The sequence below is a fragment of the Pan troglodytes genome, chromosome 11, assembly GCF_028858775.2.
Source record: "Pan troglodytes isolate AG18354 chromosome 11, NHGRI_mPanTro3-v2.0_pri, whole genome shotgun sequence".
NCBI lineage: Eukaryota > Metazoa > Chordata > Mammalia > Primates > Hominidae > Pan > Pan troglodytes.
The window spans coordinates 35,713,673-36,002,030 of NC_072409.2; the positions used below are offsets into that span (position 1 = coordinate 35,713,673).

The following is a 288,358-nucleotide window of genomic DNA, read 5'->3' on the forward strand; positions in this document are numbered from 1 at the left end:
TATTTCTGAGACACAGGGTTGCATGTATTTCCTTATTTCTTTTATATGCATTTCACTTTCCCACAGCAACAACGTATTGTCTATTAAAAGCAAAACATTGTTTCAAGAAGATAAGTATGACTAGGGTTCCAATTTCAGTGTAAATTCTATCAGAGATACCCGAGAATAGTTAATTAGATAAAGTAGAGATTCCTTGTGAGCTTATTTCCATATGGGTTTATTAGATTACCCTTGGAGAAAACTGAGAAATAGAAGATTTGACACAGGTAAGCATGGTGCAATAGCAAAGCCTCAGTCTTCTGTAGAAAGAGGTAATTCTGACTAAATCGTGTGTCACTAAGATTTGATCGTGCAGAAGCTCCTGATCCCAAAGGGAAAACAAGGGTCTGCAGGCAGAGAATGAAGGAACTTTTTATTTATTTATTATTTTTTAATGAAAAGCTCTGAGAGATATTGTTAAAAGATTCTACACCTGTGCTTGTGTGCGTCCTTGCTTACTAAAGGCAGCAATCATCAGGCAGAAGAGTTAATCTATCAAACTGAAGAATGCAGTAAACTCAGGGGTCAGTTTGGGGAAGGCAGTATAATTCTTAAGGGTAGTGATATTTAGAGTTACCTCCTTTGTATTTGGAGATGCCTGCACAGGCAATCAGCAGAGAGAGTGGTAACAAACCTTCTACAGGCACCGTGAGGCATTTAGAACAAAACGAAGGCAAAGCAGAAAGGGACATGTACATAGTAAGCACACCTAAAATAGCTCTTCAAGACTGCAAGGAGCAAGGTTAACTGCAGTGCTCTTGGAGATATTGCCGTATGCGCTACGGGCAAGAGCAAATTAGATAAATCTATTTGGTTATCAGTGATTTCATTGCAAGCATCATTTTATGAGAAACCTGTGAAAGAAAAATTGAGTCTGGTGATATAAATCAAATTTAAAGAGTTAGTATGCGGATAAAGTGGAAAAAATGCTATACTACCCACTTTGAATAAGGAAAGAAACCTATAATTATAGTCAAGAATCAGTCAACAACAGAAATGGAGTCACAGGATAATGTTTGAGGCAAGAATGCCAGATGCAGGATATTACTTATCATTTGACAATCAATGAAGAATAAATTGTCATCTATGTCAAAAGATTGCTTTTATTGATCAACCAATACTTGTCGGCAAGTTGAGTTACGGATAATGTCAGTCACTGCTGTTCTATTGCCAGACTTCATGCCTACCTGGCTCTGTGAAATGTCGGAGAAAGCAACTCATTCCTCTTTACACAAATGATAGACAGAATATAGGAAATGCAAAGCCTAACAAGAATGGGTGGCAGCACTGGGAATAGCATGTTGTGTAATCTTGTACAGTAGCCTATAGGGGAAATGAAAATGCATCATGACTTGCAGCCACTTACAAGACAAAGAGCAATTGTTATACTTAAAGAAAAAAAAGACTCATATGTTTCCTCCAACCCCGCACAGAAAAATCTAAGACAAATAATTTTTATTTTGTATTAATGTACTTAATCTTACTTTGCATGATTACACCCTTATTGTCTTTCCATCATTGAAGAGCAAAGATCACTTAAAATCTGAACACCATATATGTTATTTTTTTCTTCTTTTTAATTTTATCATGGTTATACATAATCTATCATGATTTCCAAAGAGTTAATATATCACTTAAATGCAGTTAATTAAAAATTATGTGCCCATGTTTTTTGTAATTCTATATCTACTGTATTATATAATATTCTAGAAGATCTACACACATGCTTTAAAAAAACACGCACTAACTCACACACACACACACACACACACACACACAGACCTTATATTTCTATTCCATTTGGTTTCATTGATTGATCTCACCATTATAGTGGGACCATTATAGTCACAGTTTTACTTTTCAGCTATTAGAGAGTTATATTTTATTTAACTCTTTAGCAGTATGAACTTCATCTCTCAATATCTTCTAAAAAGTACTTTGACTTTTATTATCTTCCTGATATCAAGTTCCAAAATTATTAAACTTTTTAGATTACATTACTTGTGCATGTATAAGTATAATTTCATTGATATTTTTACAATATTTATTCTAATCTTAGAACATGATAGGCTTCTCTGCTAATTTTTTTATTATCCTCATTATATTTTAGTAATTATTATTTGTACGAAAACACATACATAAATATTTTATATTTTCTTGTCACTGTGAATGAAGCTTTTTTTCTATTTCAGTTTTTTCTGGATACTGCAAATGCAAAAGTATTTGTTTCTCTATGTTTCTGTATTACCTTCTTCTCATTTACCTCATGAGTAAAATGAGGGTATTTTACTCATTTCTCATACCCTAAAATGACTTTTGTTTCCAGGTCATATTCTTAAATTTCCTAGATAATTACGTTAAGTGCAACACTTATAATTTTGTCATTTTCGGTCACTAATTCAGATTATTTAATTAATGGAGTATATTAATTAGAACTACCAGTGCCTATAATTGTATTTCACATATAGTAGTTCATGATCTACACAAGATTGTCTAACACACTTACTTTATGTGTGTAGTCCCAGAATGTATGACGATTTATCACGTCTGTTCTATATATTTTATTTGCTTTTTCATTTGTTGTGAAGTCAAATTATTAAAGAATGCCTCTATTGTATTCTTGTTGGTTTCACCCTTTCATATATTTCATGCTCTTACTAAATATTTAAAGATTTATATTTAATCGATCTTCAGTATGCTTTAGATATTTCATCTATCAAAATGGTTTTATTTTCTCTGTATATTTAATTTTCTCGAATTATTTTCTATTTACTAATATTATAAATATTGCCTTTATTTTAACTATATCTTTTTAATTTTTATTGTATATATTCAAGGTGAACAACTTGATGGTTTATATACACATACATAGTGAAGTGTCTACTACAGTCAAATAAATTAACATATCGATCATCTCACAAAATTAAATTTTTTTACTTTCAAGCTAATTTCCTGTATACCATATTATTACCTACAATTCTCATGCTGTACATTCTAGCCTTGCTCATCTGAGATAATTGCGTATTTGTGCTTTTTGATATATCTCTCCTAATTTTCCCCACTCCTTCAAATTCTGATAAAGCACCTTTCTATGCTCTTTGTTTTTATGTATTCATTTTTTTTTAAGATTCCTCATGTAAGTTTGATCATGCAGTGTTTCTCTTTTTTATATGGCTTATGTCTTCTAGGAAATGTCCTCATAGTTCATTCATGTTGTCACAAATGGCAGGATTTCCTTTTTTAAGGCTGAATAATATCTGAAGGTATAACTATGCCACAGCATCTTTATTTCATATATTTAAAAATCTATTTAGAGTAAAACCATCTGAGTTGTTTACTTAATGCTTATCTTTAAAGACCATATTTCTTGTTTAATGTTGTTTTTATACTCAGCTTGAATATCTTAATCATTTAATATGGAAATTACTCTATATGATACAGCAGTTCTGCAGTGTTCTTCTAAGTTCCTCTAGGCAGATTTAGCAGGTAGACTTCTAGTTTTAAGTTCTTGAATACATTATATATTTTTTTATTTTTTAAAATTATCTGTTTTTTCTTATTTATCCCTGTCTATTTTTTATCTCTCAATATATTTTTCAGAAAGTTCATGATTTTTTAATTTTTTTGAGACTATAAGAGTATCTAAGCACTTGGATTGCAGGAAAGATTTTTTTTAATCCTCAAAACCATGTTATTTGCATGAGATTTTTATTGCAACATTGTTTGTGTTTTAGCCAATTCATGCCACTATAACAAAATACCTGAAAATGGGTAATTTATAAATAATAGAAGTTTATTTCTCATGGCTCTGGAGGCTGGGAAGTCCAAGGTCAAGGAGCCAGCAGATTCTGTCTGGTGAAGGCTCACTCTTTGCCGCCAAGATGACATCTTACTGCTGTGTCATCACATGGCAGCAGGTAGAAAGCCAAAAGGAGATAGAAGCTCTCTGAAGAGTCTTTTAAAAGCACATTACTACCATTCATGAGCACAAGGCCCTCATGATTACTTCCCATGGTCCCAACCTTCCAACACTATTACATTGGAGATTAAGATTCAACATTTGCAATTTGAGAAGACACATTCAGACCACAGCATTTCACCCCTGTCCTCCACTCCCCACAAATCCATGTCCTTGTTACATGAAAAATACATTCATTTTATCTCAATAGCCCAAAATACTTCTCATTTCTAAGTCAGACATTAATAAGACTCAAGGTACAATTGATTGATCCTGAGGCAAATTGGTCTCTAGCTGTGAATATATGAACTCAAACAAGTTACATGCTTACAAAATACAATGGTGAGACAGAGATAGGGTAAATATTCCTATCCAACAGGAAAATATAGAGAAGAAGAAAGGGATAATTAGCCCCAAGTAAGTCCAAAACTCAACAGAGCAAACCATTAAATATTGAGCCTTCAGGATAATCTTCTCTGACTCCATTTCCTGCCTTATGAACACACTGAAGCAGGAATTTGGGCCCCCAAGGCTCTGAGAGCCCAACTTTCACAACTTTGCAGGGCACAGCCAAAATCACAGATCTCACACCTTGATTCTTGTTCCTGTAGCTCTCTCAGGCTATGGTTGCACACTGGTGGCTCTACCATTCTGCAGTCTTAGTGGTAGCCTCACTCCCGTGGGTCCACTAGGCCTTGCCCTAGTGAAGCCTCTCTGCAGCAGCTTTGCCCCTGGGACAGTTCTCTTCCTGGGCCTTGAGTCTGTCCCAGGCATGTTTTGAAATCTAGGTAAGGGTAGCCATGCCTCTACAGCTCATACACTCTGCACACCTGCAGAGTTAGCACCACTTGGATGCCAACAAAGTTTACCACCAATTCATGTGTGATCCGGAGAGATGGCCTGAGCTGCACTAGGGTCTGTGTAAGCCACACCTGGATCATCTGAGGAAGGCTGCCAGAATGTGGGAAACACAATCTTCAGGTGGCCCTGGGCAGTGAGCCCCAAGGTCCTGTGTGTTCCCTGGGCCCCTCCTTTGAAACCATTCTGCCCTCAAGGCTGTGGCACTCTGGGCCTATCATGGAATTGGCAGCCTCTAAGATCTCCAAATGCCTGTGGAGTCATTTTTTTTTTTTTTTTTGGTCTTAATGAATACCACCTGGTTTCTGCCCATCCATATGATTCTCCTTATCAGTCACTTGGCCACACCCCTGGTGTTATCGCTTGAATATATTTTCTCATTTTCTAGAGGGTATGAATTTTCAACTCATTACATTCTGCTTCCCCTTTGATTATAAGTTTTATTTTTTTCCTTTTTTTCCTCTCCTCTTACGTTTTTCTATAAGCAGTCAAGTAAAGCCATGCTGCACTCTCAAAACTTTACTTAGATATTTCTTCTGCCAGCTATCCTAGTTGATTGCTTCAAGTTCTTTTTTTTATTATTATACTTTAAGTTTTAGGGTACATGTGCACAACGTGCAGGTTAGTTACATATGTATACGTGTGCCATGTTGGTGTGCTGAACCCAGTAACTCGTCATTTAACATTAGGTATATCTCCAAATGCTATCCCTCCCCCCTCCCCCCACCCCACAACAGGCCCTGGTGTGTGATGTTCCCCTTCCTGTGTCCAAGTGTTCTCATTGTACAATTCCCACCTATGAGTGAGAACATGTGGTGTTTGGTTTTTTGTTCTTGCGATAGTTTGCTGAGAATGATGGTTTCCAGTTTCATCCATGTCCCTACAAAGGACATGAACTCATCATTTTTTATGGCTGCATACTGTTCCATGGTGTATATGTGCCACATTTTCTTAATCCAGTCTATCATTGTTGGACATTAGTCTTGGTTCCAAGTCATTGCTATTGCAAATAGTGCCACAATAAACATACGTGTGCATGTGTCTTTATAGCAGCATGATTTATAATCCTTTGGGTATATACCCAGCAATGGGATGGCTGGGTCAAATGGTACTTCTAGTTCTAGATCCCTGAGGAATCTCCACACTGACTTCCACAATGGTTGAACTAGTTTATAGTCCCACCAACAGTGTAAAAGTGTTCCTATTTCTCCACATCCTCTCCAGCACCTGTTGTTCCCTGACTTTTTAATAATCGCCATTCTAACTGGTGTGAGATGGTATCTCATCGTGGTTTTGAATTGCATTTCTCTGATGGCCAGTGATGATGAGCATTTTTTCATGTGTCTTTTGGCTGCATAAATGTCTTCTTTTGAGAAGTGTCTGTTCATATCCCTCGCCCACTTGTTTATGGGGTTGTTTGTTTTTTTCTTGTAAATTTGTTTGAGTTCATTGTAGATTCTGGATATTGGCCCTTTGTCAGATGAGTAGATTGCAAAAATTTTCTCCCATTCTGTAGGTTGCCTGTTCACTCTGATGGTAGTTTCTTCTGCTGTGCAGAAGCTCTTTAGTTTAATTAGATCTCATTTGTCAATTTTGGCTTTTGTTGCCATTGCTTTTGGTGTTTTAGACATGAAGTCCTTGCCCATGCCTATGTCCTGAATGGTATTGCCTAGGTTTTCTTCCAGGGTTTTTATGGTTTTAGGTCTGACATTTAAGTCTTTAATCCATCTTGAATTAATTTTTGTATAAGGTGTAAGGAAGGGATCCAGTTTCAGCTTTCTACACCTGGCTAGCCAGTTTTCCCAGCACCATTTATTAAATAGGGAATCCTTTCCCCATTTCTTGTTTTTGTCAGGTTTGTCAAAGATCATATGGTTGTAGATATGTGGCATTGTTTCCAAGGGCTCTGTTCTGTTCCATTGATCTATATCTCTGTTTTGGTAGCAGTACCATGCTGTTTTGGTTACTGTAGCCTTGTAGTATAGTTTGAAGTCAGGTAACGTGATGCCTCCAGCTTTGTTCTTTTGGCTTAGGATTGACATAGCAATGCGGGCTCTTTTTCGGTTCCACATGAACTTTAAAGTAGTTTTTTCAATTCTGTGAAGAAAGTCATTGGTAGCTTGATGGGGATGGCATTGAATCTGTACATTACCTTGGGCAGTATGGCCATTTTCATGACATTGATTCTTCCTACCCATGAGCACAGAATGTTCTTCCATTTGTTTGTATCCTCTTTTATTTCATTGAGCAGTGGTTTGTAGTTCTCCTTGAAGAGGTCCTTCACATCCCTTGTCAGTTGGATTCCTAGGTATTTTATTCTCTTTGAAGCAATTGTGAATGGGAGTTCACTCATGATTTGGCTCTCTGATTGTCTGTTATTTGTGTATAAGAATGCTTGTGATTTTTGCACATTGATTTTGTATCCTGAGACTTTGATGAAGTTGCCTATAGGCTTAGGGAGATTTTGGGCTGAGACGATGAGGTTTTCTAGATATACAATCATGTCATCTGCAAACAGGGAGAATTTGACTTCCTCTTTTCCTAATTGAATACCCTTTTTTTCCTTCTCCTGCCTGATTGCCCTGGCCAGAACTTCCAACACTATGTTGAATAGGAGTGGTGAGAGAGGGCATCCCTGTCTCATGCCAGTTTTCACAGGGAATGCTTCCAGTTTTTGCCCATTCAGTATGATATTGGCTGTGGGTTTGTCATAGATAGCTCTTATTATTTTGAGATATGTCCCATCAATACCTAATTTATTGAGAGTTTTTAGCGTGAAGCGCTGTTGAATTTTGTCAGAGGCCTTTTCTGCATCTATTGAGATAATCATGTGGTTTTTGTCATTGATTCTGTTTATATGCTGGATTGTGTTTATTGATTTGCATATGTTGAACCAGCCTTGCATCCCAGGGATGAAGCCCACTTGATCATGGTGGATAAGCTTTTTGATGTGCTGCTGGATTCGGTTTGCCAGTATTTTATTGAGGATTTTTGCGTTGATGTTCATCAGGGATATTGGTCTAAATTCTCTAGACCACTAGCAAGACTAATAAAAAAGAAAAGAGAGAAGAATCAAATAGACACAATAAAAAGTGATAAAGGGATATCACCACCGATCCCATAGAAATACAAACTACCATCGGAGAATACTATAAACACCTCTATGCAAATAAACTAGAAAATCTAGAAGAAATTGACAAATTCCTCGACACATACACCCTCCCAAGACTAAACCAGGAAGAAGTTGAATCTCTGAATAGACCAATAACAGGCTCTGAAATTGAGGCAATAATTAATAGTTTACCAACCAAAAAAAGTCCAGGACCAGATGGATTCACAGCCGAATTCTACCAGAGGTACAAGGAGGAGCTGGTACCATTCCTTCTGAAACTATTCCAATCAATAGAAAAAGAAGGAATCCTCCGTAACTCATTTTATGAGGCCAGCATCATCCTGATACCAAAGCCTGGCAGAGACACAGCAAAAAAATATTGCTCAAAGTTCTGTCTTCCATAAAGCACTAGGAGAGGGACACAATTTAGCCAAGTGCTTTCACTTTATAACAAGGATGACATTTCTTTGAGTTTTCAATATCTTGTTCTCCACTTCCATCTGAGACCTCATGAAAATGGCCTTTACTGTCCATATTTCTACCAGTATTCTGATCACAACCACTTAAGTAATTTCTGAGAAGATTCAGACTTTCCCTACAGCTCTCTTCTGCTTCTGAACCATCACAAGAATTGCCCTTAATGGTGCATTCATGGAAATGTAGGCTTTCTCTAGCATTCACTTCCCAACTCTTTTAGCTTCTACCCACTGCCCAGTTCCAAAGCTGCTTCCACATTTTTAGGTACTTGTTCTAATACCCTACTTCTCTTTACCAATTTTGTCATAATTTGTTGATACTGCTATAACAATATATAAAACTTGGTAACTTATAAGTAATAGAAATGTATTTCTCACAGTTTTGGAAACTGGGAAGTCCAAAATTCAGGTGATGGAAGATTGGCGTCTGGAGAAGGCTTCTCGCTGCATCATCTTGGAGTGAAGATGAGGCCAGTGAAGGAGCAAAAGGCATTAACAGCTCTCTGAAATGTCTTTTATAAGGGTGTTAATCCTTATGTACGAATTAATTACCTCCCAGATGTCCAACCTTGTACTAGTCAAATTGGTAATTTAGTTTCAACATATGAATGTTTTTGGGGGGACACATTTAGATCATAATAATATGTAATAGATTACTGTAAACAATGGATACATACCTCGGTAAGGGCTGAAATAAATAAATTATGGTGATACCCACTCAATGAAATATTATGCATATGATAAAATAATGAGCTATGTGTTAATATGCAAAAAACCCTTAAGATATTTTTAAAGAGGAAAGATTCAGAGGAATGTGCATAGAATATTCTCATTTATGCAATAAATTGACATAAGTGGATATTCTTGTGCACTTAAAAATCTAAAAAAATACAGTAAATAGTAATAGTGGTTATATCACAAAAAGGATATCAGATGACAACCAAAATGTATTTTTAATTTACATCTTTATTATTGTGGGAATAGGTATTATTATAAGCAGATATTTTAAAAATAAAAGCACATATATGACATATTCTCATAATGATATAAGCAATCTGTATTATATATTATGTAACATAAATCATTTAGTAAAATATATAATATTTATAGTATCTATTCCATTTACTTTTTTGGAATACATGCATAAGCTTTATTTTTTGGACAAATTTATCAAATTATAGCTTTGAGTTAAGTATGGCCTAATATTTGCTAAAAGTTAAATGTATTGAATGTCTAAAGTCCACTGAACACTGTATATACATGCCACTAGAAACCATCTCTCTAATAATCACTGTTATTTGTTAGAATTTTATACAGTAAGTCCAAATGCTCAGAAACCTAACAATTATATAGGCAGGGTCACTGAAATGATGCACAATCGTAGAATTAAAATGTACTCTGATTAGGTTACCTGGTTTTACTTTTTGAGCATTCAATGTTTACCTTCATCATTTTTCATCTTCTGAAATTAATAGAATGTTATTATAAAAAACTGAAACATTAAAACCTGAAAGTAAGGACTTGCTGCTGGGATAAAACCTTGACCTTGACTCAGTATGTATTTATGTATGTATGTATTTATTTATTTTATTTTGAAACAAAGTCTCACTCTTTCACCCAGGCTGGAGTACAGTGGCACGATCTAGGCTCACTGCAACCTCCGCCTCCCAGGCTCAAGAGATTCTCGTGCCTCAGCCTCTTGAGTAGCTGGGATTACTCGCGTGCGCCGCTACAACTGGTGGCTAATTTTTGTATTTTTAGTAGAGATGGGGTTTTGCTATGCTGGCCAGGCTGGTCTCAAATTCCTGACTTCAGGTGATCCCCGCGCCTCCACCTCCCAGAGTGCTGGGATTACAGGCGTGAGCCACCATGTCCGACCATGACTCAGGGTTCATAATCATTGTCAGTTCTCTCTTAAAAGATGAATAGCAGCCAGGATGACAAAAAGAACAGAATAAATACAGACAACAGCTTGCAGCAAATTAAGTGACAAGGTATGAGGGTGCACTTTGGAATATGAGACTAAACATCCACTACCACAAAACCTGCAGCCTCTGTGTGCAAGTACCAGCTGTGCTGAAATAGTGGAAGTGGGCAGAAAAGGAAGTTCTGAGGATCCTCACGGCCAAATAACACAGAAGTAGACATAAATACTCATCTGGAGGGAGAGTAAAACCCACTGACTGCAAGGAGGTCTGAAGAAAGCCTGGGAGATTAATAATAGAGGACTACACAGGTTCCAATTTGCATAGGCAATCCAAAACAACCAGCAGCACCCACTAGATCAGAGAGCTATGGGGGTAGCCTAGGCCCTCAGGGCCTCAGAAATAAAATAAAAGTTATTTTAAAATCTTCCAAAACATGGAGATGAATTCAAAGTTTGAAGAATTGTTATTAAGCAGGGTCAGCCCAGGTTAAAGGAAAGAAAAGATTCAGATACAGCCAAAGAACCAGGACCGGGGGCAGTAGAGGGCAGATCACAAACTGTTATTTGGAACTTCTTAAATTACGCGTGTGTGTTTACTCATATTGTAAGTATACAGATCAATTAATATCACAAATTAAACACATCTGCTGCTATGGGCTAAATTGTGTTTCCCCACAATTCATATGTTGAAGTTCTAACACCTAGTATCTCAGACAGTAGCTGTATTTAGAGATAGGCTCTTTAAAGAAGCAATTTAGTTAAAATCAGGTTATTAGCAGAACCGTAATTTCGTCTGGTTGAGATCCATATAAAAGAATAGATCACGGACTGGTACAGAGTGAACAACCAAGGAGGAGAAGACCGTTATCTACAAGCCAAGGAGAAAGGCCTCAGAAGAAACCAACCCTGCTTGGGCTTATCCAGAAGTTGGAAGAATATAAATTTCTGTTGTTTGAGCCACCTAGTCTGTGGTATTTATTATGGCATTGCAAGTAAACTAATATACCTGTATAATCAGCACCACAATACACAATAACAACAGAGTATTAAGAACTATGGGGCTGTGGATGGTAGATGAGAAAGATGATTTTGAACTTTTGCATTGGGTGTATGCATTTGTGTATAATACTTAGCTCATTGATGTGTATCAATATCAGGTTCAGTATCAATATCAACTATGTGTGCTTGTGTGCATGCGTATATTTTCATGAAAAAATACGATATAATAATTCAGTGTCAAAAAATTCAGTAGAATATATCTTTAGACAAGTGCACATGTATGCAAATATCCATAGAATAATATAGTCAAAACAGCCAAAAAACCTTTGTGTTTAGTCGTAGACTAACAGGAAACATTGGAAAATAAGAAAATTATACATATTTTTAAATACCTAATGTGATTTTTTAAACCGGGGGAACTTGCACTTTGTTCTTGTTTATTATCTCTGGTTCTATATAACTGAGTTGATTTTTTTCACAACTTATAGAAAAATCATACATTGTTCAATAGAAATATATAAAAGCAAACTGAGTAATTTAAAATGCTTTAGGATGCTTGATAATACAAATAAAAAACAAAACAAGAACACTTCAAATAATAATAGCTATAAGATGAATATTTAATTTTTCTGATATAGAAAAATAATATTTCTAATATTGTATTCATTGTCATTGATAATTTCTTAAATATTCATAGTTTAATTAGACATTCTTTAAGTTATTCTAGTTTTAATGAGTGGAAAACATAATACTGTAAAGATATCAATTTCCTCCTAGGTGATTTATAGTTTCATTGTAATCAAAAGCTGTAAGTAGGTTTTTGTGGATATTGGCAAGCTGTTTGTTGATTTTCTGTCAAAAAGCAAAATACTATAAAGAGTCGAGGTAACCATAAAAAGGAATGAAAGCTTTAGGATTTATACTAACACATATCAAGATTTATTATCGAGCAAGTAAAATTAGGGCAGTGTGAAATTTGCATTAACTATATAGACAAATGGAGTGATGATGCAGAATAGAGAATCTGGACAGAGAGCTACTAATACATGGATCCTTGACTTTTGAGAGACTTGCCAATGCAATTCAATGGGAAATAAAATGGACTTTTCATAAGTAGTGCTAGCTCAATTTGGATTTTATCGTGAAAATAATGAATTTGATTCTCTAAGTAACAGGATATACAAAAATTAATTTCAAATGGATTGCAGATCTACATGTGAGAATTATAACAACAAGTACATTTTTGACTAAGAGTAGGAAACATATCTTCAAGAAGATGAGAAGTAGTTGAAAAATTAGAAAAAATAATGTGTACCCTATTAAAGTTAAGAACATCAAAATATACCATTAATAGGGCACATATATAAACTACATACTGGGATAAAATATTTGCAATATATAATTTACAAAGGACTGATATTCAGAATATATAGTGTTCATATATCAAAGAATAAATAAATAGACAATATAATCAGAAAATGGTAAAAAAAAACTTTGTCACTTCACAAAAGATATCTGGATATCAAATAAGCATTTAAAATGATAATCAGCATTCATACTTAGTAAAATGCAACTTAAATCAGCAATGGGGTATCAATATATTCCCACCATGCTGACTAAAATAAAAAAAATCCTGATTATTCTGTCCTCTGTATTAGAATTATATATATCTATGGTCCTTGCCATACGATTGTTGCCATACCTTAACATTAGAGTAGGCAGAGTATTACAAACTTTAGACAATTGATTTTTGACCTGTGCATATGACTTGCTTTTGCCAACAGAATGTGGGCAAAAGTGACAATCTGGGCAAAAGTGACAATCTGGGCAGAAGCCTTAAAGGATATTGCAAAGTTCTTACCTGCTGCTCTTGTCATTTTTTATAAGAAAACTATGCCCTGGGCCAAGGAAAATGAAGACATACAAAGCAAACCTTCAGCCTGAAGCAGAGCCTCACCAATCGATACGCAGATTTGTAAGAGGAGCAAATGTTTGTCTTATAAACCACTGAAAATATGAAGCAATGTCTGCATTATGAGAATTGGTGATGCTGAAGAACATTAGGAACTCTAATTCATTACTGGTGGGAGATGAAATTGTTCTAGCAACTTTAGAAACTATTTGCTGACAGATTGATAAATAGATACATTCATACATACATACATAGGTAGATAGATAGATAAATACATGCCTACATACATACACAGATCCTAAAATTCAAAATAATGAATTTCTGGTAAGAAACCTAACAAAAATATGCCCATATGTGCACTAAAAGATAGGACTAAGAGGTTAAACAATAATACCTTTCTAATAGACAAAGCCTGAAAACAAACTAGATGTTCAGTAATAGTAAAATGGATAAAGAAATCATGGTGTATTTATTCAATGAGAAAATCTCCAAAAATAAAAATAAAGTACCTAATGTGGCATGTAATAAAATAAATCTTCAATATAATGTTGAATAAAAGAAGCCTAACCTAAGAGATCCCATATGATGATTCTATTTACATGTATTTAAAACCATCCCAGATTAATCTGTAATGATGGAAGGAAAGATCATGGTTGCATTTAGAGGTGAGGTAATAAGTGGACGGGAACATGAAGTCCTCCTTCTATCTATATGGTGTCTATCATATTCTCTTTCTTCATGTGGATGGGAGTTACATAGGTTTGTTTACTAGGTATAAATTTGATGAGCTGAAACTTTATGCTTTGCATCTTTTTATATGTATATTACTTTTTAAAAGTCTACTAAGAAGAGATTCAGCCTTTAGAGTCATTCTGCTTGTTTTTTTTAAAGAGGTTTTATGACTGTATATAATGGCTGAATGTTCAACATTCAGATACTTTCTTTTAAATCCAAAAGACATTAGGGGAGAGTGTGTGTGTGTGTGTGTGTGTGTGTGCATGCGCATGTATGTGTCCATACTGTTTTTGTCATTAACCATAACCATACAGCAAGTATGGGATTGGATTGAAACAGGCCAGGTTCAAAATGTAAACCGTCCATACATATCGTTAAGTTTAACGTGGTTCTAGTTGACAGGATAAAGTCTTTATTCATTCCATCTTCTGCCCTCTCTCAACTGTCGCATCATTAGCACATCCTAGAGATAGCAGCGTTCCCCTCTTTACACTGTGCATGCTTCCTCTGCCATGCCTGATACTGCACATCGTATTAGAGTTCTGCTTTGTTGTTTCAAAGGAAAGGAAATCACAATCTTATGAGTGTTAGCCATTGAGTACTTAATGTGCTCCTGCCTACCACATTATCCGAAACCACAATTCCAGGCTTGCACAGAGGGATTTCTACAGTAGAATGACATATAAATCAACCCAACATTTTTTCCACTATCTTGTTTTCTCCTTGGGGTCAACATTGAGCAATTTTAAAACTCACCGAACCCAAATAGAGACAAATCACAGTGATGATAGTGTTTATAATAAGTATTTATCACTTCTCATAGTTGGATTTTTTTTTTTTTTTTGAGACAGAGTCTCGCTTTTTCTCCCAGGCTGGACTGCAGTGGTGCTGTCTCGGCTCACTGCAAGCTCTGCCTCCTGGGTTCACGCCGTTTTCCTGCCTCAGCCTCCCGAGTAGCTGGGACTACAGGCGCCTGCCACCGCGCCTGGCTAATTTTTTCTATTTTTAGTAGAGACGGGTTTTGACCGTGTTAGCCAGGATGGTCTCGATCTCCTGACCTCATGATCCGCCGGCCTTGGCCTCCCAAAGTGCTGGGATTATAGGTGTGAGCCACCGCGCCTGGCCCATAGTTGGATTTTTAAAAGCTGTCTTCTTCAATCAACCAAAAGTAACCCTCAGAACACTTCGCTTCAATTTTCAGATTTTATTGTCTTCTCATAAGAAATAATAGTATAGTTGTTTCCCCTTATCTATGGAGAAAATGTTCCAGCCCCCCAGTGAATGCCTGAACCTGCAGATAGCACCAAATTCTATATATACTATATTTTTTCATCAACCGTACATATCTATGATAAAGTTTCACTTTTCACTTAAGGTGGTGACCACACCACTGCACTCCAGCCTAGGAGTCAGAGCAAGACCTGGTCTCAAATAAATAAATAAATAAATAAATAAATAAAAAGCCAGCAGCTTTTTATAGAAACTTGGCAATTTTACAGAAACTTTTGCAAATTCAAATTGCCAGCATCACTACTCTTGCACTTGGGGCCCTTATTAAGTAAAATAAGAGTAACTTGAACACACAGTTGTGATATCACAACAGTCTATGTGATAGCCGAGGGAGCTACTAAGTGACTAGTGGGTGGTTAATACAGCGTCGATATGCTAGATGAAGGGATAATTCATGTTCTCAGTGGGAGAGTGCAAGACAATGTGAGACTTCATGATATTCAGAAGGATGCACAATTTAAAACTTACAAATTGTTTGTTTCTGAAATTTTCCTGTTAGTATTTTTGGACCACAGTTGACCACACATAACTGAAACTATGGAAAATAAAATTGTGCCTAAGTGAGGGACTATTGCTTTACATACATCATATGCATAATATTTCCAACTTTACTGTGTACTTTTAAAAATACAATATGCATTTCCCTCAAGTTTCTGCTAATTTGATTTAAGACTTGTCAAAAAGGAAGTATTGATTCTACAAAAATCAAGCACAATATTCTATTTCTTTTGTTTTTTCTTTCTATTCATTTTTTTGCTGCAAAAGTTTCACCTGAAGATTCGTAGTTCTTTTTGTTTACTGAAATAGGGGAACTTGAAATGACAACAACAAAACCTTTAATAAGCATGAACAATCTCATACATTTTTACAATAAGCTTATTTTAATTCTTACGGTAATCTTCTGTGGCAGTAAGTACTTTATCCATCTCATAAGCATAGAAACAGACTCTGGAAGTAATATGGCATATAGAAAAATGTACTTATTTTGGAGAGAAATAATTTAATACAATATTTAGCTCCCTCATATATGATATTTATAATTTAGGAGAGATCATTTATCCAGTCATAAATTCAGTTAAATATGCATATTCTTACCTAATAAGAATACTTAAATTATGTATTTCTTTTAATAATCAAAGAAGGTAGCATAAAGACTACCACACAGTGAAACCTCAACAAATACTAGACACATTCCCTCCCAACTTCAGAGAGATTAATAATTTTTATAAAGTAAAAATCTAGTTGGTGGTAAACCATGCTTCAAATTCAAATATGTCAGGCTCCAAAGCTTCTAATTTCCATTCTTTAGACAGAGGGAGTTTATGAAAATATTTTAACACTCTGGAAAACTGGCCAGATTTTCTGCCAAAAACTCTAGATGTGGTAATCAGATTTTATACAACAATATGTTATCTCCCATGATTTTATGAATAAAAATGCTAAAAAATATTGCTACAATTATCCAGCCAGGCCTTAAGTTGATATGTGTTCAAACTAAGATTATATATAACAAATTTGTCATTAACATGACCAAAACCATTAAATTACCATTGAGTTTTATTGTAGAAAGCGATTCAGGACATCAGTTGATCTGATATTGTATATTATCTAAAGCTATCTGGGAGATACCAGATTCATTTGTCTACCAAATAACATATCCCATGCCTATTATCGCTAAAGTGTGTGTATATATTGTAATTGATCATATCCAAACATTTTTTAAGTATACAAAATCCAAACAGCCTTTACTCTTATGCATTTTCTCAACGGAAGCATAACAAAAGTACAGTTATCATCACATAGAATCACAAACAATTTATTATTAAAACAATAATCTAAACATTCTGCTTCCATTTTATCTGGTATAACAATATCAGATCAAACTCTCCACCAGTAATAACTATAAATTCTAAACAACAGAACAAGACATAAACCTACTTGAAGACACTGAAGAATGAACAAAAACAGGAAGAACGGACAATTGGAAGAAACAACAAAAACAAACACTGGGTATGTTTTCAACATGTTAATCTGAGAATAGGTCCCGACCTGTGCCATGTGAAACAACTAAAATTCAAAGAAAAATCTTCAGTTTTAGTGGCTTGAATATCCTGAGGATAGACTTCATGGAAACAACAACTATTGAATATTGAGGTGGGAAACTCTAGAAGAAAGTGTAAGAGAAAGAGAGGGGGACAGAATTAGAGAGTGGGAACTGAAATTAAATGTATAAACTCTGTCCAAATATCTGCTGAAATGTGACCCATGATTTCATGGGGCGAACTCCAAGCAGCAATTTACAACAAATATCTAGTGCAATGTTTCTTTTACACTTTCTATATTGCAGGTTTGCTCTGAGGATGAAATAAGCTGAAAACTTAAAAAAAAATTTAAATGTATGGATCACATAATTAGTCTCGTGAAGAAATTATGGTGAAGAAGAGAAAATAAAACAAAATAGAAAAAGAACAAAAAGAAGAGAAAAACAGGAGGATGAAGATAAGAAAAAAGGAAAGGGGAAGAGGAGAAAGAAAAATAAAAAAAAATTAACTTTTTGGCAAGTGTTTAGAACTCTTGCCTTTAATGATAAGAAGAATATAAACTTCCTTTAATTTTCATTTTAAACTTGGCTTTTGAGTGTTTCATTAAGCAGCTTCTGTATTTGTAGAAGACAGCATACTCTTGGATTATTGGGAACATAATTTGAAATTAAAGACTGAATTGTGCCCTCCCCTACTGTTAGCTGGAGCCCTGAGCCTGGTATCTTAGAATTTGACTGTCTTTGGAGGTAGGGTCTTTAAAGCGGTAACTGAGTTAAAATGAGATTATTAGGGTGCGGTCCAATTCGATCTGATGGCTGTCCTATAAGAAAAGATTAGGATATACCATGTGAGAACACAGGTAGGAAGCAAGTGGTCATCTGTAAACCAAAGAAAGAGGTCTTAGGAAAAACCAAACCTGCCAACACCTTGACTTTGCACCTGAAGTTTCCAGAACTGTGAGAAATAAATTTCTGGTTTTTAAGCCACCTAGTTTATAGTATTTGTTATGGTAGCCTTAGCAAACTAACATACTTCGGTTCAAATCTGTTTCCTGATATTTACTAACTGTATTAGTAAAGTTAGTTATACTCTCTAACCCTGTTTCTCCTGAAAAATAAAAAAAAATCTTTTATCATATTAAAGTACTAACTAAATTAGATAGCTTGTGGTGAGATGATAATGATTACTAACATTATTAATTTTAACATTTAAAATGTTCGTATTTTGAATATATAAGTAAGGGGAGAAAATCCCAGGTTAAAAAATGGCTCTAAGTTACAAAAGTAGTACTTATCAAGCTAATAGTTAAATCCAATTCTGTTTGACGCCAAAGCCTATGACCTTTATACAGAAACAACTTTCAGACATAATAATTATAAATATATTATTTTATCTTATGTTTTTTACATGAAGGGAAAAATCATTTTTTAAATTTCAAAAACAATTTCAAATTTTGAACAAAGTGCTTCTCTAAACCATGCAAGCTGTATGATGAAATTAATTATTTTCATTTGCACATGAAAAGAATATTCTGTTTTCTAAAGAGGTTATCAACGGATCAAGATACTTTTCCATATTGTCAAATCTACCTACAATTTCAGGGAGGAAATCTGAATAGTGCTATTATTGTAAACTAAAAAATTAATTTTATAATTGATAATTATACAAAGACAAAGAGGTTTATAATAAAAGAAAATTTATTTTACAATCTTTTAGAAGGAACTCAATGAAAAATAGTTGATGAGAATCCCGGCACTTTGGGAGACCAAAGCAGGAGGAATGCTTGAGGCCAGGAGTTCAAGGTTACAATGAGTTGTGATTGTGCGACCGCACTCCAGCCTGCGTGACACAGCAAGACTCTGTATCCAAAAAGTAATAATAATAATTAAATTGAAAATTAAAAGAAAGGAAGAAACAATGAGACCACTAAAAAATCTGCACTGAGTTGAGTGAGATCAGACCCATGTTAGCATGTAGGATTCTTGGGCTCTGGAGTGAGATGGACCTAAAGCAGAGCTACTGTTTTAACTGGCTCTGTAACACTGTGTATATTACATCAATTCTCTATGACTCTGGTGTCTTACATGCCAAATGAAAGTCATTAAGAACAGTATATACATCATAGGACTAGTGCAAAATTATGTGAAATAATCCTTGTAGGCATTTAGCAGAGAGCTGGGTATTTTGAAAAACTGGTTCTAGTTGCTGTGCAGAGGCAGAAAAATATCAGGATTAGAATTCTTTATGCTAGTTTACATACTGCAGTTTACCAAGTCATTAATCATAGCACTGCCTCAGTTCTAATCAGTATAAGCCCAACAGCAATACTAGAGTTATATGAATCAATGCCACCTGGTAGAAAACATGTCTTCAAAAGTGATCCACTGAATAGGCCTGTAATATACCCATGACATATGTTCAATTCATCATTTTACCCAGAGTAAAATAATTATACATTGTCAAGTTTTCGCTTATTTATTCAGAAAATTGAGTAGGAAGAGAAGATATTTTTAAATAAATCATTATTTCTTCTATGCTAGATCTCTTGCATAGTTCATTTTATTTAACCTTTTTGATATCTCAAAGTAAGCTCTAAGTCTTGGGTTAGGAACTCTCTTATTCTAGTAATTAGTAGATTAAAATGAATTGTCATTTTCCCACAAATTTGCATTTATACATCTTGCTTTTGACTCTAGGAAGATGTATGTATACATGCTTTGCTCAGTGGGTACTTATAATCAAGATATAAGTTTCTTAGTTTTGAGGTAACAAATGAATCTTTGTTTTTTTAACATTTATTGTAACATAATTAATATACAAAAATTGCACAGATTTAACTTACACATTCTGAGTTTTCACCTATGCATACACCTAAGGTATCATCACCACAATGAAGGTAATAAATATGTCCATCACTTCCAAAAATTTATTTGTGGTCTTATGTGTGTGGAGCAGGCGTTTGATTTGGGGGGTTTTAATTTTTGTTGTTGTTGTTGTTGTTAGTAAGGACACTTAACAAAAGATCCATTCTCAACATTTTTAAAAGTATACAATATTGTATTATTGACTATTGGTACTATATCATATCTCTAGAATGTATTCATTTTGCATAACTGAAACTTTATACCCATTGAGCAACAATCCCCCATTTCCCTCTCATTCCCCCCAGCCCCTGACAATTGCCTTACATTCTCTGATGTTATGAGTTTGACTACTTTAGATACCTCATATAAGTAAAGTCATGCAGTATTTGTTCACCTGTGGCCAGTTTATTTCACTTATCATAATGTACTTTAGGTTTATCCATGTGGATACAAATTATAGGATTTCCTCTTTTAAGGATAAACAGAACTCCAATGTATTCCAAATGTATCACATTTTCTTTACTCATTGATCTGTTGATGGGCACTTAGGTTGATATTTTATCTTGGCTATTGTGAGTTATGCTACATAAACATGGTGAGGCTGATAACTCTTTGAGACCTTTATTTCTATTCTTTTGGATATATACCCAGAAGTGGGATTGCTGGGTCAGTGGTAGGTCTATTTTGAACTTTTTGAGGAACTTTCCTATTGTTTTTTATAGTGACTGTACCATTCGACATTTACACCAACAGTACGTGTTTCCTTTTGTCCACATCCTCACCAACAGTTGTTTCTTTTTTTTTTTTTTTTCTTAATAATAGCCATGCTAGTAGGAGTGATTGGATATCTCATTGTGATTATGATCTGCATTTCCCGGATGATTAGTGATATTGAGCATCCTTTCATATAACTTTAGGCTATTTATATGTTTTCTTTGGAGATATGTCGATTCAAGTCTTTTGTCTATTTGTTAAAATTAGGTCATTTGGCTTTTGTTCTGTTTTGTTTTCCATTTTGGTGTAGTTTCCTGAGTTGTAGAAGATCCTTATGTATTTTGAACACTAACTCCTTTTCAGACAGATAATTCACAAATGGCTGGTCTTGGTGGCTCATGCCTGTAATCTTAGAGGTTTGGAAAGTGAAGCCAAGTGGCTCTCTTGAGCCCAGGAGGTCAAGACCAGCCTGGGCAACATGGTGAAAACCCTGTCCCTACAAAAAGTTGAAAAATTAGCCAGGCGTGGTGGTGTTCCCCTGTAGTCCCAGCTACTCTGGTATTCATGGCTGAGGTGGAAAAATCAACTCAGCCTGGAGGTCAAGGCTGCAGTGAGCTGTGATCATGTCACTGACCTCCAGCCTGGGTGACAGAGTTGGACCCTGTCTCGAAAAAAATAAAAAAGATAATTCACAGACATTTTCTTCCATTCCACAGGTTGCCTTTTCAGCTTGTTGATAGTTTCTTTTGCTTTGCAGAAGATTTTTAGTTTGATGTAGTTCCATCTATTTTTTTTTTTTGCTTTTGCTGCCTGTGCTTTGAGTGTCAAATCCAAGAAATTATTGCCAAGAACAATGGCAAGAAGATTTTCCTCTGTTTTCATGGAGGAGTTTTACAATTTCAAGTCTTACATTTAAGTTGTGAATTCATAACAGAAGGCAAACATTTCCCAAGGTTCTGAGTGCACTCAGTTCCTTCCCTCCTGAGAAGCTGGCCCAAATCTAAATTTTTTTCTTTTTAAATATTCTCTAAAACAGAGTCATATGACTAGCAAACAAGGATTATTAAAGCCCATTGTTACCATGTAATTCAGATACCTCTACTTCCTGCTTGGTTTTGCACAAAACACCCATGATCACTCATCTTTTCTGTGTTGTTATTGTTTACTTTGCTGAGGACGGTCAGCTTTTTGTCCACTTTCTCTTCTGTGGCCTACCATAGTGATAACATGCAGATTTACCACATAGACTGTAATTTTCTACATATGGGTACCTCAGTGCAGCAGAAAGAAACTTCACTGTCATTCTTCTTAGAAGACAAAACAAAAACAGAATCAGCAGGAAAACATCCATGTTCAGCAGCTTGTGCCTTCCTGCACTGAGACTTTAAACTGAGAATGCTGAGGATAGGATGATTTAGGAAAATAAAATATTCAAACTGGGTGACTGAACTTCAGAAATGTAATATTTTGCCAATTCATTTTAAGGAAAAAAAGAAAAAAACATAAATCCAAGTACACAAAAAACACCTATATGTAGACTACAGGTTCTTACACAGTTACTATATGCAACACTGGCTTGCCTATTAGCTTCCTGGCATTTTGATCAAAATAATTTTGCATTTGGGTAAAGTTAAAATATCTCTACTCTTACATCTTTATGTTACCCACACAATGAGTGGTTTGACCACTTGGCAGATGACAGTTTAATGACCAGAATCAAAGAGTGTTTAACAATTTGCAGCAAGTAAGGAAGATTGTGGGGATAGTTCCCAAAGCAGCATCTCCCCAAACACACGTGAAAACAGGGCTTTTATTGGGAGTGGAGAGTAGCTGAGTCATATATGCAGAGGTGGAGTAAAGGCAGTGCAGGCACAGTTGCTGATCGTACTTCTATATACTTCACATGGGTAGAAAATGGTAAATAACATCTTCCCTGGGTGGGGATTTTAGTATTGTAATGAGAAGAGTTCCCCAAAATTCAGCTCCAACTCAGGCATTTTGGATTTTGTTTTTCTGGAACTGAGCTTCTTCCTGGAATCATTTTGAAATATTAATAACACGAATTTAAGGTGCAACAGTTGCAAGTGAGCACTTTTTTACGCAGGGACCCTGGATTGCTTTTACAAATGAAAAAAATGGCATATCTTTGTATTTATGCTAAGGAAAAAATTGAATAATGAGAAAAAATTAAAATAATAAAGATGTTCAGAAATGAATGGACAGTTATTCTGATGCACTGGTGAATACAATTAAATTAGTGCAATATTTCTGCAAGAAAATTTGGCAAGATCTACAGAAAATTTAAATTATCTTAAATTTTCAAACTCTACTTTTAGAAAAATAATGTAGGGAGGCTGTTAATCACAAGGAAATGTAGATAGGTGATAGATAGATAATAGAGACAGAGATAGAGAGATAGATAGGATAGAGACAATACCTACAGTAATAGCCTAGAATTACTGAGTATTTACTAAAAGCAAAACATTCCTGGTTTGCTGTTTATCTTCCTCATTAAATACTCAGAGTATTTTTTTTTACAAGAACGCAAGTACTATGACTGGTATCCCATGTGATGTGATTTCAGACCCAGTTTCTTAATGGCATCACATATTTAGTGAAAATTAGAAGAAAAATGGGTGAATATATAAAGTATTAGACAATCATAAAATGTAATAGCATAAAACCATTTAAATTATATAAAGGAGATATAGCCCTAGATGTTCAGAATATATTTTCCAATAAGACCACTCTTATAAAACTGTACATGAAATTTTATTTCATAATACCTATGTGTATATGAATATGTATGTGCCTATGCATGCATACATAGGCACAAATTTTTTGTGCGTGCATATATACATATACATATATGTGGATATATTTATGAATATGGGTTTATACCTACATGTGAATGTGTGCATATGTGCATGTCCCAAAGTGTACAGCATATGTACATTCATGTGCATTCACACATAAATAGGCTTACATGAAAAACTTATCCACCACAATAAAGTATGCTTTATCCCTGGGATGCAAATTTGGTTCAACATACACAAATCGATAAATGTGATTCATGACAGAAATGGAACTAAAGACGAACATCATATGATTATCTCCATAGACACAGAAAAGGCTTTTGATAAAATTCAATACCCCTTCATGTTAAAACCGCTCAAAATGGAAGGACTGAATTCTCATTCACAACTGCAACAAAAAGAATAAAATATCTAGTATTATAGCTAACCAGGGAGATGAAATATCTCTACAAGGAGAACTACAAACCACTGCTCAAATAAATCAGGATGACATAAAAAAATGGGAAAACATATAACTGATTTTATTGGATATTTAGAAAATAAGTAGTATCTGCAAATACTGAACATTATAGCATTTTTCTTTTCATTATTTTAATTTTTTAATTTTACTATTATATTTCATTGGCTAGAAACAAAATAGAAATATAAAATTAATGCCTAAATTCATTATTTATACTTGATCTTAATAGAATTGTTTTAAATGCTTCTTTGGTAATATATGATGCAGAGATCAAATAGGTATTCTTTACCAAAACAAAGGATTTTTTATCAGTGTTTCATGAAAGAAAATTTTATTGGAAATATGTTGGACCTAAAGCTAGACCAAATCCTATGCTTTTAAGCTATGCAAAAAAATAGATGCCTTTGTTTGCACAGATTGGTTTGAGATAGATTGTCCGTCACTTGCAACAGTAAGAGTCAAATGAAACATCATCATTTCTTTTCCTTAAATCTATCATAATTATCAATTTTACTTTATCTTTGCTTTCTGAAAAACTGATCAAATATGTTAATCCTTCCTTCATGGTTTTCAACATGAATTTAAATTTAAAGTGATTATTTTAATTGTTTACAATTATTTATTATCACATCATCTGTTATATATCACTTTGCATCCTGTTTTTTGTCACTTAAAATTATTTTATTATGATTATCCCATATCATTAAAGAGTCTTCACGCCTTGGCTAAAAGCAAGCTAATATGTGCTATACAATGTAAATTTAAAGTCTGTTTTCTTGTTTTTATAGATTTTGTTTTGCTTAAAAACTTTGGTAAAATATCTCATAGTTTTATCTGATTGTTGTTAATGTTAGTAATTACATTTTTAAAGTTTTCTTCATATATACATATATTTTCCACATTCATATTATTATATTTATCTTGCTTGTCATTGTCATTGTAGCTTAGTAACTTTATTATTTTTGTGAAAGTCACACTTGTATGCCTCTTATTATAGATGCTAATTACTGCTCCAAAATCGCCTTCTAACTTACAGAATAATTTATTAGGTCAAATATTGATACTTTTTCTAATATAAATGCAGAGATTAGAATAGAAACAGATATAAATATACATGTACCTACAGAACTAATACAATATGCACATATGTATAAATTTATATACACTTCTGTATACATGTATATAAAGGGTTATTTAATAAAATAAAGAAAAATCCTCAGGTCATACCAATAATTTTTAATCTTCCTATAAATGTCTCTTAATGATTAATCCCTTCAACAACTTCAATCAAAATATCTATTAAGAATTTTTATTTTGCAGTCATGTGCCACATAACAACTTTTAAATCAGTGAAGAAATACATACATTATTTTGGTCCCATAAGATTATAATGCAGCTGAAAAATTTCTGTTACCTAGTGATGTTGTAGAGATTATAATGTATTAGAACAACACATTGCCCTTCTATGTTTAGATATACAAATTCTTACCATTGTGTTACAATTCCCTGCAGTATTCAGTACAGTAGCATGTACTAGTTTGTAGCCTAGGAGCAATAGGTTATATCATATAGCATAAGTGTGTTTTAGGCCATACCATCTAGGTTTGTGTAAGTATACCTTATGATGCTTGCACAAGGACAAAATCACCTAATGATGCATGTCTCAGATGGCATTCTCATCATTAAATAATGCATGACTCTATATATAAAGTATGAATATATACATACAGTTTTATCATGTTCATATATTTATCTTTAAATATTTATTTTTAGTTTTCTTGGTTTTGAATGTCAATGTACACTTCAATCTGACTTTCTGGATATAAGTCTAAGAAAGCTTTGCCACTTCCTTTCTGTCTGAACGTGCAGTGCCTCAGTTTCCTCAAGAAATGATAGTAATAATAGCACGTATGATACAAGGTCATTGTGATAATTAAATTAGTTGGTATATGCAAATTATTTAGAACAGTATTTGGACTATAGTAAGCATTATTTAAACTAGTAGTTAGCAATTACTATCACCATTGTTATTATATTTGTATTACGTTTTTTTAAAATAATAATTTATTTGTTTTGGAGTTAGTTGGCGATTGTTATATTTTGAATATTTATACTAAAGTTGGTAAGTAAAATGGACCTGTAATTTATTCTAGATTTTTGGCATTTTACATGCATACATACGGACACACACATTAATGGTTTATATCAGCCTCAAATAACTGTGGAACAATTTTATTTATCAAAAAACTGTACATATTTGGCACTTTGTATTTCTTGAAAATTTGGTAAGTATCACAAAATAGGATAAAATATTTTCTTTTTAAAAGATTTATATCTAGCAAATTAATTTGAATCATAAATGTAGGATTATTCACACTTTTCTGTGGCAGCATAGGTAAAGTGTATCTTTCTATGAATGTTTTTATTCACCTAAATTTTTACATGCATTGATAAAATGTTTTTACACATCATTGTTTTATGAGTTTTACTTCCAGTATAATTAGTTCCTGTATTTTGCTTTTGTTTTCCCCAGAAAATAGCTTATTAATATTTTTAATATGATCATTTTTTGCCTTTAGGAATTAACTTTATATTTGTTTATTGATTAATATGTTAGTCTTTCTTAATATTTGTCTTCTATATTATTTGGATAAATATAATTCTAAAACACTTATGTAAAATATTTAGTTTTATAATTTTCAATATTCCCTATCTTCTAATATAAGCATTTAATGTTATAGTTTGTGTATTGCTTTAGATGTTTCCCATAAATTTGGAATTTGTGGGATTTGGATTTTGGATTTTGGGGTACATGTACAGGTTTGTTAAATGGGTATACTATACCTTGGTAGTGAGTATAATAACCAACAGGTAGTTTTTTGACCAATTTCCCACCCCTCCCATATCCAGTAGTCTGCAGTGTCTATTATTCCCATGTTTACATCCCTGAATGCTCAATGTTTGGCCCTACTTATAAGTGAGAACATGGGTTATTTGGGTTTCTGTTTATACATCAATTTGCTTAGGATTATGACCTCCAACCCCATTCATGTTGCTGCAAAGGACATGATTTTGTTGTTATTTATATGGCTGTGTGGTATTCTATGGTATATTTATATACCACATTTTCTTCATCCGATCTACCACTGATGGGCACCTATGTTAAATCCATGGTCTTTGCTATTGTAAATAACACAGCAATGAACATGTGAGTGCATGTGTCTTTTTGGTATAATAATTTATTTTCATTTAGATATGTAATGGGATACCAGTAGTGAGACTGCTGGGTTGAGTAGTAGTTCTTCTTTTTTATTATTTATTTATTTATTTATTTATTTATTTATTTATTTATTTTGAGATGGAGTCTCGCTCTTGTTGCCCAGGCTGGAACGATCTCAGCTAACTACAACCTCCACCTCACAGATTAAAGTGATTCTTCTGCCCCAGCCTCCCGAGTAGCTAGGATTACAGGTGCCTGCCACCACGCCTGGCTAATTTTTTGTATTTTTAGTGGCGATGGGGTTTCACCATGTTGGTCAGGCTGGTCTCGAACTCCTGACCTCAGGTGATCCACCCACCTCGGCCTCCCAAAGTGCTGGGATTACAGGTGTAAGCCACCACACCCACCAGTTCTGTTTTAAATTATTTGAGACATCTACAAACTGCTTTCCACAGTGATTGAACAAGTGTATATTCCCACCAACATTATATAAGAGTTCCCTTTTCTCAGCAGCTTCACCAGCATCTGCTAATTTTGTTTTTTGACTTTTTAATAATAGTCATTCTATATACAAAAATTAACTCAAGATGGATTAAAGTTTTAAATATAAGACATCAAACTACAAAAATTCTAGACGAAAACCTAGGAACTAGCCTTCTCAACATTGGCCTTGGCAAATAACTTTTGACTAAGTCCCCAAAAGCATTTGCTACAAAACGAATATTGATAAGTGGGACCTAAATAAACTAAAGAGTTTTTGCATAGCAAAAGAAACTACCAATGGAGTAAACAGTCAGTCTATAGAATGAGAAAAATTATTCACAAACTAGGCGTCCAACAAGGACCTATATTCAGGAACTTAAATTATCATGCAAAAAGCAAATAACACCATCAAAAAATGAGCAAGGTACATGAACAGACACTTCTCAAAAGACATGCAAGCAACCAACAAACATGAAAAAATGCTCATCATTACTAATCATCAGAGAAATGCAAATCAAGAACACAATGAGGCAAATTCTGTTTTCATTTATTTGTCTTGTTCTAATTTTTTCTTATACTGGCTTAAGACACAATAAATATTATATTTCCATTTTTCCCAATAGTTAACTTTCAAATTATACCTTTTACTTTTAACAAGTTTGTATAAATGTATGGGGTAGAAGTGCAATGAAGTCTAAAGTAAATTAGATTTCTTACACTGTCTCTTTAAAAACACAAAAGGTTGGCTTGGTGCAGTGGCTCACACCTGTAATCCCAGCACTTTGGGAGGCCGAGGTGGGCAGATCACTTGAGGTCAGGAGTTTGAGACAAGCCTGGCCAACATATCGAAACCCTGTCTCTACTGAAAATACACAAATTAGCCAGGTGTGGTGGTGCATGCCTGTAAGCCCAGCCACTCGAGAGCCTGAGACACGAGAATCCCTTGAACCCAGGAGATGGAGGCTGCAGTGAGCCAAGATAGCACCACTGCACTCCAGCCTGGGTGACAGAGCGAGACGCTGTTTAAAAAAAAAAAAAAGATTTAAAACTTGTGGTCTCCCATCACTTATCTATTCACGTAACATGTCCATTTTGTTCTGCATTCTAGGCATTTTTAATCATATAAAATAATTATAATTCTATTATTTATGATTTTACACAAACCAATTTTTGATCTTTTCTACTAGGATCACAAATTTCCTTGTGTATTCTTCCATCTTGTTTCTGAGATAGTTAGTTTGGTATTGTTTTCATTATAAAGAACAGCCTTTAGAAATTTCTCAAGTAAAAGTGTACTCTTTAAATAGGTATCAATTTTAGCTATAGAAATACTGATTATTTTCTGTTTTCCATCTGGTCTGTCCCCTTCTACCTTGATTCTGTTAAGACATATATGAATTCTGATTATTCCAATCTCCATGTCTCTTAAAATGTTTTTCATATCTCTAGTTTTTAATGTTTTGTTCTCAATTTATCATAATTTATTAATGTCTTCCATGTAATTGACTTTTATTTCAGCTATAATTTTAATGTACACAGCAGTTATAATTTCAGCAATGTATATATGTTATATGTAACCTTTAAATATTTTAAAAATTTACTTTGGAATTACATTTTGTTTTTCTGTAACTATTTCATACATAGCTAACATATTCAGGACATGATTTACATGAATACTTCAAATTATAGGTTTCTAAATTTTGCATCTGATAACTGGGGAAGATTTTATATGTACCTCATATATGTTAATTGCCAAATAGATTCACTTGAAACTTGATTACAGGTTTTATTAATCACTAATATTTAGTAATGCCTAAGGAATGATACAAGGTAGGAACTGCAATGTACACTGCATCAACAAATCCCGATATCATCAGGATTGGCCTGAGTCCTTGGTTGCATGCAACACTGAAAGTACTTCTAAAAAGATATTTATTTTAAGCCTGGGCACGATGGCTTATGTCTGTAATCCCAGCACTTTGGGTGGCTGAGGCGGGCAGATCACGAGGTCAGATCATGTTGGCCATCCTGGCCAACATGGTGAAACCCCGTCTCTACTAAAAATACAAAAATTAGCCAGGCATAGTGGTGCATGCCTGTAGTCCCAGCTGCTTGGGAGGCTGAGGCAGGAGAGTTGCTTGAACCCAGGAGGTGGAGGCTGCAGTGAGCCAAGATCACGCCACTGCACTTCAGCCTGAGTGACTCCAGCCTGAGTGACAGAGCGAGACTCTGTCTCTCTCTCTCTGTCTGTCTATATATATATAAAATATATCTATGAAAAAACATTAAACTCTTAGTTCAGGAAAGCATATAAGCCTGAATAATAGGCAGAGTGAAAAATAAGACTATAATTATGTTTTATGTTTTATCAAGTTTAGCTACGATGTTACAGAAGCTGCAGGATCCTGTCAACACTACTGAACATCACTGCTGCATTTTAAAGAGATTTTAAAATACAAATTCTATTGCAGAAGCAGCTAACAGATTTCATTAATTCTGGAATCACAGTTATAATATGCTTACTATGTACCAGGTTCTCTGCTAAATCCTTTTACCTATATCATCTTATTTAATTAACATAAGAACTTTGAAATAACTAATATTATTATTTTTATTAGATAAGAAAATTGTGGCTCATAGGTTTTTAAAAAGTAAAAGGTCATACTTATAATAACAGCAGAATTCAGATTATGTTCCTAGATATGTCTGATTCTTTCAACTGTGACTGGTAAATATTTCTCTATTTTACTCTCCTATTTTTAAAAAGTAATGTTCCATCAAGGCAGTTCTGTTCAAAATAAGTAGTGGTATTTTGACTTCCTCAATGTAAGAAACAGTTAGAGGCCAAGTACTACTGCCTGAACACCATGGGATAATTCTTTGGTTCTGGAAAATTCCTTTATTATACTCTCCTGTCTCATCCAAAGACCTTGGAGTTTTATGCCACATTAATTCTCTGATACTGGCAAAATATTCTTCTGTTACCAAGATACTGTGATTATTTGGAACTCATCATAGTTCTCCTTAATGGGACAAACTCAAGGATTAGTACTCTGTGTTCTGGAATGGTAAACTGCTTGGAATTTTTTAAAGTTAAGAGGAAAGAGAAGATTTTCGTTTAAAAGGGGGTGAAGTTAAAGACAGAATTATTTCTAGAAAGAGATAGAAATATGCTCTGACTGGATGGAGACTAAGTTTGTTAAGAGGGAAATGTCTCTAAAAGCCTCAGAAGACTGGGAGTAGGAGGAAAAAATAAACTCAAATAATATGCACAAACTTTACGTCTTTACTAGGAAGCACAATGTATTATTGTTGAAAATAGCAAAAACTTAGAAACAAATATCCTTCAATTAATAATTACCTAAATCAGTGGTTCTCAGCTAGGGATAATTCTGTCCCCCTAAAAGCATTTGTCAGTGTTTGGAAGTATATTGGCTGTCACAACTCAGTGCAGGCTGCATCAGTCATTTAATAGGCAGAGTCAAGAATGCTGCTGAGCATCCTATAACACACAGTGCATCCCCCACAACAGAAAATTATCCAGCCCAATATGTCAACACTGCCAAGGAGAAAAACCCCTTAGTTAAATCACTTGAAATATATGCATATTATAAAACATTATAGAGCTATTAATAAGAAGAGTACATGTCCATATACATATTATCATAGAAAGGTCATCAAGGCGGATGGGCGCGGTGGCTCATGCCTGTAATCCTAGCATTTTGGGAGGCAAAGGAGGGCGGATTGCCTGAGCTTAGGAGTTCGAGACCAGCATGGGCAACATGGTGAAACCCCGTCTCTATTAAAATAAAAAATAAAAACAAAAATAAAATAAAATAAAAAAATTAGCCAGGCGTGGCAGCATGCGCCTGTTGTCCCAGCTACTCAAGAAGCTGAGGCAGAAGAATTGCTTGACCTGGGAGGTGGAGATTGCAGTGAGCCAAGATAGTGCCACTGCACTCCAGCCTGGTGACAGAGCAAGACTCTGTCTCAAAAAACAAAAAAAAATCAAGAAAGGTCACCAAGGCAATGATATATTTAAAAAATTAAATAAAAAACAAATGCAAATATTTAATATTTTTTATTCGTTTAAGCAATAAAAGCAAAAAAAGTATGCTTATGTAAATACATAAAGATAGCAACAATGATATTGAGCATTCACTAATTTCCCATCATTGTCCTAAGTGTTTTAAATGCACTCATGTATTTAATCCTCACAATGATTGTAACATCTAGGTACTATTGTTATCAACACCTTACATGTTAGAAAAAAGACACAAAGAGCTAAGAAATTTGTTCAGTTATCACACAACTATTAAGAAAAAAGTTGGGTACACAAGTCCATGCAGTCTGGATCCAGGGAGTACATATTCGCTATCATTTCCAGTCATATTAATTTACAAGGCAAGAAAAAAAAGGATTGAAAATTAACACATCCAACAATTCAGAATGTGAAAACACATAGAAATGGACGTGCTTTCTTATGTTTTACTCTCTATAATTAGGAACTGCTAACATTATTCAAAAATACTTCATTGATGCAGCAGTGTTTTTAAAGAATAATCATGGTTGCCTATCAGATAATGAATCAACTATGCTAAATAAAGAAAGGAAGAGAGGAGATGGAGCAAGATGGCAGAACAGAAGGCCCCATCCATTATCCCCCCTGAAGGAACACCAAATTTAACAACTATCTACACAAGATAAGCACCTTCATTAAAAAAATAAATAAATAAAATAAGGGGAGCACTTGCAGTACCTGGTTTTAACTTCGTGTTACTAAAAGAGGTACTGAATAGGGTATGAAAACTTAAATTACCAGTGCCACCCTCCCCCATTCCCGTGCAGTGGCTGCATGGCATGGAGAAATCTGTGCCGTTGGAAGAGAGCAGCAATTGTGAAACTGCATTGAGCTCAGTGCTGCTTTGTCACAAAGCAAAACTTCATTGAACTCAGCTGATGCCAACCCATGGAGGAAGCATCCGAACTGGACCTACCCAGAGGGGTATCACCCATCCCAGTGGTGGAATCTTGAGTTGTGGCAAGCCTCACCACCTGGGCTGATGTGTTCTGAGGCCCTAAATAAACTTGAAAGGCAATCTAGGACACAAGGACTTTAAGACCCAATGCTGAGCTGGGCTATGAGCCAGTGGACTTCAGGGGAATGTGAAGTACTGAGACACCAGCCACAGCAGCTAAAGGAGTGCTTGTGTCACCCCTCTCCCAACCCCAGGCAGCACAGTGCATGGCTCAAAAAGATGCCCCTTCCTTCTGAGTGAGGAGATAAGAGAGAAGGGTAGAAAGGTCTTTTGCTTTGTATCTTAAACACCAACTCAGCCACAGTAGGAGAGGGCACAAGGAAGGATCATGAGGCCCCCATTCCAGGCCCCAGCTCCCAGATTAAATTTCTAAACACAGCCTGGGCCAGAAGTGAAGCTGCTGCCTTGAAGAGAAGGACCCAGTACTGGCAGGATCCAACACCTGCTGACTAAATTGTCCTTGGGCATTGAATAACTTATAATGACACCTAGACAGTACGTCATGGGCCTTGGGTGAGACTGAGACATAATGGCTTCTGGTAAAACCCAGCACATTTCCAGATGTAGTGGCTATGGGGAGAGACTCATTCTGCTTGAGAAAAGCAGAGGGAAGAGTAAAGGGGACTTTGTCTTGCACTGTAGGTACCAGCTTGGTCACAGTGGGGTTAAAAAACTAGCAAGCTCTTGGGATCCCTGATTCCAGTTCTTGTCTCCTGAATGGCAATTCTTGACATGCAGTGGGCCAGAGTGGAGGACACTGCCCTGAGGGGTGAGTTCCAAGTCTCGCAGCATTCACCACAAGCTGACTAAAGAGCCCTTGGGCCTGAAGTGAACATCGGTGGTAGCTCGGCATGACTCTTTGTGGGCCTAGGATGGTGGTGACCATGGAATGAAGCTCCTCTGCCTATGAAAAGGGGAGGGAAGAATGGTAAGAATTGTGTCTCATGGTTTGAGAGTCAGCTCAGCCATAGAAGAATAGAACACTAAGTAGACATCCAAGATCTTTGACTCTAGTCCCTAGCTCCCAGGTGGCATCTTCAGACTTGCCCAGGGCCTGGGGGAGCTGGACACCCTAATGGAAGGACACAAGTCTGGCTGGCTTCACCACTTGCAGATTGTAGAGCCCTACGACCTTGAGGAAACACAGGCGATAGCCAAGTAGTGCTTATAGCTGGCCTTGGGGGAAACTCATTGCTGTGCTGATTTCAGATCTGACCCAGCTCAGTCCCCGTGGTGGTGGCCCCAGGGGAGCTTGTGTCACCCTAGCCTCAGCCCCAGGTGGTTCAGAACACAGATAAAAAAAGAAAGTAAGGGAAGAGAACATGAATTTCTGCCTAGTAATCCATGGAATTCTTCCAGACTTAAGCAAGACCATTAAGGCAGTACCTCCATGAGTCTGCAAGACTCGTGGGCTTGGATTGCCCACTGATGCAGGTACAGCTTAGATCACAACACCCAAGTCCTTTCAAATACCTGAAATTCCTTGACGGAGAACATCTAAGAATTATTGGCCATAAAGAGGAGGTAGAGAAAGAGATAGGGGTAGAAAATTTATTCAAAGAGATAATATCAGAGAACTTCCCAAACCTAGAGAAAGATATCAGCATTCAAGTACAAGACGGTTATAGAATATCAAGACAATTTAACACAAAGAAGCCTACCTCAAGGCACTTTAATAAGCAAACTCCCAAAGATCAAAGATAAAGAAAGGATCCTACAAGCAGAAAGAGAAAAGAAAAAACACCATCCAATAAAGTTCCATTATGTCTGGGTGCAGACTTTTCAGTGGAATTTTTACAGTCCAGAAGAGAGTGTCATGACATAATAAAAGTGTGAAGGAAAAAACCTTTTTACCTTAGAATAGTATATTTGGCAAACATATCCTTCAAACATGAATGAGTAATAAAGGCTTTTCAAGAAAAACAAAAGCTGTCATCAACACCAGACCTCTCCTACAAGGAATGCTAAATGGAGTACTTCAATCAAAATAAATGATCATTACTGAGCAATATGACATCATCTGAAGGTAGATAACTCACTGGCAATAGTAAGTACCCAGAAAAACACAGAATATTATAATGCTGTAACTGCAGTGTATAAACTACACTTATGTTAAGTAGAAAGGCTGAAAGGTGAACAAATCATAAAGAATAACTACAACTTTTCAAGCCATAGACAGTACATTGCAATATAAATAGAAACAATAAAAAGTTTAAAAAACTGGGAGATGAAGTTAATGTGTCAAGCTTTTAATAGTTTTCTTTTTGCTTGTTTGCTTGTTTATGCAAGTGGTGTTGGTGTCACCTTAAAATAAAGGGTTATAAAATAGTATTTGCAAGCTTCATGGTAACCTCAAATCAAAAAACATACAATAGATACACACACACACAAAGCAATAAATTGTTATACTACCACCATTAAAAAGCACACAAAACTTCACTAATAGGAAGAAAACAAAGAAGAAAAGAAGGAAGAGAAGACCTCAAAACAACCAGACAACAAATAACAAAATGGTAGAAATAAATCCTTATTTATCAATAATAAGTTTGAATGTAAATGGACTAAACTCCGATCAAAATACATGGAGTAGCTGAATAAAGAAAGCAAGACCCAATGATTTGTTTCCTACATGAAACACACTTTACCTATAAAGACACATATAGACTGAAAATAAAGCCATGGAAAAAGATATTCTATGCCAATGGAAACCAAAAAAGACAAGGAGTGGCTATACTTACATCAGTCAAACTGTATTTCAAAACAAAAAATATAAAAAGAGACAGAGAAGGTCATTACATGATGAACAAAGTGTCAATTCAACAAGAGACTATAACAATTTTATGTATACGCACCCAACACTGGGGTACCCAGATATATAAAGCAAATATTATTAAAGCTAAAGAAAGAGATAGCCCCCAATACAATAATAACTTGATACTTCAACACTCCACTTTCAGCATTGATCTTCCAGAGAGAAAATCAATAAAGAAACATCAGACTTAATTTGCACTATAGACCAAATGGAACTAATAGATATTTACAGAATGTTTCATCCATGGCTGCTGAATATACATTCTTTTCCTTAGCACATGAAGAACTCTCAAGGACAGACCTTATGTTAGGCCACTAAACAAGTCTTAAAACATTCAACAATAAAATAATGTCGAGCATCTTCTCTGACCACTATAAAACCGGAAATCAATAACAAGAGGAATTTTGGAAACTATACAAACATATGGAATTTAACAATAGGCTCCTGAATGACCAGTGGGTAAATGAAGATATTCAAAAGGAAATTGAACTATATCTTGAAACAAATGATAATGGAAAGGGAACATATCAAAACCTATGGAATACAATGAAAGCAGTACTAACAGGCAAGTGTATAGCTACTTGTGCCTGCATCAAAAAAAGAGAAAAGGAACTTCAAACAGGCACCTTAATATACATCTTAAAGAACTAGAAAAGTAAGAACAAACAAAATCAAAAAATAATAGAAGAAAAGAATAAAGATCAGGACAGATATAAATGAAATGAAAACATGTAAAACAATACAAAAGATCAATGAAAGAAAATGTTTTTTGAAAAGATAACAAAATTGGCATACCTTTAGAAAGACTAACTTCGAAACGAGAGAAATCCCAAATAAATTAGATCATAGATAAAAAAGGAGACATTATAACCAATACTGCACAAATTCAAAGAATCACTAGGGACTGCTATGAAAGACTTTATGCTAACAAACTGGAAAATCTAGAAGAAATAGACAAATTATTAGACATATACAACCTACTAAGATTGAACCATGAAGAAATCCAAAACCTGAACACACCAACAAGTATTGAGATTGAAGCCATAATAAAAAGACTCCCAGGGGCCGGGCGTGGTGGCTCACGCCTGTAATCCCAGCACTTTGGGAGGCCGAGGCGGGCGGATCACGAGGTCAGGAGATCGAGACCATCCTGGCTAACACGGTGAAACCCCGTCTCTACTAAAAATACAAAAAATTAGCCGGGCGTGGTAGCGGGCGCCTGTAGTCCCAGCTACTCGGGAGGCTGAGGCAGGAGAATGGCGTGAACCCGGGAGGCGGAGCTTGCAGTGAGCCGAGATTGCGCCACTGCACTCCAGCCTGGGCGACAGAGCGAGACTCCGTCTCAAAAAAAAAAAAAAAAAAAAAAAAAAAAAAAAGACTCCCAAATGAAAAGCTGGGTACCTGATTTCTTCAGTGCTGAATTCTACCAAACATGTAAAGAAGAATTATTACCAATTCTACTCAAAACTATTCCTTAAAATAGAGGAGGAAGGAATACTTCCAAACTCATTCTACAAGGCCAGCATTATCCTGATACCAAATTCAGACAAAGACTCATCAAAAAAAGAAATCTACAGGCCAATATCTCTGTTGGATATTGAGGCAAAAATCCTCAACAAAATGCTATCAAACCAAAGTCAACAACGCATTAAAAGGAACAATCATCATGACCACGTGGGATTTATCTCACTGATGCAAGGATGGTCCAATAGATGCAAATTAATCAATGTGATACACGATATCAACAGAATCAAGGACAAAAACCATATAATCATTTCAATCGATGCTGACAAAGCATTGATAAAATACAACATCCCTTCTTGATAGAAAACTGGGTGTAGAAGGAACATACCTCTAACATAATAAAAGCTATATACAACAGACCCACAGCTAGCATCATACTGAATGGGGAAAAACTCAAAGGCTTTTCTCTAAGATCTGAAACAGGACAAGGATGTCCACTTTCACCACTGTTATTCAACATTATACTGGAAGTCGTAGCTAAAGCAATCAGAGAAGTGAAGGAAATAAAGGGCATCCAAATTGGAATGAAAGAAGTCAAATTATCCTTGTTTGCAGATGATACAAACTTATATTTGGAAAAACCTTTCAGAACTGATAAACAAATTCAGTAAAGTTGCAAGATACAAAATCAACATACAAAAATCGGTAGCATTTCTGTGTGCTAACAGTGAACAATCTGAATAAAAAGATCAAGAAAGTAATCTCATTTATAATAACTACAAATAAAATACCTAGAAATTAACCTAAGATGTGAAATATTTCTGCAATGAAAACTGTAAACCAGTGATGCAAGGAGTTGAGGAGGATGCAAAAAATGCCAAGATATTCTCTTTTCATGGATTTGAAGAATCAATATTTTTAAAAAGTTCATAATACCTAGAGCAAACTACAGATTCAATGTAATCCCTGTCTAAATACCAATGACATTCTTCACAGAAATAGAAAAAAAAATTCTAAAATGCATGTGGTACCACAGAAGACCCAGAATAGCCAATGCCATTATAAGCAAAAAGAACAAACCTGGAAGAATCACATTAGCTGACTTCCAGTTATACTACAGACTATAGTAACCAAAAGAGCATGGTACTGGCATAAAAACAGTCACATACACCAGTGGAACAGCATATAGAACCAATAAATAAATCCATATGCCTACAGTGAACTATTTTATGACCATATTGCCAAGAACATACATTGGGGAAAGTACAGTTTATCCAGTAAATTGTCCTGGGAAAATTGGATATCCATATACAGAGGAATGAAACCAGACTCCTATCTCTCACCATTTACAAAAATCAAATCAAAATGGATTAAAACATAAATCTAAGACCTCAACCTATGAAACCAGTAAAAGAAAGCATTGGAGAAACTCTCTGGGACATTGGACTGGACAAAGATTTATTGAGTAATAACCTAGGAGCACAGGCAACCAAAGCAAGCATGGACAAATGAAATCACATCAAGCTAAAAAGCTTCTGTACAGCAAAAGAAGCAGTTGACAAAGTAAAGAGACAACCACAGAATAAGAGAAAGTATTTGCAAACTACCTGTCTGACAAGGGATTAATAACCAGAATATATAAGAAGCTCAAATAACCCTATAGGAAAAAAATCTAATAATTTGATTTTAACATGAGCAAAAGATCTGAATAGACATATCCTAAAAGAAGAAATACAAATGGCAAACAGTTAAAATGGTTTTTATCCAAAAGACAGGCAATAACAAAAGCTCACGAGGATGTGGAGAAAACGTAATCCTCGTTCATAGTTGGTGGTAAGGCAATTAGCACAACCACTATGGAGAAGAGTTTGGAGTTTTCTCAAAAAACTAACAATAGAACTATCATGTGACCTAGCAATCCCATTCCTAGGTATGTTCCCCAAAGAAAGGAAATCAGCATACTGAAGAGCTATCTGCACTCCCATGTTAATTGCAGCACTATTCACAATAGGCAAGATTTGGAAGCAACCTATGTGTCCATCAACAGATGAATGGATAAAGGAAATGCGGTACATATACACAATGCAGTAGTTTCTTCATAAAAAAAAAGAGATCCTGCCATTTGCAATAGCATGGATAGAACTGGAGGTTGTCATGTTAAGTGAAATAAGCCAGATACAGAAGACAAACCTCGTATATTCTCACTTACATGTGGTATCTAAAAATCAAAACAATTGAACTCAGGAAGATAGTAGAAGGATGGTTACCAGATGCCGAGAAAGGTAGTGGGTGGGAGGGTGAAGGAGAAGTAGGGTGATTAATGGGTACAGAAGATTGTTAGAAAGAATGAATAATACTGAATTTTTGCTAGCAAGACAGGAAGACTATAGAAATCATTTAAATGTACACTTTAAGATAACTTAAAGAGTTTACTGAATTGTTTGTAACAAAAAGGATAAATGCTTGAGGTGATGGTTACACCATTTACCCTGATGTGACTATTAAATATTGCATGCCTGTATCAAAATATCTCACATACTTCATAAATATATACACCTAATATGTACCCACAAATTTTTTAAATAAAAAAAAGTATTTACTTTCACTAGCTGAGAAAAATGACAGAGAAAGAGATTGAATTTGAAAGGCCAGAAAGTTCTTTCACAAGCCCATGAAACCATAGCAAAATAAAAGAAAAGAGAGAGGGAGAAAAAAATGGTGAAATATGTGAAATACTTCTGTTAAAATAATGCTGATAACCGATAGCTATATAGAATAACTGTTAAACAGCACTAAAAGATGTTATTTAGTAGAAAAAAAATTTCCTAAAATTTTACATTTGATGTTTTGATCTGAAAAACTCATTAGAAGTATCCTTTGGATATCACTTTTAGCCTTCATATATCACTTTTTTCTTGCTACTTACTGTCATGCCATTCTATTTTCAGTGTAAGAGGGAAAATGAGTTACCTAAGTTTACTCACGATAGGTTCAAGTTGGTATAGTTCATATTTATTTTATTTCTTATTTCCACATATTTTTTATGTTGGCCATCTGACTAGACCTTCATTACTAAGTGCAGGATTTCTAAATATATTAATTAACATTTAAGTTGTTAACCCAAAAACTTTTTCGATTACATGGAATATAATTTATGATTAGAAAATATGAAAGAAACCTACAATATCCCCGCTTTTTCACATAAGTAATTTGAAAAGTATGCATAGATAGACATATAAGATGTATTAACAACCACCCAAATTTATTTCACATTATAGTATTGCACGTAATTATATGTGTTTTGAGAAATTAAGACTTGATTTTATCATGTAGATATTTAGCAATTTTTGCAGAAGATCGGAGGGTATGTTGCAGATGGAGAGAGTTCCTTTTGTCTAGTTAGCAGCATGTAACTTTATAGAAGACAGTAATACTAGCCTAATAACTTATTGTTAACCTTTATAGTGACATTGAGATAACAAAAATGGCTCAATTTCTTTGCTACTTGCATTCCTATTGCTATATTTCCCCAGACATTTGAGAGCCTATTGGGTTCTTATCTCAATGCAGGAAAACATCTTATGGCTTATGAAAAATATGTGTTTTTGATAAGATTCTTGGTTTTCTCCATTAACTTGTTGCTATCATTCATGTTTTATATAAGATTCTTGACCCTATAATGCTAGAGATATTGTGAATAACTTATTAAACTATGCATAGTTGGTAGCGAATTTTTGTTTTCTTTTGATGTTCTTTATTCTTTCTATTTTCAATTATGAGGATATATTTCTTTAATAATAAAAGAAATTAGAATAATATTTTAACATAAAATGGGTTAAGAATATAACTACACAATGATAATGGAAAGAACACATGATTTGGAAATAAAGACAATGAATTTTAAAGTTACTACTTATCATTATTATTCCATTTGGTAAGCAAGTGGCCTACAAGAAATGTAAGTATTAGGAGGTAGATAATTAATCATGAGTGATAGAGTAAATAACATCCCATAATAATCTAAAGTTATATCTTATAAACAGAAAATTGAAACATATAATTTCAACTGCTAAATAAATGTATCCAATTACATACTTGGAGACTGAGCAAAACAAAATAGTGTGAGGCTGTGTACTTGCTCAAACAATTATGAGGTGAATTTTGGCCAACATTATTTTACTGCCTCCTTTCATTCCTGTCATCTGTATGCCTTATTCTAATGTGAACAACATGAGTCTTTACATCATTTGACTCAAGTGTCAGTGCAGAGATCATATCCAACAGTCCTCAAAATGTCTGGATATTCCTCTTTCATTGGTTATAGAAAATATAAAAATATATAATTTATATACTTTTCAAAAATTATATAAAATATGTGTCATTTGTATTCTTTTGATGTTCTTTATTCTTCCCATTTTCATTCATGTAAACCTCTTTTCAAAAGAAGGTTATATAGAAAATAACCTCTTTCCCTTTTGGAAAAAAAAAATCAGGAAATTTCTTTTTTTTTTTTTTTTTTTGAGATGGAGTTTCACTCCTAACCCCCAGGCTGAGTGCAATGGTGTGATTTTGGCTCACTGAAACCTCCACCTCCCAGGTTCAAGTGATTCTCCTGTCTCAGCCTCCCAAATAGCTGGGATTACAGGTGCGTGCCACCATGCCCAGCTAATTTTTATATTTTTAGTAGTGATGGGGTTTCACCATCTTGGCCAGGCTGGTCTTGAACTCCTAACTGCAGGTGATCCATCCACCTTGGCCTCCCAAAGTGCTCAGATTATAGGTGTGAGCAACCATGCCTGGCCACTACAATACTTTATGTTTGTACATTATAATCCTCAGAAGTGGCCTGAAGTAAGGTTTTGTTATGTTAGCATTTTCAGCAAGATATGTAGGAAGTCAAAAGTCATTGGCTGACTCCTACCTAACAAGCCCAGTTCTAGGGCAGCTTCTTCTACCATCAATATTGGCCTATGGAGGAAAGCCACTATTGATCTTTTCAAAGGTTTATATCATCTTCACCAGTACATTAGTTATTACCTTAATTAAACCAATTTTCTCTGAGCCATCTGCAAAACATAATCAGGTGGTGTATTCTCAAATTCCATTTAATTTACTAAAGGCATATGGAAGTTCTAAGGACCCATTATGACAACCTATTAGATTAGACTCTCTTTTCAAAAAGAGTTGAGTTTTCCATATTCGGTCTTTTGTCCTCACCAGCAAAACTCTCAAGATCCACTTTCATACTTGTTCCACTGGTTCCTACAATTTATTTGGTACTTAATTAGGCTGTGCATAGAGCTGTCCTTCATAAGCAGCCTAGAAGTATGAGGGTAGTGAGAGCAGATCTTAAGGAAAATCAGCTTTACATGGTGAGGGGCCTACCTCAGGTGAGCTCACAGCATGGTCTCCAGAAAAGAGTGGCTGGTCTTCTCCGGAAAGTGGAAAGTCATTGCTTCTTTCATTCTGGAGATTTAATAGTGAAATCTGGAGGATAAACGTCCTCAGGTTTACCCATTCAAATGTCACCATTCTGTTGCGCAGGTCTCGACAATTATTCATCACTGAGTGTTGTTTTAGACATAATATCAAAATTAGAAACTGGTCCTAAATTTCAGGCCAGGTTTCTCTGTGTTTTGCATTGGTAGTTGGCTTTCCTGACTATATTATATTTTTCAAGGTTCTTAACAGGCTTAAAAGAATTAAGACTATCCTAATCTGGCAAGTATTATTTCCTCAGTACCATGTAACATTATCACCACTGTATTTCTCTTTTTTTAACTTTTAACTTTTGTGGGTACATAGTAGGTGTACATATTTATGAGGTACATGAGATATTTTCATACAGGCGTGCAAAGTGAAATAAGCACACCATGGAGAATGGGGGTATTTTTCCCTTCAAACGTTTATCATTTGAGTTACAAAGAAACCAATTATACTCTTTAAGTTATTTAAAAATGTACAATTAAGTTATTATTGACTACAGTCACCCTGTTATGCTATCAGATAGTAGGTCTTATCTGTTCTTTCTAATTTTTTTACCCATTTATCATCCCCACCTCCCCCTTATCCCCCATTACCCTTCCTAGCCTCTGATAACCATCCTTCTACTGTCTACATACATGAGTTTAATTGTTTTGATTTTTAGATCCTACATAAAACGAGAACATATGATGTTTGTCTTTCTGCACCTGGCTTATTTCACTTAGCATAACGTTCCATCTATACTGCATTTCAATTAACCAAAGAAGACAACTTTAATAATTGGATACCACTGTATGACCTATGTTATTATCTACAACTTCCCACCAACAATGGGGTCCTTATATTTTCTATAACCAATGAAAGAGGAATATCCAGACATTTTGAGGACTGTTGGATATGATCTCATCCTAATTATAGATGCATCTGTCTAAACCGCGCCATAGAAAGCCAAGTCTGACACAGAAGGTTTGTATATTATTACTTTATTAGGAGTATTATTCTAAGTAGTAGGGAAAAAGGACAAAGAGAATATAATAGGAAAATCAGGAGAGATGATGCAAGGTTTACATTACAGTTGACAGCTGAAATGTTCAACTGACTATTTAAAGTCATAGTATATCTTTCAAGAACTCATACATACTAAATCAGAGAATAGCCCACTGTGGGAGAAGAGGGGAATAATTTTTTTCACTGATTTTAGTCTCTCATTGATCAAATAAACTCCTATGGAGCTTTAACTCCCCCTCATTTTTGGTTGTGCCTGGATGACTTTTAGGCAGAGAGCTGTGGTGTCCTATCTAGCCATATAAAAAGGAAAGGCCTAGATCAAGAATTGAGGTGCCCAGAACTGTCAGTTGAATAGCCAGGATCTCTAGGGTATACCAGCAAGTCATATGAGAGACGCGGATCCATTATCATAGGTGCTTCAGTCTGAATACAGCAGATGCAGAGACAACATGGTCTCATGATTATAGAAAGAGTACAAACTATAATAAAGCCAAATATGAAGATCTGGGGACAAGGTGCAGGATTGAATCTAGTACAAAATATACGGTAATTCTTCATCATCCAAGATATTTCTAGATCAGGTCATGATTTTTAGACTATTCCTATGTCCAGGTGGTCACTTTAGTCACATGGCCTTTGTAACAAAGTATCACTCTACAACAAAAAATCACCCAATGTCTATTACTATTCAATTGAAATTAGAGCACTCACTCATTTCAACTGTAGCATTTCACATTGTGATTAAAGTAATTTTCAAAGATTCTGGTTGTCCACTCCAGCCTGGAGTTATTTCTTGTGACCTTGTGCATTTTAAGAAGGTATTGCATCAGCTTAACACACTAGCTGAATTCATTTAGTTTTAACTTCCAAAATATTTAAACTTCTCTTTCTATACTGTGGAAACGAAATCTGAAGACTTCACATTTTTCAATGTGGGTCACCTTTGAGGAAACCTTTTGTTTACATGTGTACTATAAGAACTAAACAATCTACTAAATAGTTCAATATAAATTGAAATCTATAACTGGTGCAACTATAATAATTGTCCTCTAACATTGATAGAGAATTTTCATATCTTACATGCAACTGGATAATTGATATTATTTTTTAAATGAGGAAGACTTAGTTTTTTTTCTGTTTGTTCATTTGTTTATTTTCTTTGTGCTCTTTAGGATGTACTTGGACCAGACTATTTATAATTGTGAAAACAGCGAAAGAAGTATAAGTGAAACAGTATTGTTTTTGCAACAAAATTCCCTGAGGCAAGAAAATAGCAACATTTTTAAGCAGGGAAGGAAGAGTCTCAATACACAAAAGTGAAGGGACTTCAGTGAACAAGGAAGGCTCAGTATTGGATAGGGCATGAGGAAACTCCAGTTGTCCAAATTCCAACAGTTAAGTTTCTTCAAATTTTCCTTACCTAGCTTTATCTGACTTTTGTTTATGGCAGCAGGGAAGGATTTTAATTCTTCCGAAATTACAATTTGGCAATACCTCTCTCAAAGTTAAAGGTTTGTTCTTAACTATCTCAGCCCTATAGTTAAAACATGTGAGGAAATCTTTACAGTGTGTTAATAGAAGTCAACATAGGTATTTGATCTGGTCATTTATCTTCTTTTTATTCAATATTAGAGATACACCTACTTCCCCCACAATTTCTAAATTATTTATATCCTTCATATCCTTTACACAGATATATTAGAGTGTAAATGTGAGTGTTCAAAGCTATTTACTGCCTTCTTCCTTGGTGACTAAACCCATATTTCTCTTTTTTTCCTGGAGGGTTCATTGTCTTTATTGCATCATTGGTATCGGTCTGAATCCTTGGTGGTCTGCAACAGAAAGAAAAACTGAAAGCATTAAGCAAAAAATGAGAGATTTATTTAAAAGAATACTGAATACTTAATTAGTAATAGGATATTAATCTTAGTAAATCAATAGAGTGAAAATAAAAATAAAGTAAAATTACGTTTTATTAATGAGAGTCTAGTATTCACAGTACACAAGCTGTAGGACCTTGTCAATAACTCTGAACATCACTGTTCTTACTACCATGAATAAATTCTAACCACCCCATCACTCATTCCATATCCAAAAATCCAGGTAAGAGCATTTGATTGGCCATGTCAAGTTCACATTCTTGAGCTCTGAATAGGAGGTAGCAAATCTAGAAACCCTAGTTTCTTTTAGCTGCCATACTGAAAACAGACATAGTTGTCTTCATTGAAATTTTCAAGATTTATATACAAGAGGGAATTCTCTAATAGTAGTAAAATGGCTTGCATGCCGCATTTTTAAAAAGCCAGTGTTTATTGACTTTGCTTTAGATAAATTAGCAAACAATAAAATATTAATTTGGGGTCTATATTATTATCAGAAAAATATGTTTGTAAATGAACACTTCAAAAATATGATATATGGAAAACCGCTCTACAAGGTTTAATTTCAACTCTAATATGCAGCTATTTTCATTATTTATTCTGAAAATAGCAGAAATCTTCAAAATGCAATCTATTGCAAGGCAGTGTAAAATACATGCTTATGGTTTCATACTTAGTTCACACAAAACCATGATTAGTTTATTAAAATAGCATAGGCTGGGCATGGCAGTTCATGCCTGTAATCCCAGCACTTTGGTAGGCCAAGGCAGGCAGATCATCTGAGGTCAGGAGTTCGAGACCAACCTGGCTAATATGGTGAAACCCTGTTTCTACTAAACATACAAAAAATTAGCTGGGCATGGTGGCGCAGTCCTGTAATCCCAGCTACTCGGGAGGCCGAGGCAGGAGAATCGCTTGAACCCCGGAGGCGGGGGTTACAGTCAGCCAAGACTGGCCATTGTACTACAGCTTGGGCAACAAGCGAAACTCCGTCTCAAAATAAATAAATAAAAATAAAATAAAATAGCATAAAACCATATTCCCCCCCAAAATTTTACCAACCAACAAAATATATGTATATAAAAAATGTGTTTATATATAATATATATATTGTATATAAAAAAATGTGTTTATATATAATATATATATTTATATGTACTACATATTTTTCTACATTATATATAATATTATATATTATGTTATATAGTGTATATGTTATATATTGTTATATATAACAATATAATATTTGTTATGTCATATATTATATATAGTCATATATTTTATATTACATATATTTATATATAATATACAATGCAACACATCAACATACATGTATCCATTTACGTTTTTTGTCATTGTTCTAGAAAGCAGCCACATTGAAAATAGAATGAAATGCCTATTTTACACAAGCCACACATGACAAATGCATTTTGCTGTGGTATATTAAACAAATAGATTCTAAATAAAACTGTAGGGAGAATAAGGAGGAAGTTCAATATGTAAAATACCTGCAGAGCTATAAATTTTGAGAACAAAATAGTATTTTTAAAAATATAAATTGTTTTACACAATTAGCTGTTTATTTAAGGAATATTAAAAGTACACATTAATGTCAAGGAAAATTGAAAACAATTTCACTAATCAATGTTTAAAAGTTACTAGAATATCAAAGCACTTCTTCCCAGTGAAAGAAAATACGGCTTAGATGGAACATTCTGAGACTCTTCCTGCCCAATCTTCCTTTGCTCCTCTTTTCTCCTCACAGAGCTCGGACATGCGTCAAAGGCTAAAGCTCTTCTTGCTTCCTCTTGCTTCCTCCCATTTATCATTCACGAATGTTTTACCAATAAATCTCTTTTATATCCATTTCTATCCTGGTGTCTGCTTTTTGGAGGACTCAGACTGATAGATGGTGATATGTTTTAGCTGTGTTCCCACCCAAATCTCATCTTGAATTGTAGCTCCCATAATTACCATGTGTTGTAGGAAAGACCTGGTGAGAGATAATTGAATCATGGGGGCGGTTTCCCCCACACTGTTCTCGTGGTAGTGAATAAGTCTCATGAGATCTGATGGTTTTATAAGGGGAAACCCCTTTCGTTTGGCTCTCATTCTCCCTTCCCTGCCGCCATATAGGATGTGACTTGCTCCTCCTAGCCTTCTGCCACGATTGTGCAGCCTCCTGAGCCACGTGAAACGGTGAGTCCATTAAATCTGTTTTCTCCCCAGTCTCGGGTATGTCTTTATTAGCAGTGTGAAAACGGAGTAATACAGATGGTATTTTAGAGATGATCTTTACCTTCCCAATAATCTCCATCATCTCTCTCAAACCATTCCAATAAAATAATGGAAATAAAAACAATATCCTCTTCTTATTAAGAAAGTAAATTCAAGTCAAATTTTCTAGTCCCATTATCCAATGATACCTCCTTTCCTAATTCCTTATACAATGAGATGTTGGAACTGTAATTGCACGCAGACCATTATGTTTTTGTATTTATATACTACCTGTTTGAAAATAGCAATACTGTTTAGGGAGAATAGCTATACACTTCCAGGTGAACTTTTGTGCCACAACTGTTGAGCTGGGCTATGTGCAGTGGGAGAGTTATGAAGAATCTTTCTACCTTCCCTCAAGGTGGTTTCTGTGTCAGAAGAACTTAAAGCACTCATTCTGAAATTTCACGTTAGTTCTCTCATCTGTAAGAGGAGGTTTTCCCAGTGATTTCTAAGTTGTGTATTTCCCCATAATTGGTAGTCTAAGTATTTGTACCTGGATCTTTCAACAGTTGTTCCTATTTACAAGATACCACCACCTGGAAATAATCTTGATATCTAAAACCCAAACATAATGGATTCTCAAATGTTGTTTTGTTCAATGTTGTTTTGTTATAATAGCAATTAAAAAAATATATCCCCCTCTGGCACCACTCTCTGTATGTGATTTGTGCATTCTGCCCACACCTGCGTGGGTTGTCACCGGGTACTCCCAATTCCTCCCACATCCCAAAAATATGCACATTAGGCTAATTGGTATGCCTAAATTGTCCCAGCTGTAGTGTGTATGTCGTGTGGGTGTGTGTGTGAGTGCACCCTGCAATGGGATGGCGTCCTGTCCAGGGCTGGCTCTCACCTTTCACCCTGCATGCCCAAATAGGCCCCAGCCAGTGGCCACCCAGAACCAGAATAATTGGGTAAATAATAATTGTACTTGTTTTTATTAATCTTTCTTAAATGTATGTGGAGCTCATATTTCAATGTTTAATATTAGAAGTGTTTTGGTCTTTACATATAAGTCTGGCAATGTTTTAGTGACCAGAAATATGTCATAGAAACCTAGCTCTTGTTTATATCAATTAACCTATGACAAAATTCGTTTCATTATGTCTTTTTGCTAAAAGTCAGTTTCCAAGAACCTGTTGATGATGTTAAATGAGGACTGGCTGTATTCACATGGACTCCTGTCAGAGCGTTTGTATTTCTAACCAGTGAATCACCTGGAGTTCTGCTGGTGGTATTAGAATGGCAGACTTAATTAGGATTTCTGACATTTGGACTCTGGAATTGGAGTTTATGTAAAGTATCTTTAGAATACCAATGCATATCAAAACCTGAAGGCGCCTCATTCATACTCTTGACTTTTACTGGCAAAGAGGGTCAGCTGAGTTTACTTAAATTCATGGAAATGATCCAATCAGTTTTTGAGTCTCATTGCTCCTTACCAAAGTATATCCTATTTTTCCTCAAATAAAATCTCTGTTCTTTAATCATTTTTCTTTCCCTCCTTTTCCCCCTCACACTTTTTTAGCCTACACTGTTTAATTATCATTCTTTTTTTCTACAATAGGTATCACTCAGTGCAGTCATACACACAAAAAAGTTATCTGCTTCAAAATGTCAATAGTCCTAAAGTTGAGAAACCCTAGTTACCATATCTGTGTTCAAACTGTTAATGGCATAACCTGAGCCACGTGGCACCAAAGTTAGGTTACCTGCGGCAAATCTTTACAAGTCTATAACAACCTCAATTCTTGCCTCCTCAGAAGAAAGAATTTGACTGAGGGACATAAGGCAGAAGAAGAGCAGGAGTGAACGTTTATTAAAAAGCTTTAGAGCAGGAAGGAAAGGAAGTAAAGTATACCTGTAAGAGGGCCAAGTGGGAGACTTGAGACATCAAGTGCGTGGTTTGACCTTCTGACTTGGGGTTTTATTAATATATGTAGGCACACTTCTTGGGTCTTGTGTTCCTTCTCCCCGATTCTTCTCTTGGTGTGGGCTGTCCACATGCCCAGTGGCTGCTAGTGCTTGCAGAGGTAATAGGCGCACTGTGTTTAACTGAAATTGTACGCTTGCTCACTTGAGGAGTACTTCCCTTACCAGTTGAATGTCCCTAGGAAGTCATATATCAGTTAATTTCTGCTATTTTGCCTCTTAATGTGTATGCTTGAGCCCATTTGCCCAACTCCTGAGATCTTATCAGGAAGCTGCTGATCACCAGTTTCAGATGTTTTCTATCTGTTGGGAGACTGCCGTTCCCTTGCACCAGCTGTGACTGATTATTATTTTAGAGAGACAGTTAACAACCGCCTGACCATCATCTAATGGTCACCTGACATTCCTGTTAGGAAGAGGCCTCTCTTGCCCAGCTCATGTCTGCAGCTACCCACTGTAACAAAACCACATGGAAAAATGAGGTATTTTCTTTAAATTAACTCTTTTAAATTGTTGCTATTGATAATTAATCAAAGTTTAGAAGTCAGATTATTTGGTAATTTATAAATTGACTACTATTCTAGAGCAAAGATTTATTTTGAGTGTTTTTCAAACATTTGAAATGAGTTTTACATCTTCACTGTGAGTCTAAGGATTTAAATAAATTTCTAAATTATTTGATTCTGAGTTGTCATTGCATAGATAATGATTCCAACCCTTCAGGGTTATTGTGAGAAGAATGTGTAATGTGCATAAGGCACCTAGCACACAGTATATGATCAATAGTCACTGTCATTGTATCTTTTTATTTTAATCACTGCCATTGTTAAATATAAATGCTATAAAAAATTATCAGCATCCCAGGTAAAAGGTATCAGGTATGCTAAGGTCCTGAGTTTCAGAAGAGGTTTCATTTTAATTATGTAGGTTGTTGACAAACTGTGGCCAAGTGTTAAATATTACTTTTGTTTCTGTTCGCAGAATTGTATTAGTCCTTTATCTAAAACTTACATGACCTGATTTTATAGGTCTTCATTAGCTTGATTTTTATAATTACTTTTTAATTTGGAAAATGAAAGTAATGCAGCTTAATATTCCTTAAGTGCAAAAATGATGACAATAGTAGCTACTTTATAAGGTTACTGCGAGTATCATATCAGATAACATAAGCAAAAGTGCTGTGTGACTCTGACACATTTTCTACATTCAAGTCATCACAAGTTCAGACACTACTATTCCTAGATTTTTTTGACAGATTTTAGATGATGTGTGGAAGACATACTGAGTAGAATTTCTTTCTACAATTTTTGAGTAAAAGTCTTGAATTACAATGGCAAACACATATATAAAAGAAAGCAAATCAAGGGATATTACTTGAAATGATGAATTTCAACAGATTTAATGACGGATAATTTTAAATTACTTTTGCAGGTTTTGTTTGCAAGTTCTTCATTGACCATACTTAAATCTTTGTAATTTCATCCAGTTTTAGTCAGAACATTGCTCAGATATATTTCAGTCACAGTACAAATTCCGTTGTATGTCAAAATCAAATGATAAATAACTTGTAAACCTTTTAGCCACAGATTTGCAGTTTATGCTGTCGTATGACTGTGTGTGCATGCTAGGAAGCAATTTTTATTTCCTATAATTTATTTTGATAATTATTAAGTTCGAACAAAATATCTCCAAATTTTGCAATGGACATTTTTGTATTCTGCTATGCTAATAACTACCTTGTGAAACAACCACAGTCATATAATTTTGGAAAATATTTAGATGTTTGAAATTAAATGGGTTTCTTTAATTTAGGAGCTCTCAGAACATTTATTATGTTGATATGTGTGGTAAATATCAAAAAGATTTCTAGCGAACATAGGTCTTCTCCCCACAAAGTTCCTTCCACCTCTTTCACTTCGTGTTGTAAGTAGGTTCCGGCATCCTGTGTGCTCTGGTAGCCTAAGCTGATCATAGTCATCTTATCTTTCTTGTTTGAGTCATAGAACTAAGTCAATGATTGCATGATATTGCCTTTAGATAGACATTCATTTATAAATGGGCATGGGATTTAATGAAATGTAACAGTTTCCTGAGGTCTTTGTGATTATTTTAATTGCTAATAGCTCTCCAGGAAGAGATGCTATATACTTTTTGTTAATCTGTTTTTGAATCTTGTTCAGAAGTATGAGACATTTCTCTGACTACTAGCCTGAGGATAGAGGAAAAATCATAGAGAAGTAAACCAAAATAAATTCTTTAGAATTAATTCAACCTTGAAGCTTATCGTTGGACTTCTAGTGTTGTGAGATAATACATTTCCTTATATTTAATTTTATCTGATTTCTGTTGATGGCTGCCAAAGATATTTTACCATTGTGATGTAAAAGGGTAATAGGTTCAAAATTTTTGACAATGCAATATTGTTGTTTAGACAATCCACTGATAGGGCAAACTTTTGAAAATCTAGTATAGGAAGAAAAGAGTGGTTTATATAGTGTCAGCTGATCTGGGTTTGAATGCTTTCTAATTCATTACTAATTTGACTTGGGAGATAATATAATCTATATATAATTAATATTTCTCTGTAATAAAATTATGATAATAAAACTCCCCATATTATCATAAAATTGTTATAAGGATAAGTGAAATATGTTAAATTACCAATAGTGCTTAACAAATAGTATGTGCTCACTACATTTCATCCGTTATAATGATTATTATTTTATCATAATTAAATATTGCTTACTATAACATATAATAAATATTAATCTGACCAGATCATTAAAGCTATCAAGATACTTTTCTTGTGTCCTCATTTAATATATGCTGCTCACATTCCAGAAGAGTGAAGCATAACAATAAAAACAAAAAAAAAAGTCCCTGAAGAATATTCTAAAGTCTTATAAAATTTAATATTAATCGGTATTAAAAATTTCAATGGGCCTACTTTATGATAAGAAAATTCTCTTAAAATGATCTCTAGCTAGTCTTCAGATATTGAACATAAAGTCTTAGCATCATAAAATCTAATGTTAAAAATGTCTTAATAGAAAGCTTAGAGGGCTTAGCCTGACTGGAGAAATAGACTGTTTAGTACCTCTTACAGAATCTGATTATTTTCAACGTAGAGCATTCACAGGCAATATATTTCCTTATTACACAACTCTAAGTGTTTAAAAAAATTATTTCGAACTATCCTCTGAAGTTCACAGAGAAAAAAACATAAATATATGGCCTATAGGAATATCCAACTGAACCCTTTCCATTTGTGAGACACCAGGCTAATCATTGTAAGTTCATTACTTTAGTTAAATATCTCCAAAGCTCTATAAGATAGATACTACTGTCATTTCTATTTTACATCTAAGGAAATGGGGATTTCAAGAGACTCAAATTGCCATAAGGCAAACGGTTAGTAACTTGATTTTAACTCATGCATGTGTGCATCTTAAGTATCTGATCTTAATTTACAACCAATGGTGCAATTCATAAATAATTAAACAAATATTTTGAATGCCATTTGTATATTTACTATTTGCTTCCTCGTGGGGAAAGGAACTATCACTTAGACTCAATTTAAATAAGTGACGAATAAAAATGGAAATTGCAACTTGAACAACTTCGCATAGCTAAGACACAATGGAATTGATACTTTACAAAAAGTGATTAGAAACCATATTTCAAGACAAACATAACTTCAAAGAAACAGAAAAACTAAAGGCAAAGAGATGAAAAATTAATGATATTAGTTGGTTAGTCAATCAGATGATTACTCTTTTAATTACATCTAAACACAACTTTGAATATGATGTATCAATGATAATGTAAAGATAGAAATTATTCTTTAAAATAATTTCAACCATTTAAATGGATATCTTTCCAAATAGTCAATGCTTTTAGTTAATTTTTAGTTAGTTAATTTTTTAGTATATCACACATACTGTTAGAATAAATTTATAGACTATTTTTGATATATTGTTTCACTGAATGCTTCCTACATGTAGCATCTCATTTAATTATAACAAACCATTTTACCAACAACAGCTATCCTGACATTTGCCATGTCATATATAATTATTGTTTTCAATTATAATATGTTCCACAATAAAAGAAAAGGAAGATCTGAGGAACTGTTTTATATAATAGATGCCTCAGAAAGATAACAGGTAAATGCAGTAAGTGATTCTGGATTAGCTCCAGGATTGGAAAAACAGAAGAAATTTAAAACACAATATTGGAACAATAAAATAAATTTGTATACAGGATCTAATATGGATAATAGCATGGCATTTATATTAAATATCTTGATTTTGATAGTTATATTGTGGTATATAATAGAAAAACCTCAATCTTAGTAAATACATAGTGAAGTACTAAGGAATAAATGAGTACTATGTTCCTAACTTACACTCAAATGATTTTAAAATATATACACAAAATCATATACTCTTAGAGTGAGGAAGAAAGTGAGAGAAGAGAGAAAACAGAAAAAAGAGAATAATGATAAATGGGAAACTTTATAATTGGTGGCTCTGGATAAAGGATATATGATTTATATACACTATTTTTGTAACTTTTCTATAAGTCTAAAATTATATCAAAAATTTACATGTGCACACACACATACAATGAGTTACTCTTGGTATCTTATTATGTATAAAATTAAGCTATCAATGCCTTGCTTCTTACAATATTGAGAGAATTAAATAAAATAACCTACCTAGTCAAATAGTGTTATGTGTTGAAATAGCAAGTGTTCTGTATGTTTATTTTACAATTAAATAAATAATGATTGAATATTTAAGGAATTTATCAAAGAGAACATTGCCAGAAAATAGCACAGCTATGCCTTAGAATGCATGTTTACCAATCTCATAACCAGTGTAGTTATTTTAAAATTTAATTTGATGCTGGAAAATCTGTACACAAAAAGAGTGATATAATTCATTGAAGAGAATGAGTTAATCATTTTGTGAAGTTCTGCACATTTTGCTTGATTTATTGCTGTCTAGGTTATTCCAAATAGAATTAGTAAATAATGACAGGTTTCTCAATATTTTGAATACTTTCGTTAATTCACTAGAACCAATTTTGAAACAATTACCTGAAGATACTGCAGCACTGTGTTATACTTTCCTCCATTTAATGGCATATGTAAAAATAAGAAACAAAACAAAAATGAGAATAAATAAAACTGACCAAAATAATCTAAAATTCTAGCATGAAATATTTTACTATTATTCTAATTCCTGGTTTTAATTAAAATGAATTTTGTAAGTAAGTTATCTGCAATATAAGAACATTATTTTGTATATAACCAGTCATTTTTATATCTAAAATATAAATATTTATACTTCTTGTTATCTAGTTCCAGTCTATATTAAATTTTCTCAGATATATGTGCATGCATGTGTGTGTTCTTGTGTGTATCATAATGTTTTTCAGTTTTTATAGGATTACTCTACTTTTTCTCATTACATTTTTCACAGGATGGATTTTTCCTAACAGAACAATTTACTGATGTAAACCACACCTTTTCATTAGCATTTTGAAAACAAATTCTTTGAATCAGAGAAAGATAATAAATATTAAATATGTCAGTTTAGGACAAAAAAAAACAAACTAAAAGAGAAACCAAGGAAAATTAGATATATGAGATCACATACAAAAGCAGTGAAATTGTAAAGTATAAGTTTGATATTATTAAGACTTAAATATACCTTAATTTGCAATTAATCCTTTATAAAAATGAAATATCTATCATATGCTTCACAATCAATATAGAATATGAAGAAATAACATAACTCAATAAGGGAATAAAGCTTCTAATGCAGACATCAGTGAAAAATGTGATATTTTGTGGGAAAAATGTAAAGTAGAAATTGTGTGTATTGTATTAGTCAGGTTTCTCTTAGAAGGACAGAACTAATATATATATATATATAGGAATTTATTAAGTATTAACTTACATGATCAATAGGTCCTATAATAGGTTGTCTGCAAGCTGAGGAGCAAGGAGAGCCAGTCCAAGTCTAAGAACTTGGAGTCTGATATTCCAGGGCAGGAAGCATCCAGCATGGGAGAAAGACGTAGGCTGGGAGGCTAGGCCTGTCTCTCCTTTTCACGTTTTTCTGCCTGGTTTATATTTGCTGGAAGCTGATTAGATTGTACCCACCAGATTAAGGGTGGATCTGCCTTCCCCAGCCCACTGACTCAAATGTTAATCTCTTTTGGCAACACCCACACAGACACACTCAGGATTAATACTTTGTATCACTCAATCCAATCAAGTCGACACTCAGTATTAACCATCACATGTATAATATGTATGTGTGCGTGCACTATTCAAACAAAAATCTTCTCAATAACAACACTTTATAATATGTCACACTTTATTTTAATGGAATAAATGCTGCCCTTGCTTTCCAAAGATGATTGTTGGTATTGTATGGGTGAAATGACATGAGGCCTATATTTTTCTTTAAAATACGTCAGAAGATTAAATAAACTAAACTTATAAACTAAACAACCTCAAACTAGCAGATGCTACACAAAATTTGTTGGTCGAGTGGCAGGAAAAATCTGAGAATAACAAATATAAGCAGAACCCAGAAACACTTTTCCAGAATAAAAGAATAAATGGAAATAATGGGCATTACTCTAAGCATTTATGAGAAAGAGAGAAGGTTGGGGGGCATCCATTGGAGAGCTGGGGAAAGTGAATATAAAACCTATTCTCAGATCTAAAGATTCCCCCGCCCCTTCTTCTCTGTATTGAATTCTCATACTTATGATTGTCTTTAGAACATCTAATCATTATGATTGGCTAGAAAAAAATAAATTAGAACTGCTGCATCTACATATGATCTTCCACATAAAATGCTGAAAACACTGCTGCAAACATAACAATTTTGGATTTATAAAATATAAAACAAAAGTCTATTTTAAGGCATTAGAAAGCTCATGAAATGAGGAACACAGAGGCAAAGGTTTTGAAGAAGTGAGAACATCAAAGAGGTATGCTGAAATCGTGAAGCTACATTGCTCCTGGGAATATTTTCCATTTGTTTCATAGAGACAAAAAAGAATGGTGTATAGAATGAAAATTTAAGTTTTCCCTTACAAATAAATGTCCATGTTTCAAGAAAGTGGGGAAGGTTGGTAATGTGAAAATAAGTAATTCAAAATCTATGCTGTTGGAACATTAAATTATTTTGAGCCTTAACAAAGTATGATTATGGGGCCTGAGTCACCTGACAAGTATCTGTAACCTAGGCAGTTGTAACCTTTGTCTCTCTAATTATGAATTAGCCTTTTTCCTTACCTACATTATTTTGGAAAATGTTGTAAATGACTAAAGGGTGCCAGGGAAGACTCCTTCCCCCTTCACTGTTGATCTTCATTATATATTATCTTTCATTTTACCCAACTTACACAATGATTTCATGAATATCACCTCGTCTTAAGATGAAATGTTAAATACAATCTTTCAAATTAAAAAAAAAAGCAAGCTGCAGGGAAAATAAGACAAACTGTAACTTATTAAATTGTTATATTTCATAAACCAGCCAAGGATAGAAAATGTATAATCCTACTAAATATTTTTGTTTTCTGCCTATATAAGCAAGACCTTGACTTTTAACTTTAGATCACTGATCCCATTTCTCTGGAGTATGTTTTTTCCTGATGGGCATCCCCAGCTCTTCTCTTGAATAAATTCTTTAAACCTGGATTATGATTTTGTTTTAATCATTCCAGGTTGACAGTAGTGAACCAAAATCAGAAAAGAATGTGGAGGGCTATGTCTCATAAACAGGTGATTAAAAGGTAGACAGAACCCAGGCCTAAACTAACTTTGTCTCTAATTAGATAGAAGTGATTCAGCAACACTTTATTGTTCTAGAACAAGAAAGAGTATATCACCTCCAGGGGAAGACAGTATTATCTAGATACTGTATAATTTTGGATATGCAATGGTATATCACTCAAAAAATGCTAGATATTGCAAAAAGAAGATCATATGAATGAAAAAGAAATAAAAAGACAATGGGTAATCCATATATTGGAATAGTAAAAAAGATTTTAAATAACTTATAATTATGTTCAAAATATGAAATCAAGGAGGACATAGATAAGAACATGAAAAATCTTACGAGAAAATTGGATTCTATAGAAAGCAATCAACAAGAAAAAATATCTGGAATGAAAGAATAAGGACTTGTTAAAGTCTGCTTCTCCATGAAAAAAAAAGAGAATATTGAAAAAAAAAAAGAGTAAAAACTGACTTTTCCAGAATTTCAAATTAAAGATTTACAACAATCCAAAAAAAGCGATATTAAAAATAAAATGGCTGAATCCTGGTAAGATTAGAAAGCTTTGTGATGTTTAACTTACCCTAAAATCACCTGTCCCCAGTTCTGCAGTAGCCATAAAAAACAAAAGAACAAAAACTTTATAACAATGGTGGTTTTGGAAAACAGCAGCCTGCTAGTCATTGGAGGAGCAGAATGTATTTAAATCGTCTCTCAGATAATTATCACTATTCACCTGTTGGCAGCTCTCTGAAAATGCCTTATTCTCACAGATTGTTTTTATTTGACCTTAGAGTTTCCTTTATGCAAACAGTCCTGTCTTCAGTGCATTTGTAGAAAACAATCAATGACAACTGTTTAATATTAAACCTGCTTGAGGTGGCTACAACAGCTGTTGCTAACAAGATGCTAGCTGAAACACTTGAAAGAAGTAGTAGGAGAATAAGATTTCCATAGAAAGCTTTGTAAAGCTCTGATTTACTCCTGAGAATGTAGAATACTGCACACATGTTCAGGGCTGTGTACATGCCCAGCAAAAGCGTGATTTTTTAAAAACTGATGCATAAGAGATGTACATAGTTTTGGGCTACATGTGACAATACATTTATATAAGTTTTAAAGCTCAAATCTTTGTACTTTGGGATATCTATTACCATAAATATTTGTTTTTTCTTTATGCTAGAACTACTCAAATTATTTCCTCTAGCAATTTTGAATTATATAATAGATAATTAGAATCTATAGTCACCCCACTAAACTAAGTTTTATTTCTTCTATCAAACTGTATATTTAAGCCAGTTAAAAAATCTGTAAAACATGTGAAAAGACACATCACCAAAGAAAGTAGACAGTTGGCAAATAAGCATATGAAAGACATTCAACTTCATATGTCATTTATGGAATTACAGATTTTAAAAATGAGATACCTAAACAAGTACTAGAACATCTAAAATCCAAAAACACTATAATACCAAATACTGAAGAGGATTGAAGCTACAGACATTCTAATTCATTACTGATGGGAATGCAAAATGGTACAGCCACGTTAAGTTGCCAGTTTCTTACAAAGCTAAGCACATCATCATGTGATGCACCATTGGTTCTCATTGTTTTACCCATCATGAGTTGAAAACTGATGTCCACACAAAAACCTGCACATGAAGGTTTATAGCAGTTCAATAGGTGAAGGGATCAATAAACTTTGATACACCTATGAAATGGAATATAATTGAGCAATACAAAAATGAGCTACCAAGCCATGAAAATACAATGAGGTACTTTAAATGTATATTGCTTTGTGGAAAAAGCCAACCTGAAAAGGCTGCATACTTGGAAATGTAGCAGTGATGGTCACTCCTGTGGCCATCTTGGTTTGGGCTGACTTCTTTACTGCAAACTGTTTTATCAGCAATGTCTTTATGACCTGTATCTTGTGCCAGCCTCCTGTCTCATCCTGTGATTTAGAATACCTTACCCGTCTGGGAATGCAGCACAGTAGGTCTCAGCCTCATTTCACCCAGCTCCTTTTCAAGATGGAGTTGTTCTGGTGTAAAAGCCTCTGACAAAACAATATGGACAATTACAAGGTCAGTGATTGCTAGAGCTTGAGGGGAGAAAAAGAGATAAATAGGTGAAACACAGGATTTTTAGGATAATGAAAGGATTCGATTCTGTATGATACTGTCATGGTAGATACATGTATATTAACCATGTTTTCTAGTTTTTGAGTCGGATATTTTGACACCTGGGGTCTTGTTGACTAGGACAGTACTGCTCCTCTTAGGGTTAACAGATTCCTGGAGAGAGTAAGGAATTCTCCTGTGTGCCTGTGCTTCATATGCAAACTAACCAATTCAGAGTCCATACTCCCCACCCACTAGCTTTATTGGGCTATTACACTTGTGACACTAGTTCCCTTCCTTGACATCAGATCCCTTCCCTAGGCATCAGACACCTAGAGGCATCCCTTATACCCGAGATACTGGTGAAATTATTTAAACTATCCAATCTTAAACTTCATTATCCTGTTTACACTGCCTCCCCCATTTCTTCCCACAAAAATCATAAGACTTTCAATTAGTTTGCCTAGCTTTCCCTCTCTGCCTGCAACTGAGTTTGGTGTTCTCCCCTGTGACCATACCTTGCTTACCTTCCTCTTGGGAACTGTAATAAACTATCTTTTTAATAGCAATCATCTACGGATCTGCTGCCCTCACCACATCTGAGTAAAACCAAAATCCCAGGAACACTTTAATGCAACATGACACAATGCATTTGGCAAAACCCACAGAACTACACAACTCAGAGTGAACTCTAGTGTAAACAATGGACTTTGGTTAATAATGATATATCACTTTTGTATCATTAATTTCCACAAATGAGCCATACCAATGTAAGACATGAACAGTAGGAGAAACTATAAACCAGGGAGAGGGAATTCTGTACTTTTAAAAATTTTTTCTGTAAATCTAACTTTAAGAAATAAAATCTATTAATTTTTAGAATTACATCTATTCTTAGAAATAGACAATCTAAGAAATGGGAGAAAATATTTGCAATTAATATCTTCAATAAAGAACTTGTATGCAGGACATAAAAGACCACTTACAACTCAAAGTTTAAGACAGATAGTCCAATTGTAAAAGGGCAAAGCATTTACATAGAAGTATTTTTCAAAGTAGACAAACAAATGGCCAATAAACACATGGGAAATGCAAATCATTAGTCATTAGGGAAATGCAAACTAAAATCATATTGAGGTATCATTTCATATCCAATTGGATAGCTAAAATCAATGACTATATAGAAAATAACATGTTGTGGAAAGGATATAGAAGTATTAGGTTTGGAGCAGTGGCTCATGCCTATAATCCTAGCACTTTGGGAGGCTGAGGCAGGCAAATTGCCTGAGCTCAGGGGTTCAAGACCAGCCTGGGAAACGTGCTGAAACTCTGTCTCTACTAAAATACAAAAAATTAGCCGTGTGTGATGGTGTGTGCCTATAGTCCCAGATACTTGGGAGGCTGAGGCAGGACAACTGCTTCAACCCAAGAGGCAGAGGTTGCAGTGAGCCGAGATAGCACCACTGCACTCCAGCCTGGGCAACAGAGTGAGACTGTCTCCAAAAAAAAAGAAATATTAAACTATGTGTCATTACTAGTGGCATAGTAACATGTTAACAGCCATTTTGGAAAAGAGTTTTGCAGTTCTTCACAATGTTAAAAATACAGTAAGCATACTACTCAGCAGTTGCAGTCTGAGGTATATATCCAAGAGTACTGAAAATATATATTCAAAGAAGAACTTGCACACAAATGTTTATAACAGCATTATGCATAATGCTGAAAAGTGAAAATGTTCCAAATGTCCACTAACTGTTAAATAAATATAATGTGATATATCCAAACAGTGAAATATTATTCAACAATAAAAAAGAAGGAATTGTTGATACATACTGAAACAAAAATGAACCTTGAAAATATGTACACTGTATTGTACAGTTTAAAAGGATAAATTTGTGGTATGTGAATTATATCTAAAAGCTGTTATTAAAAAGAGCATCAAATAAAAATTCTAGAAGTAAAAATGGCAATGACTAAAATTTAAAAATAGATCACGTTTAATAGTCATTTATTGAAACTTTTTCCTATTGAAATGGCCTCGTTGTCTGGAGTGATACCTGAGGTTCAGTGTTCCACAACCATGGAAAAAAAGGACGTGGACACACAAGAGTAAGGTAAAGAGTGGAAGTTTAATAGGCAAAAGAAAGAAAAGAACTCCCTCCTGCAGAGAGAGGGGTCCTGAACGGGTTGCCGGTTTCGGTTTCGGGGTGAAATGCAGGGGGTTTTAGAGATAAGCTTGAGGAGGCGGTGTCTGGTTTACATGGGGCGTGCAAGATTGGTCAGATCAGGTGTGTTCTTTGCATGAGGAGCGAAATACTGGTTAGGACTAGGTGTGCCATTTGCATAGGGCATGAATTTCTGGCCTCCCCCAGCCTACACTTTTATTATGCAGATGGGTTCGCTGCCTGGCTGGTACCATGTTGCCCATTCCTTTACTGTACACGTGGTAACAAAAAAGGGAAGATGGAGCCTCCATGTTGGACATGCCTGGCCACCAGGTAGCTCTTTTCTATTGGCGCAGCTGCCGCATTCCCTCATGCAAGCTTCCGGCTTCTCTATGTTCGCATTTCCATTTTTCAGGCTGCTCTTTGTTAGGAGAAAAAAAAAAAAAAAAAAGTGCTCGAGCTGCTTTTAGTTAGAAGGGAAGCATTGCCAAGGACTCTTTTACTTTCACTATCTGCCAAAATAATTTATTTCTATCTCCTGTATCGCTATGAGATCAGGAACTAGACAATACCTAAAATTCTCCCACCCTCTCCCCTGCCTTTTTTCTTTCAAAGCTCTACTGGTGTTCTTTAAATTAGGCCAAAGAAATGTAAATCATAAGGATTAAAAAGGAAAAAGAAAACCCTGTGGCTATTATCATAAAACATGATTATTACATAGTAAGATAAAATAATCTGTAGTCAGACAATTAAAACTAAATAAGTGCAAATGTCATATGGATAAGTGGTTAAGAATTAGAGGGGATAAAAATAAGAGAATAGAGAGGAAACATGAAAAATAAGTTTATTAGTTCCTTTAGGTAGTATGCGAGAATAAATACAACATTTTAAACTGACAAATTAATAGGAGTAATCATATTCAATAAAATAGCATCAAACTATTATTTGCTACACAGAATCAGGAGAAAACAAGCAGAGAGAAAGGAGCAAGATGTAGTAAGAAAATGTTGATCATAATAGGTAACCAAGAGATATGGCAAAAATCGGTTAAATGTTTGTGTTTATTTGTGAGTGTATGTGTGTGTATGTATGGGAGGTGAGTATATTGTTAGGATACATTATATGATATTAGGATAAAATATATGTTAGGATATAAGTAATATTATATATAGACATTAGGATACATACATATAATATTAGGATAAAAGTAGCCATGATAACAAATATATAAATGGTCTCATATTTAGAAATACAAGCAAACAATAAAGAAAAGATATGACATATGACATAGAGAATGTGTTTTAAATTTACATACATTATTTTAGATTTACTTTTTATTTGCAAATCCATACATTAAAAATAAGAAAATAATATGACAGAATTTAAAACCAACTTTTAAGTCATATCAAGAAATGTAAATTGACTTAACAGGAAAAAAAAAATTTGAATGAATTACAAAGTCAAATTTAACTGTATGTTAAATATAGGAGACATATCTAAAGCAAAAAACTCAGAAATAATATGCATAAAAAGATGGGCAAAGATATGTCAGACAAATGAAAATCAGAATGAAGACAAGATCATGATATTTGGATCACTAAAGGTAGAATTAGACCCACAAAAAGAAATTTAAAAGTTTGAGAGGACATTTTGTATGATATAATAGCTATGAACTACACAGCAAACAGTGATTTTACAAGGCAGAAATTACAACACTTCCAAACTACAGAAGACACTCTGTAACACAATCATCACTGAAAGGATGTTCTCAAGGAACCTGGATTCCTTGAGAAAGTGGCTGATTCTAGGTCTGGGAATAGAAAAAAATCTAGATGACCCTGCAACGTTTTCTCAGATGAGAAAAAAATGAAACTTTCAAAAGTTAACAGGGTCATGTCAAGTAGACACAGTGGAACTTTATTAATAAAGTCTTGATTGAAAAAAATTATTTGGAAAAAGTGAGGATTAAGTATAAGAATTCTAATGAACTGACACACATAGAAGTATGAATGAAAATTATTGAATCTATATGATACTCAGAAAAAAAGAGCTAAAGAGTAGGAAAAATGGCATGTCGCTATTTAAGATGACTATTAAAATATCTTCTTAATAAAAACAATATCTAAAGGAAAAGCATTAAGTATTTATTCTGGCTTTCCAGTAGGAACTTCACTGCAGTATAACTGAATTCCTACATCAAAGAAGCATCAAATATTCTGATACCATTTTATGTATAATGATATGCATAATAATACCATTCCTTCAAGGCATGTGGATCAAAGAGCTTAGAGTTATGAGTTCTAGTTTAAATTGTAAGGTTGGCAAAACTCATTTAATCTGTTCCCACAATCAGAGACTTCCCAATTGTGATACCTTTTCTTCGTCCCTGCTAACCTGTGCCTACTATTCTCCTCTCTCTTTTTAAGGAGGAGGGGGATTACAAAACCGTGGATCCACACAGGCATCTAAGAGCTAACTACTTAGACAATTAACTGGTTTTTGTCTTACTTCTAAAAGATGAAATATCAGCAAAGAAAAACATTCAATAATAAAATTTTAAAGTATAAATACATTTGGAAAGTTGGGAAATACTCTATTAGGATGTAAATGGCCAGAAAAAGAGGTCTGTACTGGTATTTCTATTCTAAAATGAATTTATTTTCACTAACATGAAAAAACAATAAAGACTATATTTTTAATGAATTTAAAGGTATTATGTTTTCTCTCTTTTACCCATGTCAATCATTGATGTATTTCCCAAATTGCTATTCTCCTCAACTGTTAGATAAATATCCTTACCTTTTAAAGCTGTATATAACAGCTGGAAATTCTCCCCAGGTAAGATCTGACTAAAGTGAGCTTAAGACAAAAGAAACATATTGGAATTTTGTTTCCCATATGCCTCACTGTTATGAACAACTAGGAGAATTGATTTAATGAGAAGAAAAAAACTTAGGCCAATTAAACATAGTGAATATCAATCTAGTAAAAATAAGAGAGGCAAATCGATAATGACAGTAGTTAAGGCAGTCAGCTACGTTTAATGGCTAATTTAGGACCAAGTCAAAGTGTAGAGGAGACTAATGAACCTTAATGCAAATCATACAATACAGTGAGAGTTGCAAAACATGTGCAATTAGCACACATGTTGGGGACATCAGTCTGAGATTCCTAAATATAATATGAAGCTGTTGTCAAGAGAAGATTGGAAACTGGACTTGAATGCCCAGGTATGCAGCTAAATCATCACTTCAAAACAAACAAACAAAAAAACCCCATCAGGTGGAAAGTAATCCAATCAGGCAAAATCTTGTATCTCTCTATCCAGGACTGTCACAAAATAAAATTATATCTAAAAATCAATCACTTGACTCAGAACTGTGTTTTTAACAGTATGTGTCTCATAATAGGATAGATTGACAGTTGCCATGCTGAATTTACAAAGGGAAATAGAAGTTGATCATATTAACTATGAAGCTTCTATTTAAATAATAATTACATGTGGGTCTTTAGTGACAACCCTCATCCTTAGTAAAATTGGTTTAGTTTTGTTACTTCATCCAGTGACCACAAGATCCAACTAGCTTCTTCAGACCCTCTCTCTACCACTGCTTTTTGACCCTCTGAACATTTCATAGGCTTGTGAATATACTATATTGTTTGATTAGTAAGCATACTCTAAGTTGTAAAAGACAAAACAAATTTGAACTAATTTAAGTTAAAAGAAGATAGGATCATATTAAAGGATCAATAGAGTGGAAGTGAGGAATCTGGGACTGAATGCAATTGTCTCAATTCTGTGAAAACTATGAGGCTGGAAACATGAAATTAGTTATTTCTGGACTCACACATTCTCGGCTTCATCTCCTCTGAAAAACCTCAGGGAAAAATCTCGGATTAGCTTTGAGTGAAGAAATAACTAAGAGAAAAAGAATTTAGAAGTTTGTTTTCAAGAAATGCAAGATTGTCAGACTTAGAAGGACTAAACAATGAAATAGAAAACACAAGATGTGTTTCAATGTTTTAAAAAACACATTATTACCAAAATTATAAAGCTTGCTGTTAGTCTATTCAAGTTTGAAAAAAATTCTTATGGGAGCTGGGAGTGATGATAAACTCCTATAATCCCAGCTACTCAGAAGGCTAAGGCAGGAGGGTCACTTGAACTCAGGAGTTTGAGGTTGCAGTAAGCTGTGATCATCCCACTGTACCGCAGCCTGAGCAACAAGTAAAACCCTAACTCAAAAACAAAACCTGATCATTATTATATTTACAAAGGAGGTGATATGTCATCAGATATCAGCATTTAAAAAGTCAGTGATAAAATACTTTCCTTGGAGAGTCAATAACGTGATAGGAAAGGCTCAGAAATCAACTGAGTTTGGGAGCTGAAAAAAAAAAAAAAACCTGTTATGTTTGGAATATCTCAGAATGTAAAGTGCACCCTATCCACCTACTACCAAGGGATATGCTATTCACACTTATTCCTAATGTTGGCAGAAAATGTGTTAGTTTTGTTCCCACGTTCTCTACTTTTCAAGTTTCTGTCCCTAAAACATAGATTTAACAGAACAGACATAAGTTTGTTCTGTAATTTTGTATATAAAAATCATCAATTTTATACTTTATTTGATCAATTTTATTTGCATAGGTGTGACAAAAGGTGTTGATTAATTCACAAAGTTTTTTTCTTGTTTTCCTTAGCAAAATTAGAGCCATATCCTATTAAGTTTCAGAAATTAAACCTGTCTAGAGACCTCATATGATCCCTATGCTTGTAACTCTACCCTACACGTCAGAAATATTTTCTTTTTGTGATTATTGGCTCATCAACTGAGATCAGGAACAAAGAACAATTCCGTTCACCTCATTTGAGTTATACTGTAGTAGCTGTAATTTTATCAAACTTACAAACACTCTAGCAAAGTTTTCTTCCTATCTCATCTGCTGTGGTTTGAGTTTGCCACACCAAAGCTCATGTTCAAATTTAATTCCCAACGTGGTGGTGTTGGAAGGTGGGGCCTAGTGGAAGGTATTTGAATCATGGAGGTGAATCCTGCATGAGTGGCTTGGTGTGTTCTTATAGTAAGTGAGTTCTCACTCTGGAGAGAAAAGATTAGTTCTCTTAGGAGCAGATTAATTTCCATAAAAGTGCATTGTTAAAAAGCAAGATTCCTCCTCCTGTTCGGTCCTCTTTCTTTACATTTGTTCACTTCTCTGACCTTATCTGTCATGTTACAATGCAGCACAGAAACCCTCACCAGAAGTGAGGGCCATGCTTTTGAACTTCCCAGACTGTCAAACCATGAGCTAAATAAATTTCTTTTCATTATAAATTACCCAGGCTCGGGTATTGTGTTACAGCAACAGACGATGGACAAAGACACATTATATCTTATTCTTTTCCATTGCAGACCAGTCATATTGTGGGTTAATTCAGGCCCACAACTTTGTTTTATTAATGGCTTGTCAGCATTCAAACTTACTGTTAATTCTTGACTTCACTAATTTTTTGTTTCTCTGGGACATTTCTCAGAGGCCTGACACATGGCAGTGAACATACCTCTTTGAGATCCTGATTTAAATTGTTTTGGAGATCATATATATATATATATATATATATATATATATATATATATATCCAGGGATTGTTAGGTCACATAATAATACTATTTTAATTTTATGAGGGAATTCCATACTTATTTCTATAGCTACTCTGCCATTTTACATTCCTACCAACAGTGTAAAAAGGTTTCAATTTTTCTGCAATCTAAATAACACAGATCACAGTTATTAACTTTTTAAAAAATTAAAAACCATCCTAACAAGTGTGAGGTGATATCATTTGATCTGCATTTTCCTTATGACTAATGCTGTTGAGTACATTTTTATAAACCTATTGACCATTTGTATTCCTTATCAGATATACAGTTTGTAAATATGTTCTATCAACCCATAGTTTGCTTTTTCACTCTGTTGATTGTGTCCTTTGATGTGGAGGAGCTTTTGAATTTGACAGAGTCCCATTTTACTTTTTCTTTTGTTTCTTACTGCTTTTAGTGTCATATCTGTGAAATCATCGCTGAGTTCAATGTCATGATGATTTTTCCCTGTTTTGTTCTACGATTTTTACATTTTCAGGTCTTCGGTTTAAGTCTGTAATTATTTAAGTTGATTTTGTGTATGGCATAAGATAGGGGTTCAATTTCTTTTCTTTGAGTGTGAATATCCAGTGTTCCAGACATCATTTGCCAGAATAATTTTCTTGTCTTTATTGTATATTCTTGTTTTTTTGTTGAAGTTTAGTTGACTGTATGTGTGTGGGTTATTTCTATTTCAATTATAGCTGGGTTTAATTTCTGGGTTATTTCTATTTCAATTATAGCTATTTCTATATCAATTATATGTCAATTATACCTCAATATAGCTAAAAACTGTTACTTGACTAATACATCTTCTCTCATTTCATGGTAGATTTGTTTGTCTTTAGTAAATGCACAGATTATGAGCAGAAATATATGATTAACATACCTCAGAGTTTTCAGAGAGAGAGAGAGTGGCAGACAGACAGGCAGAGAGGAAGAGAGAGAGCAGGTCATGCATGTGTGAGTTAGAAAATTGGTCATATATCCAAAAGTAGTACAATTATAAACAGACCAATATAAAATATTAACGGAGGCCGGGCATGGTGGCTCATGCACGTAATCCCAGCACTTTGGGAGGCCAAGGCAATCTCATCACTTGGGGTCATGAGTTCAAGACCAGCCTGGCCAAAAGGGTGAAACCCCATCTTTACTAAAAATACAAAAATTACCCAGCCGTGGTGGTTTGCACCTGTAATCCCAGCTACTCAGGAGGCTGAGTCATGAGAATTGCTTGAACCCAAGAAGCAGAGGTTGCAGTGAGCTGAGATCATGCCACTGCACTGCAGCCTGGGTGACAGAGTGAGACTCTGCCTCAAAAATAAATAAATTAAAATAAATTTAAAAATAAAATTTTAATGACCTTTCTATTGCTAATAATTTTTTTTTCATTTACACACAGCTGTGTTACTAACATCAGACTTAACAACAATCATGAATCAAAAAGGCACAACATGCACAAAATCACTGCTTGGCTGTGGTAAAGATCTTGAAGATACACATCCCATTCTCCATTATAGCAAGTACTTTGTATACCTGTATGTATACATACATTTAGTTATCTGAGCTCTGCTTGGCAAGAATATTATACCATACTAAAGATAGAGGTACAACAATCCTCAAGAAAAATAAATATATAATTTAATAATCCATAAAATATAACTGGATAATTTTTATTTTATGCTACCAATTGACATCATCTCATAGGCTGTAAAATCAGATCTCCAGATATTTGTCACCAATTGAATGGACATGCACAAATCAGAAACAGGTACAGAACCAGAACTAGACTTTGCTAAGAAAACTAGGCTCATTCTGGAAAAAGAATTAGAAAACGTTAGAACGCTTTGAGTCAAAAACTAATGACCACATGGGACTGTTTTGTATCTTGGCTGTATCAATGTCAGTATACTCACTGTGATATACACTACAGTTTTGAAAAAGGTTATCTTTGAGAGAAACTGAATAAAGGGAACATGGGCTCTTTGTATTATATCTTACAACTATAAATGAATCTACAATGTTCTCAGAATAAAACTTTAACTTAAAAGGTAAACAATCAACAATCAGCCACAAAGGCAGAGATAGTAAAACTGTCCTACTACTGTGTGTGTCAGAAAAATGATCCATCCTGTAAACAGCTTCCAAGGTGTTCTTCTTGGTTATCACAATTTATTCAGCTCTTGTTAGCCAGTCCCTCTCACCATGTCATGGTAGAAACTATGGCTGTGAAAGGAATAGACAGTGGGGAAAAAAAAAAAAAAAAAAAAAAAAAAGCACAACACAAATGTTGGGTTCTGTCTTCCACTTAGTATGTAGAAAGCTGGAAAGAACACTGAATCCACTCTTAAAAGCAAAAATAATGCCAGATAATCTGCAAGTTTGTTATTTTTCTAAGGTCACAGATTAACAACCTAAAATCTAAGTGAAGACTGGCATTTCCAATGAGACAAGGGAGACGAGAACTTGCTTACTTGTGTCTAACTCCAGCAGGTATCAGTAAAATAAATTCCATTAAAAATTTTAACATATTGCTAAAGACTGAATGAAAACTAGTGAGAAAAATAGAAACTGATGGTCACATAAACAAGGGAAATTTACATCTATTCATAGACTCTTTTTCATATTCCAAAACAAGTGCTGACAAATAAGATTGACAAGATTCCTAAGAAGGCCTCACTTGTCATGTAAAACTTGGAAAAGAGAAATAACGGCTGCTATAAGATAGGTATGAAACTCTGTCTGGGTTCTTTCTCCTTATCTCATTTATTTCCAAAAACTTTGAGCTGCTTAAAGAAGACCACCAAAAATTACTCTTGTGAAAACCTATTGCGGCTTAGGGAAGAGAATAGCCAAAAAAATAAAAATAAAAGACCTTAGCCAGGGACTAGGGTACATCTGTTCTGTAGGTGCTCCTGCCCACCAGCCCCTCCCAGGTCCCCTGTCTGGCCATCCTGCAGGAGCATGTGCACAGAGCAGCCTCTGCTACTCAGCCTGGGTGTTTTGCTTCACCTGATTATGTTCCCAGTGGCCTGGGAGTACTTCAGATCCCCCATTGCATCCAGAACTTGACTTGGAGGGTCCAGAGGATGAAGCCACCAGTCAATCGTGGAGGCCCAGAACTGCTAAGCTCAGGAGTACCAACCTGGTATCTGTGGCTGGCACTTGAGCAGGAAAGGACCCCACACTCTCACAGCACTGAGAGGTGTCAGATGCATGGGTTCCTAAGTTGGAGTGGAAGCTGGGCATGCCTCTCCTCACAAGTCCAGCCAGGAAAGGGTGTGGCCTATTTCCCTGACTTGACCTCTGCCCAGGGAGCCCCATTGCCCAGATACCTAACAATGAAAAAAAAAAATACAGGTGCACTGCCAGTGATTGGAGGGGAATCCCCCCAGGCCCAGGAGCAGACTAGGTGAGGGAGTCATCTTGCTTTCCACAGCATAGCAGAGCATGGATGCAAATGAATCCATGGATAAGGATGGATGAGGAAATAAGAGAAGCTGACAGCTAAGAGCCTACCAACCACCCATTACTCTTAAGTGCCATCTACTGGATTACAGCCCAAACTACAACACCAAAAATATTTTGCTAATATATCTCCCTGTGAAACCAAAGGCAAGAATTCAGCCACTAATAAAGACCCTGTATAGAGCTTTGTCCCTCTGAAAACATCCAGAAATAAAGCTAATTGACTATACTCAACTTAGACCATAGTTAGAAAAAACCATCCCTTCCAGATTAGAAAGAATCAGCGCAAGAACTCTGACAATGAAAACAAAAAACAAAAAACAAAAAACAAAACAGAATGTCCCCTTACCTTCAAATGGATCCATTAACTCCTCGGCAATTGTTCTTAACTAGTCTGAAATGACTAAAACGACAGACATGGAATTCAGAATCTAGATGACAAAGAAGCTTATTGAGATTAAGAAGAAAGTTGAAAGACAATAGAAGGAATCGAAGGAATACAGTAAAACAATCCAATAACTGAAATGCAATATAACCATGTTAAAGAAGCAAGCCAAATTTTTAGACTTGAAAAATTAACTACAAAAATTTCATAATGTAATCAAAAGTATTAAGAACAGAATAGAACAAGGTGAGAAAGGAATATCAGAGCTCAAAGCTCAGTTATTTGAATCAATTCAGTCAGACAAAATAAAAATATTTAAAAATGAACAAAACTTTCCTGAAATATGAGATTATGTAAAGAGACCAAACCTATGACACATGGTATTCCTGAGAGAGAAGGAGAAATAATAAGCAACTTGGAAAATATTTTTAAAGAGATAGTTAAAACAAAATACTCCCTAATTTCACTGAAGAGTTTGACGTGTAAATTCAAGAAATACTGAGAACCCTGGCTAGATACTGTAAAAGATGACCAACTCCAAGGTACATAGTCATCAGATTCACTAAGGTCAATGCAAAACATAAAAGCTTAAAATCGGCTAAAGAGAAAGATCAGGTCATATAAAGAGGGACCCTCCATCAGGCTGGCAGCAGACCTCTCAGCAGAAACCTTACAATCCAGAAGAGATTAGGTGCCTATTTTCAGCATCTTTAAAGAAAAGAAATTCCAAACCAAGAATCTCATATCAGCCAAACTAAGCTTGATAATTTAAAGAGAAATAAAATGCTTCTTAGATAGGCAAATGCTGAAGGAGTTCCTTTCAACTAGATCAGTCTTACAAGATGACCTTAAGGGAGTGCTAAATATCAAATTAAAATAATGACACCTGCTACCCCAAAAACACACTTAAGCACATAGCCCACAGGCAGTATAACGCTAATACACAACCAAGTCTACATAACAACCAACTAAAAATGCAATAACATGATGAAAATCTCACACATCCATACTAATCCTGAATGCAAATGGACTAAATGCCCCCACTTAAAATACATAGAGTGGCAAACTGTAAAAAAAAAAAACAAGATTCAACCATCTGCTGTCTTCAAGAGACCCATCTCACATGTAACAACACCCACAGACTCAAAGTAAAGGGTTGGAGAAAGATCTATCATGCAAACAGAAAATTAAAAAGAACAGGAATCATTCTTATATCAGATAGAATAGATTTTAAAATGATAAAAAATTAGGACAAAAAGCCATTATATAATGTTAAAGGGTATGATCCAAAAAGAGGACTTAAATATCCTAAATATGTATACTCAACATTAGAGCCCCAGATCCATAAAACAAGTTGTTCTTGCCCTCTGTGAAGACTTAGCAGCCACACAATACTAGTGGAGACTTACAACAGCCCACTCACCATGTTAAACAGATCATTGAGGCAGAAAATTAAGAAACTCTGGACTTAAATGCAACACTAGATCAATTCGACCTAATAGACATCTACACAACAATCCACTGAAAAATCACAAAATATACATTTTTCTCATCTGCACACATTTTAGATTGGTATTTTAAGATAGGTATTTTAAGATAGGTATTTTAAGATTGACCACATATTTGATCATAAAGCAAGTCTCAATAAATACAAAAAATTTTAAATCATAGCAAGTACACTCTAGGACCATAGTACAATAAAAATAGTAATCATTAGGACATCTCTCAAAACTGCACAAATATACGGAATTTAAATGCCCTGAATCCTGAATAATTCCTAGGGAACTTCAAAATTAAGAAAGAAATCCAGAATTTTTTAATTAATGAGAACAAAGATACAACATATCGGAATCTCTGCGACACAGCTAAACCATGTTAAGAGGAAAGTTTATAATGCTAAATGCTCATATCAAAAAGTTAGAAAGATCTCACAATAACCTAATATCACACCTAAAGTATCTAGAAAACAAAAAGCAAACCAACCCCAAAGCTAGCAGGAGAAAAACAACTAAAATTAGAGATGAAATGAAAAAATTGAGATGCAAACAACCATACAAAAGATTGATTAAACCAAGAGTTGTTCCTTCAAAAAAAAAATGATAGCTAGATTACCAACAAAAGAAGAGATCCAAATAGTGCAATGTTAAATGACAAAGATGACATTACAACTCATACCAGAAAACTACAACAGATCTTCAGAGAATACTGCAAACAACTCTATGCACATAAATTGTAAAATTTAGAGGAAATGAGTAAATTCCTGGAAAAAATACCATCTCCCAAGATTGCATCAGGAAGAGATTGAAACCCTTAATAGACCAATATTGAGATCTGAAATTGAATTAATAATAAACAACCTACCAATCGAACAAACAAAAATCCATTAAACAGATGGATTTAGAGCCAAATTGTATCAGGCTTACAAGAACTGATACCAATCCTATTGAAACTATTCCAAAAAATCAAGGAGGAGGGGCTTCTCCCTAAGTCAATATATGAAGCCAGCCTCAACCAGATACCAATATCTGGCAGAGACACAACAAAAAAAGGAAACCTTAGGCCCATATCCCTGATGTACCTAAACACAAAAATCCTCAATAAAATACTAGCAAAATGAATCCAGCAGCAGACCAGAAAGTTAAAACACCACGTTCAAGTAAACTTTATTCCTCGTTCAACATATGTAAATCAATAAATGTAATTCACCACATATACAAATCAAAAGCAAAAATGATATAGTCATCTCAATAGATGTAGAAATAAGTTTTGATAAAATCCAGTATACCTTCACGATAAAAATCCTCAATCGACTAGGCATCCAAGGAACATACCTCAAAAAAATAAGTCATCTATGACACATCCACAGTCAAAATCATTTTGAATAGGTAAAAGCTGGAAACATTCCCCTTGAGAACTGGAACAAGATAAGGATGATCATTCTTACCACCCCAATCAACATAATACTCAATATTCTAGTTAGCGCAATCAGGCAAGTGAAAGAAACAAAAGGCATCCAAATAGGAAAAAAAGAACTCAAATTATCTTTCTTCACTGATAGTATGATTCTATAGCCAGAATACCCTAAAGACTCTGCCAAAAGGTTACTAGCATTGATAAATAACTTTATAAAATTTCAGGCTACAAAATCAATGTATGAAAATCAGTAGCATTTTTATACGCTAGTAACATTCATGGGAGAACCAAATCAAGAACACAATCTCATTTACAATATCCACAAAGAAAAGACCTGGGAATGTATCTCACCAAGGAGATAAAAGATTTCCACGAGGAGATCTACAAAACATTGGTGAAAGAAATCAGAGTCAACACACACCAAACATGGAAAAACATTTCATGCTCATGGATTATAAGAATCTATATTATTAAAATGACCATATTGCCCAAAGTAATTTATTGATTCAATGCTGTTCCTATCACTCTACCAATGTTATTCACAGGATTAGCAAAACTATTCTAACATATAAAAACAAAAAAGAGCCCAAATAGCCAAAGCAATCCAAAGCAAAAGAACAAAGACAGAGGCATCACACTACCTGAATTCAAACTATACCATAAGGCTAAAATAACCAAAACAGCATGGTCCCAGTACAAAAACAAACACGTAGACCAATGGAACAGAAGAGAAAACTCAGAAATAAGCCATCTGATCTTCAAGGCAAACTAAAACAAGCAATGGGGAAAGGACTTCCTATTCAAGAAATGGTTCTGGGATAACTGGATACCTATATTCAGAAGAATGAAACTGCTTATCTTTCATTATAATCAAAAAATTAATTCAGGGTGAATTAAAGTTTTAAATTTAAGATCTAAACTCTAAAAATCCTAGAAGAAAACCAAAAAATACCCTTCTCAACATTGGTCTTGGCATAGAATTTTTGGCTAAGTCCCCAAATGCATTTGCAACAAAAACAAAAATCAACAAGTGGGACCTAATTAAACTAAAGAGCTTCCGCACAGCAAAAGAAACTATCAAAAGAGTAAACAGATGACTTACATAATGAGAAAAAATATTCACAAACTATGCTTCTGACAAAGGTCTAATATCCGGAATCTATAAAAAACAAATACCAAGTAAAAAACATGAATAGATGTTTATCAAAAGAAGACATAAGAAGCAACAAACATATATGAAAAAGTCTTCAATATCATTAATTATCAGAGAAATATGAATTAAAGCTACAATGGGATACTGTCTCACACCAGTCAGCATAGCTATTATTAAAAAGTCAAAAAAGAACAGATTTGGTGAAACTTCAGATAAAAGTGAATGCTTATACACTGTTGGTGGGAATGTAAATTAGTTCAGCCACCTGAGAAGGCAATTAGTTGACTTCTCAACAAACTTAAAAAGAACTATCATTTGACCCAGCAATACCGTTACTGAGTATATACACAAAGGAAAATAGATCATTATATTGAAACAACACACATACTCCTAGGTTCATTGCCACACTGTTCCCAACAACAAGACATGGAATCAATCTAGGTACCCATCAGTTGTGGATTAAATAAAGAAAATGTGATACATATATGCCATGCAATATTACACAGCCATAAAATAGAAAAAAAAATCATATTCTTTACAGCAACATGGATCTAGCTTGAGGACATAATTCTCAGCAATTTATACATGAACAGAAAAACAAATACCACATTTTCTCACTTACACGAGGTAGCTAAACATTGAGCACACATAGACATAAACATGAAAGTAATAGACTTACATGGTTTGGCAGTGTCCCCACCCAAATCTCACCTTGAATTGTAATAATCCCCACGTGTCAAGGGTGGAACCAGGTGGAGATAATTGAATGATGGGGGCAGTTCCCCCATACTGTTCTCATGGTGGTGAATAAACCTCAAAATATCTGATGGTTTTATAAATGGTAGTTCCTCTACAAAAGCTTGCTCTTGCTTGATGCCATGTAAGACGTGTCTTGTTTCCCCTTCATTTTCTGCCATGATTGTGAGGCCTTCCCAGCCATGTGGAACTGTGAATCAATTAAAACTCTTTCCTTTATAAATTACCCAGTCCTGGATATGTCTTTATTAGCAGCATGTGAACAAACTAATACAGTAAATTGGTACCATTAGAGTAGGGTACTGCTGTAACGGTACCTGAAAATGTGGAAGTGACTTTAAGACTGGGAAACGGTGGGGGGGGGGGGGGGAGGGGGTTGGAACAGTTTGAAGGGCTCAGAAGAAGACAGGAAAATGTGGGAAAGTTTGGAACTTCCGAGAGACTTGTTGAATAGTTTTGACCAAAATGCTGATAGTGATATGGACGATAAAGTCTAGGTTGAGGTGGTCTCAGATGGAGATGAGGAACTTGTTGGAAACTGGAGCAAAGGTAACTCTTGTTACGTTTTAGCAAAGAGACTGGCAGCATTTTGCCCCTGCCCTAGAGATTTGTGGAACTTTGACCTTGAGAGAGATGACTGAGGGTATCTGGCAGAAGAAATTTCTAAGCAGCAAAGCATTCACGAGGTGACTTGGATACTGTTGAAACATTTAGTTTTATGTATTCACAAAGATATTATTTGGAATTGGAACTTATGTTTAAAAGGGAAGCAGAGCATAAAAGTTCAGAAAATGTGCAGCCTGAAAAATGTAATGCAAAAGAAAAACCCATTTTCTGAGGAGAAAATTCAAGCTGGCTGCAGAAATTTGCATAAGTAACAAGAAACCAATGTTAATCACCAAGACAGTGGGGAAAATGTCTCCAGGGCATGTCAGAATTCTTCACGGCAGCCCCTCTCATCACAAGCCTAGGAGGAAAGAATGGTTTCATCCACTGTGCCCAGGCCCTTGCTGCTTTGTGCAGTCTTGGGACTTCGTGCCCTGCGTCCCAGCCATGGCTAAAAGGGGCCAACACAGAGCTCAGGCCATTGCTTCAAAAGGTACAAGCTCCAAGTCTTGGCAGTTTACACTGGTGTGGATCTGTGTGTGCACAGAAGTCAAGAATTGAGGTTTGAGAACCTCCACCTAGATTTCAGAGGATGTATGGAAATGCCTGGATGTCCAGACAGAGGTGTACTACAGGGGTGGAGCCCTCATAGAGAACTTCTGCTATGGCAGTGCAGAAGGTAAATGTGATGTTGGAGCCCCCATACAGAGTCCCTATTAGGGCACTGCCTAGTGGATCTGTGATAAGTGGGTCACTGTCCTCCAGACCCCAGTAATGGTAGATCCACCAATAGCTTGCACTATGCAGCTGGAAAAGCTGCAGACACTCAAAGCCAGCCTGTGAAAGCAGCCGGGAGGGGGGCTGTACCCTGCAATACCACAAGGCAGAGCTGCCCAATACCATGGGAACCCACCTCTTGCATCAGCATAACCTGGATGAGACATGGAATCAAAGGAGATCATTTTGGAGCTTTAAGATCTGACTGCCTTGCTGGATTTTGGACTTCATGAGGCCTGTAGCCCCTTGATTTTTGCCAGTTTCTCTCACTTGGAACATGTGTATTTACCCAATGCCTATACCCTCATTGTATCTAGGAAGTAACTAACTTGCTTTTGATTTTAAAGGCTCATAGGTGGAAGGGACTTGGCTTGTCTCAGGTGAGACTTTGGACTGTGGACTTTTGAGTTAAGATTGAAATAAGTTAAGAGTTTGGGGGATTGTTGGGAAGGCATGATTGGTTTGGAAATAGGAGGACATGAGATTTGTGAGGGGCCAGTGGTAAAATAATATTGTTTGGTTGTGTCCCCACTCAAATATCACCTTGAATTGTAAGAATCCCCACGTATCAATGGTGGGCCCAGGTGGAGATAATTGAATTATGGGGGCAGTTCCCCCTATACTGTTCTTATAGTAGTAAGTAAGTCTCACAAGATATGATGATTTTATAAATGGGATTTCCCCTTCACAAGCTCTCTCTTGCTCTGCTGCCATGTAAGATGTGTTCTGCTCCCCCTTCACTTTCCACCATGATTGTGAGGCCTCACCAGCCATGTGGAACTGTGAGTTTCTTTAGTTTATAAATTACCCAGTCTCAGTTATGTCTTTATTAACCTCATGAGAACAAACTGATATACAGACACTGCAAACAACTAGAAGGCATAGGAAGGTAGAAGGAGATGGATCAAAAAACTACCTATTGGGTGTTATGCTCACTACCTGGGTAATAGGATCTATCCCCCAAACCTCAGCATCACACAATATGCCCATATAAAAAACCTACACATGTAACCCCATATCTAAAAGTTGAAATTTTCAAATAAGTAAAAAAAAAAAATGCTAAGGGAGATCTTATTCTCACACAAAAAAAGATAATCATGAGGTAAGAGTTAATTAGCTTGATTGTGTTAATGATTTCATAGCATATTCACATCTAAAACATTACATAGCATACTGTAAATACATATAGCTTTTATTTTTCAATTATAACTTAATAAAGTTGAAAAATACTCAATTTTTAAGATACAATTTCCCTAAAGCATAAACATTTTTTAATGTAGCAGCACTGTATTTGTCTTTATAGCATACATGAATATAATTTAAATTATATAATAATAATAGTGGACTGGTGGAAATGGTAATATGGTATTATAAGGTCCTTACATGACACATGATGCAGTATTTGAAGGTAATTATTAAACATATATATTGTAAATGCTAAGACAACCATTAAAATCACTACTTTATTGCTGAAAAAAAGGATAGAAATCGTAAGCCACTAGTGGATATAAAAAGGCTTTTTAAAATATCCTCTTTAATACAAACAATCAGAGACAGTGGAATAAAAGAATAAAAAACTGAGCAAAATTATTTCAATCAAATAAATGTTTTCATAAAGTGTAACTTACCTAAATGCAGAAACTGAACGAGATTGTGAATGAAGAAGTAAAACAACTGAATGCTGTCTACAAGAAACCTAGTTTGATTATAAATAGGTAATATAAATGTAAACATATGGAAACATGTAATAATCAAAAGGAAGCTGGAGTAGATATATTAGTATCAAAAAAGAATTAAGAAGGCAATATCCAGTAATAAAGATGATATTGCTTACTGATAAACAGAAAAATTTCCAAAAAGTAATTCAAAGAGTATATGAAACTACCAAAAGGATTTCCCAATATATAAAGTAAAAAGGGATAGAATTAGAAAAATAAATGGACAAATCCAAAATTACAGTCAAAAACTTCAATACTTTTTCTAAATAATTTATAAAACAAGTAGACAGTAAGGAAATAGAATAGAACAATACTAACTGACTTGACCTAAGTGTTGTTAATGGAATATGATACCATGAACAGAATACATAATATTTGCAAATGAAAGTGAAAAAATTTACCAAGACATATCACATTACAGGCCATCAAACAGACCTACAAATTTAAAATATTAGAAGTGATGTGAATTATTTTTTTAAAGCAAAATTAAACATAATTAGTAATAAAATCTGCAAATTTTCAAAATATTTATAATGTAAACAACATGATTTTAACCCACAGTACAAAAAAATAAGATTTCAGGAGAATTTAGAAAATATTTTGTTGAGAATGGAAATGAATGCACATTCACCTAACTTTATGATATACAGATAAAGTATTGATTTGAGAAAAATTTATAGCACTTATTACTTACGTTAGAAAAGAGAAAGGACTTCCAATTATCTGTTTCCAAAATAAGAAACAGCACCAAATAGAAGTATAATTTCATCATTAAAATAAAAACAGAATTATAAATGATATCCAATAAAATAAATAATATCTACATAATACCTGCATGTAACATCATACTTAATGATGAAAGACCAAATCATTTCACCTTAAGAACAGTAACAAGGCAAGTATATTACTTCACATTATTCCAGTTTAATGTTGTTGTTGTTGCTTTAGCCAGTCCAATGGAACAAAAAGGAGCATACATATTAAAATAGAACAGATAAATTTTTTTTTCAGCAAACAACATAATTGTCTGTCATGAAAGCACTATACAAACTACACAAAACTTGTTAGAACTAAAAAGTAAGTTTAGCAATGTCACAACAGTTCATTTTTTTTTACAAACTGTGTATTTCTACATTCTTCCAATGATAAATTCACAATTGAAACAAAAAACACAATGTCATAGCAATTAGAAAATACTTCTCTTAATGTTAAATGCAGTATATATACACTAAATACTACAAAACACTGATGAAGAAAATCAGATAATTCCTAAATATGTGAGGAGACAATGTTCATGGATTGGGGGCTCAAAATTATTGAGAAACCAAATGGATCTATAGATTCAATTCAATTCCAATAAAAATTCCAGTAGTATATTTTTATAAATCAAGTTCTTTCTAAAATTAAAATGGAAAGACAAAGGAAATAGGATAGCCAAAACCATTATTAAAAAGGAAAACCAGGATGGAAATTTATACTATTTGATTGTCAGACTTACTATAAAGCTATAAAAGTTAAGACAACATGGAATTGAAAAAATAATAGACATATTTTTCTATGGAAACTATTAATAGTTTGTAAATAGACTCACACATACATAGTCAATTGATTCTCAACAAAGGTGCAAAGGCAATTCGATACAGAATAATCTCTTCAACATATGGCTGAAGAACAATCTACATGCCAGACCAATCTATATGCCAAAAATAAAAAATAAAAATAAATTGTGATCCATTATTTGGAACCACACAAAAATGCACTCAAAATGAATCCTAGACCTTCATGTAAAACTTAAAAGCATTAAACTTCCAAACAAAAAATAACATAGAAGACAATCTTTCGGACCTGATTGAGACAAAGCATTCTTAGTTACCATACCAAAAGTGCAATTCATTAAAAAAAAAAAAAAAGATAGGTTGGGTGTGGTGGCTCAAGCCTGTAATCCCAGCCCTTTGGAAGGCCAAGGTGAGCGGATCATGATGTCAGGAGATTGAGACCATCCTGGCCAACATGGTGAAACCCCGTCTCTACTAAAAATACAAAAATCAGCTGGGTATGGTGGTGCACACCTGTAATCTCATCTACTCCAGAGGCTGAGGCAGGAGAGTCACTTGAACCTGGGAGGTGGAGGTTGCAGTGAGCCGAGGTCATGCCACTGCACTACAGGCTGATGACAGAGTGAGACTCCATTAAAAAAAATAAAATATACATAAATCAAATTTTGTCAAAATTAAGAACTTCTGTATACATTTTAATATTGAGTTCTGTATAATCATTTAATTATAAAACACTCCTCAGGCAGGGAGAACATATTTGTAAATGGCATAGCTGATATAAGACATATGTATATAATATGAGGTAAATAATGAACAACACCCCTAAAACAAAACAATAACATTGTTGATACAAAATTTAAACATATATATCACCCTAATTTTTGTTTTCAAAATTTGTTCAAAATTATTCAATAGGGTAAGGCAAAACCAAAATAAGATATCACTACACACTGTTAAAATACAACAAGTAGAACGCTTAGCATTGCCGGTGGGAGTGCAAAATAATACAGCCATTTTGGAAAACCTGTTTAATAGACTCTTCTGTAGTTAACTATTCTCATATCGTATAGCCCAGAAATCCCATTCTTAGATATAACTTAATTGAAATGAAAATTTATGAACTCCCAGAAACCTATTTGCAGATGTTTACATGTCTTTATTCATAGCGGCTTAAAATAACTATTCAATCCAAATGTCCATCAACTGGAGAATAAACTCTAATACCTCTTTATAATAAAACACTACTTAGCAATTAAAAAGAACCAACCCTTCACATAACAGAAACATGGGTGAATCTCAAGTGCACTATGTTATGTGATAGCAGCCACCTTCACTCATTCTGTATCTTCATGGACTAGTAGGCACTGAGTGGAAAAGAAGTTAACTACAAAGAGATGTGAAGGACTAGGGGATTTGTGAAACTGTTCTATATCTTGTGGTGATAGCACAACTATATGCATTTATCAAAACTTATGGAAAAGTACATTTAAAAGATTAAATTTTACCAAAGTTACCAATAAAACAAAACAAAGTAATAGAATAAATTATAAGTGCCAGGGAGTGAAAATTAGAAGGACTGGCAAATCAAATATGCACACACACACACACACACACCCCCACACACAGGAGTATGATAAAAAAATAATATTATATTTACAGCCAGTGTCTTCATAGTGAAAAGGCAATATATTTCTCACTCTCATTTAATATCCACAAAGTTTGAGACATATCTTCAATTGTAATTATAATAGAAAAAATTGCTTTTCTTAGGGATTGATGGGCCAGATTTCCTCAATCATGAAAACAAGGATTAGATAAAGTAGTCCAATTGATTTTTGTTTAACTTAGCATGCACAGTATAGTCTCCTCTAGCTATTAGATATGATATGCCGTCTTATTCATAATGATGGCAGGGGAAACTGTCATTGTTTTCTTTAGCCCTAATCATGTTTATCTGGAAATGGGGAGGGTCAATGAGACCCTGTGGAATGGCTGCAGTTTTCAGATGGAGAGGCTTGTTTTGATTGATACAGCAGGCAACAGGACACTTAGAAGTGCAGTTTCTACTACATTCTTTCAAATCTTCATATTTTGATATATGCTGTCCCTTCTACCTGAATTTCACTGTGTCTGCGCCTCCCCACCAATCTCTTTGTGCTGACCTCTAACCATTTGATGTCTTTTAGGCTCAATGCTTTTCATTCCTTAGTGAACATTTCCTCTCACTTGTATAGAGAACAGTGTTCAATAATATCATTAGATTATTATATAACCTATAAAATTCTAATTTTATTTCATAAGCTTTAAACTCCTCAAGTTTATTTCTTCTTGTCGATCAAATACATAGCACTGTGAGTGACACTTAATAGAAGCCAAAATCCACTGTACTAAGAAGTCAGTGAAATTCACGTTTGTAAGCCTCTCTACCTCATCAGTTCCGCTCCCCTTCTTTGGCTTCTTGAGTTTTTTTACCCTTGCCAACTTCCAAGGTCTTCCTTATTTGAGAGAGACTATATAATTTTTTTTCTGAACTAAAATTAGATTTTGTAAAACAATTAATTAAAAAGCTACGCAAATCAATCAATATTTGATAGTCAGAAATAGCGTTGTAAGAAATAGTTCAGAACAACAGGTAGAGAAGAAAAGTAAATGGCAATGGTTGTCCAGAGGTCAAACCGAGGATGAGATATTTCAGAGCAGAGTTTGGAATGAGAAGAAGGTGGAAAGGCTGTAGAAAACTCATGTGTAGTGGGCTATACCCTGGAAGGAATCTGAGAAGAGAGTTTCAAAACCCCTAGTCTTCACTATAACTGATACAATATTGCCATATGGGGATGTTTAAATATAGATAGTTGAATTTGGTAACCAGGAGCTCCCTGGTGACCTTAATCAATAATTTAGATAAACATTATGATAGAATATTGAATGATTGCAGTCTGTTAACGTAAGATCCAGAACCTATCATCATTACACATGTACTATATTTCTACTTTGGTATTTGAGAAAAAATCAAATGAAACACAGGCACCCTGATAGGGAAAGATTGGATTGCATGGATTTCACTCCCTGGCACTTGTAACTACCTAAATGTTTTCTAGTTATGCCATTTGGGGAACTACTATATATCTAAATGCCAGAAAAGACAGACTTGCTTGTATGTACTGTAATCACTTTTAAAATAAACCGTTTTCTGAATAGTTTTTTTAATGTAAAATACTAGAACTTGATGAACTTAAGAACATTTTATAATGAAGAGTTTTGCATAATCATTTAAAACATACAGTGGTATTACTATCACTTCTTTGGACAGTCTTAGGCAGTTAAATGAACTTAATTCTGTATTAGAGGATATTCAAACCTGGCATGTGACACATGGTATCATCAATATAGATTTATTTTATTCAAATATCAAAATAACACAGGACTGAAACTTTAGTAGTAGTATTGTCTGTACTTTTTAGAAAAGAATAGTTCTCTCTATATATATACACACACACGCATATAGGTATGCTACATATGTATGGGCATACTTATCTAGCTTAATGTTTTCTAATTTATTAATGACAACATAAGTCTCTTTATCAGTAGGGTTATTTGTCTTGTTTTCAAGCATTATGAATAGTGCTTTATTTTTATTCACTCATATCAAATTAAAGCTACATATACACACACCTATTGCTGCTGAATTACATTACAATGACATGAGTCAATGCACTATCATCAGGGTGTTAGTAGAGCTGAGTTCCTTCTGAAGGCTTTAAAGACAAATCTGTTTCCCTCCCGTTTCCAGCTTCTAGAGGCCATCCACTTTTCTTGGCTCATGGCCCCTTCTTCCATGTTCAAAGCCTAAATCTCTCTTAGACTCTGACCCTCCTCATGACTGTATCTTTTACTTATACGGATTTTTGTGATTACACTGTGCTCACTCAGGTAGCCCAGAACAATGTCTTTACCTCAAAACCCTTATTTTAATAATACCTTCCAAGTCATTTTAGCTTTACAAGGTAACATACAAGGATTGACCTGTAAGGATTAGTACACAGATGTCTTTGGGGGCCATTATTCTGCCTGCAACATCTTACTTATATTCCTTTCAATTCTACTGTACATCTATGTATGTGGAATATGTTTTTATTTCCAAACTAAGATTGCCTCTATTTTACTGCCTCTCTTTATTTTCTTTCCTGTTTCCCCTTCCCCAACATACTATTTTTTAAAGGCCTTAACTTTGTCTATGTCCTGGCCATTTCATTCTCTTTGAAATTGAAACGTTGCCATTTTTCCAATATGAAAAGCAATTATTTAACTTCATGATAATGCATAAGAATAAAGAGTTGGAAAAAACTTATAATACCAGAGGGGCAAAATTTTCAAAATCATATTATTCTAACTCTCTCTAAAATAATATGCCGTTGAAGATAAGAATGTGAATAACAGCAATTGAGTGGACAGTTTTATGATTGCATATGGTAGGTTTTTTGCCTAGGATTGTTAGTTTCTATTCTATTCACAATAGAGTATTGTTAATAGATCTGCATTTTATTTTGTGAGCTAAAATAATGTTAAACGTATTCAATATAAATGTAAAAGATCTTATTTTTAAAACTGTGGTAAATCAATATCACATTTGAAGGAAATTAATGAAACATATTTTATATTTATTTTAATATATTCAGTTGTACTGTAACAAAAATATTACTCATTCATATTATCTCATAAAGTATCCAAAGCATTGTCCACATTTTAGACTACGTTTGTACATAGAAATCTCTTACCATTTACTGAAATTATTGTCTTCAATTTTTATTTTCCTTATAATGTGTCATTTAAAATTTTTTCCACTTCATATACTTTTTTGGTATTATTCTTCCTCTTTCATATTATTAATATAACAAATTAGCAAATAGGTATATATATATTTGAATATATACAAACACACACGTACTATATATACAGTCATAGCAAACATTATATTCCTGAAATGTGACTACGTTTTCATAAATTTTATGTGTTTCTTAATTAGTTTTTGCAAAGTGTTTACATTTTGGTTTACACTTTTATGTATTCTGTTTCAAGGAAATGAAGTTGCATATTTTTCAAGCCCATTGTTTTGTAACTCATTAATGTCTTTATTATTCATTAGTTTCATAGTTTCTGTAGGTTTACTGGTTTGGTTCCTAAGCATCTTGAATTGTACATTATTTTTATTCATTTATAATAAATTAAAAGAGCTGCATCTTTTATTGGATAAACATTGGCTGAATTCCCTTAGTTTAAGTATAATGCATTCTTATGACCACTTATTTCTGAATAGTTTGTAGTTAAACTTGTAATATTTTCTTAAATTATTAATATTTTCTTCCTCAAGAATGATTATGATAGTTTCAAGGATTGGGAGAATCTTTTTCATGTGTTCTTAATTTCTAGATTTAATAAATTTAATCAGTAAACAACCTACTTTTAGAAATTTGTCAAAATATTAAGTAGAAGTTGAAACTTATATTCTATTTTTTTGCAATACATTATAGGTATAAGAAAAATAAATCACCTGTAAAAATTAATTTAAGTGTATATAATTTAACATATAATCAGTCTGTATATATGTACATAAACATACTATGTTCAGTCTTCTTCACTTGTTTAGCTAAAGGTCATCATCACTTGCATATCTAATAGGGATTTGAAATTTATGAATATACAGAACAAAAGTATAAATCTCACTGTTCATTTCTCCAAGAGAACTTCCTTCCACAGTTTCTCCCGTAAATATGAATGTTAAGGCCCTTCACCTGGTTTGCCAGACCAGATCACCTAGTAGTCATAATTTGTTTATTTGGTTTTTTTTTGCATTATTGTCTGCTCTAATTCATTAACAAATCATATTGATTCAACCTCAAATACATATTTTGAATCATGTATTTTTCCCTTCATTTCTCCTTTTTTATCCTTCTTTACAGCTACAATAATATCTCACTAAGATTATCACTATAGCTTTCTAATTGGTCTCCTTTCTATTCATTCTCTACATAGCAGTCAGATAAGTCATTTAAAAATCCCATTTTCACAACCACTTCCACTCATCATCTTCCTTCTCCATGCTTAAACTCCTTCAATGGCTTTTTAATTGCTTTCTGTATAACATCCAAACAAGTCGTTGTGTATTTCTTAGTATGTTTTGTTTTGCTATAACAACATGCCCAAGACTGAGTAATTTATAAGGAAAGAAATGTTTATTTGGCTCACAATTCTGATGTCTGAAGGTTCATGATTCTGATGTCTGGAAGGCTCATCTGCCTCTGGTGAGGGCCTTTGGCTGCTTCCCTTCAGAGTGGAAGGTAAAGGGAAGCCAATATCTGCAGAAATCATATGGTAAGAGAAAATACAAGAAAGAGAGAGATGGGGAGGTCTCAAACTCCATTTAACAACCAGCTCTCTCAAGAACTAATAGAGTAAGAAATCAACCTTCAGGAAGAACATTAATGTATTCATGAGGGATCTCTCTCCGTGATCTAAACCACTCCTACCAGGTCCTACTTTCAATATTGTGGATCAAATTTCAACATGAGGTTTGTAGGGGATGTTAGTGTGAACCCCAAATATCTGAGACAGATCTCAGTCAATTTAGGAAGTTAATTTTGCCAAAGTTAAGGATGTACACCCATGACACAGCCTCAGGAGGTCCTGATGATATGTGCCCAAAGTGGTTGGGGCACAGATTGGTTTTATAATTTTAGGGAGACATGAGACATCAATCAGTATATGTAAGGTGTACATTGGTTCTGTCCAGAAAGGCAGGACAAATCAAAGCAGGGAGGGGGCTTCCAGGTCACAGGTAGGTAAGAGACAAATGTTGCATTCTTTTGAGTTTCTGATGAGCCTTTCAGAAGAAGATAATCAGACATACATCTATCTCAGTGAGCAGAGGGATGACTTTGAATAGAATGGGAAGTAGGTTTGTCCTAAGCAATTCCCAGCTTGACTCATCCCTTTAACTTAGTGATTTTTGGGACCCCAGATTTTATTTTCCTTCTACATTAGCATGGTCTATATAATCTTGTTACTACCTACTTCTCAAAGCCAGTACTCTCCACTGTCTCCCTTGCTATGCTGCACCCCTCTCATCTATCTTTTTGATCTGCACAAATTCCAGCTTATTTATACCATTGAGCTTTTGAATATTTTCTTCTTTGTGTCTGGAATTGTTTTCCTTTAAATTTTAGATAGTAAGCTGTAGCTCATTATTATGGTTTATCACATTGCCCATCTTCCCATTCTTCAGAGAGGACTTCCCTGACAATTATTTTTATTTATTTATTTTTAATTTTTTATGGTGATTGTGACATTTCAGTGCACCCATCATTCAAGCAGTATACACTGAACCCAATTTGTAGTCTTTTATCCTTCACCCCCTCCCATCCTTTCCCCCAAGTCCCTGAAGTCCATTGTACCATTTTTATGTGTTTACATCTTCATAGCTTAGCTTCCGCTTGTGAGTGATTGAGAACATACAATGTTTGGTTTTCCATTCCTGAGTTACTTCACTTAGAATAATATTCTCCAGTTCCATCCAGGTTGCTGCAAATGCCATTAATTTGTTCCTTTGTATGGCTGAATAGTATTCCATTGTGTGTGTGTGTGTGTGTGTGTGTGTGTGTGTGTGTGTGTGTGTATGATGGAATACACACACACACACACACACAATTTCTTTATCCATTCATTGATTGATGGACATTTGGGGCTGGTTCCATATTTTTGCAACTTGGAATTGTGTTGCTATTACATGCTGTGCCAGTATCTTTTTTTTTGTGTGTGTGTGTGTGTGTGTGTGTGTGTGTAGTGACATCTTTTCCTCTGGGTAGATACCCAGGAATGGAATTCCTGGATCAAATGGTAGTTCTACTTTGAGTTCTTTGGGGAATCTCCACACTGTTTTCCGTAGTGGTTATACTAGTTCACATCCCTACCAGCAGTATAGAAGTGTTCTCTTTTCACTGCATCCACCTTAGGTAAATTTTTGAGACACTCTCAGAGTTTACAATGCACAAGTATTTGATTCCTCGTGAGTTCACTTTCTGAGCATTTGAGCTTTCTTAGTATAAGTACTAGGAAGAGGAGGGACATTTTGTAGATCTTAGAGTTAAGTGTAAGGTAAAACACTAAAAAAAATTATTTGTTGGATGACTTAACATCTCTTTACGTCACATGATGTCCTTCACTTTTCAGAAACTACTGTCCTACTCACAAGTTGACAACTGGATCCTTTGATTCTTTCACCAGAAAATGTCCCAATGCTTAGTCCTCTGGTTTGAGCAATGCCTTCAATTTCTGCTGGAATCATCAATTTTTTCATTTCCCAAGCATGTAGCACAATGGATTGGGCGAAAGATGTACTCTAGCCCAACATAAAACAGTAACATAGGATCTCAATTGTTGAAATATTAATCCTATCAGTAGAGGGATTTTAGCTAGTTTATTCCTACATCAAATGATGTAATTTTCAAAAATGATTTTTTTTTATTTAAAAAAGACTCCTTTTCATTCTTCTATTTAATAGTTCTCTTTTATTATGCTACATAATATTTAGTTTCTATTTTTTTCTATTTAGGGAACGGGAAACCGAAGGGCTACAACAATTTTTAATTAATTTAAATTTAGTTAAATGATTTCAATTTAGTAAACTTTTTTTTTGGCCTTTGGAGAGCAGCTGGAAATTCTAGAAGTAGAGACAGACAATTCCTTTATCCATACTTTATTTTAATATTTCTTTACACATTTTTCTTTGTAACAGCATATTGTTAGATTTTGATTTTAGACCAAACTGAAGTTTATTATCTCTGCTTTTATCAAGTTATTACATATCTCTGTATGCTTCTTTGACAATCATTTACTAATTCTTATTTTGTCAAAAAAGGTTTTTGGTCATTTTTATTCCACAGTAATTTTTAAACTTCATTTATCATTTTATTCCTGATCCCTCAGAAATTGTGTGAAATAATAAACCATTGTTGTTTTAAGATGTTAAGTTGTAAGGTAATTTTTTCTCAGGGAATATGTAAGCTTTATATAAATATGCAGATATACTGTACATATTTATTATTTAGTATAGGTCTATACTAAAAATTAATGTTATTCCAGTGAAAAAGAAAAATACCACCTCCCTGCATGTAAGTCTTGTACGTGGAATTTTTGCTGATATAATTAGTCATTTTTTATCCAAATTATTATTTTTAGAATTTATTTTTAAAATATTGATTAATATTTACATAGTTTTGTAGACATATTGGGTATTACTATTGAAACAATTATTCTGTTTTTTATCATATCTATTTTATGAATTTTTAAAAATTTTGATTATTTAAAAATTTGAATCATTGCCTTGGAGTTACTCATTATTTGATTAAAACCTCTTCCCTTTAAACTCTGTGTTTGTTTCTCCATTGCCTTGCCACATTTTTTGTGTCCCTCTCCCTTCCTCTGGGGTAATACTTTTAGGATTTATTTAGTAAATACCTAAAATTTCACAGGAATATATATTTGGTCAAGTTTCTATTTGATTCTAATTACTTGAATAATTCTTCCCATAGGAAGTCTTGAATTTTACTTTAGCTCAAGAAAGTTATATCCTATCATTTCACTCTGTTACATATTACAACATTCCCCGATAGAAGTGCTGTGTGCAGCACACGGAGCTTCTGCCCTGCAATCTCTGAGCTTGGGCTAACATCACGTCTTAGGAGATCTGGACAGGCTTGATGGCTTCTCTCTTCTGGAAGCCCTACTGGAGGCAGTCAATATGATGCACCTTTTGCACCAGGTCTCTCACCCTGGATCGTCATCCTTCCTGATGCTCAAAAGGATCCCTTGGGCTGCTGTGTGGTGCAGGAGGAAGCATCTCTCTACATTTTGGTCAACATCTGTCTGAACATCCTGATTGCTAACCCAAAGAAATTGTGTTTTGAAAAACCTGATGGAACATTGTACCTTCCAGAGCATTGGTTTCCCTCGGGCTGATGAAGTCCTTATGGTGACGGCTTGGCAAAGATTCTTGTGGATGTTTCATTTGACAGTTTCAATGCTGCCAAGTTTGTTATGAGATGACTCTGTAAATATGAAAACCCCAAGATGAAAACTGAGGCAGTGAGCATCCAGCTCTATCCTAGCCTTGCAATTCTCACTTGCACAAACTGCACAACTTGAAGAAGAGCTATTTGTGGCAATTAAGGAACTTTTAGCAATAGTAAAACAAAAGGCTACTGAGAATTTAGAGAATGGTACCATCTTGTGTAGTTTAAAAGTACTTTAGCATCTTACAGATGAGTCTCCAGCTTCCTGCAAGCACTTTACTGAAAATCAAGTAATTGGCAATCCTTGTGTAAGTCTGGGAGAATAATCTCACTGAAGTCAGAAAACTTTCTTTCAAAGCGGCCACTAAAGATGTGGTATAGCCTATCAGCATTCTGTTCCATAGCAAAGAAAGAGAAGTCAGTTATGTTGTTGCAGATGTCATAACCCACCTGACATCTGGCAAACAGCCTAAATATCCCATAACTTGCAAAGATTTTTTCCTCTCCAGGAGCTTCATGCAACCATACCAAATTGGCCAAGTTCAAGGTGTAAGATGGCAGCATTAGTGACCTACAGATCCTTCAAAGTATTTTTTCCCACTCCTTGATAAATTTTCTGAACCAATGATTTGACACTGGTCATGATGGGCTATGTATCGTATCTGCAGTAAAAACTTCAGCAAATACTGCAAAATGTTATTTGAAGAAAGATTACGGCTTGTTATGTGACATCCAGAAGCACAGTGAAGCAAACCCCCAAATGCAGCAGATTGCAACCTCCATTCTAGATGACATCAGAATATATTTCATGAAGTATTAGAGACTCCTTCTCTGTCAAATACCTTTTTTAGCCTAAAGGGCTTCAGAGGTGCTACTTGTCCCTCAGCTTCAGATTTTCTGCCCTGTCAGCCACTGAATGTTGAAAACAGTTGTCATTGGAGTTTGCCAACTGGGTACCTCATTGGAATTTTTTTGTTGTTGTTGATTTTATAATTACCATAATCCCAACTCAAGTTGGAATAATTTTGAGAACACCCTTTTGGCAAATAATTTTGAAAAATCAGACTCTGGACTCTGTGGAAAGACTTGGGGGCTTGTATTGGAACACCTATTCCACTTACTTTTCTCTAGCCCTGGACAATTTCTTCACTCTGGGAGTTTGTTGGCAGAAAGAGATCTGTTTACCCAGAGAAGGAAAGAAAGAGCCTGTGAGAGATTTTGGTATTATGTTTAGCTTCATATCAATATTTAAGAGATTCTGCTGAGTTGTTGTTTCTGGTCATGTGAAGCCAGTGGGAAAAAAGTACATTAAAAATATCAGAGAAATATATGCTTATAAATGTGTTGGTTGGAAGGCAGGATCTCTATTTGAGTGGGATAAAAGGAAAAATGCTAATACTACAGTACCTTTCACTTGAGGGGTGCAGGGAAGGGAAATATATTTCACAATTTCAAGTATTCTGTATTTGGCCTTTTCCCTCCAACTTCACAAATTACATTGAAAAAGAATAGCATTCTGTGTATGTGAATGTGCTGGTTGATCATGGTGATATTTAGGACCAAGAATAGAGGGTTTAGATAAATGAAGATTATAAATAGCAATCTCTCAACATTTTAATTTAGGTGGATCTGTGACAAAAGTTTGGAGGAAGTAGAAGGACCAGAAAAGAAAAAAGAATTTGCCAAAGATTTCAAGAAATGTTCTTACCTAGCATAGAGAAAAAAAATAAAATGGGCTTTTCTAAGAACCAACCTCAACTACATTAAAAATTGTTTCGTTCGTGTCATCTGCAAAGCTCTCCTGTGGAATGGAGCACGAATTCCTTTCTTGCCTTATTACTGAAAACTAATGAGACATGTTTTATCATTCATGTGTTTAAATTTGTTTCTCAAAGAACAAAAGTGAATTTCTATCTGATTAGTAGCATATTTAAAAACAAATAATCAAAAAATGTTCCCCATAAATTATATTAGTTTATTCTCATAACCATTGACTGTGTTATGACTTTTTAATTAAAATCTACTTTTGGTGATCAAAAATGATAGTTTGCATGGCTTTCAATCACATAACTAATTTAATGACATAGCTAGACTTCAAAAGCCAGCTTTACTAAATGATTTTCCTTGGTTGTTTTCATTATCATAGAGGTAGCTAGAATTCAATGGTATTATCTCTGTCTCCTAGCAATTGCATATATAACAATCTTAAGTTCCTGGACTTCATTCAAATGGGACAGCATTAGGGAAGAAGCTGAATTTAAGGCAATCAACCAGAAAAAGGAGGCTCAGTACTTGAGGGTAATAGAGCCTGAAGCAACTCTCTTAGTCTTTACCAAGCAGCCATAGGCAGTTTTTCTCGGGAAATTTAAATTAAGCCATGTGTGGGAAGGGAGTTGCTAAAGAAGCAATTCCAGCTTGATCAACCCTCTAAGACTATGCCCTTGCTAGTTTTGCAGCAGTATATTTCCCAGGATGCATGACAAGGGACTCTAAGACAATGCTGTGTAATCACGAGGTTTTAGAAAACATATCTTGTCACTGACTCCAACACTTGTTCATAATTTTTTTTCATATTGATTAACTAAGTGGATTCATCTTACTGAATCTGATACAAATATTGTGAAAAGCTTCTGGAAGTTTGCTACAAGAGAAGTTTGAAGTCATCTTAACTCCTGGGGGAAAAGAAACAGTACAGGAAAACCGCAATCTGGAGAGGGGCGCAAAAGGAGCCTGGTGCTTGCAGTTCTGGGAATGTCTTGCCATCTACACGATCTGTAATTAAACAAAACACTTCTGGTGATCAGGACTTAGACACTAGGAGTTTAAGTTTTGGAGTATCACCCTGAAATGCAATGGAAGCACAGGGTCATATTGCGTCTCTAGAGGCTAGGACTTCCTTTGAGGGGATAATGGAACTAATCCTGGGGCCGCTGTGCTAAAGTGGCTATTACTCCTCCTGAACTCAAAGGCCAGTAAACGTTTTAGTACATATCCCTATAAAATGTAATGTAATAATCACAGTATCCAAACCTAGACGAGAAACGTAGAGACAGGAGCATGGAATAAGATAAAAAAACTAAGGATCAGAGAACTTGAGATAGTTCCTTAGCTCCTAGGGTACACAGATACGTTGTAATAGTATTACATTTAAAATAGCTGAAGTACTATAATCTTCAGATAATGGTATCAATTTTAAAATAGACTTTTACTGTTGTTTTCTTAAAATTGCTGTTTCCTTATATGTAGACCAAGTACATCAAGAAAAACTTTTTGGCAGTTTTTGAGATATACATATATCTTTTGCAATGAGATACAAAATTGGTTTTAATTATAAAGTTTAAAATACTAAATGTCTGTTAGTTGTAAATTTATTTATACATATAAGTAAGACACATAATGTATAATGTGTTACTTATAATGATTAAAATGAGAAGAAATTAAATAGGTTAACATCTTTGGTTGTATTGCTTTGAAGTGTTTAGTCAAAAATAAATTGGTCTAAAATGTAACTATTTGATCTATTAAATACCAGTATTCTGATTTAAGGAAAAATATTGATTCATAGAAATTACTATTGGTGTCCTGAAATTTTATGATATGGAATCATAAGTTGAGTAAAGAAGGAAAAGGAAACTTAGAAATCTTGAAACTGCTAGACCCTTAGTTAAAAAGAACATATGGTTAGAGTTTAAATAAATAAGCAACAAATAATTTTGTGCATAACACTCTTTAAAGATTTCAAATTTAAAAAATAATGATTTTCATTATGTTCAAAAATGACCTGCCAAATATGGTAGAAAAGAAAAAATTTCCTTTTTTTTTTTTAACTTTTATTTTAAGTTTAGGAGTACAAGTGCAGGTTTGTTACATAGGTAAATTTGCATCATGGAGTTATGTTGTATAGATTATTTCATCACCCAGGGCGATGGTTAATGAGTGTCAACTTTATTGGATTGAATGATACAAATTATTAATCCCGGATATGTCTGTGTGGATGTTGCCAAAAGAGATTGATATTTGAGTCAGTGGGCTGGGGGAAGGAAGACCCACCCTTAATCTTGTGGACACAATCTAATCAGCTTCCAGTGAATATAAATAAAGCAGGTGGCTGGAGCAGTGGCTCACGCCTGTAATCCCAACACTGGGAGGCCAAGGGGGGCAGATCACGATTTCAGGAGATCAAGACCATCCTGGCTAACATGGTGAAACCCTGTCTCTACTAAAACTACAAAAAATTAGTTAGGTGTGGTGGCATACGCCTCTAGTCCCAGCTGCTCGGGAGGCTGAGGCAGGAGAATCGCTTGAACCTGGGAGGCAGAGGTTGCAGTGATCCGAGATCAGGCCACTGCACTCCAGCCTGGGCGACAGAGTGAGACCCCATCTCAAAAATAAATAAATATTCTCCTTCCTGTGTCCATGTGATCTTATTGTTCAATTCCCACCTATGAGTGAGAATATGCGGTGTTTGGTTTTTTGTTCTTGCGATAGTTTACTGAGAATGATGATTTCCAATTTCATCCATGTCCCTACAAAGGACACGAACTCATCATTTTTTATGGCTGCATAGTATTCCATGGTGTATATGTGCCACATTTTCTTAATCCAGTCTATCATTGATGGACATTTGGGTTGGTTCCAAGTCTTTGCTATTGTGAATAATGCCGCAATAAACATACGTGTGCATGTGTCTTTATAGCAGCATGATTTATAGTCATTTGGGTATATACCCAGTAATGGGATGGCTGGGTCAAATGGTATTTCTAGTTCTAGATCCCTGAGGAATCGCCACACTGACTTCCACAATGGTTGAACTAGTTTACAGTCCCACCAACAGTGTAAAAGTGTTCCTATTTCTCCACATCCTCTCCAGCACCTGTTGTTTCCAGACTTTTTAATGATTGCCATTCTGACTGGTGTGAGATGGTATCTCATTGTGGTTTTGATTTGCATTTCTCTGATGGCCAGTGATGATGAGCATTTTTTCATGTGTTTTTTGGCTGCATAAATGTCTTCTTTTGAGAAGTGTCTGTTCATGTCCTTTGCCCACTTTTTGATGGGGTTGTTTGTTTTTTTCTTGTAAATTTGTTTGAGTTCATTGTAGATTCTGGATATTAGCCCTTTGTCAGATGAGTAGGTTGCGAAAATTTTCTCCCATTTTGTAGGTTGCCTGTTCTGTGGTGGGGTGGGGGGAGGGGGGAGGGATAGCATTGGGAGATATACCTAATGCTAGATGACGAGTTAGTGGGTGTAGCACACCAGCATGGCACATGTACACATATGTAACTAACCTGCACAATGTGCACATGTACCCTAAAACTTAAAGTATAATAATAATAATAAAAAAGAACTGTATCACAGAAAAAAAAAAAAAAAAGAAAGAAATTCTGGTCTTTGCAGAGCCAAATAAAGCTAGTATGGGATTTCCCAGTTTGATTGCCAAAATAAATAAATAAATAAATAAATAAATAAAAATAAAAAAACAGGCAGAAAAATGTGAAAAGGAGAGATGGGCCTCCCTCCCTACCTACATCTTTCTCCCACACTGGATGCTTCTTGCCCTCGAACATCAGACTCCAAGTTCTTGTTTTGGGACTCGAACTGGCTCTCCTTGCTCCTCAGCTTGCCAGTAGCCTACTGTGGGACCTTGTGATGATGTATGTTACTACCTAAGCAATTCCCCTATATATATATCTAGCTTATCTATATAAAACTTTAAAATAATAAGCTTTGTGATCAAACGTGTGTGTGTGTGTGTGTGTGTGTGTGTGTATGAGTATGAGTCAGGATTCTCTTAGAACTAATAGTTCTATCCATCTATACTATTAGTTCTGTCTGTCTAAGAGAACCCTGACTCATACACCCTGGTATTAAGCCTAGTACTTGTTAGTTATTTTTTCTGATCCTCTCCCTCCTCCCACCCTTGACCTTCTAAAAGGTCCCAGTATGTATTATTCCCCTCTATGTGTCCAAGTGTTCTCATTATTATCTCCCACTAATAGGTGAAAACATGTGGTATTTGGTTTTTTGTTCCTATGGTAGTTTGCTAAGGATAATGGTCTCCAGTTCCAACTGTGTCCTTTGAAAGTACATAATCTTGTTCTTTTTATGGCTGCATATATTCTACAGTGTGTATGTATGACATTTTCTCTATCCAGTCTATCATTGATGGGCATTTAGGTTAATTCCATGTCTTTGCTCTTGTGAACGGTGCTGCAATGAATGTACACATACATGTGTCTTTATAATTGAATGATTTATATTCCTTTGGGTATACACCCAGTAATGCAATTGCTGGGCTGAATGGTATTTCTGTCTTTAGGTCTTAGAGGAATTGCCACACTGTCTTCCACATGGCTGAACTAATTTACACTCCAACCAGCAGTGTATAAACATTCCTTTTTCTCCACAACCTCTCCAGCATCTGTTATTTTTTTACTTTTCATTTGAGACGGAGTTTTTTGTTCTTGTTGCCCAGGCTGGAGTGCAATGGCACAATCTTGGCTCATTGCAACCTCTGCCTCCTGGGTTCAAGCAATTCTCCTGCCTCAGCTTCCCAAGTAGCTGGGATTACAGACATGTGCCACCATGCCTGGCTAATTTTGTATTTTTAGTGCAGATGGGGTTTCACTGTGTTGATCAGGTTGGTCTCAAACTCCTGACCTCAAGTGATCCACCTGCCTTGGCCTCCCAAAGTGCTAGGATTACAGGTGTGAGCCACCACACCTGGCCATTTTTTGATGTTTTAATAGTAGCCATTCTAACTGATGTGAGATAGTATCTCATTGTGATTTTAATTTGCATTTCTCTAGTGACATTGAGCTTTTTTTAATATGACCGTTGGCCACATGTATGCCTTTTGTAAAAAGGTGTTTGTTTTATGTCCTTTGCAGACTTTTTAAAGGGATTGTTCATTTTTTTCTTGTAAATTTAAGTTTCTTCTATATGCTGAATATTACACATTTTTTAGATTCATAGTTTGAAAAAATTTTCTCCTATTCTGCAAGTTATCTGTTTACTTTGTTGATAGTTTTTTTTTTTTTTTTTTTTCTGTGCAGAAGCCCTTATCCCATTTGTTGATTTTTGCTTTTGTTGCCATTGTTTTTGGTGTCTTCAGGATGAAATATTTGCTTGTCCCTATGTCCTGAATGGTATGGTCTAGGTTGTCTTCCAGGGTATTTGTAGTTTTGAGTTTTAAATTGAAGTCTTTAATCTATCTTGAGTTAATTTTTGTATATTGTGTAAGGAAGGAGTCCAGACTTAATCTTCTGCATGTGACCAGCCAGTTTTCCCAGCACAATTTATTTAATAGACTGTTCTTTCCTCACTGCTTGTTTTTGTCAGGATTGTTGAAGATCAGATTGTTGTAGGTGCGCAGTCTTACTTCTGGGTACTCTATTCTGTTCCATTGGTCTATGTGTGTGTTTTTGTACCAGTAGCATGTTGTTTTGGTTACTGTAGCCCTGTAGTATAGTTTGAAATTGGGTACTGTGCTGCCTCTAGCTTTGAACTTTTTGCTTAGAATTGCCTTGGCAGTTACAGCTGCTTTTTGATTCCATATGAATTTTAAAATAGTTTTTCTTCTAGTTCTGTGAAGAATGTAAATGGTAGTTTACTAGGAATAGCACTGAATCTGTAAATTGCTTTGAGCAGTATGGCCATTTTCATGATATTGATTATTCCTATCCATGAGCATGGAATGTTTTTTTCATTTGTGTGAGTCATTTCTGATTTCTTTGAGCAGAGGTTTATAGTTTTTGTGGTAGAGATATTTCACCTCCCTAGTAAGCTGTATTAATAGGTATTTTATTCTTTTTATGGAAACTGTGAATGGGAGTTCATTTGTGATTTAGCTCTCAGCTTAACTGTTCTTGGTGTGTAGAAATGCTAGTGATTTTTGCACATTGATTTTGTATACTGAGACTTTGGTGAAGTTGTTTATTAATTTTAGAAGCTTTTGGCCAGGCGCAGTGGCTCACACTTGTAATCCGAGCAATTTTGAGGGCCGACGTGTGGATCACTTTAGGTCAGGAGTTCAACACCAGCCTGGCCAACATGGTAAAACCCCATGTCTACTAAAAATAGAAAAAGTAGCCAGCCATGATGGTACATGCCTGTAATCCCAGCTACTCAGGAGGCTGAGGCACAAGAATCACTTGAACCCAGGAGGCAGAAGTTACAGTGAGCAGAGATCACACCACTGCACTCCAGTTTGGGTGACAAAGTGAGACTGTGTCTCAAAGAAAATAAATAAATAAAAAGAGAAGCTTTTTAGCTGAGATGACAGAGTTAAATTCTACAAGCCAGAAGAGATTGGGGATCAACATTAAATATTCTTAAAGAAAATAATTTCCAACTCAGAATTTAATATCCAGCCAAACTAAGCTTTATAAGCAAAGGAGAAATAAGATCCTTTTCAGATAAGCAAATGCTGTGAGAATTTGTTACTACTAGACCTGCCTTACAAGATATCCTGAAGGAAGCATTAAATATGGAAAAGAAAGACTATTACCAATCACTACAAAGACACACCGAAGAACAAGATCAGTGACACTACGAAGTAACCACATAAACAAGCCTGCAAAATATCCAGCTACCGTAATGACAACAGGACCAAATCCACAGATATCAATATTAATGTTAAATATAAATGGGCTCTCCCTCTCCCTCTCCCCCTCGTCTCCATCTCCCACTTTCCACGGTCTCCCCCTCTCCCTCATCTCTGTCTCCCGCTTTCCACGGTCTCCCTCTGTTGCCGAGGCTGGACTGTGCTGCTGCAATCTCGGCTCACTGCAACCTCCCTGCCTGATTCTCCTGCCTCGCCTGGGATTGCAGGCGCGCTCCGCCACACTGACTGGTTTTTGTATTTTTTGGTGGAGACAGGGTTTCGCTGTGTTGGCCGGGCTGGTCTCCAGCTCCTGACCTCAAGTGATCTGCCCACCTCAGCCTCCCGAGGTGCCAGGAGTGCAGACGGAGTCTCCCTCACTTAGCGCTCAATGTTGCCCAGGCTGGAGTGCAGTGGCATGATCTCGGCTCGCTGCAACCCCCACCTCCCAGCTGCCTGCCTTGGCCTCCCAAAGTGCTGAGATTGCAGCCTCTGCCTGGCCGCCACCCCATCTAGGAAGTGAGGAGCATCTCTGCCTGGCCACCCATCATCTGGGATGTGAGGAGCCCCTCTGCCTGACCGCCCAGTCTGGGAAGTGAGGAGTATCTCTGCCTGGCCACCCATCATCTGGGATGTGAGGAGCCCCTCTACCTGGCTGCCCAGTCTGGGAAGTGAGGAGCGCCTCTTCCCGGCCGTCATCCTGTCTAGGAAGTGAGGAGCGTCTCTGCCTGGCCGCCCATCATCTGGGATGTGGGGAGTGCCTCTGCCCGGCCATCCCGTCTGGGATGTGAGGAGCGCCTCTGCCTGGCCGCCCCATCTGGGAGGTGAGGATCGTCTCTGCCTGGCTGCCACCCCGTCTGGGAGGTAAGGATCACCTCCGCCCGGCCGCCACCCCGTCTGGGAAGTGAGGAGCGTCTCCACCTGGCCATGACCCCATCTGGGAACTGAGGAGCACCTCTGCCCAGCCGCCCCGTCTGAGAAGTGAGGAGCACCTCCGCCCAGCAGCCGCCCCGTCTGGAAAGTGAGGAGCACCTCCGCCTGGCAGCTGCCCCGTCTGGGAGGTGAGGGGCACCCCCGCCCGGCAGCCACCCCATCTGGGAGGTGGGGGGCGCCCCTGTCCAGCAGCCACCCCGTCTGGGAGGTGGGGGGCCCCTCTGCCCGGCCGCCACATCTGGGAAGTGAAGAGCCCCTCTGCCCGGCCACCACCTCATCTGGGAGGTGTACCCAACAGCTCATTGAGAACGGGCCATGATGAGGATGGCAGTTTTGTCGAAGAGAAAAGGGGGAAATGTGGGGAAAAGAAAGAGAGATCAGATTGTTACTGTGTCTGTGTAGAAAGAAGTAGACATAAGAGACTCCATTTTGTTCTGTACTAAGAAAAATTCTTCTGCCTTGGGATGCTGTTAATCTATAACCTTACCCCCAACCCCGTGCTCTCTGAAACATGTGCTGTGTCAACTCAGGGTTAAATGGATTAAGGGCGGTGCAAGATGTGCTTTGTTAAACAGATGCTTTAAGGCAGCATGCTCATTAAGAGTCATCACCACTCCCTAATCTCAAGTACCCAGGGACACAAACACTGCCGAAGGCCGCAGGGTCCTCTGCCTAGGAAAACCAGAGACCTTTGTTCACATGTTTATCTGCTGACCTTCTCTCCACTATTGTTCTATGACCCTGCCAAGTCCCCCTCTCCGAGAAACACCCAAGAATGATCAATAAATAAAAAAATTAAAAATAAATAAATAAATAAATGGGCTAAATGCCCCAATTAAAAGACATAGAATTGCAAGCTGGATAAAGAATCAAAACCCATTGGTATGCCACCTTCAAGAGACCCATCTCATGTGCAATGACACATATAGCTTAAAATAAAGGGATGGAGGAAAATCTCCCACGCAAATAGAAAACAGAAAAAAGTAGGGGTTGCAATTTTAGTTTCTGACTAAACAGAGTTTAAACCAACAAAGATAAAAAATGACAAAGGAGGGCATTACATAATTGTAAAATGTTCAATTAAACAAGAAGATCTAACTATCCTAAATGTATTTGCACCCAAATTAGGAGGACCTTGATTCATAAAGCAAATTCCTGGAGATCTTTAAAGAGACTTAGACTCCCACACAATAATAGTGGGAGATTTAAATACTCCACTTACAATAGTAAGTTTTAAAATAATTGTTTCCCCTTAGGCTGTTTACTGCCATTTGGTTAAACCCTATTTCCTACAGTCATACTTTTTCATAGTTTCAAATTACTTTGTGAGTTGTCCCAAGTCACTAGATGTTAAATCTCAAGTCACACTTATACTAATGAGCAAAAAATATTTAGCTTTTAATTTGTTTTACTCTTTCCTCACTAGAATACTTCAATTCCAAGTGAATTGAAATTGGAATTGGAAACCATCTTCAATTTGTAGGCTAAAAGTAAGTCAAAGTGGTTTTTCTAAAATTTATATCCCTGCTTCTCTCCCTACCTAATTCAAGAATATGTAAGAAAAAATAATTTTAGTACAATTCTTCCAAAGTTCATGTCTGTATTGCTAGAATACCCCTAGTTTGACACATAGAAATGGGCATATTTTGCTAATTTCATGTTGGACTTTAAAAATATCTAAATTCACTAATAAAGGTAGGAGGTAGCTTTTGTTTTCAACTCTAACTTTACAATAATAAGCTTGATAAATGCTGGTTTCATTTTTGGAAAAATTTACATTGTTCCCTATGATCTATACTAAACAAGAACTTTTTATTACATGTTCAATTAAGTTAATTCTTTAAGCTTTATGGACATGACACCGTTTTGGTTAGTAATCCTTAGCAAAATTATGTAACTGTGATTATTTCTTTGACATCTGGCTCTTATTTCATTTTAGTTTTTCCCAGGTATCTGTTTTAGAACTGTAAGTTTGGTTGGCATTATTATAGGTGACTGATGTGTTATTTTCAAATTACATATGTTGTATTTCAAATTAGATTAGACAATTCTATTCCAATAATATTTAATATTTATCATCCATTATTTTATTATAGACCTTTCTGATCAATTTTTATAATTTAAATTTTATTTCATTTGATTAGAGTATGTATTAGAGAACCACACATATTAACAACCTCCCTAACAATGAGAAGATACATTGCATAATTTATTCTTTTCAAAAAGGTATATTATTTATGTATTTTTGTTACCTTTTGCATTATTAAAATTATATATAATTTTATATAAATTAATATATAAATGTATCAATAAGTATATATTTATCATAATAAATACATTTCTTTGTGTATTGAACAATGCATAAGCAATTTATATTGAACTACACACATACATACATTACCTTGGACTCCCTACAACTGACGTCTTATTTTTTACATACATCAAGAGATAATCTTTTCCATGCTTCTACTGATGATAGAGGTTTTATGATATTAAGAAACACTTTTCGGAGGTTCCAAGATGGCCAAATAGGAACAGCTCCAGTCTGCAGCTCCCAGCATGAGCGATGCAGAAAATGGGTGATTTCTGCATTTCCAGCTGAGGTACAAGGTTCACCTCACTGGGGCTTGTCCAAGAGCGGGTGCAGCCCACAGAGCAGGGCGGGGCATTGCCTCACCCAGGAAGCACAAGGGGTCAGGGAATTCCCTTTCCTAGAAAAGGGAAGCCATGACAGACGGTACCTGGAAAATCGGGATATTCCCACACTAATTCTGCGTTATTCCAACAGCCTTAGCAAATGGCACACCAGGAGATTATATCCCATGTATAGCTCGGAGGGTCCCACACCCACAGAGCCTCACTCACTGCTAGCACAGCAGTCTGAGATCGAACTGCAAGGTGGCAGCGAGGCTGCGGGAGGGGCGTCCACCATTGTTGAGTCTTGAGTAGGTAAAGTGGCCAGGAAGCTCGAACTGGGTGGAGCCCACCGCAGCTCAAGGAGGCCTGCCTGCCTTTGTAGACTCCACCTCTGGGGGCAGGGCATAGCTGAACAAAAGGCAGCAGAAACTTATGCAGACTTAAACGTCCCTATCTGACAGCTTTGAAGAGAGTAATGGTTCTCCCAGCATGGAGTTTGAGATCTGAGAACGGACCAACTGCCTCCTCAAGTGGGACCCTGACCCCTGAGTAGCCTAATTGGGGGACACCTCCCAGTAGGGGCTGACTGACACCTCATACAGCCAGGTGCCCCTCTGAGACAAAGCTTCCAGAGGAAGGATTAAGCAGCAACATTTGCTGTTCTGCAATATTTGCTGTTCTGCAGCCTCCGCTGGTGATACCCAGACAAACAGTGTCTGGAGTGGACCTCCAGCAAACTCCAACAGACTTACAGCTGAGGGTCCTGACAGTTAGAAGGAAAACTAACAAACAGAAAGGACATCCACACCAAAACCCCATCTGTACATCACCATCATCAAAGACCAAATGTAGATAAAACCACAAAGATGGGGAGAAACCAGAGCCAAAAAGCTGAAAATTCTAAAAATCAGAGCGCCTCTTCTCCTCCAAAGGAACGCAGCCCTTGCCAGCCATGGAACAAAGCTGGATGGAGAATGGCTTTGACGAGTTGAGAGAAGAAGGCTTCAGACGATCAGTAATCACAAACTTCTCCAAGCTAAAGGAGGATGTTCGAACCCATCACAAAGAAGCTAAAAACCTTGAAAAAAGACGAATGGCTAACTAGTATAAACAGTGTAGAGAAGTCATTAAATGACCTGATGAAGCTGAAAACCATGGTGTGAACTACGTGACACATGCACAAGCTTCAGTAGCCGATTTGATCAAGTGGAAGAAAGGGTATCAGTCATTGAAGATCAAATTAATGAAATGAAGTGAGAAGTTTAGAGAAAAAAGAGTAAAAGGAAATGAGCAAAGCCTCCAAGAAATAAGGGACTATATAAAAAGACTAAATCTATGTCTGATTGGTGTACCTAAAAGTGGCAGGGAGAATGGAACCAAGTTGGAAAACACTCTGCAGGATATTATCCAGGAGAACTTCCCCAACCTAGGGAGGCAGGCCAACATTCAAATTCAGGAAATACAGAGAACACCACGAAGATACTCCTTGAGAAGAGAAACTCCAAGACCTATAATTGTCAGATTCACTAAAGTTGAAATGAAGGAAAAAATGTTAAGGGAAGCCAGAGAGAAAGGTTGGGTTACCCACAAAGGAAAGCCCATCAGACTAACAGCTGATCTCTTGGCAGAAACTCTACAAGCCAGAAGACAGTGGGGGCCAATATTCAACATTCTTGAAGAAAAGAATTTTCAACCGATAATTTCATATCCACCCAAACTAAGCTTCATAAGTGGAGGAGAAATAAAATTCTTTACAGACAAACAAATGCTGAGAGATTTTGTCACCACCAGGCCTGCCTTACAAGAGCTCCTGAAGGAAGCAATAAACATGGAAAGGAACAACCAATACCAGCCACTGCAAAAACATGCCTAATTGTAAAGACCATCAATGCCAGGAAGAAATGAGCAAAATAACCAGCTGAAATCATAATGACAGGATCAAATTCACACATAACAATATTAACCTTAAATGTAAATGGGCGAAGTGCTCCAATTAAAAGACACAGGCTGGCAAATTGGATAAAGAGTCAAGGTCCATCAGTGTGCTGTATTCAGGAGACCCATCTCACATGCAGAGGCACACATAGGCTCAAAATAAAGGGATGGAGGAAGATCTAGCAAGCAAATGGAAAACAAACAAAAAAGCAGAGGTTGGAATCCTAGTCTCTGATAAAAAACAGATTTTAAACCAACAAAGATCAAAAGAGACAAAGAAGGCCATTACATAATGGTAAAGGGATCAATTCAACAAGAAGAGCTAACTATTCTAAATATATATGCACCCAATACAGGAGCACCCAGATTCATAAAGCAAGTCCTTAGAGACCTATAAAGAGACTTAGACTCTCACACAATAATAATGGGAGACTTTAACACCCCACTGCCAACATTAGACAGATCAACGAGACAGAAAGTTAACAAGGATATCCAGGAATTGAACTCAGCTCTGCACCAAGTGGACCTAATAGACAGCTACAGAACTCTCCACCCCAAATCAACAGAATATACATTCTTCTCATCACTGCATCACACTTATTCCAAAATTAACCACAAAGTTGGAAGGAAAGCACTCCTCAGCAAATGTAAAAGAACAGAAATTATAACAAACTGTCTCTCAGACCACAGTGCAATCAAACTAGAACTCAGGATTAAGAAACTCACTCAAAACCACTCAACTACATGGAAACTGAACAATCTGCTCCTGAATGACTACTGGGTACATAACGAAATGAAGGCAGAAATAAAGATGTTCTTTGAAACCAATGAGAACAAAGACACAACATGCCAGAATCTCTGGGACACATTTAAAGCAGTGTGTAGAGGGAAATTTACAGCACTAAATTCCCACAAGAGAAAGCAGGAAAGATCTAAAACTGACACCCTAACATCACAATTAAAAGAACTAGAGAAGCAAGGGCAAACACATTCAAAAGCTTGCAGAAGGCAAGAAATAACTAAGATCAGAGCAGAACTGAATGAGATAGAGACACAAAAAAACTCTTTAAAAAATCAATGAATCCAGGAGCTGGTTTCTTGAAAAAAACCAACAAAATTGATAGATGGCTAGCAAGACTAATAAAGAAGAAAAGAGAGAAGAATCAAATAGTCACAATAAAAAATGATAAAGGGGGTATCACCACCAATCCCACAGAAATAGAAACTACCATCAGAGAATACTATAAACACCTCTATGCAAATAAACTGGAAAATATGGAAGAAATGGATGAATTCCTGGACACATACACCTTCCCAAGACTAAACCAGGAAGAAGTTGAATCCCTGAATAGACCAATAACAGGTTCTGAAATTGAGGCAATAATTAATAGCTTACGAACCAAAAAAAGTCCAGGACCAGACGGATTCACAGCTGAATTCTACCAGAGGTACAAAGAGGAGCTGGTACCATTCTGAAACTATTCCAACCAATAGAAAAAAAGGGAATCCTCCCTAATTCATTTTATGAGGCCAGCATCATCCTGTTACCAAAGCCTTGCAGAGACACAAGAAAGAGAAAGAATTTTAGACCAATATCCCTGATGAACATTGACGCAAAAATCCTCAATAAAATACTGGCAAACCGAATCCAGCAGCACATCAAAAAGCTTATCCACCACAATCAAGTTGGCATCATGCCTGGGATGCAAGGCTGGGTTCAACATATGCAAATCAATAAATGTAATCTGGCATATAAACAGAACCAACGACAAAAACCACATGATTATCTCAATAGTTGCAGAAAAGGCCTTTGACAAAATTCAACAGCCCTTCATGTTAAAAACTCTCAATAAACTAGGTATTGATGGGACATATCTCAAAATAATAAGAGCTATTTAGGACAAACCCACAGCCAATATCATACTGAAAGGGGCAAATCTGGAAGCACTCCCTTTGAAAACTGGCACGAGACAGGGATGCCCTCTCTCACCACTCCTATTCTACATAGTGTTGGAAATTCTGGCCAGGGCAATCAGGCAGGAGAAAGAAATAAAGGGTATTCAATTAGGAAAAGAGGAAGTCAAATTGTCCCTGTTTGCAGATGTCATGATTGTATATTTAGAAAACCCCGTTGTCTCAGCCCAAAAGCTCCTTAAGCTGATGAGCAAGTTCAGCAAAGTCTCAGGATACAAAATCAATGTGCAAAAATCAAAAGCCTTATTATACACCAATAACAGACAAACAAGAGCCAAATCATGAGTGAACTCCCATTCACAATTGCTTCAAAGAGAATAAAATATCTAGGAATCCAACTTACAAGGGATGTGAAGGACCTCTTCAAGGAGAACTACAAACCACTGCTCAACAAAATAAAAGAGGACACAAACAAATGGAAGAAAATTCCATGCCCATGGATAGGAAGAATCAATATCTTGAAAATGGCCATACTGCCCAAGTTAATTTATAGATTCAATGCCATCCCCATCAAGCTACCAATGACTTTCTTCACAGAATTGGAAAAAACTACTTTAAAGTTCATATGGAACCAAAAAAGAGCCCACATTGCCAAGACAATCCTAAGCCAAAAGAACAAAACCGGAGGCATCACGCTACCTGACTTCAAACTATACTACAAGCCTACAGTAACCAAAACTGCATGGTACTGGTGCCAAAACAGAGTTATAGACCAATGGAACAGAATAGAGCCCTCAGAAATAATACCACACATCTACAACCATCTGATCTTTGACAAACCTGACAAAAACAAGAAATGGGGAAAGGATTCCCTATTTAGTAAATGGTGCTGGGAAAACTGGCTAGCCGTCTGTAGAAAGCTGAAACTGGATTCCTTCCTTATACCTTATACAAAAATTAATTCAAGATGGATTAAAGATTTAAAACCATAAAAACCCTAGAAGAAAACCTAGGCAATACTATTCAGACCATAGGCATGGGGAAGGACTTCATGTCTATAACACCAAAAGCAATGGCAACAAAAGCCAAAATTGACAAATGGGATCTAATTAAACTAAAGAGCTTCTGCACAGCAAAAGAAACTACCATCAGAGTGAACAGGCAACCTACAGAATGGGAGAAAATTTTTACAATTTACCCATCTGACAAAGGGCTAATATCCAGAATCTACAAAGAAGTCAAACAAGTTTACAAGAAAAAAATCAAACAACCCCATCAAAAAGTGGGAGAAGTATATGTACAGACACTTCTCAAAATAAGTCATTTATGCAGCCAACAGACACATGAAAAAAATGCTCATCATCACTGGCCATCAAAGAAATGCACATCACAACCACAATGAGATAACATCTCAAACCAGTTAGAATGGTGGTCGTTAAGCAGTCGGGAAACAACAGGTGCTGGAGAGGAAGTGGAGAAATAAGAATGCTTTTACACTGTTGGTGGGACTATAAACTAGTTCAACCATTTTGGAAGACCGTGTGGTGATTCCTTAAGGATCTAGAACTAGAAATACCATTTGAGCCAGCCATCCCATTACTGGGCATATACCCAAAGGATTATAAGTCATGAGGTTATAAAGACCCATGCACACGTATGTTTATAGCAGCACTATTCACAATAGCAAAGACTTGGAACCAACCCAAATGTTCATCAATGATAGACTGGATTAAGAAAATGTGGCACATATACACCAGGGAATACTATGCAGCCATAAAAAAGGGTGAGTTCATGTCCTCTGTAGGGACATGGATAAAGATGGAAACCATCATTCTTAGCAAACTGTCGCAAGGACAAAAAACCAAACACCGCATGTTCTCACTCATAAGTAGGAATTGCACAATGAGAACACTTGGACACAGGGTAGGGAACATCACACACTGGGGCCTGTTATGGGGTGAAGGGAGTGGGGACGGATAGCATTAGGAGATATACCTAATGTAAGTGATGAGTTAATGGGTGCAGCACACCAACATGGCACATGTATACATATGTAACAAACCTGCACGTTGTATACATGTTCCCTAGAACTTAAAATATAATAAAAAAGAAACAGTTTTCACAATAATATTGACATATCAATTATAGTTGTGAGAAATAGGAAAAAAATCTGTGCTAAAATATCCTTCTGTTCATAATTAATCAGGTTTCTTTTCAGCAGCATGTTTTTACTATTGCCTCTTACCCTACCATGTGTCAAATTTTAACTTACATAACAACAAAAAAATTGTTTCAAAATATGAGCTATTTGATATCTATAAACAGATGGCTATCTAATATAAGCAGTTGTGTGTGTTATATGAATATCTCTTAAGTTTCACTGGAGATTATAAACATTTGAATTCTTGTTAACTTAAACATGAAATATAAGATGTGCTTATGTACAGGGTATTTATTCGGTGTTTTCATAGCTTTCATGTATCACTGAGAGTAGGATTTGGGCCACTTTTCATACACAGATGCATCTTCTCATCTACATAGTCATCCAGCATAGAAATACATTAAAAAAAAGAAAACCTTCCAAGCACAAATTACTGGAACATGTTTGGTCAGCAAATCTGCTGTGTAGTTTCATGAAAATGAATTCTGCTGAAAAATATCTTGTGGTTTCCTTTTTCAGAAATACCAAAAAAATATGGCATTGCCAGAGTTGTATTAACCATGTACACTTATGAATCCTGTTTTTAAATGTAATTAGGAACACTGAAGCAATTTTTTAAAAGAGCATTTAATGTAAATAGAGTCTAAAATTACAATATTCCTAATGGTTTGGCTAGATGTATTATTTTATTGACTTTATGATATCTTCAAAAAATTAAACTTGGGTTCCAATTGAATTCACTGCAGAGTAAGAATATTCAAATGGGTCCTTATTAAATGTTTGTTGCCTGCATTTATTCCATCATTATTATTTTTTCTTATTAATCATTAGCTTCAAGTGATATTTTTTATCCTTTTCTTTTTCAAAATATGTTGCAAGCCTCTGCAACGTCTTGGTTTGCATACATAGTAAAAATATATGAAATAACTTGTTTAGTTAACTTTAACTTTTCACCCTTATACTAACCTCTGAGTTAATTGAAATTCCTCCAAAAGTATTGAAAAGCCAAATGAAAGGAATAGTCATGAGCATTTGCTCTCAAAGATCGGGAAGAAACTTGTTCTAAATGAGTTGTCTAGATATCTCTGTCTTGGGAGCAACTACAGAATGTCCTCTTGGGTCAGGGAACTCAGTTAAAAGACATGTGACTGCCTATTTAAAGTACAAGGATTTGGAGGCAGGAAATATAGATTCTAGTTACTTTACCTATGAAATGGGGTTTATACTATTTTCTCTATCAAATAACAGAGTTATCATATGCAAGATAATGCATTTGAAAGTGTTTTGTAAATACTTGCTAAGTAATACATACTATTGAAAGAAAATAGCAACTATGAGTTAAATTTTTCCTATTTCTTGATATGCAATAGGCACATATAATTTCATTTAATTCTTACCATAACTCTATGATGGATAAATTCTCAATATTATTTTGATACTGAGGAAAAGAAGCTTAGAAGAGGTTAGGTAATTGTCCCAAACTCGCACAATCAGAGATGGTGGAGCTGGCATGTGAATGCGGGTATATCCATTATACCAGACTGCCTCCATTGTGGAAGTATTAGGCATTTTTAAAATTAACAGTAAACAGGGAAAGTATAATTAATATATGTCTAAATTGTATTGTACATTTAATATTCTGTTGTTTGTTTATTTGTTTGTTTTGAGACTGGGTCTTACTGTGTTGCCCACGCCGTAGTGCAGTAGGACAATCTCGGCTCACTGCAACCTCCTCTTGCCACCTCAGCCTCTGGAGTAGCTGGGACTACAGATGTGTGCCACCGTGCTCAGCTAATTTTTGTATTTTTACTAGTGTTGGGGTTTCCTCACGTTGCCCAGGCTGGTCTTAAACTCCTGGACTCAAGCAATTCACCCACCTCTGCCTCTCAAAGTTCTGGGATTAGAGATGTGAGCCCCCATGCCTGGCCTATTCTTTTCTTAAGTAGTTTATTTTTCAGTACACCTGTCAAAAAATATTTGAACAAATTGAGAGACTATAAACATGTTTAGCAATATTTTGAGGATGTTCTTGTCATAGTCTCAAATATAGACAAGGGCATAAAAATAACTAGAATAGAAGAGAGAGAGAGAGAGAGAGAGAGAGAGAGAGATTGCTGAAAAAATGTGGTGAAAAGAAATGTTGTTGCTTTAGACAATAGTGTCAGGAATTAGCAATAATTTTCAAGGAAAAGAAAATGTTTCCAGGTAACATATTAGTCAATTAAAAGAAAGACATTCCAATTGACTGATTCCACAGTGAATAATCTCTGAAAGTAAAGCACCAGAAGCATACTGTACCCATTAACACTGTGATCTACTGAACTTAACAAGGCTTTATATAATAAGTATAAAAAGGCCGCTTTATAGTTCATAAGACTTTACCATTTTAGTTATCATTTATACAAATCTTATTTCATTACATTTATTCTCAAGTTTTACCAGGAACCTAGTTATTAGAACTGGAATCTGACTAAGGCTTAAGGGAAAGTATCTTATTTTTAACGAACAATTCCTACACACTAGGCAACTGAACTCACATACCTCATCTTATTTAAGATTCACAGCAACCCCAAAGTAGATATTATTCCACTATTACTGATGAGGCTTAAAGATCTTTAATAGACTACAAAATAAAAAAATTATATGTTTTAGAGCTAGTACTTGAATCTGTTAAATCACTTATCTTTCTAAAAGCACAATATTGACTTACTCAGATAAGGTTATTACCTATCTATCTCAGCCTCATGAAAAGCACATTGTGAAGCCATTATTAAGTGATTTGAGCCAAAATACAACCTAAGTGGTCCAAAGACAATGATTGTTTTTAGTTAAATTAGAATTACATCAAGCTTAAGTTATTTACTGCAGCCTCTTGTGTATTTAGCACTGAGTCTTTGGTATTTACTTTACATCTATGTACATTCTACTATAGAGCCAGATTGCCTAGTTTTAGAAATACAAGGTTATCCTCTTACTAGTTGTATAATGAGAAACAGGAGGGTGGTGATGATGATAATGAAGAAGAAAAAGATAGAGATGATGGTGTTAAGAATAATAACAATGTTAGAAGTCTTACAATGTACCAAGCACAAGGAAATTTTGTTTCAAGAAGGACAAAACAAACCTCACAATTTTTGGGGAAAGGTGGTGGCAGTGGCAGAGAGAATATCCTAAGAGACAAGAAAGTGTAAGAAATCAAGTATGGTCCAAGTTTACTGAGGAGGTTTTAGAATAGACAGAAAGATCTGTGTAACAGAAAATGTCTTTCACTCATACTCCTCTCCCAGTATGTCTCCATTAATCCTATGCTGAAAGAAGATCTTTCCATAAAATGCAAGTCAAATTGAGAACTCTGTATCACTATGTGATGTATTGTGTATTCATGTAATATTTGGTTGCAAATAATCAACAAGGAGCTTAATCACACAGGGTAAAGCAATGGAATGGTGCATGGTTAGGAAACACAGTTAGACCTCAGGAGGGACAGAAACCAGAAATTCTAATGTGAAGAATGTGTTTATTATCTCCTTATTTTCAGTGATACCTTGTCTCTTATCTCTTGTATTTCTCCATTTTATTATTTTTTCACTCTCTGTAGGCAGTTTATTTTAATGTCTCTGCATATTATTAAAAGGTAATTCCAGTTCCAGATTTACATAATTTCCTACATAATTTAACAGTTTTTTTTTCTGATCAGTCTGTATGAACAAACTCTGTCTATTCTACCTTGTTATTTTGCTTTATGTGTTTCATGATTATACTGCTACCTCACCTGTGCTTTTTCTGTCACTCTTACCAGATTAGAAGCTAAAAGAGAGCACATTTTCTGTTTTGTCCCTCAATGTCCACTGTAGACCTTGTGAAGGATTAAATAACCAGTACATATATGTTGAAAGAATGCTGGATAAATCTCAGACTCGAGATACATGCATACAGAAATAACTGACTTGTGAACTAGTTAAATAGATATTATCAGGAGAGTTTTGTGAGTGTGAGAGAGACAGAACATATAACAGCTTCCAGAAAACAGAGTTTCTGGAAGTAAACATTGCTAACAGAGGAACAATAGCCTGAATGACTGTCCTCCTTTTCTTTTCAGACTCAAAAGGATCATTATCACAAACCATAATTAATCTCTTCTCTGTAAATTAAGATTATCTCTATTCTCACTCATTCCATTTCCTGGAAGAATATTCAGAAAAAATATTTAGGAGAAGTGTCAGAGTGCTGAGCTAAGCCCAACTTTGACCCAATGATTTATGATAGATATAAATATGGGTAGATATAGATTTATATAGATATCAATAACATAATTGTATATATCATAAAATTTCATTTGTTGTTTATGATATACCAAATACTAACCCCACGTACTTTACATATATTTTCTTACCTAATGTACACACCAACTTTATGATATGAATGTTGTTAATAAAAAGCCAATTTTGTAAGTGAGAAACAGACATTTGGTACGAGGATTTGGTACATTGATTGAGGATTTTCATTTGGGTACTCTTATTTTAAAGCTCATACTCTTAGCCAGGACTCTATGCTACCTCATTACTATTTCTGGGCAATTTCAGGGTGTTGGTTAAGTCCCAGTTGATCCACTCAAGTTTTTACAATTTCATGAACCTTAATTTTATACTCCATCTTCCATCCCACATAGAATTACCTCATATCCATTAAGATTCCATCTAAATTTCAATTTTTTATAAGCACTTGTTTTTAACTTATGCTACAATGCTACACGTGGATCCCACACCTCCTCAAAAATAAACAAACCTAGTTTGTTGATATGTCTATGTACCTCATAAAAATTTTGCCCTATTTTAAATTGAGCAGGGTAGAATTTCTTAATGCAGCTATAAAATAATTTTTGTAATTTCCCCTCATGTTTTCTGTGTTTTTTCTCAGTTTTATTGCTTTACCATGAATTTATGAAGCATTCTTACAAGCTTATTACTATGAAGTTCTCTTTGTTAATTCACCCGATTAAATCCTTTCTAATTTTAAGAGTGGCATAATGATAATATAATCTTTTTAAAAAATCCTTCCTTTCTCCCTTCATTGTTTTTCTTATTTTCTTGTTTGTTTTGTAAACACGTTGACTCCAAAAATGGTCTCTTTATTCCTTGTCATTTTTTTGGAGCATGTCAGATATTAAGATACCAGGATTGGGAGTTAGAGCTATGTTTAAATTTTGGGCACCACCAATTGTTAAATGAATAAACCCCTTAATCTCCCAAAATGACAAGAGCACTACCTTCTTTGTGGTTGTAATGTAAAGTAAATAAGAATATAATTATTCATGCCGTCTGCTCTTCAAAGCCATCCAGAATTGCATTTTATAATTCTCTGTGACAAAACACCCTCATAACTCACTGAGATCAGCACGTTTCCTCAGATACCTCTTCCACTTGTGATTTCCTGCCTTGGGTGACCTATTTTTTGTGGTTATAGAGAAAATAGTCTGCTCTAAGTTGCCAAATAGCTCATCATAGTGGGCTTGCATGAATTTGTGTGTGTGTGTGTGTGTGTGTGTGTGTGTAATCAGTAGTTTTCAGTTTCAATATTGATTACCTAAGGATTCTAAGAGATGGAAAAAATGTGACCAAACAGAATATGATACAACTAAGTACTGCAGAGACTGAGAGATTAAGACTGAGCTGGGGGCCCAGGATGCTAATTTCAAGTCATAATTCTTCTTTGACTACCTGTGTCATCTTGAGCAAGTTACTTAATCTCTCTGTAACTTAGTTTCCTCATACATAAAATTATAATGAAAGTATCTATCTCATAAGGATTATTGTGAATATTAAGAGGGTAAATTTATATAAAAGACTCAATTAGTATTAGCTATTATTGTATAACCTTAGCATATTTCTTTCTCAGCCTTTTGGCTGTTCCAACTAGATATGGGTACTGGTGATGTCCTAAAATCATTTTCTTGGTGACAATGCAGTTTTTGCAGTTTGGGTTCGTTTACAAGAGATAGTCCAATGACAAATATAGAAAACTCAGGAGTCAGGGTGCTTTGATTTACACTATCACCTAGTAACTGAGTGATCTTGGGCAAGTTGCCGCTCTAAGATTGATTTCCTCATGGGTAAAACCAGCGTACCTGTCTCAAAGGGTTGATGATAAACTGAGATAATACATTTAAAGTACTTAGCACGGTGCCTAGTGAACAGAATTCTATACCTGAGTCAATGTTTGTCATTGCTGCTCCTGCTGCTATTTCTATAATATATTGTTTAAATCACTTAATGTGAAATAGATAATAATCATAATTAGAAGCCCTTGTAAAAAACAAAACAAAACAAAAAAAGAACAAAAAAACTATGTGGTGCCCTTCGTGCAGCAAAACAAAAACAAACAAAAACTGAACAACAACAGACTTTCTATCACTTACAATGGTTTCTTTCTCTTTCCTGTTCTGAAAATTTCACCAGCTAGAAATCCTTTTGAGTAGCAAGTCTTCGCTTTTCAAATAAGATATCTTTCTGAATGGAGAGATTATTGGCCTTCAATACTCCTATAAATTAATTCAATCAGCTTTCTTTCCTTTTCAGTCTTGTTGAGATTAACATCACTGAGAAATGGAATTATTCATTGGGGGAGTAAAGAAGTATGATTACTAGATCTTGGATTTCTCTGGTGAAATGTATCAATCAGTCCCCTATGAGTTTATGGAATCATTAAATTTCTGTGAACTTGGAAGCATAGAAGGAAAAGGACAGTTACAGAAACTGGTAATATTTTCTAGGATGAGTTTATGCCCAGGAAACAAACAAACAAAAAACCCCTTTCACCTTTTACTGCTATTACCTTTATTAACCAAGAATAGAGAGCCAAGGAGTAATGCAAAGAGAGAGAAGGAATTACAGAAGGGGCAATATATTGAAGAAGAAAATAAAGGATGGGACTCGGAGCACTACAAGTATGATAAACCTTTTGTAGAAAAAAAGTGCGCTTCCTCCTTTTAAACTGATTGAAGATGAGTAAAATAGGGGGAAATGGAAATAAATTTGTGTTTTGTGATGGGAAGATGAGAATATTTGTGTGTGTTAGACTGATTTTCTCAATGAAAGTGGAGAAAATATCAGAGGAAGCATAGGAGATTTGGGGATCAAAGAAAAGACATGAAATAATCAAATTAGGTAGTAATTGCCAAACCTTTTCTGTAAAGGACCAGATGGCAAATGTTTTCAGTTTTGCGCGCCATGCAATCTCTGTTGCAACTCCTCAACTCTGCCATTGCAGGGTGTGATTAATTTTATGTCAACTTTACTGGGCTAAGGGATTCCCAGGCAGCTGGTAAAACATTACTTCTGGGTGTCTTTGTGAAGATGTTTCCAGAAGAGATTAGCATTTGGATTGGTGAGATGATTAAAGCAGATGGCCCTCCACAGTGTGAGAAAGCCCAAATAGATAAAAATGCAGAAGTGATAACTCAGTGGGGTTTTAATTTGCATATCTCTGATGATTAGTTTTTTAAGTGTTTCCTTTATGTACCTTTTGGCCATTTCTTTATCTTCTTCTGAGAAATGCCTATTCAGATCTTTCACCTATTTTACAATTGGGTTATATATTTTCTTAATATTCAGTTGTTTGAGTTGCTTATATATTTTGGAATCAACCCCTTTTCTGATGTCAAACTCATAGAACTAGGCAGTAGAATGATGGTTACCAGGGGCAGGGGATGGGGGAGTTGAGATAATGTTGGTCATAGGATACAAAATTTCAGGTGGATAGAATAAATAAATATTGCACAGCTGTGTGCAGCTATAGTTAATAACAGTGTATTACATGGTTGAAAACTGCTAAGATACTATTTTTCAAGTGTTCTCACCATACAAAAACGATGAGTATGTGCAGTAGTGAATATGTTCATTAGCTCAATTTCGCTATTCCACAATGTATACATATTTCAAAACATTTTGTATGTGACAATATATACAATTTTTGTAAATTAAAAGAAAATGGCAGAGAAAGGGCAAATTTGCTCTCACTCTTCGAGCTGGGACATCCAACTTCTCTTGCCCCAGACAACATCAGCTTACCTGGTTCTTGGTGTGCCACCATTTTTTTTTCTTTGGTAAAGATGGGGTTTTGCCATGTTGCCCAGGCTGGTCTCAAACTCCTGAGCTCAAGCAATTTGCCCACCTCATCCCCCCAAAGTGCTGGGATTACAGATGTGAGCTATCACACCTGTCCTTAGCTGTTCTTTATAATAAAAAATGTGCAACATTTTTCTCCACCTAGTAGTATTGTTTGTTTTCTTTCACCAAATTTCCTGTGATAATTGTGGAGTTGGTAGACATCTTAGGGTCTTTTAACAACTCTGGGTAATTTAGATAAACATTTTGTAGTTAATCTTTTCATTTTTATTTTTTGTCTTATCCTTCAGAGGGGGATTCAAGGGGCCAAGGGGCCAGTGATTATTTCATTGTTTTTGCTTGTTATTGTTGTTTACTTACTTGCTTACTTGCTATGCTTACCTATAGCAAAGTTTAATCCATTAATAATATTCAACTTTTAAAGTTAGAAAAATTACATATATGCAATCTATACCCTCTGTCTCCTGCATCCCCTCACCTCTGCACATTTACTTGCAGGTGTTTTTTCCTTAAGGAGAGTCAAATATTTTAACCAGGGTTGTAAGGAAAGTATACTGCCCAGCCCCTTGTCATGGGGATGATTATGTAATTCACACCAGGCTACTTTGGGTGGTCGTAGAATGTTAAAACTGGAACTAAGAAAAACCAAGTTTTTGGATTTCAAAACTAGAAATATATCGAGTTTATGCTTATGGTTTCATGAAGAAATCTTTGGTGAGGGAATTAAATTTGCATAGAGAACTTAGGACAAATGGGATACAAATTTATAGAATCCTAATTGCATTTTATTTTGTTTTTAGCAATCATTGATGTTCCTTTATCCCCCGCTATGTTTCTTTGTGTTGCCTAAACTGGTTCAGATTGTGTTTCTCTATCTCAAAATCAAAAGAGAGTCCTGGACCTTACCCTTAGACATTGAATTTGTTCTTTTATGGTCACCCATACCATAAGCATTCAAGATTTCTATTGTCCACCTGGAAAGGCCAAGAAAGAAAAAATGTCAATGACAATCTCAGTGTCGTTGGAGAATAAAACAGTATGGAGTTTTATTTTCATGTAAATATTTGTGATAAAAAATAAAATATAGAGTGAAAAATCGAGTTCAGTAAGTGTATTTTCACTTTCTATTCTTTCTGGCCAGCAAATTGATTACTTTGTATTGTTTCTAAAATACTTATAACCATAAGTCCTAATTAAGAGTGTAGCTCTTCTATTGCTATGTTTAATTAAATGTAATGATTTATTGAAATTGTGACACCATAACCCTGCTCTTATTTAATTCCAAATGGCAGAGTACACTAGTTTGCAAGTATTTCTGCAACTGCCTAAGGATAGTGGTTAATTTTACTACTTTGACTAGTACTTTGATTGCTGCTGCTTTAATCAAGCTTCCCATCTACCTAAATCAGCTATTACATACTTAAGAATTGAACATTTTATACAAAACACTGTGGCTGTATTTTTATATGACTATATAGATAATTAGAGACATATCATATAGTAGCAGCTCTCACAGTTGAACAACTTCAAAATCATGATCCATCATAAATAATTGCAAGGATTACATAGAATAATGGACATTTTATATGCTTACAATTGGCTGGTATTGCACTCCAGTCTCCTTTTAACTTTCCAGCATAAATAGCTGGTAAGGTGGTAACAAACAAATGTGTTTTTAATATCTAAACTGTCAAAGTAAAACCCCAAGCTTAACAACCTCAGGGACACCCAATTGACATGGCTCTAAACATTCAGTAGAGTGAAAGCTTGAATAGGCATTGAATCAATCAGGACAGGTTATAGGCTTTAGTAACAAATGATCCAGAATTCTCAATAGCTTAAAATAATAAAGATTTATTTTGCACCCATGGTACAAGAAGGATACCACATTACACATCAGAATAACAGAATAGCGCATTGGAGTATAATACCAAGGGTTGGAAAGGATGTAAGGGGAGGGAAACTTCACACTCTACTCTCAGGTGTATTAATTGTGAAAGCTATGGTAGAAAGCAGTCTGGCATCATTTACTGAAATTAAATGTGGTTTTTGCTCTGTGGTTCAGCAAATTGCCAAAGAAAGTCTCCCAAAACCTACAAGAATGCACTAATAATTTTGAATAATTGGAAGGGGATAATATTTAGAGCATAATACTCTTTGTGTATATTAAAGCATTTATTCCACAAATATACTATAGCTACACTTATATGTAAGTGTAGCTTATATGTAAGTATCTGTATGAAACTGTGTACTATAGTTCTTATAGGAGGACAGGAAATAGAAGTGATAATGAAAGGACATGAGCAAATTTAAACATAAATATAAAATGTCCAGTGCTGGACTTATGATTTTTAAAATGTGCTATGAATTGAGGAAGAAAATTCACTAAATTGTTTTACCTGATATTAAATCCAAATTTTAAATAAGATGGGGAAGAAAGTGTCAAAATAATACCTACAAACATTTATTTTTGTTTTAACCATTTTTGGTCCATTGTGGCCAAAGTTTACAGGAGTTCTGTAGTTCTGGATATAGCCATCATTGGCCAATATATTTTCTGCCGCTAGGGAATTCATTGATCCATTTAATAATCAGCAATTTCATTTTTACTTTCTATTAGTCACCAGGATACAAAAATGAATAGAATTGTTACTTTTCCCTTATTATGCAGGGATAGCATAACTCATGGAAAAAAAGGAAAATATGATAATAATAAATGATCAACACTGTAACGTGCTATATTAAATAATATCAGATTAGGGTGTGGTAAGAGACAAATAGAAAAATTAGAAATTGGGAAATTATGTTTGTGGTTGCAGTGCAGATGTGTGTACATTCAGGTACAAAGAACTTACTTCCATTGCTTCTGACTTAGCTGCATTTCCATCAGTCCATTTCTAAATAATTTATTGTGCTTGCATTTTTAATTTTAATGTGGAAAATAAGTGAATACATACAATTAAATTCAATATAAACATACAAAAACAGTAGTCTATGTGTTCCTGGCAGTTTTTCTTTAGACACATACACATACTTACCATACACACATACACACACATACATCTTACATGCATTACACAGTTTTATAAAGCCCTCTTTTTAATTTACTGTATCACAAATATTCTTACATCATAATCTCACCTCTAAAACATTATTTTTTGAGTTGTAAAGACATTTGATGCACAATGACTTTTTTTTGACACCTGTGCATTTTTAAACCATTTTATTGAAGTATGATTGACATACAAAAAGCTGCACATTTTTAATGTTTACAACTTGATACGCTTGGAGTTAAGTCTGTACCTGTGAAATCATAACCATAGCCAATGCCATAAATATAGCCATCATCTCAAAGGGTTTTCTGCTTCATATTTATTATTCTTTCTAAGAACAAAAGTATATTTGTATGTAGTATCTGCGTACATAGCACCCAGTCAAGATAAAGAACTTACCATCTGCCCAGAAAGTTACCTCCTGCTCTTAGCAATCATTATCTCCAACTGCACCTGTCTGCTTCCTCGACTCAGGCAACAACTGATCTGATTTTTATCACTCCACATTACTTGTGTCTGCTCTAGAACTGTATTCAAATAAAATTAGAGAGGATTTATTCTTTAATGTTCAGCTTTTTCTTTTTACTTTATTTTATTTTTAAGATGGAGTCTCCCTCTGTCGCCCAGGCTGGAGTGCAGTGGCACAATCTCGGCTCACTGCAACCTCCACGTCCCAGGTTCAAGCCATTCTCCTGTCTCAGCCTCCCTATTAGGTGGGATTACAGGCGCCCGCCACCACCCAGCTAATTTTTGTATTTTTAGTAGAGATGGGGTTTCACCATGTTGGCCAGGCTGGTCTCGAAATCCTTATTGTTGTGTTATATATATATATATATATATATATATGACAATTTGTAATCCTTTTGAGTTGTTTCCACTTTTGCGACTGCTATGAATGAAGTTGTGAACATTTGGGAGGTTTTTTATGAACTTTTACAACATTATGTTAATAGTTGTATTTTATTCCATTACAGCAATATACTTAACATTTTATTTTGTTGCTGGGCATGGTGGCTCATGCCTGTAATCCCAGCACTTTGGGAGGCCGAGGTGGATGAACCACTTGAGGCCAGGAGTTCAAGACCAGCCTGGCCAACATGGTGAAACCCCGTCTCTACTAAAAGTAAAAAAAAATTAGCTGTAATCCCAGCTACTTGAGGCTGAGGCATGAGAATCGCTTGAACCCAGGAGGCAGAGGCTGAAGTGAGCGGGGATCACGCCACTGCACTCCAGCCTGGGTGATAGAGAGAAACTCTATCAAAATAATAATAATAATTTAAAAATAAAATTTCATTTGTCCTATTTTAATCTTTCTATAAAAACCAATTCTGGTACAGATGAACATGTTTCTATCAAAATATTTGCATAATTATTGAAAATAATTTCCTGTAATTTTTACTGGTTGGTCAAGAATTTGGCTATATTGACAAATCTTGCTTTCAAATTATTGTACAGGTTTAAATTTTTGTCTTTATTTTTTCACAAGTAAACGGTTACTAAATTGCATAATTCCTTTTGTTTCTTTTCACTCTGTTTGAGTCAGCCTGTGGAAATGTTATTTGGGAGGTGTTATTTAGAGGAAACCTATGCCCAGTGTTGTTTTATTTGTATTAATTTATCACAGTGATGAAATACTTTCAGTGATCATTGAACCTCTTTATGTTTATACACACACATACACACACAACTTATATTGCTTTCCCATTATGTGCATATGTACATTTGTGTATGTAAACTTAAAGAATTAAAAAATTAAAAATAATGAAATTCCTTCTTATGCCTGTCTTTCATGACTGTGTAGCATCCTTAAAATAGTTTCTTATTACCTTTTGGGAGCCCCTCTTCTGTACTGTGTGCAGTCTGCATGAATTGATCAATATCTTAGGCCTAACTTCCCTTGAATTAATGAAACATGCACGCATTACAAGTTAGATATGTACTCTATAAGTAGATGCTGTGTCAGTAATTAGAGACACAAGTAAACAGGAATCTCACCAAAATCACTTCTGACATACCAGCAGCATCTCCATTGTCAGGTGTCACTGAGGTTAATGTTGCAAACATGGTATTTATATTCAACAAATGCAGTGGGGGTATCTGCAATGTGAACAGTATTGTGGCATCATTTTTGTCTTAGATCTGAACATTTTCAAGTTCACCCACAATTTCTTGGAGTTACAAAATATTATTTTAATAAATATAACTGCTCTCTAAATAAACTCCATACTATATTTCATTTGCTTTAAACTAAAAACACCTACATATAAATACAGTAAGCCTAAGCATTGTAAGTCAATTGTTTTTCCATTTCTGTCCATTTTTTTCTTGACTTTTTTTGTTTTAGTTCTCTTATTATGGATAGTAATCTATTCTGTAACAAATATGGGGAATATTTTCTCTAAGTCTGTTGATATTATAATTTGATTATTTTCTTAGAATATAAAATTCTATAGAGTACTTGCATACTTTAAGTCAGATTTAAAATTATGAATATTGGCTAAATTCTCTCCATTCTCCATGTGTGATTTTCCCTGTTCCCTTTGAACCTTATTATCTTTCTCCACCAGTTAATCCTTAAATGTTAAAGAGAGTCTTAAAGTAACACATTTGTGGGAGCAGACTAGTTTTTCCTCTGTAGCTCTGAGATCTACAATTATCATTCCAGCTTTATATAACTATTCAGTCACCTAGGAGAATCACTTCTCATATAACTCTCTTCTGATGAATTATTAAAGTGACTGATGTTTATGTGAATGTTTTAAAAATTATTACATAAATTTCTGTTTTGGGAGGCTTATAAAAGTTTTGTGATATAGGCAAGGATAAAATTATTATATTAATTTTTAAAATGATACCATAAAATTTTAAGAAAAAATAAAGTTTATATGGTTTTGAAAAGAATGTCAATTTTTTATAACATTATTTTTTCCTCTTACATTTCCTATCATATGATGTACAATTTTAATTTCTCCATTACGTAGCTCTCTTGATTAAGGTGGTATCTCACAGGACTCCCATTGTAAAGGCACTTTGTTTCTCTTTTTTTGTAGAAAAATATATTTTATTTTATTTTTAATTATGTTTACAAAATTGTACACATAAAGGGTATACATTTGATATTTTGATACAAGTATACAATGTATTTTAGACTATATAAATATTTTTCATAAAACATATTTTTATATTTTCATTAAGCTTTCAAATTATTTATATTTTACATAAGTATGGACTTACGGATTTTCATATTATTCAAGTAATATAAACTTCTATTATCATAACTTATTTTCACACATAACTTGACCAGTGGGACCAGCTTTCAGCTGGCTTCTGTATCCCTTTTAATATGTTTCCATTAGTTTTTAAACCTTTCTAAGTTTCCCGGTACAGCCCTAAATTTCAGTGTCATCTTGTCATTTAATATCCATAGCGCTGAAAATAGCCATTTCTCTCATGAGCCTTAGTTTCTTCTGGTGGAGAGTGGTAATTCAAAAGCAAGATCTTTGCATAATAATTGTTTGTTACTATTGAGGTGCCACAGCTCCAATTGTCTCTTAGTGGACGCAGCTAGGGTATGTATGTATGTATATATGTATGTATGTATGTATGTATGTATGTATATATGTATGTTTGCATGTGTCTGTGTACAGATTTATGCATTTACATCTGTATTTTTCTCTACCTATCTGTCATGTGTCTATCTACCATGTGTCTATCATTCATCTGCATGTGCAATACCATGAATTCATACCAAAACTCAAACTCCAAATCCAATCATGCACAGTTCATTTTTATTTTCTCCCTTTTCATATTTGTAATTCCTTTCTCTGACAGAAAGTGATTCCCATTATTACACACACACACACACACACACACACACAGGTTCAATCCCTTTGTATGAAACTGATCCTTCTTTGCTATGACTTCCTCCAATCCTCATACACACAGGCAGACATCCTCTTCAACACACTCGTGTTTGAACACTTTATGAGGAATAGTGCCATACATAGACATTACTTCTTACCACTCAAGTTAACATTCTTCCTTGGGCTTTCTTCTGCATGAATGGCATCTCTCTAGAGTCAGGCTTTGATACTGTACCAGTTCAGCATCACATCCCACCTCCCACCACATGGACATCTTCAATTTACATAGGCTCTGATATTCTATTGTAGGCCACCAAGACTTCCACCATTCTTCATGTGAAACTCTAACTTAAAAGTTATCAAACTAAATTTTTCAAGAAGGGAAAAAAGGCAAAGAGAAGAGAGAAGAGAAAGAGGAAAGGAACAGATGCTACATCTTCACATTACAAAAGACCTTAATGGTATGCTAAACAACAACTTTGCAATAGTTTATTTAATTGCTCTGGATTTTGTCTCCAAAATCACTGTGTCTTAGAGAGTTAAGTGACTTGTGCTTTAGAACTTTCATTTTTTTGAGTTTGCAATAAGAATGGATCCAATTATAGAGACTACAGTTAAGGACTAAGTTTGACCTGTGTAGTGAAATTGTCTGTGAAACAGGAACACAAGAATTATAGCTGTAATAATAGAGCAATTTTTAATGTTGCTGAGAAATTAAAATATAACTTTAAAGTGACACTACACATATTTCACAGAAGGGCTCTAAGATTAGAGTTAGAACAACATAATAATACATCCATGCTAAAATAATAAAAATATTGCTCTTAAATAAATAGAAGAGTGGAAATAACTGTTACGTCTACTAGAAAACCAATATTGAAGAAAATAAACAAGACTAAAACTCTAAACATATGAAGCTTTAAGCATAAATCTCACTAAGGAGTGACAAGTGAATGATGGTTATCAATTCAAAGCTGAGCATTTAGCAGCCATCTGAATTCATTTCAGGCTTAAAAATGCTTTGTGTTCTTGTGTGATTCAGAGTTTTAAATTATCTTTTACATCAGTAGTTGTGTCAGTCAGTCCAACAGGAAGCAGATGCTGAGTAGGAGGTAGCAGTATAAACAATTTATTTGGGAATAACACCAGAGAAAGATAAATGGGGAAGGAAGCAGAATTGAGCAGGATAAATCCTCTATCCTCTCAGAAACCTGTGAAAGCAAAGGGACATGGAGTAGGATTGGGCAGGGCTTCATACCATGATGCAGATGTGAAAGAGTAGCAGATAACCCAATGAGAGCCTTGGATCAAAGATGGCCCATTAAAGGATGCCGACGTTGCCATAGTTTGCATGCCAACACTTGGCTGGAGCCTGCCAATAAAGGAATTGTTTTCAGCTCATAAACTGGAGCTTACCCAGAAGGATGGAGCCAGTCAGCAAACTGCATTCTTCCCAGCTAATCAGGAATTTCTCTCTTGAAGGGCACTCCAAGTGTTGCATCTCCACGGCTACCACAACAGGATAATTTTTTCTGAAAAAGTCTTTAAAAAGTAATTCTATCAATGCAACAATTTATTCCTCTAATTCGTTCAGCATTTATCTAATGTCAAGCTTTCAGGAGACTATGATAAATACAAACTAGTTATTTCTCTCAAGGAGCTTAAGATATGATGGTAGGAAATAAAAACAGTTAAATAGCAATGAAAATGAAATATGACAGATGTTATAATAAGAATATTCTAGAAGACAAAGGATTGAGATCCTAACCAAGCCTGCAGGCATTCCTAGCACTTTCTAGAGCATGAGCAGATAAACTGAAGTCTAAAAGAAGCAATAATTGTTTAAGGAAAATGAGTTGGAAAAGTAGGTGCAGAAATCAATATTTTAGAGTAAATATCATCTTTGAATTTGGTTTGATATATTTATATAAATATATCAAATGTCTTGCTTTGTCTCTTGCTGAGAGAAGAGAAATAGCAGTCACAAAATTTAAGAAAACTGCTTAAGAGTCAGGAGATATACCTAATGCTAAATGACGAGTTGATGGGTGCAGCACACCAGCATGGCACATGTATACATATGTAACTAACCTGCACATTGTGCACATGTGCCCTAAAACTTAAAGTATAATAATAATAATAATAATAATAATAATAATAATAATAATAAAAGAGTCAGGAGACTATGGAGAAGTATACTTATTTCTAGATCAACTTTTGAGTAAGAAGGAAAGAACTTTTTAACACAAATATTAGTGCCAAAGGTAAATATTGAAAGGGTGTGGAAAGCTATAGCATCTATTATATGAATAGGAGCCATAGAAAAATGAATACCAAAGGATGACTCAGTAATATCAAAAATTACATTAATATAACTTTCCATTTAAACATAATTTTAAAACTTAAGGGCAGAAAAGCTTAATTTGTTTAAAAATAAAATTTTGAAATCAAAACTTTTGAGTGAAACAAAAATTTCATTTAAATATGTTCACTATCATCGCCATCATTTATTTATATGTATATATATGGAGAGAGACAGAGACAGAGACAGAGGGAGACAGAAAGAGAGAGAGAAAGAGAGTGAGTGAGTGAGTGAGTGTATTTCACTCCCATCGCCGAGGCTTTAGTGCAGTGGCACCATCTCTGCTCACTGCAACCTCCTCTGCCTTCCCGGCTCAAATGTTCTCCTGTTTCAGCCTCATGAGTAGCTGGGACTACAGGCCGGTGCCACCACTGCCCGGCTAATTTTTGTATTTCTTGTAGAGACAGGGTTTCACCATGTCGCCCAGGCTGGTCTGGAACTTCTGAGCTCAATCAATCCACCTGCCTCGGCTTCCCAAAGTGCTGGGATTACAGGCATGAGCCACTGCATTTTTCATAGCTTGAAAAATTAACTCCACTGAACAAGTGAGAAAGAACAAATTCTTATTTAATATAAAACTTTCAAGCTCCTGGAGAAAATGCTTCAAAATTATTTTATGAAGCATTTATCTGGCTTATTATTTTAAACTTAGTGGTGAAAATAAAAGCTATCTTCTCATTTTATTTGTGTGAACGCTGAGGGAGCCAATCTCTCAAGATGAATCTTGAGTGGCCTAGATTCAAACTGGACCTAAGTGGCCATTTTCTGATTAGAGGTCACACACACACACCTTGAGGTACTGGAAAACCCATGTGTCCTTAATTTTGGGATTTCTTAGCTGCCTGTTCCTGTTTATGCCACCTAAACCAACCAGTAGACTGTGATCTTTGTCTAAAATCAGAACTCAGCAAGCATTAACCAATTAGAACTAAGTAAGTTTGAATCCTTCATTTGCATAAGCAGGCCTTAAGTGGGAACCCTGGGCCAGAACTTCCTCTATAAATGATAAATCTTCCTTTATTGTCTGGAACACACCTCATTTTACACCAAAGGCTGCATCTCCCTGGTTTGCAAACTGCTCCATCTAATCTCTTTTCTTTAAATTATTTTTCAGAGAATTTTTATTTATACTTGTAAATAAAGATTTTTGAAAGACCAACCTATAAATATTAGGCAAAATATTCTCATTTCTATTTGAAAAACTGGATTTAATCCAGCAATACAGGCATGAAGTTTTGGAAATTATATTAAACTGCTATTCTTCCTTATATATTCTTAAACTAAATAGGGAGGAAAGCAGAAACATAAATTTTAGGAAAACACTTTGATTGACTTTTGGTCTAAAATTTGAAGGCCCTTGAGATATTACAAATAAGAAAGAGTAAAATAAATAAAAAGCTAAATATTTATGCATATTATTATAATTATAATGCGGGATTTGTCACCTGATAACTTGATCACAATGCACAAAGGTAATTTGAACAATGAAAAGAGATAATAGTAGGAATAGGGGTTATTCAAATAGCAATAAACCTAGGGAGACATATAATTATTGAAAAATTCACTATGACAGGTCATTTCTGAATATAATGAAAACTACAATTTTCAGTTTAAAATCTTTGGAGAGTTATAAAAACATCATTTATTGGCGGTGTTCTGAGTAAATAAAAATTGTATGTGCCTCGTCTCTCAAGTGTCTTGCTTGGTCTCTTGCTGAGAGAAGAGGAATAGCAGTCACAAAAGTTAAGAATACTGCTTAAGAGTCAGGAGACTATGGAGAAGTATACTTAAGTCTAGATCTACTTTTGAGTAAGAAGAAAATAACTTTTTAACAAAAATATTAATGCTAAAGGTAAATATTGAAAAGGTGTGGAAAGCTATTGCATCTATTATATGAAGAGGAGCCATAGAAAAATGAATATTAAATGATAATGCAGTAATATGAATTTTATTTTCCATTTAATATATAAATATAATTTTCCATTTAAACATAATTAATTTTAAAACTTAAGAGCAGAAAAACTTAATATGTTTAAAAATAAAATTATAAAATCAAAACCTTTGAGTGAAACAAAAATTCCATTTAAATATGTTCACTATCATCACCATAATTTATAAATTTATGCTCCAGATAATACAATAAATTATGAAAAGTAATGACCTATAATTTACAAGAAATGGCATTATAATTATGACTTGAAGATGATAACATTATCTGCTTTAAGTTACACTATCAGACATAAAAGCGAAATGAGCAGTTACAAAATAAATGTACACAATCTACAGTTTTTTTATCTATCTAAATTATCTTATAGAAAATGCAAGCAAAAGCAAGACCCAATTTATAATAAAAATAACTCTAATAAACATCATCATAAAAACTAACAAGTACCTTGAATCACCTGTATAAAGGAAGCTACACCGCTTCTTTATAGCCACAAATAGGATCTGATTGATTAAATTATTGTATTTCCTAATGAGAAATTCAACAAGATGTCAATTCTGTGTACACGAATCTAATTGATAAGTGAATCCAATTCTGATATAATAATATATATTTTATAAAACTTGAAAATAATTTTAGATTCAGCAAGAAGAATAAACCTTTGACTACAATCATTTTTGGCCAAGAAAAGTTCTATCAAAAGAAACTCATTCCACAAAGAAATAAAATATTGCAACAGTATAATAATGAAAAGATTTTGGTTCTGGAATACAGATGAGTAGGCTGTGCGATGGAATAGAATTGTGAGTCCCGAGAGTTATAGACATGTGTAGGAAATTATTTTTAATATTTTAATTTCAGAGCAGCAGGAGGAGGAAGTATTTTTTAAATAAACCATACTGCAACAACATCATCTTTTGGGTTAATAAAATGAATCTAGTTACCTTTCTGTTCCTGAATGGCCTCAGACTATATTCAAATCACTGAAGTACAGTAAAATGAAATAATAGCAGAGATGTCAAAACTATTACTTCAGAGTAATTCAAGTTAAGAGCAACAGATGATCTCATGAATAACTGGCAAGAGAATTAGCTGAAAGGCAGGCACAACCAGGAGCCTGCCTAGTTTTCCTTTGTTAGTCACAACATATACAAGGCTTAAGCTGCATATTGGTGAATAATTGCACACCAAAGGAACTAACTTCCTAGAGAGAATTGTCCGTGGGAGAATATGGATCGAACAGTGAAAAATGATAAAATATGTCCAGGAGTTTTGTTTTGTTTTGTTTGCTTTTGAAAACTTCAAGCATCTTTACCTAGATACTTTTAAAAATGTGATCTAATATAGAGTAAACTTTCTGGTCAAACTGAAAATATAAGTGCTCACTGTCCAAAAATTATCACTCGCATTTTATTATGGTTGAGATATGTCCATCTAGTCCTCATGAATTTCTATCATAATTTAGTATTGACATTCCATAATCTGTAAATTGTAAAATTTATTATTAGCAGCATTCTGCTATTCAGCTTTTCCAGGTCAACAAGCACATATCACTTTATGTCCAGAAAAACAATAAAATATAAAAAGATAATCTTAGCAAAATCATGAAAAATGGATTTGAAGAAAGAGAATAAATGCAAGGTGCACAAGTGAAAAAATTACCTATTATTAGAAATGATAAATGATAAGAAATCAACTAAAGAAATTATACAAGCAAAACTTATGATACATTAGAACAATGTTTTAAAGATACAAATGGTATCTATAATTCAAGGAAAGGTACATAATTTAAAATGCTTTTTCAATTTGATGATATTTCTAAAATCATCTATAGGTTTAGGTAAGTTTAGTTATGTTTCAAGGATATTAAATTTTTATACAATTCCTCTTCTATTTAACAGTACTAGTAGGAATGCATTTAAAATATTAGTGTACTTTTTTATTTAGCTTATAATTGATGCATAGCTATACATGTGTATGGGATACAGTGTGATGTCTAAATACATGTATACATTGCATGATGATTAAATCAAGGTAGTTAGCGTATCCATCACCTCTAACTTTACCATTTCTGTGTGATAATAACTTTCAACATCCTCTTTTTCTAGTTGTCTTGAAATATGTAGTAGATTGTTATTGGGTACAGTCACCCTACTATGTAGTAGAACTCCAGAGTTTATTCTTCCTATCTAACTGTAACTTTGTACTCTTTGACCAACCTCTCCCCATCCTTCCTTCCTTAACCTGGGGAAGCTACTATTTTACTCTCTACTTCTATAAAATGAATGTTTTTAGGTTCCACATCTAGGTGAGAGCATGCAGTATTTGTCTTTCTGTGTCTGGCTTATTTCACTGAATATTATGTCTCCAGGTTCATCCACCTCACCATGAATGACAGGATTTCATTCTTTTTTAAGGCTGATCAGTATTCCATTATATATATATATACCACATTTTATCCATCCATCAGTTGATGTACATGTATGTTGATTCTATCTTTCACTATTGATAGTAGTACTGCAATAAACATAGGAATGCAGATATCTCCTCTAAATACTGATTTCAATTCTTTTGAATGCATTCCAAGCAGTGGCATTACTGGATAATGTAGTAGCTCTATTTTAAGTATTTTAAGAAACTTTCATACTGTTTTCCATAATGGCTATATTAATTTACATTCCTTCCAACAGTGTACAAGCATTCCCTGTTCTCCTTATCCTCACAGCATTTGTGACTTTCTGTCTTTTTGATAATAGCTATTCTAACTGAGGTAGGTTGATATCTCATTGTGTCTTTGATTTAAATTTCCCTGACGATTAGTGATGTTAAACATTTGGTCATATTCCTGCTTGTTATTTGTATCTGCACTTCTACATTTGTTGCATCACTGTTTACAATAGCTAAGATTCAAAAGCAACCTCAGTGTTCATCAATAAATGAGTGGATAAAGAAAATGTGGAACATATACACAATGGAGTGCTATTCAGGTATAAAAAAGAATGAGATCCAGTAGTTTACAGCAACATGGATGGAAAAAGAGATCATTATGTTAAGTGATATAAGCCAGGCAGAGAAAGAAAAATACCACAGCTTCTCACTTATTTGTGAAATCTAAATGTCAAAATAATAGAACTCATGGACACAGTAGAAGGATGGCTACCAAAGACTGAGAAGGTTATTGGAGGGGTGAGAGTGAGGGGGAGGTGAGATGGATGATGGGCACAAAAAAGTAGTTAAAAAGAATGATTAAGACCTGCTATTTGATAGCACAAGAGGGTAACTATAGTATGTAATAATTGTATCTATCTATCTATATATTTGTTTGTTTGTTTTGGTATGTCTTTGTCTAGTTTTGGTATCAGGGTAATACGGGTCCTGTAGAGTGAGTTTGGAAGTATTCTCTCCTCCTCTGTTTTACACAATAGTTTGAGTAGGATTGGTATTAGTTTTTATTTAAATGTTTGAAATTCAACAATGAAGCCATCAGATCCTGGGCTCTGCTGAGAGACTTTTATTATAGCTCTAATCTCACTACTTGTTATTATTCTGCTCAGATTTTGGATTTGATTCTAGTTCAATTTTGGTAGATTGCATGTATCTAGATATTTGTCCATTTCTTCTAGATTTTCCAATTTATTGGCATATAGTTGCTCATAGTAGCCACAAATGATCCTTTGAATTTCTGTAGTATCAGCTGTAATGTCTTTTTTCATTTCTGATTTTATTAATTGGGATCATCTCTCTTTTTTTTCTTGGTCTAGCTAAAGGCTTGCCAATTTCGTTTAGCTTTTCAAAAAGCCAACTTTGTTTCATTGATCTTCGTATCACTGTTCATTTCAATTTCATTTATTTCTGCTTTGATCTTTATTATTTCTATTATTCTAATAATTTTGGGTTTGGCCTGCTCTTGCTTTTCTAGTTCTTTAAGATGCATAATTGACTTGCTAATTTGAAGTTTTTCATTTTTCTGATACAAGCACTTACAGCTATAAACTTAATTCTTAGTACTACTTTTGCTGTATCCCATAGGTTTTGGTATGTTGTATTTCCATTATTATATATTTCAAGAAATTGTTCAATTTCCTTCTTAATTTCTTCATTGACCCACTTGTCATTAAGAAGCATATTGTTTAATTTTGATGTATTCATATAATTTCCAAAATTCCTCTTGTTTTCAATTTCTAGTTTTATTCCATTGTGATCAGAGAAGATGCTTGATATTATTTGAACTTCTTTGAATGTTTCAAGACTTGTTTTGTGACCTAATGTCTCATGTATCTTTGAGAATTATCTATGTGCTGAGAAAAACAATGTGTATTTGCAGTTCTTTGATGAAATGTTCTGTAAACATCTATTAGATTCATTTGGTTTATAGTGCGGATTAAATCTGTGTATCTTTGTTGATTTTCTGTCTGGAAGATCTCTGCAATGCTGAAGGAGGGGTGTCGAAGTCTCCCATTATTATTGTATTGGGGCCTATCTCTCTCTCTCTTTGGCTCTAATAATATTTCCTTTATATATCTAGGTGCTCAAGTGTTGGGTGCATACATTTATAAAGTTGTTATATCCTCTTGTGGGATTGACCTCTTTATTTTTATATAGTGACCTTCTTTGCCTCTTCTTATAGTTTTTCTCTTAAAATCCATATTGTCTGATCCTATCTCTTTCTCTACCTCCTCATAAAGGCCAATAATGATTAGATATGCCCTTTTGAGGCTATTTTCAGATCCTATAGCATGTTTAATTTTTTTTTATTGCTTCAATTTTTAATATCTTCTTTTAAGAAAGTACATACAATAAATGTGTAAATTTACATTTAGTTATAAAATTTAAGACATTTAATTTTTTTAAAAAATGGCTGGTCTTAGGACAACCTGTTATTATTTATTAGTGAACTTGGTCAGAAATTCAAGTTTTGTTATTAATCAAAAAGATAATCATTGGATACTTAAGAATACATTTTCTTTTTTTTTTATCTTTTTTTTTTATTATACTTTAAGTTTTAGGGTACATGTGCACATTGTGCAGGTTAGTTACATATGTATACATGTGCCATGCTGGTGCGCTGCACCCACTAACTCGTCATCTAGCATTAGGTATATCTCCCAATGCTGTCCCTCCCCACTCCCCCCTCCCCACCACAGTCCCCATAGTGTGATATTCCCCTTCCTGTGTCCATGTGATCTCATTGTTCAAGCATGTTTAATTTTTAAATTCTTTTTTTCTTTTGTCTTTTCTGACTGTGTATTTTCAAATAGCCTGTCTTCAAGCTTAATACTTCTTTCTTCTGCTTGATCCATTCTGATATTAAAGGATTCTGATGCAGTCTTCAGTACACCAATTGCATTTTTCAGCTTCAAAATTTCTGCTTAATTCTTTGTAATTATTTCAATCTCTTCATTAAACTTGTCTCATTGAATTCTGAATTCCTTTTCTGGGTTATCTTGAATTTCTTTGAGTTTTCTTAGCACAGCTATTTTTAGTTCTCTGAAAGGTCACATATCTGTGTTTCTCCAGGATTGGTCCCTGGTGACTTATTTAATTCATTTGGTGAGGTCATATTTTTCTGAATGTTGTTGATGCTAGTAGGTATTCTTCAGTGTCTGGATCTTGAAGAGTTAGGTATTTATTGTGGTCTTCACTGTCTGGGCTTATTTGTAGTAGTCCTTGGTAGGAAGGCTTTCTAGATATTTGAGAGGACTTTGGTGTTGTGATCTAAACTGTTTCTGCTTTAGTGTGCACCCCAAGCCCAGTAATACTGTGGTTTTTGCAGACTCATAGAAGTACTGCCTTGATGGTCTTGGACAAGTTCTAGAATAATTATTCAGATTACCAGGTAGAGACTCTTTTTCTCTTCCCTTACTTTCTCACAAACATACAGTCTCTGTCTCTGTCTCTCTCTCTCTCTCTGGATGTGTGCATGTGTGTGTGTGTGTGCGCGCACATGCATGTTCTGAGACACCTAAAACTGGGAGTGGAGTTACACAAGCACCCTTGTGGCCACCACTATGACTGTGCTAGATCAGACCTGAACCCAGCACAGTGCTGGGTCTTGCCTAACGCCTGCTGTACCCACTCCCTGGATACTGCCTATGTTTGCTCAAGGCCTGTTGGGGTAGAGCAGGTGAGAAAGCCAGCCAGGCTCATGTCCTAGTCCATTCAGTGTGGTGAGGTCCTGCAGACTCCAGTGGGTCCACAATTAGCATTTGGGAGTCAGGAACTAGAGTCAAAAACCTTAGATGTCTACCTGGTATTCTATTGTATTGTGGCTCAGCTGGTACTCAAACCACAAGATACTGTCCTTCCCACTCTTCCCTCCTCTTTCCAAAGGGAGAGGTGCCTCACTCCATAGCCAGAACCACCCCTGGCCACAAGGAGTACTGCCAGACTACCACCCATGTTCCCTTAAGGCCCAAGGTCTTTTAAGTCAGCTTGTGGTGAATGCTGCCTTGCTTGGGACTCACCCTTCAGGACACTGGGCTTCCTTCTGGCCCAGCACAGGTCCATAAATGCCATATAAGAATCTGAACTTCTTTAAGAGAGTTACTCTGAATTCTTTGTCATACATTTCAAAGATCTTCAATTTTTCTAAGACCATTACTGGTGCTTTGTTTCTTTTGATGTTATATTTTCCTGAGTTTTCACAATCTTTACATCTTTATGTTTATGCCTATGTATTTGAGGAAACAGCTATCTCTTTCAGCTTTTTCACGTGTTCTTTAGTGGTGTTAGACATGTACTACATAATATTGAATTGCTGCTCTGCTGTTGCTTCTCATTCTGGGGAGGAAGTAAAATGAGCACTAGAACTAAAGCCCTGCACTAGAACTAACTTGCTGCCCTGCTGTTGTATGCTTGGAATGGTTATCATCAGAACTTATATGCTGCACTGGAACTTAAATACAGACTTGCAGTGGTTTCTGGGTCTGGGGAAGACTTAAGCAAACACCATTGCCAACCTTTAACTTGTTTCCAGATCACGGAAATGTTCCACAAAAGCATCTGGGTTTTCTGAGAAATCCAATCAGGAATTTAGGCCTTCTCACAGATGGTGCCCCCTGCAGCACTGTGGTGTCAGCCAATCACTTCACTGTGGCATCCTTACTGATCAGAATGCAGAGCAGCAGCCAAGATCCACATACCAATTTCTGTGATCAGTGCCCTCACCCCTTGTCTCCAATTCAACCCAAGTGGTTTTATCCCTCCTGGTACTTCCACGGGATGGGATCAGATCAGGTGCCCCACAAATATTCACAAACTGGTGGGGAGATTGAATGCCTAACCTCCAATTTCTTCCTCTCACCTGAGAAATTGTAGATCTAGAGAAATTCTCTGCAAGTGATCTTATGCTGGCTTGGGGGACAGGGACAGGATCAATGGTCTAAAATGACCATTCCTCTTACCAGTCATGGGTTTTCTCATTTCTCTGTGCACATGGGGTTTTCTGCTTGTCTTCAGAGTTCTGATGTATTCAGGGTGATATTCTTGTCTTTGAATAGTTGCTAGTGTACTTTTGTGGGTGAAGTAATGCTGGAGAATCTTCTATTTTGCTATCTTGCTGACATTACTCCAGTGCACTTACTTTTGAGGAGTATATATTTGTATAATTTGTTATTAATTTTCTCTTTAATTTTCATGATTCTTTATTGCAGTTTGATTGGAGAAGATTAAATGCTAATGTTTGAGTCAATTCCAATCAGAACTCAGGCTACAATCTGTGACTCTGTATTCTAACTTAAAGAGAAAAATAATCAGACAGCATGATAAGAAATGGAATTACAGAATGAGCAAATATAAATGCAAAGTACTAACTAATGTTTAAGTGTTAGTGTATCTGGGAGGCATTCCTTTTAAGAGATTATGTTAACATCCTATGAAAATGATGTCCAGTTAAAGTCTGTCTAATAATCTACATGTGTATAAACCACTTGAATAAAGTAGCTGTCATAAATTTTGTGCATTTTCAGTGCAAAGACTACATACAAAATAATGAACTAATATGAATAATAAATTGCTAAAGGTGGATAAACTAATTTTGTGGAGTAGTTACAGAATAAAAGTGCATTAAAGAAAGTGAATTCTGAAAAAGTACTGCATTTTCCCCAAACTTTTATATTCTCTCAGCCATTTGTTTTTATTTCAGAGGAGAGTCTTGAAATATAAGCCATAGCTTTATTACTCTTCGTCTGTCTTTCTTTTTTCTGTTGTTCTTTCATTCTTTCCATGTATATCTCTTAAAACAAGTAATCAATGTTAATTTAGAAAAAAAGAAAATAAAAGATAAAAGTAAACTAAACAAGCAAGCCAATAGGTATGTTCTTCAATATGAATATACTTACATTAACATTGTTAATATCTTGGGGCACATCTGTTCACACATAATTTACATACCTATTTATTGAAAACTAATAATGGGATTTTATGTTAAAATTGCATATTTTTCAGTACATACTTGTGTAATTTAACAATATATTATTGACATATTTTTTATATCATTCACATTTTAAACAAATACAACGAGCCCCTACTATATGTCAGGAATATCCTCAGCCCTCAAGATACAAAAGACATAAAAATCTGTTTTTTTCAGTGCTTACAAAATAAATTTACAAATTATATGTTATGTTATATAATTTATAAATTATGTATCGAACAGTTTTAAGTGTTATGGAAGTAGAATGAAATGGAGTATAGAACATCAGAGATGTGGGAAAATTCAAATCTCACATAGGATGGTCTGAGCAGACATTGACAAGAAAGTGACATTTAAGGTAAGCAAGTGAATTAGCCATACGAATATCGGGGAGAAAGCACAGTATGACCAGAAGGAGCAATCATCGCAAAGTCTTTAAGTTAGGTGTTAGCCCAGAGCATCCATCTGTCTTTCCTTCCTTTATTCTTCAATTTTCCATTTCTTAAAGAATGAGAGACAGAAATATGCTTATAATTTTTCTACTTGGAATATACAAAGAAAATATATGGATTTTTATTTTTGACTTGTAGGCCTTTTGTTCCACATAGTTTCAGAGTATCTCTGAACTCTGAATTCTGATTTTTAAATTATGAGTTATGCTTCCTGTTCTTTTTTCCATCTTTTTGAAGGTATAATTGACAAAATTGTATATATTTGAGGGGTATAACATGATATCTTGATTGTATATATATATATGTATATATATGTTCTTTTAGTGTCTCTAGAACACTAGTTCCATGATACTACGATAAGACTAAAATTTGCTGTTCATTTAACATTCTAAATAAAAATGTAAATATCTCTCAGAAATAATTCCCTATTATGTTCTGATATTTATAGAATTTTGAAATTACATTAGAGAACTGAACTGGCACTTCAGATTTGCTTTACGCTCACAACAAATGCAGTGAATCATATAATCAGACTTAGGAACTTAGCCTTAATCAGGCCCAAAGCTGGACTCTTTCTATAACACACAGACTAAAGCTCCCAAAGGCAATATCTGAACGCTTTTATATTTTAAAAAATTAAATTCTTACAAAGAAGAGGAATTCATGTTACTGTTATTTTTAACTCTTTATAGAATAAATAAAGTCTATTTTAAATTACAAAATTAAAACAAAATTTCTGGTGAAATATTTTCTGTATCTAAAATTTTTAATTCCTTCTACTTTCGAATCACTAAGATATTTATACTATCAAGTATATTTTTGAATTTATGACTAGGACAGCCGTCACTTTCCCAAAAGCACACAGTCTAAAATAAATATATTGAAATGAATGAAAGATGGGTGGTACATTTATCCCATTTGCAATGGCAAAAGTTTATTATTATTATTACTTTTATTTTCCAATGTTTTGATTAATGTCATTAATCTCTCTTCAAGTGTTGAGATATACACCTCTTCTTGAAGCATCATCTTACCCTGAAGTCACACTATTTTGACCCTGAAGTCAAACATTTCTTTAGATGAACATCCATTGAAAACAAATTTTGCACAATCACATGTTCTGGGCATTTAAATTATTTTATCTAACAAAAATATCAACCAAAATACATACTTGTAAATTTTAGAGACCTACTCTGGCTAGTAAAAATATATTGTCAATTTAAAGATATTAGAATGTGACCGGACATGGTAGCTCACGTCTGTAATCCTGGAGCTTTGAGAGGCTGAGGCATGGGGTCACTTGAACTCAGTACTTGGAGACCAGCCTGGGCAACATGGTGAAACCCCGTCTCTACAAAAATACAAAAATTGGCCCTGCATGGTGGCATGCACGTGTAGTCCCATGGACTTAGTGTGCTGAGGCCGGAGTATCACTTAAGCCCGGGAGGCAGAGGTTGCAGTGAACCGAGATTGCACCACTGCACTACAGCTCGGGTGACAGACTGAGGCCCTGTCTCAAAAAAAAAAAAAAAAAAAAAAAAGAAAGAAAGAAAGAAAGAAAGAAAGAAAGAAAGAAAGAAAGAAAGAGTAGAATGCTCACAATATACCCAGGAATGCTCACCAAACCAAAACTGGATTTGAGTATTTGTAGCCAGGAAAAAAAATTTAATTCACATCAGCTTCTTTGCAGCATGGATAGCATTGCTTCCTGTCATTGATACCACAACTGGTTATACAGATGAAGAGCTTGCAACCCCATTACCAGTCATGTCAAAAGCCAGATGTTCTACTTAGAACCTTTACCAGGATATAGAGTCTGCAAAGCTCTTTGCTCAGGTTTCTATTTACTCTAAGATTTCTGGGGGCTCATCTGATTGGAATAGTCAAGGCCACATTCTGGCTCCTACATTTTAGAGGTAAGATTGATAATATGATGAATTCTTTATACACATGAAGGTTATGTAAAAGATGTTTGCAGCCACAATGTGTAACTAATATTCATTACATCATTAAGTGAGCATTAGTATCCCAATGTTATAAATAGAAGACTAAGGCCCATTTGATTGCCCTAGTTCTCCTTGTCACAAAAACTAATCCTTCTTGAACGATAGTTCTTATGTCACAGTGCCCTATTTACAAACCTTTAACTTGTATTGAATTCAAAAACAATTCAGCGAATAAGCCACCTTGATAGTTCATAAAAGGTTATACTGATGACATACTGTATTAAAACTATCTATTAAAAATTACGATTATGTAGTTAAACAAAGCTGTTAGATAAAATAAAACCATTTAACATAAAACCTAGCACATCCTTAATGACCAATACATGAAAATAATAACAAGCCCAATAAAAAATGTAATTAGGCAGCAAAATTTTCTAGAAAATAATTACCACTTGAACCTGAATATGAATACTTAAGTTCCTTCTTTTATTATTATGTTCATTTTTTTCTCATTATTCTATATACCTGCAGAGCTTGTTCACAGATTTAAAACAAATAGAACTGGGGAGTTGGAAGACCTCTTGGATAATTTATGGTCCCATACTTCTATTTAATAAATGATGGAATTTAGATCCATAAATATAAATTTGCTTTTAAGAGTCTAGTTATTCAGATATCTCATAATGCAGTCCAGTTTAACATCTTATGCCAGGATTATCTTTCCATTACCAGGGTCTTTCTGCTACTACAATATCTGGGAAGTCCCAGTGTTCCAGATTGTTTTCTGGGTCACAAATCTGGCACGGCACGTGCTGCATTTTATTGTTAGACAATATTTATGTAAACCTAAGCAATCAACATTTATTACATATTTATAATTTGAAATATATATTTCTTTTCAATACCAAATATTTTTGCCATAAATGTGACATCAATAAATATTTGTCTATTGATTAGATTGTTATTATTTAATGCAAAATGTTTTATACTATTTTAACGTACTATATAAGTATAGAAATAAAATTACTAGCTAAAAATCACACCAGAAACTGTTCTAACCACTCTACATACGTTTTTACTCCTTTAGTTCTTACTCTAGGTACACTTCTTTTCTTTTCTTTTTCTTGTCTTCTTTTTGGTACCTAATCTAGGTTGTTTTTATTTTAAAAATAACATTTTTAAAGAACATTTCAGCATTATTCATAATACTGAACATAAAGACACAATGTAAGTGTCCATTAATATAAAAATGGATAAAGAAAATGTGGTATATTTACACAATGGAATGCTACAGCTTTATAAAAGAAGGGAATGCTGTCATTTGTGACATGGGTGGAACTGGAGGACATTATACTGAGTGAAATAAGCCAAGCACAGAGAGACAAATACCGTATGATCTCACTTATATGTGGAATCTAAAAAGTCAGTCTTTACATCCTCCTGTAAAGTCCTGCGTAATATCGTTATTCCATTTCAAAAACAAATAAATGAGACCAGAAACAGGGCGATTAGCTGTCTTGCCAAGGACCACACAATAAATGCTAGAGCCAGGTTTCAGAATCAGTCAGCCTGGCTCCAGAGTCAATATTTTCTAATGACTCTTGCCTTCAAAGTCCAGTTAAGTTAAAATATGTAATTTCCCCCTTGCATATTTTATCATTTGATAAATACCTTTATTGTCAACAGAAGTGGAGTTCACCTAAACTCTTATAAAAACCAACGAAAGAAGAATGACCTTTTTATTTTAAATTATAGGCAAGTATTCATACCTCAGGCTAAGGATAAAGTGTGCTCCAAACCACTCCTTCAGATTGCCAAACTCTTCCGTGTAAGTAAAGACTGCTCTCTGTAATTTACACCCAATTTGCCTATACTGTTCTCCCTGTGTAATTGACACCAAGTTATTATTATACATAATAAATAAACTCCACGGTTGGAAAAAAGATAGAGTAACAGGTGCTTCCCTTTATACATGTTATGAATGTAAATTAGAGCACTATTTTAGTGTAAATGTTGACACCCATCTGTATTAAAATGAGGACTACACCTTTAACCCCACTATTTTAATTTTAATATTTTCTTTCACTCATAATGAACACTTAGTACATAAAAAATTGTGAATACTGCATTATTGCAAAAGTGTTAAACTATAAGTAGCCTAAATGTCCATCCTCATATGACCCTTTAAATGCACATGAAAGACAAGGAATGGTATATTTCATGATTGTATGATTCTGACAGGCTCACAGAATTTCTTATGTCTTGGTCAGCAGACATAAGAAACCAATGATATAAAAGGTAGACAGGCATTGAAAGAAAAATGAAAAAATAGTGGGGCTTACCCTACAGAGCACAGGAGCAATAGCTATTCTGAGTCCAAGGCAATATTACATTGTGGTGCTGTCTACTATCCATTACAATCAAGTAGACAGTGTCTGTGTGACAGATTTAAGTGTATATACAGCATGACAGAGAAATGGAGGAGAGTCAGCAGGAAATGTGAGGAAGTTGAATGAATATACATATATATATAAATCATATGTATGTATATTTAATCCCATAGAATTAAAATTTATAATATAATGATAATAATTTCATTATTATGGCACCATATAAATGAACCTATATTTTGTATTTTTAAATAAAGGTAATACCTTTTGTTTAGTTTAGTACAATATTAGCTATTATAATATGTGGACATTTTGTGTTATGTAATAACTATCAATACATTTTTTCTCCGTTTTATTTAATCTTTGCAGCAAATCATTAGATAAGTTCAATGGAAATTAAGTGAAAATGAATCATAAGGAAAATTTCACTTAGGATGCAATAGAGTTTCAATGAAGTGCTACAGTTTGGAAAATCATTTTAGTGAAAAAGAAAAAAGACACATGTTTTCCATTGGCTAAAATAAATTATATTTAAATAAAGTCTCTTTAGAAATATAAGGTTTATACTGGTACAGTGAAATATATAAAAATAAATTAATGTGTACTTTTCAAAACCAGTGAGATGTTCACTTTCATATACATGTGAATATGTGTGTGTGTGTGTGTATATATAGATATATATAATGATTTATGTAGCACACAACCTATTTCTTTTTTTTTTATTTCTCACCCCTCAGTACCTCGCCCCATAATTTAAATTGCTTTAAGGATTAGAAGCAGCTTATATTTTGTAAGAAGGCCAATCATAATGGAATATTTTCATGTCTGTAATTGGACTGTTTAAATGTCTAGATTACATTTCTACAAATACGAAAAATGGGTACCACAGATAGGAGGAATTTGAGAGTATGGAGGAGAACCTATTTTTCATCAGAAGAGAGACTTGGCTCAGATTTATCATTTTTTATATTGTCAACATTTAAAATGTGGTGTAAGACCCCTTTTTTCAAGAGAGAAATCTGAGAAGTAGTCAGAAATCATGAATTCATGAACTTTTTTTTTAACTAAATATTGATACCACTTGAAAGCAATGTGCTTTTCAGAGGACAAAAGTCTATACAAACTTTTGCAGATATCAGTACCAAATATTAGGGATCGACTCTTGTACCTCACACTCATCCTGGATCTGACTGTTACCATTTCATTTTATGCACAGCAATATCTCTGTGAATAATGCAGCTAGAAGATTACTTGATGCTATTTACTTTCTATTTCTGAACACTTTATATACTTTTGCATGGTTTAACTTGTCATATGAAACATGAATCTGGGAAAATGAGAAAATTTTAGGAACCAATAAATTTCAGAAACCAATAAATTTTTATAGTTTGGCTTTCAACTCTGCAGGGGAAAAAAAACTTCATTTGCAAAATTTTCCTCTTTTAAGGAAAGAATCAGGCAAATTTGGATTTGTTATAGTTCTAATTGTTTTAAAAATATTTTTCTTGGTCTTTTTCTTTTAATTTTATTTTATTTGAAACAGACAAATAACTTTCATTTCTGATATTGTTATAAGGAAGTAGATAGGTAAGTGCAAAAAATGGATGGATAGATAGATAGTATGAGTGTTTAAAATAATTTTAGTTTCACAGAAGATGCTTAATTATTGATACCAATTAATGGGAAGATTTTTTTCTACTTTCAAACCCAAACATACAACACAGCATAGTCAATTGTTACATTTTCTATAATTAAAGTCTATTTCTGAGGCTCCAAAGCATATTGTGTGTTTCTCCATCAGGTTATCGATCCTCTTACATACTACATACCGCTCTACATAATAGATATTTGCATTTGTAGCTCCGATCTCTCTCCATCGTGGGTTCTTGAGGACTGTGACCATATTTATTCTCCATAGTAACCTCAGAAATGATCACAGGAATTGGTCCATAATGGCCTTTTAAAATAGTGAGCTAAAAAGGTTGTTAATTTAATAAATTGCTTATTTAGTAATGTAAATAAACAATTACATACAATCGAAAGGCTATAAGGGCTGAGCATGGTGCTCACTCCTGTACTCCCAGCACTTTGGGAGGCCGAGGTGAGAGGATTGCTTGAGCCCAAAGTTTAAGGCCAGCCTGGGCAACATAGTGAGATCCCGTATCTATTAAAAAAATAAACTACACAAGACACACACACACACACAACAGCTGTTCAAAGTCATCAGAACCAGATGTAAGCCTAAACTTTTGACCCATTTTCTATGTGACTTTGAGAAAGTAACATTCTCTTTATTAATCTATGCAAATAGCTGATAGATTATATCTGTCTTTTTCTGTTAAAATATTTCATAATTCTTTACTTTTAAATAACTTGCTGAAAATCAACCAACAATTTACTTGAATAACACTAACTTAAAAGTTAGTATTTAAAAGAAGATATATCCATTAATAACAAGTAGAAAATCTCAGTCACTTCTAAGAATGGAGTTATAACTTGCTTTTGAATTTTGTCTCTTCTCTGCAAATTAACTCCTCTGGAATAAGCAGAGAATTTTTACTCCAGCCTGGCAATAGGCATGATTTATTGGGTGTGGTGGTTCAGTCTGCTTCACAGGTATCCTCTGGTTAATGTTGCCAATCTGCATCCACTTAGTGACCTGCTATTAGCTTAATGACACTGTTATTAATCACTGAGAATCAAAGAATGATATAAAGAAAGCAAAGCAAAAAAAAAAAGACTAGGTCTCTGAAAAGGAACGTTATTATCTAAGTCTAATTACAATAACCCTATTAAAAACTGAGGATTCAAGAATGGCTTAGCAAAATGATGAAATCAAGAAAAATGGGATATTCTGTGCTTGAACAAGCTTGTGTTAGAATTCTAACTGATGGTGTTTTCTTTGACTCATTTTTAGGCTAGACTGCATGCTTGTTATATTCTCTCACTATGTCTTTTGAGTGTGGCATTTTAGGAGCACTTAGGGACTAGCTTTCTTAAAATTACTGATTTGGTAATTTCTCCTATATAGAACTTAGATCTATTAAACTACAGTTGCAACTAACTATAAGTAACTTAAGCTACCTTAAGAGTTCAAAAGCAAAATTTGGAATGAGGATATGTGGTTGTTTCACAAAATCTTGCAGCTGAAATATAGTGATGATTCCCTTGGCAATGGACAGGATCCAGAAAATAACAGACCCTTACAATGAACTCAGTCTCTGTTGTTGATTACTTTCTTCTTTGCAGTCTATTAATATTTCTAATCCAAGCATTCTCTATTCCTTGCTCATTACCAAGCACATTTTCACAGAGTAACCTGAATTTACAGGTTACATATTTAATCATCAGCAAGAACTGGCTTAGAGTCTCCCATGGCTTATTACAGCATCCTATGGGGAGGTCCAATGGATTGATAAGGATGTTTTAAACACTAGTCAAATTAATGTGGACCATGGGACTGGACATAATGTTGACTGTGAGGGTGCAGTGCTGTGGATGATGCTCTTCCACAGTAAATAAATAAATATAATATAGTGTTTCAAATGTGGAAAAGATACCTAACCATGTCTACTATAGAACTTTTATGATGTTGAGTCTTTATTTCTAGTCTTTCCCCATTTTATTGACTACTCTTTGAAGGGGAGAACTAGCATTCAAAATACATTTCAGATTTTAAGAGATTATAAAAACTATTTAGTCCAAACTCCTTTCCCATCTCATGCAAAGCTTAGAGAGGATCAATCTCCTTGTGCAAAGATTTAAAAATATTTGCATAAAGACCTGCTTATATTTAATATACTTTAAAAGGATATTCAAGTTTTAGTGAATTATATGTTATTCAATAACATATAGAATATTATATATATAGCATTTACAATTAAGGAATATACAAACTTCAAATATATAGAGAAAATTTTACTACATCTTATTCAAATGTTCATTGATCCATTAAACAATAAATTATCGATTTACTTATATATGAATGATTCAAATCTTTGCTAACATGCTGTTTTTCCCAGACCTCTGGTTTTCCCTCAAGTAGTCGTATTTTAAAATGTGAAGAATTTTTACCTCAGTCTGGCATGGACTACAAAGCAATGAGTATCTGAAAAGATCTTAGGAAACCTTGTATTCTGTTATCCGCATTCCTATTAAGTGCACTAACAATAGCTGAAACAAAGTATGGCTTGTATAAAGCAGCAAAATGCATAGTTGTTCAGTTACAAGAAATACTAAATTTCAGTTCTTGGGTAAAAATTGTCCACTTTCATCATGCTGAAATTACTTCAAAATTAAAAGTTAAAAAAACATAATAATATTATGGTTGAGTATAAAACTATCCCCTGATGCCAAGCCCCATCATAACATTATATAAAGTGATTTAATTTTTTTGAGACCCAAGTCTCACCCTGTTGCTGAGGCCAGAGTGCAGTGGCATGATCACAGCTGACTGCAACCTCAACCTCCTGGGTTCCAGCAATCCTCTCACCTCAGCTTCCCAAGTAGGTGAGACTACAGGCTTACGCCACCATGCCTCACTAATTTTGGTATTTTCTGTAGAGACGGGGTTTTGCAATGTTGCCCAGGCTGGTGTCAAACTCATGGGCTCAAGAAATCCTCCCACCTCTACTTCCTAAAGTGCTGGAATTAGAGATTTGAGCTACTGGACAGGACTAATTTGAATTTTTAATACATTTTGTTAAAAATCACAATTGAGGTAGGACCTAGAAATTTATGCCATTCAGCTTTGAAAAAAAATGATTCATATACCATGTCTATAAGCACATTTGTTTCTATTCGGATAACTTGTAAAATATTTAGAATCATGATATTGAAATATGTAACGTACCCTTTCATATAACGCAATATTTTTACCAATTTTTAAAATCACTATTCACTTACTATAATTTATGTAGCTATATATTATTCCATAATATAGAAAAAGAATGTATTATACACATTCCCATTTATTGTATGTTATGTGGTATCTACAAATAAACATTTAAAAATAATGATGCAGTTACCATGCTCGTGTGTAAATGTACACTCGAATCTTTTATTTTGTATTTAATGGAGTACTCAGGTCAGATGTAGCATTCATTTAGTTCCTAGAAAATATCAGAGCATATCATAATTTTCATCAATAGAATGGAAACTCAGTACATGCTTTCTAAGGATATTAATAGCTATGTAGTATATCTAATTATAGTATATAATACATAGTATAATTATAGTATATAATACATAGTATAATTATAGTATATAATATATACTATATAGAAGAATGTAATTATACTATATAATATGTAGTATACAGATGAATGTAAAATCTATAAAATTTATAAATATATTTAAAATTGATAATGTAGAAAATATAAGTAAAATTGAAAAACTTATTGGTAAAAGTACTCACCTTTGCAAATGGAATAAAATAAATGTTTTTAAATATTAAAAATAGGCAGTATGGTAAAACCTATCACAACTGAGATAAAAAAATGGCTATGTTATAAAGCAACAAATTGAATACATATGTTTACTTAAAATTAGAATATCTATTTCCACTAGATATTAAAATAGTAGCAGAAAGTAGAAATAAGGCTAGATAATGATGCCAAATAAATGCAAATAAGAAGAAAGTAAGTTCCTTGATATTACATATTTTAACTATTCTATTAATTCATTAAAAACTTCAGATGATACAAGACCTCATTATTATTTTTTCTGGTTTCATGTACTTTTTTGTTTCCTCTGATTTATTTTATTTTGTTTCTTGAGACGGAATGTTGCTCTGTTACCCAGGCTGGAGTGCATTGGCGCGATCTCAGCTCACTGCAACCTCCGCTTCCCAGGTTCAAGTGATTCTTCTGCCTCAGCTTCCAGAGCAGCTGGGACCACAGGTGTATGCCACCATAAATGGCTATTTTTTTGTGTGTGTATGTATGTGTTTTTAATGGAGATGGTGTTTCACTATGTTGGCCAGGCTGGTCTTGAACTCTTGACTTCAGGTGATCTGCCCACCTCAACCCCTCAAAGTGCTGAGATTACAGGCGTGAGCCACTGTTCCCTGCCTGTTCTATTTATTTTTAATGGGAATAATTTTTCAGGACTTTGCTCAAATGATACCTGTAGTAACAACCTTTGTGGGAAACATTGATTCAGAATTAATTTCTACTACTTCTTCCCTTCTCATATATATTTCTATACCTCCATGATGTTATATCTATTTTCTCTCTTTTTTGTTGTTTATTCATTCATTTTTGCTTGTTTATTCTTCAATTATATTTGGTTGGTTTATATGTATAGATAATACAGTTATCTGGTAAAAGTTCATACAGTTTAAGTTTATATGCAGCGGAAGCTAACTGTCTTATCAATGTCTGCCGCCAGTTCACAGAGGTAGCCACTGTTATCTGCTCCTTGTATTTCCTTATGTATTTATATGCCTATATAAGCATATAGATCTATTGATAGATACATGAATTTACATTTCAATGTTTTTTACCAATTTTTATTTAAAATATAAAAGCTGCAGATAGCACAAAGAACAAAGGAAATGATCTAACAAAGCATTTTGAGTTAAAAACTTTTTACATTTTTAAATATTTCAGGCTTCATTTTTAAAGATTTATACATTCGGCCATTACCTTTTTTTAAAGAAGCTTACCACATTATTTTATTCTTCTCCACTTCATTTGTTCTGCACAAGTCACACAATTCATATTGTCAGACTTTTTATGCATATCACTACAATCTATTTTATCAGATTTCTGTATACATATGCGTATAAAACATGTAGATGTTTTCTGTTTATATTTGTGTTAAAATAATATGCGATCGATAATTTCTTGTCTAAAAAACATATTTTACTGCACATCAATGGTTCACGTAAACAAAGAAGTGTATGTAATTAATTCATTTAACAGTTACATAGCATTAAATACAGTATGCTATTCATTTACATAGCTTCATTTTCATCATTAACGGCAATGCTGCAATTAACATTGTTTTACGTAACTCCTTGTGAAGAGGCTTTTTAAAATGTTTGATTGCATATATCTTGAAGTGGAAATAAGGACTCAATTGTATTATCAATTTGGCTAGTTACTGTCATACTCCTCTCCAACATGACTTATTAGGCTTAAAGTGTCCATCATTACTTAAAAGACTTAAAATTATTTCTCCCTCAGAGAAATGAAGTTAGTGTTTCTGTATATTTTTTTCTCATTAAGGTATGAACATATATTTTACTGTTTAAATGTGTCATTTTCTGTTTATTTGTGATATTGGTGTTCTTTACATGCTTTTATTGGTTATTCCAACTCCTCTTTTGGGAATTCTTTGCTCATTGTACTACTGTATTGTTTATCCTTTTAAAATTGGTACAAGTTGTTTATACATTTTTAAACTATACTTTGTAGATTCCTTTGGGCAGTATGGCCATTTTAATGGTATTGGTTCTTACAATCCATGCACATCAAATGTTTTCCATTTGTTTGTATGATCTATGATTTATTTCAGCAATGTTGTATATTTCTCCTTATAAAAATATTTTATCTCCTTGGTTAGATATAATCCTAGTATTTTGTTTTCCTTGTTTCTACTGTAAATGGAGTAGCGTTCTTGACTTTGTTCTCAGCTTGAACATTATTGGTGTATAGAAATGTTACTGATTTTTATCCTGAAACTTTAGTGAAGTGATTTATCAGCTCAAGAAGCCTTTTGGTGAAGTTTTTAGGGTTTTCTAGCCATAGAATCATATAATCACTGAAGAGAGATAGTTTGACTTCTTCTTTGCCTATTTAGATGACTTTTATTTTTCTTTCTTGCCAGATTGCTCTGGCTAGGACCTTCAGTATTACGCTGAATAGAAGAGGTGAGAGTGAGCATCCTTATCGTGTTCCATTTCTTTAGGGGAATGCTGCTAGCTTTTCTCCTTCAGTATGATGTTGGCTGTCATAGATGACTCATTATTTTGAGATATGTTTCTTCAGTCCCTAGTTTGTTGAGAGATTTTGTTATGATGGAATGTTGGATTTTAATGAAAGCTTTTTCTGTGACTATTGAAATTTTCATATGGTTTCTGTTTTAAATTCTGTTTATGCACGAATCACATTTATTGATTTGCATATTTTGAACCAACCCTGCATCCCAGGAATAAAGCCTACTTGATTGTGGTAAATTAACTTACTGATGTACTGCTGAATTAGGTTTGCTAATATTTTGTTGAGGATTTTTGCATCTGTGTTAATGAGGGATATTAGCCTGCAGCTTTCTTTCTTTGTTGCTTAGTTGCCTGGTTTTGGTGTCAGAGTGATACTGGCTTTGAAGAGTAAGTTGGGGAGGACCTCCTTTTCCCAAGTTTTTGGAGTAGTTTCAATAGGACTGGTACCAACTCTTTTTTGTACATCTGGTAGAATTCAACTGTGAATCCATCTGGTTCAGAGCTATTTATATTTGGTAGATTTTTAATTGTTTATTCAATTTTGGAACTTGATATTGGTCTATTCAGTTTTGATTACTTCCTGATTCAGTCTTGGGAGATTGTGCGTTTCCAAGGAATGTATCCATTTACTCTAGATTTTAGAATTGGTGCACAGAGAGGAAAAGAGTATCTGAGGATCATTTGTATGTCTGCAGGATTGTTTTTATGTTGCATTTCTCATTGTGCTTATTTGGATATTTTCTCTTTTTTTCTTTGTTAACCTTCCTACTGAGGTCTATAGCTGTTGTTTAGTCTTTCAAAAAACAGATTTTGGTTTCATGTATACTTTGTATGGATTTTGGGGTCTCAATTTTGTTCAGTTCTGCTCTGATTTTATTATTTCTTTTCTTCTACTAGCTTGAACTGGACCCCTACCTTTTACCAGAGAAAAAAAGTCAATTTGAGATGAAACAAAGACTTTGATATAAGATCTAAAACTATAAAATATCATATAAGAAAACCTAGAGAATACCTTTCTTGACATCAGCTTTGGCAAATAATTCATAACTAAGTCCTCAAAAGCAATTTCAACCAAAAGAAAAATGGATAATTTGGACCTGATTAAATTAAAGGGTTTCTGCACAATAAAAGAAACTATCAACAGGGTAAACAGACAGAGAGAAAATATTTGCAAACTATGCATCCAACAGAGATCTAATATCCACTATCTCTAAGAAACTTGAACAAATCAACAAGCAAAAGATGAACAGCCCTGTTAAGAAGTGGGCAAAAAAACAGGAACAGGCTCTTCTCAGAAGACATACATGTCACCAACAAACATATGAAAAACTACTCAAAATCACAAGTCAGGAAAGAAATGCAAATGAAAGCCATAATGAAGTACCATCACACACCAGTCAGAATGGCTAGTATTAAAAAGTAAAAAAATAACAGATGTTGACAGGGTTGTGGAGAAAAGGGAATGCGTGTTCATTATTGGTGGGAATGTAAACTATTTCAGTGCCTGTGGAATGAAACTTGGAGATCTCTCAAAGAACTTACAAAAGAACGACCATTCGACCCAGCAATTCCATTACTGGCTGTATATCCAAAGGAAAATAAATTATTCTACCAAAAAGACACATACATTCATATGTGCATCAAAACACTATTCACATTAATGAGGACATGGAATCAATGTAGATGTCCATCAGCTATGGACTGGATAAAGAAAATGAGGTACAAACATAACATGGAATACTATGCAGCCATAAAATGAAAGAAATTATGTGCTTTGCATCAATATGGATCCAGCTGGAGACCATTATCTTAAGTGAATTAATGTGGGCACAGAAAGCCAAATACTGCATGCTCTCACTTATAAGTGGGAACTAAACATTGGTTATGCATGGACATAAAGATGGGCACAATAGACACTGGGATCTACCATGTTGGGGAGGGCAGGATGGAGAAAGGGTCTGAAGAACTACCTACTGGATATTGTGTTCTCTACATTGGCGTTGGGATTATTTGTACCCCATACATCAGCGTCACACAATATACTCATACAACAAACTCACACATGTACCCTCTGGACCTAAAATAAAAGTTGAAATGAAAAAGAGTTGGTAAATCAGTAGGTGGGAATCAGATACATAGGATGGCTATAATCAAAAAGTCAGGCCAGGCATGGTGGCTCACACCTGTAATCCCAGCACTTTGGGAGGCCAAGATGTGCAGATTGCTTGAGCCCAGGAGTTTGAGACCAGCCTAGGCAATATGGCAAAAGCCCGTCTCTACATAAAATACAAAGGAAAATAAATAGCCAGGAGTGATGGCGAGTGCCTGTATTCCCAGCATCTAAGAAGGCTGAGGTGGGAGGATTGTTTGAGCCTAGGAAGTGGTGGTTGCAGTGAGCTAAGTTTGCACCACTGCACTCCAGGCTAGGCAACACGTCAAGACTTTGTCTCAAAAAACAAGCAAACAACAACAAAGGTCAGATAATAGCACGTGTTAACAAGGATGTGGAAGAATTGGAATGCTTATACACTACTGACAGGAATGTGAAATGGTACAGCCACCTTAGGAAACTGTCAGTCCCTCAAAAATTTCTACCTAGTTTTACAATATGAGCCATCAATTCCATTCCTAGGTATACTATTAAGAGAAATGACAACACATACCTACCAAAAACTTTTACAGAAATGTTATTGGTAACATTATTCATAATAGCCCATAATCAGAAACAACCCAAATATTTAGATAAATAAATAGATCAATGAAATGTAGTATATCCATATAACAGAATACTATTGAGCAATAAAAAAGAAGTGAAGTTCTAATATGTGCTACAGTATGTTAAAGTATGTCATGGATAGAACCTTAAAAACAGTAGGCTAAGTGTAAAAGGCCAGTCACAAAGACCACATATTGAATTCTTCTATTTATTTGAAGTGTCCAGGATAGACAAGTCTGTAGAGACAGATGATCTATTAGTAATTGCCTCGGAATGGAACATTAGGCAGAAATGAGAAGTTATTAATAATAGGTATAAGGGTTTTTTTTGTAAGATTAAATATTCCAAAATTGAATTCTGAATATACTAAAAACCAATGAATTATATATTTTAAACTGGTAAATTGTACTAGATATATAAGCTGGATTTTTTTAAGTAAATGAAAGAATCTGGGAATTCAGTAAAGTGTATTGGTGTTAAACTTTTTCAGTAAGATGTTTTTCACAGGAGATATCTATGGGGCAAAACAGCTTACGTAATGTAAATCCTGGGAGGTAAAGATTAACATGGATGTGGAGAAATAGGAACACTTTTACACTGTTGGTGGGACTGTAAACTAGTTCAACCATTGTGGAAGTCAGTGTGGCGATACCTCAGGGATCTAGAACTAGAAATACCATTTGACCCAGCCATCCCATTACTGGGTATATACCCAAAGGACTATAAATCATGCTGCTATAAAGACACGTGCACACGTATGTTTATTGCGGCACTATTCACAATAGCAAAGACTTGGAACCAACCCAAATGTCCAACAACGATAGACTGGATTAAGAAAATGTGGCACATATACACCATGGAATACTATGCAGCCATAAAAAATGATGAGTTCATGTCCTTTGTAGGGACATGGATGAAATTGGAAATCATCATTCTCAGTAAAGTATCACAAGGACAAAAAACCAAACACCGCATATTCTCACTCATAGGTGGGAATTGAACAATTAGATCACATGGACACAGGAAGGGGAACATCACACTCTGGGGTCTGTTGTGGGGTGGGGGGAGGGGCAGGGATAGCATTGGGAGATATACCTAATGCTAGATGACGAGTTAGTGGGCGCAGCGCACCAGCATGGCACATGTATACATATGTAACTAACCTGCACAATGTGCACATGTACCCTAAAACTTAAAGTATAATAATAAAATAAAAATAAAAGATTAACATGGTAGGTTGCAGCAGTTTATGGATGACTGAATATCAGGGCAAGTAGTTACGAAGTAATTGTGCTGGGAACAAAGAGCTATCAAAGGCATTTCACCTGGAGAATTACAAAATCAGAGCTGTATACCTGAAATAGTAAGTAGTAGGAAGGCATATAAAGAATTAGATGAAGGAGGCTCTAAGAAATTGTGTTCTGGTCAAATATCAAATAAATGTGACAGGAAAGAGTAAGTGATACTAATGGAGTATTAAGTTGTTTGATATAAAATGTGATCATTTAAACAAAATGCTAGGAGGAGAAGCATATTGGGGTAAATAGATTATAAATTTGGTTTTGATTATACTGGATTAAGTTGTTGGTGGAATATCGAGATTAACCTACAAAGCAAATTAATTTGAAATGTGGCCTAGAAAGTTATGTGATCTGGCATTTTTTAGATTACATCCTGTTCCAGAGGGTGCTAATTAACTTATGTCACAGTTTTGGCATTCTGGACTTTGCAATTGCATATTTTCTTTATGCTATTGTATTGACCTTTAATACTGTAAGGAGATCATGATATAATGATGATCATGAGAAGAGCTAAATCAGGCCAGCATTAGTTTATATTTTATTTTTGTGGGATTATAAGAAAGGCATTTTTTTTAGCTTGTACAGCCTTGTGCCTGGGTATGGGCTTGGCAAACAACTTGGGCTGAATTTCAGCACTGGCTCTCTTCCTCAGTTGGGCAGCCTTGAGCAGCATCTGTATGATAATACACAGCGATCAAAATAATCAACAGTGTTTCCAAGTTATATTTTTAATGTTGAGTGAAACTACTGTGAACACATAGGACCATATTTGAATTTGACCCATGAAATTAAAAAAAAAAACTCTAATATAAGTACCATTGGTAGTATGGGTAAAATAACTACATTAGAATTCCGTAGTAGAATGTACTATACTTTAAATCACTAGAAGCTCCTTATGAGTGATCTTGGCTTTTTTCACATGGTTACACTTCACATTACCACCTTGAATATCCTATCTCATGCATCACTAACTCATAGATAATCAGGGCTGGACTCCTTGGGTTTACTGTACTTTGATTTTAAGACTGGTTTAATTGCACATGACTAATGCAAACCACCTTCTCTTTCAAAAACCTATTTTCAATGCAGTGTTTCCTCCTTCTAGCCTTAGAGTTTTCATGTATGTCATCAATCTTAGGATAACTGTAATTTTTGTATGAGAATTTAAAAAATAATGAGCTGTGTTCAGCCTATACAAGTTAGAGAAAAACCAGGCTAATCTTACTAATACTTATTGATTAGTGAACTTTCAGACTTCAAAATTCAGGCAAATTCCACATAACTGATTGTACACTGTGAAATTTGTAGTTTAACAATATATATTACATCAGAAAATGTGTTTTCCTACAACTCAAAAGCACTCAGACTGTAATATTATTTATTTAGCATTTTATTCAGTGATTTTTTTTGCAGTATCATAATTGAAGTGTCTTTTAATGGCATTTTTACATAGTTAAATACATGTGTCTATTTTATTTTTTAAAAATCATCTTAATTAACAAAAAACAGAGACATGTGTGGCTTGAAAAGCTAAAATACTCATTATCTGTCCTCCTTTTTATTTTAGCATAGGTTTGTCTTATAACCTTTAGTGTGAATGATATCAAAATATCCCTATGATTTATAGATACATCAGTAATCATTTCACATTTTCCCATTTTACTCTTTAAGATGTGTGATTACTTCTGTAATTAGACAAACTGATTCTAAATATGCACATGGGAGGGCAATGGTGTAAGATCACAAGATGGGGTAGATGAAGTTACAGGAAAGAGGTTTCCAAGCACAAAATTGGTATGTATGTATAAGGAATTTCTACATATTACCAATAAATAACTAAGACTTCAATACCTGAAGAATACTACAAGTGTTCAATTTCCAAAAGAAAAACAAATTTCCATTAAAAATAAAATATTATACAAATTATAATATTTTATAGATATAAAATAAATAAAAATTTTGTATCTCCGGTAATCAAGAAAATGCTAATTGAACCAACAACGTGATAGTGTTAGATGAATTTCATTAGGGATAGTCAAAAAGTTTAACTGTATCAATTATCATCAGAATATGAATGTATTGGTTCATTTTCATGATACTATGAAGAAATACTCAAGGCTGGCTAATTTATAAAGAAAAGAGATTTCATTGACTCACAGTTCTGCATGGCTTGGGAGGCCTCAGGAAACTTACAATCATGGCAGAAAGGGAAGCACACACATCCTTCACATGGTGGCAGGAGAGAGAAGTGCAGAGCAAAGTGGTGAAAAGTCCCTTACAAAATCATCAGATCTAATGAGAACTCACTCAAAATTATGAGTACAGCATGGGGTAACTGCCTGCATAATCTAATCACCTCTCACAAGGTTCCTCCCACAACATGTGGGGATTAGAATTTCGATTACAATTCAAGATGAGATTTGGGTGGAGACGCAGAACCAGACCATATCTTTACACCCCTAGCCCCTTGCCCCTCCCAAACCTCATCTTTTTCACATTTTAAAATGCAATTATGCCTGACCAGTTCCCCCAAGTCTTAACTCATTTCAGCGTTAACCCCAACGTCCAATTCCATAGTCTCATCTGAGACAAGGCAAGTCCCTTCCACCTATAAGCCTATAAAATTGAAAGCAAGTTAGTTACTTTCTAGATACAATGGGGGTACAGCCTTTGGATAAATGCACCCATCCCAAATGGGAAAATTGCTACAGGCCCCATGTAAGCCTGAAATCCAGTAGGGCAGTCATTAAACCTTAAATTTCCAAGATGATCTCCTTTGATTCCATGTCTCACATCCAGGTCATGCTGATGCAAGAGGTGGCTTACCATGGCTTTGTGCAGCTCCACTCCTATGGATTTACAGGGTACAGCCCCACTGCTGGCTACTTCCATGGGCTGGTGTTGAGTGTCTGACTTTTCTGCTGCCGAGTGCAAGCAGTTGGTGGAGCTACCATTCTAGGACCTGGAACATGGTGGCCCTCTTCTCACAGATCCACTAGACAGTGCCTCAGTGGAGACTTTGTGTTGGGGCTCCAACCCTCATATCCCTTCCACACTGCCCTAGCAGAGGTTCTCCACAAGGGCTCCACCCCTGCAGCAAACTTCTGCCTGGACATCCAGGCATTCCCATACATCCTCTAAAATCTAGGCGAGGTTAATAAACCTCAGTTGTTTACTTCTGTGCACTTGAAGGCTCAACAGCACATGTAAGCCACCAAGGTTTGGAGCTTGTGCCCTCTGAAGCAACAGCCTTAGCTGTATGTTGGCCCCTTTCAGCCATGGCTGGTATGGCTGGAATGCAGAGAACCATACCCTGAGGCTGAACAGAGCAGGGGGGCCCTGGACCCAGCCCAGGAAACCATTTTTCCCTTCTAAGCCTCTGAGCCTGTGATAGAAGGGGCTGCCCTGAAGGTCTGTGACACGTCCTGGAGACATTTTCCCCATTGTCTTGATGATTAACATTTAGGTCTTCATTATTTATGCAATCTTCTGCAGCCAGCTTGAATTTCTCCTCAGAAAATGAGTTTTTCTTTTTCTATCACATTAACAGAAGCTGCAAATTTTTCAAACATTTATGCTCTGCTGCTTCTCGAACACTTTCCTCTTTAGGAATTTTCTCTGCCAGATATACTAAATCATCTCTCTCAGGTTCAAAATTCCACAAATTTCTAGGGCAGGAGCAAAATGCCTCCAGTCTGTTTGCTAAAGCATAGCAAGAGTGACCTTTGCTCCAGTTCCCAACGAGTTCCTCATCTCCAACTGAGACCACTTCAGCCTGGACTTCATTGTCCATATCACTATCAGCATTTGGTCAAAGCCATTCAACAAATCTCTAGGAAGTTCCAAATTTTTCCACGTTTTGCTGTCTTTTTTTTGAGCCATCCAAACTGTTCCATCTCTGCCTGTTACCTAGTTCCAAAGTTGCCTTCTACATTTTTTAGTACCTTTATAGCAGTGCCCCACCCCTGGTACCAATTTACCATATTAGTTCATTTTCATGCTGCTATGAAACAATACCTGAGACTGGGTAATTTATAAAATAAAGAGGTTTAAGTGAGTCACAGTTCCACATGTCTGGGGAGGCCTCAGGAAACTCAAAACCATGGCAGAAGAGAAAGCAAACACATACTTCTTCACATGGTGGCAGAGGGAAAAGTCCCTTATAAAATCATCAGATCTCATGAGAACTCACTCACTTTCAGGAGCACAGCATGGGGAAACTGCCTCCGTAATCTTATCGCCCCCATGAGGTCCCTCCCCCAACACATGGGCTTTACAATTTGAATTACAATTCAAGACGAGATTTGGGTAGGGACACAGAGCCAGACCATGTCAATGAATAAACAGGAAATTAACGATAGGTCATGGCTAATGTTATTATAACCACTTTAAATAGAATTCGAAGACCCTGCATTTCTGTTTCTAATTGTATTTTTGTCTAGAAAAATTTCCTACACATATATACCAGAGATATGTATTAGGATGCTCTCATAGGTATGGTTTCTATCAGAAAAAAAGTGGAAACAACACAAATGTCTAATAAGTGAAAACATGAATTAAAATGTTGCTTTATATATATTCAAAACGCAATGTGGAAAGTAAAATGAATGATGTTTATCTAAATTTGAAAGCTTATACATGGATAGATCTCTAAAATGAAGTGTTGAATTGAAGAAAGCAAGTTACACATCACTCTCAAGACCTATTAGTTATTGAGAGTATATTCCTTGAGGGGAAGATGATGTTATTGTCTAGATCATAATTTCCACATTGTCTACCTTCTCCTCCAGATCTAATGTAATTCTGTACATTTATGACCTAGTGTCTAGTTTTGGAAAAAAGATCAAAGTATGAAGAAGCTCCTTACTCTTCTTAGGAAAAACAAATAGAAAACATTATTTTGCTAACATTGTCTAACTTGTAGTCATTTCTTTAAGGGCAAAATATTTTATCCATAATTAAAAGGGATAGATGAAAAGTACTTGGCAAATACTTATACAAAAGTAAATAAACCAAAAATGTGACGGTGCTATGTAAAATCATGTCTTTTAAAATGTTCATATACTGTGAATCTCTAATAAGGTTTTATTACCAGTTAGTGATAATACCATGAAGAACACAAAATTATGTTAGTCTATTTACAGACAAAAAATTTTGGTTTTCTTGCTGAGGGCAACGACTCCCAAGATCCCATACTCTTAATCATCATCAGAATTTCATAATGAATTCATTATGGCTTTCCAAGTACAAGTATTATCCATAATTTTAAGTATCAAGAGAATAACCTGAACTCTAATTAAGAGAACATAAAAGACAGCTTTTTATTGTGTGAGTAAGCTGGACTCATTGCTATTTAAAACTCACTGGCAGTATGTAAGCAGTTTCAACATATAAAAGGGCTGTGTATCACAATTTCATTTATAAGACATTTGTGAGCTTGAAAACTCTTTCTCAATAGAAATAATATAAGAAGCTTCAGTTTGCAAATATTTTACAAGGAGTGATTTAACCAAGAGAATTACTGAAATTAAATGATACCCTCTAAATTATATTTTTCTTTAGAAATTGCTTTTTCACTCTAAGAAACCTTTCCCTCCATTTCTGCTGTACATCCCTATTCCACAATAAAAATAACAATTTTCAAATATAAGTTTAAAGACATCAAAATATGCTTCATAGTGCTTTATGAGTTTACATGTTCATCTGATCTTTCTCCTCACCCTTCAGGAGCTACCTACTGTATGCATGGGCTCATCTACTATTAGGAATATGCTTTAGCCCAGGTAAGGTGCATATGACAGTTGTCCTCTATCATTTCTCTTCCCAGCATCATGCTAAGCATTTGTGTCAGCACACTTAAGGTAGGAAATTCAAAATAGTATCAAAGTTGTTGGCATAATTAAGGAACTGTCTGTTTTATAGTATATAAATATCTTACAATGTTTGGAAAGGCACTGTGATTACTCCATGTTTCAGTTGGTCAACTTTTAGAACTGTGTCATTGAAAGACTAATTCACTGCACTGATAGACTCTGTTATATACACTTGAGACAACGTTATCATATGATCTAGTAAAACTGTGTTCTAAATCATTTACTTCTTACACATAGCTAGCTCTATTTAATTTACCCTAGATTCAAGTACACGTTCAACTTAATATTCAGTCTGAAATAATAACAATAATAGTGGTATTTTTAGTTTTAATATTACCCCCATATTGTAAATGTAATGTCTCATTTAATGCTCATAACAATGTAGTGGAATATGTTCTATAATTAACTCAGTTTATGAATAAGAAACTAAGATATAGAAATATTGAGTAATCAAGGTCATATACTAGCTCTGTGACAAGACTGGAATTTGGACCAAATCTGGAAGACTCCAGAATATGACTTATTTTCCACTAAGCTATAATACTTTCTATTGCCAAATGTGATACTGACCAAAAAATGAGGTTAAAAAGAACAAGTAAATTTCCTCCCCAAAACACATTTAGTCCAAAATAACTTCTGTTCAAGTTTTCAATAATACAGAAAAGACTACTGCTTAATTTCACCTAGGTATTTATATTCATTGAGAAATCCACTTTCACACTATTAGTTATTTAAATAAAACATATTTCTAAAAGTCTCATTTAATATTTTCTGGAGAAAAACCTTTGTTGAATAGAAAAGTAATATAATCATCTAATATTATTTTATTATGTAAATAGCTTTGCCTTTGTTCGTTGATATCCCCAGTGCCTAGACAGTGTCTGGTACATAACAGTCACAAATAAATATTTGATGAATGAATAAATGAATGATTTAATTATTCATGTCAGTAGGAACTCTGGCTATTCCTAGTAAAATATAATTATAAAAGAAGCTTCCAACTGGTATTCCTATTCTGAACTTATATATCATCTTTGGCTACATAAGTATAAAACTTTGCATTTTTCTATGATTTGTTTTATATTTGAGTAGTATGTGTATTAATATTCCCAGTAGATAAAGCATTTATTTCTGCTCTGGAGTATACAAATACACATTTGTCAAACAATTTAAAATTGTATCCAAATCAGAGAAAGAAAGGCTGATGACCAGAATTCTCTGCTCTTCTTCTGGAATGAGGGAAGTCTTTTAATCAATTTTTTGAACTACATTCAAGCAACTGGGTATAATCATTTGCACATCTAACTCCAACTTTTATAATGTTATCCTTTAGTTCAACTGGAACTAATGACTAGGGCTTATTAAAAGTGCAAGGTTAACTTTTATTATTTTCTCTCATACTTGAGCTTCTATATTCACTTACTATTGTTTTTCCTATCTTGTCCAGTTTGAGGTCCATTTTCTTTTCCATAAAAGAGAAAAGCTAAATATGGCACATTTGGCACTAAAAATAGGTGGGAGGTAGGGGAGGAGGAAAACAATGTGCTAGAGGAATAAGGAAAGGAAATAAAACAAGTGAAGGAGGAATGGGATGGAGAGTCTTGCTTATAATCTAGAAGACATTGAATTTGTTATAAAAAGGTTTTGTTCATTTTCTTACTCCATAATTTTGCTATATGACCCTGACTTTGCTGAAATCCTAAAGGTTGAAATAATGGCAGCTTCACTCATCTTACAAACCTGCTTTGAAAATTAAAGCTAGTAAAAACAAATTGTAGATTGTGAAGTGGATTACAAATACAAGTATGTAATAGCAAGTGCAGTGGGATATGAATTATATTAACTGGACTTGAATTACAGATTTGCAATTATACAGGTTATTTTGCCTATCTTGGCCTCTTTCCTATGTTTAAAGATGACGAAGGTTGTGAAAGTTAAATAGTAAAATGCATCGTAAGTTTTCTTACAGAGCCCCTCAAATTTTTAATGAAGCTGAAAATATACTCAGTTATATGATGTAACTTGATTTTTACTCATTCTATATGTGTGTACTCAGAAAATGTTACTATTATATACTATTATGCAAGATAACAAAACAGAATTTAAAATGCTTATTATATAGAATGAGAATTAGAATTTGGTTCTTCAACATTTTTAGAGTCTATGGTAAACATTTTACACTATTATTAAAACATTGTCCTACAAAAAGGATTGATACAAGCTTTTCTTGGGTTGAATGGACACTAGAAAAATATTATATTCACCACAAACTATGATGTTTGTCTCTACTGTTTCCATATGGCAAAGAGGATTATTTCCTTTTATCAGAATGTTACTAAAAAGTTAGAACATTCTAGTGTATGAGGAAATTAACACATAAGAGGGTTTGAAAATTTAATAAATTGAATATTCTACTGATTACTCTTATACACGAAGTTAATATTTTCCCCTTGAACATCTCTATATCATCCCTTTTATTTGTTTGAAATGTAATAGGGCATATGTCAACATGGCTATATAATAAAGACATACAATATAAAATAAGCACAGTTATTATGCCCTATTATTTGGTTTATCACATGTTCATACAGCAAGTGAGTGGAAAATGCAACCAAATTTAATGAAAGCAGTGCAATCCCCAAAATAACTTCCATAATATTTTGAATAAAGTGCTTACCTACTAGCAGAATTTAAGTTGGAGAAATAAACAAAAGGGATGGCAGAGGAATAATACAATTGTTAAGGAATTTTATTCTTCTGGCACCAATGAGAAATATACAGAATAAAATAAAACAAAAATAGGAGATTCCTCCATGAAAACATAGGGGTTGACTTAGAGAGAAGATGCAGTGTAGCAGGATTGGAAACTACAGGCACTTGGGCCACTTCTTCATATAATTTATTTGTGCAGTTGGGGCTTCTTCAGGACCGATCATGTATCTCTTGCATTGAGTGGTGGACTATTGTTATGCACCCCAGACTCTATGGCTTGGTGGGTCAGTTACCATATAGTTCACAGTAGGTAGATCAGGTTGCATGGTAAATATATGGCCCATAGTCAAATGTTCAGCTTCTACTAAGGCCCGGTAGCAAGCTAAGAGCTGCCTCTCAAAAGGAGAATAGTTATTTACAGATGATGTCAGGATCTTGCTCCAAAATCCTAGAGGCCTTCACTGTGATTCACATACAGAGTCCTACCAAAGGCTCCAAGGAGCATCTCTATCTGTCACCAACACTTCAAACACCATTGGATCTGCTGGATCATATGGCCTAAGTGGCAGACCTGCTTGTGCAGCAGCCTAAATGAGCTGCAGAGCTTTCTCTTCGTATAGGCCCCACTCAAAAAACTAGCAGCTTTTTGGGTCATTTGGTAAATGGGATGGAGAAACACATTCAAATAAGGCATATGGCACTTCTGAAAACCAGATAGGCCACTAGGTGTTCTGCTTCTTTCTTGGTTGTAGAGAGGATACAACAACTTATTATTCACTCTAGAAGGGATATCTTGACATCCCTGATACTACTGGATCCCTAGAAATTTCACTGTGATGAAAGGTCCCTGAATTTAGTCACTCTATGATATTCAAATGTCTTACCAATCAGCATAATATCATAAATATAATGGACTGGTGTGATATCTGGTAGAATGGAGAGGGAATCAAGATCCCTATGAACTGAATTATGAACTACAGCTAGAAAATTAATATACCCTTGAGGAAGGACAGTGAAGGTATTGCTGTCCTTGCTAACTGAAAGTGCACTGCTTCCGGTGGATCTTAATGGACAGAGATAAAGAAAAAGGCATTTTTCAGATCAATAACCACATTCCAGTTACCACGCAATGTGTTAAAATGCTTAAGCAATGAAACCACATTGGCTATAGTGACAGCAATTGGAATCGCTATTTGGTTAAGCTTATGATAATCCAGAATTCTCCAAGAGGTTGTCATCTGCATAAAGCAAATAGGAAAGTCGAATGTGTAGGTGGTAGGAATCACCATCGCTACATTAAGTCCTTGAGAGTGGCACTAATCTCTACAATTCCTCCAGGAATACAGTATTGTTTTTGATTCACTAGTTTCCTAGGTAGAGGCAGTTCTAATGGCTTCCACTTGGCCTTTCTCACTATAATGGTTCTCACTCCACAAGTCAGGGAACCCATGTGGTATTCTGCCAGCTGCTAAATATGTCTGTTGGAATTATGCATCTGTGACTGTGGAAATAACCAGAGTGGGTATGGGGACCCACTGTGAAATGGGCCTGAGTTAAAACTCCAGTGATCACCTGACCATCATAAGTTCCTACTCTAAGTAGAAAGTCACAGTAATGTTTTGGGTCTCCTAGATTCAGTGTTCAGAGGCAGTGTCCAGTAGTTCCCAAAAGATCTGATTATTTTCTTTTCCCTATGTTTAGTTACTGTAGTAGAAGGCTATATGAACCTTTGGGAAAAGTTAGAAGGAAAATTAACAGTGTCAGGCCTCAGTAACATATATTAAGTTTGTTTCTCAAGGAGATCTGTCCTCGCTTTCCTTAAACATGTTCTGGATCTGTAAAATAGGGGATTCTTCCATGAAGGCATAAGGGTTGATTTAGAGAGAAAAGTTTAAGTGTGGGAATTGATTGAGAGGCCTTCACTCTCTGTTTTTATGGTTGAGTTATACTTTTGTTCACTTGACCTGGAACTTTTCTGCTTATCTAAATAAGTATGAATTTAGCAGACTTCCTATCTGTTTCACTTCTAGGACTACCACAGTTAATAAGCCAACACCATGCATCCACATGAGTCAGGCTATTCTGAATGCTGCTTTGACTCTGACATCCATTACTGTAACTATACCCACCTTGCCCCTGGCAATTGAGTAGTGCTACTTGGCCCCTGCCACCCCCAGGACACAAAAATTTCCATTGCATTAAGATTTTCCATTTCAGTAGCTACAGTTCTAGCATACAGAAAAGAGAGCGATTGCAGACCTCTTGGCAGATGCTGGCTAGTGCTCTGCTCACATTCCTTTCTAAAAGAATTGGTGAAAGACATGCCTTCTGGACCTTCCCAGTGTGGGAGGGTAGGTCTTAAATGACAAATCCACTCTAACGCTTCAATGATCTTTGAATGCCTTCCTCTGCATGAAACCAAGAGAGGTTCAGCATCTCCAATTCACTCATGGTGGACCATTTTGATGTATGTTTCAGCAAACTAACCATACTGCTAGAGACCTTTCTAACTCCATGAGCAGCAACAATAAAAAATAATTCCTGTTTAGTGGGCCAATATATCAATAATTTGGCCTGTTCAATCTTTATGTTCCTTCCACCATTATCCTGTACCCTTAATAGGCATTCCCACACATATTCACCTGATTTCTGCTTGTATATGTTCCGAAGATTTTTTTTGGTGGGGGAGTGGAATACACTTCCTCACAGGTAACACTTTGTATCTCACCTATAAGGTCCTTCTGGGATTCTTGTCTACTTATAGGTCTGGAAACAAAGGGGCTGGTCGGGGGAGAATCAACATTGCCTTACATAGCCACTGCCGCAGTGGAGGTCATTACTGCTTTCTCGAGCAATGCAGAGTTAATTCCCTCAGAGGAAGGGAAAATACTTATACCAGTGTGGTTGGGGAGGCTGCTATCACTGAGGTTGGGGAGGCCACTTTTGCTAGGGTTGCAAGAAATGTGATTCTTCTGGCAACAAAGAAAGACAGGTCAGAATCAAAATATAAACAAAATAGAGAATCACCTTTGTTATTTTAATTTATTTATATCTTTGCAAGAAATAGCCTATGGGCAGAGAACTGGAAGGGGTAGCATCCTGGAAAATGTTTGTTTGCTACAACAAACATGGAATATTTTATATATGTGTGTTTACTCTATTTAATATTCTTTATTTCTATAAACAATTCTAGGTTTATTATGCCTACATCTCTAGTGTTTTACTGAAAATATGTTTCAGGTTTCCAAGAAATATCTTTTTGTCAATTTCTCTTTGGTGTTCACATTTTTAGCATTATATGTAATGCTAAAATAATAATGAGTATAATATTTCAGAAGTGACTAATATGCCTTATTAGTATTAAAGTAACCTTGTATAAATGTTCTATTTATTCCAATGTTGTTTAATAGTATCTTAGCCCTTATGATATATTTTATGTTTGCTGCTGTTAGTATCTACCTGATACACATGTGTCAAATATTTTACTGTTAACCTGTCACTTTGATTTTGTTTTTAATTGTAAATAGTTTCAATAAAGGACTATAAAGTACAGTGACCGTGAGTGCAGGCTTTGGCATTATTAGACCTTGTTTCAATTGTGGTCTCAGTACCTCTAACTCTATGGTTTTATATTTTACTAAATTACTCTAGGCCTAAATTTTCTTGCTTGCAAAATGAGTACAGTTTCACCTACATAAATGAGTTTTATGAGAAAAGATATGTTGTATAAGAAAAGATATGATTCAAAATAATGAATACTCAATAAAGAGCTCTTATCAGTATTATATTTTTGTTTCTTGGTCTTAAGTTATGTTTCTGGTTCTTAATTTTTTACATTCACTATATAATTCTCTTAATTCTGTGTCTTTTAATATATGGGCTATATCTATATTGCTTATTTGGACTTCTTTTACATTTACTTTAAAGTTACATAGTTTATGTTTCCATTAGTGAATAGTCATAAGTATGTATAAGACCTACTTGAACCTACAAAGTTATACTTGTATGTACGGACTACAGCCTCATAAATTAAGATGATGAATCTAGCATTATTTTTCTTACCTCTTACTATCAAGTGCTTATATAATGGGTCCTATCTTTCTAACTAGTAAATTTAAACAAGCTATTTGCTCAATTATTAATAGGTTTTTTTGATAATAATTTACCTGCAACATTTCTTAAAAATATTAACTATTATTATTTAAATATCTCTAATTTAGTCATTTCATTGTACATTGTCTTTTGATTTCAATGTTTATCAAGTCTCTACTTCTTCAGATTGACTTCTAATAATTCTAATAATTGGCCAAAGTCTATTTAAGAGTATTTTGTTTTATGGTAAGACTATTGTATGAGTAAATTTTCTGGCCCTATGGGTATATGAGATTATGTTTTGATTACCTTGCATAGGAGTGACAAATTGGGCTTGAAATTTTAGGGGTTTTTTCCCCCCACAGATTCTATTTTTTTTTAATATTTGGAAGGGTAGAACAATAATCTTTGGAAGAAAATAGTGTTCCCTTCTAGATTATTTTATTTTATATTTTATTTTACTTTAATTTTTGAGACAGGGTCTCGCTCTGTTACCCAGGCTGGAGTACAGTGGTGCAATCATGGCTCACTGCTACCCCTGCCTTCTGGGCTCAAGCGATTTTCCTACCTCAGCCTCCAAAGTAGCTGGGACCATAGGCAGGCACCACCATGCCCAGAATTTTTTTTTTTTTTTGGTGGAGATGGGGTTTCACCCTGTTACCCAGGCTGGTCTGGAACCCCAAAGTTCAAGCAATCCGCCTACCTCGGCCTCCCAAAGTGCTAAGATCACATGTGTGAGTCACCATGCCTGGCCGGAAAATTTTATTTTTTATACCATCTTTGCAATGAAGATATTATTTTTATTAAATGTTATCTGTAGCCAGGAATTTCTTTTAATTAGATAATTTTCTTAAATTTATTAAATTTGTTTACTTAGCTAATTAATTTCAATATTGCTTTTGTTCTATCTCATCTGATATTTTTCCTAGGAATCCCATTAGATTAAGAGTTAATGTTATTGTCTCCATATCTAAATTTCATCTTATTTACCTTTGGCTTTAACACTTTGGTTTGCATGAAGTTTTAAAATTTTTCTTCTACTTCACCAGTTTTATTATGCGTAATACCCTAACTGCTCCTTACATTCTTTTTTATTTTATTTAGGCATCATATTTTCAATGTTTTTCAACTTCCTTATCTCAAAAGTATTTCTTTTCAGTGACTGTTTAATTCTGGAAACACAGACACAATAGTCACTAGAATCTTTAAAAAAATAAAATTAGAAACGCTTTCCTATTCTTAAGCCTCTTTTGAGAGTATAATACACACGTGGAAAATGCACCACTTGTAAGTGCAGGGCCCAGTGTGTTATTGCACAGTGAGTATGCCTATATAGAAATAGATCATTTCCAGGTGATTTTGTTGCCTATGTCCAGCTCTTTCCACAAAGTTGACAGCTCTCTAGGATTCCATTGATTGGTTTTGCCTGTCTTTGTTTGTTTGTTTATTTTTAAAGGAGTCATGTGGTGTGTACTATGGTGTATCTGGCTTCCTTTCTTCTTGCTTGATTCACCCATGCTTGCAAGATTCATCCACATTGATGTATAAGGCTACAGCTTGTCCATTTTAATTGCTAGATGATATTGTATTTTAGGAATATAATACACTTTACTTACCCTTTTGTTGTTAGACATTTGAATTGTCTGTAGTTTTTGACTATTTCAACAAATGCTGTTATAAATACATACACATTTCTATTAGGTGTACACCTAGGAATGGAACTGTTAAGTGATAGGTTACACAAGTTCAGGGTTAGTAGATAGTGCTAAATGATTTTCCAGCACAGCTATAGAAGTTCACATGACTGTCAGGAATATTGGTTACCTAAAGGTAATCAAAAGCTAATGCCCAAAACAATAGCTATTTTATTATTCCTCATAGAGTATGTTAAAAATCCAACTATTTAAGGATGATGTTAGTGAGAGACTGTGCTGTGTGTTTGGCAATATTTTTTGGATTAGAGGCTTCTTATTTTTCCATTAGGCAGGATTTGGTCAGCTGTGGTCAGAAATGATAGACTGATCTTCTGAATTCAAAGGCCTAGTAAACTTAATTAAAGGACAGAATTCATTACATGAAGAAATTATCTAGGAATTCAAAGAGAAACCTATTTTATCAAAGAATTTATAGTCTAAAATGAATATCTAAAAGTCTTATAGTCTTAAAAGAATTTCTGAAAGTACTCAGATATTATACATTTCATGATCAAATTATATTAAGAAAAATATATATAAGGTTCCTGAAGGTTTCTCTGCCAATGACTCAAAAAAACTTCCACAGGTACACTGGAAATCAACAATGAATAAGAAAATCTCAAGAAGCCTTATTTTCTAAGAAGGGTAGTTCTAATTTGGCACATTCTTTTTTTTTTTTAATTAACTTTAAGTTTTAGGGTACATGTGCACAATGTGCAGGTTAGTTACATATGTATACATGTGACATGCTGGTGCACTGCACCCACTAACTCGTCATCTAGCATTAGTATATCTCCCGATGCTATCCCTCCCCCTCCCCCCACCCAAAAACAGTCCCCAGAGTGTGATATTCCCCTTCCTGTGTCCATGTGATCTCATTGTTCAATTCCCACCTATGAGTGAGAATATGCGGTGTTTGGTTTTTTGTTCTTGCGATAGTTTACTGAGAATGATGATTTCCAATTTCATCCATGTCCCTACAAAGGACATGAACTCATCATTTTTTTATGGCTGCATAGTATTCAATGGTGTATATGTGCCACATTTTCTTGATCCAGTCTATCATTGTTGGACATTTGGGTTGGTTCCAAGTCTTTGCTATTGTGAATAATGTAATTTGGCACATTCTTGCATCTAAAAGTTGTTTTGATGTACAGAAAGCCAGGTGGAAGCATGAACTTGCTAGGTAAGTATTCAAACGTAGAGAGTGGGTAAAATATGGAGATTTTTATATCATATTAAGTAGGTTGAATTTAATTTTGTGGACAATAGAGTTCTTTTAAATAAGGCACAGATATAATTTAGTTTTGGAAAAGTTATTCTAGCATCTGTAGTAAGTGCAAATAGAGGCAAAAAGAATACTTGAGAGACATGCAGTTTCTATGTGAGATTATTAAAGTCTCAGTTGGGGCAATGCTTACAAAGAAGGTGTGAACAATATTAAAGAGGTAGAGTCAACTTCACCTTTTTAACAATTGAATGGCAGGTGAATGAAAAATAAAGCAATCCTTCGATTTTTGAGGTTGGTTTCTGTATCTATGATAAATTCACTGAGGTTAGAATAAATAAGAAAATCCAATGAAAGCATTATTTCTCATGACTTAGCATGTCTATAAAGTAAGTAAGCAAAATAATGAACATAACAAAAACGTTCTTTAAAAGGAAAATTGATGAACCTGTAAAATCAGCATAATTTTATACTATAAAACACACACGCACACTACTCACACACACCATGCTATTGTTATTACAACAGTTAAAAGGAGCTTCCAAAGGTGTGAATACAGTAAATGCAGTAATTTTTGCTGGAAAAATTTAATAGACAGGCATAAGAGAGGACTCTGAGGGTGGGAAAGCTACTTTCATTGAAATGGAATGGGGGTCTTATGTCTCATGAAAAAATAAATTATACTTATGCCACCAGAAAATGATAAGTAGACTCGAGATTAATGCATCATTAAATGCTAGGCCACAAGCTCAATTTGGAGGAAATATAATATGTGAGTGTATGAAATATATACATATATAATATAAAATATATAAAACCTGTATTAGGGTTTTTCAGAAAAACAGTGAAAAGGATGTTCATATATAAAAAGAGATAAATATCAGGAATTGGCTCATGTGATAAGGGAGGCTGAAATGTCCTAATATCGGCAGTCAGCAAGCTGGAGACCCAGGAGATCCACTGGTACACTTCCAGTGGGGGGTCTGAAGGCCTGAGAACCAGCATAGCTGATGGCATAACTTCCTGTCTAAAAACTGGCCGGCAGAAGACCCAGGAAGAGCCAACAATTCAGCCTATGTCTGAAGGTAGGAAAGAACTGATGCTTCAGCTCAAGCGTTCAGGCAAGATACATCCCCTCTTAACTTCCAGAGGGTTGGCATTTTTGTTCTATTTAGGCCTTCAGCTGATTGGGTAAGAGCCCTGCATATTAGGGAAGATAATCTGCTTTACTCAGTTTATCAATTCAGATGTTAATCCTATCCCAAAACATCCTCTCTGACACATCTAGAGTAATGTTTTACCAAATATCTGGGCATCCCATGGCCCAGTCAAGTTGACACATAAAACTAACCATCACACTTAGCATTTATTAATGTGAGACAAATGTTGAATGTGCAGTATCATAAATTTATGTTTACCAGAATAAATGTATAGACAGAAATATTTATCATTTCAAATTATAAAAAAGTGCTTTTACTTTCCTCAAGAAAATGAAAACGAGAATCTAAATCTAGATTCAGAATAACACTAAGTTAGACAAGTATTACATTTTTGTGCATGTGCATACTACAGGATCTGGTAAGGTGAATTTGGCTTTGCATCTGCTGTTTTTGGAAATGGTTGCATACATAAGGTATTTTTCTTGCCAATTTGCATGTGTTTTGCTGTTCTATGCCAGTAATCTTATGCCAAGATGTTGTGTTAAGCTATCTTCTATTTTTGCCAGAAAACAGAAACGTAGCGGGGCATCCTTAATGGCTGGAAGGCATTGAATTAATCACATACGTATGACAGCTGGAGGTTCATATCCTCAGAAGTGAAGTTGCAATTACCAAAAACAAATAAAAAAACCTTTTATCCAATGACCTGCCTTGACTGAGTTTCTAAATTTTTATAATCATTTGTAAGTTAGTTTTGATAGATCAGGGAATCCAGAGTTACTAGCTTTTACAGAATGCTTAAAAAACTTATTTTTTTTTTCTAAAAAACAGACTCAATCATGAGCAAAGTGACTTCATACCAAATATTGAGTAAGAGTTTTTGATCAGAGATAGAACTTGTGTAGTGGTCTTATTCCATATATTGCAAATGAGAGCATAAAGCCATGAGATGGGAGGGCATTCCTTCCCAAAGCTTTAAGAGGAGCTAGTCTGTCAATCAGCAAAATGTATTTTACTTGCCAAGTTTCTATTAGAAAACACAGTGCTATACACATGTACAAAACTATACCTCTAAGCATTATGCTTGCTTTCCCCAGTACACATAGGCATATTTATGGGAACTGTCATTTGGACTGATAAAGTATGTGCAGAAGGGGAGAAAGGTCATCTTTGCATAAAATATTAGATGATGTCAGTAATTTGAGGACTAATGTTTCAAAAGCTTAGGAATAAATGAAGAAAACACAGGAATGTTCTTCATAATTCATTTGATGCTTACCATATGGCATGTGCTCAATATAGCTTCCTCATCCCAAAATATGTATGGTAGTCCCAGAAACTGTCCTAAGCCAGAAAGTTAGGCACCCAACAGAAAAAGTATAAAACATAAAGGCCATATTGAGATTATTAGGATACTAGAGAAGAGCTTCAAAAGTCAAAAACTATAAATTAATGCATTCAATTCACAGACACCACTAACTCACACATTTAGAAATATTTATTGGCACCAAAATAATAGCATGGACACTTTCAGATGCTGGGAATTTAAAAAATATGTAGTAGCTCTATTTTCATAATTTGACTCAGTGATACAGAATACCTCATCCAGAATTCTTAGATCAAAGAAATCGATTTTGAATTTAAATAGAAAACTATTATGAAAATAATTTAACATATTTTAATATTTATAAAAGATTACATCAAAATATATGTTATATAAAAACTAATTGTAAATATGTTATATGAAAACTAAACATAGACATATGAAAATTTATTATAAATTCCTCCTATGTTTACATTGCCTATAATGTAATGCTGCAAAAAAGACCATTTTAAAGATAATATATGTTGATGAATATTATCTGGGATAATTAATAAGATGAGGCTAAGTAATTTTTATGTTAGCTTTTGTAAATAAGAGATCCTCTAGGAAATAGTTTGGTATAGCCTTTTTTGGCTGTTTGAATACACTTTAAACTGTGAGATGCACTCATCACAAGTCTTTAATTCAATGGGTTTAACTGCCACCCCAAACAAGAAAACTTATGTTTCCATTGCTACAGAAAGTTTCCTTGTGTATCTATCCAGGCAAATGCTAGACCTCCATGCCTCAAGAAGGCAATCACTTTCTAATTTTTACAGCCATATATTAGTTTTTGTTTACTGCAACATCAATTAAATAGAATCATGCATAATATACCCCTTTGTGTTTAGCCTCTTTCACTCCATATGGCGCTGAGTTTCAGCCATATCGCTGAATGTATCAGTAGTTGTTTCTTTCTGTTTGTAAGAAATATACCACTGAATGAAAATGCCACATTTTGTTTACCCATGAATCTTTGATAAATATATTTTCTAAAATTTTGGGCTATAATAAAGTTGCTATGAGCATTCTTCTATATTGTTTTTCTGTGGGCATATTTTTTAGATGACTAATGATGCTGAGATTTTTTAAGTTGTTTTTTGTGTCGCCTTTTCCATATCACTGCCTATTTGAACCTTTTACATATTTTCTTTTGCCATCTTTTTGGCTTCAAAGAAATAATGTAACATTAGGACAACAGTAGCATATTTTAAAATCAGAGATAATTAAGTTTAATTAAATACAATTTATTATTTATCTTATTTTGTAGTTAGTACTTTTGGAATCCTATGTAGGTAGTCTTAGCCTACCCAAAATGTACTACAATATCAGATGTGTTTCGTGGTGGAAGTCATGGGCTCTAGTTTTTATATTTATGTAAACAATTTGTCTACAAATAATTTTATTATATGGCACACAATAAGGGCTAGCTTCATTTTTTCTCATATTGACTTTCAGATGTCCCAGCACCATCTGTAACAACAACAGCAAAGACTTTATATTTCTCATTGAATTAACCTGACACTTTGGTGAGTCATCAAAACCATATTACTCTGCTTGTAATGGTTTTAGAGCACGTCTTTTTAAAGGTAGTTGGAGTGTCTAATTTTGTTTTCCTTTAAAAGCTCTTTGTCTATTCCAGATACCTTACATTTTACTTTAATTTTAGAATAATATTGTAGGTTTCTTTTAAGAAACATGATAAAGTATTGCTTGGGAAAGTATCATTCTAAAAATCTATTTGGGGAGAATAAACATCTTTACAAAATTGAATACTTCAATCCATAAAGATAGTATATTGCTCCATTTTTCAGATCTTTTTCAACTTTGCTCTGCAATATTTTGTAGTTTCCAGCATAGAATTCCTGTACATATCCTATTATACTTATTCTTCATATGTGACTCCTGATGCTATTTTAAAATGACATTTTATTTCATTTTTACAGTGCTAACTTCTCATATATAGAAATAACAATGAGTTTTGCTTGTTAATTTTCCATTTTGCTATCTTGCTAAATTCACTTAATCCTAGTAGACATTTTATACATTCCACATAATTTTCTACATGCATAATCACATTGTTTGTGAATGATAGCAGTTCTACTTCTTCCTTTCACACATTAATTCTTTAATATTGACTTTTTTCCTCATGGCTTTGCTAAAATTTTTGGTAATATGTGGAAGTGGTGAGAGAAATATCCCTGTCTTATTTTTGAGCTTGGGTGGAAAGCATTCAATTTTTTTACTACTCAGTACAATGTGGTTAGACTATCTTTGTAGGTGTGTTTTGTTGGACTGAGGATGTTTCAATTTCTTTCTGGTTTTTGAAGGGTTTTTATCAACCTTTTTTTAAGTTTTTTTTCTGCATCTGTCAACATATATTTCTTTCCTTAATCATAGCTTGTTAAGATGTGCGTTATTCTTTATGCCTTTCTGAATTCTGTTTGTTTGTGTTGTGTTCAAAATTTTTACAGACATGCTAATGAAAGCTATTAGTCTGCAATTTCCTTCTTCAGGTCTTGGTATCAATGTTTCACTAGCTTCATAAAATGAATTAGGAAGTATTTTTATCATTCCCTGGTTTTGGAAAGAGTTTCAAAATAAACGAGAAAAATAAACAATTACAATGGAGAAACAAGCAGAAGACTTGAACTTGGATTCCACAGAAAAGTAAAATAAATGATCATTACTAATTGAAGATATTTTAGTTTATTAAGTGAGAAAATATATTTTATACTATCAAAACTGGTAAAAATTAAAAAGTGTAGCATTATCAACTGTTGAAGAGAATTTATATCATAGGAACTTTGTATATTGATGAAGTGTGCAAATATTGTTACAACATTTTTTGTTTTAATAGTGGCATTATTTAGTACATTTGAGAATGAATCTAATTTATTAATGCAATTTCATAGCCCAACAAAATATAAGAGTGTCTAAGCCCACTATTTTTCTTCTGGTGCCTTCCTGGCAAGCATTACTGAGTTATACCAGGTAGTATTTGCCACTATAACGAACTATAAATTGATACCAGGACACAGGCTAAGAAAACCGTGCCCAATAACTCTTCCTTTCTTGAGAAAAATAGTGAGTCTCTGTCATTTGAAGAGTACTGAGCAGTGTTGTGTATCTTTATTAAATTTTTCTCTGTCAATGTGCTATAGCTAGCCTTATTATACTTTTGGGAGTCAAGTAATGGGGCCCTCCTGAATTTGTATTAAAAGTGGCCTTTTCTTTGTTTTGTTTCACATGAAAATGATCTGCAGCACAAGTAGCCATCCAGCAATCCCTAGAAATTTTAGACATTCCTCAACCCCTTTTATAGAAATATCAATGACAATCTCACAGCAAATCTTTATGGCTTGGAACAGTGCAGATTGCACATAAGGTAGAGGGTGAATTTTGGATCAGTGGGGTGGCAAAAAAGGTAAGAGTTAATTTTTCTCCAGTTAGACTGTTAATTTACTGTAATGCTACATGAAAACTAACTACTCATAGTACATAAGCAATTGATCCTCATTAACTGCAAAGTATTGACCAAACCTGTATCATACCAGGGAATGAATTGATACTTTCCCAACCGTAAACACTGATGTGGTGAATCTTGCCACCAGATTGCTATTTTATACAGCTGCAACATCAGGGCTTTCTCTAGCTTCCTAATCACACCAGGGTTGCTACTTTAACTAAATACCCTGAACTACATGGATACAGATAGAGGGAAGGTCCTATCATGTTACATTGCTATCGTTTCTTTCTTGATCACGGGAAAAGCAGAGGAAAGTATATATTTGCATAACAACATGGCATAAAGGATCTCTACCCAAAAGTCAGAGTCCTTTCCTGGAGTCTAATATCTGTCCTTGTTAGCTCTGTGTGAATGAATGTAGGTTAAATTGACATTAAGGAGCCTGTACACTGGTTCTTGATCCAGTCTTCAAGAATTGTTCCCAACAGTCTGTGCTATTTCTGTAGGTTCTCCTTGACCATTTGCATAAGTTTTTTTAATAAATGTTCATGCTATTTAAGATAATATAGCAGTTAAAATGAATGAGCCAGAGCTATATACATAAGCATACATGGATTGTACAACACATATCTATGGAAAAAATCCAACCCGCAAATAAATGCCTACAGTGTTATATGATCATGGTTTGAATGTTTGTCCCCTCCCAACCTCATGATGGAATTTAATTGCCATTGTAACAATATTAAGAAATGGGACCTTTAAGAGGGGATTAGGCCATGAGGGCTCTGCCCTCATAAATGGATTCATGTCATTATCTCTGGAGTGTGTTCTTTATGCAAAAGCAAGTTGGGGTTTCCTCCTCCTTCCCTCTCACCTTCCTTGCCTTTCTGTCTTCCATCATGTGAGGATGCAGCACCGAGGCATCATCTTAAAAGCAGAGGGCAGCCCTCCTCAGACACTGAATCTGCTGGTGCACTGATCTTTGGCTTCCCAGCCTCAAGAAATGTGAGAAATAAATTTCTATTATTTACAAATTATCTAGTATCAGGCATTCTTTTATAGCAGCAAAAATGGACTAAAGCATATACTTTTAAAGGCATTTCACAAAAAATGGGGTATTCCATCTCATCTAAAGGAAAAGCAATAATTTTTAAAAATTAATTATATAAAAGTGGGATAATGTTCATACTGTCACACCAACACCTGAGAATTAAAATATACAGCTACAGACAAAGGTCTCATGTATAAACAAAAATTTCTACATAAAATAACAAATAAAGTGATGCATTAGACAAATGATTGGCCACAATCACTTAAGCTTAAAGAAAAACGAATCCTTTAAGTTCAAAGGTGGAACAGATTCATTTTCTTCTAAATGAATATAAGCATTTATAAAGAAACTCCAGCTAATGAGGAATCTTAATGGATGTATTTCATTGTGAATCTAAATAGGGGTTAGAGCTTGGAGAATGTTATGAAAAGATAAGCATATATCCTGGTTTCCTATAAATTCTCAATAAATCCAAATTATGTCTTGCAGGGTTAATGGAGAATTGAAACACATTTTTGTTGTGGGTTTCAGTGGTTTCAAGATTAGGGTCCAAAGACCCTCAAACAAAATTCACTATAAACCAATAACACACTGATATTTACAACATATATTTGGTGTAATATTTAAGTTGTTGTATTGTAATCTAATTTCATAACCCATCTTTACAATAAGGTCTATAGGCCTTAAATAATTTAGAGAACAATTTTGTGTAAAAAGCAAAAAATCTCTCTTACAAAGTGGAGTTTTCATATTGCCAAACCCAAAAATTGCAGTAAAAGAGGATTTTTTTCATTGACTCTATATTTAAAAAGACCAAATATATTTTTGTCCAGGAGTTTAAGAAGAGTTTAATATTAGAAAATACATACTTATCATTCTTTACCATATGGGTCATTGGGGACTCAGCACAATCCCTCTGTAGAGGTACAAATAACAACAACAACAGCAACAAACTTTAAAACACCCAAGTTTCCAAGAATACAGTAATTTATTAGAGTGATTCATACAGTGAAATGCTATGTAGCTGCTCATTTACATTATATGTCTGAAAAATAAGGGGAAATATGAAAAATATAATGCCAAGGGAAAAAGCATTAAGAGATTAAAAGCAGAGTACAAAACACAAACACAGTATCTATAGTATGATACAAAATTTATAAAAACATTTATTTTATGTTTACATGAAGCATTTAATATCTTAAGGATTTTTAAAGTTGCTATTTCCAGATAAAGATATATATTTGATATTTAAATCAAATATCAGTGAATTTTAGATTTTAAATTCAGTGTGATGAATTTTAACTTCATACTGAATTTAAAATCTTAAGGATTTTTAAAGTTGCGATTTCTGCATAAAGATACATATTTGATTTATAGATCTATTTGATTTATATATATATTTATGCAGAAATGGCAACTTTAAGGATTTTTTAAAATCTGCCATTTCTCCATAAAGATATATATTTGCTATATATATATATATCTTTATGCAGAAATGCCAACTTTAAAAACTCTTAAGATATTAAATAATTTAAATATCAAAGATTTAAGTATCAAATATATTTTTATCCAGAAATGCCAACTTTAAAAATCCTTAGGATTATTTAAGAATCTTAAATCCTTAAGAATATTTAAATTATATACTCTTCTACATTGTGTAAATTTGTATATTTTGTTATTGTTTTAAATTCTAAAAATGTACTGTCTTTTTAAGACTGTTATATAACATGTACATATAAATTTGAAAGGTATATGTTTCTATAAAAATAGAAGAAAGGCCACAGTATAGTTGATTGAAAATAAAAGATGAAGAAACACCGTCAAGGAGTGTTCAGAGCATGACATGGTATTCCTGATGTACTGATCTGACTGCAGTTTTCCTTTCAGTCAATATCTCCACAGGGATGCACCCAGTGATGAAGAATTTGCTCTACGTAGGGCATTCTGCTTTCCTGCTTTCTAGGTGCTATGCATAATCTATCAAACCTTTGGTACAAAATCAATGTGAATAGCAAGGCACAGAATTCTACTCCGCTTTTTTCTATTGACAGAAAAAAATATATATTTACACCTCAGGAAAGTATTATTATTATTATTATTATTTGAAGTGCTGTAATCCTTGTCTTGGCCCTGGTGTTGAGATGTTACTGCTTTGGATTTTATAAACTACCATATCAATTGAAGCTGATGTCTTTCAAATTAACATGTTTCATAAATGATTAAAGAACAATTTGTTTGATTTGTTTTTGGACAGTTTGTGATTTTCTTTGTTTTTTTTTAATAGTTAAGAGATACACTGGATGAAGACCTAATTATTCATTACTCAGCCACTTAACATATTTAACCCCGTGATTAAAATTAACAGTGAAAGACAATTGTCCCATTTTGCCTTCTTTATCATAAAACCTCTTTATATTATGAGAAAGAAATCTCAAAAACTCTGATTTTTTTCTAAAATGATTCAAAAGAACTCATTTTCTTATATGAGTAAACAAAGAGGAGAAATAAAAGAGATGACTGAGGCAATAGCCCAGTGGAACTGTGGCTTCACGCCTGAAGAGTAATGAAATGGCCCATGTGCACAGGTGATGATAAAAGCCTTTCTCATTCACCTTACCTAAATAGCATTGCACTTTGGATAACATCAACCAAAGAAGCTAAAGCCACTTGGCAAGTTCTAGGTACTGTATATCCTGAAAGAATAAGGATTTACATATAATACATATGCATTTAAACAGGTATTGAGTATTTACTATGTGCCAGATACAATATTCAGTGCTTTGAATAAGACATTTAATTTTCCAAGTGACCCTAGAATATTACATTATCATCTCCATTTTATAGAAGAGAAAAGTAAGGTCTAGGTAGACTTAGCATATTACAGAAAATACACAAAGAATTTATGGCAGAGCTAGGAATCAACTGTAGGTTCATGTGAGTCCAAAGTCCTTATTCTTAACCAACCACTTACATTATTAAAACAATAAGACAATAAAAAAATATTTATGCCAATAACCTTAATAAACATATATGCAAAAATCCTCAACAAAATACTGGCAAACCAACTCCAGCAGCATATCACAAAGCTACCACTACAATCAAGTAGGCTTTATTCCTGGGATGCAAAGTTAGTTCAACATATGCAAATCACTAAATGTGATTCATTACATAAACAGAACTAAAGAAAAAAAGTAATTATTTCAATAGATGCATAAAAGGCTTTCAATAAAATTCAACATCCTTCATTTTAAAAACTCTCAACAAACTAGGCACTGAAGGAAAATGCTTCAAAATAATAAGAGCCATCTATGACAAACCCACAGTCAACATCACAATTGAACAGGCAAAAGCTAGAAGTATTCTCCTTGATAACCAGAACAAGACAAGGATGTTCTCTCTCACCACTCCATTTCAACATAGTACTAGAAATCCTGGCCAGAGTGATCAGGCAAGATAAATAAATAATAGGCATCCAAACAAGAAGAGAGGAAATTAAACTATCCCTTTTTGCAGATGATATGATTCTATATCTAGAAATAGTCTCTGTCCCCAAATCCCTTCTTCTAACAAACAACTCTGGCAAAGTTTCAGAATACAAAATAAATGTACAAAAATGAGCAGCATTCCTATACACCAAGCATATCCAAGCCAAGAGCCAAATCAGAAATGAAATAGCCATTAAAAGAGTAAAATAAGTAGGAGTACAGTTAACCAGGGAGGTAAAGGACCTCTGCAATGAGAATTACAAAACATCTCTGCTCAAAGAAATCAGCGATGACACAAACAAATGGAAAAACATTCCATGCTCATGAATAGGAAGAATCAATATGGTTAAAGTGATCATACTGCTCAAAGCAATTTACAGATTCAATACTCTACCTCTCAAACTACCAATGACATTTATTTTTGTTTTTGTTGCATTTGCTTTTGAGGCCTTAGAAATAATCAGCAGAGTAACAAGACAACCCACAGAATGGGAGAAAATACTCACAAATTATGCATCTGACAAAGGACTGGTATCCAGAATCTACAAGGAACTCAAACAAATCAGCAAGAAGTAAATAGACAATTACATCAAAATGTGGGCAAAGGACATGAATAGACATTTCTCAGAAGAAGATATACAAACAGACAACAAATATATGAAAAGATGCTCAACATCACTAATCAGGGAAATGCAAATTAAAACCACAATGAGATACCATCTTCTGAAAGAATGGTCATAATTAAAAAGCCAAAAAAGCAATAGATGTTGACATGGATGTGGTGAAAATGGACCACTTTTATACTGCCAGTGGGAATATAAACTAGTAAAACCACTAGGGAAAACAGTATGGAGACTCCTTAAAGAACTAAAAGTAGATCTACCATTAATTCCAGCAATCCCACTATATCTACCTAGAGGAAAAGAAATTATATGAAAAAGACACATGCACACTCATGTTTATAGCAGCACAATTTGCAAATTGCAATGATATGGAGCCAAACTAAGTGCCCATCAACCAATAAATGGATAAAAAATGTGGCACATACAAACCATGTAATACTACTTAGCCATAAAAAGGAATAAAATAATGTCTTTTCAGCAACTTGGATGGAGCTGTACACCATTATTCTAACTGAAGTAATTCAGGTGTGGAAAACCAAATACCATATATTCTCACTTACAAGTGAGTGAGCTAAGGTATGAGGACACAAAGATATACAGAGCAATATAATGGACTTGGGGACTCCGGCTGGGGGAGGTTAGCAGGGAGGTATGGGATAAAAGACTACAAATTGGGTACAGTGTGCACTGCTCAGGAAGTGGGTGCACTGAAATCTCAGAATTCACCATTAAAGAACTCATCCATGTAAATTAAACCACATGTACCCCCAAAAAAACCATTGAAATAAAAATAATAAAATCAGGAAATTGAAACTCAAGAATACCTACCAATGACATTCTGCACAGATTTAGAAAAATAATTATTTTAAAATTCATATAGAATCTAAAAGAGCCCAAATAGCCAAGGCAATCCTTAGCAAAGAAAGTTGGAGGCATCATGTTACCCAACTTTACAGTCTACTGGAAGGCCATAATAACCAAAACAGCGTGGTACTGGTACAAAAACAGAGACATAGACTAATGGAACAAAATAGAGAGGGCAGAAATAATGCTGCACACCTACAATCATTTGATTTTTGACAAATTCAACAAAAACAATGGGGAAAGGACTCTCCTCAATAAGTGTTGCAAGGATAACTGGCTACTCATATGCAGGAGATTGAAACTAGACCCCCTCCTTACACCATATACAAAAACTCAAGATGGATTAAAAATTTTAACAAACCTAAAACTATAAACATCCAGGAAGATAATCTTGGATGTATCATTCTGGACAGAGAACCTGGCAAAAATTTCATGACAAAGATGCCAAAAGCAATTGCAAAAAACCCCCAAAAATTAACAAATGGGACCTAACTAAAGAGCTTCTGCACAGCAAAGGAAACTATCAACAGAGTAAATGACATAGAGAATGGGAGAAAATGTTTGCAAACTATGCATCCAAAAGAGGTCTGATATCCAAAACCTCTAAGGAATGTCAACAAGCAAAAAACAGACGACCCCAAAAAAGGGGGCAAAGGACATCAGCAGGCACTTCTCAAAAGAAGACATACACAGGGCCAAAAAGCATGTGAAAAAATGTTCAACATCACTAATTGTTAGATAAATGCAAATCAAAACCACGGCGAGAAACCATCTCACACCACCTAGAATGGCTAGTATTAAAAAGTCAGAAAATAACAGATGCTGGAGTGGTTGTGGAGAAAAGGAAATGCTTATACACTGCTGGTAGGAATGTAAATTAGTTCAGCCATTGTGGAAAGCAGAACAGTGATTCCCCAAAGAACTTAAAACAGAGTTAGCATTCAACCTAGCAATTCCATTATTGGGTATATATTCAAAGGAATATAAATCATTCTACCATAAAGATACATGCACATGTATGTTTATTGCAGCACCATTCACAATAGCAAAAACATGGAATCAACCTAAATGCACGTGAACGGTAGACTGGATAAAGAAAATGTAATGCATATCCACCACCATATACTATGCAGCCATAAATAGAACAAGATCATGTTTTTCGCAGTAAAATGGATGGAGCTGGAGGCCATTATCCTAAACAAACTAATGCAGTAACAAAAAAACAAATACCGCATATTCTCACTTATAAGTGAGAACTAAGCAACAGGAACACATGAAAACAAAGAAGGGCACAAGGGAGATCAGAGCCTACTTGAGGGTGGAGGGTATGAGGAGGGAGAAGGTCAAAAAACTACCTATCAGGTAGTATAATTATTACCTGGGTGATGAAATAATCTGTGTACCAACCCTCATGACACAGTTTTCCTGTATAACAAACCTGCACGTGTACCCTGGAACCTAAAATAAAAGTTAAAAAAAAAAAGCAAAAAGATTAAACTGTTATGTGCAAGTAGTCATTGTTTAGTGAAATAATGTTTAATAAAATAATTCCTTAGAAATGCTTAATTATTATTTATACTGAGTTCAAACATGCTAAATTAATTTAATCGTAGTGTTTTATTTTTGCCAACAGAGCATGACTCTATCAATAAGGATATTTTTTAAAAGCCTCAAGAGATGACATTCAACATTTCTTTAATGTCCTGGTATTATTGGTTTGGGTAAAATGTACACTTAAAATGGAGACTAATATTTCACTGTAAATAATAAAAAATATTATTGAATGAGACTTAATAGTAAAAAATAATACCAGTGATTAAGAAAATAAATGTATTTAAACTCATATGTAACTACTCGCATGTATAAATTAAAATTAGGAGCTAAGTATTAAATAAATAATTGAACTACTGTTGACAAATATTGCATGATAAAAGATGACTACTTTCTGTTTACTTTTATATCACAAATATGAAGATAGTGATTTTGCATTGACATCAGGAATGTATCAAATTTTCTAAGGACATAGATTAATCCCTTTGTTTATACAATTTTGTAATACATGGGCTCAGATAACTAATCCTAGGATAAATACAGGCACAATTTGATAAATTGATTCTATTCAAGTATGTTCAGTATGTTGAATAGGCTCATTTTCACTGGTTCATACTTTTACTAACTGTTGGGTGATGCTTCAGTCTCTCTGTTCTATCGTATTTTTCTCTGCCAGGTTATCTGTTAAATATCTGTACACTGTGATGAACTAGGTTTGAAGGATCTAATCTAATATAAACAGTGCCTGTCTTCTGGGACAGGGGAGCATTTAGTGTCCAAGAATCACGTTTTCTTGAATCTGACTGTGGTTTCTGAGAAGATGGAAAAAAGAAAACCCACTTCAGGGTTTCGAGGAAGCCATGAAAACTCATGCTAAACAGACCGACGGTAACTTTACAGCTTTGATTAACAGGTTTTGGAATGTGTTTAAACATAGAGGTTTTACTCATAATACTCCTATAATCCTAGAGTAGCAAAGACAGAAGATGCTCTACTTATGAATACAAGCCTTTAATAGAACCAGAGTACAGTTTGTTCTTTCATGACTCATGAAACAGAGGAAATCGTTTCCTCTCTTTATTCTCAGCCTTTGCCTATGTTTTGGCCTAAGACAAACCTGTACTTTCTATAAAATAAAAAACACAATTCTATTTTTGTTTCCTCCCTTATTTTACCCCCACCATTATGCACCACAACTAAATTGACTGTGCATCTTATTCATTTTGTTTGTTTGTTCGTGACGGAGTTTCGCTCTTGTCGCCCAGGCTGGAGTACAATGGCACGATCTTGGCTCACTGCAACCTCAGCCTCCTGAGTTCAAGTGATTCTCCTGCCTCAGCCTCCCTAGTAGCTGGGATTACAGGTGCCCGCCACCACACCTGGCTAATTTTTGTATTTTTATTAGAGACGGGGTTTCATCATGTTGGTCAGGCTGGTCTTGAACTCCTGACCTCAGGTGATCCACCTGCCTTGGCCTCCCAAAGTGCTGGGATTACAGGCATGAGCCACCACGCCCAGCTTTATACATGTTTGAATCTGAGCATTCAACCCAGTGCCTGGCATTCAGTAAGTATTTGATGAAGCCTTTCATTCAATTCAGTTTCTGGTGATCAGCTCAATAGGCATTTGATAAATTCTTACTGAAGCAATATATGGTACTGTATATATACAAAATATAGATAAAACAAAGTAACTACAATTACCTAAAGATGTCTTATTTATGTTATTTTAGTTTATTTTATTAGATTTTGATGATTATCCTTGTTTTTCTGGAAATTTCATAATTGGATATTTATTCATTAACTTGGTTCTAATTTTGTTAAGTCATATTTTTTCATTAGTAAGCAGACAACATTTAAAAGAATAGACATTACTCATGGTCTTAAGGTCAAATTTTGTAATCCAATTTATTGGTAAAGTACCTGTGCCCAGTAATTATTTTCAGTAGTATTTATTTAAAATATTTTTGATGAATTATATGATGGTCTCAGTCTAAATTAAGTCTCAAAATCACACAGTGTTAAGTGTTTCAACTTCCTTATTTTGCAAAATTGTTTTCACTATATTAGGCCTTTCCAACTTTTTTATATGTTTTTAGAGTAATCAATTTTTACAAAATTGCTACTGAGATTTGATTGAGACCTTGTGTAATTATAAAAATCCTTTTGGAGAATATAGACATATTGAATATCAAATGATAAAATGATAAAATTTATGAACACAGTATGCCTCTTCATTTAGTTTTTTAAATTTTACTTATGAATTCTTATTTTTTATTGCAATCTTGTATTTTTTTGTTAAATTTTTTCCTAAGTATTTTGTTTTAATAAAATTGTAAAATGTGTTTTTTATTTTTAATTGTTTGCTAATATATAATTGGATTTTTTTAACAGAGATGATAGTTAATTATCAAGTGCAAATGCTAATTTTGCAACACTATAGTGTATTTGTACAAGAATATTTACTAAACTAATTCAGTGATGATCTAATTGAATTATTGATACTGAGATCTAAAATAATCTAAAACCAATTGTATTAGTCCATTCTGACACTACTATCAAGAATTGCCTGAGACTGCATAATTTACAAAGACAAAACAGTTTAATTGACTCACAGTTCTGCATGGCTGGAGAGGCCTCAGAAAATTTATAATCATGGCGGAAGGGGAAGCAGGCATGTCTTATGTGGTGGCAGGCAAGAGAGGGAGTGTGTATAGCTGGAACTGTCAAACACTTATAAAAACATCAGATCTTGTGAGTACTCACTATCATGAGAACAGCATGGGGGAAACATCCCATGATCTGATTACCTCCCACCAGGTCCCGCACTTGACAATTGGGAATTATGGGGATTACAATTCGAGATGTGATTTGGCTGGGGAAAAGAGCCAAATCATATCTAAATATTCTAAAAAAATTAGAAATATTTTCAACAATGTCTATCTCTGTTTATTAGAACATAAACTGTGTATACTACTATTATTTTGAATATATTTAATTTGAATTTGGTTTGATGTGGAACCACAGACACAGGGGACCAACTGTATGTATGTGTGTGTGTCTATAACACACATATATATGTCAAAATTATTAAATTCTACATTTTAATATGTGTAGCTTATTATATACAAGTTTTACCTCAACAAAATATTTGTGAAATTTAAAACTTACTACAAACAAAAAACCATGAGCTGTATAAAAATATTTCTGTTTACTTTCATATTACCTATTTTTTGCTACCCAGTTAAAATTTCTCAAAATTCATAAATTAAAACATTTTAATTTAGTGAAATAATTGTCTTTCTAAATTATCATTTAAGGATAGAATTTTCCACATTATGTGGCAACCTCAAAAAGCTTTAAACTATGTATCTTGCCTGAGAATTTTTACTGAAATTACCTAAACTCAAAGAATTCAAGGGATGAGAAACATTAAAGGTTAAAATGTATTTAAATAATGCAAATATTAAAATATTTATTTATTAGAAGCCTAAACTCCTTTATTCATCACAAAGTTTTTGTATACTCCTTTTAAATATATAAAGCATTGGCCAGAACACTATTTACAGACTACGAACTTCCATTAATTACCGTGTCTTTAGTTAAAATAATAGCCATATTCACAGGAGATACGAGTGAAAAGGAGTGAGGTTCTAATAACCACAATAAATAGAGATTCTAACAGGATTAAACCAGGAAAGCACACTTCTTGCCTGCTAAGCATAATATTATGAATTTTCCAAAGTACAGGGGGATAAATAACATGATTAGAGCCTTTGGCAGGCCTCCGAAATGGGTAAGCAAACATTTGTGTTTACTCAAGATAAGTATGCTCAACTGACATGTATTTGGAACCAGGATATGGAAGAGTCAAACTAGTAGAAGCTTTCACATTTTAATTTTAAAATTTCCAGGTTTTTCAATAGAGCCTGTACTACATTAGCAAACAGCATGTAAAACTATTACAGAACAGATTGTTTTTTAAAAAACAAATTGGCAGGTGACAGCTATGTACTTAATGTATCTTTGGTTTAAGAAGACTAGAATAATGATTAGAGGCCAAATAATCCCCAAAATGTAAACTGCTATTTGGATTCTACATGATTTATTTTCTTTGTCTTAGTGGTTTTGAGTTGCTTGTTTGGCTTAGAAGTTTTGAGGTTCTAGTTGGAGGTTGTTTATTTGTTTTTGTTTGAAAGAACCGGAAGGGTGGCAGAGCTTAGATGCTTTCAGATTCCGATTAGTTGTACGATTTTTTTTCTTACTTGATGTTGACTGAAGTTTTGCTGAATTACATGCTGTGATTATCAAAGACTTCTTACAAGTGGCAGTCCTGCTTGGAGATGATTCAGAAACTGGAGGAGGTATCACAGAATCAAGATGGATGGCTTTAAAAGCTGCAGGGACATGAGGTGATATGTATAGCTTCTAACTCTCTTAGCCTGGTCTACTGTACTAGACTGGACAGGTGTCTGAAGAAAAGTGGGTATAAACTGCATGTCACTAATTTTATTATTTGCCAAATTATAAGGCTCTTGAGTATTTACAGTCATGTTTAAGTTTGCTTCAGAAAATGTACTCTTAGCCACATCCATTGTTAATGTGGGTTTGACACCAAAGGGTGGTCTTCCAAACCATAGTTGCTTTCTTGTTGCAAGTCATATGTAAAGCTTTCATCCAGATATGCAAAGCCCTGACACATGTCTTGGATTGCACCTTTGCTGGGAACCTCCACATGTTGGGGCTATATTCATTCTCTCTTGGTGTAGTCTGTTGGTCTGGGAAGGCTGCTGGAAGGCTGTAGCACTTGAGGAGGAATTTGTCTTCAGGGCATTTTGGTATATTTATCAGTATGTGTGCATTTTTCCTCTTTAGATTTTTGGTGGCTGTTATACTGAATTGCAAGCTGAAGTTCTCTAATTGTTGGATCTTTTCATCTTTTGTCTTTATTTTCTCTTTAAATTGTTTTATTTCATTTAATAAATCTTCATTCTCATATACTTCATCACCATCTTCTGGTTCTTGTACTTGATGGCAATGATAGTTGAATATCATGCCAGGAACCATTTCCTTCATGCTGATGCAGGAGATGTTTCAGTTTGAGTAACTGAGTTTTTACAAAGCTCCAATCTCAAACCATGTGCTGGAGGGTCATCTCATCCAACATCACTGCATTTTCTGGTACATCTACAAACATTTTCTGAACCTGGAAAAGGGGTGTCTCTCCATAGCTTTCAAAATGACCCAAAGAAGATTCACTATAGGGAGAGCCTCTGCTCAAATTACTTTATCCGTGGTAATCATAGTGGTTAGGATGACTGACGTGGTAGCGTTCCTGTCTACTCAATTTCTAGGGTGGCCTTTTCCAAAATTCTTCCTGAGGCTGTTGAACACTTCTGTCTGGTCAGTCAAAGCAGTTCATATTTTCATGCTCCACATTTTCAAGATGTGTATCATAAGGTCATCATCCTCAAATTCACATGATTCAAGATTATTCAAAATATCTATGCTGTTCATTTCATAGGGCTCGTAACTCCCAATTGGATAGACATTTCCAGTGGGTTCCAAGTCCTCTTCATTCCACATGTATGTTCCATTACAGCTATCAGATGGAGAGTCCAAATGAAGAACCAACTCTGAAATCTGTGTCTGGTAAAAATCTAATTATTCCCAGAAGTATGTTTCGTATATTCACTCATATTAGAGACATTTATATCTATTTATCAGTTTCACTGCAAGATTTTTTCATTTTCCTTGAGAGAATCAGATATATTCTGGGGTGTTAGCTTTTCATATTTTTCTTCTTTGAGAGAAATTTCCTCTAGAGTTATTCTAGTTCTGTTGAAGTCTTTTACACCTATTAAATATTCTCTGAAGTCTTCACTTAAATCATTCTTATCAGAAGATGACAGAGGAGACAAGGAAATATTATCCACATCGTCACTCAGCTATCTATTTTAGCATCATGGTTCATGGTCTCATCATTTTCTGTCCTATAACTTTCATTTTCAGTTAATTCTTGGTCCTCATTAGTAGCTTTATCCTTAGCCAAAACTGTAGCATCATCTTCTACAAATATGTCAGCAGGGGAATTTTTATTTCCATTAATTGTGATCCATCAAAGTCCCAGAAACTTGAGGCCAGCTCGATTTCAGTAGAGAGAGATGAACCATCCAATAACCTAAAGTGAAGTTTGCACCTGGGCCATTGTAAAGCCAATTTCTTTCCACCAGCAGCATAAGACCTAATAAATCCTTATCCCAAATGTTCACTCTAATTTCATACTTCTTACTGCTGATAGTTTCTTGTTAGCATACATGAGTGCAGAGGTACTCTAATGGATAGCTGTTAGTACTTAAAAGACTGTACTTTTAGTACTTATAAGATCTATAGCTGTATTGAAGGAGTGTGATCTGGTTATAGATGAAGGTGCAAGAAATGAACTCTGAATGGAATGTGAACAGTTGTGTGACCTTACCATTTTTTTCACTAGTAATATGCATAATATTGTCTGAGGATTCAGCTAAGCTTTCTCTAGAACTACTTCTAGTAGCACAAGAATTTGCTCTAGGTCTTTGCATGCTATTGAAACTCAGTGGGTTTCCATAAAATCCATTCAGTAGTGATTTTGGAGCACTGACTGAAGAATATGACATCCTTCCTAATAATGTGCCTTTGATGAATTTACCCAAATTAGATGGTCCAGAAAAAGTCCTTTGGTTTAACTCCTTTGCAGATGACACACAGTGGATGGCTTTGCTAACTTTGATGTGACTAAAGAAACACTTTTCAAATCTCCCTTTATCCTGTTTTTATCAAACATTACTTGAATAGGAACATGTTTTTCAAGATCAATTAATTAATAGTGAATTTTGAGTCTTGTTAGGCTCTTCAGTACCTTCTGTACTAAGTTGGTATTTATTTGCTTTTCTCCAATTAAATGAATGGGTGATGGACAATCAGAGGCATTGTTTATTGTGTAACTTTTGATGTTACTACTCTTAGAAGTTCCTAATATATTAACAGGTGTCCCATTTGACATTGGCTGCACTGTGCTTCCGAGAGATTTTGTTCAATACTTTGGTAACTTGGAATCCAAAAATGCCTTGATCAGTGTTTTTCCATCCATGAGCTATGAGGTGCGTTTTTTCTTAGAATTTAACATAATCTATAGGAGTGAAACACCAACATTCCAATCTAAGATCACAAAGAATCTGTGCATCAGTAATTTCCACACTGCTAAGTTGTAGTCTAGAAACAGCAACCCTAGCTGGACGAGTAGCCTACCAACATGAATTTGCATTTATTGAAATAGAAACTCAAACTTAAACAGGAAGGACCACCTCAAAGGAGTCATTCCTTTTTTAACTTGTCAAGAAAGTAGGTGCATTTAAATACACATGCGCGTGCACACGCACACACGCACACAGAGATATACACACATATATCTACATACATAGATATATAAAAGAGAAGGAGATTTGAATCCACAGCAACTGTGTGATCCACTAGTTTTATCTCAGGATGTTTCTAGAATGTGTCTTTGTTTTGGCCGGTGCGAGGTGGTGCTGCCTCCTTGGCTGCAGCCCAGCTGCAGGTTGCCTAGCTACCTGCTATTGTTGACTATCATGTTCGGGAGAACATTTGTTCCCGAATTATCATAATGTGATCATAATATGATCTCAATCACAATGTGATCGAGAATAAATGCCAGGAGAACACAGGATTCCATTCTGTTTTCGGTTCGATGCATGTCTTAAGCCTTTTGTCAGATTGATTTCTTTTACAAAGTAAGATTAAGTTAGAGGAATCTTAAGTATGTTTGAATTCAGATTCATTGCACTTCATAGCCCTGTAAACTGTTTTTTAGGACTGCTATAACAAGGTGCCACAAGCGGAGTACCTTCAAATAAATGTATTGCCTCATAGTTCTGGAGGCTAAAATTTCAAAAGCAAAATGTTGGCAAGGTTTGTTCCTTCTGGTGGCAAGGAGGGGGAACTTTTCCGTGCCTCTCTCCTAGTTTCAGGAAGTTGTCGGCAATTTTTGGCATTCCTTGGCTGATAGACGCATCATGCCAACCTGTGTCTCTATCACCACAATAGGGTTGTGTTCTCCTCCTGTGTCTATCTGCCTCCAAATTTTCCTCTTCTTATAAGGACAGAAGTCATTAGATTAGGGCTCACCCCAATCCCTCATTGTCTCATTTTAACCTTATTTCATCGGCAAAGAACCTATTTCCCAATAAAGTCACATTCACAGGTACCAAGGGTTAGGTCTTAGACATAGCTTTTTGGAGACACCATTCAACACATAACACCTGATTTACTTAGCCTTGTTGTACCTCAGGTTTCATGTGTACAGAATTGGGATAATGATAAAACCTACTCCATATAGTTGTAAGGAACAAAAGTATATTAGTGTAATCTTCTAGATTTAGTCTCACATATATTAACCTATAATTAACATTAGTTTATTTTTCTTCCACTTTCAACTCCAACCCTTCGGTTTACTTTTTATCTCCTTTTGGATTCCCTAGGAACATAATCTCCTGATATCCCATTCTATTATTTTATTATATAAACAATCAATGTATTCTTTATACCCAACCAAAATTTCTTGAGGCTTAGATAACCTCTTTGTACAAGTAGAATTGCTTTCAGTGAGTATGAGGTACATCAATGTTATCATGGAGTATCATATTCAAATTGATAAATATTGTCTAGCTAATTGTTTAAATTTGTGTAAATGGAATATTTATGATGTATTAGATTATAAAATAATGTAAACATGGTTGGGTATGTATGATTATGTTGAGTGAAAGGATATGTGTATCATCTGAACCAAGAAGCATCTCTTCTTTTCCATTGTAATTTGATTCTGATTGGAGTACTTCATAAATACAATTCTAATTTTCATTTTGCAGTCCTTGAGAATTTAATAATTTGTTGCAAGTATATTGCTAATAGTTTTAGTTTTGCAATGTGTTCAACTTAGAGCATATTATGTAAGAATCAATTGCTTGTTTTTTAACTTCTAATTTTGAAATAATTTTAAATCTTTAAAAATGTTATTAAAAAGTACAACTTAAAGTATAATAAAAAAAGAAAAAAGTAAAGCTTCAGCACAAATAGTAGTAAACGAAATAATTGGAAAAACAGTGTTAAGCCCTTTTTAATTATTTAAATTAATTAAATCAGACTTTCTGCTAAAAAAAAAAAAGTTATGAAAAGAATAGAGTGCTCACATGTAGGCTTCACCTGGCTTTCTCTGACATTAACCTCTTCATGACTACTGCAATAGTCACAACTAAGAAATTAATGTTGGCACAGTACTATTAAGTAATTATGCAATTAGCTCGGATACCACCAGCTTTTCGTTTACAGTATTGTGTGTCTGTCCTAGGATCCAATTCAGAATTCCTCATAGGATTTATTCATGTCACTTCAGTGTCCTCCAAATCACGGTTCCTCAAGTCTTTTCTTGTTTTTCATGACTTTGCTATTTCTTAATACTAGTAATTTTTTTGTTAAATATCTGTGAATTTTGGTTTATCTGATGTTTTCTCATTAAACTGAGATCATGCACTTTTGACAAAAATGCTGTAGAAGTGATATACCCAATGTAGTGTATCATGTCAGGAATTATGATTTTCATGTTTTATTATTGGTGATATAAATATTATTTAGGATGGTGTCTACCAGCATTCTCTACCATAAAGGTACCACGGTTTCCTTTAGAATTAATAAATATTTTGTGAAGATACTTGGAGACGTTGTAAATATCCTCTCTGTTCATCAATGGATTTTGCCTGCAGTGATTATTGTTGTGATTTTCTAATGATGACTTTCTTTTCCCTAATTCCTTCTACATTTATTAATTGTACATACTTTTCAGGGAGGAGCTATCCCTTCTCCTTCATTTATTTACATATTCAGTTATTCATTTATATCCATATGGGCATATTTCAAAATCTGAGTTAGTATGTGGAGTGACAGAGGTCATAAGGTTACTGATTTCAGTTTATATTGTTACTGGAAACAAACATCAAAACGAAAAATATGTGCAGTAGAAATAATATGAATCTTTTAATGAGCATCTTTAATGAGCTAGATGTGATAAATTAAACCTTAAATAATTCATTTAACAATATTAGTTACACACAATAAAGTTACACTTAAAAGGATGCCTTTATTTTAATGTATTTTGTTAAATCCAAGAGGTTTATTGCTGAGCTCTCTGGAAAATGATTAATAGAGGGCTCATCTTAAGGAATAAAAGAGATATCTTCTTATAATTAAATCTTGCAGAGTGTGGAGGAGAGAGGGATGTATCAAGCTTTTACACTCTTCCATAGAACCTACTTCACCCAGTGAGTAGATTAGATACAGTGAGGTCAAAAGAAATATTGGGGAATATATGACCCACTAGAAACTGCTTACTATGGAGCCCTTGCTCTCAATATGTTATCTGAAACTTCAGAAATCAGACCCTTCTAGAGGCTCTCAGTTAATTCTTGATTTATCTCTGTTTCCACTAGTACTAATTTGATCTTTGAAATGGAAAGTATTGAAAGTATTACAATGTTCAGGGCCTTCATAGATGTATTCCAAATAATGAAATACTAAGAAAAAATGATTAAATTACTTGATATCTTCCTAGTTAGAATGAAAGTCAAATTGTATAATAGTATCATAAAGGTAATACTTTACATTTGCCAAGGCAATCTCAGATTTTCTAATGAACAATGCCATGAAGGATACATGATAATCTTACACTAACGTACTATTACAATACTTAGAAAATCTTTTATGGTTATTCTAAAATTATTTTCAGAGTAAAAATTTTATAAAGTAGAAAACTGGTTTTTATTGTCTGAACAATCATGACAAACTCATTCTAGGAATTGCAACTCTAAATTGTCTGATAAAGTGGTTTCTCATTATTATTACATGTTACTAAGTGGACACAATTTTGAGATATTCTACAATCTTCTAGTCCAACATGTTTTGTTTTTAATACATTTTAAAAATTTTAGGGTATTTTTGGATTTACACGAAAAATGCGGAGATATTACAGAGAGTTCCCATATACCCTTACCCAGTTTCCGCTATTGTTAACATATTACATTGCTATGGTTCATTGTCACCACTAAGGAATCAAGATTAATATAATGTATTATTAATTAAATCACAGTTTATTCAGATTTCACTAGTTTTTACCGAGTATCTTTTTTCTGTTCCATGATCTCATCCACGATCCCACATTATATTTAGTTATTATGTCTCTTTAATGTCCTTTGTTTCATGACAGTTTCTTAGGCTTCACTTGCTTTTGATGACCTTGACAGTTTTAAGGGATATGGTTTAGACAGTTTGGAGAATGGTCCTCAGTTTGACTGTCTTATTTTTTTAATGGTTAAACTAGGGTTATGAGTTATTTGGAGGATAACTACAGAGGCGAAGTGCCATTCGTATCACATTATATCAGGGGTAAATGTTACCAACGTGACTATGAACATGAACATATTAACCTTGGTTATCTGTTTGAGATAGTGTTCATTTGCTTGTACTTTGATTGGGACTTTATCAATTCAACACATAGATTTGGAAATAACTGACATCTTAATAATCTTGGGTCTTCCAATCCATGAAAATGACAACCCCTTTCATTTATTTGGCCCTTTAATTTTTCTCAGTTCTAGTTTGGAGTTTTCAATGTAGAGATATTGAACATTAAATATATTCATAGAAATTCGATTTTTATGCTATTGTAAATAATATGTAAGAATTAATTTTCTAATCATTTGTAGCAAGTGCATAGAATAAAACCATTTTTGTATATTCACTTTGTATTCAATGACCTTGCTAAATTGACTTGTTAGTAAAAATATATTAATACCTGGTAGACTATTGAGATTGAGAACATTTTTATTCATATTTTTGTTTATTGAATACCTTCTTTGAAAAAATTGCTGAGATATGATTGACATACAAAAAGCTGTACATATTTAACGTATACAAATGATGACTTTAGAAATAAGTATACATCTGTGAAATTATCACCACAATCAATTTCACGAATGTATCTATCATTTCCAAAAATTTCCTTCCCCTCTCTTTTTTATTATTTTTGTGATAAGAATACAACATAAGATTTAATCTCTTACCAAATGTTTAAGTATATGATACAGTACTGTTAAATATAGGGACTATTATCTACAGTAGATTTCTAGGATTTATTCACCTTGTGTAATTGAAGTTTTGCACTTTTTGATCAACACCTACCTGTTTTCTCGTCCCCTCAGCTTCTTGCACCTGCTATTTTACTCTCTGCTTCTATGGGTTTGACTGTTTTAGATTCCGCATGTAAGTAGAATCATGTAGTAATTGTCCTTCTTATCCTGACTTTCTTCAGTTGTAAAATGTCATTCAGATTCATCCATATTGTCACAAATGATAGTATTTCTGTCTTTTAAAGAATTGAATAATGTGCCATTTATGTAAATAGCACATTTTCTTTTCCCTTTCATCCATCAATGGACATTTAGGTTGCTTCCATGTTTTGGCTATTGTATATAATACTGCAGTGAACATAGGAGCAGGTATCTCTTCAAGATATGTATCTTCAAGATGAAATTAAATCTTTTATATATATATACACACATATATACACACACACATATATATACATATATACACACACACACACACATATACATATACACACACACACACATATATATATATATCTCCAGAAGTAGCATCTCTGGATCATATAGTAGCTCTATTTTCAATTTTTTGAATACTCTCCATACTGTTTCCATAGTGGCTGAACCAATTTACACTTCCACAAACAGTGTACGAGGATTTCCTTTATATCCTCAGCAACATTTTTTTACAATAGTTATCTTAACAGCTATGAGTTGATATCTCACTGTGGTTTTGATTTAAACTTTCCTGATGATTAGTAATGTGGAAACCCTTTTTACATACCTGTTGGTCATTTGTATGCTTTCCTTAGAGAAGCATCTATTGAAATCCTTTACCTAGTTTTAAATTGTGATGTTTTTTTGCTACTTAGTTATAGGAGTCCCTTTTGTATTTTAGATATTAACTCCTTTTTTGGCTTGCAAATATTTTCTCTTCTTTCATAGGTTGTCTCTTTACTCTGCTGATTCCTTTGCTGTGCAAAAGCATTTTGGTTTCATGTAATTACACAGGCATTTTTGCTGTAATTGCCTGTGCTTTTGTTATCATGTTCAAGAAACTGTTGCAAAGGCCAATGTAGAGTAGCATTTTTCCCATGTTTTCTTCTAGGCATTTTACAATTTTATGTCTTACATTTAAGTTTTTAATCCATATTTGAGTTGATTTTTTGTGTATGGTATAAGTGTCCAATTTCACCCTTTTGCCTGTAGGCATTCAGTTTTCTCCACCAGTGTTTGTTGATGAGACTATTCTTTCCCCATTGTGTATTCTTGGCTTCCTAGTAGAAGGTAAGTTGACAGTATATGCAAGAGTTTATTTCTGGGCTCTCTATTCTGTTTCATTGGACTATATATCTGCCAATTTTAATATAAATATGTACTTTTTAATAAATGTTTTGTAACTACCAGTACAGCATTCTGTGCATGTTTTTTTTTCCCTGTGGGGGTAATTTTGTAAAAGAATACTTTGTACACACACACACACACACACACACACACAGAAACGGACATTGTGTTTCTTCCTTAGTCAGTGTTATTATTTTGATGTCTCTAGGAACCATAGTGGTATTCTCTCTCTCATTCCAAATATTGTCAGTTTTTAGTTTTTCTCTATTCTCTCGATGAGTCTTGATGTAGACTTATCAAGTTTAATATCTTTTTACCAATAACTAAATCCTGACATTTCAAATTTTTGTTGCCTTTTACTATTTCATTGATTTCTTATGTCTATTACGTTATTTCTTCTGCTTACTTTGCATATTTTGGCCATCTTTTCTAGTGTCTTGCAGTTGAAACATAAATCACTGTTATTAAACATATCTCTTTTCTTATACAAGCTTTTAAATCTAATATTCTCTCATAGTTCTGCTGTAACTGAATTTTACCATTATTAATATGTTAAATTTTCTTGTCACTTAATTTAAAATATTTTCTTATTTCCCTTTACATTTTTTTGTCTTACAGGTTATTTAGAAGTTGTTTTTATTTTTTTAATTCTTGAATATTGGAGATTTTTTAGCTCTCCTAATGCTATTGACACCTAACTTATCTCCATTGTAGTCATACATCAGGCTACATAATTTCAATTTTTGGAAATATGTGGAAATTTATTTTATGATTTGGTCAATATTGGTTAATATTACTTATCATGTGAAAAGAATATGTGTTTTGAAGTTGTTGGTTTAAGTTCTATAAATATTCACTCAGGCAAAGTTGATTTATAGAACTGTTGACATCTTCTATATCCTTCTTGATTCTTCCTGGACTACCTTTAAAATTACTAAAGGAAATCAATATGTTTTATACTCTGTTTCCATAGATATATGTTATTGTTTTAGCTGACAGGTTTATTTTTGTCCAAAACTTGTCTGCATGTCTGATAATTAAAAGTTTGTTTAAGGAGTTCAGCTCAGAAATTTGTTTTTTCTCTAATTTTGTATAACTTTAATCCAAACTCTAATCTATTCAGGGATTCATGATGTATACAAGATTACATAAAAATGTTTTGAAGTCTGAATTTACAAAGAACTTTTCTCTTTCGTAAAGAATTGATTTTGGTTCTACTTTCATGTTTAGAGATTGGTGTCAATAGAGGAACTAAATCAGGTATAACTGTTTAAGAGTAAGTGTTGCTGGAGGTCTGAGGCTACATTGATATGACTGCTCAAACACATTTTCCTGCCCTGGAAAACATTAGTATTGTAGCCACATATGTGGCTAATATAAAATTGGTTTGTGTAGTCTGGGTTTAGTGTGTTTATTTCTGTTTCCTCTCATACCCAAAAGTCTTTTTCTCTTAAGGTCTAAAACAGAAAGGCAATGTAGTTTTGAAGTGTGTTGCCATAAATATGCACTTTCTATATGTCTAGTCTTGTTTATACAATCCTCACAACAACCTTATTGGGTGGATAAACAATCCTGCAGTTGCAATTGAGAAACGAAAGCTCACAAATGTTAAGTAACTTACCTCAATTCCCACAGCTAATTCTAGAAGTCATTTATTTGTGCATCACCAGAGTTTTTTGGATGATAGTGAAAAGAAAATTTGAAAAATAAGTTACTCTTGATGATGTCTTGGCTAATTGAATAAAAAGCCACAAATATTTTTGAACTTAAGGGAAATTGAAAATGCCCAAAAGAAAGAGAAAAGCTTCTATTTCTTTCTGAATATTTTAGGTTCACATTATTCTGGACACAGATCAAGTCACAGCTTCTAACTCTTTAATTAGTATGTGTGAGTGCACACACATGCAGGTTTGTGTATGCGGTTGGTTGAGTTTGGACTGATATTATTTCAGAGGAACATATTCTTTGAACCTTAAAAGAAACAACAGCAAATATTTCAGAAGAAACCCTTCAGTTTTTTTATGTGGCTAATGCTCTGTGATAATAATAAGAATCATCTGCCAGCACCAAATAAAAGTAACTACAACTTTTCAGGCCAGAAGTCAGAAAATAAGCAAAACATGGGAAATCCTCTTTGTTAAAAGAAGGATCATGCTCGGTTGCATTTCCCCATCAACCCCTTTGCAAGAGAGCTGGCTAGCTTCAGTTTTATTAGTACCATTAATAACCATGGCATGTCAGACAGGCTCTCAGCTATAGGCTAATCTCCTGGGTGACTGGATACCTATATTTTTAGAAAGCTGTGAATGCTGCTTTAATTATTTAGAAGTTAGTTGGCTCACATAACTCTATTACACTTGCACAAAGCTTCAACATTTGTTCCTAAGTGTATCTTAATGTCAAATTTATTCATCAATGCTTGAATTACTCTAATCAAGAATTTGTTCAGTAAAAATTTCTATCCTAAAAAAATAGATTATTTTCTATTGTTAAGTGCTATTAAAAATCAGGAATAAAATGTTATTCTCAGCAGCTAAGCACTAATTTTAACCTCATCTGATATTATCTACTGTCACATATTAATAGAAAATATTAAAATTCTGTATTCTAATTCTGTGCATCTATAGAATTGATCAAATTGTATATTTTCAAATATGCCAAATATTGTAACTTCCATGTTCCAAAGACAAATGTGATCAATGTCTCATGTATACATATATAGTTATAATCTTAGCATTCTTTTAGAATGCTGCAATAATTCTGGGGAAATTAAAGGTATTTATGAAAATAGCAACTGCTAAATTAAGTAGCTATTGAATGGTTACAATTGATCCATCAGCAATTATTTAGTAAATAACTAAAATTAAGGACACGACGTGTTTTTTTTTGAAATTGTATTACATTGAAATGTCACATTAAGTTATATTCTTTCATTTATATGTGTGATAGTTTTAGACCATGATGTGGGTCTTGCAGCTTTGCTTATTCCAGTCCTAGACTTAAGAGGTACACCAGATGTTGTGGAAATATAAGGACCCATCCCCACTGTGCCTTTTTCTGAATTATCTAATCCACAGTGGTTTTAAGCATAACATGATTTTATTTTATAATATTTAGACTTAGAGCCTTTAAAAATTTATTCAGCAACATGTAACTGGAATTTCATGCCTTTTCATTTTGCCATTTTTCTCTATTTCTACTTCTAGTGATTTTTTTCTGGACATAAAGAAAATGTGGTACTTATACACAACGGAGTACTATTCAGCCATCAAAAAGAATGAGATCCTGTCATTTGCAACAACATAACTTCGGTTTTAAATAAATGTCTATAGTCTGTCTAGAGTCTAGAGGTCTCCATGCATTTAGAGTTAGTCTTTAGGGATATATTATCCATAATGCTCTGTGAAGGTGAATTTTCTAAAACCAAAGGTGGATCAAACCAAGCCCCTTATTAAATTCTTTCAAGGACTCCCCATTGTTCAAGAGATCTATTATAGAACATGGTGATTACAGTTAATAATAGAGTGTATTCTTGAAAAATGCAGTGAGAGTGGATGTAAAGAGTTCTCATGACAAAAATGATAACTATGTGAGGTCATGCATATGTTAATTGGCTAGATTTCGTCATTCCACAATGTATAAATGCTTCAAAACAACTTTTACATGGTAAATACAATGTTGTCCATTTAAAAGAATAAAAATGAGTAAATGTTACAAATTTATAAAAATAAAAATAAAAAAATAGGCCTGGCGCAGTGGCTCATGCCCGTAATCCCAACACTTCGGGAGGCCGAGGTGGGCTGATTACCAGGTCAGGAGATTGAGACCATCCTGGCTAACATGGTGAAACCCTGCCTCTACTAAAAATACAAAAAAAGTAGCTGGGCGTGGTGGCGGGTGCCTGTAGTCCCAGCTATTCGGGAGGCTGAGGCTGGAGAATGGCGTGAACCCGGGAGGTGGAGCTTGCAGTGAGCCGAGATGGCGCCACTGCACTCCAGCCTGGGTGACAGAGAGAGACTCCGTCTCAGTAAATAAATAAATAAAAGAAAAAAATTTTAAAAATAGAGACCATCCTCTACAGAGAATTGACAGCATCGGGGATTGGGGTTATTAGATAATGTCCAAGTATATGCAGATTTTCTGAAGATTTTCTTTCTTAGAAGGGATAAAAGATGAAGTTCCAGCTACCTTCAAAAATATACCCCACAACAAAGCCTTGCTTAATACAGCAAGTAGCCTGAGGAGCCTGGCTTCCTTGGTTCAAGCCTGAGTATGTTGGCTCCAGACAGAAGTTCCCTAGAAGGCAAATAAATCAGACAGACCAACCAATCACTGAATCTGACAGCTTTACTATGATGACTCTCATGATTTCTAGTATATGTATCCCTGCCAGGATTACTCTGGCCTTCAGAGTCTATTTGATGTGTGAAGCTGCATTTTCCCATTACCTTCACCTAGACAGGAGGGATAGACTCAGGAATTCCATCTAATACTCCTTTTGGGCCTGGATATCCTCCTTGAACTGACTTTCTGTGTCTGCTGGAAAACTCGGCCTAAGTCCCGCTTAATATGTGGGGATCACACTAAATTCCTGTGTGTGCCCAGAAACTTCAGGATCCCTACAGTCCGTCCTATCAGCTTTTAACTGTATAGATATATACAGTTATATATAGCTTTATATATATACAGTTATATATAGCTTTATATATAGCTTTATATATATACAGTTATGTATAGCTTTATATATATACAGTTATATATAGATATACAGCTTTACCCTCACCTGGACCCTGGGTTAGCCTGATGGCTGGTACTGATTTAACTATTCGTAGTGGGTCTTTTTGCCCCTCACCCTCTTCTTCCCCAACAGACTGAAAACATTAAAATAATTTCCTTATCTTTTCAAGGGAGCTACCTGTGCTCTTCCTGTTCACACTCAGCACTAAGAAACTCTCAGAACCACACTGAATCTGTACTTGTGATGAGCTTCAGAGATCCTAGAATCCAAGCCGTCTGGGGACAGTGCTGATGGACAGGCCTGGAGCTGAGACTGAGGTTCTATGTCCAGGTGAATATTTTGTGTCATCAGGAAACTGCTCTTTAAAGCATGGCAGTCCTATATCTTGGACAGTCAGCATGCTAGTGGTATAAGTAATTCCTTGCTTACTGAAGACATAGACCATGCAGATCCCCATCTACCTTATTGGGATTTGACAGGTCATTAGTTCATACATGTCTTCCCACTGCTGTTGAAGAGCAGGAGACTCTTTGGAGTTGATTCTTTGTCCCCTTATTATCTCTTTGGCCCTGAAATTAATAAATGTATGACTAACCTTTTTTTTTTTCTTTTCGTAGAGAAGAAACTTGGATGTTCTTGGAGACATGGCTGCCCTGGAATTTGGTAAACTCACATCCTTTGAGGCAAGGTGAGGATATCTCTTAGTTCTTTGAGTTTTATGCAGAATTCCCAGGAATTTTTGCTAACTTGTTGTCTTATACCAGAAACCTCCTTTGCTCACAACTTTCTTTTCTGTATAATAGTTTTGCTTTAAATGCAATAATTTGGATCAGAATTTATTCATGTCATCACTATTGACATTTTGCAATAGATATTTTTTCTTTCTCTTTCTCTCTCTCTTCAAGGCTTTTTAATGGAATGTAAAACATTTACTGTCATCCCTGGTAAACATAAACTAAATGACATAGCACTCCCTATCTCCCTGTTGTGACAACCAACAGAGCCCCAAGACATTGTCAAATGTTCTCCAGGGGGCCAAATTGTACTGTTTCAGAACCACTGACTCTGATATAGACATCTGCTCCCTGCTGAATTTCTTTCAAAGTTTCTATTTTTACACACACAAAAAATATTTAATGAGGATCATAAGTTATATAAAAATACTGTAAGGGTGACAGTGAGAGGCTCATAGTACATTCCTTGCCGAACAATGGAAAGGTTACCTCTTTGCCATTGTTTTGCTCCCAAGTCCTTTTTGTGCCGCTCTTTGCCTCAGAGAGAAGTCATCTCTTCCCTGCTTCTCCTATGTAAAATTCCATGCTGCTGGTCCCTTTCTTTCCTCTCTCCAAGTTCCCATCTTCCCTCCAACAGTTTAAACTCTTCTTGCTTTATATCATATAGAGCAACTGGGCTTTCCGTACTCCTTACTTCAGCCTAACACGTAACTCATCTGGAGGAGTGGAGATGTCCTGCTTTTAACATAGTTCTTCCACCTGCTAGAAAAAGCATTTGGAGTTATGTGTCATAAAACAACAAACCTTTGTCTTTAATCATACCACAGCTTATTCTCTTTATTAAGGTTTTCTGATTTTTAAAATCTATTTTCTAGCTTTTCACTGAAATTGCTTTTGATCGACCTTTCCATATTTTTAAAAGCAAATAATATAGTCACTTATATTGATTACATGTTTATATTTGCATTTGTATGTATATTTGTGTGTATTATTTTCTCATGTTAGGAAGACATAATACAGTTATAATTCTAGCAGGATTTTTTTTTTTTTTTTTTTTTTTTTTGAGACGGAGTCTTACTCTGTAACCCAGGCTGGAGTGCAGTGGCACCATCTCTGCTCACTGCAAACTCCGCCCTTCCAGGTTCACGCCATTCTCCTGCCTCTGCCTCCCGAGTAGCTGGGACTACAGGCACCCGCCACCATGCCTGGCTAATTTTTTGTATTTTTAGTAGAGATGGGGTTTCACTGTGTTAGCCAGGATGGTCTTGATCTTCTGACCTTGTGATCCACCTGCCTTGGCCTCCCAAAGTGCTGGGATTACAGGCGTGAGCCACCGCGCCTGGCCAGTTTTTTTTTTTTTTTTAATTAAGAGTATAAAATGCTGAAGTTAAGCATTGCATCATTTCCTTACCATATTTTCACACATTGTACTGCTGATTCAAATTAATTAGCCCTGGCTCAGGACACACAGCCTTTTCCCACCCAGGTGGTGATGCTTTACCAGAACAGGCAGCTCTTTTATTTGCCTTTTTTGTTTTGTTTTGTTTACTATATCAACAGCTTCTCCATTATCTCCCTTCTTCACAGAACGTATACTTTAAGCCACATCCTTCTTTCAGTTCTTCCTTGATTTCAGTAGAATTCTCTGTTTTAAAACATTTCTTCACGGATTCTAGCATCTCTCATGCTTTGATATGACATTTCAGAATAACAGTGATGAAAAGATAATATTTAAAGTATAAGGACAACAAACACACTTATTTTATAAATCAGAGATACTCAGATCAATAGTTACTAAGTCATAATAACATAAATACAGAAAGTAAATTCAAGCTAAATTAAAATATAATTATTTTTTAATGATTGTTTGATAAAAATGGCACTGGCTATGACTGCCAAGTCCTCATTGCCCACTGTAAGAAGTCAAATTAAATGTTTAAAATTAATAAATCACCAAATAATAATACAGGTAGTATTCTAAAACATAATGGTCAATAATAAATAGAACAGCAAACAGATTCCTAAAGTTCAAGCTCAAACATATAGCTAATTGTTACACTTAATAAACAGATGAGGAAATAGCCTACCATAAGTAAGAGTGTGCGTGTGCGTGTGTGCGTGTGTTACAGCTTCTCTTAAGAAGCTATGAAAGAAAGCATAAGATGTACACAGAGTGCAGATAGTGAACAATTAAGAAATAGTATGCAAGACCAATATATTTAAGTTTGAAGTGTATGAAGAAATGAAATATCAAAATGACTTAATATTTTAAAGGAAATAATGCAATCACTAAAATATAAAATTCAATTATGCATTCAATGATAGAAAAGCTACATTTATGAGAAAAGTAGTAAATTTTGAGAGGGGTATGAGTTGGTAAGAGTGCATTATAAAATAAATTTTTAAAAAAGAATACAGCTCAGAGAGACAGATTCCGAAACTATGAGAGAAGTGAAGATAAATTGATTACCAAAGGAGAAGCACTAACACTATTTAATTGAATATGTAATCAGAGAAAGAATAGAATGAGGATGAAAGAAACAATCTGAGACTGCTTTCAGAATTGGCTAGAAACCATCCTCTGCTTTAAGGAGCACAAGGAATTCTTAAAATTATTTTATTTATTTATTTATTTATTTATTTATTTATTTTTAGACAGATCTTGCTTTGTTGCCCAGGCTGGAGTGCAGTGGCACAACTTTGGCTTACTGAAACCTCTGCCTCCTGGGTACAAGTGATTCTCCTGCCTCGGCCTCCCAGGTGTCTGGGATCACAGGCATGCACCACCATGCCCAGCTAATTTTTGTATTTTTAGTAGAGATGGGGTTTCTCCAGGCTGGCTAGGCTGGTCTGGGACTCCTGACCTCAGGTGATCTGCACCCCTCTTCGGCCTCCCAAAGTGCTGGGATTGCAGGCGTGAGCCACTGTGCCTGGCCTTAAAATTCTTAAATCTATTTCTAGTGACATCATCATGAACCAAAGTATAAAAAAGCAAAAGAGAAAACTTCAAAGCAATTGCAACATTGAAAACAAAAAGACATTCTGCCTTCTTCAGAAAGCTAACTGTACATGATTTTTCAATTACAATTGTGTAACAACAGCAAAAAAAACCTTTCAAGAGTGAAAGATGTATTCTGGGAAGTCAGCAGTGATGGTAAGGTTTAAGATTTTCCACTTAACTCTTTCTTTTTGAGACAGAGTCTTGCTCTCTTGTTGCCCAGGCTGGAGTGCAGTGGTGCGATCTCAGCTCACCGCAACCTCTACCTTCTGGGTTCAAGATTCTCCTGCCTCAGCCTCCTGAGTAGCTGGGACTACAGGCATGCACCACCACACCTGGCTAATTTTGTATTTTTTTTTGATAGAGACGGGGTTTCTCCATGTTGGTCAGGCTGGTCTCAAACTCCCGACTTCAGTGATCTGCCCGCCTCTGCCTCCCAAAGTGCTGGGATTACAGGTGTGAGCCACCACGCCTGGCCCCACTTAACTCTTAATGAGTTTGCAACAGTCTGGGGCTGCATAAAAGTCAACCAAGCTGTTGTACTTGCAGATGATATCATACAGCCAGGCCCTGCTGAGCTCTACAGCTTTCTCTGATGTTCTGCAGTCCAGGGTCACAGGACACAACACTCCAGACCACGTTGACTGCTTTTGTTGAGTTTCTACTTCACTTTCGATGACTAATCTACTTCCTGTTAGCATCTGACAGGTCTCAAAAAGAACAGTATTAATCTGGTGGGAAGTGTGTGGGAGCAGGAAGCTACCTCTAGAAGAAATGTTATCATAATTCTCAAGCTTATTTCTCCCACAAAAAAATGTTTCATTAACTTTGAAAGCGAAAAAATGTGAGGCAACTGTAATCATAATTCCAATCAGTTCTTACCAATCTGGCTTTCCCCCCAACCCACAATAATTACGCATCCATTATCATGTTGTTCAGTATTATTAAACTACTGGTTAACCTGGCCTATTGGAATACTTAACTACAAATAGAAGCCTCTAGGTATCTTTTTCTCTTCAAGTGTGAAATATTTCATCTACATTTTGAATGTCTGCAAAGAAAACTCCTTTCAGGGCAATTCTAAGGGTCTGGTTGTTGGAAGCATCAAATATTTGAAAGGAATAAGAAGGCTTTGACTTCATAATTGTATTTGTAGCTTTGTGCACCCAGCATGATATTTAACACCACGATGTTGCAACAATCACTGTTTTTAATGAGCAGTGACTGGTGAAATGTATGTTGCTTTTTGTTTTGTGTTTCAGTTATTTTTCTACCAATAGTTACATGAAGTTTTCTTTTTTTTTTTTCCTTTACTTGTTTATTAAATACATGACAAAGTTGAGAAGCACATTGCCAGGATAAATTGTATTGACCCTCCTGTCTCTCTTCTTCACTAATTAATTTTTGGTTTGGTTAGAAGACAGGAGGGTCCTAAGATCACTGTCGTTATCATGAGTTAGGTTTGTAAACGTCATGGTGAAAAAGTATTAATATCTCAAAACGTCTATTTTTAAAATTGATCTCATGGCTTAACAAGCACATTTAGTGGAATATTTTCCACCATCATTTAACCACTAATGATTCTGAAAGTATTCTATATCCACATGATCTCAGACCTTCTCTTAATGATTGTATAAACTTACAAACTCAAGACTATCTTGGAGGACACTGAATATTGATGTGTGTAGCAAAATATTTATTTTCTTTAAATAACCAGCTCGGTGATAGTTCTCTATGTTTCCAGCAGTCTGTGTAATTCTGTTTCTTCAGAGGAATATTTTTCACATTGATACTGGAGAGAGGCAGGGAAGTGCTGAGTAGAGAAGGGCAGGGTCCCTGGCAAGGGTTCCACCCTCGGGCCTGGGCCCATGGACCTAAGTGAGGACAGGCACTCTTGCTTTCATGCCTAAATGTTACATTTTCCAAAACCACTCTGGCCTGCCATGCCCCCCATCCTGTGCCTATACAAACCCGGAGACCCTAGTGGACACACACACAAGTGGCTGGATGTCGAGAGGAACACACTGGCAGAAGAACACACCAACAGACACCTGCAGGCCATTGACTGGAACAATGTGGACACCGATTGAAATTCAGCCAAGGGTGGTGGGAGGAGATCCCAGCCACTGAGAGGCCCAACTCCAGAGGAAGACTGCCTTCCCACTCCATCCCCCTTCTGGCTCCCCGTTAGTCTGCTGAGAGCTACTTCCACCACTCAATAAAACTTTGCACTCATTCTCCAAGCCCACGTGTGATCCGATTTTTCTGGTACACTAGAGCAAGAACCCCGGGATAAAGAAACACTTCTTTCCTTGCAATAAGGCAGAGGGTCTAAATGAGCTGATTAACATCAGCTGCCTGCAGATGGCTAAGCTGAAAGAGGACACTGTAACACAAGCCCACTGGGGTTTCGAGAGCTGTAACATTCAGCCCTAGATGCTGCCATGGGGTCGGAGCCCATGGTCCTCAAGACCGGCCCGCCTACATGCTCCCCTTAGGGGCTGGAGCTGTGGGGCACTGAAACAGCCAGCCACAGCCCCATCACATGCCCGGCAAGGGGGTAAGGGAACTTTTCTTGTTTCAACATTTCTTTTTTATTTTTGTTTTTAGGGTGATAAGATATCTTTCTTTCTGTACCCCTTTTCTCCTAAAATCAATGCAGGTGAGGTGGGTGAGTAAGTAGTATTATTTTTAAATAGCCTGTTAGGTATACTTGGGTGAGTGGGAGGGTTGTAAGTATATTTTTATGAATCTTGCTTAATACTGATCATTAGCTCTCAAGCCCAGTTAGCAAAATGCTTTCATTTTTAACTGTAGATCAATGACCCAGCTGAATTTTTATTTTTTCTATTTAAGAAAAGTAAGCACAGAATTAGGAGTATTAAAATGGGCATGTGGCCTCATGTTAAAATGACTAAATCTCCTGATTTGTAGTTGTCCAAGACAGTCAAGATAAGAGGGAACATGCACTATCAGATTAACTCTCCTTGGACACAGCAACCGTGCTACAAGCCAGTCTGCCCTGTTGACTGCCATATTTCTGTTTTTGTGTGTGCTAAGTTCCCTCGTACTTGTTTCCATTGTACTGACTGCCTTTGACACTTGTAAATAGGAAATTGCTGTAATAATGTTAATCCCATCAATTCAGTGAATGGGTGGAAGGAAGATTTTCCCCCAAACCTTTAGGCAAAAGTTGGTTTTAGTTTGTTTTTCTCTTTTGGCTTTCACTTGAATCTGAAATGTTACCATTGCGGGCCACATTTGACATGTGACAGGCGAGGAGCAGGTGAACAATCAATGGAAAAGTGTTGTTGTTTTTCTTTTAAATACTCCTGTGTTAGCTAACAGACTTCTGACCACGTCACTGCCGTTCACAGAGAAGGCTGAAGAAGGTAGCGAGCAGATGCTGTATCAGCTACTACAGCCTTAAAACAAAGTTGGTGTCTCTTTGGATTTTAAAATTGTTCCTGTGCTGCTTATTTTATTTCTGTTTAACCAAGTAAACAGGATAATTTTTCCATAGAGAAGAAAAAAAATGATTTCCTACTTAAAGAAAGGGAATTAGATTAAATCAATCACAACAGGACTATGAGTTTCCAAAATACAACTATAGAAAAAAGTACCAGTATTCACAAGCCATGCACATATCCATGTGAGAAGAAGCAGAGGACTGCCACCAGCCCCCGAGGGACCTAAGAACAAGAGGAGAACAGAAATCAACAGGTGTTCACTGAAAACAGTGACAGGTTACAGCGATAGGCACTGATCTCATCACAATGAAAGATGGGGAAAAAGTATCAATTAAAGTAAGGAAGAAAATACTACAAGAGATATATAGGTGTTATCGACATGAGAATAATAGATTTTATCTAAGTGGAAAGTGTAACAATAAAATAAAGTGTTAAAAAGAGGTGTTCTAGGAAAATTCTTATGAAAGACAAGAAAAGTCAACCTTACAGATCAAATGATGTAAATATGAATATTGCCCAGGAATAACTGCCCTTGAGTCAGTTTTGAAGTGGCATCATTATCGAATGTGAATCATTAAGAAAGAAATGTACAGGCATCCAGCAGAATGAGAAACTTGTATAACAACGGGATTATCAGAAATACATTCATGAACAATTAATTCTGGAAACCAATAAAGCCAGGTTTAAAAATGTATGAGGAAAGGGTATATGAACATTATTCTCAATCAAATTTTCCAAGTGTCAAGACTGTGAGACAGCATTTGGAAATATTGCAACTCATGTGTTTCCATATTGAGAAAAAAATAGTAGAGTGTAAAACTCAGCTAACAAACTGTGTTATCAAAGCAAAAACATCAGAAGTAGAATAGCTGTGGAAAAGAGACAGAAAAGATCATGTAAGTTTCAACACTGTGAAGATGTTAATTTTTGCAAAGTATATCTGTAAATTTAATGTATTCTCAAACTACCAACAGACATCAGTGTGTTCACGTGTGTCTTGAGACACATGAAATAGAAAATGCTATTTTTTCTCTTTTTTATGATAGTTGCGTTATTCATAACAGCTAAATACTTGAACCAACAAAAATATTCGTCAATTGATAAATGACTAAATAAATGTGGTATATCCATACAATGGAATATTATTCAGATATAAAAATGAATTAATACTAATACATGCTACAATATGAATAAACATTGAAAACATTATGTTAAGTGAATGAAGCCAGACATAGAAGGCCACATATTGCATAATTCCATTTTATAGAAAATGTTCCAAATAGGCAAATCTGTAAAGAATAAGCCTACTATTGGTTACCAGGGACTGGGGGTGAAAAATGACTGCTTATGGATACAGAGAGTTTTTGGGAAGTTGATGAAAATGTTTGGGAATTAGATGAGTGATGGTTGCACAAGTTTGTTAATTTACTATAAATCACTGAATTATCCACCTTAAAATGGTGATTTCTATGGTATAATAGTTATATCTCAATTTTAAAGTTGTATAAGATTTAAAAAGTCCTAGATTAATTCAGTATGAGCAGATAAATGAGAAGAAAGGGGATAGAAAGGAGAATAAAATTGGCTGGCCATTCTTGATTTTACATTTAATTTTGTGTTTTTAAAAACCATGTTGCAATATGGAACAAATGTTTTAATGATTTCTGCCTAATGAGCCTACCAAAAAGCAGGCAATGGAAAACATTCTGAAGTTTTTAAAGTATTCTTATATTTGCTTGTGATATTTGCAAATTTCTGTACATTTTATGTTATGTCTATATATAAAGCAAGACTTAGAAGATCCTTGAATGCTATTTTCCTTCTTATTATTTTTTGAGACAGAGTCTCACTCTATTGCCCAGCCTTGAGTTCAGTGGGGCTATCTCAGCTCACTTCAGCCTCTGCCTCCCAGGTTCAAGCGATTCAGCCTCCCAAGTTGCTGTGACCATGGGTGCGTCTAGTTTTTGTATTTTTTAGCAGAGATGGGGTTTCACCATGTTGTCCAGGCTGGTCTCGAACTCCTGGTCTCAAATGATTCACTCCCCTTGGCCGCCCAAAATGCTGGGATTAAAAACTTGAACCAGCATGCCCAGCCTTGAATGCTATTTTCATATAATATCTGTCGATACTGAATTGTTTGTTTAGTAGGAAATATTTGATGAAAATTCTGATGAGAATGATGTAAATAATTTTTCATTGCTTATTCTCTTTCATATTCCCCTGTTGATAATATGGTTATTTTTGAATTAAAGTGATATTTGTTCTGTAAAGCAAATGTGGAAATACAAAAATAGAGGGAAAAATAAATATAAAAGTGTACCACCAAAACAACAGAAATCCATCTTACCCCCTACTACAGAAAGAAATGCATATACATATATGATATCTTATAACTTCTCATTGTTTATTAACTAGAATTTTTTACACATCCGTTTCATGAATCAGTAAGTATTCTCTTCCAATCTGGTTTTAAAGGCTGTATAGAGCCTAGTCCAATGGATTATGAATAAATTATGTAAACTAATTATTTGCTGTAGGCATTAGGATTGCCTTCAATCTTCTAATATAATATATGTATAGAGTGGTTCTTTATGCACACTTCTTTGTATAGATATATTATTACATAAAGTTGCATTCCATGCATTCTCCACTATGAAGAACAGTTTGGAGGTTCCCCACAAAACTAAAAATAGAGCTACCATATGATCCAGCAATACCACCGTTGGTTGTAAAGCCAAAAGAAAGGAAATCAGTGTATAGAAGAGATACCTGCACTCCCATATTTCATGCATGACTGCTCACAATAACTAAAATTTGGAAGCAACCTAAGTGTCCATCAAAAGATGAATGGATAAAGAAAATGTGGTACAATACACAATGAAGTACTATTCAGTCATAAAAAAAGAGATCCAGTTATTTGCAACAACATGGATGTAATGTGAGATCATTATATAAAGTGAAATAAGCCAGGCACAGAAAGACAAATACCACACGTTCTCACATATTTGTGGGATCTAAAAATCAAAACAAGTGAACTCATGGACATAGACAGTAGAAGGATGGTTACCAGAGGCTGAGAAGAGTCATGGAGGGGCTGAGCGTGAAGGGGGAGGTGTGGATGTTTAATGAGTTAAAAATAATAGAAAGAACAAACAAATCCTACTATTTGATAGCACAATAGGGTGACCATAGTCAATAATAATTTAATTGTATATTTAAAAATAACTAAAAAGTGTAACTGTATTGTTTGTATCAAAAAAGTAAGTGCTTGAGAGGATGGATACCCCATTCTCCATGATGTGATTATTTCACATTGCATACTTGCATCAAAACATCACATGTACCACATAGTACCCCATAGATATATACATAGAATATGTACCCACAAAAATTAAAAATAAAGGTATTCTCTATAAGTGGAATTTTTTTCTTAAAGTCAAGCAACCTCATTGTCTAGGGTGACACCTGAGGTTCTTTGTCTTATAGCCACAGAGACCAAGGACGTGGACACACAAAGGGTGTGGTTAAGAGCAGAAATTTAATAGGTGAAAGAAAGAGAATAGCTCTCTGTTACAGAGAGGGGTCCCAGAAAAATGGGTTGCCAATCAGAGGAATCTGTGGTAAAACACAGGGGTTTTTATAGATGAGCCAATGGGGAGGCGGTGTCTGATCTGCATAGGAAATGAAAAACCAATTAGTACCAGGTGTGCTATCTGCATATGGCATGAATCTCTGGCAGCCCCCACACCAATCTTTTATTATGCTGGTGGGTAGCTAATCCATGTTGCTTATTTCTTGCTTACTGTACATGTGCTGACAAAAAAAGGGAAAGTGGACATGCCCGGCACAGGTGGACATGCCTGGCACCAAGTAGTCCTTTTTATTAGTGTAGCTGCCAGCATCCCCCCATGCAAACTTCCAGCTTCCTTATCTATGTTTGCAGCTCGATCTTTCAAGCTGCTCTTTGTTAGAAAAAAAGTCATTTCTTGGGTTGCTTTTTGTTAGAAGGGAGGTTTTGCTGAGGATGTTTTTGCCCTCACTATCTGCCTAAATAATTTATTACTATCTCCTTTATCAAATGGACATAAATTGGTAGGATCTTTTATAAATTTTCAAACAATCAAGTCCAAGTATTATACCAATTTTAATTATTGAAATACTTGTTAATTTTTCAGTTTATGAAATTCTTGAATATGTAACTGTTGTGTTCATTTTCATATACTTAGGTAAATGATGACTGTTACAGGCTGAATTATATCTCCCCAAAATTCATATATTAAAGTCCTAACCCTCAGTAGCTCAAAATGTGACTATGTTTAGGGATAAGCTCTTCAAAGTGCAGGTTAATTTGAAATGAAGCCATTAGGTTGGGCACAAATCGAATCTGACTGGTATCCTTAAAAAGGGAGGAAATTTGGACACACAGGGAGACATGAAGGTGCCTGCATCCAGATGAAAGGTCATGTTAGGACACAATGAGCAGGTGGTCATCTGCAAGCCAAACAGAGACCCCAGGAGACACCAAAACTGCCAACACCCTGCCCTCAGACCTCTAGCATCCAGAACTATAATAAAATAAATTCTGTTTTTTTAAGTCACCATGCTATGGTATTTTGTTATAGCAGCCCTAGCAAATTAACTATTACATTTTTTTAATTCAACTTTCATTTTTTTCATTAGAATTAGGAGTACATGTACAGGTTTGTTACAAAGACATATTGCGTGATGCTGAGGTTTTGAGTATGCTTGAACCCATCACCCAGGAAGAGAGGATAGTACCCAGTAGATAGTTTTTCAGTCCTTACCTCTTTTATTCTCCAGTGTCTGTTGTTCCCATTTTTATGTCCATGTGTACCAAAAGTTTAACAATGAGAACATGTGGTATTCGTTTTTCCGTTTCTTTTAGTTAACTTAGAATAATGGCCTCTAGCATTCATGTTGTGCAAAGGATATGATTTTGTTATTTTCTATATAAAATATTATATAAATCTATATATATAATATTTTCCTCATCCATTCCACTGTTGATGGGCACCTGGGTTGGTCCTATGTCTTTGCAATTGTGAATAGTGCTGTGATGAACATATGCATGTGTCTTTTTGGTAGAATAATTTATTTTCCCTGGGGCATATACACAGCAATGGGGTTCCTGGATCCAATGGTACTTTTCTTGTAAGTTCTTTGAGAAATCTCCAAACCACTCTCCACAGTGGCTGAGCTAATTTACATTCCCACCAACAGTGGATAAGTGTTCCCTTTTCTCTGTAGCCCCGCCAGCATCTGTTAATTTTGACTTTAAAAAAAAAAAGCCATTCTGACTGGTATAAGATGATATCCATTGTGGTTTTGAGTTCCATTTCTTTGATAATTAGTGATAGTGAGAATTTTTTCATATGTTTCTTGGCCAGTTGTATGTCCTCTTTTGAGAAGTGTCTGTTCAAGTCTTTTGCCCTCTTTTTAATGGGATTTTTCATTTTTTGCTTGTTGATTTAAGTTCCTGATATTAGGCCTTTGTCAGATGCATAGTTTGTGAATATTTTCTCTGATTCTGTAGGCTTTCTCTTCACTTACTTTATAGTTTCTCTTACTGTGCAGAAGCTCTTTAGTTTAGCTAGGTCCCACTTGTCATTTTCTTGTTTTAGTTGAAATTGCTTTTGAGGACTTAGCCATAAATTATTTGCTAAGGCCAATGTCAAGAAGGGTATTTTCTAGGTTTTCTACTAGGATTTTTATAGTTTGAGGTCTGACATAAGTCTTTAATCCATTTAAGTTAATTTTTGTGTATGACCATAGGTAGGAGTCCAGTTTCATTCTTTTGCATATGGATAGCCAGTTATCCCAACATTATTTATTGTACAGAAAGTCCTTTCTCTATTGTTTATTTTTGTCGACTTTCTCAAAGATCAGATGGTTGTAGATGTGCAGCTTTATTTCTGGATTCTGTATTCTGCTCCATTGGTCTATATGTCTGCTCTTGTACCAGTACCATGCTGGTTTGGTTACTACAGCCTTGTAGTATAATTTGAAGTTAGTAATGTGGTGCCTCCAGCTTTATTCTTTTGGCTTACAGTTGCTTAGGATGTTTGGGCTAGTTTTTGGTCCTATATAAATTTTAGAATAGTTTTTCTCTAACTCTGTAAAAAATACATTAGTTTCATAGTGATAACACTGAATATGTACATTTCTTTGGTCAGTATGGTCATTTTAATAATATTGATTCCAACACTCCATGAGCATGGAATGGTTTTCTCTTTGTTTGTGTCATCTATGATTTATTTCAGAAGAGTTTTGTATTTATCCTAGTTTTTTTGTGTGTTTTTTTTTGTTTTGTTTTGTTTTTTTGAGGTGGAGTCTCACTCTGTCACCCAGGCTGGAGTGCAGTGGCATGATCTCGGCTCACTGCAAGCTCCTCCTCCCGGGTTCATGCCATTCTCCTGCCTCAGCCTCCCGAGCAGTTGGGACCACAGGTGCCCGCCACCACGCCCGGCTAATTTTTTGTATTTTTAGTAGAGATGGGGTTTCACCATGTTACACCGGATGGTCTCGATCTCCTGACCTTGTGATCCGCCCACCTCGGTCTCCCAAAGTGCTGGGATTACAGGCATATACCACTGCACCAAGCCTCTCCTTGTATTTTTGTTGCCATTGTAAATGGAATTGTATTTTTGATTTGGTGCTCAGCTTGAGAATTATTGGTGTATAGACATGCTGCTGGTATTTGTAAGTTGATTTTGTATCCTGAAACTTTACTGAAGCAATTTATCAGTTCAAGGAGCCTTTTGGTAATCTTTAGGGTTTTCTAAGTATAGAATCATCTTCAGCAATGAGTGGTAGTTTGTCTTTTTTTTTTTTTTTCCTGTTTGGATGCCTTTTATTTCTTTCTCTTGCCTGATTGCTCTAAGACTTCCAGTACTATACTCTATACGAGTGGTGACAGTGGGCATCCTTGTTTTATTCCAGTTCTCGAGAGGAATACTTTCAGCTTTTGCCCATTCAGTATGGTGTTGGTTGTGGGTTTGTCGTAGATGACTCATTATTTTGAGGTATATTCCTTTATTGCCTAGTTTGTTGAGGGCTTTTTTTGTGAAGGGACGTTGGATTTTATTGTAAGATTTTTCTCTGTCTGTTGAGATGATCATTATGTTTTTTGCCTTTAATTCTATTTATGTAGTGAATCACATAAATTATTGATTTGTGTATGTTGAACCTGCCTTGGATCCCAGAAATAATGCCTACTTGATTGTGGTGAATTAACTTTTTGATGTGCTCCTGGATTTGGGTGGCTAGTGGTTTGTTGAGGATTTTCAAAAATCCATACAAAAGATCAATGAAACCAAAAATTGGTTCTTTGTAAGGATAAACAAAATTGATAGACTGCTAGCAAGATTAACAAAGAAAAGATCCTAATAAGCACGATAAAAAATGACAAAGATGACATTACAACCAATCTCAAAGAATTACAAATGATCCTCAGAGACGACTACAAATATCTCTACGCACACAAAATGACAATCTAGAGGAAATGGATAAGTTCCTGGAAATATAAAACATCCCAAGATTGAATCAGGAACAAATCAAAATCCTGAACAGATTAATAGTGAATTCTGAAATGGCATCAGTAATAAAATTCTACCAAGCAAAAAAGCTCTGAAACAGATGGATCCATAGCCCAATTCTAACAGATGTACAAAGTAGAGCTGGAATCAATGCTACTGAAACTATTCTCAATATTGAGGAGGAGGGACTCCTCCTTAACTCCTTCTATGAAGCCAACATAATCCTGATACCAAAACCTGGCAGAGACAGAACAAAAAAAAGAAAACTACAGGTCAATATCTCTGTCAAATATGTGTGCAAAAATCCTATGATATATTTTCATTTGTATTTAATAATATAAATACATATATACAAATAATTTTGTTAGTTAATTGCTTATATTACTTATTTATGGATGCTCATTTTTCGTATACATTTTCTTAGTTATTTATATATCATAAAGTCAATAAATACTGTTTGGCACACGTGTTGTATTATAATAAAATTAGAGGTTGTGTTGAAGTGTAGACATTTATATTATTAAACGAGATCATGGAAACATTTTCCTTCATGGTTTAGCATAGGTTTTATGACATACATACACCTTTTAAAATGTTGTCTTTTTAAATGGTTTCAAGGTTTTCTTTTCATCTTAAGAAATTATTCCATTCCACACTTTTTTGGTATTTATACTGAAATAAAGATATAAGAACTTTTTCAACTAAAGGATGATAAATTATTTCAAAAGCATTTTGGAAATAGTTCATAATTTTCCCACTAATTAAAAATTATAAATGTATCCATTACTACATTTCACCTATACTCAGAACTGTTTCTCTCCTTTTATTGTGGTCTAAAATTTTTATATTTCTAAAATAAACAATAGCTCATTACCCCATTGTTACAGTCTCTTAAAATTTCTCTTGGTTGTTCTATACCCTTTTTTCCCTTTCAAAAGGACAACAAAATTGTTTGAAGTCCTAAAATCTATTCCTTTGAATTTTTCATGAAAAACCATCTATTGAGATAATCACATCATTTGTATCCTTCATTCTGTTAATGTGGTGTAGCACATTTCTTGATTTGCGTATGTTGAGCCATCCATGCATCCCAGGGATAAATACCACTTGATCATGAGGTATGATCCTGTTAATATCTGCAGAGTTTGGTTTTCAAGAATTCTGTTGAAGATTTTTGCAGCTATGTTCTGCAGTAATAGTGCCTGTAATTCTTTAGTGGCCTTGTCTGGTTTTGCATAATGCTGGCCTCATGAAACAAATTTGGAAGTGTTCCTTCCTTTTCAATTATTTGGAAGACTATAAGAAGGATTAGCATTAATTCTTCCTTAAATGTTAGGCAGAATTCAGCAGTGAAGACATTAGGTCCTGGGGTTTTTTCTCCTTAATCCTTAGACTGCTCAGATTTTCTATTCATGATTCAATTTTGGTAGGTTGTATGTTTCCAAAAATGTATCCATTTCTTCTAGGTTATCCAATTTGTTGGCATATAATTTTTTATCGTGGTCACTTATGTATGATCCTTTGTATTTCTTGGTATCAGTTTAATGTCCCCTATTCCATTTACAATTTTCTTTTTTTTAATTATTATTATTATACTTTAAGTTCTAGGGTACATGTGCACAATGTGCAGGTTTGTTACATATGTATACATGTGCTATGTTGGTGTGCTGTTTGAGTCTTCTCTCTTTTTCTTAGTCTAGATAAAATTTGGTCAGTTTTATCTTTCCAAAAACAATTCTTAGTTTCATTTATCTTTTTCTTTGTTTTTCTAGTCTCTATTTCATTTACTTGTGATCCAATCTTTTTATTATTATTATTATACTTTAAGTTCTAGGGTACATGTGCACAACATGCAGGTTTGTTACATATGTATGCATGTGCCACGTTGGTGTGCTGTTTGAGTCTTCTCTCCTTTTCTTAGTCTAGATAAAATTTGGTCAGTTTTATCTTTCCAAAAACAATTCTTAGTTTCATTTATCTTTTTCATTGTTTTTCCAGTCTCTATTTCATTTGCTTGTGATCCAATCTTTTTATATTATTATTATTATTATACTTTAAGTTCTAGGGTACATGTGTACAACGTGCAGGTTTGTTACATATGTATACATGTGCCATGTTGGTGTGCTGCACCCATTAACTCATCATTTACATTAGGTATATCTCCTCATGCTATCCCTCCCCCCTTCCCCCACCCCACCACAGGCCCCGGTGTGTGATATTCCCCATCCTGTGTCCAAGTGTTCTCATTGTTCAATTCCCACCTATGAGTGAGAACATGTGGTGTTTGGTTTTCTGTCCTTGTGATAGTTTGCTCAGAATGACGGTTTCTAGCTTCATCCATGTCCCTGCAAAGGACATGAACTCATCCTTTTTATGTCTGCATAGTATTCCATGGTGTTATATGGGCCACATTTTCTTAATCCAGTCTATTATTGATGGACATTTGAGTTGGTTCCAAGTCTTTGCTATTGTGAATAGTGCCACAATAAACATACGTGTGCATGTGTCTTTATAGCAGCATGATTTATAATCCTTTTGAGAGGTGACAGCATTCTGGCAGTCCTCACAGCCCTCGCTCACTCTTAGCCCCTCCTCTGCGTGGGCTCCCACTTTGGCAGCACTTGAGGAGCCCTTCAGCCCGCCACTGCACTGTGGGAGCCCCTTTCTGGGCTGGCCAAGGCCGGAGCCAGCTCCCTCAGCTTGCGGGGAGGTGTGGAGGGAGAGGCGCTGGCGGAACTGGGGCTGTGTGCGGTGCTTGCCGGCCAGCGTGAGTTCCGGGTGGGCGTGGGCTCGGCGGAACCCGCGCTTGGAGCGGCTGGCAGGCCCCACCGCCCTGGGCAGTGAGGGGCTTGGCACCTGGGCCAGCAGCTGCTATGCTCAATTTCTCACTGGGCCTTAGCTGCCTTCCCCCCGGGCAGGGCTCTGGACCTGCAGCCCACCATGCCTGAGCCTCCCACCCCCTCCATGGGCTCCTGTGCAGCCAGAGCCTCCCCGATGAGCACCGCCCACTGCTCCATGGCGCCCAGTCCCATCGACCACCCAAGGGCTGAGGAGTGCGGGCGCATGGCGTGGGACTGGCAGGCAGCTCCACCTGCAGCCCCGGTGCGGGATCCACTGGGTGAAGCCAGCTGGGCTCCTGAGTCTGGTGGGGACGTGGAGAATCTTTATGTCTAGCTCAGGGATTGTAAATACACCAATCGGCACTCTGTATCTAGCTCAAGGTTTGTAAACACAGCAATCAGCACCCTGTGTCTAGGTCAGGGTTTGTGAATGCACCAATCAACAGTCTGTATCTAGCTACTCTGGTGGGGCCTTGGAGAACCTTTGTGTGGACACTCTGTATCTAGCTAATCAGGTGGGGACATGGAGAACCTTTGTGTCTAGCTCAGAGATTGTAAATGCACTAATCAGCACCCTGCCAAAACAGACCACTCAGCTCTACCAATCAGCAGGATATGGGTGGGGCCAGATAAGAGAATAAAAGCAGGCTGCTGGCGCCGGCAGTGGCAACCCACGCCAGCAGTGGCAACGCGCTCGAGTCCCCTTCCACACTGTGGAAGCTTTGTTCTTTCGCTCTTTGCAATAAATCTTGCTGCTGCTCACTCTTTGGGTCCACACTGCTTTTATGAGCTATAACACTCACCACGAAGGTCTGCAGCTTCACTCCTGAAGCCAGAGAGACCACAAGCCCACCGGGAGGAAAAAACAACTCCAGATGTGCCGCCTTAGGAGCTGTAACACTCACCTCGAAGGTCTGCAGCTTCACTCCTGAGCCAGCGAGACCACGAACCCACCAGAAGGAAGAAACTCCAAACACATCCGAACCTCAGAAGGAACAAACTCCAGACGCGCCACCTTAAGAGCTGTAACACTCATCGCGAGGGTCCGTGGCTTCATTCTTGAAGTCAGTGAGACCAAGAACCCACCAATTCCGGACACAATTTGGGTATATACCCAGTAATGGGATGGCTGGGTCAAATGGTATTTCTATTTCTAGATCCTTGAGGAATCGCCACACTGTCTTCCACAATGGTTGAACTAGTTTACAGTCATACGAACAGTGTAAAAATGTTCCTATTTTTTATTTCCTTTCCTCTGCTGACTTTGTGCTTAGTTTATTTTTCTTTTTCAAGTTTCTTGAGTTGCAAAGTTTGTTTGGTTATTTAAGGTTTTTTTCTTAATGTGGGCATTATTTTCCAGTATAAACTTTCCTCTTAATCCTGTTTTTATCTGTATCACATAAGTTTTGGCATGTCGTGTTTCCATTTTCATCTGCCTCAAGATATTTTTTGAGTTTCTTCTTGATTTCTTTGATGCATTTGTTATTCAGGATTATACTGTTTAATTTACACAAAGTTGTGAATTTTTCAATTTTCTTCCTGTTATTGTTTTCTAGTTAACTCATGCTGTTGTCAATAAAAACAAGAATTGACATGATTTCAATCTTCTTAAATTTATTAAGATTTGTTTTGTGATCTAATATATAGTCTATCCTGGAGAATATTCTGTGTGCCCTTAAAAGAACATGTATGGGGCTGCTGATGGAGGGAATGTTTTATATATGTCTGTTAGGTTCTTGTGGTGTATAGTGTTGTACCAGTTAACTGTTTCTCTACTGATTGCTTTTGTCTGGATGATATCTCCCTTATTGAAAGTGGTTTATTGCAGACCCCTACTATGATTACACTGCTGTCTATTTCTTCCTTCAGTTCTGTTAGTATTTGCTTCATATATTCAGGTGCCTGCCCAGAGATTCTGGGCAGACTGTCTGGAAGAATCTGTAGGCAGACTTGCTGCTGAAGTCCTTGGGCAGTGTGGACTAGTGCCTGAGTACACAAGGATGGATGTGTACCCTGGATCTGCTAAAGCTGGGGGACATCGGAACTACCTTGGAGGCCAGGGCTGGTGTGGCAATGGGATGGGCTTGGAACCTGGGTCTGTGAGAGCTAGCAGAAAGCCAGAGTCCAAGTGTCAGCATAGTTGGTGCTTTAGTGCTTGTGCAGACCTGGAAGTTGGGTCTGCAGGTTCTAGCCTGGAGTCTGGGGCTGTAGACATCAGCATGGTGGAGAAGTAGGCCTAAAGTCTGTGTTGACTGGAGCCTGTCTCTAACCTGAGGCCTCAGGGGACAGCTTGGCAGTTAATTAGACCTGGAATCTGGGACTACAGGGCTAAGCCTTGTTACTATTTATTCTTACCATTTCAAATAAAATAAAGATTTTTAAATATATATGAATATTATTTACAGATAAGTATTTTATAATCCTCATTTCTTCCTAAATATTAAATGGTTTTATATTCATTATATGGGTAACAAACAAATCAGGAATTTATCAATCCCCAAATAAATTGACTGTCTACCATAATAGATTAAATATTTTGACCATAAATTTGCCATTTTATTCAATAGTTAATTCTAAAAAAATTAGAAATGTATATTTTTCCCTGGTGATACATTTTTATCACTTATGTTTCTATGGGTTTGTCAGTAAAGCTTTATAATTTTTACCACTCTGAAAAGGACCTCTCTACTTGTTTAATAATCATACATGTTGACTGTGGTCTTATTGATCTTTGCATAACAGATCACTGTATGAAATCACATATCTCTACTTGATCATTACTATCACATAGATTAATTTTAAACTCTGCATTTATACCTTATAATTTCTTAACGAGCAAAATAGTTTGCTATTTCATATTTGTCTATTTTGTATAATTATTCCTTCATCAATGAGCCAGAGGTTTACAAATAAGCAGAAAGTAAACATATTTCATAAATATTCTATTATGCAGATTCAAAAGATGCCTACTGCCTCATTTTCCTCTAAGAATTCCTCATGGATATGTGGGAGGGTTGTGTAGAAAACTAGCTAGCTTTTCCCTCTGGACATTTAGTTAGATGATTATATTCTTTGCCTGCATGATTCAGCTCCAAGGTTGAAGACTTCTGAGATCACAGGCATCTGCCAGGTAGTATCATTCATTCCCAAAGGATGTCTGGAAGAAGTTTCAGGACCAGACTGCAAGGAAATACTCCAATTCTCTGACTGCTCAGAGCTCTACATTGGCATTGTTTTCGTTATTCACAGATGGAGCAACTGAGATTTGGCAAAAAGAATCATTGTATTTTTCAAAAGAAAGTTTCTCTAGCTGTTAGACTATGACTCCATAAATAAATGAGGCTAATTCTAGTCCCTAAAAAAATTCAAGCTACCAAGTTGAAATAAAATAGCACTTTGCTGGAAGGGTGCTACTTCTTAAAAAATGACTGGCTATGTTGTCATCCTGTTTTTTCTCTTTGCAATTATTTATCCTTAGAATTTTCATGATCTTTCATGGGTACCAGTATTATTAACTACTAAGCAGCTGCAATCATTAATTGATTCAGAAAAAGTAATCTTAAAATATTAATGGTGATTGTGGGACTTTTCATCATCTTGTTTTGAAATTTAATCTGAATATTAAGGCAGATGAATCTGCAGTCTGACACTGATATTTTTGGTATTTATATATGTATTATTTATCAATATGATAAGGGCATATCCATATAATCCTTTGTAATATGGACTTTTACACTTAAGAATAGATTCTCAATTTTATCAGATTCTTTTTGGCACCAATTGTAATTTTTTTTCACTTGAAGTGTTTATATAACTTATACAATTTATAATTTCAAATTATATTTATAGTTTAACTATACGATAGGTGGTTCTAGGACAGCATCATATTACCTTCACATATATATCTTCAGAAATGTACTAATTTTTATAAAATATTTTAATTTTTGAGCTATTTTTTAAAAGTTTGTTTTTGGATAATTTTAATTACATAGAATATGTTCTGAAATATTTATGTTTTCTATGCCATTAAATGTTATAAATTATACTGTAATTATCTGCTTATGAAGCTTTGAACATATTTGCTTGCAAAGCCATCTGCCACTGAATCCTTTTTCATATTACTTGTGTAGATCTTGGAAAACTTTTTAAATTTCTTCCAATGCAATTTTATTTTTGTTTTTGATTTTATATCCACCATGTCTTTCAGAAAGACTATTGATAAAATTAATGTTTTAGTCTTAATTCTAATTTTCCATTATGTTAATTTAGCAAATTTTCCCCTAAAAGACATTTGCATTGATCTCTACCTCAGATAATTTTCTCAATTTTAATTGGAGCTATGTGTATTTGTGCTTTATCCTTCATTATTTTCATGCTTCAATAACTTAGCTAATGGCTAATTGTTTTATCACTTTTATATCGTCTGCCACACCTCTCTCAAAAAAATGTTCTAGAATTTAACAATTGTCATGTTTTTATTTTTAAATTTTATTTATTTGCTATTTTGGCAACTCTTTTGATTAAGGTATTTCTTCTTTCCTGTCTCAAGGTTTTTTGTTTCAGTTGTAGAGAATTGGTGTCATTTCTTCCTTAAATGTTTTGTAGAATTCACCAGTGAAATCATCTGGGCTTGATGCTTTCTTCTTTAGAAACTTGTTAATAATTGATTCAATTGTTAACAGATATAGGTCGATTAGGATAATTTACCTTTCCTTTTGTAAACTTTGTTAGATTTTTTTTTCAAAGAATTGTCCTGTTTCATCTAGATTACCAAATTTGTGGAGAAAGAGTTCTTCATAATATTTCTTTACTATCCTCTTAATGTCCATGGAATCCGTAGAAATATGATCTTTGTGTGTGTGTCTGACAGGAATAATTTTTGTCATCACTGTTATTTTTCTACATTAGCTTGGCTAGAACTTTATCGCATTCACTGATTTTTTTTTAATGGACCACTTTTGATTTTCTTGACTTTATTGATTTCCTGATTTTATTTTATTGATTTCTGCTCTTTTTTTTATTATTTACTTTATTCTGCTTGTTTTAGGTTTAGGTTTAGGTGCTTTTCTTCCTCTAGTTTCTTTTTTTTTTTTTTTTTCAGATTTCTAAGTGATGTTTTTTTTTTTTCTTAAAATTCTTTTATTATTATTATTATTATTATTATGCTTTAAGTTTTAGGGTACATGTGCACAATGTGCAGGTTTGTTACATATGTATACATGTGCCATGTGGGTGTGCTGCACCCATTAACTCGTCATTTAGCATTAGGTATATCTCCTAATGCTATCCCTCCCCACTCCCCCCACCCCACAACAGACCCCGGAGTGTGATGTTCCCCTTCCTGTGTCCATGTGTTCTCATTGTTCGATTCCCACCTATGAGTGAGACCATAGAAGCATAGATCAATGATTTTAGATCCTTCCACTTTTCTAATATATGCATTTGATACTATAAATTTCCCTTTAAGCACTACTTTTGCTGCATCCTACAAATTTTGATGGTATATTTCCCTTTTCATTAGTTCAAAATATTTCATTTTTCTTTATACTTACTGTTTGACCCATATGTTATCTAGTATTGTGCTGTTTAATCTACAATTACTTAGAGATTTCTTAGCTATTTTTCTTATTCATTTCTAGTTTAATCCTATTGGGGCCTAAGAGCATATTTTATGATATTTTAAAAATTTTGTTAAGTTATATTTTATTGTACAGAATATGATCTATTTTTTCTGAATGTCCCATGTAAGCTTGAAAAGAATGTGCATTTTGGTGATGAATTAATTTTCTTCAAATGTCCATTAGAACCAGTTGGTTGATTGTGTCATTCAATTCAGCTATATGCAAACTGACTTATTGCCTGCCGGATCTGTGAATCATGAATAGTAGGTGTTAAAGTCTTCAACTATAATCATGGGCTTTTCTTTTTCTCTTCCTAATTCTATCGGTTTTTGTCTCATGTACTTTAACTTTCTGATTTTTAGGTAGATACACATTTAGCATTTTTATATCCTCTTGGAGATTGGTATCTTTATTATCATGCAATGTACCTCTTTATCCCAGATAATTTCCCATGTTCTGAAGTCTGTTTTGTATGAAATTAATATAGCTACTTCAGCTTTCTTTTGATTAGTGTTAACATATTTTTCCCAACCATTTTCCTTAATCTATATCTTTATATTAAAACTGTATTTCTTGGCCAGGTGCAGTGGCTCACACCTGTAATCTTAGCACTTTGGGAGGCTGAGGTGGGCAGATCACTTGAGGTCAGGAGTTCAAGACCAGCCTGGCCAAAATGGGAAACCCTGTCTCTACTAAAAATACAAAAATTAGCCAGGCGTGGTGGTGCATGCCTGTAGTCCCAGCTACTTGGGAGGCTGAGGCAGGAGAATCGCTTGAACCCAGGAGGTGGAGGTTGCAGTGAGCTGAGATTGTGCCACTGCACTTCAGCCTGGGTGACAGAGCAAGACTCCATATGAAAAAAAGAAAAGAAAGCAATGGAAAAGAAAGGAAAAGAAAAGAAAAGAAAGCAACTGTATTTCATGTAGACTCTGACAGTTTTTAAACACCAATTGAAGTGCTTATTGACACATTTAAAGTACTTATTGATATAATTAAATTAAAATCTCTTGTGTTTTTTAGCTGTGTTCTGTTCATTGCACTTGTCCTTTGTTTCTTTTCCATCTTTGCCTTTTGTCTGCCTTCTCTGACTTTAATTGCATGTTTTAGCTATAACATCTGCTATTATACCAGTCCTTTTAATGTGATGGTATGTGTCGGAAAAGAGGAAGCATTATGTAGTCCTTTGAAATTAAGTATTACCTTTGGGCCTCTAATTTGAGTTTTGAACTTTGACCAACTGATGAAATTGAATTCATCTTTGTAGCTATATTTTGTCTCTATGAATTTTATCCTCTTTATTGTTTCCTAAATCATTCAAATAATCTGATAGTTTTAATCAAAATGATAAAATATATATCTGCCCCACTCAAGGAGGAGAAGGAAAAAGAGAAGGAAGAAACGAAGAAATTTTCATGCCTTCAAATATGAAATGTTAGAACTGGGCAACCTTAATTTTGGAAAACATTTTATTCTTCCTTGAACCTAAATTAGGAAAAGACAAAATCAATTAAACAACTTAATAATCTTTTTTTCTTCTTTTAGTTTCATTTCGATTCTGTGATGATTAATATTAAGTGTCAACTTGATTGGATTGAAGGATGCAAAGTATTGTTTCTGGGTGTATCTGGGTGTTTCTTGGTATTGCCGGAAGAGATTCAGATTTGAATCAGTGGACTGGGAGAGAAAGACCCATGCTCAGGAATGCCCACCCACATTCCTCAGGAAGACCCATCCACAATATGGATGGGCACCATCCAATCTGCTGCCAGTATGGCTGGAAAAAGCAAGCAGGAGAAGGTGGGAGAAGCTAACTTGCTGAGTATTTCGGCCTTTATCTTTCTACTGTGATGGGTGCTTCCTGCCCATGAACATCAGACTGCAAGTTCTTTGGCCTTTGGACTCTTGGACTTATACCAGTGGTTTGCCAGGGGCTCTCAAGCCTTTGATCACAGACTGAAGTCTGCACTGTTGGCTTCCCTACTTTTGAGGTTTTGGGACTTGGACTGAGTCACTACTGGCTTCTTTTCTCCTTAGCTTGCAGACGGCCTATCATGGGACTACGCCTTGTGATCGTATGAGTCAATTCTCCTTCCTAAATTCCCTTTCATATATACATATATGCTGTTAGTTCTGTCCCTCCAGAGAACCATGACTAATACAGATTTCATTTCATTTACAGCTCATCTATGATTATTTGCTCTTGCCTCTATAAATAAGCCAGGATAATAAATTATTCTCTTGACGGAAAAATTTTTGTTTATAAAGTAATTCTTCATGATCATTCATAAATGGGTTGAAAAATTTCTATCAAGTTTTAATTTTCTTTTCTCATATAAAGCCTTTGTTTTATCTTTATATTACTCTTCCTCATAGAAGAAATAGTATCTAATATTTGGCAAATTTTAAAGAGTTGTATAGGTATGGACTCAGTATATTTGAGGTATATGGAAAGCTAGAAACAATAACCTTTACTCAGACTAAAAAGCATTTCTTTACCATATTGGTATGAAACCCCTTTTTCCCAGGCATCAGATAAGCATGTCATCTACCTCCAAGACGAGATCAGTAGTTGACAAAGGCAAAAAATGAAGAGTGATAAAAAGTCATGAGAAAAATCTACAGTACCACTAACAGAATAGAAAGACAGGTTTCGAAATAGGTGTGTTGTCATCGAACTGTTACTTCAGAGCAGTACTCCTTCTGTCTCCTCATTCACAACAATGAACCAAGGAACGTTTGCTTTGATGAAAAGAAGGTATTTTAAACATGATAAATGAAACTGGCAGGGACTCTCTTTTTATCCAACAGAATTTAGGTCTTTGTTGACATAGTAGCCTTTGGACTTTGTATATGCTTTCAAGGTGTTACTGATCCTTGCTCATCAAGGCAGACTGGAGAGGATGTAGTATTTAAAGGCAGAAGTAGGTTCAAAAATAAAGTGTACTTCTGGTACTGCATCTCTTGAGAAAGTATGGATGATAGCTAACTAGAACCCCTGGAAAGTGGGGCGGGGGGAACAACTTTATTTCAATGACTAGCTTCATTTTTCTGGATTATTATTCATAAAAATTACTAATTAGTCTATTTTTTAATTTGTTGTTATTTTTGTTGTTGGTGTTGTTGTTGTTATGGAGATGGAGTCTCGCTCTGTCAGCCAGGCTGGAGTGCAGTGACACAAGCTAAGTTCATTGCAAACTCTATCTCCCAGGTTCAAGCAGTTCTCCTGCCTCAGCCTCCCAAGTAGCTGAGACTACAGGCGCAGGCCATCACGCTCAGCTAATTTTTGTATTTTTAGTAGAGATAGGATTTCACCATGTTGGCCAGGCTAGTCTCAAACTCCTGACCTCAAATGATCCGCCAGCCTCAGCCTCCCAAAGTGCTGGAATTACAGGCATGAGCCACCACACCTGGCCTATTTTTGAATGTGATATTTTCTTATAAGAAATATTTAAAGTGAAAAGTGAAATCCATAGAATAAAACTTAACCATAATGCACAGAACTTATTCTTAGTAATGTTCTTTTATTTTTTTATGTTCTAGGAGCCCATATGCTATAATCTTATGTTTTAACAGAAAGTGTTGTCTTTAGGAATGCTGCCCACTTGACGGCTTGTTTATATTTGAAAATCACATTAACTTTTTCTATAATTCTAAACTCAAGAGAATTAAAACCTTGCCTTAATGAAAGTAAATTTCCTAAATACTTTAAGAAAACAGAAAACTAGACATATATTTCAGAAATACAATCATTAAAAATGAAAGAAATATTTAGTTTAAAAAACAAACTTCATGTTAATATGTAAAATTTATTTTCAATCATTCATACTAATGTTTGCATATAATTGCACACTAAGAATATCTGAAAATATATAAGGAATTGCAGATCACTATGAAAATATCTTGTTTTTAAAAATCATATCCTTTTTATATGGCTCTTATTTCCATTTTATTTTGAATACACATGCAATTGCATTTTTCTAATACATTCACATATATTATTTAGGATCCCTGAAAAACCAGAAGACATACTCAAAAACAATTTGAGGAGGATTTGATAAAAAGGCTGCCTACAAAGATGTGATCAATCAAAAACCACATTGTATAGTATTGTACCCAAAAGGCAGTAATAGCAGGATTTCATTAAGACACTGGGTCTTCAAGAGATGAGACTAAGGATATTATTTATTTGGCAAGTCAAGACACATTATTATAGTGTAAATAACAAAAATGGCTATAAGGAGAGGGTCATCTGACAGCTGAAATCTGTCTCTGAAGGGATGCTGCCAGACTGAAGCAGATCTATGGGGAGGAACGGAGTGGGGACTGGGGTAATCAATGCCTTGAATTAACTCCTCTTCCTCCCTCCTATCTCATGCCAAGACTTCCTTTGGCCCAAAGCATCATGACCAATGGACAAGTAAACCCTGATGCAGTGTATAAATTTCAGCCTCTCAGGGTACAGAGCAGGGAGTGGGAACGTGAAAAGTGGACCTGTAGAGGCAAACAGGAGATATTCAGCATATATAGGTAGATTTGTGTCATTTTATGTATTTCCATCTTGAATCTTCCAACTTTTTAACCAAAAAGACCAAATATTCTATAACTATGAAAAAGGAGAAGAAGAAAGTGTTATGGTTTTTACTCATGAATTATAGGTCAAGCATTGTGTTAAGCACTTTACAAATGAAATCAGTAACCTTATTCACATTTCACATAGGGAAATAAGGCAGAGACAATACATATCTTGCTTGGGTGCATAAAGCTAGTTAGGATATAAACTCAATTCCAATATTTACTTAATTCTGAAGTACCTGCTTTTAAAAACTGCATGATAAACCTCTAGTCCTTGCAGCATCCCTGCTTCTTCCTTTCGTTTCAGCCAAATTTGATCACTGTTTTCTAGACCCTTCCTGACAGTTCCAATCTTTGGATCTTTGCGTGTGTGCGTATTTTTCATAATATTATATATTGTATATATATACATATTTTTTGCATGGAATGCTGTTCCTCTTTATATCCAAATATTTTAAAGTTCTATCATTTATTATAAACGTATCAACCAGAATTTCCCAAGACGAAGACAGTCTCTTCCTTCCTGGCCCGAAAATGTCTTTACTTTTATATATGTTTCCTGGCACAAATTTTGGTCACGTTGTAGTTATTGTTTATACCTTCTTCTTAGTCTCAATGCAAAGTGTGCTTCTGGAGTGCAAGCCCCAGACGTGACCGTACGCGCAAGACTGAATCTGATGTGCTGGGTACCTGTTTTTGTATAATTGCAAGGGGAAGATAAAAATAGCTTGCTCTTCATGATCAATAACTATATTTCAGGCAATAGTAAAGAATGAATGCCATTGTTGTCCCAACTTTATAAGTGAGTAAATTGAGACTCAGAGTGTTAAACCTTCCCAAGTTCATATTGTTGGCACATGACAGGGCAGCATTACAACCCAGCTAACTGATTTAGATACCGTGCTTAACCACTATGCTATACCGCATCTTAGAACAGAATACAAACAAGTCCAAGAAACAGAGAGTTTATGGGTGCAGCACACCAACGTGGCATATGTATACATATGTAACAAACCTGCATGTTGTGCACATGTACCCTAAAACTTAAAGTATAATAATAAAAAAGAAACAATTCCATTTACGATAACATAAATAATTAAAATACTTAGGAATAGGCAACCAAGGAGATGAAAGAGTTATATACTGAAAACTATAAAGCATTGATGAAAGAAAGAAGAAATACATAAATAAATGGGAAGATAAAAAAAAAGAAAATCCAAGCTACCTAATATCTATAGGAAGTTGCACCGTTTGATGTGGCAGTTTCAGAAACACTTCCCTATCATAAAAACTCAAGGGCCATTTCATGAGTGTGTGCTATGAAAGGTCTTTCAATGTCAGGGATTTGCTTGGTCCACTGCAACCAACTTTTTCTGTGATCACTTGCAACAAAAGGCAACAAGTGAGTAAGCCCTAAAGTAACCTAATTTGCACAGACAGTATTTCAACTTGGAGAGAAGTCATTTATGGTAAGAAAAAATTATGTTCTACCTTAAAAAAGTAAATATTTGCTCTTTCTAGAAGTTTGTTTCAGGGCGTAGTAGTAATTAAAATGTACCTCAGTTTCTCCTTCGCTGAGGTAGAGGGGGCTCTGACGGTTGTGAAATGAACTGATGATGACTCGCCACAAGGGCTCACTCCTTCTTTTTTTTAGGAGATGGAGTCTCGCTCTGTCACCCAGGCTGGAGTGCAGTAGCTCTATCTTGGCTCACTGCAACCTCCGTCTGGGTTCAAGCAATTCTCCTGCCTCAGCCTCCCGAGTAGCTGGGATTACAGGTACCTGCCACCGCGCCCTGCTAATTTTTGTACTTTTAGTAGAGACAGGGTTTCACCATCTTGGCCAGGCTGGCCTCAAACTCCTGACCTCATGATCCACCCGCCTCGGCCTCCCAAAGTGCTGGGGTTACAGGCATGAGCCACCATGCCAGCCCTTCTTTCTGTCCCTTCAGTCAACAATATTTATCAGTTGCTATATGCCCTGCACTGACCTGGGTGATGACAAGTTAAACATTTTAGAAACTAAATTTGCTATGAGTGGAATATAAGGTGTATGTGTGTCATAAAAGGAGATAAATTTGAACAGATAGGAAAGGGAAAGGTGATCCCACTGGAGTGATGAGACTTTATTCTGTAGACAAGTGGGGGGGGGTATATTTTTATTATATTTTTAAGTTATAAGCGAATGTGAACAGATTTACATTTTAGGAATATCACCCTGGCTGTGCTGAATGAAAGGGGTCCATAGCTGCAACCAGGATAATTTGCAAATTTATGAAATGATGCAAGTATGAGATAACAGTAATGTGTGAGCAGTGCTGGCCAAAAGAGCATGCTTGAATCCAGCATGATTGAAATGCTGGAGTGAGCTGGGTGAAATAACATAATATGAAACTGTACCACTTAGAAAAATGACCACTCAGGCAGCATTTATTCAATTACTCCACTAATTAGAATATTTTATCTTGCTACTTGTGTTATCAAAAATATCATCTCTGACTACTTAATGACACAGAGACACTGGGTTATTTATTTTTTATCTATAGGCTGAATATTAAGTCTAATGTTTTATTTGACATAATTTTGTGTACTCTGCTGAAACATAATCCCCGAACCCAAGGGCCATCCAAGCCCCAGTGAAAAACAATGTAATCCCTATGTGTTCTTTGCTCCCAAAACACCTTGTGAATATACTCTTACTATAGTTATCATACTGCACAATTATTTACTTTTCTTTTTTACCCTGCAGAAGACTGACTCTTCTAGGATTTTATCTTACTAACCTTTGACTAAGATTCAGTGGGGGCATATCATTATCTTAATCTGGATCTAAAAATCACAAAACCCTGGTTCGAATATTTGCTCCCTGATTAATTTTCCCATGTCTCAGTTCACTTCTAAATGAAAATAACAATGCGTCCCACTCTATTATGGATGAAGTAAATTAATGTATGAAGAACTAGGCAAACTGTCTAATTAGCTAATTAACTCATGTAATTAATTAGTAGGTTAGGATAATTACTATTAGCCTTTTTACCTAGAATATGAAGATATATAACAGATATATAAAGAATATTTTAATAGGTGAATAATATTAGCTAAAATATTCATACTTACTGTATGCCAGACACACGTCTAGGCACTTTACATGCATTGGCTCATTCAATCCTTACAGAAAAACCTAGATGTCACTACTATTATTTTGGTTTTTTTCCGTGTGTGTGTGTGTGTGTGTGTGTGTGTGTCACTACAATTCAAGGGGCCTGAAATTACTACTATTTTTATGCCAGTTTTACAGTGATAAAAGTGAAACTAAGTGATTTTATAATTTACCCAAGGTTTACATTACCTGTTAACTGGCAGAAGAAAGTTTAGAATAATGCTCTTTATTGTCTCTGCAGATGGATGCATGGAATGAATGAATCCCTTTTCCTTTTTCTCCCATAGCTCTTAAAAATCAAAATGTTTTATCCAAAAATGAAACAAAAACATCATTGATGTAACTAATGAAAGAATGCAGTCAAGAAGGGTTCTGTTTTCCTCAATAAAGTGTTCATTTGCCCAGCATTTTGCCTGATACATGGTAAGACTAATAAACTATTGAATGAATGAGTGCCTGTTTATAACTGATACAATGAATTCCTTTCTAATAGTTTTGAATGATCGTTATAAATAATAACAGCAACAACAAAAGCAAACCATCTGTCAACAGGATGTGATTAAGTGTCATGAATTGAGACTAGCATGAAGGTTAGGAAGATGGTGAAAATGCAGTAACAGCAAGGTGGAAATATAAACATCTCCCCTGCCTCTTTGATTACTTACCTTATTTCCAGATCTGCCACTTGGATCCAAGTACAGTAAAATGTTCATGTTCTTGAATGTTCATGGCAAGCACTCAGCATCACTAGCCTCCTTTGGAGGAAAAAATAGTGGAGATATTTATTAAGATTTTACACAGCTGTGACTTTTTAGCAATAGTAAGCAGATACATTATTGTTTAACACAAAAATCTCAATTTTTCTTACACATATTTGTATTTTCCAATAGTGGGAGCCAATTTGGGAAATTTTAAATTATTTTTGAGCCAAGAAAATAAGAGTGATGAAGTTTTATCTATTCTTCTCTCCTTTGTATGAATTCAATTAAGATTATTAACAGAATATATGTCTGAGCACACATTCAAACTGCGAGTGTTCCGCGACATTGTCAGGTCTACATTTCCAACTTGTTAGAAATCAGTATTCAGGACAGGAACATTCTAAACCTCTGTAAGAGACACAAATGGAAAATGTTTAATTTATGCCACTTAGATATAAAAGAGATCACATCAAGCACTGATTATACTGCTGTTTCCAGAATCCAGACAGACTGTTTTTTTTCTTTTTTCTTTTTGCTGGTGTTTTCATTCAGAAAGGTTAAAACACTATTAATACTTTTTACTTTAGATTGAATAACCAATATTTATCTTGGATCTGGGCAAACATCTCAATTTTTATTGTCAATGAATATTCATTGTCCAATTTCCTCAAAGCAAAATTGGAAGAAATTTTGTTTTCAATTTATTTTTGACAGTTTTCCTGCTTTGTGAACACAGTGGAAAAAGATGTCTTCCACTTATCCTTTGCTCCTATCATTCACTACACCAGACATACAAATAGTACGGTTCTAATTCATAATCAATCTCACCTGAATAGTTACTTGTTCTGAAAGATGCTCTGCAGTCAGAATTGTAAACACGAGTGATTTCTGAGTTGAAATAAAACTGACTAAACAACTCCAAGTGATCAAGCATTTTCAGATTAGTAAATATGAGAACTTGGCCTAATTTCAAAGCTGCTTCATCTTGGCTTATTATCAAAATGATGAATAAGTTAGTATCAAGGATATATAAAAGGCATTAGAGAGTGGACATAGCTACGCACTGGCTCTCTGTTTCCCCATAGAGATAGGCCACAATTTTGATGATTGTTGTAGCGCTTGCAATGTTGGCATCGATACATATTAAAGATACTTAGAAATGTGGGCTTGCTGCCTTTTACACCGTTAGGCTATGAGAGATTCTGTATCAGTCCTTAAGTCTAATCAATGCTCTAAAGTCTATATCTTGTGGCATCCAAGGAATATGTTTGTATTCTATTTCTTTCTGTACCATTACACCTAGAGTAAACTTTTACCAGTGCTCTACAACTCAGCCATTTAATATACTGTCTTACTGTCTTCACCAACTTTAGATAAGACATTCCAAAATTAGGACACTCAGTGAATTTTTCTTAAGAAAAATTTTAAAAGGAAGGTGTGATTTCACAATGAGAAGTGTAGGAAAGTGCAAGCGATGTGAAACAGAAGACAGCTCTGCTCCTTGCTAATTGTGTATTTTGGGCAAGCTGATTAGACTGACAGAGCATTGGGTTTGTCTACAAACCAATAGGAATAACTATAAAGCCTACTTCCATATTCTTCAGTACAGTGTTTTCAAGGTTTATCTGCATAATAGCATGTATCTAGACTGCATTCCATTTTATGAGTGAATAATGTCCCATTGTATATAACAGATTTTATTTACCCACTGGGTCATTTTGGAGACTCATATCGTTTGAGTGATTTCCCCCTCGAAATCTCATGTTGAAATGTAATCCCCAGCTGGGCACAGTGGCTCATGCCTCTAATCCCAGCACTTTGAGATGCCAAGGTGGGGGGATCATGAGATCAGGAATTTGATACCAGCCTGGCCACATAATAAGACACCGTCTCTACTGAAAATACAAAAATTAGCCAGGCATGGTGGTAGGCACCTGTAATCTCAGCTACTTGGGAGGCTGAGGCAGGAAAGCTGCTTGAACCCAGGAAGCAGAGGCTGCAGTGAGCTGACATCATGCCACTGTACTGCAGCCTGGGCAACAGAGCGAGGCTCCGTCTAAAAAAAAAAAAAGGAAAAGAAAAAGAAATATAATCCTCAGTGTTGGAGGTGAGGCCTGGTGGGAAATGTTTGAGTCATAGAGGTGGTTCCCTCATGAATGAATGGCTTGGTGCCCTCCTCATGGTACTTAGTGAGTTCTTGCTCTGAGTTCACCAGAGGGCTGATTGTTTAAAGGAGCCTGGCTACTCTGCATATCTCTCTTGCTCCTTCTTTCTCTATGTAATATGCCTAGTCCCACTTTGCCTTTTGCCATGAGTCAAAGTTCTGTGAGGTCTCACTAGAAGCTGAGTCGATGCCGGTGCCATGCTTGTGCTGCTTGCAGAACCATGAGCCAATTAAACCTCTTTACTTTATAAATTAATTACGCAGCCTCAAGTGTTTTCTTTTAGAGAGAAAACAATGGACTAATATCGTGACAATTGGTTACTTTTATGGTAAACTATTATGAATAATTCTAATATGAACATTCATATACAAGTTTTGGTGTGAATATGTGGGGGTTTTTTGGTCATTGATAATCTCCTTGGAGTTGAGTTTTATTCATTTTATTTTATTTTTTACTAATAATATTTTAAATTTACAATTTATAGCTGTTTACATTTGTGGGGAACAATGTGATGTTTTGATAAACACATCTACAATGTGGTTATAAGTTTTTATTTCTCTTGGGTATTCATCTAGAAGTTGAATTGCTCCAGGTTTAGGCTTTTGAAGGAACTCCCAGACTATTTTTCAAAATATCTTCACTATTTCACACCCATGCCAGCAGTATGTGTAGGAAGTGTTCAGTTTCTCCACATCTTTACAAACACTTGATATCATCTTTCTGTTATAGTCATCATAGTGGGTAGGCAGTGATGTCTCATTCTTATTTTTATTTGCTTTTCACCACTAAATAATGATTTCTAGCATATTTTGATGTTCTTATTGATAATTTGTAATTCTTAGGAAAAGGTTCTATTAAGATCCTTTGTCCATGTTTTAGTTGGGGAATTTGTCTTTTTATTATTGAGTTGTAGAAGTTCTTTATATATTCTAGATACAAGTTCTAATCAGGCAGATAATTTATAAATATTTTATCTCAATCTGTGAAATGATTTTATATATCTTGATGGTATCCTTTAAAACACAAAGGTTTTTTGTTTTTTTAATTTTAATCTATCTTTTTTTTGTCATTTCAAAATTTGTTGTCATAGCTGGGAGGGCTTTGCTTAACCCAGAATCTCAAAGATTTACTCCTTTGTTTTCTTCTGAGAGTATTAAATTTTTATCCCTTTTTTGTTATATTTTATTTTATTATTTATTTATTTATTTATTTATTTATTTATATTTTTGAGACAGAGTCTGACTTAGTCGCCTAGGCTGGAGTGCAGTGGCGCGATCTCGCCTCGCTGCAGGCTCCGCCTTCCAGGTTCAAGCCATTCTCCTGCCTCAGCCTCCCAAGCAGCTGGGACCACAGGCGCTCGCCACTATGCCCGGCTAATTTTTTGTATTTTTAGTAGAGACGGGGTTTCACCATGTTAGCCAGGATGGTCTGGATCTCCTGACCTCATGATCCGCCCGTCTCGGCCTCCCAAAGTGCTGGGATTACAGGCGTGAGCCACCGCACCCGGCCTTGTTATTTATTTTCTTAAATTGAAAGATAAAATTGTATTTCTTCACTGTAGACTACATATTGTTTTGAAGTATATATACATTGTGGAATGACTAAATCTAGCTAATTCATATATGCATTACCTCACATGGCTCTATTTTTTGTGATGAGAACACTTTACATTCACTCTCTTAGCATTTCTTAAGAATAGTATATATTGGTAACTATAGTTTATGTGTTTAATTTAAAGTTTTATTTTTGTGTGTACTGCAGAGAAGGAGTCCAAATTTATCATTTTGTATATGGATATCCAGTTGTTCCACCACTATTTGTTTAAAAGATTATTTTTCTTTTGAATTGTCTTGACAACCTTGTTGAAAATCAATTGACTACATGCATATACAGCTTTATTTCTGGATTCAACTTTATTTCATTGATCTCTTATGTTAATAATGCCACCCTGTCTTTTTGTTAACTTTTATTTTAAGTTCTGGGGTACATATGCAGGATGTGCAGGTCTGTCATATAGGTAAACATGTGTCATGGGGGTTTGTTGTACAGAGTATTTCATTATCCAGGAATTAAGTCTAGTACCCACCAGTTATTTTTCCTGATCCTCTCTCCCTCCCTCAACCCTCCACCCTGCTGTAGGACCCAGTATGCGTTCATTGTTCCCCTCTATGTGTCCATCAGTTCTCATCATTTAGCTCCCCCTTATAAGTGAGAATGTATGGTATTCAGTTTTCTGTTCCTGTGTTAATTTGCTAAGGATAATGGTCTCCAGTTCCATCCACGTCTCTCAAAGGACATGATCTCATTCTTTTTTATGGCTGCATAACATTACATCGTGTACATGTACCAGATTTTCTTTAACCAGTTTATCATTGATAGGCATTTAGGTTGATTCCATGTTTTTGCTATTGTGAATAGTGCTGCAGTGAACATACGCATACATGTGTCTTTATAATAGAATGATTTATATTCTTTGGGGTATATACCAAGTAATGGAATTGCTGGGTCAAATGGCATTTGTATCTCTAGGTCTTTGAGGAATCACCGCACTATCTTCCACAATAGTTAGACTAATTCACTGTCCCACCAACAGATTAAAAGTGTTTCTTTTCCGTAAACTTGCCAGCGTCAGTTATTTTTGACTTTTTAATAATAATCATGCTGACTGTTGTGAGATGGTATATCATTGTGGTTTTGATTTGCATTTCTCTAATAATCGGTGATGTTAAGCTTTTTAAAATGATTGTTGGCTGAATGTATGTATTCTTTTGAGAAGTATCTTTTCATGTATTTTGCACAGTTTTTAATGAGGTGGTTTGTTTTTTTCTTGTAACTTTTTAAGTTCCTTATAGATGCTGGATATTAGACTTTTATCCAGATGCATACTTTGCAAAATTTTCTCCCATTCTGTAGGTTGTCTGTTTACTCTATTGATGGTGATGGTTTCTTATTGTTTTTTAAATTTTTTTTAATTTAAATTGGTTTTTGGAAAACAGCTGGTGTTTGATTACATGAAAAAGGTTTTTTTTTTTTTTTTTTCCTTGAGATAGACCCTCATTCCATAACCCAGGCTGGACTGCAGTGGTATGATCTTTGCTCACTGCAACCTCTGTGTCCCGAATTCAAGCGATTCTCCTGCCACAGCCTCCCGAGTAGGTGGGACTGCAGGCAGCAGCCACCATGCCCAGCAAATTTTTTTTATTTTTAGTAGAGACAGGGTTTTGCCATGTTGGCCAGGCTGGTCTTGAACTCCTGACCTCAAGTGGTCTACCCACCTCAGCCTCCCAAAGTGTTGGGCTGAGACGCATGAGCCACTGCGCCTGGCCAGCTACATGAATAAGTTCTTTAGTGGTGATTTCTAAGACGTTTTTGCCCCCATCACCTGAGCAATGTACACTTTACCCAATGTGTAGTGTTTTGCCCTTTGCCAACCCACACCCTTTTCCTGGAGTCCCCAAAGTCCCAATGTATCATTCTTATGCCATTGCGTCCTCATAGCTCAGCTTCCACATGTGAGTGAGAACGTATGGTGTTTGGTTTTTCATTCCTGAGTTACTTCACTTAGAATAACAGTCTTCAGTTCCACCCAGGTTTCAGTGAATGCCATTATTTCATTTCTTTTTATGGTGAGTAGTATTCTATGTGGGGTGTGTGTGTGTGTATTTTTTCTATATCCACTCATTGATTGATGAGCATTTGGGATAGTTTCATGTTTCTGCAATTGCAAATTGTGTTGCTATAAACATGCTTGTGCAGGTATCTTATATAATGACTTTTTCCGTCTGGGTAGATACCTAGTAGTGGGACTGCTGGATCAAACGGTAGATCTACTTTTAGTTCTTTAGGGACTTCCCGCACTGCTTTCCATAGTGATTGTACTAGTTTACATTCCCATCAATGTGTAAAAGTGTTGCCTTTTCAACATATCCCCACCAACATCTATTATTTTTTTGATTTTTTTATTATGGCCATACTTGAAGGAATAAGGTGGTATCCCATTGTGGTTTTGTGGTTTTGATTTGCATTTCCCTGATAATAAGTGATGTTGAGTATTTTTCCACATCTTTGTTGGACATTCATATATTTTCTTTTGAGAATTATCTATTCATGTCCTTAGCCCAATTTTGATGAGATCATTTTTTTATTTTATTTTTTTTTTTTGCTGATTTGCGTGAGTTCTTTATAGATTCTGGATATTATTCCTATGTTGGATGTATAGATTGTGAGGATTTTCTTCCACTCTGTGGTTTGTCTGTTAACTCTGCTGATTAGTTCTTTTGCTGTGCAAAAGCTTTTTAGTTTAATTGAGTCTCATCTATTTATCTTTGTCTTTGTTGCATTTGCTTTTGGGTTCTTGGTCAGGAAGTCTTTACCTAAACCAATGTCTAGAAGGGTTTTTCCGACATTATTTTCTAGAATTTGTATGGTTTCAGGTCTTAGATTTAAATCTTTGACCCATCTTGAGTTGATTTCTGTATAATGTGAAAGATGAGGATCCAATTTATTCTTCTACAGGTGGCTTGCCGATTATCCCAGCATCATTTGTTGAATAGGGTGTCCTTTCCTCACTTTATGTTTTTGTTCGCTGTATCAAAAAATCAGCTGGCTGCAGGTATTTGGCTTTATTTCTGGGTTATCTGGTCTGTTCCATTGGTTTATGCACCTATTTTTATACCAGTATCATGCTGTATTGGTGACTATGGCCTTCTGTTGTAGTTTGAAGTCAGGGAATGTGATGCCTCCAGATTTATTATTTATTATTTTTGCTTAGTCTTGCTTCGTCTATGCAGGCTCTTTCTTGGTTCCATATGAATTTTAGGATTGTTTTTTCTAATTCTGTGAAAAAGAATTATAGTATTTTGATGGGAATTGCATTGAATTTGTAGATTGTTTTTGGCAATATGGTCATTTTCACAATATTGGTTCTACCTATCCGTGAGTATGGGATGTGTTTCAATTTCTTTGTGTCATCTATGATTTCTTTTGGCAGTGTTAGGTAGTTTTTCTTGTTGAGGTCTTTCATGTTCTTGGTTAGGTATGTTCCTAAGTATTTTATTTATTCATTTTTTTTTTGCATGTATTGTGAAAAGGGTTGAGTTCTTGATTTCATTCTCATCTTGGTTGCTGTTGGTATATAGTGGAGCTACTGACTTGTGTGCACTAGTTTTGTATCCTGAAACTTTACTGAATTCATTTGCCAGTTCTAGGATCTTATTGGATGAGGTTTTAGGGCTTTCTAGGTATACCATTATATCATCAGCAATGACAGTTTGAATTCTTTTTTACTGATTTGGATGCCCTTTATTTCTTTCTCTTGTATGATTGCTCTGGCTAGGACTTCCAGTACTATGTTGAATAGAAGTGGTGAAAGTGGGCGTCCTTGTCTTGTTCCAGTTCTCAGGGGAAATGCTTTCAGCTTTTCCTTATTCAGTATAATGTTGAGTGTGGGTTTGTCATAGATGGCTTTTATTACTTTGTCTTTTTTTATGTTGATTTTGCTCAGAGTTTTTAATCATAAAGGGATGCCAGATTTTGTAAAATGCTTTTTCTTAGTGTATTGAGATGATCCTGTGAATTTTGTTTCTAATTCTCTTTATGTGCTGAATTTTATTTATTGATTTGTGGATGTTAAACCATCTCTGCATCCCTGATATGAAACCCGGATTATCTTTTTGATATGCTGTTAGGTTTGATAAGCTGTTAGTGTTTTGTTGAGGATTTTTCTATCTACGTTCATCAGGGAAATTGGTCTGTAATTTTCTTTATTTTATTTATTAATTTTTGTTATGTCCTTTCCTGGTTTTGGCATTAGGGTGATACTGGCTTCATAGAATGATTTAAGGAGGATTCCATGTTTCTGTATCTTGCGGAATAGTGTCAATAGGATTGGTAACAATTCTTCTTTGAATGTCTGATAGAATACAGTTGTGAATCCATCTGGTCCCGGACTTAATTTGTTGGCTGTTTTTAAATTACCATTTCAATCTCGCTGCTTGTTATTGGTCTGTTCGGAGATTCTATCTTTTCCTGGTTTAATCTAGGAGGGTTGTATATTTTCATGAATTTATCCATCTCCTCTAGGTTTCCTCATTTATGTATGTAAAGGTGTTCATAGTAGCCTTGGATAATCGTTTGTATTTCTGTGGTATAGGTTGTAATATCTCCCATTTCATTTCTAACAGCGCTTATTTGGATCTTCTCTCTTCTTAGTTAGTCTCTCTAATGGTCTATCAATTTTATTTATCTTTTCATATAACCAAATTTTCGTTTCATTTATCTTTTGTATGTTTTTGGTTTCAATTTCATTTAGTTCTGCTCTGATCTTCATTATTTATTTTCTTCTACTGGGTTTGGGTTGTCCTTGTTTCTGCAGTTCTGTGAGGTGTGTCCTTAGATTGTCTATTTGTGCTCTTTCAGACTTTTTTTGTTTGTTTGTTAGTTTTTTGTTTTGTTTTTTTTAGACAGAGTTTCACTTTTGTTCCCAGGCTGGGGTGCAACGATGCAATCTTGGTTCACTGCAGCCTCTGTCTCCCAGTTTCAAACAATTCTCCTGCCTCAGGCTCCCAAGTAGCTGGGATTACCGGCGCCCACCACCATACCTGGCTAATTTTTTTTTACTTTTAGTAGAGACGTGGTTTTGCCACGTTGGCCAGGCTACTCTCAAACTCCTGGCCTCAGGTGATGCACCCGCCTTGACCTCCCAAAGTGCTAGGATTACAGGCATGAGTTGCTTCTTCCAGTCTCAGACTTTTTAATGTAAGGATTTAATGGTATCAACTTTCCCATTAGCACTGCTTTTGCTGTATTTCAGAGGTTTTGATATGCTGTGTTACTATTACTGTTTAGTTCAAAGAATTTTTTAATTTTCATCTTGATTTCATTGTTAACCCAACAATCATTCAGAATCAGGTTATTTAATTTCCATATGTTTGCATGGTTTTGAGGGTTTCTTTTGCAGTTGATTTCCAATTTTATTCCACTCTCGTCTGAGAGAGTACTTGCTATACTTTTAATTTTCTTAGATTGACTGAGACTTGTTGTGTGACCTATCATATGATCTACCTCAGAGAATGTTCCATGTGCTCATGTATATTCTGCACTTGTTGGGTAGAATGTTCTGTAAATTTCTGTTAAGTCCATTTGTTGTAGGGTATAGTTTAAGTTCATTGTTTATTTGTTGGTTTTCTGTCTTGATTACCTGTCTAGTGCTGTCAGTGGAGTATTCAAGTTCTCCACTATTATTGTGTTGCTGTCTATCTCATTTCTTAAGTCTAGTACTAATTGTTTTATAAATTTGGGAACTCCAGTGTTAGATACATATATATCTAGTATTGTGATAGTTTTCTGTTGGACTAGTCCTTGTATCTTTATATAATGCCTCTCTTTGTGTTTTTCAACTGTTGTTTAAAGTTTGTTTTGTCTGAAATAAGAATAGCTACTCCTGCTCACTTTTGGTGTCCATTTGCAAGGAATATTTTTTCCACACCTTTACCTTAAGTTTATGTGAGTCTTTATGTGTTAAGTGAGTCTCCTGAAAACAGCCGAAACTTGGCTGGCGACTTATTATTCATTCTGTCATTGTATATCTTTTAAGTGTAGTCTTGGTAGTGACAAATTCTGTCAGCATTTTTTTTGTTTGTAAAAGACTGTACTTTTCCTTCATGCATGAAGCTTAGTTTCACTGGGTACAAAATTATTAGCTATAATTGTTTTGTTTAAGGAGGCTAAAAATAGGACCCTAATCCCTTCTAGCTTGTAGGGTTTCTGCTAAGAAATCTGCTGTTAATATGATTGGTTTTGGTTTATAGGTTACCTGGTGCTTTTCTCTCGCAGATCTTTAAGATTCTTTCCTTTGTCTTGACTTTAGATAACCTGATAACTGTGTGCCTAGGTGATGATCTTTTTTTGATTAATTTTCCAGGTGTCATTTGAACTTCATGTATGTGGATGTCTAGATCTCTAGCAAAGCCAGGGGAGTTTTCTTCTATTATTCCCTTAAATATTGTTTCCAAACTTTTATATTTCTCTTCTTCTTTGGGAACAGTTTTTCTTAGATTTGGAGGTTTAACACAATCCCAAACTTCTTAGAAGCTTTGCTCATTTTTTTAATTCATTTTTTCTTTGTCTTTGATGTATTGGGTTAATTCAAAATCCTTATCTTTGAGCTCTAAAGTTCTTCTGCTTGTTTGATTCTATTCCTGAGACTTTCCAGGGGATTTTGAATTTCTCTAAGTGTGTCCTTGATATTTAGAAGTTGTGACAGTTTTTATTTAGGCTATTTCACCGAATAATTGTCCTTTCATATTCTGCATCATGTTTTTGATTTCTTTAAGTTGGACTTTATCTTTCTCTGGTGCCTCCTTGATTAGCTTAATAATCAACCATCTGAATTCTTTTTCTGCCAATTGAGAAACTTCATCTTGATTTGCCTCCATTGCTGGTGAGCTGGTAGGATCTTTTGCAGATGTTAAAGAATCTTGTTTAGTCATGTTACCAGAATTGTTTGTCTGGTTCCTTCTCATTTGGGTAGACTATATCAGATGGAAGATCTGGGATTCAAGGGCTGCTGTTCATCTTTTGTCCCACAGAGTGCTCCCTTGGCATGGTGTTTTCCCCCTTCCCCTAGGAACCAGGCTTTCTGAGAGCTGAACTATAGTGATTGTTTTTTCTCTTCTGGGTCTAGCCACCCAGCGGAGCTACCAGGCTTTGGGCTGGTACTGGGGAGTGTCTGCAAAGAGTCCTGTGATGTGACCCATCTTCAGATCTTGCAGCCGTGGCTACCAGCACCTGCTCCAGTTGAGGTAGCAGGGGCTTGAATTAGCCTCTGTGAGGGTCCTTGGTTGTGTTTTTGTTGAGTGTGCTGGTTTAGTGTTGGTTGGCCTCCAGCCAGGAGGTGGCACTTTCAAGAATGCATCAGCTATGGTCTTATATGGAGGATGCACACTTGCCCTAGGGACCCCTGGTTAAGTATTCAGGTTTCTCAGGCAGTGGGAAGGGCCATAGAGCTCCCAAGGGATTATAACCTTTGTCTTGGCTTCCAGGACTGATAAAGACCACCTTGTTGGGGCAGGAATAGGTGTGTCTATGCTCAGCCTGTCCTTGGATGGGGCTTGCTGTGGCTGCTGTGAAAATGGGGATGTGGTTTCCAGTCCAATGGAGTTATATTCCCAGGGGGATTAGCTTGCCTCTGCTGAGTAATACAAGTTGCCAGGAAAAGAGGGGAAAGCTGGCAGTCACAGGCCTCACCCCACTCCCACACAGCCAGCAGTCCTAAAGGCTGGTCTCACTCCCACCATTCCACCCCGCCACCCCCTGCCCCACCAGCAACAGCACCAAGTGTATTTCCAGGCAGCGGTGACCAGGGCTGACAACTTGCTGCAGACCAGAAGCCTCCCTGTTGAGAAAGCAAGCAGACCCACAGTGTTTTGGCATCTCAGGGAGACTGCTGGGATGATCCAGGTCCTTCAAAGGGGCTGTGGATTATTTTGGCTTCCTGGTATGTTCCTGTGGTAGTTCTTGAAGCAAAAATTCATGATGTGAGTCTGCAAACACTGCTGTGTCTGTTAGAGCAGGAGCTGCAAGCTAGTCCTGCCTCCTATCTGCCATCTTAATAATGATGATAGTTTCTTTTGCTGTACAGAAGCTCTTTAGATCAATTAGATTCCATTTGTCAAGTTCTGCTTTTGTTTCCATTGTTTTTGGAAACTTTGTCATGAAATCTTTGCCAGTGCCTGTCCTGAATAATATTGGCCAGGTTTTCTTCTAGGGTTTTTGTAATTTTGGGTTTTACATTTAAGTCTTTAATCCAACTTGAGTTGATTTTTGTATATGGTGTAAGGAAGAGTTCCACTTTCAATTTTCTGCATATGGCTTGCCAGTTATCTCAGCACCAACTATTAAATAGAGGATCATTTACCCATTGTTTGTTTTTGTCAGGGTTGTCAAAGATCAGATAGTTGTAGGTGTACAGTCTCATTTCTAGGTTTTCAATATTCCATTAGTCTATGTGTCTGTTCTTTTACCAGTACAATGCTGTTTGGGTTACTGTAGCCCTGTAGCATACCGTGAAGTTGGGTAACATGATGCCTCCAGTTGTGTTCTTTTTGCTTAGGATTGCCCTGGTTATTTGGCCTCTTTTTCGGTTCCACATGAATTTTAAAATAGTTTTTCCTAGTTCCGTGAAAAATGTCAGTGGTTGTTTAATGGGAACATCATTGTATCTATAAATTGCTTTGGGCAGTATGGCCATTTTAATGATATTGATTCTTCCTATCCATGTGTATGGAATGTTTTTCCCTTTGTTTGCATCATCTCTAATTTCTTTGGGCACTGGTTTGTAGTTCTCTTTGTAGTGGTCCTTCACTTCCTGTGTTAGCTGTATTGCTAGGTATTTTCTTCTTTTTGTGGCAGTTGTGAATATGAGTTCATATATGATTTGACTCTCAGCTTGACTGTCGTTGGTGTACAGGATTGCTAGCAACATTTGCACATTGATTTTGTATCCTGATACTTTGCTGAAGTTGCTTATCAGCTTAAGAAGCTTTTGGGCTGAGAGGATGGGATTTTCTAAATATACAATCATGTCATCTGCAAACAGAGACAATTTGACTTCCTCTTTTCCTATTTGAATACTCTTTATTTCTTTCTCTTGCCTGATTGCCCTGGCCAGAACTTCCAATACTATGTTGAACAGGAGTGGTGAGAGAGGGCATTTTTGTTTTGTGCCAGTTATCAAGGGGAATCTTTTGTCATTTCAGTGTAATGTTGTCTGTGGGTTTGTCATAGATGACTCATTATTTTGGGGTATGTTCTTTCAGTACCTAGTTTAGTGAGAGCCCGAATAGCCATGTTACCTGACTTAAAACTATACTACAGGGATACAGTAACCAAAGCAGTATGGTACTGGTACAAAAACAAACACATAGACCAATGGAACAGAATAGAGGACCCAGAAATGAGACCACTCACCTACAACTATCTGATCCTTGACAAACCTGACAGAAACAAGCAATGGGAAAAGGATTCCCTATTCAATAAATAGTTCTGGGATAGCTGGCTAGCCATATCCCAAAGATTAAAATGTGACCCATTTCTTACACATATACAAAAATTAACTCAAGATGAATTAAAGACTTAAATATAAAACCCAAAACTATAAAATCCCTGGAAGACAACACAGACAATACCATTTAGGACATAAGCATGGGCAAAGATTTAATGATGAAGATGCTAAAAGCAACTGCAACAAAAGCAAAAATTGACAAGTGAGATCTAATTAAACTAATTAAACTCTACACAGCAAAAGAAACTATCAACAGAGTAAACAGACAGTCTACAGACTGGAGGAAAATTTTTGCGAAGTATGCATCTGGCAAAGGTCTTATATCTGCCTAATATCCTCTCTCTCCACATCATTGTCAACACTTTTCATTTGTCTATTTGGTAGTAGCCGTTCGAACAGGTGTGAGGTGATTTTATTGAGGTTTTAATTTAAAATTTCCTTTTAGTTAGTGATGTTGAGAATTGGAACTGGAGAAAATATTTGCAAATCGGACATCTACTAAGAGGTTAATATGCAAAAATATTTAAGGACCTCAAACAATAGCAAATAACCAAATTATAAAATGGGCAAATATCCTAAATAGACATTTTTCATTTTTAGAGACAGGGTCTCACTCTGTCCCGTGGGCTGAAGTGCAGTAGGGCAATTATAGCTGACTGCAGCCTCAAATTCCTGGGCTCAAACCATCCTGCAGTTTCAGCCTCCCAAGTAGCTAGGACTGTGGCACATGCTGCCACATCCAGCTACATTTTTAATTTTTTGTAGAGGCAAGGTCTCTCATTATTTTGCCCAGGCTGGTCTCAAACTCTTCAGCTCAAGCTGTCCTCCCATCTCAGCCTCCCAAAGGACCAGGATTACAGGTGTGAGCCACTGTGCCCAGCCTATATATTTTGTTTTTAGAATTTAGTGTTTTGATACAACCTTCATAATTTTGATTCTCAGTATCCATAGCATAATATACTTATTAACATTGGAATTTTCCACATTGTGGTTGTTATATTTAATTTTAAAATTAATATCCATTCAAATAACTTTTTCTTTAGGTTGAATTATGTTTTCTTTATTTTAAAATTCATTTATTTATGTTAATTGATCAGTAAAATTTATGTATATTTATGGTGTAAAACGTAAAGTTTTGGTATATGAATACATTGAGGAATGGCTAAATCAAACTACTTAGCATAAACGTTACCTCACATACTTATTTTTTGTATGTGACTATTTAAAATCCATTCTCTTAGCTATTTTTAAGTATACAATATATTGTTATCAACTGCAATCACTATGATGTATAAATATTCATACCCGTTGACCTAGTTATGTGTTTTCTAAGAATTTAACATAAGAAAACAAACTTATTTATTTATGGTAAATTATTAGAGGAAGCATAACTGATTTAATAGGCATAAATATTTATATACTTTATAATATTTCCATATGGTTTTTCAAAAATGGTTTTCAGAATTACAATGCCACCAGCAGTTTATAATTTTTTATTCAAAAATCTCACATTTGCTGTTAAATTTCTAAATATTTATTGATTTAATAACATGAACATTTTTAGCTTTAGATTTTATTAAAAACTGTGCTCAAAAAATTTTGAAATAATTTCATATTTAAATGATTGAATCATAAGATTATTTCTGATTGCTATTTTTAATTTTCATATTTTTGTACAATACATGAATTATGTTTATAATCAAAAAATAGAATCATCTTGTAAAAATTGCTTTTCTGTTTTCTAATAACATTGTATCACTTTCTCTGTTTACTATTTACTAAACTAATTACTATTGATTTTATTAGACTGCATATTGCCATATAACAAAAAATAATATTTTTTAAACCGTGGGAAACAGTAAAGAGAATACCTTGAAAAAAACACTTCTAACAATATAAATTTCAGTTGATTTCCAGAGAATAATTCTTTTATTCACGAATCTGGAGCAGACACCTCCTTCAATTTTATTTTTATAGAAAAATGCCTTTTGTCAGCAGATGTCCTTGTTTATTGCAAAGCTTATAATGCAAAGCAGCTTATCTTCCTGTAGAAATAAGCGTATTTAGTTTACCACACCTTACAGAACAATAGAACTTTCCACTGTTCATCCTTGGAGGAACAAGTTGGAATGGATAGTATTTTAAATTCAGTAAAGACAATAAAACATCACAGTAAGCATGTATTTTTAGGCAACATACATAGCTCACAATTAAAGTTTTAAATGGATGATTTGAAATCTATAAGCTTTTTTATATGTAATTTAGGTCCATTTTCCGTTAGTGAAAATATAGATTTATAATTACCCATATTCCCAATGTATCTACACTTTTCAGAATTACTGCAAGAAATACTTCAGATGGAATCTGGCCTCAAAATCTCTGATTAAATAAATGACTTCTGAAAATTTGTTTTATATGCAATTTATATGTAAAGCAGATCACTAAAATAACAATCACTATACTATACTGCACTTAGCTTGCATGGTCTACTCAACTGTGAGATCTCTGAAGGCAAGAAACATAGCTTTTTAATTATCTATTCCCACCAATTAGTAGAGTGCTTTTCACAGCATGTGTCCCATGAATGATTATTGAGTCATTGAAAGAATTATGACTAAAGGGTAAATTCCACTGTGCAATATCTTTCACTGGAATTTATCTTCTGGGAGATCAGAAGCCTTGCTTTTCTTAAAGCTGTATATGAGTTTGTACTTTTTCAAGATGTATTAAGTCTTCAGGCTCCATTATAACTATATCACCTACTGCTAAATCTTTTTATCAAATATTATGAAGCCAACACATGATAGAAGTTTTCTTAATGATCTTAATTATAATTATATCAATTTTAAAAATCAACATGGCTCCTATATGAGAGAGAAGTGTGCTACACTACCCAACCATGAACAAGGAGCAAAAAAATGACATTTTTTTCCCAGATAAAAACAAAAGACAATATAGGATTTTTGAAGGGTAGTTTTTGTTATTAATTCTTTGTACCTCCCAAAGTCCCAAATGCTCGCACTCATACATTGGTTCTGGGATTTTTTGTACTGTTCCTGAACATGCAGAAAGGAGACTCAATATCAAAAGTGAAAAATGTACATCTAAGAAATGCAAATTTAAACAATAATGAGATACTCTTACAAGTCTATTAGAATGGGAAAGTTTGGAAGACTGACAACGTCTAATGCTGGCAGGGATAAGGAACAACAAAAATTCTCATCCCTTGCTGGTAAGAATACAAAATGGAACAGCCACTTTGCAAGTTAGTTTAGCAGTTGCTTACAAAACTAAACATATGGCAATTATGCCCCTCAATATCTTCCCAGATTTGTTGAAAACGTATGTCCACCTGAAAACCTGCACATGGATGCTTATAGCAGCTTTATTCTTGATTGACAAAAACTTGGAAATATGCAAGGTTTCCTTCAGTAGGCAAAAGGGTAAATAAATTACAGTATATCCACACAATAGAATGTATTGTTGAAAAGAAGTGGCTATCAAGCCATGAAAAGACAAGAAGAAAATGTAAATGTATATTACTAAGTGATAAATGCCAATCTGAGGATGCTAGATACTGTATAACTCTAACTATATGACATTCTGGGAAAGGCAAAACTGTGGAAATAGTAAAAGGATGAGTGGTTGCTACGAGTTAGGTAAGGGTAATGTATAATGTATAAGGACATATATCCATCATTATTTTAATAGATGCCAGCAGAGGAGTTTCACAGCCCTAAAAATCCCCTATGCTTTGCCTGTTCGTTCCTCCCTTACCCTCAACAGCTTTAGAACTACAATTGGCAGTAACTGCTACTTAGGCTTACAGATAGGCTTTGAATGGGACAATATCTGATTTGACCTAAAAAACAATCCTGGATCAGAATGAAATAAAATAACCCAATTTCTACCTATAAATAGATTGTGGCTCAAACACAAACTTGCTAACATCAGAAATCTAAAGTGATTTCCATTTTATATACATGATCTTAGAAACTATAGTTTTTATCATTTACAGCAGCTCAAACTAAAGACAGCCAGTTCAGCTGGAGAGAAGTTAACCATAATCTAAGGTTATGGAATGAGAGAAAGACAGAGAAGAAGGTACAGTTATGGCAGATATTTATTAAGTGAAATAAGAAGTGGTCAACGTTTGGGGACAAAAAGCGAGTTAAAGGCAGAAGTGTAGAATTTAACACAATGAATTTGATCTGTCTTCTACAATTTTATGACAAAATTATTTCATGTAACATTAAAACTAGAAGGGAACTTTGAAAACATCTAATTTACAATATTCATTTTGCAGATGAACAGGAAATTGTCCATGGTCACACAGCTGATTACTAAGTAATGGTCTTTAAATATGAACCCAAATCGAGACAAAGCTCACTTCTCACTAAACCTTCAGCCTTCTATTTACCTGTGTCATGGTCTTTTGTTATAATTTCTTGATTGTTCTCAAGTTAATGGACATAATTTCATTTATGTTATTCTTTGAAGGCACAGGGTGAGTGACAAGAGGTTGAACAGATTTAAAGGGATAGGATATCAACTTTATAGTAAACAATCTTTATGATTTACATGTCACTTGTACAAAAGCAATACAAGTATCTTTAGATGAGAATGTGCTACCTTTAAGGTTTTATGTATAAATTTTAGTTTAAAAACTGGGAATCCACATTCACTTGGAAAAATATTCTCAATAAATCGTATTTTTGTCATTTCCTATGGCTTGCTAAGAAAAGTTAATGAATTTATTTACAAGTATTTATTTTTTATATTTTATTCCATTTGGTTTTCTCTAAAAATAAAATAATAACATAATTCTTAGTGAGAAAAGCAGTGTTATGCCTTTAATTCATTTTACTTCCCCAAACTCTGTATTTATTATGTTTCTTTACTCGCTATTCAGTAATACCTGAGTCACCTTGTTCACCAGGAAATAATGCATTAGAAGGAGTCTGCTTTCTTATTCATTATTGAATGCACATAAGTTTTCCTTTTTAGGACACATTAGTATAAAGATCAATACAGTGCTTAAATTAGTTGCCCAATAAGCATCATCAATTGAGATTATGAAGGTGCTACCTATGTCTTATGGGAAAAATACTAACCAAAATTAATCTGAGTCCAATTATAGTCCATTGAATAAAGGTTTCTCACTTATCACTAGATTAAGAGCCTGATTAGGCCCAGTTCATGATACAATATTGAAACAAATAGGTCCTTCCAACTGGATTCACTCAGCCCTAGATGCAAGCCACTTAGAAGGAAAAAAATTCAACACTTGGTTAGTGTATTAAAAGACAAATATTGCTTCTGACACAAAAGAATTATAGACTTTCAGGTTTAAAAGGGACTTGAGAATTTGTTTAGTGTAAACGCTCAATGCTTCAGTCTTGTGCATGTGTCCTATGTTCTTGCCTACTGTGCTAAATAATATTCCTTGATTATTTCTTTTCAGTTTTCAGCACATCCCTTGCAAGATTACATATGTAAGCCTCCCCAGCAATTTAGAAAAGCTAGAAACTAATAAACTATGCAGTCTGTGTATATCAATAAATGCAAACTAAATTTTACATTTTTATTGCTGAAAACACACAAGCATGCATACAAAAAAGCAATTAAAAGTCTCCCTTAATCTCACGACATTTTGATTAAAAGACTTTACTCAGGCCTTTTCAGTTTCATCTTACTTCCTTTTCTTTCTTCTTCTTTTTTTTAGAGACAAATCTTGCTCTGTCATCTAGGCTGGAGTGCAGTGGTACAATCATAGTTTGCTGTAACCTTGAACTCTTGGGCTCAAGTGATGCTCCCACCTCAGCTTCCCAGGTAGCTGGGACTATAAGTGTGCACCACTACTCTCAGCTAACTTTTTTTTAAAATTATTTATTTTTTGTAGAGACAGTCTTGCTATGCTGTCCAGGCTGGTCTCTAATTCCTGGCCTCAAACAATCCTCCCACTTCAGCCTCTCAACGTGCTGAGATTACAGCCAAGAGCTAACACAACTGACCTTACCCTACATATCTCTTAACAGGCATATAATGTGTCCAAACAAGCTTGACAATTTCATTTTCTTACTTTTGAAATAAATTTAAATGTCAAAAAATTTTAATCTCTAATACAACCACCCATAGGTCTCTCAAATAAAATAATGACAATGGATGAAACTAGAGTTAGATTTTAACCTTTAATTACGAATATACACCTTATATTTCAGGTTGCTCAGGTAAAGTAGCCAAGGCAAGTTTTCACTTTGGACTAAGAAGCCTATTGACTACTGAAACCATTCAACTGTTAAGGTGTTTCCAATGTTGATAAAGTAGTCTGGTGTAATGCAATATATTATGACAAATTATTGCCAAATATATCTGACCATTTTCTTACTACTTTTCTTAATATTTTTCTGCTACTTTTTCATTCTATGACCCATATTTTCATTCTTCTATTGTCAATTAACTACAGTCCAATCTGTCACAGCTGTCTCTAGCTTCTCCTCGTCTTACCATTTTTTCCACACAGCTACTGTCACCTCTAGGTAGATAAAGTAGAAAATCTAGAAGACATTTATAAATTCCTGGACACACACACCCTCCCAAGCCTAAATCAGGAAGAAGTCAAATCCCTAAATAGACCAGCAACAAGTTCTGAATTGAGGCAGTAATGAATAGCCTACCAACCACATCCTCTCCAGCATTTATTGCCTGTCTTTTGGATATAAGCCATTTCATAACTGGGGTGAGATGATATCTCATTGTAGTTTTGATTTGCATTTCTCTGATCAATGACGCTGAGCACCTTTTTATATACCAGTTTCCCATTTGTATGTCTTCTTTTGAGAAATGTCTGTTCAGATCTTTTATGCATTTTTAAATCAGTTTATTAGGTTTTTATTCTTATTGAGTTGTTTAAGCTCCTTATATATTCTGATTATTAATCCCTTGTCAGATGGGTAGTTTGCCAATATTTTCTCCCATTCTGTGGGCTTTTTCTTCACTTTGTTGATGTTTCCTTTTCTGTGCAGAAACATTTAACTTGATGTGATCCCATTGGTCCATTTTTGCTTTAGTTGCCTGTACTTGTGGGGTGTTACTCAAAAAAATCTTTGCCCAGTCCAATGTCCTGGAGAGCTTCCCCAATGTTTTCTTTAGTAGTTTCATAGTTTGAGAACTTAGCTTTAAGTCTTCAATCCATTTTGATTTGATTTTTGTGTATGGTGGAAAATAGAGGTCTAGTTTCTTTCCTTCGCATATTAATTTCCAGTTTCCCCAGCACCATTTATTGAAGAGACTGTCCTTTCCCTGATGTATGTTCTTGGCCCCTTTGTTAAAAATGAGTTCACCGTAAATGTATGACTTTATCTCTGACTTCTCTATTCTGTTCCACTATTGATGTGTCTGTTATTATGCCACTACCATGCTGTTTTGGCCACTATAACATTGTAATAAAATTTGAAGTTTGGTAATGTGATTCCTCCAGTTTTGTTCTCTTTGCTTAGGATAATTTTAGCTATTCTGAGTCTTTTAAAATTATGGTTCCATAAAAATGTTAGGATTTTTTTTTTCATTTCCACGAAGAAGCTCATTTTTGATAGTGACTACCTTAAATCTATATATTGCTTTGGGTAGTATGGGCATTTTTACAGTATTAGTTTTTCCAATCCATAAACGTGAAATATCATTTCATATTTTGGTATGCTCTTTAATTTCTTTCATCACTGTTTTATAGTTTTCATTGTAGAGATCTTTCACTTTTTGGATAAGTTAATTCCTAAGTATTTTATTTGATTTGTAGCTATTGTAAATGGCATTGTTTTCTTGATATATTTTTCAATTTGTTCACTATTGGCACATACAGATGCTACTGATTTTTGTATGTTGATTATGTATCCTGCAATTTTACTAAATTTGTTTTGCAGTTGTAATACTTATTTTGTGAAATATTTATGGTTTTACAAATATAAGATCATATAATCTGCAAACAAGAATAATTTGACTTCTTCCCTCTCAATTTGGATGACCCTTTTTTCTTTCTCTTGTCTGATTGCTATAGCTAGGACTTCCAGTACCATGCTGAACAATGACGGGAAAAGTAGGTATCCTTGTTGTGTTCCAGAAGTTAGAGGTAAGGCTTTCATTTTTTTCTCATTCAGTATGATACTAGCTATGAGTCTGTTTCATATGGCTTATGTTATGTTGAGGTATGTTCCTTCTATACCAATATTTTTAAAGGTTTTTATCATGAAAGAATGTTGATTTATCAAATGCTTTTTTAAGATCGATTGAAAAGATCATATGGTTTTGTCCTTCATTTTGTCATTATGTTGTACTACATTGATTGATTTGCATATGTTGAACAACCTTTGCATCTCTGGAATAAATCACACCTGATCATAATGAATAATCCTTTTAATGTATTGCCAACTTTGGCTTGCTAGTATTTTACTGAGGAATTTTTCATGAATATTCATTAGTGATATTGGCCTATAGTTTTGTTTATTTCGATGTGTCTTTGTCTGGTTTTGGTATCAGGGTAATACTGGTCTCTTAGAATGAGTTTGAAAGTATTCCTTCTTCCTCTATTTTTTGGAATAGTTTGAGTAGGATTGGTATTAGTTTTTCTTTATGTGTTTGGTAGAATTCAGCAGTGAAGCCACCAGGTCCCTGGCTTTACTTTACTGGGAAACTTTTTATTACAGCTTCGAATTCGTTACTTGTTTGTCTTTTCAGGTTTTGGATTTTTTCGTGGTTCAATGTTGGTATGTTATAAGTGTCTAGGAATTTATCTATTTTTTATAGATTTTCCAATTTATTGGCATATGATTGCTCATAGTAGCCACGAATGATCCTTTGAATTTCTGCAGTATCAGTTGTAATGTCTTCTTTTTTATCTCTGATTTTATTTGAGACTTCTCCCTTATTTTCTTCATTAGTCTTGCTAGAGATTTGTCAATTTTGTTTAATTTTTCAAAAAACTAAATTTCTGTTTTATTGACAGTTTGTATTTTTTTATTTCAAATTCATTTATTTCTGCTCTGATCCTTATTATTTCTTTTCTTATACTAATTTGGGGGTTGTTTTCTCTTTTCTAGTTCCTTAAGATCCATCATTAGGTAATTTATTTGAAGTTTTTTTTTGCATTTTGATGCAGACACTTATAACTACAAATTTCCATCTTAGTATTCTGTTGACTGTATCCCATAGCTTTTGATATGTTGGATTTCTACTATCTTTTATTTTTAATTTCTTCATTGACCCACTGGTCATTCAGGCGCATACTGTTTAATTTCCATGTGTTGGTATGGTTTCCACAGTTCCTCTTGTTATTGATTTCTAGTTTTATTCCATTGTGGTCAGAGAAGATGTTTGGTATTATGTTAATTTGTTTTATGTTTTAAGACTTGTTTTGTGACCTGGCATATGGTCTATCCTTGACAGTGATTCATTTGCTAAGGAGAAGAATGTGTGTTCTGCAGCCATTGGATGAACTGTCCTGTAAATATATATTAGATCCATTTGTTCTATGGTGCAGATTAAGTCTGGTATTTCTTTGTTGATTTCTGTCTGGAAGATCTGTCCAATGCTGAAAGTGGGTGTTGAAATCTCCAGCCATTATTGTATTGGAGTCTATGTCTGTCTTTAGTTCTAATAATATTTATCTTATATATCTGAGTGTTGTACTGTTGGTTGCATATATATTTACAATCATTACTACATCTTGCTGAATAGACCTCTTTATCAGACTTTATTCCTTATTTCAGTTTTTTTGTTAAAATATATTTTGTCTGATATAAATATTCCTATTCTTTTTTGTTTCTTTTTGCATGGAATATCTTTTTCCATCCCTTTATTTTCAGTCTATGTGTTATCTTTATAGTTGAAATGTGTTTCTTGTAGGCAAGAGTTTGTGGGTCTTGTTTTTTCAATCATTCAGTCCGTCTGTGTCTTTTGACACAGTTGAGTTCATTTACATTTAATATTATCACTGATAAGGACTTACTCCTGCCATTTTGTTATTTATTTTCTCGTGGTTTTGTCTTCCTTCTTTGATTCCTTTCTGTCTTCATTTTTTTGAAAGTTATTTTCTCTGGTGGTATGATTTAATTTTTTGGATATTTGTTGTACGTGTTTCAATTTGAGGTTACCATAAGGCTTGCAAGTACTATCTTATAACTCATTGTTTTAAACTGATGACTACGTAACACTAATTGCAGAAACAAATAAAGAAAAATAAAACTAACAAAAACTCTACGCCATAACTTCTTCGCCCTACTTTTAAACATTCTGTTGTTTCTCTTTATGTTTTATTGCACTGTGTGTGTCTTAAAATGTTGTAGTTATTATTTTTTATTTGTTAATTATTTAGTTTTTTAATACCACAATTACAGTGTTATAATATTTTATGGTTTTCAATGTAGTTACTATTACCAGTGAATTTTATACCTTCAAGTGATTACTTATTACTCATTAATGTCCTTTTCTTTCTGATTGGAATACTCCCTTCAGCATTTCTTGTAGGACTGGTCTGGTGTTGATGAAATCCCGCAGGTTTTTTTTTTTTCTTTTTTTTTCTGGGCAAGTCTTTATTTCTGCTTCATGTTTGGAGGATATTTTTACTGGATCTCTTCTAGGGTAAAAGTTTTCTTTTCTTTTAGCACTTTAAATATGTCATGAACCTCTCTTTTGGCCTATAAGATTTCCACTGAAAATCTGATGCCAGATGTATTGGAGCTCCTTTGTGTTATTTGTTTCTTTTGTCTTGCTGCTTTTAGGATCCTTTCTTTATCCTTGACCTTTGGGAATTTAATTATTAAATGCCTTGAGGTACTTTTTTGGGGGTTATCTGCTTAGTGTTCTATAACCTTCCTATACATGGATATTGATATCTTTCTCTAGGTTTTGGAAGCTCTCTGTTATTACCCCTTTGAACGGTTTTTCTACACCTACCTCTTTCTCTACCTGTTCTTTAGGGCCAATAACTTTTACATTTGCCCATTTTATGCTATTTTTTAGATCATTTCAGTATCTAGAGCTTGCTTCATTTTTTTTATTCTTATTTCTTTTGTCTCCTCCAACTGTGTATTCCCCTATAGCCTGTCTTCAAGCTCGCTAATTCCTTCTTTTGCTTGATCAATTCTGCTATTAAAGGACTTTGATGCATTCTTCAGTATGCCGATTGCATTTTTCAACTCCAGAATTTTTGCTTGATTTTAAAACCTTATTTCAATGACATTGTTAAATTTTTCTGGTATAATTCTGAATTCCTTCTCTGTGTAATCTTGAATTTCTTTTAGTTTCCTTAAAATAGCTATTTTAAATTATCTATCTAAAATGTCACATATCTCTGTTTCGCCAAGATTGGTCCCAGGTACCTCATTTATTTCATTTGCTGAGGTCATATTTTCCTGGATAGTCTTGGTACTTATGAATGTTCGTCTGTGACTGACCATTGAAGAGTTAGGTATTTATTGTAGTCTTCTCATTCTGAGCTTGTTTTTATCCATCCTTCTTGAGAAGGCTTTTTAGGTATTCAAAAGGACTTAGGTGTTGTCATCTAAGTCTGCTTTAGGGGGCACCCCAAGCCCCGTAATGCTGGGCTGTGCAGATTCATAGAGGCACTGCCTTGATGGTCTTTGACAAGATCCAGAAGAAATATCTGAATTACCAGGCAGAGACTCTTGTTCTCTTCCCTGACTTTCTCCCAAATAAATGAAGTCTTTGTTTTAAGCCACCTGAATCTGGATTAGTGGTGACACAAGCACTTCTGTGGCCACCATCATTGGGTATGTGCTATGTCAGACCTGAAGCCAGCAGAGCACTGGGTCTCATCCAAGGCTCACTGAAACCACTGCCTGGCTACCACCTATGTTTGCTGAAAGCACTGAGGTTCTACATTTAGTAGGTGGCAGTGCCAGCCAAGCTTGTGTCTTTCCCTTCATGATAGCAAATTACCCCAGGCTCCTGGTGCACCCAGAGGTACCATCTGGAAAGCAGGGACTAGAGTCAGCATTAGCTGAGTTCAATCCAATTTTGCTTTCTGCTGTGACAGGGGAGCACTGGTTTCAATGAAGTGTCTCACAATTGCTGCACTCTCCCTCTCCCCAAAGCACTGATTCTCTCTCTGTGCCATGGGTCCGCTGCCAGGAGATAGTGGAGGAGTGGTGTCAGCAATTCAAGACTGTCTTTTCTGTCCTCTTCAATGCCTTTTTCAGTGATGTGAAGTCAAAACTAGGTGCTATAAGTGCTCACTTGATTTTTGATTCATACAAATTTGATTGTTTTGTGTAGACAGTTGTTAAATTGGTGTCCTTACAGGGAGGGGGCAATCACTGGATCCTTCTATTCAGCCATCTTGCTCTGCTCCTTTTAAATTCTTTTTACTTGGACTGGACTCTTTACCAATCTTCAAAAAAGTATATAATAACCACCTGTCCTACTGTTCTTTCAAAATGTCAACTTTATTACATAATTCAATTTCTACTATAATCATATTTATATCTATCATTATATTTTCTAATTATGGATGGGACAATGATTCATTCCTTTGTACCCACTTTTACTTCTGATTGTTGTGATCTATTCTTCATATCATATTATGAAATCTGTTTTTGGTAAAAATGCATTTTTTATAACACTCCTGACAGGAACACTATCTTCCTATTCAGAACTTCTGTAATTCCTTGAGCTGAAAATATGTGTCCATGTCTCTTTCTCTTTACAATGGAAATACCTTGAGAACAGATACACATCCATCATTGTTTCTGCTTCATCCTTTAAAATAATATATGCTCACTTAACCCTGATCTCTCTATAGCAAGGTTAAAGTAATGTTTTATTAAAGCATATAGAATTTATTTATTGTAGGAGTTCAGGTCGTCTCACTCCAAGTTAAAAATTAACTCCAGCTATAAAAATTATCACTTGTGGTCTTCTGTTCCTAAATAAAATGCGTATTAACTCTCTCAGCACCCAGAGCAGAGATGCCTATCAAGCAGCATATTTACCGAATAGTTGTTGCATTTAAATGAAGGTTTGCATTTCTAAACAATTTATTTCTGTATCATTCTAACCTAATCATGTAATTAAATGTTTTTCTTTCCATTTTTGTTTCTGTAAAAACAGTTTAATCTTATCATATTGAAAAGGACAATGCCCCCAAATAAATAGCCTTCTTAGAGTTCTCAAACAGCGTGTGGGATTAAAAGATGAAAGTTCTTGGTTTCAAACATCTGACTTGCTTTTTCAGGGTCTAGATCTTGAAGATTCAGTGATTGAATTCCTCAGACAGAAGTTCTTATTCAGAGTGACTTGCTATTTCATTTCCATGTGTATGCTTTGAGGCCACTTGTCTAAAAAAGGAGAATTTTTTTTGCCATTTGTAAAACTAAATCTTAGATAAGAGCCAAGATAGATACATGCTGGGATTCATACCCTAAGGGAACCACAGTGAAAGAGTGAATGCCTGTGAATGCCTCTGAAAGCCAAAAGTTTGAGGAAAAGTTGTGAAGAGAGGAGCAGTCTTCATGGTGAGCCTAATAAAAATAAGAATTTAACTAAATTAGCAAAGCAATGACATTGATTTTCAAAATGTTCCCTAATAGAATCTAACACTGCACTGCCATATATGACAGAAGAAATATTATTTTAACCTTTGGTAATTTTATTAATTACAATTATGTAATGAAATATGCAGTCCTCATTGCAGTCACATTTTTCTTGAGGAGCTCAACTGCAAACTTCAGCAAAGCTGCTGAACTTCAGTTCAGAAAAGATTGTGTGAATTTCATTATGAATAGTATTGAAAATGTTTGTCAGATGTAAATTGAAAGCAGCATCTATTTATAACACAAAAAAATTGATGCAACTTAGTAAGCTGAATGTTCTTTAAAAAGTAACTTTTGAAAGTGTTTTGTTTTGTTTAAATTATATTACAAGAGCTACCTTGGCATATAACAGCCTTGAATCTATTCAGAGGATGGTTACAGGAGTTCAATAGAAACTGTCCAGTGTGCACTCCACTATTAAAGCATTTACTATAAATACTGTGGCTGTATAACTCTGTGTGCGTATAACATTGTATTGGAAATGAAGTTCTTGTTATTTAAATATATTTTTTTAAATGTTGACAATTATGTACTTAGAATAATGGAACTAACTTGTAATAATTAAAACATTGAAGTTATTATCTATGCTTTCTGGTGTTTGATAGATATGTTGTCCAGAAAAAGAAGTAAATTTGCATTGTTTTCTTGAGAAAACACTAGTTTCTGACCCTGTGTGATCCACTGTTGGCTGCAAATATAGTAATAGGACTTATCTCTTTAAGAGTATTCTAGATCAGTTCGAAATACAGTAGACACTCAAAAAACAAATGTTAAATTACTGAATGTTTCAAATTATAATGTATATTAATTTTATTTAGAATGTGGCAAATATATACATTAATTACTTATATTTTCTTTTACATTTTGTTTTCTGTATTCAAAAAGGAAATAGATATCTTGTGCAGTATCGCATATGCATCTTTTAGTATCACCCACACTATGAAACCACTGGGAAATAGCTTTAAAGGAGTTTTAGTAGCGGAACTTGGCATTTGGGGATCATATTTTGTGTTTAATAAGATGAACACAAGCCAAGATTTCAGGCAAACAATGAGTAAGAAATTTCCCTTCATTTTGGAAGTTTATTACAAATCCATTGAGCAGTCTAGAGTGTGTGGAATCGGAGGGCAAGGATCAAGAAAAATGGTTGAACAGCAAAACTTAGGAATCTGGCTACTGATCCAAGTTTACCCTTAAGGGAAATGCCACAGTATCAAGCAAGAGTAAAATTATGAAGTTGACTACAATGGGTTTTGAAATATTTAAGGCAAAATGTAAATTTTAATTCAGAGGTCTAATTTTTTGGATTGTGAGTACATTGACTGCATGTATGTTTATTATGTTGTAACTGAAGTTTTGTTTATACTGTCAAAAATAAAGAGGTTCTCCTAAAAAAACAAACAAAGGAAATATAAAATATCATATTACTCAGTTCAAAAGTTCTAGAATAGGCTCCATTTTAGAATAAACCAGAATCAACAGGATTTCAGAAAGATTGTTAAGTACATTTTTGTTTCTAGAGACTTAGACATTGCTGATCAATAGAATTTCTGTTGCTACCCTTTCCCTAGACTCTCACAGCCACCTTCAAAGAAATAGCCCAGTTTTAATACATACTGAGCTTTTCAAAGAAATGAATTAAAAGTTGTACTATTTTAGATAATGTTATTCCAGGCTTTTTTGGGAGTTGTACACTATTGTAGAAAATATCATCGATGACAGTGTTACTTGTTTATTAGTATACTTGTGAACTATTTACTTGTGCATTAGAGCTGCCAATTTAATACCAACACCAATATCAGTTTGCATTCATAATTTTTCAGTTCCAAGTGAGTCTGCTTATATATGAGCATCTGACTGCTCCACTGTCTTCTGAAGAATAGTAATGTTGAGCATTTATGTATTAAAAGACAAATTGTTTTATTCTATCTTTATTTCATTTTATTTCTCTTTTTCCTTGAAGTTAAAACATTGCATTGATTTTTTATGAGACCAAGAAGCTGTATTGTCTATGGATTTTATCTCAAGATATAAAATTTTTAAAAAAGGTGTTGTCTCTCTGATCAGGCTAAAAATCACTGGTATAGGAGATTCAAAAAAGGTCATATTAGCCTGTTTTATTTTCTATACTATTGTATAATCCCCCAAAGATCTAATTTACCAAATACATTGAATTTGCTGCAAGAAGTTAAACATTATTCAGATTATAATAGGTACAATAAATATTGAATGAATAACAAATGGATGCAATGCTTAAGGTTGCAGAAGGATAAATTTTGACCTGAAATTATGGAAATAAGGATTGGTGAATATGAGACCATTAGAAAGTGCATCAAAGTTTGAAAACTCCAAGAAATCACAATGATGACAAACAAAGGAAATGTGAGTTAAGGGGGCGAATAATGATAGAAGTACGGACAGTGGAAAGAGGGGTGAATTGGAATGCTAAAGATACATATGCTTGTGTGTGTGTTGGTGGGAGTTTGCCCAAGTTTAGGAAAATTGAGGTGAGTTATGTTTTTATATCAATAATACTGGGATAAACAAATGATCTAAGCAAGAGAAAAAGAATTAGAAATATGGACTTCCATTACATTTTATAATTCATATAATGGCTATGAATTCACAACTAGTGTAATATCATGATTTTTTGTGTTGTTAAGAATTCCAGAAAACAGAGCTCGCTCTCAGCTTTTAATAGTAGCAGCCATTTTTTTTTCATCTGGTTTTTGTTTGATGGAAGAGAACAAGAGGTAATGATTTCCTTTAATATGTCAATGATATATCAGTAAACTGTTTTTAAAAAGAAACAATGATTTTCTAGGATACAACTTTTTTTGCTTGGAGAATAAAGCGGTAAGATGTTTTAAAATATATGTTAGTGATACAGAAGAAGGTGCTGAAGCAAAACTTTGTTATGGATATTATGCTGAGTTCCAGATAAAATAAAAGAGTTCAGATTCCAGCTAAGGCTTTATTTTAGAACAGAATACTTCATGACTAATGGCCTTTCATTTATCAAAGAACTGGGACGTTAGATATTAGCAGGACATATAGCAGAAGCTTCAGATAGGCTACAAGATTAAAATTATTCTAGTGTATCCAGAGACATGATTGATGAAAATGGATATTTTAAAGAATAAAATTGTTTGTAAGTTTCATTTCCTTATAAATCAACTGCTATTATAGGACATAATGTGTGATCATTTAGTTTACTTATGTTAATAAACTCTCATTTTGTTATGAATGAACATTAAGAGTGGGAGAAACTCAAATGTATACATGCTTACATGCAATTGTTTAATCTGCTGATCTGCAATATGGAAGCAAATAATGTGAGAAAATGTACAGCTTCTAAGATAGCCAAACAGCAGTAAAACCTATCATTCATTCGCTAATATCTACAGTGTAGAATGGGTTTCACACACTACATCTCACATAATTCTAATAAGTTGGAACTCACTCATCTATTTGGATCTATATGCTATGTTGTTTATTTTTTGTTACGAACCAAGTTGTTATGAAATGTTTATACCTGAACAAAAACTCCAGAGTCTTTGAATATTATATCTAAGCAATTGAAATGATTTATGGAAAGACTCAAACTGCAAAATGAACACATCAACATAAGTACTTACGTACATATCACTATGTACTTATAACATTCCATCATAGTCACAGAAAAGCTAGTTTCTGTATACAGTTGTCTCTTGGTATCTGCAGGGGATTGGTTCCAGGACCCCTGTGGGTGCAAAAGTCAGTGATGTTCAAGTCCTTTACACAAAATGAAATAGTATTTGTGTATAACCTATTCACATCTTTCTGTATATTTCAAGTTATGTCTAGGGTACTTCTATATCTAATACAAGGTAAATATTATGGAAATTGTTGTTATACTGTATCATTTTATTTGTTATTTTTTATTGTTGTATTGATATTTTTCTCATTTTTTGACTTGCATATTTTCAATCTCCCATTGATTGAATCCATCAGTACGTAACTCACAGATACAGAGGGCTGAATGTACATTTCTAATACAGTTTTTAGTTATGTATATATGTTTTTATTCAAAAGTTTATTGAGTTTTTCTCTGCTAATAATGTCCTCGTATGATCGCCCAGTGAAAGTATAAAAGTTTCTGAATTGAATTGAACTGTCCATATATCCTATATATTCTCTAGCTTTGACTTTTTGGACTGTTATTTCTTTCTTTCACTATTTACAAAGCCCCTCTCCACCACCACTACCTTTACACCATTTCTGGGTTTTAAGAATTAGATATTCTTCTTCCCTGCAAAGAAATAGACCATTAAATGTATATTAGTTAACTTACTGGAGCTTAAAACTCTGCAAGATGACAATATCTTGCAGTGCACATTCCTTTCCTCACAAGCTCAATTATCTAGAAAAATAAAATGCCTAACAAAGATTCTGGTCATATGATCGATTACCTCATGTTGCATTTGAATTTTCCCCTTACTCTTTAGTTGATGCCTCAATAATTTGGATAGTTTCGTTATAAGACATGGCAATTTCATTCCTAAATCTGAGCTTCTCAAAATTTTTCCCCTAGCCCCTGAACCATCTTAAATGCATAAAGCTATGGTGCTATGACATTGAAATACTAGTCAGAGAATAGTATTAATAGTTAGGCCAACACAATAAGGAAAAAGAAATTGAACTGAAATGAATTTAAAAACCAGAGAAGAATGGAAAAAGAACAGGAGTGTGATATTTCCTAGCTTGAGTTTTCATAGATTTTCATTTTGGATAAGACTACCACAGGGGCACCGATTTTTTTCTGTAATACAAAGCTATATAACATACACACACACACACACACACACACACACACACACACACACACACACACATATATATATATATATATATAATGAGAATAGCTAATTCTCAAAACCCAGAAATGGTGTAAAGGTAGTGGTGGAGGAGAGGGGCTTAGTAAATAGAGGAAGAAAGAAATAATAGTTCAAAAAGTCAAAGCTAGAGAAAATATATATGAAGTTAGGTATGCAAGTCTGGATCAGTTTCTCACTAATTATCAGGAGAGATTTTACTTAGCCCTGAGCCAAGCTGCAAAAGCTACCTACATGAATCTCTTCATAATGACATTATACATTGAAAAAAATAAAACACTATTCCTCCTCCATTTCTCTTCTCTGTGTTCCTTCTATCTTACACTTACTACCTCTATATCCAAACCTACTCAGAAATTGTGAAAATTCTCTTTTCAGAAATAAACAAATAAATGGTAGCTGTAGGTTAGTCTTTATTGCTGTGTTGGAAATCTTTCCAATTCAGAAACCAGAAGACTTTCCATGCTTTTGAGTTTAAAAATTGGACAACACTTTAGTAACAAGTGGAAAAGACAATAGAGGACACCCTAGCCCAACTTTCCATCTTGTTAAGAGTCCTGGGTGGTTTGGACTGGAAAACCTAAAGCTCCTAGATTCTTGCTTTTCTTGGATACTCATGTAATGCATACTCTTCTCAAGCACTAAAGAACAGAAAAGTAGTCATTGAGAGACCCTTCTCCATAGAAGAATACAATGAATGGTTTTTGTCTAAGAGTCAGCAGCATGAAGACTTTCCCATGCATCATGGTACATTGTTGTCTGAACCTCACATATCTGTAGTAACAGGTCTTCAAACAAGTCATAGGCACAGTTATATAATCTTAAAAAGTGTCCTTCAAATGAAGCCTCTGTCCCTGGCCTTCACATTTCCTTCACATAGTTGGTGGGGAGTTGATTTATTAATGAGGTATGTTGTCCCAGACACTTGTAACCTCTTTGTACTAAAAGAATTATTTAATCTTTCCCCTCAATTGATGGGGTGTGCAAATGTTAAGCTTGGGTTAAATAATGCCATTAGCATATGACACTGACACAGACATGTTTTACAACCCCTGATGTAGCTCATAAGCCCATGAGTGATCTATAGCAAAGCAGTAAATAAGGTTTACATGATGTCTTTGAATAGGTCACCACATAGTCAGAGAATGACAAATGAAGATGAGCCATAACCTAGTTAGCACCCAGAAATGATCCTCAGCAAGGCTAATTCATCTGGTCACAGACAAATAACAGATTTTTCTTCTACTCACTTCTCAAATGCTGACATTTTTATCTTAAATGTGAAAGGTTATTAGATTGAATTTTAGGAAGTGAAGAAGAGACATTCAGTAAAAAAAAAAAAAAAAAAAATGATAGCCTAAAATATGTTGCATGCTGAATACATTACTGATTTGGCCGCCTTCTGCCAGTCTACATCTCATTAATTCCAGATGTGCATTTTATATATAGTAATAACACTTGACTGATTAGATCTAAAAGGATAATCCTAAACACAACCAAGCATATTGCTTTCTACAGATAGTTTAGATATAGGTTTCATTTTCAAAGGCATTTCTTAAAATTATCGTATTGTTTTCAAAATTCATTTTAGTCAAGCTGTAATTTTAAAAAATTACCAAAATGGGAAAAATGCTTATAAATCTTGATTTATTCAGATTTGTCACTAAATATTACATACAAACAAAAAATTATACATACATAGTGATATATGTATATATGTGCTAGATTTGATTAGAAAACTAACATGATTAAAAACAGATAATCAACTTAAAACTTCCCCAAAGCTACTCTTTTCCATAGAGAAATGAAATAAAGGGTAAATAACAAAATGAAATAGACTTTTTCTGTTGTTCGCTGTGTTTTTTTTAATGTGAAGCTCTACATAAAGTCAATGTTTTACCTTACAACATGTGCATTATGCTAATTGCTATATAATAGTGTGACACCTAGCTAAAATATTTGTTATTTATGTACTATATATATATTACTCCAAGTGAATTCTAGATTAGTTCAGCATTATTAAACCACTTAATCTGTTTCAGACTAATTAGAACAAAGAACTCTTTAAGAAGCATCTGAGATAATATAGTCAGAAATAGTTTTGTAATATTTAAATGTAAATCATATTGGGTAATAAAAGGGAAAATGAGAAAAATTCATCAATTTTTAATAAAGAACTATAGATAATCTGGTAATTTTTAAGATAATTATCTTGATTAGCTCCATAGTATATAATAAGAACAGCATGATATACTAGAAAAAATAGAGTCATGGATCAAATAGTTCTGAGCCAGAATTCCAGCATCAAATATTAGCATTTTGATAAATAATTTCTTTCCTGCTCTAAAACTCAGGGTCACTATTTGTAAAAACAAACAAAACTAGAATTATGATGAACATTACATAGATATTAAATGTAAAAGATTTCACAGAGACTTGCTTCAGCAATGATAGAAATACTGCAGCTTTGCTATACCTATTATAATTATGTGTCCTCTTAGAAATACACCTTTTTCCACACAATTCAATTGAAATAGGTTCTTAGTCTACCCATTCACAAAAATACTACATTTACACCAAATTATTTTTGAAAAAGTATTATGACTAAATAATTAGGCATAGAAATAATACATAATATTCATATAAATGATAAGAAATTGCAATAATTGATACTGACCCATAATAGATATAATGGTATAGATAACACATTTTCAAATATATTTTCACATCATTTATTTATTTGCTCACTTGCATGGAGTTCAAAAAGTAGACATATACATTGAAAACCATCACTATTTACATTTAAGCATAGATAATTCCAGATTTGCCTTTTCTTTGTATGTGTCTATGTGTGTGTATGTACATGCATACATCATATATATGTACCTGCATGCACCTATATCTATGGAAATGTACATACATTTTGGATTACATAGAGTATGTTCTGTTATCTGCTATTAATACATGACTAATATGTTTCCATGTAACCAGCTGAATATTATTATAAAATATGTAGAGTTTAAACAAGTTTCTTGAAGATAATCTGACTCCAGGTTGGAAAATACTCACATTCCCTTACCTGCCAGAATGAATATTAGCTATGGTTGACAATTAGTATCAGTTTGGGGAAACTGAATTTTTTAAAAAAAATTATATGTATTACTCAAGTAAAAGATTGTCAAGACAAGATGTCCTGAAGAATAAGGAGATGTTTTTATTAAGGCAATTGCAGTAGGGAAAATGTTCATTACTAAGTGACAACTCAAAAAAGAAGGGGGAAATCTGAGGAAGACTGGAGGCAGTCTTATCTAAGTCAGAAAGTAAAGGGTGAAAGTGGGTTTTAATACAGTCCGGGTGGTTCTGGAGTATAAAAAGGTGGAGAGATGTCTTAACCATCACTCTTTTCCCAAAGTATGGGACTTAACTAAAATTACACATTGTTAAGCCTTATAAACATAGGCATAATAAGGAAGAACCTGTACATTTGTGGCAATGACAATAGCTAATCTGGATGTTTTGGGTCAAAATAGGTGTTTTTCTTAATTCAGCACTAATAGTGTAGGGAATCCGTTAATATCAACTGCATTCATAGCCCAACTCACAACTACAATGCATGGACGCAAACGTAGCCAGAGCTCGACTAAGAGGTTCAAGTCTTGTTATTGAGAGAAAGGACTAGCTGGATTTCCTAGGCCGACTAAGAATCCCTAAGCCTAGCTGGGAAGGTGACTGCATCCACCTTTAAACATGGGGCTTGCAACTGAGCTCACACCCAACCAATCAGAGAGCTCACTAAAATGCTAATTAGGCAAAAACAGGAGTAAAGAAACAGCCAATCATCTATTGCCTGAGAGCACAGCGGGAGGGACAAGGATCGGGATATAAACCCAGGCATTTGAGCCGGCAACGGCAACCCCCTTTGGGTCCCCTCCTTGTATGGGAACTCTGTTTTCACTCTATTTCACTCTATTAAATCTTGCAACTGTGCTCTTCTGGTCCGTGTTTGTAATGGCTCAAGCTGAGCTTTCACTTGCTGTCCACCACTGCTGTTTTGTTGCCATTGCAGACCCACCGCTGACTTCCATCCCTCCGGATCCAGCAGAGTGTGGGCTGGGCTCCTGATCCAGTGAGACGCCCATTGCCGTTCCGATTGGGCTAAAGGCTTGCCATTGTTCCTGCATGGCTAAGTGCCTGGATTCATCCTAATCGAGCTGAACACTAGTCACTGGGTTCCACGGTTCTCTTCCATGACCCACGACTTCTAATAGAGCTGTAACACTCACCAAATGGCCCAAGATTCCATTCTTTGGAATCCGTGAGGCCAAGAACCCCAGGTCAGAGAACACGAGGCTTGCCACCTTTTTGGAAATGGCCCACCACGATCTTGGGAGCTCTGGGAGCAAGGACCCCCGGTAACATTATCATTTAAACTTCAAATCTATAGCATTAATCTCTCCAATAGGATAGCAAAATTTAGTGCCAATTTCTAAATTTCTATTCCTGTGTAATATTTCAAAGGAATTACAGAGAGGTAATTCAAGTAAATACATGAGTCTATACAGCGGTTTTGACCCAGTGTCCCCTGACTCTGCATGTCACCCTGCTTTTCTATGGATTACCGACCAGACCACTCCCAGTTTTGGTCCCACATTTGTGCAACTACAATTAAACTTTCCAATCTTTTGCTACCATTGTGACCACTTGTCACAAACACAGAACTTGGTCTCAATTTATTTCTATGGATCTAAATATACTGAAACATTTAACAAGTTCATACTGAATCTTAGGGGGAAGTAAAATAGCATTACACTGGGGAGTAACTTCAAAGTGTTGGACTGAGGCTATTTCCTCTTTACTGAAGCCACCTCCATTACATTTCTGATTCCTTTGGTGTTGTTAAATAGCTTGAGAACCTATTCCAATATGTGTCTGTTTCTATTTCTTGCTTTCTGATCAAACTTCTCAAGCAAATTTGCCTGCAAAAGAATGTCATACGAAGTGTTTCTTTTTTAAAAACAACACTCAGCTTTCAATAGATGTTTCAAACAAACCAGGTGAGGCATATTTAAAGCAGGTACTGGGCTAATTACTCCGACATAGTCCATATAGGATCCAAATGGCTCAACTTTCTCCATTCCAAGGGCACCTTAGTCTATTTTTGTGCTGCTATAAGAATACCTGAGGCTGGGTAATTTATAAAGAAAAGAGGTTTTTTTGTCTCACAGTTCTGAAGATTTCACAAGAAGCATGACACTGGCATCTGCATCTGGAGAGGGCTTCAGGCTGTCTCCACTCATATGGAAGGTTAAGGGGAGCCAGTGTGCAGAGATCGCATGGCAAGAGAGGAAGCAAGAGAGAGGGAGGAGATGCCAGGCTATTTTTAAAAATCAGCTCTTGCAGGAACTCATAGAGCAAGAACTCACTCACCCCCAGAGAGGGCATTAATCTATTTATAAGGGATCTGCCCCCATAACCCAAATACATCCATTATGCCCCACCTCCAACATCAGGGATCAAATTTCAACATGAGTTTTGAGAGGTAAAATCTAAACCACAGCAAAGAGTTATACAAAACTACAGCAATTACGATATGAAAAGGTACGTCGTATGGTATCACAACACTTAAATCTCAGTGCCTTAGCATATAATTTAATGCCTCACTTAAAACACCTGTTCTTTGTCATCACCTAAGGATTCTGTTGTACATCATCCTCATCGTGTGACCCAGGCTGATGGAATTGTCATCAACTAGAACAATGTTAACTCCCAGAGAGAAAGAACGAAAAATCTAAAATTTTTATACAGAAGAAAGCCACATTAATTCTGCTCAAACTGTATTATCTAAACCAAATCATAATGCTCCACTAATGTGAAGGGGTCTGTCAAAGGAAAGATGGCACGGAGCCAGTTAAACAGGCAAAGGAGACTTTATTCGTGACAATTGCAATGAAGAAAGAGGCCAGATTCAGTCTGAGCTCATCTCCACTTAAACAAAAGGTTAAAGGGGTTTTCTTTAAGAGTAGCGTAGAGGAACATTAGGCCACCTGTGTTTGCTAACTGGCTTTATCCAAAGGAAAAGTAAACTTTCTCTGATCTTCTTGGCGGGAGACAGTTTTACACATTGCAGCAAGGCACCTGCCCAAGATAGAAGTTAATGCTCCTACCTTTCTATAGAAACTGAGACATAGGGAACTATCTTCCTTAATGATTGCATTTGAAAGGAACAGATGCTAGGTCCTGGAGAAAGCTATTCCTGCCTTGTAAAATGCAAGAAGCTTAAAAAAACAGACTTGCATTTCAGAGGGGAAGAGATACAAATCTTTTTTTCACAATGAAAAGTTATCTAAAGTATGTGTTCTAAGAAAAGGGAGGGCAGGACCCTAGAGGCAGGAAAAAGCCCGTATGAAGTTTATTCAAGCTGAGAATGTCTTAGGTCAGGGAGCTTGCATTCCTAATGTGGGTCTGAGAGGGTTTCTGGATCCTTTAGGTGGACAACATCAGACGCTACTGCCAACACAAAACATTTTTACTCTTAGTTGGTGACTCACCTGCAGTGTGGGCTCATATTGAGCCTCTTTTAAATTTCCATGGCAGAGCTTCTGTTGGCTTCAATGGTAATAAAACCACTACAAGAAGGATACCTTACCCATATGGAACTCTAACCAGCTTCACCTACCCACTGGCAGAATGTGGGTGAGTCCATCCTCTACTAGTTGCATGTAGTGTAGAATTCTTGTTGACTTTGACCTGGAGTAACCTGGCTCTGTGTTACTAATACTCAGCTCAAAGCCAGTCAGTGAAGGTATATCTCTTTCTGAAAGAAACAATTCATAGACTCCAATTTAAGAACTCGGGGGAACAGACCCACCAATGCAAAACAATACAGACAAATACCTCAGTTATGATGACAGAGGGAACCCCTGGAATCATTTATGCCAGATTCTCTGCTGATGTCACCACCCCTTCCTGGACAGTTTTAATCCAAATTCAGTATGCCACCTTTAATATTTTTGTGCTTAATAAGAGAAAACAGACCCTAATTTTCATTTTTAACCCCAAAGATCCTAGCAAGGGAGAAGGCATTAGGCCTACTAAGGGTGCTAAAGGCTAATACGGTAAAACCCCGTCTCTACTAAAAATACAAAAAATTAGCCGGGCGTGGTAGCGGGCGCCTGTAGTCCCAGCTACTCGGGAGGCTGAGGCAGGAGAATGGCGTGAACCCGGGAGGCGGAGCTTGCAGTGAGCCGAGATCGCGCCACTGCACTCCAGCCTGGGCGACAGAGCGAGACTCCGTCTCAAAAAAAAAAAAAAAAAAAAAGAATTGTAATAAGTATATACTCTGATGGGGAATATTGATAATGGGAGAGGCTATGCATGTGTGGGGAAAGACTGTATATGTAAAACCTCTGTACCTTCTGCTCAATTTTTATGTTAACTTAAAACTACTCTAAAAAATAAAGTCTATTGTGTAAGGGTTTAAAAAAAAAAAAAAGAATTTGTTAGCTCAGTTTATGCTTAGGCAAACCTGCAAGCGTAAGACTGGGGATTGTTGACCACATGATAAAACCTGCTGAAAAGTGCTAAGGAATCAGCCAACTGCAGCAACGGTGGCAGCTCACTCTGAACTGGTAGGACATCTGTCATTTAGCCTCAGGGATGTCTGGTGTTCTCAACAAGAGACCTAAATTTCTTCCCTGGGATCTCCATTGGCAAGTCCCATATATTACTTGTTGGTAACATTAAATGAAACCCATCTCTGCAAATAGGATGTGAATGGGATGGGATGTGTCATGCCGTGTAATTCTCTGAGGTCACTCATCTTTCATAGTCTTTCCAAAATTAGAGAATGACCTAATACAGCTAGAGATATTAGTAACTCTGGAGGTACAATCAGTCTGATATATTTAAGATTGTGATTAGGTCTTTAGCCTTATTACCTTCTTAGGGGTTATTACTCCTTTAAGGGAAATTTTTATTGCATATATTCTCTTAATATACAGTACCACATAAGGTTAAGTTAAAAAACAAAACAGGAGCTTTATGGTCAAGAAAATGGTCAATAATTATTATAACTGTTGCCTGGTGGTTTTAAAAGGAAACTTGGCATATCAGTCAAGCTTCTTTAGGTGAGCAACAGAAACATATTTTTGCCTTTCAAAAAGTATACCAATAAAATTTATCTTATTCTTATTAACACTATTAAAGTTTCTATTGCACATTGAATAGAATAGATAGAGCCATAGCTCGCTTAACAATTGGGATATGATCTGATAAATGTGTTAGGTGATTTCATTGTTTTGCAAAGATCATAAAGGGTACTCAAACCTATGTGTAGCCTACTACACACCCTGGCTATATGGTAAAGCCTAGTGCCTCTAGGATCTAAATATTTATAGCATGTCACCGTACTGAATATAGTATGCAGCTATAACACAATTACACCAGGTATTTATGTATACGCATATTTGTGTATCTAAATATAGAAAAGATGCAGTAAAAATATAGAATCATAATTTTATGGGACTACTGTCATATATGGGGTCCATTGTTGATAGAAATGTCATTGCGTATACATGAATGTACATCCATTGAATGCATAAATACTCAGCTGAATTGGATAACTACATCTATCTCTAACTTTGTCTCTAATTAAGCAAACCATGGCATGTTCACCACGAAAGTTTAATGCTGCTAATCTGATGCTTTTCTCTTTTTGATAATAGTCAATCTAATAGGTATGAGGTGATATCTTTTTGTCGTTTTAATTTGTGTTTCTCTAATTTACATAGCATCAAAAAATACTTAGGAGCAAGATGACATGAATTAGAAAAACATCATGTGTTCATGGACTAGAAGAATTAATATTGTTAAAAGTTCCACAATACGCAAAGCAATATATAGATTCCATGCAATGCCTATAAAAATTTCAACATTATTGTTCCCAGAAATAGAAAAAAAAATTCTAAAATGTATATTCTAAAACAATTCCAAAACCACAAGAAAACCCTGAATATCCAAAGAAACCTTGACCAAAAAGAACAAAGCTGGAGGCATTACACTACCAGATTTCAAAATACATTATGAAGCTATAGTAATCAAAACATGACACTGGCATAAAAACAGACACATCAACTATATTAGTTAATTTTATGTTGCTTATAATAGAATACCATTAACAGAAATTTATTTTAAAAGGAATTTATTTCTTACAGTTCTGGAAGCTTAGAAGTATAAGGTTATATAACGTTGTCTAATAAGAGCATTTTTTGCTGGTGGGGATTATCTATGGGGTCCCGAGGTGGTGCAGAGTATCTCATGGCAAGGAGGCTGAGTATGCTAATGTGCTCTCCTCCGATCTCTCTTCCTCTTATAAAGCCACCAGTTTCACTTCCATGGTAACCCATTAATCCATGAATGGATCAATTCATTCATGAAGGTGGAGTCCACATAATCCTATTACCTCTTAAAGGCCTCCTCTTCTCCATTTTGTCACATTGAGGATTACATTTCAACATGAATTTTGGAGGAGAAAAATATTCAAGCCACAGCATCAACCAATGGAATAAGATAGAGAGCCCAGAAAAAAACTATACATCTACAGTCAAATGATTTTGGATCAAGCTGCCAAGAATACACAATGAGAAAAGAACAGTCCCTTCAATAAACGAAGTTGGGAAAACTGGAAATTCACAAACAGAAGAATAAAAATGGACCCTTATCTTACCTCTTATATAAGAATCAACTCAAAATGAATTAAAGATTTAACTATATGACTTGGAACTGTAAAACTTCTAGTAGTTTTACAGTTTAGGGTCTTACGTACAGATAAAAGGCTCCTGTAAACTACTAGAAGTTTTACAGTTTCAGGTCTTACGTATAGGGAAAAGGCTCCATGACATTGGTGTAGGCGGACATTTCTTGACTGTGAACCAGCCATTGGTTTCCGATACACGTCTAGTCTTCATCTTCCGCTGACTGCTACAGATTAACTTATAATGCAGCCACAGAGTTAACATCTTTGCACCACTGTTTTATTTCATGGCAATGAATTACATGCTTCCATGAAGAGGTCCAAATGCCCCGTCATGAACTGTAATTGTTTATCTAGGCCTCTAGATAATGGTCTAGACACTTGTGCTCATCCTCCTTGTCAAATGTAAGACTTACTTTAAATGACAGTCCAAAGAGCAAAAAGCACTTTATTCCATAAAAAGTATGGCAAAAGTAGCCCTCGGGACTGTCAAAAAAGAAGCAAAAGCCCACTATTGTACCTTAAGTTTAATAATGTAGTTTCATTAAAAAAAAAAAATCACTGTTGGCTGGGTGCAGTGGCTTACACCTGTAATCCTAGCAATTTTGGAAGACCAAAGTGGGTGGATCTCTTGAGGCCAGGAGTTCGAGACCAGCCTGACCAACATGGTAAAACCCCGTTTCTACTAAAAATGCAAAAATTAACCAGATGTTATAGTGTGTGCCTGTAGTCTCAGCTACTCAGGAGGCTGAGGCAGGACCATTGATCTAACATCAGTGAGAACATTCTACCAACATGATATTCCTTTTTATAATAGACAAGAAAGATTCAATGCTCCTTGATGTGACCTACCTGTGGGCTACTAATACAATGTCTATGAGTGCTTATAGAAAAATACAGAATATTCGTCTCTCAAAATAGCTAACAAACTATTTGGAATAAACAAATAATTCAGAAGTTTCAAGATAAAATGTCAACATATTAAAATTTATCATCTAAACCAGTAGCTACTAACTAAAATATTTAACTGAAAATAATAATTTTAGTTAGCAGCCTACTGTGTAGACAAACATGAATTTCTCAAATTTTAATTCTAATTAATTATAATTTCATTTTGTACTTCAAAGGCAAAAGGGTTCTTTTGCATTCCATTTCCTAGAAAAACTAAAATATTCCGCAACAAAAGTATATTGAGGATTCCACTTTCTGCAAATCAAAGTTTCCATCTGCTCTTCAATGATAGTCGTCTTCAATATCTATAATTCCTATTAAGGGTTTAAAAATCAAAAAGGCAAAATGTTCGTGCTGAAATCCAGTGAGATCCCTGGTTTAAACTAACATACATTCCTGTACTTTAAAATCCTTTCAGAAATCTCCAGCCAATGAAACAGGTAGGAGAATTCAACACTGAGATTGGGAAAACAGAGCACATTAGGAAGTCAGTAGTACTCTTTGGGTGTTCTGCTTACAGAGACATAGTAGGATTGTATGTTTTGTTTGTTTGTTTGTTTGTTTGTTTGTGAGACAGGGTCTTGCTCTATTGCCCAGGCTGGAGTGCAGTGGCCCGATCTCTGCTCACTGCAACCTCTGCCTCCCAGGCTAAAGCAATCCTCCCACCTCGGCATCCCAAGGAACTGGGACTGCAGGTATATGCCACGGTGCCAGGTTTTTTGTTTTTTGTATTTTTGAAGAGATAGGGTTCTCCATGTTGCCCAGCCTGGAGGTCTTCTCTTCTTGAAGTTAAATGTGATTATGTAACTTGCTTTGGGCAATGAAATATAAGAGGAATTTATGCCTATCATAAATTCACCATGCACGATTCATTGCTCTCTCTGTTTTGGCCTTGTAAACGGTAGGGATGTAAGTCAAGAAGGAGCCTCCATCAGCTTCAATTCCTCTATGACTATGATTAGCAGAGAAACATGCCTAGGGTTGCCAGATGTAGCAAAAATCTAACATACCCAGTTATATTTAAATTTCATGGAAACAAACTAATATGTTTTATTATAAATATTTCCTATGCAATATCTGGGACAAACTGAAGCCAAAAATATACTCATTATTTATCTGAAATTCAAACTTAGCTACAGAGCCTATATTTTATCTGATAACTATCCTTCTAGTCTCACCGTCATCCCCATACATGTAGATTTTGTAAAAATAACTAAATCTATGTATTGAGTTCAGCCATTGAGATTTATGCTGTTGTATTTTACCTAGTCTATTTTATCAAATACATTGCTCTATTAGTTGTCTTTCTTCATGAGTTACTAAATTTTGTGTGTGTGTAGCTGATTACTTTTCTTACAAATTCATGTAAAATCTTTGCTCGTCTTTTGAAAATAGAATTTAAAGTTTTCTATTAAATGGAAAAAAATGGAAAGTCCCATGCCTTTTACTTCTCAGAAGGTGCCTATGGGCTTCCATTTCAGTAAAAATAATGGCTTTGCAGATGGAAGAAATGATATTTCTAATCTGTGGATGACAAATGGATACTGAAAAAAAAATTAATGAGAGTCATTTATGTATTCTGGGGAAGGAAATACGATTCACAAAAAATAGTAGCAACAACAATAGCTTCAGATAGAATAAAGAGAAAGAGATCAAGTCTGGAACTTGCCCAAGTATAGCTTAAGTATATATTGAATCAATAGAAAAGACTGGCTCACCCAAAAGAAACAATTAGAACTACCAGTATTTGATTAAACTCAATGCTCTAATCTGGCAATACCATATCTCATGCCTACAGATTTCAAACATACAAGACAAACAATGGTATCTGATCCTCACTTGTATTATTTTGTATTTCTGACACTAAAGAATTTTAAGATATGATTTCATTTAACTGCTTTGCATGTATTTGGGAAGCAAAGATCCTGCTGTATATCTGATACGTGGAGCAATTTGGCTTCCGATAATTTTTTCCCATTTAATAGAGACAACATTTTCATTTCTTCCACCCACTATAAATTATTTCCTCCTTCTGCAAAAGTAAACAGCACACTCCAGTGGAGAGAAATATTTAAGGCTTTACCAAAATATTGCAGATCTTTTTAAAAATGTGAAACAAGAAGTTCTCAAGAGTCAGATAGATTCTTAGTAATTACTAAATTCCATCACCCGGTCCCGAAAACTTATAGTAAATTGTAGTGTTTTTGAAAATTGTGATGGTTTGCCGGGTGCGGTGGCCCATGCCTGTAATCCCAGCATTTTCAGAGGCCGAGGCAGGTGGATCACTTGAGGTCAGAAGTGTGAGACCAGCCTGGCCAACATGGTGAAACCCCCTCTCTACTAAAAATACAAAAATTAGCCGGGCATGGTGGTACATGCCTGTAATCCCAGCTACTTAGAAAGCCTAGGCATGAGAATCGCTTGAACCCGGGTGGTGGAGGCTGCAGTGAGTCAAGATTGCTCCACTGCACTCCAGCTTGGGTGACAGAGCAAGACTCCATCTAAAAAAAAGAAAAAGAAAAAACTGTGATGGTTGATAGTTGTAGCCTATTATGCTTTTATGCATATTAGAACTTTGGAAGAGTTTTGTATCAAAAGCTGCTAGGTATATATACAACTATCTATCTTACTCCAGAATCTTGACTGGTGCTGTCTTAACTCTTGTTATAGGTCCAAATCAAAGGAAGCAAAACCAAAAGATATTTTCTCCCTAAACGAGAATCATGTGTTCCATTTTCCTACCCCCACTGTTTTGCTGTCAGTGTACCCATGTCTATACATCTAAACTCAATACACAGAAGTGATTGTATTTTTTTATATAAAAGGAAGAAAGAAAATACTTGTCATTAAGTCTCATAATTTCCCAAGAAATTTATTGAAAGAAAGGACAAAGATGCAATTCATTATTGGTATCTATTTACCCCAGGTATGAGCGTATCAATTTCTCCATATTCTGAAAATGGTAAATGTGTTTTTATTTTGTTATCAAGGAAACTATCAGGATATCCAAGATTTCTTTATCTGGGGTATTTTTGTTTGTTTGTTTTCTCTCTTTTTGGTAAAGAAGCAGATTCTTAAGTGAATTTCTTCAGAAAACTTCCTTTGGTATTTCTCAATTTTGACTGGGAATACTCACTTCTTGTTCACTCCAGACAATTTGAGAGAACAAAAATCAGCACATTTTCAACTTCCAGATGTAACTATTTTATTATATTTATATTTATTCTATGTTTTAAAAAACAAAACAAAAAGTCATGAGAATATTATAAAGTGCATGTCATTTTACAGCCTGCTTTTGCACTTAACAAAGAATTATGAGTATGTTTCCCATATGTATGTGTTTTCTACAATGTGCTTCTTAGTGGCTGATTTCCATTTTGTGGAGAAACTATAACATTTCACACTGCAGGATATTTACAGAGTTGCCAAGTTAATGAAATAAGCTAATTAGCTAAAGATATTCTTGTAAGGAAACCCGTTTGGGTGCATACTTATAAGGACCAAAACAAAGAAATTCAATAGCTTTATCTATGGGCACGCGTAGTTTAAGGTTTTGAATCATATTCCATATTAACTTCTAAGAAGTTTTTACCTAATTTAAAATGAGGGTATCCATTTATCCCCAGTGCCTGCAAAACCGGTTTTTTAACTTTCCATTTCATCTTTGTTGATAGGTTATGGTAAAATTTATTCATTGTAATTTCAAATGTTTGATCATTTGTGAGGATGAAAAATTTTATGTTTATGTGCAACTTGTATTTGTTTTCAGAATTACCTAAGTATCCCTTTGCTATTTTCCTTATTGGTTGGTAAGAATTTTTTTCATATGTTGAGAATATTAATACTTTTTTTCTCATATGCTATACATTATTTTCAATTTATTACTTGCACGTTATTTCTATTTATGGTGTTTTTATTTACACTATTTTAATATATGTAATTCATCAAAGTGGTAACAAGTCAAGTAATTGGATAAAATCTAATGATTAAACAAGATTTTGATTCTGATTTTTACCACCCTAGCACTACATAAACTTAATTTATTTATCAGGTTTAGATGATAACTAATGTTGTCCCACTATGCTTTGTGGCAGTTTAGATCATATATTTTCTCTTTTCTTCTGCCCTTCTCTTCTTAATGATTATTATATTACTATTTTTGTTTCCTCCATTGTTGACCTTTGTTCCTTCAAATAATCACCTTTCTACTTCTGTTTATGTTTCTGTCCACTTTATTCACTATCTAAACTCCCCTCCAGGTCAAATGAGAATATTAGGAATCTTATGCTTTATTCCATTTATTACTGCCCTTTTATCTCCTACCTTCTGACAACTACATTCTTACTTTCACAAATTTATCAAGAATGTTGGCCTACACATGTGTTGTTTAATCTTGTATTTTACAATCACAATTGTGTCTTCCATGCTTCCATGGAAACCAATAAGCAGCATCTGTATTATTTTACCTATGGATAGGCATAATTGAAGACCTACAATGCCCAGCCAAACATTGTGCTAAGAACATTTCCATCATCCTGGATACTTCTGGGTATAGAAGGTTTGCAGTATCAAGGTCATGATTTTACTGGCTGAAAACTATGCTACTTAAAAAAAAAATTGTTTGTTTAAATTTGTATTATAACTTTTTATATAGACTTTGTGTTTCCTGGCATCTCTATTGTTTTTCAAGTTAAATAAATAATTAGATGTTTTTGCAATATCTGATGTGTTATTTCTGTCTTATCAGTCATAACATATACTATGTCGAATAAGTTCTTCCTTAATGACTTCTCTGGCATAGCTTTCCATTATTGGCTGCAATTCAACCTAATTGTTCTTTAGGCCTACCATAGTGCTGCTGCTGGGAGTATTCCCTTCATTGCTTTTTCAAACTGTGTCAACTTTTTCCTAAATCATGTATCTTTCTCATTTAAAAATATATATATTAAGATATATATATATACATCTTATTCTGTCATTTATTTTAAATCGACTTCCATTATTGCCACATTAGTTGAAAATATATACTCTGAAAGAAGGCTATACCACACTTACTAGCTATATGACCATAGACAATTTTCTCTCTTTTTTTTTTTGGTATATAAAAGGGGGTTTCTAGTTTTTAGCAATACCATTTCATATGGTTGTAATGAGAATTAAGTATGCTAATACATATACTTAAAGGAGTATGTGGCACGGCAATATTTTTCACATAAGAATTTATTGAATAGATGTTGAAATAAAATATTATTCCTCATAGCATTAAATAGAATATCAGAAATACTTTCTCAAATGATAATGATAAAGTTGCTCTTCCTTTCCTCAACTCTTGTAGAAATGCTTCAATTGAGTTTTCAGAAGATTTGATGCTGATATTGCTTCAAAATAAATATATATTATTCTATTAAAAATTATTCAGTTTATACTGAGCCTCTTTTAAATCAGACATGCTTGTCAAACTGAAGCAAATATATTTTGACATTTATGAAGATAATCATTTTTCCTAAAACTATAAAACTAACATTAATAAAAAGCTGTAATTCTGAAGATCCTTTCTTTATTCTATATGGTTGTATTGTACTAGGCTTTAGAATGATATATTGGTATAATATTTCATTAATATTTTACATAATTGAACTTGGTTGCTTAAATCTATATTTTGTTATTTTTTTAGTGATTGGCTATTTTAATAAAAACCATTGGGAGGTGAATTACATATCTGTTGCTGAATATCAAATCACCTCAACATTTATCATCTTAAATAAATACACTTTACTTACCTCACATGGTTTCTGAGGGTCAAGAATCCAGGATTGGCTTAGCTGATTAGTTCTGGGGCAGACTCTCCCACGAGATTGCTGTAAAGTTGTCAGCCAGTGCTTATATTCTTCTAAGACTCAACTTGAGCTGGAAAAAGGGCTTCCAAGCTCAGTTTAATGGTTTTTGGTAGTCTTCAGCTCCTCTATGGCTATTGGCCAGATGGTTTAATTTGTCACTACATGAGCCTCTTTATTGGATTGCTTAAAACACAGCAGGTTACTCACAGATCCAAGAGAAAGAGCAGAAGCCGATGAGAGAGACAGACAGTGAGAGAGAGAGGAAGACAACACCAAGAGACAAACAGAGAAAGAAAGATGAAAGAGCTCATCTTTCATGAGAGAGTGAGAGATAGCAAGCCCAAAATGGAAGCTAAAGTCTTTTTATTAACTAATCTCACAAGTGACTGATCATCATATCTATCATATACTATTGATCATATAAATAAACCCTGGTGAAATGTGGAAGGAGGCTATAAAAGACTGCCAGTATCAACAGATGGGGGTTATTAAAAGACACCTTGGATGCTGACTACCATAGGAAGCCTGTTATTATGCTCTATAACATTAAAAGTGAATAGATTTTAACCTTTTCCTTGTATCCATTCTCCTGTCAATCCACTGTTTTTTCCTAAACCTTTAATTTTCAACCTTTGTTTAAACTTAATTTGCACATCTTTTTACTTTACACATTTAAAATATATTTTTTTCACAATTTTTTTTATATTCATTGTTCTGGAACCCAATAAGCCGTTTAAATCTGTGGCCTTGAAAATATATTAGCTTAGATTTTCTAGAAAGTTTATATTTATTACTACTAAAATATGCCTACAGTTTATTATGTACATTAAATATATGAATCTCTCTTCTAAATATATTATTTTCCATCTTAGAATGTATGTCATTTTGTCCTTTTTTATAAGGGACTTTTTGCAGTTTGTATTGTACGTCAATGATCCAACTTTCAGCAGTGCCTATTTTTATATATCATGGACTTTAATTCATTTATTGTAGTTCCATAATTTAGTTTTACTTATTTTCATTCATCTCATTTTATACAGCATTTTGTAATCTATTTAATTCAATCTATTTCATCTTTGTAATTCTCTGCTTTTATTCTAGAAAAGTCCTTTATATCTCCTTACTTATTTAAAAACCAGTCTCATTCTTAAAAATTCTAGATCTTGTAAGACCTTAGGTTTGAGCTGTTTTTTTCTTATATTCTGAGTCTTCAGTGTGATGTATATTCCGGTTTTTCTGCAATTACCCTGACTGCCCAGACTTAGGCTCAATGGCCGATTTTCTTTCTGTTGTATTAAATAAATGCATTCCTATCCAGACTCAATGTTTGGTGATAGAGGTATATGAGTTTCTTTCGGTTCAATTCACTTTTCACTGCAATAATCATTGATATTTGTCTTCAACTTCAAGTCAGAAGTCAGCAAAAGGAGTTTGAAGCCATATTGAATTTCTAACAGTCATTTCTTTGGTGCAGCTTTGGAGTAGAATGGCAAAAATCTTTTCACCTATTCTGTAATGCAGTACCAATTCTACTCAAGAAAAACTAAAATTACAATGACGTATTGCTAACATAGCTCTTCTTTTGTCTACTCCAAACATTTTGTTCTTTCGTTGTTCCACTGCCAGCTTCTCCCCGTTTAGTACACATACACACACACACACACACACGCTCACTCTCCCTCTCTCTGTGTCATATAATTTCTATCAGTTATCATCCATAAAGGTACTCCTCCAGAAGAGGTGGGTAGGTAAATATGTCACTAATAATCATCAACAAAATAGAAGGATGGCTGGATGGATCGACGGATGATGGGTGAGATAAATTTTGAGTCTTTGAGACGTGAATGCCTAGTTATAGGAATAAAAATAAATAAATGATAGATTTTTTTCCCATCAGAGTCTATCGTATGAGTTTAATCCAACATCATTTGAATTCTTAATGGTGATATTTGTGTGGTTCATTTTATTCAGCTCTAGCTCCCATTTATTGTTAGGAGATTCTATCCAGATGCCAATGATATGCATTAGCAATTAGTCTCAGTTTTGATAGTGTTGTAAGATTTTACTGTTTTTCATGTCACACTGTCTAATGAGAGTTGGAAAGAGATAACATCAAATACTGTTAGCTGGAATCCATTGCTGAATATGTAATATTCATTCTTTATCCCTACATTTTCTTAAATTAATCCTGTCTTCTTTATTCTTACAGATTATTGACCCCAATTTTAGATGCCAAAGCACTATAGTCTAATAATTACTTCTCATTAGCTATTTCATCAATATATTCTAATACTTTCTACTAGTTTTGTGATTCTCCTAAAGTAAGCTTCTTTATCCATAATCCCTGAAAACAACCACATTGTTCTCAGATTTTATAATTTTGTTATTCAAGAACATTATGTAAATGAAGTCTAACAGTATATAATCTTTTTGGATTGAAGTTTTCAATCAGCATAGTTATCTGGAGATTCATCCACTTGTTGCATGTGCCAATAACTCAGTAATTTTTACTGGTGAATAGTGCTCCATGTTGCAGATGTACCACAGTTTTTTAACCACTTCCCTGCTGAAGGACATCTGGGTTGTTTTTAATTTTGAGCTATTACAAATTTTGAGCTGCTATAAATATCCACAGGTTGGTTTTTATTTGAACAAGATCCTTCAGTTATCTGCAATGAATGCCATAAATATGGCAATTTGATGTTTCATATTTTAAAATTAACATGTTTAATTTTCCAGAGTGGCTGGAGTACTTGGCATTCCCATCAGTAACATATGTGACTGATCTACTTTTCTACCTCCTAGCCATCATCTGGTGGTGTTACTTAAAAAAAATAAATAAGCATTTTGGTAGACATATGGTGATATCTCAGCATGGTTTTACTTTGCATTTACCTAACTGCTAATGATTATAAATATATATTTATTTGCTTACTTGCTGTCTGTGTATATTCTTTAGTGAACTGTTTCTTTATCTCTTTTTCTCATGTTCTCATTGGATTGTTTTGGATTGTTTGTTTTCTTTTATTGTTGAGTATTGAGATTTCTTTAAATATCTTAGAAATGAGTCTACTTTTGGATGGGTGATGTTTGAATATCATCTATCACTCTGTAGCTTACCTTCTCATCTTTTTAACTTGGTCTTTCACAAAGCAAAATTTTTAAATTTTGAAGTACTATTTATCAGCATTTCCTTTTATGGGTTGTTCTTTTGATATCAAGTGTAAAAACACTTTGTATGGTCCTAAATCAAAAAGTTTTCTGCTATTTTTTTCTAAAAGTTTTACAGTTCCTAGGCATTACCATTCAGGACATAGGCGTGGGCAAGGACTTCATGTCCAAAACACCAAAAGCAATGGCAACAAAAGACAAAATTGACAAATGGGATCTAATTAAACTAAAGAGCTTCTGCACAGCAAAAGAAACTACCATCAGAGTGAATAGGCAACCTACAACATGGGAGAAAATTTTCGCAACCTACTCATCTGACAAAGGGCTAATATCCAGAATCTACAGTGAACTCAAACAAATTTACAAGAAAAAAACAAACAACCCCATCAAAAAGTGGGCGAAGGACATGAACAGGCACTTCTCAAAAGAAGACATTTATGCAGCCAAAAAACACATGAAAAAATGCTCATCATCACTGGCCATCAGAGAAATGCAAATCAAAACCACTATGAGATATCATCTCACACCAGTTAGAATGGCAATCATTAAAAAGTCAGGAAACAACAGGTGCTGGAGAGGATGTGGAGAAATAGGAACACTTTTACACTGTTGGTGGGACTGTAAACTAGTTCAACCATTGTGGAAGTCAGTGTGGCGATTCCTCAGGGATCTAGAACTAGAAATACCATTTGACCCAGCCATCCCATTACTGGGTATATACCCAAATGACTATAAATCATGCTGCTATAAAGACACATGCACACGTATGTTTATTGCGGCATTATTCACAATAGCAAAGACTTGGAACCAACCCAAATGTCCAACAATGATAGACTGGATTAAGAAAATGTGGCACATATACACCATGGAATACTATGCAGCCATAAAAAATGATGAGTTCATATCCTTTGTAGGGACATGGATGAAATTGGAAACCATCATTCTCAGTAAACTATCGCAAGAACAAAAAACCAAACACCGCATATTCTCACTCATAGGTGGGAATTGAACAATGAGATCACATGGACACAGGAAGGGGAATATCATACTCTGGGGACTGTGGTGGGGATGGGGGAGGGGGGAGGGATAGCATTGGGAGATATACCTAATGCTAGATGACGAGTTAGTGGGTGCAGCGCACCAGCATGGCACATGTATACATATGTAACTAACCTGCACAATGTGCACATGTACCCTAAAACTTAAAGTATAATTAAAAAAAAAAAAAAAGGAAAAAAAAAAAAAAAAAGTTTTACAGTTCTGTTTTATGGTTAAGTCAAGGACTCATTTTGTGTTAATTTTTGCAAAAGGTGAGACACTTATTTCTAGGTTCATTTTTTGTTTGGATTTTATTTAAACTTTATGTTCACTTTTTTTTTTTTTTTTCTGATACAGCTCTGCCTCATTACTGCCAGGTAGAAATAAAAGTTCAGATTCTCCATTTGCCCATTTGGCCTCCATTGAGATCCAAGGGTTTTGGCTCCTTAAATAAGGTGAGGGTGACAATCTGGATCCCCACATAGTCTCTGCTGATGCCAGGGTGAGGTTTCTTTTAGTATTGTTGGGAAATTGTAAAAGTTCCGAATCTCCACCTGACACCATCCCTGGTTAAAGGGGAGGGCTGTCTTGCTACTGTTCAGTGGGAATGAAAGTCCTGTATCCCCACTTGGTGTTCACTAAGGCCATAGGAAGGAATAAGCTTCTTACCTGCCAGAAGGTACTAAAGTCCCAGCTCCAAACTTGGTCTCCTCTGATACCACACTGGTGTAGGTGTTGGGGCCTTGCAAGGGTGGACATCTAGGCATCCTACTTGGTCACTGCTGCTGTGGGTGGAAATGACGCCATAGTTTGTGTGAACGTGTGTATATTTGACTAGAATACAGTGGTGATTATCTAACACATTTCTGTCTTTCCAGCCTGCCCATTCCTAGTCCTTTGCCTGGAAAGAGAAGGCTGTTTGTTTGTTTGTATTTATCTGGGCCCATTGGTGTTTCTGCGTTGCCAGTGTTTATCTCCAAGTCTGGGGTATATGAGGCAAAAATAAAACCCAGAAAACTCAGTAAAATGGCCTGAGTTTTTAGTTGTACTTAACAGGAGGAATAGAAGCAAATTAATTTACTCTAACATTATTTTCATATTTTTAAAAATGTTAAGCTGCTTCATTCTAATCCCACCTCCAATCTTACCTCCTCCTGTTTTAGTCAACTGCATCTGATGAACTATTGTTATTTTTTTAGCTATAGCAAACTCTCTTAATTATATTCAAGTATTTAATTTCCCATTATTTTTTTCTAACATTACTTTGATTTGTTCAGGGTTTTCTGGGTTTTGTTTTTGCTTTTAATAGAGATGGAGTCTCCCTATGTTATCCAGGCTTGTCTTAATCTTCTAGCCTCAAGTGATCCTCCTCTTTGGCCTTCCGAAATCCCGAGATTACAATGTTCAGGTATTTTCTCTCTTCTTCAGGTGCATGTGCTTTACTGAAGCTGATTCTATCCCAGCCTGTGAGAAAATAAGAAGTATAGATGGGGCTAGCCAACAAATGTGGTAGTTCTTTCACTTGTCATTTATTTTAGGTATAAGCTTGTGACTAAATCTGGTAAATGTGACATGAAGGGAAATCAATGAGAGCCCTTTAGAAAAGGTTTTCTCAATCCTAAAGCAGACAAAGAGGATATTATCAGGTGTGGGTATGATCCTACAACTGCTGAATCTAACTTGCATTGATAGAAAATGAATACACAAAGGATAGCATTGGGAAATTACAAAGAACCTAGGATTTTGACAACTGCATTCAGGTATGAAATTAACCATCACATTTTGTGACATAAATGTATTAAATTTTAAAGCCACTTCAAATTAATATTTTTCTTTGCCACAGAAAATATTCTAATTGTTTTGAACACTGTGGCATTATCTTTTGAGTAAATGCAATATTAACCATACAAAAAACCTATAATTAACGACGACTTCAACATTGTTAGAATATATAGTTTAGAGAGTAAACAAAAATTTATTTATTGAGTTAATTGTACTTTCATAATGTATATGTTTGCATAACATCAGATTACCCTAATTATATTTTATAGAAGAGGAAGACTAGGGTTCAGGGAATAACTGATTTGCTTAAAGGCACACAGATTTGAGTGGCATACCAAAATTCAAGTCAGGGCTTGTGGTCTGAATCTGGCGATGCTGGTTTTTAAATGTACAAATTCTATTCAATGGCAAATGCCACCAGTGCACTTCGTGTTTGAGACATTTTTCTATATAATGTATGACCTGAGGAATTGGGATTTAGGCAATATTCTCCAGGGAGTCAAAATCTGTTTTTCTCTGTAGATAGATTTGTCTTTAATTGTTCTATATGTACAGCAAAGAACCTTGGGGAACTACTAGCTGTTCTTGGGGAGGTACACTAACAGAAGAACAGCTGGAAGACAGTGTGACTCGGCAAGCAGAACAGCAGGCTGGAGAGCAAGGGACCAAAATTACAAATCCCATTTCTCATTCCTATGAAGGAGCAACCTTGGACAAATTCCTGTATTGGGTTTGCCTCTGCCCCAGCAGATATCTACATGAAAATTGGGGCAAAGTTTCATGTACATTTAATGTATCTAATCTATAGACCTTAAGGCTGTTTCCATGGAAACCTGAATTCATTTGGAAACTTAAATGTGTTGGCTCATGGCAGATGCCTGTGGCATCTTATTTTAGCACAATGATATCTAACCCACTTTTTGTGACATCAGGAAAGGCACTCTCAAGGGCTACAAAAAACTTTTAAAATTACAAAAACAAAATTTATTTTAATTAACTTTAAAATGTGGAATTATGGAGTTGAGAGTATGTTGGAGAAATAGCAGCTCCTGATTCAGCCCCTCTAATGTCTCATTGAAATGCAAAAAAAATAAATAAAATAAAGTCAATGCATCAACCATAAGGAAAGCAAAAATATTTTATAATAATATGACTTCTTTGAAAAAGAATTTCCAAGGACCAAAATGTGTGTGTGTATTAGTCCGTTTTCATGCTGCTGATAAAGACATACCCAAGACTGGGAAACTTACACAGGAAAAAGATTTATTGGACTTACAGTTCCACATGGCTGGGGAGGCCTCACAATCATGGCAGAAGGTGAAAGGCATGTCTCACATGGCAGCAGACAAGAGAAAATAGTTTGTGCAGGGAAACTTCCATTTTGTAA

The 288,358-nt window shown here is 34.9% G+C and overlaps 1 long non-coding RNA gene and 1 pseudogene across 1 annotated transcript; both read right to left on the bottom strand.

Moving 5' to 3' along the window:
• Positions 1–45,268: 45,268 nt before the first annotated feature.
• Positions 45,269–155,847, bottom strand: LOC112204429 (uncharacterized). The gene is made up of 5 exons (XR_002938079.2): positions 155,790–155,847; positions 125,579–125,704; positions 118,153–118,220; positions 59,591–59,674; positions 45,269–45,544 (listed from the first exon to the last, which is right to left on the bottom strand). It is a non-coding gene; the product is annotated as an uncharacterized LOC112204429 (long non-coding RNA).
• A 30,964-nt stretch (positions 155,848–186,811) lies between these two features.
• Positions 186,812–189,925, bottom strand: LOC100613507 (serine-rich coiled-coil domain-containing protein 2-like; annotated as a pseudogene).
• Positions 189,926–288,358: the final 98,433 nt, after the last annotated feature.